Raw genomic sequence first — 243,626 nt, forward strand, 5'->3', positions numbered from 1 at the left:
AATATGTGTCGTGTAGTACTACATCTGTAATATATTATGCGACATGTGGTTACGGTCTGATATACGTAGGGCTCACAATAAGAGAATTAAGGATAAGGGCAAGAGAACATGTCCATGATATAGTGAAAGCTAAGGATGAGGAAGATTTAACTAAAGTAAAAACAATCCCAAAACATTTTAAAATCTTTCACAGATGTAATCCATAATCCTTCCGAGTTAGAGGGATTGATAGGATTCATTGTGGCATCAGAAAACTAAGTGGATTGTAGCCTTAGGGACTATGTTTCCCTCTGGTCTGAACGAGAAATCAAGTTTTCAACCGTTCCTATAGACATATAAAGATCTCTGTAGAAAAATTTGACCTCTTCAGGGAAGGTTTGTGTGTTGTAGGAGGAGACCTTAATATTAGCATAGACCCTACGCTAGACACAACGGGTACCCATCATTTATCCCATAAGAAATTGAAGGTTATAAGAGACGTGTTGTCCAGATTACAGTTGGTAGATGTGTGGAGGCTACTTCACCCGGACCAAAAGGAGTACACATGTTATTCAAACTCGCATCAAACATATAGCAGACTGGATTATATTTTGTATCACAAAATCACCTCTCACTAGTTAAGAAGGCCATGGTGGGAAATATTTTATTATCGGACCATGCCCCAATGATATGTAAGTTAGATAACCCAGGGATGTGTAAAGGCGACTGGAGGTGGTCCTTTAATCACACCGTGTTCGAGGACCCAAAATATTTTGAGCAAATTAAAAAGATGTTGGAAACATATTTTGACAGACATAAAAATGAAAAAATACCCCATACCTTGCTCTGGGAGGCGCACAAAACAGCGCTCAGAGGAGAGTTTATTTCAATAGGGGCGTATGTCAAGAAAAAGAAAACTAACTTGCTAAATAGTAAGATAAATATGATCTCAACCCTAGAGAAAGAACATAAAAAGAATAAGATGCAAGAAACACTCTCAAAATTAACAAATTTGAGGAATGAGGTTAAGAACATACTCAACGCAAAGTCTGTTAAACTGATGTTAGCAACTAAAGGAAGGTTTTATGCCCATGGAGACAGAGGGGGCAGACTCATGTCCCAATGGATAAAGAAACAGAAGGAAAGGACATACATAGGAGAGATTAAGACAGACAAAGGGGTTAAAACGCAAGATACTAAGAAAATAGCTGGAGCCTTCAGAACATTCTATGAAGGACTCTGTAACTTGTCAGACTCCCTAGTAGCACCAGATATAAGGGATATTGATAAATTCATGCAGCACTTAAACATCCCAACCCTGTCAAGAGAAGACCAGGACTTTTTCCAGGCACCTATAACGGAAGAGGAGCTCAGTAAAGTCCTTAGATCCATACCAGTAGGTAAAGCACCAGGCCCAGATGGGATCCCAATAATTTATTATAAAAAAATGCAAAACCTTCTCCTCCCACACTTCGCGTTGATGTGCAATAAATTGATGCAGGGCGAAACACTGCCTCGGCAGACGTTGGAAGCCCACATATCCGTAATACACAAAGAGGGTAAAGATCCCACTCTGTGTAGTAGCTACAGGCCCATTTCGTTACTCAACACGGACGTGAAGTGGTGGGCTAAAACAATAGCGGCCAGACTTAGAGAACTTCTCCCTAAGTTAGTTTCACCGGAGCAAGCAGGGTTTGTTAGGGTCATGAAAACACCTGTAGAGCAGTTAGCTTGATTGAATATGCAAAGCGCAATAAAATACCCTTAGTATTGATAGGAACTGACGCTGAAAAAGCGTTCGATAGGGTCAACTGGGCATATATGGGAAAAGTCCTTGAAGCCTATCACTTCCCAAAAAAGTTCATTCAAAGCATTTTCTCATTTTATACGGATCCCAGTGCTTCAGTCAGGGTTAATAGCACCCTATCGAAGGCCTTTAAGATCACGAACGGGACGCGACAAGGCTGCCCTTTGTCCCCTTACTTATTTATATTAGTATTGGAGACTCTACTAAGAAGTATTCAGTTTAAACAAGAAATAGAAGGTTTAAAGGTAGGAGAACACATTCACAAAACGGCTGCATTTGCAGATGACCTGCTGATTTTCACCACAAACCCAGAGACCTCTATACCAATTAAATATTTAGGCATGAAACTCCCAGTGAACCCAACCGATATTTTCAAACTTAATTACCAACCCCTTTTCGCCTCTATTGAAAAACAATTATCATCATTACAAATCCCCTTCCTATCGTGGTTTGGAAGGAAAAATTTGCTACAGACCTATATCCTCCCGAAAATTACCTACATGATACAGGTGGCCCCAATTAAACTCCCGAGAAGTTACCTCACTAAGACACAGAGATTGTTTACAAGATTTCTATGGGACAGGGGAAAACCACGTCTAAATTACAAAGTTCTTTCACAGAACAAATTGGATGGAGGGATTAACATGCCAAATGTACATAAATATTATACGGCAGTCCAGATTAACAGATGGGCCGAATTGCTCTCCCCTAACTGTAGAAATCTGTATTTAAATCTAGAAAGATCACAGCTCACGATTAATAACCAGTTACTTCTGTGGGGAATCATAAATGATAAAGCAAAAGAAGGAAGATAGGGTATATTGGTACAAGGCCTGATAGAAGAAGTGCAAAAGTTAAGAGAGACAACACTGGTAACTAGTTTCCCCTCTCCCCTAACCCCAGCTAGTCTAATCCCATACCTAACAGATAGTAGAAGGATCCCAGAAACATCATACTGGGGTAAACTCCAAGAGAGGTACCTAAGGGAATTGGTGCCACTAGAACGACCCACAACCGAAATCACAAAAATAGTTTGCGAAATATGTGGAACCCAAGATTTTCTGCAGCAACATACAGTTAAGCAGATAGTTACAGCTTTTAGGGAAGTTCATCAACCTTTCCAACCATTAACGTGATTGGAGGCTTATATAATAAGCGACATGCCTAGTAGAGGAAGAGTGGCGACAATATACAAATACATCCAAAGCACATTTAGGACAACAAAACCACACTTCCTAGTAAAATGGGAGAGAGAGTTAGGAGAAAATTTCACAGAGCGGGAATCTAAACAAATACTGAAGAACTCTATGGGTTTCTCCAGGTGCATAAGGATTCAAGAGAACTCCTATAAACTGCTCACTAGGTGGTATAAAACCCCACAATTTCTGAATATGGTTAATCAGGATAGTCCACCTGAATGTTGGAGATGTGGTAGGGAAGAGGGAACCTATTTGCACATTTGGTGGGAATGTCGCCTCATTAAACCCTACTGGGACAAAATACTAGAAGAAATAGAGGTGTGAGACACTGAAGGGGTTAACTGTGGATGGGCGGTATGTTTCCCCTAGGTTTTGCTATTATGCAAGGCCTTAGTGCTGAGGTTGGGTGTCCAGCACCTTGGACACAGGTGATGGGAGCAGCCCAATCAGTCTTTTTTTTAAACCGCTCAGCAGAGCTGGAAGTGTTGTCTCTCTCTGGAAGGAGGCTGGAGAGCACGCAGCCCTGACCTCTGTGCCTGGAGCAGCCAAGTGATTTTGTATAGTGGTGAGTTAGTGGACACCTGTATAGTTAGCACCCTGACGGGTAGGATTTTGTTTATTTAATGCCTGAATGTAAAGGCTGTTTTATTTTGCTGATACAATAAACGCAGGCGAGACCTGTTTTGGACTAAACCTTGGTGTCACTGTCTTGAACTGCATCACAGCACCCCGCTACCACGGTCTCTACTGGGCCAAATCTCCCACATATGGTGCTTCGGATTGCGGGCAGTTCAAAAGACACACACCTGAAAGGCTCGCTACATCCTGCAACATTGCATGGCCTGGGTGAAAGCAGCAGGCAAATTGCAGGATAAAGCCAAGATGGAGGACTTTATTAAAGCCATTCTCCAGCAGCAGGAGGAGAGGTCCCGCCAGCAGCAGAAGGAGTCCCAGGCTAATCGACAGCTGCAGCAAGCCATGCTCCAGCAGCAAGAGGAGAGGTCCCGCCAGCAGCAAGCCATGCTCCAGCAGCAGGAGGAGAGGTCCCGACAGCAGCAAGCCATGCTCCAGCAACAGCAGGCAGAGTCCCGAGCCATGCTACAGCAACAGCAGGAAGAGTCCCGAGCCATGTTCCAGCTGCAGGAGGAGAGGTCCCGCCAGCAGCAGGAAGAGTCCCGAGCCATGTTCCAGCTGATGATGGAAAAGTTTTCTGGCGTTATGGCAGCACCGCAAGCGACGACTACTGAGGGGTCCCATACTGGTTTGCAAGGGTACCCGGTTGTCCAGCATTCCGCACGGGCTGCAGTGCAGAAGGCCTTACAAAAGATGACGGCGACCGACGATGTGGAGGCGTATCTCACTGTGTTCAAGCGAGTAGCTGAGCGAGAGGAGTTACCAGCTGAGCAGTGGGCAGATGTCCAGGCGCCGTTCCTGACAGGCGAATCGCAGAAGGCCTACTACGACCTGAGTGAAACTGAGGCCCGTAAGTACCCCCAGTTAAAGGCGGAGATTCTGGCTCGTCTTGGGGTCACCATTCAAGTTCGTTCCAGCCGGGTCCACCAGTGGGCATACTCTGAAAAACTACCCCCGCGCTCCCAAATGCATGACCTGATCCATCTTGTCCAGAAGTGGCTACAACCAGAGGACTGCACCCCAGCACAGATGGTCGAGAGAGTGGTTCTTGACAAGTTCACCCGTTCTCTGCCCTCTCGGCTCCAGCGGTGGGTTGGACAGGCCGGTCCCACAAATGCTGAGGAACTTGTGTGCCTAGTAGAGAGGTATCGGGCTACAGAGGATCTTCTGCTTATCCCTCCCACACGAAGCAGTGCCAGTGACAAGGCCACTAAACCATCTGGTAAGACTGCTACTGCAGAAAAAGGGAAACAGGTCAGGTTGGGAGGGGGTTCATTGGGGGGCGTGGATACACAGAAACCCAGTGAGGCTCGTGACAGAGGTCATAGCCGTATCCAGTGCTGGCGATGCCATGAAATGGGCCATATTGCTGCCAACTGTCCCCTGTCAGTGGAGCCAATGGACTGCAACCAGACCCGGCGAATGTCCCTGTTTGCCCGGCCGGTTCTGGCTGCCGAGTCAGTCATGGATGCAGAACCCCAAGTGTGTATGGTAACAATCGGTGGTCACGCGGTGGAAGCCTTGCTAGACTCAGGGAGTCTGGTTACCCTGGTGCGGGGAACTTTGGTTGATCCTGGACTGTACAGTGGGCGTAAAGTGGGAGTGTTATGTATACATGGGGACACTCGCGAATATCCCACTGCTGTCATCAACCTACATACCCCTTGTGGTACTATTACCCATGAAGTGGGGGTGGTGGGGACCCTGTTTCATGAGGCTATTATCGGCAGAGACTTACCGGTGTTTTGGGACCTCTGGAGACGAAGACCCACCTCAGGTGCTGTTGCAGATAATAAACGACAGGTATGTCCGGCCTTGGCCCCTGAACCCTTTGAGGCCGATGTACCCACACCAGCAGTAGGGGTTACCCCATGTGATGAATTCTCTCCCCTAGAGGTCCTAGCTGGTGAGGTCGAGGGCCACGAGGAGGTGGCCGACATGCCGTACCTTGAGTTTTCCCGTGAGAATTTTGGGGCTGCACAGCTACAGGACCCTACCTTGTTTAAAGCACGGGAGAATGTTAAGGTGATAAATGGGGTACTCCAAATACCAGGGGCTGACAAAATATACCCCCGAATGGTGATTGTTGGGGAGCTGTTGTACAGGGTCGACCAGATACGGGGTGAGGAGGTTGAGCAACTTGTAGTACCCCAATCTCACCGTAGGCTGGTGCTAGAGTTGGCACACAAACATGTGCTGGGAGGGCACTTAGGTGCTGAGAAGACCCGGGAGAGGATCCTGCAGAGATTTTTCTGGCCCGGGGTGTGGGAGGAGGTAAACCGGTATTGTAGCTACTGCCCTGAGTGTCAACTTACTGCCCCGGTGTCCCACTTCAGGAGTCCTTTGGTCCCGCTACCAATCATAGAGGTGCCATTTGAACGGATTGCAATGGATCTGGTTGGCCCCATAGTCAAATCCTCAAGGGGGCACCAATACATCCTGGTTATCCTGGACTACGCTACGCGGTATCCCGAGGCGATTCCATTAAGGAACACCTCCTCCAAAAATATTGCTAGGGAGCTGTTCCAGGTATTCTCACGCACAGGCCTCCCCAAGGAAATCTTGACTGACCAGGGTACCCCATTCATGTCTAGGGTAATGAAGGAGATGTGTAAGTTACTGCAGGTTAAACAGCTCCGCACCTCTGTGTATCATCCTCAGACAGATGGCCTAGTCGAGAGGTTTAACAAGACCTTGAAGGGGATGCTTAAGAGGGTGGTCAGCAAGGATGGGAAGGACTGGGATTGTTTGTTGCCCTATTTGATGTTTGCCATACGTGAAGTTCCACAGTCCTCCACGGGTTTCTCACCCTTTGAGCTGTTATATGGCCGTTCCCCACGTGGGCTTTTGGATATAGCCAAGGAGACCTGGGAACAGGAGAGGACCCCCCACCGTAGTGTGATAGAACACGTCTCCCTTATGCAGGACCGCATAGAGGCGGTAATGCCCCTTGTAAAGGAGCACATGACAAGGGCACAAGAGGCCCAGTGTAGGGTCTACAATAGGTCAGCCAGACTCAGGACCTTTAACCCAGGCGACAGAGTGCTAGTTCTGGTGCCCACCGTTGAGAGCAAGTTCTTGGCAAAATGGCAAGGACCATATGAGGTCATGGAGAAAGTAGGTAAGGAGGTAACCTACAAGGTGTCTCAGCCGGGGAGGAGGAAACCCGAACAGATATACCACGTGAACCTCCTAAAGCCATGGAGGGAAAGAGAGTCCCTGATGGCCGTGGGAGTAGAAAAAGCGTCTGTCCCCAAGAAGGGGACACCGGAGGTAGGTGTACCCGATGCCAAGGTGCCTGAAGTACGGATCTCGGAGTCCCTCTCCAGGGCCCAGATTCAGGAAGCGAAGGAGTTTGTGCTCCGAAATGTGGATGTGTTCTCTAAGTTACCGGGACGTACTTCAGTCATCAAGCATGATATCATAACCGAACCCCACATCCGGGTACACCAAAAACCCTACCGGGTCCCTGAAGCGTGCCGGCTTGCCATATCCGAAGAAGTCAGGCAGATGTTAGACCTGGGGGTTATCGAGGAGTCTAAAAGTGACTGGTCGAGTCCTATTGTGTTGATTCCCAAACCTGATGGTTCCCTACGGTTCTGCAATGACTTTAGGAAGTTGAACGAGGTGTCCAAATTTGATTCTTATCCCATGCCCAGAGTTGACGAGTTGATAGAACGACTTGGACAGGCTAGATTCTTCTCCACCCTTGACCTGACGAAAGGGTATTGGCAGGTACCCCTTACTGACAGGGCCAAAGAGAAGACCGCTTTTGTTACTCCTGATGGGCTTTTTCAGTACGTGGTACTCCCTTTTGGGCTACATGGGGCTCCCGCCACATTCCAGAGGTTAATGGATCTCGTCCTAAAACCTCACCGGAGATATGCCTCGGCCTACCTGGATGACATCATAGTCTATAGTAACAATTGGGAGAGTCACCTGGCCAAGGTACAAGCAGTGATAGACTCCCTGAGGGCAGCAGGGCTGACAGCGAACCCCCAAAAATGTGCACTGGGTCTGGAAGAGGCCCGTTACCTGGGGTACCGTATTGGGCGAGGTGTCATCAAACCCCAAGTAAATAAAGTGGAGGCGATCCAGCAATGGCCACGACCTATGAGCAAGAAGCAAGTGAGGGCTTTCCTAGGCATAGTGGGCTATTATCGCCGATTTATCCCCGATTTTGCTACCATAGCGGCACCCCTGACTGACCTGACCAAGGGTATCAGGGCGGTGATGTTAAAGTGGAGTGAAGAGGCTGAGGGGGCGTTTCAGCGACTTAAGACGGTTTTGTGCGAGGGACCGGTACTGATCACCCCTAACTTCACCAAGACCTTTATTATGCAGACTGACGCTTCTGACGTGGGCTTAGGGGCTGTCCTGTCCCAAGTAGTGGAGGGTGAGGAACATCCCGTGACATTCCTGAGCCGCAAGCTCACACCTCCTGAGAGGAACTATAGCATAGTTGAGAGGGAGTGCTTGGCGATAAAATGGGCTCTGGAATCCCTGAGGTATTACTTGATAGGGCGACAGTTTACACTAGTGACCGATCACTCTCCCCTCACCTGGATGAGTCAGGCTAAAGAGAGGAACGCCAGGGTCACAAGGTGGTTCCTAATGTTGCAGAATTTCAAATTCACGGTAGAACATCGAGCAGGAAAGCTGCATGGGAATGCCGATGCCCTGTCTCGTACCCACTGTCTGATGGCCAAAAGTGTTCGCCCCCACAGGGTCAAACAGAGGGGGAGGGTATGTGAGACACTGAAGGGGTTAACTGTGGATGGGCGGTATGTTTCCCCTAGGTTTTGCTATTATGCAAGGCCTTAGTGCTGAGGTTGGGTGTCCAGCACCTTGGACACAGGTGATGGGAGCAGCCCAATCAGTCTTTTTTTTAAACCGCTCAGCAGAGCTGGAAGTGTTGTCTCTCTCTGGAAGGAGGCTGGAGAGCACACAGCCCTGACCTCTGTGCCTGGAGCAGCCAAGTGATTTTGTATAGTGGTGAGTTAGTGGACACCTGTATAGTTAGCACCCTGACGGGTAGGATTTTGTTTATTTAATGCCTGAATGTAAAGGCTGTTTTATTTTGCTGCTACAATAAACGCAGGCGAGACCTGTTTTGGACTAAACCTTGGTGTCACTGTCTTGAACTGCATCACAGCACCCCGCTACCACGGTCTCTACTGGGCCAAATCTCCCACAGAGGACATATGTAGCATTTGTATACCGAGAGATCCGAGCCTGATCCTTCTCTGGAGACCAACAGATCTTTAGTCCAACGAAACATGACCTGGCCACACAATTACTGATGGTAGCTAGACTATTGATACCCTCCTTCTGGAAGCAGAATAAAGCCCCCACATTAGAAATTTGGGCAAACAGAGTTGCAGAAATCTATAGATTTGAAGAACTGGTGGCGTGGGCGAATGGCACTAGGGAAAATTTTCTGAAGGTATGGGAAAAGTGGTTGGAATATATAGGAATGAGAGAGATAGCTTAATTAACCTACCGATTAGAGAAGAGGATAACTTAGAAAGCCAGAACCAAGGCGAAATTAATATCTGAGGTGAAGAAGAAGATGAAACTCGAATGAAACAATTGCCCCTATGCCCCCCCCCATGAACTACCCTCCCCCCACCACCACTATGCCCCGTATCTCTAAAATCTCCAGCTGTCTAGAAGTACTAGAAAATATCATAAGAGAAGTATATTTAGAAATGGACACAGTTAGAATAGTTTAACTGTTTTTATGGTTTTTCTTTTACAGTCTCATATTGCATTTTAAAATTTAAATATTGCTTCTATTGTAAAGTACACAAAGTATCAAAATAGACGTTGTAAGATTTAATGGAGGTAATAAATAAATAAATAAATATAGTTTAGATAATATCAGTCTTAGAAACCAGTTTTCAGGTACAGGGATGCCTAGGGCTGCGACCCAGAAGGCCTCAGGATGTACAAGATATGGATTTCTAAATGCTTACTGTATTCTAATGTATAACCTTATTTATTTGCAAATGTTCAAGACTGATAGTATAAGATTGCTTTATACACTAAAAATTTTTAATAAAGAAAGTTTTAAAACAAACAAAAACTTGTATTTCTCGTTCAGACCAGAGGGAAACACAGTCCCTAAGGCTACAATCCACTTAGTTTTCTGATGCCACAATGAATCCTATCAATCCCTCTAACTCGGAAGGATTATGGATTACATCTGTGAAAGATTTTAAAATGTTTTGGGATTGTTTTTACTTTAGTTAAATCTTCCTCATCCTTAGCTTTCACTATATCATGGACATGTTCTCTTGCCCTTATCCTTAATTCTCTTATCGTGAGCCCTACGTATATCAGACCGTAACCACATGTCGCATAATATATTACAGATGTAGTACTACACGACACATATTCCCAAATTCTGTATTCTTTTTTCCCTGTCTGCCAATTTAAACGTTGTTACCCTCTTTAATTGCTGCATGGTGCACAGTTGCCTTTCCTTTGGCCACTTGATCCAAAAATGTTCTTTTGTGGGGGTACATATTGGCTTCGTACCAACATATCCTCTAGGTTTCTACTCCTCCTAGACGTCATTAAGGGTCTATCCGAAATAGAGCCTGCCAAAGGGGGTTCAGTTTTTAAAATTCCCCAATGCTTAGACAAGTTGCTCCTTATCATACTCCTCGGTTTCAGATTTGGCCCTGTGATAGCCCATCATGATCTCTATGTGGCTATATCCCCTTTCAGCAAATCTCTTTCAGGTCATTTGCTCTAAAATTTTATTAAAGGAACAGATCCGTCTCATCCTCATTAACTGGCCAACTGGGATGGCCCTAATGGTCGATTGGGGGTGAGCCGAGGTGGCATGAGTTTACGGAGGTTGCCTTTCTGTACACATCTGTTTTTATCATACTCAGACTATCAATTAAAATCTGGGTATGCAAATGTGGTAAAGAGAACCATTATGCATCTATATGCAAATCAGCATTTACCAAGCCTACTCCAACTCCAGCAAAACAGGCTAATGTACAGGTATTACATAAGGCTGAAGAGGAAATCCCAACCAATGACTATGTCTTTATTACCTCTGCATCTAAACCACTACAGTCTCCAAATGTTATTTATAAGCACTGTTTTCAGTGCTGACATTACATTTGATGCTGGAGAATCTTTGAACATCACAGACAACAATACATATGAACAGATAAAACGATAGAAGATAAATCCAGTGCTCAAGACTGTTCACACAAAGATCTTCCCATGTGGATCTCAGATTCTGCTGTGCGAACATTTGATGTTGAAATTAGTTACAAAGACAAAATGCAGAAAACAAGCTTCTACATTTTACAAGGCTGTGGAGGTTATCTTCTTAGCTACCATGCAACTATGAACCTTGGTCTCATTCAGATCATTCACAAAATAACTGATTCAGCTGCTGGGAAATTGAAACAATTCTCTTCACTTTTTCAATTTTCAATTATAGTGATGACATACTGGTCATTGGCAAAACTCAGTCTGAACACAATCGTGCACTGCATGCTGTTTTTAGGGCTTATTAGCTCAGGGACTCACATTCAACAAAGAGAAATGTGAATTTTACAAAACCTCTCGAGTTTTATGGTCGTATTTTTTCTGCTGTGGGAATGCAGCCCGATCCTAAAAAGGTACAAACAAAAAAATTACCTCTGTTCCTGAGAATGTCAGTGAAGTTTGTTCCTTCCATGAGATGTCCAGCTACTGTGCTAGATACATTCAAAATTTCTCAACAATTAGAGCACCACTAAGAGAACTTCCAAAAGAAGGTTGTGAATTCAAGTGGTCTCCACAATGTCAAACCTCTTTTGATAGTATTAAAAATGAACTCAGTTCAACTATGGCAATGTGCTATTTTGATCCAGCTTTACGCATTGAACTAGTTGTGGATGCAAGTCCAGCGGGACTGGGAGCTATTGTAGTACAATACAAACCCAACAGTTCAGATCCAAATATCTTTTAATATGATCAGTTTGTTACAGCAACTGCAGTTGACAGGACCCTGTGTGCCTTGATACACATTTACTTGCCCGGTCCTTTGGAGTTCCCGAAAAAGTGCATTGTTCGACAATAGTTCACTGTGCCGCGATTCAATAAGATTGTGCACCCAATTTCCTGCATGTGTTGCTCCCCCGATCAGGTCCGCTGGAGTTCACCATCTTCCTCCCAGTGTACATAAGTGCATGTCTTGCGACACAATTTTAAAGTTTTAAAGGGAAATATGGTCACAGCTAATTGAGATGGACTTTCTATTACCCAGAATGCTTCACATTTCAAAGAGTTACCAGAAAATGATGCCTCTCATACCTACATAGATGTTACTGAGAGTGACAGTTCTCAACAAGACATAGCCAGTTCTTCAACAACCAAGACGTTATCCAGTGAGAGAAAGAAGAGCCCCATGGATACTTAGGAGGAGACATAGACACTGAGTTGAAAATGGAGGGAGAATGTATTTTAGAGACACTCCCTCTCTCCCTGCCCTACTCATCTCATCTGCTCGCAGTACTCATTCATGTGCTGCCTGGAGCCCTAACGTAATAACAAAATCTCAAGGCCTGGGATTTTCTGGCCGCATAAGCACCCCCATTGACGGCAATGGCAGCCCGGCGTCTGTGCCATGCCACACATGTGTGGCACCAATCCACGTCATACACGGGGGAAAATATAGAGCATGCTCTATCTTTCACAGTGTCTGCGGCCGTGCGCCACTTTTTTCTATGGAGGGGTCACCTCCTCCTCTCCAGCGCACAGCTGTATGTCAGCCCGGCTGCGGCCAGGTGGGCATACGGCTGTATGAATGTACCCTTACACTATTACCTCTACCTATACATCCTCAGCTTTCCCTACACTAGTATATAAAGAAACAATCCACCAGAAGCTGCAGCTCGTACACAGCCTCCCCTCCTCCATTCACCTCAAGTTTGCAGCAGGAAATGGCAGATGAGAGCGAAAGCAGTGATAATGTGCTCTGTGCCTCTCCATATATTCAATCTGTCCCATGTTCTGTGCTACAGTTTAGGATGCATAAATAGATAAAATAGGATAGATAGATAGATAGATAGATAGATAGATAGATAGATAGATAGATAGATAGATAGATAATAGATATATAGATGATAGATAGATAGATGATATATAGATATGAGATAGATAATAGATAGAAGATATATAGATATGAGATAAATAGATAGATAGACTAAATATATAGATAGAATAGAATAGGCAGATAGATAAATCGATAGATAGAATAGATGGATAGCATAAATAGAATAGAAATAGAATAGATACATAGAATAGGTACGTAAAAAAAAATATATCTAGATAGAATATATATATATGTATATATATATATATATATATATATATATATATATATATATATATAATAGATGGATAGCATGAATAGAAAAGATAGATAGATAGATACTGAAGGTGGGAAGATAGATATGTAGTATGATGGATGGATGAGAGGGATGGGACGTTTTGTTTTTACACTCTTCTCTAGTTGCAAAAGTTATAATACAGAAACTTAACTTGTCATTGAATAAAAAGGCAAAAATTATAGTGAACCCTAAATTTCTAATTCTAAACTTGACTACTGTAACCTTAAAATAAAAAAATCTATCAATTTGGAAATGTAGTAATAACCAGTGTGTCTTAGAAGGCGTGGCTTCTATGTGGCAGTCTGCACAGCCATGCTATGTGAAAGTGAAAGTGGGAATTCCTCAGCTCACGTAGTCAAGCTTAAAAAACTACTACAGACTCCATGGCTCGAAGGGCGGCAAAATGTGCCTTCTCTTCAGAAAGCCTTGCAGCAACTAGCAAAGAAAAACACATATGTGTAGATTTATAGTCCCTTGTAACTTGCTGAGCTCCACAAGCTACAAACCCAGCATGTTGCTTTGTCTGATGGCCAGGACCCTGGTCACAACAATCAGCACCCTGCCTCTGATGATTTTACTTGTCCTCAAGCTGCCCCTATCTGCTTATTGTAACCAAGGTAAGAGGTTCCGTTGACATTTGCAATATCATTTTAACAGCTATGTTAGTTTTATCCTGCATTCTGTATGGTAATGGTTGCTTGCATGTGTACTGCTCTGACTTTAGAATGACATCAATTTGCTGTAATGGGAATACCCCTTTAACTCCTCAAGGATGCAGCCATTTTACAGCTTAAGGCTCAGTCCCATTTTTTGGATTCTGACTTGCGTCGCTTTATATGGTTATAACTTTTGAACACTGTTACTTATCAAAGTGATTCTGAGATTGTTTTTTCCTCACATGTTGTACTTCATTTTAGTGCTAAATTTTGGCTGATGAGTTTTGCGTTTATTTACAAAAAAAAAGAAAAAATTATGAATTTTTTTACAAATTTGTCACTTTTTGAAATTCTAAATCATTGAATTTTCAGGCAGATAAATTTATTACCTAAATAAGTTGCTGAATAACATTTCCCATATGTCTACTTTACATTTTCATCATTATTGAAATGTCTGGATAATATATCCCCCCACCCCACATGTGGCCGTTACTTGTTTTATGGACACACAGCGAGGCGCAGAAGGGAAGGAGCGCCCTGCAGCTGCCAGGATTTTAGTTTTCTCATTGGCTCCTTTTGTAGGCTATAAAATTTTAGCTTTTTCGTTATTGGGGCCATGTGAGGGCATTTTTTTTCCGGGATGGGATGCTTTTTCCAGTGTTACCATTTTGGGGTTAGTATCCCCTATTGTTGTAAATTAATCAGGAGTAAAAAAGCATCAATTCTGTACAGGATTTTTTCCTTTTTTTTTTTGTTTTACCGTATAGCCTAATAATCATGTTATCTTTATTCTATGGTTCGATACGATTACGGGAATACCATACTTGAATATTTTTTATTATATTTTAACAACTTCATACTGGTTCAATAATTATTTACTTTTATTCTATAGGTTGTTACGGATGTGGTGATACTATATATGTGGGGCTTGTGTTATGATTTAGAATTTTTTGTACATTATATGTTTATGTGTTTTGGGGCTTATGGGCATTTTTATTAATTAATTTTTTATTTCATAACATTTTTTTATATATTTTTATTCCTTCCACCATGGGACATGAACAAGCATGGACATGACATGAAAAAGCTGTGTTTTTTCACCATTTTCACTGCATTTGGAATTTTTTTCCTGCTACCCAGTATACGGCATGGAATATTAAATACTGTCCCTATGAAGTGCAGTTTGTTACGCAAAAAATAAGCCATCACATCTCTTTATGTGGAAAAATAAAAAAGTTATAGATTTTTGAAGGTGGTGAGTGAAAAATGGAAGTGAAAAAACTAAAAAGGGCAAAATACTAAAGTCGTTAAAGGGTTAAGGGCTTTAGGACCAGGCCTGATTTTTTAAATTTGCCCTGTGACATTATAGGAGATTATAACTTTGTAATGCTTTAACATATCCAGGGTGTTTTCTCATCACACATTGTACTTCAAATTAATAGAAAAATGTGGATGATATCTTTGTGTTTAGTCATAAAAAAATGGAAATTTGGCAAAAATGTCTTTCAAATTATTCATTTTTATATGTTCAGTTCTACATGTTTTGCTTTTCAGGCAATAGTCATAGCACCCAAGTAACTTCATAAGTAAGATTTCCCAAATGTCTGCTTTATATTGGCGTGGGTTTTATGCATCCTCTCTTTTTTTTATAGTCAGCCCTCCTCCTCTCCATGGCGCCGGATGTATGTCCACCCAGCTACGGCCCGGCGGACATATGTTCGTGTAAATGCAGCCTTAGTCTGTGTGAGGTTAGTTTTCTTAACTGATGGCACACTAAACCGTTCATTGCAATAGACCATTGCGTATAAACAGGGTTTTTATGGATCCCTGTGGAGGCTGTAGAGAACTGTTTAAATACGGATGCCACACGGGTGTCAGCTGTGTACTATTTTTATTTGCGGTTCAGTTGCTAGGTAATTCCTTCTTATTTGACACCGCTAATGTACAGTGTCAAAGAGATACATACAGATAGACAAAACAAGTGAGCAAAATACGGCTAACAACAAAACAGGTATGTATATATGGGCACAAAAATGCTAGGTGGCGGATAATATATCGTAAAGAGTTTAACGGCCTCAGATTGGCTCACATTATACCTTCAACTGATATATGTTGTTTCTTACCTTACCAGCATACAATACCCGAGGATGATGTAGGGCTGGGTGGGAGCCTATCGTCATTACAGACAGGAAGGTGTGGGGTTCTAAACAGTCGGCTCTACTGAGGGTTGAAGGCACTCCTTCCCCCTCCCCCTTCAGGCTAACCAGACTTGGAGGCATCAGCTGTATGGGCTACTTCTGTGTTGGTATATATTCTCCCTCTGATGAGACCTCTGTCGAAACGCGTCAGGGAGGTGTGATACATGCTTGAGTACAAGGGACAGTTTTTGGGACTGCCCTTGTAAGGGCGGGAGTCATGGGGTAATAGGGTTAGACTGTTTAGAACCCCACACCTTCCTGTCTGTAATGACGATAGGCTCCCACCCAGCCCTACATCATCCTCGGGTATTGTATGCTGGTAAGGTAAGAAACAACATATATCAGTTGCCAACATCACTGCGTTCCTCATGGAATTCTGGTCTGTATTTGTGGAACCAGCCTGAGCATCTTCTGCTGAAACTGTCCTGAACAAGGGGACTTGTTTGTTGGTGACTATGCGGTTCAATTCCGCACTCTAGAATTGGCCTTGGTCACCACCTTTAAAGAAGGACTGGCTAGTCAAATCAAAGATGTCCTGTCTGCATGGGACCTGCTGTCTTCTCTGAGTGACCTAATCTCCTTGGCCACTTGGATTGACATCCAGTTCTCAAAACGTCTGGAGAAGCAACGTCTTTAACAAGCACAGATCAACACCCAACAATTGCCCCGCTTGGCTCCAGTCTCTCAAAGACCACCACAGCCGTCCTCCTTGTCTGTTGCAGAGGAGGCCATGCAGGTGAATAGAGCTCATCTGACATCCCAAGAACGCTTCAGACGACAACAGGAGAATCCGTGTCTTTACTGTGCCAGCCCAGAGCAGTGCCTCGGGACTTGTCCACTCCTTCCACAGCGTCCGGGAAACACACGCACCTAGGGTTTCTGGAGGAAGCGTCCCTAGGTGAGAGCAAAGCTTCTCCACATCTGAATATCCCTGTTCTACTCAGCTCTGGGACAGGGAGCAAGTTTCAAGCTTCTGCCTTCCTGGATTGCGGCTCTGCAGGAAACTTCGTGGATGCTGCCCTGGTCTCCCAGCATCATCTTCCTGTGATCTGTCTTCAGAAGCCTCTGATCTCATTTGTCAGTGGAAAAAAATTATGTGATCTGGTCCGGTCCTGCACCGAGCCTCTATGTCTGCAAGTTGGGGCATTGCACAAAGAGAGATTGTCGTTATATGTGCTACCCCGGTCTACATCTTCCATCTTCTGGGTCTTCTGTCGTTGCAGCACCATGCACCTGTGCTAAATAGGCAGACTGGGGAAGTTCTTTGTTGGGGACCAGAATTCCAGTCACGCTGTCTAGTGGCACTTTGTCCTGTGTTCACCATGTCTTCTCCGGTGTCCTCCAAGCCTCTGGAGTCTGGTGAGTCTCCTCGTTTCATATATGGACTCTGCCGATGTCTTCTCGGAGAAGCAAGCGGTGACTCTGCCGCCACTCCGTCCCTTAGACTGCCCTATAAACCTGTTGCCAGGTACATCTCATCCACTGGGTCGGATGTACCCACTTTCTGTGCCTGAGACTGCAACTAAGACAGCCTGTGTGAAGGAGAATCTACAGAAGGGGTTCATATGCAAGTCTAGAGATTCCCGGGCTACGCTAATTACTAACGGCGTTATCTTCTGGAAGGAGCTTGTCATCCGATCTGTATCTATACTGATCACAAAAATCTCCTGTATCTCCAGACCACCCAATTGACGACAGGCTCGTTGGTCCCTCTTCTTCTCTCACTTCAACTTCCAGATCCATTTCCGCCCAGCAGAGAAGAATGTCAAAGCTGATGCCCTCTCTCGTGCCCCTGATTTTATTGGGGGCAAACCAGCTCCTCGACAATTCCATCATCTGGGTGGTCACAGGCCGTTTCTCTAAAATGTCCCACTCTGTTCCTCTGCCTGGTCTGCTTTATGCTCCTCGTCTTGCCAGCTTGTTCTTTCTCCACATCTTCCGGCTTTATGGACTTCCTCAGCACATTGTCTCGGACCATGGAGCCCAATTTGTTTTCAGGTTCTGGCGTTCCTTGTGCAACCAACTTCAAGTAAATCTAGACCTCTAATCTGCCTATCATCTGCAGTCAAACAGGTAAGTGGAGAGAGTCAATCAGACTCTGGGCTGTTATCTATGGAATTTTGTTTCCGCTCGACAGGACAATTCTCCTATAATTCCCTGGACTCTGAATCTTTATTGTCTATGCATGATATCCACGCCCACTTCTTACTCTTTCCGTGCCTTCTGATGTTCCTGCCATGGAACACTTGATACAATACCTCAAGTCCATCTGGGAGCAAACTCGGCAGTCTCTATTTCGGACATCTGCCCGACATGGCTGTCCTTCAGATATGTCTGGCTGAAGATTCCCAGCTACAAACTTTCCTGGGTCCATTCGAGGTGCTTAAGCACATTAACCCCATGGCTTACAAGTCTCGCCTTCCTCCCACCATGCGCCTCCCAAACTCCTTCCACATCTCCCTTCTAAAGGCCTTTTATCCTGAATCGCTTCTTCGTCAAAACGCTCCTCCATCTCCTGAGGCTGATTCCACCGATGTCTGTGAAATAAAGGAGGTCAGGGACATGAAAACGGTGAGAGGGAGACATTTTTTTCTAATCGACTGATGAGGATTCAGGCCAGAGAAGAGAACTTGGGAGCCTGAAAACAACATTCTGAATCGTGGTGTTGTTCAAAGGTTCCTTCAGGCCAAGAAGAGGGGGGTACTGTCACAGGATGTGGGTCACAGGAGCACCAGTGGGCTCCCGTGTAGCGCAATCCAGGAGTCTTACCTCTCCATGCTCCAGCGGTGTCTCCTGTGCTCCAGCATGCACGCCCCTGCCTCCTAGGGCTCACATGTACCCACGATATTTAAAGGGCCAGCACACTACTAATTGGCGCTGACGGGCCACTGACCTGTGAGCCCTGCCACATCTTTGTGCTTCATAGCCTTGTTGTGCTATGTCTTCAACTCCGATCGGGTGCCACCTGTCTTGACTTTTTGCCTGACTCCGATTCTGTACCTCGCCTTGGCCACCACCTTTGGAGCGACCAGGTGGTATCTCTCCGCAGAAAGTCCAACCCGCTTTGCGGTGGGCTCTGGTGAATGCCAGGTGCCACTTAGAGTCCGCTCGCAGGTGTCAGCCCAGGCTCATTTGTATAATTTTAAAGCCTTTTTTTAAAAAAAAAAACAAAAACAAGGGCGTAAGAAGCTTAAGGAAAATCACATCCTGTCAGAGGGGGCACGCGCCAGTATGTCAGTGTGCTTGATTTACAATCCTTTATCCTGGTGGTAGATGTCCTAAAATATCATAACCACCAGAAAGAAGGCGATCCATAAAGTTTTCCGGGGTAACCAGGAAACAACCCATATCATGATCAATCATAACTAGAGATGAGCGAACATACTCGTCCGAGCTTGATGCTCGTTCGAGCATTAGCGTACTCGAAACTGCTCGTTGCTCGGACGAATACTTCGCCCGCTCGAGAAAATGGCATCTCCCGCCGTTTTGCTTTATGGCGGCCAGAAACAGAGCCAATCACAAGCCAGGAGACTCTGCACTCCACCCAGCATGACGTGGTACCCTTACACGTCGATAGCAGTGGTTGGCTGGCCAGATCAGGTGACCCTGGAATAGACTAGCCCCTGCCCGCGCTGCTCGGATCATTCTCTGTCTGGATGCCGCTAGGGAGAGAGCTGCTGCTGGTCAGGGAAAGCGTTAGGGTGTTCTATTAGAATAGTGTTAGGCAGGAGTGATTCTACAAGAACCCAACAGCCCTTCTTAGGGCTACAATAACGTTATACATTTTTTTTTTTATTAGCTTGTGGCTGGGCTTGCTGGCACTAGTAGTGCAGCTAGTACCATATTGTGAGGAATTTGCAGGGGGACCTGCTACCGTTGTGTTTAGCTCTTAGTGACACACATATCCACCTCAAACACCAAAGTGGGACAATTTATTAGGGGTTTGATTAGAATTAGGCAGAGTCTGCTGATTTTTTTTTTTTACCTTTATTTCATTTTATAGCTCAAACTCTTCTTGCAAAGCAGTGTGCTTTCAGTGTCGGCTACAAAATAGCCATAGGAGAACCCCAACGGCTTACTTAGACCTACAATAGCGTTATATTTTCCTTTTTTTGGTTTGCTTGTGGCTGGGCTTGCTGGCATTAGTAGTGCAGCTAGTACCATATTGTGAGGAATTTGCTGGGAGACCTGCGACCGTTGTGTTTAGCTCTTAGTGACACGCATATCCACCTCAAACACCGAAGTGGGACAATTCATTAGGGATTTGATTAGAATTAGGCAGAGTCTGCTGATTTTTTTTTTTTACCTTTATTTCATTTTATAGCTCAAACTCATCTTGCAAAGCACAAAATTCAGTTGTGTGCTGTCAGTGTAGGTTAGAAACTAGCCATAGCAATAGGATAGCATCGTTTTGGTTAAAAAAAAAAATAAAAATAAAAAAATAAATAAACACAAAAAAAAAAAATTAAAAGTTTACACTTTAATTTGGAAAATGTTTAACCCGAGGGCTAGGGGTAGAGGACGAGGGCGTGGACGTGGGCGTCCAACTACTGCAGGGGTCAGAGGCCGTGGTCCTGGGCGGGGTGAGACACCACCTGCTTATGAGGGAGCAGGGGAACGCCGCAGAGCTACACTCCCTAGGTTCATCATGTCTCAAGTTACTGGGACTCGTGGTAGAGCACTGTTGAGGCCAGAACAGTGCGAAGAGGTGATGTCGTGGATTGCGGACAATGCTTCTAGCCATTTGTCCACCAGTCAGTCTTCCACGCAGTCCACCCATGTCACCGAAATCAGCACTCCTCCGGCTCCTCCACCTCATCCTCCTTCCCCCCAGTCTGCCCCCTCCCAGAAAAATTTGGCATTTGAAGCGGCATACTCTGAGGAACTGTTTTCTGGACCCTTCCCACAGTCACAAACCACTTGTCCGGTTGCTGCTGAGCAATTTTCCGATGCCCAGGTTTTCCACCAGTCGCAGTCTGTGGGTGATGATGACATTATTGACGTAGTGGAAGAAGTGTGTAAAGAGGTGTCGGACGATGAGGAGACACGGTTGTCAGACAGTGGTGAAGTTGTTGTCAGGGCAGGAAGTCCGAGGGGGGAGCAGACTGAGGATGATGAGGTGACAGACCCAAGCTGGGTTGATAGGCCGGGTGAACCCAGTGCTTCTGAGACGGAGGTGAGTCCTATAGCAGAACAGGTTGGAAGAGGCAGTGGTGGGGCCAGACGGAGAGGCAGGGCCAGAGCTGGTGCATCAGCGCCAAATGTTGCCCGTAGTCAAGCTCCCGTGGCGAGGGCCTAGATTTTCAGAAGTCTGGAGGTTCTTTAAAGAAACACCGGATGACCGACGGACTGTGGTGTGCAACCTTTGCCAAACCAGGATCAGCAGGGGTTCCACCACTACTAGCTTAACTACCACCAGTATGCGCAGGCATATGAATCCTAAACACCCCACTCAATGGCACCAAGACCGTTCACCTCCGGCCGGGCACACCACTGCTCTTTCCCCTGTGTCATCTGCTAGTCAGCCCCCTGGCCAGGACCACGGCCCAAACACCTCCCGTGCGAAAACCCCATCTTCGCCTCCACGATCCTCCACAGCATCCACCAGCGTTCAGCTCTCCATACCCCAGACGCTGGAGCGCAAAAGGAAGTAAAGCGCAACCCACCCACACGCCCAAGCCCTCAACGTCCACATCTCCAAGTTGCTTAGCCTGGAGATGCTGCCCTATAGGCTGGTAGAGACCGAGGCCTTTCGAAACCTCATGGCGGCAGCCGCCCCTCGGTATTCGGTCCCCAGCAGGCTCTACTTTTCCCGATGTGCCGTCCCAGCCCTGCACAAGCACGTGTCAGAGAACATCATCCGTGCCCTGACCAACGCCGTTTCTGACAAGGTCCACCTGACCACGGACACGTGGACGAGTGCTGCCGGGCAGGGCCACTATATATCGCTGACGGCACATTGGGTTAACTTGGTGGAGGCTGGGACCGAGTCTGACCCTGGGGCTGCTCATATACTGCCAACGCCGAGGATTGCGGGGCCTACCTCGGTCCAGGTCTCAAAGGCTTACTATGCCTCCTCCTCCTCCCACCCCTCCTCCACCTCCTCCTCCTCCGAATTACCATCCGTGGGCATGGCGCCATCAGTCGGTAGCTCTAGGCACAGCAGCAGTGCCATTGCTAAGCGACAGCAGGCGGTGCTCAAACTGCTGAGCTATTACAGGGCATCACGGCGCAGACTGATCTGTGGCTGGCACCGCTGAACCTGAAGCCAGGCATGGTTGTGTGTGACAACAGCCGTAACCTGGTGGCGGCTCTGCAACTCGGCAGACTGACACATGTGCCATGCCTGGCCCATGTGTTAAATCTCATAGTTCAGCGTTTCCTCAAGACATACCCCAATCTGTCTGATTTGCTCACAAAGGTGCGCCGCATCTGTGCGCATTTCAGGAAGTCCAGCACAGATGCTGCCACTCTCAGGGCAGCGCAGCGCTGCCTCCAACTGCCCGCTCACCGACTGTTGTGCGACGTGCCCACGAGGTGGAATTCAACATTAACCATGTTATCCAGAGTTTACCAGCAGCGCAGAGCGATTGTAGACTGCCAGATGTCAACTTCCACCAGAACTGGTAGTCAGGTCAGTCAGCTTCCTCAAGTCTACAATGAGGAGTGGACGTGGATGTCTGATATCTGTCAGGTGCTGAGTAACTTTGAGGAGTCAACACAGATGGTCAGTGGCGATGCCGCCATCATCAGCCTCACCATCCCGCTGCTTGGCCTGTTGAAAAACTCTCTGGTCAGCATGAAGTCGGAAGCTTTGCGCTCGTCACAAGAGACGGGGGAAGAAGATTCCCTTGTTAATAGCCAAAGCACCCTTAGGTCTGTTTCTCAGCGCATATCAGAGGAGGTGGAGGAGGATGAGGAGGAAGAGGAGGAGAATGTTGGCGAGACAGAAGAGGGGACCATTGTTCAGTCCTTCACTGTTCAGCGTGTATGGGCAGAAGAAGAGGAGTTGGAGGAGGAGGAAATGGGCAGTCAGGCCAGTGAGGGGAGTGAATTCTTACGCGTTGGGACTCTGGCGCATATGGCAGATTTCATGCTAGGCTGCCTATCCCGTGACCCTCGCGTTCAAAGAATTTATTCCAGCACCGATTACTGGGTATTCACTCTCCTGGACCCACGGTACAAGCAAAATCTTTCCACTCTCATCCCTGGAGAGGAAAGGAGTGTGAGAATGCATGAATACCAGCAGGCCCTGGTGCACAAGCTGAAACAGTATTTCCCTTCTGACAGCGCTAGCGGCAGAGGGCGTACTTCTGCGAGACAAGTAGCGAGGGAGAGTAGGCGAGCAGGCAGCTTGTCCAGCACTGGCAGGGGTACGCTTTACAAGGCCTTTGCCAGTTTTATGTCACCCCAGCAAGACACTGTCACCTGTCCCCAGTCTCGGCAGAGTAGGGCTGATCTTTACAGAAAGATGGTGAGGGAGTACGTAGCTGACCATACCATCGTCCTAAATGATCACACAGCTCCCTACAACTACTGGGTTTCAAAGCTGGACATGTGGCACGAACTGGCGCTGTACGCCTTGGAGGTTCTTGCCTGCCCTGCCGCTAGCGTGTTGTCCGAGCGGGTTTTCAGTGCAGCTGGTGGCATCATCACCGATATGCGTACACGCCTGTCGACTGACAGGCTGACGCTTATCAAGATGAATAAAGCCTGGATTTCTCCGGATTTTCATTCTCCAACAGGTGAAAGAAGCTCAACCTGAATAATGTATGCACTCCTCCTCCTCATTGTCCTCCTTCTCCTCCTCTTTGTACACTAAAGCATAGGAAACTGGCTATTTTTTGCCAGGGCCAACTGGCTCTAGCTATAGTACTCTATGTATTTAATTTTTCTGGAGGGCCACCTACCCGGTCCCCTGTTTTAAGCAATTTTTGGGAGTGCCACATACAGGCACTAAATCTATTTAATTTTTCTGGAGGACCACCTACCTGCTCCTCTGGTTTGAAAACTTTTTTGGACTGCCACATACAGGCACTCAATTTATTTAATTTTTCTGGAGGACCACCTACCTGCTCCTCTGGTTTGAAAACTTTTTTGGACTGCCACATACAGGCACTATCCAAATTAAATTGTCTCCATAGCAGCCTCCACATGTCATCTTTTTAGCTGGCTCCACACGTTGTCTCCATTGCTACCTCCACACGTCATCGCCATAACTGCCTCCAAAAGTCGTCCATATAGCTGCCTCCATACATGGTCTCCTTATCAAACGAACTGTGTCAGGCAGAATTTTGGGTTGTTTTCATGGATTCCACATCAAACTTGTTAACTTTGTCGCCACCCTGCTGTGTAATCCACAAAATATACTGGCAAACTTTTATCATTTACCAATATTATTTCAGCGCTTCTTGCGCATCTGTTTACATTCCCCTCACCCGCCATATCCTAAACTTATAAGAACGCTACTACACTTGATCTTATACAAAAGGTTCTTAGAAGTGCTGTTTGGGGAGTAGCCTAGAGACAGGGGCTTGGATTGGCGAAAGCTCGCCTGGCTGCGGAGCGCCAGCTCCATCTCAAGATCCAACTAACATAGTTTTAACTGCAGCACCTTTAATCTACTACTAGTTCACTGCCTCCATACATCGTCCCCTTATCAAACGAGCTGTGTCGGGCAGAATTTTGGGTTGTTTTCATGGCTTCCACATCAAACTTGTTAACTTTGTCGCCACCCTGCTGTGTAATCCACAAAATATACTGGCAAACTTTTATCATTTACCAATATTATTTCAGCGCTTCTTGCGCATCTGTTTACATTCCCCTCACCCGCCATATCCTAAACTTATAAGAACGCTACTACACTTGATCTTATACAAAAGGTTCTTAGAAGTGCTGTTTGGGGAGTAGCCTAGAGACAGGGGCTTGGATTGGCGAAAGCTCGCCTGGCTGCGGAGCGCCAGCTCCATCTCAAGATCCAACTAACATAGTTTTAACTGCAGCACCTTTAATCTACTACTAGTTCACTGCCTCCATACATCGTCCCCCTTATCAAACGAGCTGTGTCAGGCAGAATTTTCAGGTGTTTCACCAGATACATAGTGGAACGCGGCCCATCTGTCGCCGCCATGCTGGAGACCTGAAGTTGCAATCATAGCAGCGCAATATGGATGCCCCATACTGTCGCTCTTAATCATGGAACCATTTCCGTAAAAACAATTAAAAATAGAACCACTATGCTATTCCATTATTCCTAGGTGAAATATTCAAACGACCCAGCCTGCTTTGAAAATTATAATTTTTTCAAAGTAAACGCTTCTGGCCCCCCAGGCCCATTTTGGGTGGGGAGGAGCCGAGAGACAGGGGCTTGGACAGGCGAAAGCTCGCCTGGCAGTGGACCGCCAGCTCCATCCCAAGATTAGGCAGCCTCAGAGGCATCCATGCATGCTGCCCCTGCTGTTTCCTGTCCATTTTGCCTCCACGATCCTCCACAGCGTCCACCAATGTCTCATTTCAACTCTCTATACCCCAGACGCTGGAGCACGAGAGGATATGCAGCACATCATCCCCTTATCAAACGAGCTGTGTCAGGCAGAATTTTCAGGTGTTTCACCAGATACATAGTGGAACTCGGCCCATCTATCGCCGCCATGCTGGAGACCTGAAGTTGCAATCATAGCAGCGCAATATGAATGCCCCATACTGTCGCTCTTAATCATGGAAGTCGTCTCCATGGCTGCCTCCACATGTCGTCCCCTTATCAAAAGAGCTGTGTCAGGCTCATTTTTCGGGTGTTTCACCAGATACGTTATGGAACTTGGTCACTATGTCGACACCATGCTGTGTTATCGACTAAATATACCGTCAACCTTTTGTTCACATAGGAAATCATTTCACCTCCTTTGGTGAAACCTGAGTCCATTTAGGGTATGTCGCCATGAGACTCTCTAGCCTGCCACTGCTGCCGCTGCCTCTGCATGCCGTCCCCTATAGTGTCAGGGTCAATTATTGGATGTTTTAGATGCTATCTAGCCTCATTCGGTCACTCTGTCATGGCCATGCTGTTGCCCATAATTTTGGCATAATGGTGCGATTCAGCAGCCTCAGAGGCATCCATGCATGCTGCCCCTGCTGTTTCCTGTCCATTTCCGTGGTGTTTCCATCCTTTTCTGAGGTGCCCAGGTGTTTGGCCAAGCTTCCCTGTGCAGAGCCTTGGTCCCCTTGAAAAATGCTCGAGTCTCCCATTGACTTCAATGGGGCTCGTTATTCGAGACGAGCACTCGAGCATCGGGAAAAGTTTGTCTCGAATAACGAGTACCCGAGCATTTTAGTGCTCGCTCATCTCTAATCATAACAATCCCTAATATAAACTAACATTTATTTGATATTTATACTGAATGGTAAACAGCAAAAAGAAAAACTCTGCTTTTCTCTTTTTTTTTAAACATAAATCAACAGAGCAGTGGTCCAAAGGTGCCCTGTAATGTTATGAGCTAACACAAGGCACTTGAGGAGACCTGCTCCCTTGATTGCTGTGGCTTCATTAGGTGAGATCTCCCCACTGATCACAGACTTATACCCTAGCCTGTAGGTAGAAAGTAAGTTTAATTTGTGGGACAACCCCTTTAAACCCCATGAGAGGCCAGACTTTAAATGTGAAAACTCCATTGATACTACACTTGTTAGGTAGCATTGAGTGTTTATCAAGTTTATATAGTAACTTAAAGGGATGGTATAGCAATAATCACAGAGGCAGATATGTTTTATTTAAAATGGTTGGCTTAAAGGGGTTTGCCCATGAAATAAAATAATCAAATTTTAATCCCCTAGTGATATTTACACAATAAAGATAATTTTTAATCCCTTACTTTAGAATTTTACTCAGTTTTATTGATGCTTTAGCTCCTATTACTCCCTAGGCTGGTCAGTGTAAAATTCCAGAGTGTGGGCGGGAACTTTCTAAGCAGACACTTCATGACTCCTCTACTGCTGTGAGTACAAGGTTTACATAAACTTTCATTTAGCTTCTGAATATTCACTAGTATCTGGCACATAGATATTCCTTATAGGATCTGAAGGCCCTTATAGGATCTGAAGGCCCACTATACCCACGCATATACAGAGAATAGACATATTTATATAGAGCTATAGATTTGTTATATTGAACAGTGTGCAAATTATATATACTTTTACTTTGTTCTCGTTTTTTCTCTTTGATATAACACAATGATTTATGTGTAAATATAAAACTTTAATAAAAAGAATTGAGATGAGATGATGAGATCCATGAGATGCATATAACATTCTCAGCTCTGCTACATCTCAGCTATATACACACACACATACTGACAGATCTTCCGTGCCTCCCTCATCCTCCCTCATCCTCCCCTGCATAAAGATCACAACTGTCTGTAGCTTGTAGCTTTAATCTCCTCACTGGAAGGAAGTCTCTGTGTGAGCTTATTGTTCAGAGAGCAGCTCAGTGCAGTGTCAGACAAAAGAACATTGGGCCTAATTTAATAAGGGTCGCGCTGCTGACTTTTGTCGGAGTTTGCACCTTTTTCGGGGATTGCACGGTTTGGACAAATATTTAACAGGTGTCTGCACTGGGATTGTGTCGCACGCAATCGGATTGTGGGCTGGCTATCCTGCGACAGAAATCGGGGGGGGGCGGGGGAGGCGTGCCGTCAGACGATCCAACTGAGTGCGGGATTTAACTTTCAAATTGTGTCGCAAGACAATACACTTACATGCACCAGGAAGAAGAAGCTGAACTCCGTCGAACCTGAGCGGGGAAGCTACACTTGCAGGATGTCGCAGCAGAGTGCATTATACACGGACAATGCACTTTCGGTGAACTACAGCAGACAGGTAAGTAAATGTGCCCCAATATGTCTTCCCGACCCTAAGGTCAGAAGATTAACAGTCGAAACCCAGGGCAACTGAAACTGTGTGTACCAGAGGTGATAGAGACAGTTTGGAATTATATCTGTGAAATGATGTATTTTTGTTAATAACTTTACATTTTTTAAAAATAATTTTGTTATCCTGAGCATATTTATGGATCTTGTCTTCGTGGGAATATCCCTTTAACCCCTTAATGCCGCAGCCCTTTTTCGTTTTTGCGTTTTCATTTTTCACTCCCCACCTTCAAAAATATATAACTTTTTTATTATTTCCATGTACAGAGCTGTGTGACGGCTTATTTTCTGCTCAAACAAATTACACTTCAAAATGGTGGTATTTAATATTCCATGCCGTGTACTGGGAAGCGGGATAAAAATCCAAATGCAGTGAAATTGGTAAAAAACGCATTTGTGCCGTATTCTTGTGGGCTTGGATTTTACCGATTTCACTGTGCACCCCAAATGACATGTCTACTTTATTCTTTGGGTCGGTACGATCACGGGGATACTAAATTTGTATAGGTTTTATAATGTTTTCATACATTTAAAAAAATTAAAACCTCCTGTACAAAAAATTTTTTTTGGATTTTGCCTTCTTCTGGCGCTAATAACTTTTTTATACTTTGGTGTACAGAGCTTTGGGATGTTTCGTTTTTTGCTGATTTTGATGACGTTTACAATGTTATCATTTTTAGGACTGGGCGATATTTTGATCACTTTTTATAGAATTTTAAATTTTTTTTTAAATGGCAAAAAAGTGCCTTTTTTTTTTAATTTGGTCGCGATTCTCCGTTATGGGGTTAAATGCAGTGAAAAAACATTACTATATTTTGATAGATCGGGCATTTTTGGACACAGCGATACCTAATGTGTTTTTGATTTGTACTGTTTATTTATATCTATATCAGTTCTAGGGAAAGGGGGGTGATTTGAGTTTTTAGGGTTATTTTATTATTTTTTAAAAAATGTTTTTTTAAGTTTTTACTATTTTTCATACTTCCTAGGGTACTTTAACCCTAGGTTGTCTGTACGATCCTATCATATACTGCCATACTACAGTATGGCAGTATATGTGGATTTTACTCCTCATTCATTACAATGTGCTGATAGCACATTGTAATGAATAGGTTAACCCGAAGTAGTGTCGGGTCTTCGGAAGACCTGAGGCTACCATGGCGACGGATCGCCACTCACCGATGACGTCACGGGGAGCGACAATCCTCGGAAAGATGGCCGCCGGCGATCAGCGGGAAAACACCCGCGATCGATGCTGGCACCAATCGTGGGTGTTACTGGTAAGACTTTGCTGCAATATGCAGCAAAGACTTACCAGCTATGGAGAGGGCTCAGCCTGTGAGCCCTCTCCATGCACCTGCACCCGGCATGTGACGTAATACTACGTCACATGTCGGTAAGGTGTTAAGGCATAACCAAACTTCCCACAAATTTTAATTGGAGAGTGATATTACAAATGCATGCCTGTATTGTTAGCTGGAGTGTGATTGGAGAGGTGCTACAACCTAACCAAGGGGAGTATAAAATCCTCTGCTGGGTGGAAGCACAGGGGTCAGAACAGAGAGTCAGACCGCATGTTCTGCCTCAGGGTTCAGTCACAGTGAAGAGAGAGACAGGGGGGCAGATTTATCAAGCTGTCTGAAAGTCAGAATATTTCTAGTTGCCCATGGCAACCAATCACAGCTCCCCTTTAAAATATTCATGAGCACTAGTAAAATGAAAGCTGAGCTGTGAGTGGTTGCCATGGGCAACTAGAAATATTCTGACTTTCAGACAGCTTGATAAATCTGCCCCAGTGTGTGCAGCACACCTTCAGTGCTGGCACAGAACCTGATCCCAGGAACTTGGAGTGAGTCAGGAGATTCTCGCCCAGAGCTGCAGCTTTTACAATTTGGACACAGCTCCACCTCAACTATCCCAGCCTGCATCTACTATCAGGCTGGTGCACCATTTCTGTGGACCACTCTCCATAACTACTTTAGTAATCCAAATTTGCTGTGTTATCGTTTGGCAGTTGCCTGCTGTCTGAAGTTCAATAAAGAACTGTAAGTTTATTTACACAACATTGCCCCCATCTGATCCTTGGATACTGCGGGCTCCCCAATATATTACCCAGGGACTCAAGGGTTGCCCCAGGGAGAAACCAGTACATTAGCCTCTCCCTCCTTATTTCTTGCACACACCACCTGCTGGAGACCTGCCAGGCTGTAGGACAGCCCTCCGGTCCCCATACCAAGCACTGTGACAACAGCGTGCCCTAGGCCACAATAGCCAAGCACTCCGGTATTCTGAGCCCCAGCTACAAGAAAAGGCTAGGGGTGTCAAACAATTTGTGCTAGTCTGGAGCGCAGCATATGGGCAAGGTACTCGTATACTCACCTTTCCTCACTCCCCTGTAGAAGCAGCAGTCTGGGGAGATTGATATTACCACAGAATTTATCTACAGAAAATTGTGTACTGTCTTTAAGAAACAATAAAGAAAAGGATATCATTCATTAATGTGACATTTTCACCAAGTGTGAGAATCTCAGCATATCCTTATGCAGATGCATCATCAGTGCTTGTTTTTTTTGGATTTCAAGTTTAATAACTTTTAATTTGCCAGGTTTGAGTCTGGGGTTGATCTCCAACTGATCAGGGCACCTCTGCTATGTACCACAGCAGCACCCCAAACTGCCAAGAAGGGAAGGACACAAAAAAGGTGCAGGGTGTGCTCCAAAAAAGGCATTCGAAAGGACACAATTTACCATTGTGAAGCATGCCCAGAAAAAGCAGGATTATGTATAAAGAGTACTTCCAAATTTATCACACATCCCTGGACCTTTAGATGTAGATTTTACCTTGATTTACTATGCACAGCTTATACATCATGCCGCCTGCTGTGTGCCCAGCCTGTAGATTATTGCCTCATATGGGGTATTGCCGTACCTGGGATAACACACATCATGATTTTTGGGGTGTTTGTCTCCCATGGAAGTAGCTGGGCACAATAAGACATAATGGATCTTATTTACTATGCACTATCCATTATGCAATTTATTGGGGTCCAGGGGTATAGTTAAAATGTTAACTATACCCCTGGATTAATTCATGGAGGGGTGTTGTTTCCAAAATAGGGTCAGTTCTTAGGGGTTTCTACTGTTATGGAAATATAAAGAAGACAAGTGGTTTCTACAAAAAAAAAATTATATGACCTTTTGTCTAAAAAGTAGAACATTTGAAACTTTGAAAATTGTATATGTTAAAGTGTTGAAAAGTTATTACCACAGGAAGAAACACTCGTCAATTTTTTAAAAAAAGGACTGAGCCTTAAAGTTCAAACAGGCTGCGTCCTGAAGGGGTTACAGTAAATTAAAAATAGTTAAGAGGTGGTATGTATTGAAAAATCACAGCTGAATAGGGACATGGTAATGTTAGTTTGGGTATGTTAGTTTAGCGCCATTAAACCTGGTGAGGGGTTCCCTTCTATTTGTGCCTCTTTTATTTTTTCAGATTTCTTTTTTTACTAAGGCTGATTAATGATTGATAAAGATATCTTATTCATTTATTTAGATAGTAAGAACAACGTCAGGTTAGGTAATAAAAAGTCTTTTACTACTTGTTTGTTATGCTATAAGTGAAAACATAGTCAATAATAAAAATATGATTATGATCTTTACGCTATTCATACATATATAGCCAACAGCTATTTCTTTGCATTCTTCCACACACATATCAAGAGGTTCTGGCAAAAGCTTCCCTCTCCTCATTTAGAGCACATGTTCATTCAGAAAAGCAGTGTGAGGAGGCCTCAAGTCATATTTGTATTAACTAGAGATGGGCAAATTTGTTGAAATTCGGTTCCACCCGATTCACCAAATTTTTAGAAAAAATTAGATTCGACCCGAATCAGGTATTTCCTGGCTGCAGAGAGCCTGTAGGGTGTTGTAGAACATTGTGCCATGTTTAAATATACATTGGGAGCGTGGTTTGGTCTTCAAACAATTCTGTTTTTAGTATGACACACACATGACAGCCGCGGCTCTTAGAATCGCTTCACTCTTCAATTCCATGGGCACTCACAGGGCCAAAGTCACCAAATAAGCAGCAGGAACACAGCCTGACAAGGTAACTTCTGTGCCAGCTGAAAAGTACTGAGCTGAACTGAGCTGAGGGCCAAGATCCCACTATAACATCAAAGAGGGCACTCTTTTTCAACTGACATCAGATGATTCCATAGATTACGACAGAACCTGTTCTGTTAAACGCGGATACATGTAGAAACCCCCCAAAAGAGTGGAGAGGGTGTCGGCAGTAATTTTGCATTGACGTCACTGATCATTTTGCCCTTCATTTCATCAGTCAGTGTCTGCTTTCAATTGGTCAGTAATCCATCAGTATTGCGAAAGCCAAAAACAAACAGGAGTTGATCCAGAACTGAGTAAATGGGATATTTGATGACGAGTAAATGGGATATTTGCATGTCCTCTGTGTTCTGTATCCACTGCTGCTTCTGGCTATCAATCATGAAGCTTTTCATTCCTTCTGACAGATGAAATGAAGGGGAAAACCAAACATAGTGGCAACGTCATAGAGTGGTGGAGGGGGAAAGCAGCAACAATCACAGAGTGTGGAGGTGGCAGCAACACAGTAAGCCACAGTGTGGCACAATGATAGAGCGTGGAGGTGGCAGCAGCAGCAGGAGGTCAGAGAGTGGCCCGATGACAAATTCTGGAGGTGGCAGCAACGTAGTAGGCCACAGTGTGGCACAATGATAGAGTGTGGAGGTGCCAGCAGCGCACAATGACAGAGTTTGAAACTTGAAATGAATTCGAAGCTTGACATTTTTAATTTAAATTTGAATTTGAAGATTAGAGACGCCACATGCATCATTCATTATAATTTCCCTGAAAATATTATGTCTTTGCCAAAAAAGATCTGAAATTTGGGGTATACAGCTCCCCCAAAATGGACACCCTGGACTTGGAGCAAGAATCACTCCAGCAACTATGTGGATTTTACACCAATTACTTGCTATTAACTTCAGCAACAAAAAGAGCTGCAATTTGGGGTATAGAGATCCCACAAAACGGACACCCTGTAATTGGAGCAAAAATCACTCCAGAAACTAAGTGGATTTTACACAGATTTCTTCCTATTCACTTCAGCAACAAAAAAACTGCAATTTGGGGTATACAGATCCCCCAAAATGGACATCCTGGGATTGGAGCAGAAATGACTACAGAAACTATGTGGATTTTACACAGATTTCTTCCTATTCACTTCAGCAACAAAAAAACTGCAATTTGGGGTATACAGATCCCCCAAAACGGACACCCTGGGATTGGAGCAGAAATCGCTACAGCACAGTACAGTTTGTGTGACATCACATAAGCCTGACGGTCGCTGATTGGCTTACAGGTCTGCACATGTCATTGAGGGTGTTCCTTTCTCCTTCCCAGAGTTCTCTGCCCCACGTAACACATTGTGCTCACGCCCATTAAGCTATAAAGGGTGGGGGGGGGGCTTCGTTTCCACGAATCACCGTATTAACCAAATGCTCATGCTTTGAATAGAAAGAGGAAAGGAAGACATCTTTTAAAATATGACTGCACTTTATGCTGTTCTCCTTTGCTGCCTTCTGTCGGGGAAGAGTTGGGAGGCATTCCTACACTGTAGACGCTAGTCCGCTGCCCCTGAAATCAGCCCGGTTACCTGAAACCAGCAGTGTGTATGACCAGATTTAGTATAAACTCTGTTGTGATGGGTGAAATATACTGCACTGTAGGTACTAGTCAAACCAGGGCTAATTTTTCTTGAAGTCCTATCTGAGCAGTGCATTAGCAAAATTTTTGGGATTGTTTTGATATCATATATACTTGTATGTCAGCCCTGTACTCTGAGCTACTTGCTGAGAGTTGTTTTTATACTTTACCAGGTGAAACTGCTGTACATTCAAGAGAACAAACTACTGCATTTTCCAAAGGTCATGCACTGCCATGATAGAATTTTAAGAAAATAGGGGTAAGTAGATTATCATACCTTTCACAAAATTTACTGAGTAATTATATATATATAAAAAAGTGGTATATACCAAAGGGATATAAGTAAATAGGATAGCCATACCCTACATATACACAAACTGTAAACTGCCATATGGCTAGTAAAAGTCCAAATTTATATTATCCTATCCCATTGTTATAAAAAATTTCACTAAAAATTAAATAAAAATACAAAAATAAAAAAACTTCATAATTCTGGATCAGTTGCCAAGACAACCTGGAGGCTTCACAAGACTTCAGGACCTGTCATTGCTGCAGATCTGTAACAGTGTGCCAGTGACACAATTTTACAGATATTTAGCAAATTCTCTATATTTTTGCAATACAGTAGTATTGCAGTATATGGCAGTAGCAAACAGACTCCTTTGGGTTAAAGTACCCAAATGAAAAATAGTAAAAACAATATCAAAAAGTTAAACGTGTTAGTTTCATTACCTTGCAAAAGTCCCGATCTATCAAAATCAAATATCCGACACTACACTCTTTCTCCATTTTGCAACACATACATTTCTTTATAAAAAGTAATCAGAAAGTCATACAGTCCCCAAATAGTAGCAATGAAAATGTTACACAGCTACACAGCTCTGTACACCAAAGTATGAAAACATTAGTAGCATCAGAAGGATGGAAAAAATATTTTTAACAGAAGATTTTCATTTGTTTAAAATGTATAAATTTAGTATCCCTGTGATAGTACTGACTCAAATTACAAAGGAGATGTCTCATTTGGAGTGCACAGTAAAAGCCTACAAGAAAATGGTACAAATGAATTTTTTTTGCCAATTTCACTGCATTTGGATTTTTTTCTGCTTCCAGTACATGCTATGGAATATTAAATACCATCACTATAAAGTGTAATTTGGTACACAGAAAACAAACCCTCACACAGCTCTAGACACAGAAAAAAGTTATAGATTTTTGAAGTCGGGGGGGGGGGGGTAAAAATGGGGTTTGATGCAATTTTGGAACTTTTTTTGAAAAAATCGAACTGGTAAATGGTTGTATGAATGTTAATTTACAAATATTATATATATGGGACATCTGATACCTCTTTAGACCATGGATGTTAAACAATTTGGCCGGTTGCCTTGTGTTATCTGGCCCATCTCTCTTTCCCTATGCTGTGCTCAAGACTAGCAAAGTACTTGGATACTCACCTTACCTTACCCCCCCATAGAAGTAGCAGTCTTCTCTTCTCCTGTGTACAATAGCTCTACATGCCGGCACACGTTACAGACAGGAATAAATAAGACTGCACACAGGAGTACAGAAGACTTCTTCTTTGAGGGAGTGAGGATAGGTGAGTAATTTGAGGGTACTTGAGCTTCAGTCAGTGGCACTGTGAGGGAACTCTACCTGGTGTGTGGGGCAGCCTTGCTGGTGTGGGGGCACTCTGGCTGGCATGCTGGCTCAGTGAGGGAATTATGGCTGGCCTGGCTAGTGTGGGGGCACTCTGGCTGACATGGGAGGCACTGTGAGGGCACTCTGGCGACACTCTGGCTGGTGTCGGGGTCTCTCTGGCAGGTGTGGGGGCACTCTGGCTTCCATGAATGCACTGTGGGGGAGCTTTGGCTGGCGTGGGAGGCACTTACTGTTTGCTACTGTGTGGGAACACTGTGACTATTGGCTACTGTGTGGAGACATGTTGAGTACCAGCTACTGTACATATTGACCATGCTGGTGTCTCTGATTATTTTTAACAAACATATTTTAGAAAACACAGTATTTCTGCCAACAGCAGAAAGGGTGAAACACCCTTTAATGTTTTGCTTACCACATGTGCAACCTGGATAGTGCAATTTGCAAATTACAGTATAATTTTACATAATTGATATATTAGATGTCAGCATAAATAACTCTTTAGAATCTGAATTTACATATGCCCTTCAAGTAAAAACATGAAATAAATAGGATGGGAATGAAAGAAAGCCAGATTTCCTCATATTGTGCCATAATGTAATATTTTATCATCATAGCTTCTATGTTAGTAAACTTTGAAGTTTATAGGGTTATAATCTTGGTTTCTTCTGGGATTTCTCCTTATAGTTTTGGTTTTCTTTCCACGGCATAGATTTTTACTATCTTATATTGGGGCACATTTACATACACGGGCACTGGAGTTCACTGCTTCGTGCGGCTATTGACTAATATCGCGAGCCTGAAATCATGAATGTGTCGCTTCCCCGCTCAGGTCTGACAGAGTTCACCATCTTTATGTGGTGCATTTTAAACAGAGGGCTTGCAACACAATTTAAACCCTTCCCGACATGTGACGTAATAGTACATCACATGTCGGGTCCCGGTACATGAAGAGGGCTCGCAGACACACCCGCGATCTGTGCGGGCGCCGCCATCTTTCTGAGGATCGTCGCTCCCCGTGAAGTCATCGGGGAGCGGCGATCCGTCGCCATGGTAGCTTCGGGTCACCTATCCGTCACCAAGCTACTTCGGGTTAACCCATCAGCACATTGTAATGTATGAGTAGTAAAATCCCCATATACTGCTATACTGTAGTATGGCAGTATATGATAGGATCGCACAGACACCCTAGGGTTAAAGTACCCTAGGGAGTCTGAAAAATAGCAAAAAAAAAATATATATAATAAAAAAACCTAAAAATTCAAATCACCCCCCCTTTCCCTAGAACTGATATAAATATAAATAAACAGTAAAAATCATAAACACATTAGGTATCACCGCGTCCGAAAATACCCGAACTATCAAAATATGATAACGTTTTTTCAATGCGTTTAACCCCGTAACGGAAAATCGTGCCCAAAGTGGAAAATGGCACTTTTTTGCCATTTAAAAATTTTTTTAAAATTCTATAAAAAGTGATCAAAAGGTCGTACAGTCCTAAAAATGATAACATTGTAAACATCACCAAAATCCGGAAAAAATCGGCGCCACCCACAGCTCCATACACCAAAGTATGAAAAAGTTATTAGTGCCAGAAAATGGCAAAATCCCCCAAAATCAGTCCGAATCAGTCGGGATAACTATTCTCAAGACAGAGCAGAAGATTGACACTGCACTCTATTTTTAGACTACACAACTCTACTACAAGTACACAACAGAACCGTTGATAAATGTAGTGCATGGCATTCATGATGTCAATGAGGGATAATTTCAAAGTCCTGTGGAAAATGAGCATCTTTAGAAGTGGGCAAACTGGCTTCAACAAATAGAGACCAAGGACACAAACAAGGTTTACCTGTACTTTATTGAAAATCCAAAACTAAAAATCAGCCTCACTTCAGCACAATAGAAAACAAAAGCTGCTCAGCCGAGCTCTAACTAAACAAAAGTCAACAACATTACACTAAAAAAGAAAGCTTACAGGAAAAGAAAGCAATGGCTACATCTGACAGTATTTGGGGGCCCAGGATACATATGCCTGCTCTTCCATCCCAGGTTCTTTTGAAGGCCTCACTCTTGGCTATATATAGATGTTCCTGTTATTTGTGTTTTTGCTGTGCACTATATTAGTTTACCCATTAATTGCATGTGTGCTACAATGCTGCTGTTCCCTGCTTGGGTGAAAACCCACAAACTGTGGTGGTACATGCGGACCTCGCCTACTAGTTAATTAATGCATGGACTAATTCCAGAACTGGGAGTGGGAGGGATTTCTGCATTCTTTTAAACTTTTTGATTGGAAATGAGGAAATAATATAGGCCGGTGTGCCTTATATATGAACTTATACAGAAATGTACTACAGACAAGATGTACTGTACATTTACCAGTGTTTAATAGCTCCATCCCCAGAAATTTCCTGCACATTCCCACACAGTATACAGGGTCCCTAGCTCCTGAAGTGCCCTGGCACCACAACTAACATTGTGCCCATCCTGCCCTCCCCTAGCAGGGAGAGACCGGAGCTGCCATAGTGCACGCTGAAGACAAGTTTCCCGGGAAGTGTAGCTGGCTTGAACTGTGCACAGGTCTGCCACCTGCTGGTCATTTTTAGCTACTGCATTTGATCCTGCGCCTTATACTCCAGTGCTCTTTATATATGAACCTAGATGTCTTAGCAGGCATTTATTATAGGTGCACCTTATAGTCCGGTGCGCCTTATAGGCCGAAAAATACGGTAATATTGCATACACTATAATGATTTTTGTTCACCATCATTATGTAGGTATTTGATTATGTGCAGTAAGATACATGTCACAGACTATATTATTTTTAACCCCTAGAGGCACCTAGACGTTATAGTACGTCCTGGTGAGAGCTTCATTAGCGCACCAGGACGCACTATAACGTCCTCTCTCCCGGGGCGCACTGTAGCTTTACACAGTGCCCGGGACCTGGGAGGTCAGCTGGGACGTATAGCTGACCTCCCAGGCTTGCCGACAATGGACCGTTCCTATTGGTCCATTGTCCCCGATCGCTGTGACAGCCGGTTCTATACAGAACCGGCTGTCACAGCATCGGAGCCGGCATCGGAGGTTCCCGGTCTCACTGTCTGTACAGACAGTGTCCGGGAACGGGGAGATCGGCTGTCACGGACAGCCTGCACTCCCCTGTCACCGGCAATGGACCGCTGCTGTGGGTCCACTGCCGACGATCGCTGTGACAGGCGGTTCTGCACAGAACCGCCTGTCACAGCAGTGTCACATGCAGATTGCCGGTGCCTAGGATCGCTGTCTGCATAGACAGCGACCGGGCACCGGAGATTCTTGACCCCAGACATGTGACCAGCGATGGACCAATAGATGTGGTCCATCGCTGGCTATCACTGTGATTGGTGGATCAGATCGAACCCACCAATCACAGTGAAGCAGGGTCACAGGCGGGCACAGTATCTGTGCTGACAGGCTCTGATCTCTCTGTTGGTTGAGAGAATTTGGAGAGATCAGAGCCTGTCAGTGAATCGTCTGCCCCCACACCGCCAAATCACCCCATAAACCCCTAATCGCCCTTCTTTGTGCCCCCAGCACCTGACCCCTTCACCTCCCATTCATAAGGGAGAGTTCTCTTCTTTTTTTTTTTTTTCAAAATCTAAAAAAAAGTTTTAGGTAGCTTAGGTGTTAGTGCGTCATCGTCAATTCGTCGCGTTAGTTACTTAGTGTCAGTGCGGCGTCAATTCGTCGCGTTAGTTACTTAGTGTCAGTGCGCCGTCAATTCGTCGCGTTAGTTACTTAGTGTCAGTGCGCCGTCAATTCGTCGCGTTAGTTACTTAGTGTCAGTGCGCTGTCAGTCCATCGCATTAGTTACTTAGTGTCAGTGCGCCGTCAATTCGTCGCATTAGTTACTTAGTGTCAGTGCGCCGTCAATTCGTCGCGTTAGTTACTTAGTGTTAGTGCGCCGTCAGTCCGTCGCATTAGTTACTTAGTGTCAGTGCGCCGTGAATTTGTCGCATTAGTTACTTAGTGTCAGTGTGCCGTGAATTCATCGCGTTAGTTACTTAGTGGCAGTGCGCCGTGAATTCGTCGCATTAGTTACTTAGTGTCAGTGCGCTGTCAGTCTGTCACATTAGTTACTTAGTGTCGCTTTAGGTAGATTATCTCTGTTACTGACAGTGGTAGTCATTGTCCGTTAGCTGTATTATTTGTTAGTTACCGTCAGTTTGTCAGTGGTTTAGTGGGTTAGTCAGTGTCTGTAAGTGTAAAAAAAACTAAAAAAAATTTTAAAAAAAGGTTGTTCGTTCATTAGTGTCAGTCACCGTCTGTCATTGTCATTTGTCATTCCGTCCCTGTCAGTCCATTAGTTAGTCAGCGTTAGTGTTAAAAAAAAAAAATAATAATAAAAAAATAATTGTTGTGTCGTGTTTCGTAGTTTATAAAATGGCAGTGAGGATGTACTCCGCTGAGGAAGCGTACGCCATGCTTGCCTCAGATACTGAAAGTGCCAGTGAGGGAGAACCTGAGTTTTTTAGTGATTCCTCCTCCAGCGATTCAGGAGAACCCCCTCGTAGTCGTAGGAGAGTTAGTGCTCAGGTTCTGCCTGAGGATTTAGATTGGGAACCCCTAACAGATTACACCCCCCAAATTCCGGCATTTACTGCAGTAGCAGGGATTAAGGTCCCTACTGAAGGGCTCTCTGCCCTGGGTTTTTTCAAATTAATTTTTACGGACAATTTGGTCCAATTAATGGTAGAACAAACCAATATATATGCTGAAGAATTTATACGGGCAAATCCATCTTCTTTTTATGCCAGGCCTTATAGGTGGCACCCTACAAACTGTGGGGAAATGTTAAAGTATTGGGGCCTTGTTTTAAATATGGGCCTTACAAAAAAGCCTAAAATAAGATCCTATTGGTCCACGGATGTTCTGTACTACTGCCCGCTGTACCACACAATAATGTCCAGGTCCCGATTCGAAGCTATACAAAAATTTCTTCATTTTGCGGATAATTCCTTATGCCTACCCCAGGATGACCCAAACTATGATCGACTTTTTAAAATACGCCCCGTTCTAACATTTTTACAAGAAAAATTTTCAGCTGTCTACACCCCTCAAAGGGAAATCTCAGTAGATGAGTCCCTAATGAGTTTCAAGGGGAGAGTTAAATTCCGACAGTATCTGCCTAATAAGCGAGCCAGATACGGAATAAAATTATATAAATTGTGTGAGGCAGACACAGGATACACATTTTCATTCCGTGTATATGAGGGCAAAGACAGGACAATACAGCCCCCAGAATGTCCACCACACATTGGCACAAATGGAAAAATTGTGTGGGACCTTATATTCCCACTACTTAATCAGGGGTACCACTTATATACCGACAATTGGTATTCAAGGGTTCCCCTGTTTAAATGCCTCATGGACAAAAGTACAATTGCCTGTGGGACAGTGCGAAAAAATCATAAACCCCTTCCCAAAACTTTTGTCAGTCAAACGCTGAGAGCTGGCGAAAGCAGAGCAGTGCAAAATGAGGGGGTGCTGTGCTTAAAATTTAAAGATAAAAAAGAGGTGATGATGCTGACAACAGTTCATGATGCCAGCTGTACCCCTGTCACCCTGCGTGGCACTACCACCACCATCCAGAAGCCTGTATGTATACAGGATTATAATAAATTTATGGGGGGGGTTGATTTAAATGACCAGATTTTGAAGCCCTACACAGCGACTAGAAGAAACCGAATCTGGTACAAAAAACTAGCAATCCACCTTGTACAGATGGCAATGTACAACTCCTTTGTCCTTTTCAGACAGGCCGGCCACCAGGGTAAATACTTAGAGTACCAGGAGAATATCATCAAATCACTCCTCCTGGGTGAAGGGGAAGGGGAAAGCTCTGCCTCATCTATAAATGTTCCCCGAATAGTACCAGGGCAACATTTTCCGTCTGTGGTGCCACCAACGGAGAAAAAGCAAAAACCCCAAAAAAGATGCCGTGTGTGCACAAAGAATGGTATCCGCAAGGATACCATATACCAATGTGACACATGTCCTTCCAAACCTGGGCTGTGTATGAAGGATTGCTTCCGAATCTACCACACAGCCCTGGAAGTGTAATTTGGAAAAATCCCATCAGTGCCATTCTGTTATTTGCCCATTTTTTTATTTTGCCCATTTTTTAATTTTTATAACAAATCTAAAAGCATCATTATACCCTTAGATGAATACCTAATGATGTTATCTGCACATTTATAGGCCTATGCCAGTGCTGCCTAAAAATTACAAATCCGATGCCACACATAAGATACAGCCTGATAAATGTTACAAAGTATTGTTTCATTTTTATGCGCAGGTCAGTGTCTGAAAAAGTGTCTTATGAATGTAACATTTGTGGAAAAATGAAAAGCTAAAATTTAACCTCAGCTTTTCACTAAATTCTACATAAGTGACCAAGATCAAATTTTATCACTTTCAAAAAGGGATCACATGTTGGGGGCTTTCACTGTACCTTTGGGTATGTGCAAAAATAACATGACTCCGAGATATTTCAGCCAAAACTAAACTTCAAAAATAGCATTCCCTCCATTCTGAACCTTGCTATTTCACTAAAAAAGCAATTTACAACCACATTTGGAGTATTGCCATACTCAGGAGAAATTGTGTGGCATAATTCAGGGTTCTTTTCTACTTTTAACTGCTTTTAAAAATGACATTTAGCTACTTCACCCCTTGTAAAAATGGAATTTCAGGAGCTAAAGTGACATTTGCTTGAACAAATTCTAATTCTTCATTTCCACAGTCATATGCTAATGAATACTGTAAAACTTGACCTGTAGAGTCAAACCATTAACCAAACGCTTTGATATATTCCTTGAGGGGTGTAGTTTCCAGAATGGGGTCACTTTTGGGGATTTATCACTGTTACAGTACTCCAGGAGCTATTCGAACAGGACATGGGGCATGAAAATGATTTCATCAAAATCTGCTCTCCAAAAGCCTTGTTCTCTTTCCAACTCCTGCCATATACCCCTACAGCTATTTACAACCACATATGGGGTATTGCCGTATTCAGAAGAAATTGTGTGACAAAATTTGGGGTGCTTTTCTACCTCAAACTGCTTTTAAAAATGACATTTTGGGGGATAAAATGAGATTTTCTTGAAAAAAATGTAAATTTTCATTTTCACAGTCTTATATTCATAAATACGGTGAAACGCCTGTAGGGTCAAACCTTCCACTTTACCACTTGATATATTCCTTGAGGGGTGTAGTTTCCAGAACGTGGTCACTTTTGGGGGTTTATCACTGTTACAGTACTCCAGGAGCTATTCAAACATGACATGGGGCATGAAAATGATTTCATCAAAATCTGCTCTCCAAAAGCCTTGTTCTCTTTCCAACTCCTGCCATATACCCCTACAGCTATTTACAACCACATATGGGGTATTGCCGTATTCAGAAGAAATTGTGTGACAAAATTTGGGGTGCTTTTCTACCTCAAACTGCTTTTAAAAATGACATTTTGGGGGATAAAATGAGATTTTCTTGAAAAAAATGTAAATTTTCATTTTCACAGTCTTATGTTCATAAATACGGTGAAACGCCTGTAGGGTCAAACCTTCCACTTTACCACTTGATATATTCCTTGAGGGGTGTAGTTTCCAGAACGGGGTCACTTTTGGGGATTTATCACTGTTACAGTACTCCAGGAGCTATTCAAACATGATATAGGGCATGAAAATTATTTCATCAAAATCTGTTCTCTAAAAGCCTTGTTCTCTTTCCAACTCCTGCCATATACCCCTACAGCAACTTACAACCACATATGGGGTATTGCCATATTCAGAAGAAATTGTGTGACAAAATTTGGGGTGCTTTTCTACCTCAAACTGCTTTTAAAAATGACATTTTGGGGGCTAAAATGAGATTTTCTTGAAAAAAATGTAAATTTTCATTTTCACAGTCTTATGTTCATAAATATGGTGAAACGCCTGTAGGGTCAAACCTTCCACTTTACCACTTGATATATTCCTTGAGGGGTGTAGTTTCCAGAATGGGGTCACTTTTGGGGGTTTATCACTGTTACAGTACTCCAGGAGCTATTCAAACATGATATAGGGCATGAAAATTATTTCATCAAAATCTGTTCTCTAAAAGCCTTGTTCTCTTTCCAACTTCTGCCATATACCCCTACAGCAACTTACAACCACATATGGGGTATTGCCATATTCAGAAGAAATTGTGTGACAAAATTTGGGGTGCTTTTCTACCTAAACTGCTTTTAAAAATGACATTTTGGGGGCTAAAATGAGATTTTCTTGAAAAAAATGTAAATTTTCATTTTCACAGTCTTATGTTCATAAATACCGTGAAACACCTGTAGGGTCAAACCTTCCACTTTACCCCTTGATATATTCCTTGAGGGGTGTAGTTTCCAAAATGGGGTCACTTTGGGGGTTTATCACTGTTACAGTACTCCAGGAGCTATTCAAACATGACATGGGGCATGAAAATAATTTCATCAAAATCTGCTCTCCAAAGGCCCTAAAGCCTTGTTCTCTTTCCAACTCCTGCCATATACCCCTACAGCAACTTACAACCACATATGGGGTATTGCCGTATTCAGAAGAAATTGTGTGACAAAATTTGGGGTGCTTTTCAACCTAAACTGCTTTTAAAAATGACATTTTGGGGGCTAAAATGAGATTTTCTTGAAAAAATTGTAAATTTTCATTTTCACAGTCCTATGTTAATAAATTCTGTGAAACGCCTGTAGGGTCAAGCCATTCACTTTACCCCTTGATATATTCCTTGAGGGGTGTAGTTTCCAAAATGGGGTCACTTTGGGGGGTTTATCACTGTTACAGTACTCCAGGAGCTATTCAAACATGACATGGGGCATGAAAATTATTTCATCAAAATTTGCTCTCCAAAGGCCCTAAAGCCTTGTTCTCTTTCCAACTCCTGCCATATACCCCTACAGCAACTTACAACCACATATGGGGTATTGCCGTATTCAGAAGAAATTTTGTGACAAAATTTGGGGTGCTTTTTAACCTAAACTGCTTTTAAAAATGACATTTTGGGGGCTAAAATGAGATTTTCTTGAAAAAATTGTAAATTTTCATTTTCACAGTCCTATGTTAATAAATTCTGTGAAACCCCTGTAGGGTCAAACCTTCCACTTTACCCCTTGATATATTCCTTGAGGGGTGTAGTTTCCAAAATGGGTCATTTTGTCAGGGGTTTCTACTGTTCTGACACCTCAGGGGATCTACAAAAGCAACATGACACGTGAATGCTTTTTCATAAAATGCTGCTCTTCAAAAGCCCAGTGGCCCTCCTTCTGCTTTGTGCCCTGGCATGTGCCCAAAAACCAGTTCACATCTACATGTGGGATATTTTCTTACTCAGGAGAAATCACATAACATAATTTAGGATGCATTTACTCTTTTACTCTTGTAAATTTAAATTTTTTTGAACTAATTAAACCTGTTATAGAAAAAATATTATAATTTTTTAACTTTACCTCTTTTTTATTTGAATTCCTGTGAGATGCTTAAAGGGTTAACAGACACCCTTATACCCGTTTTGAGTTGTTGAAGAGGTGCAGTTTATAAATGGGGTGAATTATAGGGGTTTCTAATGTATATGCCTTCAAAAAAACACTTTAGATATGTGCTGGTCCCAGAAAAACTTGGTTTTGGAAATTTTCTCTTATTTTGGAAAATTGCTGTTATATTTTTAAGCCTTCTCAAATCCTAAAAAAGTGAAAGAACTCTGTCAAAATGATGAAAACATAAATTAGAGATATGGTAAATGTTGGATATAAACTTTTTTGTGAAGTAAAATGATTTATCTGACAAGCCAAAAATTTCAAACTATGAAAATTGAAAATTTTTCTAATTTTTTGCCAAATTTTGGTTTTTTAAAAAAAAACTACAATACATATTGGCAGACAAACACCACTATCATGATGTACAATATGTCACAAAAAAACAATCTCAAAATCACATAGATAAGTTGAAGTGTTCCAATTTTATAACCATATAAACTGACACAGGGCATATTTGAAAAATGGGTCTGCGTCCTTAAGGCCAAAATAGGCTGTGTCCCCTAGGGGTTAATTGACTAGGATAGACAAGGCTTACTGTGGATAACATATTTCTCTTAACATTTTTTATTCATTTTAGTCCATATATATACTTATATTATGAATTGCTGTTTTCATTTTGTCATGCGTCGATTCTGGGCACTATTCCCAAATCTAAAAATGTAATTCTTATTTACTTTACATTCTTTATTTTGCCCTTGTGCAATATCTTGTTTTTCAATGTGACTTTTAGTGAGTATACTTTCTCATTTTAGAGCAGTTGGGCACCTTATATAATATACTAGAGTATAAGCCGACCCGAGTATAAGCTGAGGCCGCTAATTTTACCACAAAAAACTGGGAAAACCTATTGACTGGAGTATAAGCCGAGGGTGGGAAATGCATTGGTCACAGCCTCCCCAGTATATAGCCTGCCAGCCCCCTGGAGTATATAGCCAGCCCCCTGGAGTATATAGCCAGCCCCTTCCCCAGTGTATATAGCCAGCCCCCTGGAGTATATAGCCAGCCCCTTCCCCAGTGTATATAGCCTGCCAGCCCCTGCCCCAGTCTATATAACCTGCCAGCCCCTGCCCCAGTGTTTATAGCCTGCCAGCCCCTGCCCCAGTGTATATAGCCCGCCAGCCCCTGCCCCAGTGTATATAGCCTTTCAGCCCCTGTCCCAAAGTATATAGCCTGCCAGCCCCTGCCCCAGTGTATATAGCCCGCCAGCCCCTGTCCCAGTGTATATAGCCTCTCAGCCCCTGTCCCAAAGTATATAGCCTGCCAGCCCCTGCCTCAGTGTATACAGCCTGCCAGCCTCTGCCCCAGTGTATATAGCCGCCAGCCCCTGCACCAGTATGCAGCTGGCCTCCCCGCCAGTTGTTTAAAAAAAAAATCAAAACTCAAATTTCTGTCGGCCCCGTAGGTCTTCTGTGTGATCCGGCTGCAATGGTATTGTGTGTGTCGGCAGCCGGCACCACTCTGATGTCAGCTGTGGCGGCTGACGTCATAACTGTGCGCTGCACGGACCTGCAGCCACTGCCAGATTGCACAGAAGACCTACGGGGCCGCCAGAAAGGTGACTTTTGATTTATTAATTTTTTTACTCGAGTAAACACATTTACACATTTATACTCGAGTATATACGTTACTCGTTTGTTGAAATATTTGGCATCTCATATATTTTCTTGATGTATCCTGAATTTATTTTATCAGCAAATGTGATAATTGTAATATCCTTTGTGGTAAATTAATGTCTTTTGTATCTGGGTAGTAATCCCATTCGTATTCCTGTATTTTGAACATGTGCATTATTAAATCTCTATTAGGCGTAACGGTTACCATAAGGATATTTACGGGTTGTGATGTTGCAGTTTGCTTCAATACTTTAAGTTATGCGCATATTGTTTTGGAATATTTCTCTACCACACTTCACTGTGTCTTATTTTGAGCATGCTGGCAGAACAGGGAAACTTATTAGGAGTAACATAAATTAGGTCACACATCGTACTTTCATCACTTACCGCACAGGAATACGCTTAAGGTCTACCCTCTTCTCCTCGCCTCCATGCATTTGACTTAAACTGGACATATCACTCACTACAACTGTTTTTTTTAGAGAGGTTTTTTACTGCAGGTATTTTCAGGCTGGATTCAGCTCCATTTTGGAATTTCATAATTTTTTTATTGCAGCTGTTGACCACTGTGGGCACGAGTCCAATTTAATCCCAGCCTTAGTGTTTTCTGTATATATGTTGAATAAATATTGATATTTATGTGGTTCAAATTGTAATTGTAATTCCTAACTAAGAGATTGAGATTGCTGCTGACACTGATCCCCAAAGTTTCAAATAGAGGGGACAAGGAACAGCCCTGCCTCCTACCTCTATGTAACTCAAAAGGTCCTGTTAAAGAAACCTACCACTTAAAAGTGGATGGTTTTATACACATATACATGGCACCAGCTCAGGGTGAGCTGGTGCCAGAGCATATTTTTGTTAGGGGAACAAAGCCCCTATTGCAGATTTATAAGTTATATTACCATGTGTGCGCCGGATTCTAAAGTGCTCGAGAGCCGGTGACGTCACCGAACTCTCCGGCACACGTGCGCCTGCGCAACTTAGCATGGGGAAACAGGCTGTGCTAAGTTGCGCAGGCGCGCGTGTACCAGAGAGCTCGGTGACGTCACCGGCTCTCGAGCACTTTAGAATCCGGCGCACACATGGTGCGCCGTGCCCAAGTGCGGTGCACCGAGTTATAAGTTAATATAACTTATAAATCTGCGCTAGGGGCTTTGTTCCCCTAACAAAAATATGCTCTGGCATTAGCTCACCCTGAGCTGGTGCCATGTATATGTGTATAAAACCTACCACTTTAAAGTGGTAGGTTTCCTTTAACTCCTGTCCTGATTCTAGTACCCGGGTTAGAAATTAATAATTTAATCCACCACACAAGGTTCTTATCAAAAACAAAAAAGCTTCTAGAGGAAAATCCACTCCACGCTGTCAATTTTTCCCTATGGCCCAACCTAATCCCTGCAAATACCTTTTTTAAATTTTTTCATTATATGGCTCTCCAGAATGAATCGACTTTGGTCTACGTGAACAAGTTCAGCAGGGGCATAATGATCGCCTGGAGTACTACCGGGCCCCTAGAAGAGAAGGGCCCGAGCCATGCCTGTCACATCTGCTTAGCATGCAGCTGTATATCAACCTGTGACAGCCGAGACAGAGCAGGAAGTGATATACACTGACACTTCCTGCTCTGTCCCTCTTTACAGCAGAAGCACGTAGGACGGTGGGCACGTGACTCCCTGCACTGAAAACAGCAGCCAGCCCCAACAGAGCAGGTGAGTATATAAAAATATTTTTTTTCTGTCATGCTTCTGGTATATAGTAAGGCTGGGGGGAAGGGGAGAAATAATGGTTATTGAAATCTAATAAAGGCGATGGAGATGAAATAATGACTCCTGACATGTAATAAGGGGGGTATGAATAATGGATACTGGTATGTAATAAAGAGTTGAAGGGGAATAATGGCTGCTGGTGTGTAATTGAAGGGGGGATAATGGCAACAGGTGTGTAATAAAAGGGATGGGGGGAATAATGGCTGCTGGTATGTAATAAGGGGTGGGGGATAATGGCTGCTGGTATGTAATAAGGGGATGGGGGGAATAATGGCTGCTGGTATGTAATAAGGGGTAGGGGGGTAATGGCTAATGGTATGTAATAAGGGGATGGGGGAATAATGGCTACTGGTATGTAATATGGGGTGGGGAATAATGGCTGCTGGTATGTAATAAGGGGGGATAATGGCTACTGGTATGTAATAAGGGGGTTGGGGAATAATGTCTCCTGGACAGTATATTTTAAGAAGTGGGGGGCACATCTGGATGGCACATTAATAAGGGGCTCCTGGACTGTAAATTATAGGGAGTGGGGCTCCCAGACAGTTGATTATAAGGGGAGGGATATTATTAAAACTGGGGTGCTCCTGCAGAGTATGTTATATGGGAGTAGCGGGCTCATGGACCGTACATTATAGGGATTTGGGCCTCCTGGATGGTATACTAAAAGCGGGACTCCTAGACCTTATAATAATAGAAGACTGCTGGACAATAGGAGGCTGCTAGATGGAATATTTATAACTGGGTACTATTGGACAGCGTATTAATCAAATTAACTAGTTAGAGGACCTGCTATACATATTCATTACTGGGGTACTGCTGACTACTTATGGACTTGTGAGGGAGGCTGCTCTGCTACTTTAATTAATGGTGGGGTGCAGGGTTACATGTAAATTAATGGGGGTACTGCTTTGCTAAATATTAATGAATGGGAATAAACCTTAATTAATAAGAGGATGTTACTACTGTATAACAATTAGTGGGTGCTGTATATTAATTAGGAGATAACTTTATTCATGTGATGTTATACTGTAATTGACTGTGGTGTTTTTAGGTGCACAGTTACAATATGTGCTGCACGGAGCTGAAGACGTCATGTCTTGAATTTTGCAGCAATATGTCATGGCCAGAGAAGTCATCAAAGTTCTGTAACTGATGGAGAAGAATTGTACAGTAAGTGATGTCTATATCTCCCTTATGGCAAACCTGGTGTGCAGTAATGTTGGTGCTATATAGTTATGTTCAATATATTTCCAGCTGGTATATATTTATGTTTGTGGTATATTCATTACTGCAATATTATTAGTATTGTACAGGTATGTATTTCAATGTTTCTTATATAAGGTGTGTCAGTGGCGTAACTAGGAATGAGTGGGCCCCATAGCAAATTTTTGGCTGGGGCCCCCTCCAACCATAGGTCCTCAGTGTTACATGGGTTTCCACTATCTTTTTCTATAATGGAGGGTAATAACAGACACTGGCAGTAGATGAAGCTCTGCAGAAGGTTTCCTTATACCCCGTCTACTGTATTAATAGCTGTAATAATAATGCCGGTTGCTGCTCATGTTTTTCTGTTATAAGTAATGGTAACAGTTCTGGCGCTGGGAGAGGGGCTTCTATTTACTGCCGGTCTCTGTTATTCTACATAATGGAAGAAGATATTGGAACCCCTTGATAGTGGTGAGAACCATCAGTATGGCCGCTCCCACTCATTACCAGTGTATGGACCATGTGTCCTCATCACCGACTAGTCAGGAGGTTTAACCCTTACACTGCTTGTCTGAGTAGCCATTAGCTGCAAGAAAGTAGGGTAAGAATTAAATCTCTGGACTTCTTGCTTCATTTTACTAAAGTCACTAAGAAGCAGGAACAGGAGCAGCAGAACCTTCCAATACATGCGCTACCTGCTGCAGAACCTTCCAATACACGAGCCAACTGCCACTTGCGGAACATTATTATACACAACTCAGACAGAATAATGTCACCTAAAGGGGCTGTTACTGCTTAGTCTGAACGTGTGGCACATTTATTACTAACTGCGTCACATTTATTACTGACTGCTCCACATTTATCACTGACTGCACCACATTTATCACTGACTGCGTCACATTTATTACCGACTGCTCCACATTTATTACCGACTGCTCCACATTTATTACTGACTGCTCCACATTTATTACTGACTGCATCACATTTAATACTGACTGCATCACATTTATTACTGACTGCTCCACATTTATTACTGACTGCATCACATTTATTACTGACTGCTCCACATTTATTACTGACTGCTCCACATTTATTGCTGACTGCTCCACATTTATTACTGACTGCACCACATTTATTACTGACTGTATCACATTTATTACTGACTGTATCACATTTATTACTGACTGCTACACATTTATTACTGACTGCTCCACATTTATTACTGACTGCACCACATTTATTACTGTCCGCGTCACATTTATTACTGACCGCGTCACATTTATTACTGACTGCTCCACAACAGCTGCTGCAGAACATCATATTACTGTAGAATTTCAGTGGTGGGGGAAGATATGAGGGGATGATGCACATGGGGTCTGTAAGGGACATTTGGAGCTTCTTAGCTGCTCCTGCACACAGGACACTAAGGGGTTAAAACAGAGTGTGAGGAGACCCTGGGGGAAGGGAGGACTTATCTCTGGATGATTCCCGGCTGCTATGGAGGCGGCTGCTGTGGCTGCTGCTGCTTCTTCAGGAGCTGACATCTCTCAAGTTGAGTCTCCCGCGCTACTGACATGCAGAGCAGGGATTGGCTGCAGCCAGTCTCCTCCCTTCCCTCTCTCCCTCCTGATAGCAGGATCCTCCGTGCAGGCTACACGGAGCAGAAGGCTGGTGTCGGGCCCTAAATCTCAGTACCGGAGCGCTGCCCATTACAGGGGTGTAACTACAGCCAAGAGGAGCCCGGGACACACAGCCGAGTACGGGCCCATGACCCTGCCGGGCCCCATAGCAACGGCTATGTCGGCTACGGCTGTAGTTACGCCCCTGAGGTGTGTGTGTTTTTATGTGTAGTGTGTATATAGTGTTTGTACAGTATGCATAGTGCTGTGTTTTATGCATAAATAGTGTATGTGTGCATATTGCTGTGGAATGTATACATGATATATATGTATTTAGCTGTATGGGGGCCCCGATTCTAAGTTCATCATGGGAATCAGGAGGTGCAGGAGCTTGCATTATTAGCAGCCCGGAGCGCCGGACATCTTGTCCCCGCACTCCGGGCTGATAATTATAAGTTTCAGCTTAAAGAAGGACACCGCCAAGATAAACATCAAAAGGAATGGTTGTGAATATTTGTATGTTTTTTGTTTTTTGAAATGGTTGATTCTTTTAAGTCTCATTACCAATACCTTAGAAAGGATCTTAATATCAGTATTGAGGAACAAGATAGGTCTATACAAGTCTTCCTTGGATGATCATCTGATATTGGACCATCATTTTTAGTAAAAGACTGATATAAGCGTCAATCTGGGCCCTTCAAGCCCTTTAAAATACTCATCAATTTTCCATATACTTCAGAAAACGTCCTTTAAAACACTTTGTACATTTCACTTTTCTTATGTATATTATGCCCCTTCAGGTTTGCAATCACATTTATAATGAAGTCTTGATTTTTTTACTGTATTAGCAAGGAGTTTTCTAGACTTACCTCCTTCACAATAATTGTTCGGACCCGAGAAGAACAAACAGTGCTGTGCTTTTTCTAACAAAAACATCTTTATACTCTCTTTGTACCATTCTAAAATTATCATAATTTTCTTCCGAAGCGTCTATTCTTGTCTTAAAGTAGTTGAATTCTAGCCTTAAAGGGGTATTCCAGGAATCAGGTGATTCATATACAAATTGGTCCTTAAAATATAATCTAATATGTAATTAGTTGTTATTTAAAATGTATCTCCCCATAGCAGAAAAATGCAGTTGACATAGGCTGTAATGAAGAATTAAAATGTTACCAGCCCTTTAATCAGTCCGTAGATTTTCTCCACTCGGAGGAGACAAAGGAGGGAAGATGGCCACTTGTCACATGTCCACATCATGTAACCTGCCGGGGCAGATCATGTGATCACCACTATGTTTGGCTGTAGTCGGTTGGTTGCAGTCGATCCAGTATGGCCAGTGTTGTGGAGAGACCCATCTCACTGGGTTAATGTGCAGTTATACATCATTACTATGGTAACAGGACAGTCTATTACATCATCACTGGGAGCAGATAATGAGAGGTAGGAGGAGTTACTGAGAACTAAAGGATCAAGGTACTTATAATTTCCAGTGGCGGCCATCTTAGTGAAAACTCCACCTACTTTAGAGAGGCCATAACATTTTGTGAATCATAAAATGAACTAGCTCCATTTTGTGACTAATGACTTTGAGTTTTGTTGTATTCATTTATTTATACCATTATGGGTTTTTGAATCAGAAGTTCATTTTCCCGGAATATCCCTTTCTAAGCCAGCATATACTCAATAGAGTACATGCGCAAACAATTTGAATACATTCCTGACTGATATTCTTATTAGTACACCAGAACATCAAAATTTCTTGCATCATCTCCTCATCCCTATTCAAAATAGTCAGCCAATGTGCGTTTACCCTAAAGGGGACCATATCTCCCACCATAAACAATTGAGTACTCAAATCCACAATAACTTCGGAACGGTCCGAAGGGTATTAGCCTCTGGCTAGACATGGGGAGGAGGAGTGGCGGTGCAATATAAATCTCCCCCTGTGTCTCCAGGTAGGGAGACAATTGCCCACATGACTTTCCTAAGTACCATCCATCTGATCACTTATTTAATTAGGAAGCAGGTGAGGTTCTGGCCTGCTTCCTCACATATGAGAGGAACCTTGAAGAAATATGCAAAAAGAGACAATGGTCTAGCACTAGTATAGTATAAAAATGTATTGGAGCTTTATTTTATTCTGCGATAGGTACAAAAAGACAAAGAAACATAGAGCATGGGTGCTCAAACAGCAGCAAACCTTACACGTTTCGGACATTAAATATAACTCGCTCCTTAGTCATGGTCTACCTGCTACTGTTGTTGCAAACATTTAAAGAGCTAGTGTCATGTTGTCTGGGCGTGCACAGAGAGAATATGGTATATATCAATTATTGTATAATATATAGTATAATATATGAGATATGTTTGTTAATAGAAGTACATGGTATCGGATCTTTTGTTTAAGCCTTTTGGTGAGCGTGTGTCAAGTTTCAAGATCTAATATATCTCTCTGTTACGAAGTTTATGTGTTCTATATCCTCCTCTCTTGGGGCAGAAACCTTTTTGATCGCTGTGCAGATAGAATGAAACATATTATTCCAGTACAAAAACATACAAAACTGGGAAGAAACACAAGAATCATCAGTGGGGAGTCTATCAGCCAATTTAATAAGTCAAACGCAACTACTAGTACTCAGTAAAGGTCTGAATTATGTCCCAACAACAAGATTTAATTTTTATAATACACTTATGGATGTAAATAAAATTCATTAGAACTTTAACAGTGAAGAGACATTTTGCACCCGACATTATGCATCTTATGAAAATGAATACAGAATTTTTTTAAGAAAAATGCACAGTATTAAATCTACAACAGACAAAAAACCTGGAGTTCTATCCCATTTCCTCCAGGGCTGCAGAAATGGATGGTTTGTGGTATCTGATGAAAGGGACCTAAAAATATTACATGTCAAGAAAACACAGGGAAAGCACAATCTGATAGAAAACACATGAAAGCCCTTTTAGAAATACAGTCCAATACCAATATCACTATAAAAAATACAGACAAGTGCGGGGCCATTGTCATATGGGACAGTGGTTTATATGAGAGAAATAAATAAATAAGATGCTTGTAGATACTGCTGTATATAAAAAAAATCACTAGTAACCCATCAAAACACATTAAAAATACACTACAAAAACACATGGACTGGGGGTATCATAGGGTATCCTATCCAAAAAAGAAGCAGAATACATTGTACCTCAACATCCCAAAATACCAGTGTTCCATGCCAGACCAAAAATTTATTTCTCCTCCCATTACATTCCAATAATATACGGGATTGAAACAGACCTTGAAAGGTTGAGTACATGGTTAGATAGTCTGCTCCAACCCATCATACATAGAACCCAAGGTTTTCTCCAAGACTCTAAGTCAGTCTTGCGAATTTTGTCTTCTTTAGGTTGGTCAGACCAACAAACATGGCTAGCCTGTGACACAACAGCATTATATACATTGATACACCACCTTGCCTGGATCTATGAGTAAGTGCTCTTGGTTTATCATGCTTGATTTTGATGGTAGATAAAGTTTTTGTTACACATTGAAGTCCTATAAGGGGTCACATAGGATTGCAGGGGTCTGGTGTTAGTCTCTTTTAAGCGTATCCATATAAAAGGCCATAAACTCATGTGCAATATTGGGTCCCTGCATCAGTAACAGGAAAGTCATCATGAGCTTGAATTCCTAGAATTTCTTCACGCTACCATTCTTAAATGGATCTTTCAGTATCAGGACGTTTAAATCTTTTATATGGTGGCCTTGTACAGAGAAGTGTTTTCCAAAAGGGGTCTCCATCTCCATCTTGTCCATTTTTGATTTGCCTGTGTGAATGAGTTTTTGTTAAGTTGCCCTAATGTATTATTTTTGGAGAACCTTGAACACTTTATGATGTACAGGTGGTCCCCTACTTAAGAACACTCGACTTACATACGACCCATAGTTACAAACGGACCACTCGATATTGGTAATTTATTGTACTTTAGTCCTAGGCTACAATAATCAGCTGTAACAGTTATCAAAGGTGTCTGTATTGAGGCTTTAGTGTTAATATTGATTCTTATGACAACCAAACATTTTTAAAATCCAATTGTCACAGAGACCAAAAAAGTTCTGGCTGGGATTACAATGATAAAATATACAGTTCCGACTTACATACAAACTCAACTTAAGAACAAACCTACAGACCCTATCTTATATGTAACCCGGGGACTGCCTGTATACAACATTGGGAGATGTGCAGGAGAATGTGGCAGGGATTTTATAGCCCTATTGTGTGCTGGGTATGTGGACAGTACTTGATAAATTGGCCATTGTTATCGTAGATCGTAATGTTAGGAATTTTAGATGTCAGTTGTCCAATCTGTTCTTCCCAGCATAATGTGCTACAAAGTCATTCTATGTGAACAGTGTTCTGTACTGTATTGTTGTCTGTATATGCTTATATTATTTCTTTGTTCACTGTTTAGTCTGCAATGCACCAAAGAAAGTAAAGAACACAAAGATAAACCTGTTTCCTGGAAGCTTTGAGGTGAACAGCCACCTGCGGTATATATGTGAAGATGGCTTCAAGCGTCAAGCTGGCACATCAAATATTGCCATTTGCCAACTTAATGCTCAAACTAACAAAGTAGATTGGAAATATGGAAACATTTCTTGCATTCGTAAGTATTACCGTATTTTCCGGGCCATTAGGCGCACCGGAATATAAGGCGCATTAGTCCAATGCGCCTTATATATGTAATAATTCCATATATAAGGCGCATCGGACTATAAGGCGCAGGGTCGGGGGCGTGGCGGAGGTCCGGGGGCGGAGCGGAGACCCGACGGGACGAGACGCGACGCGACGCCGAGACGCGACGCGGAACGCGGGGAAGGTGAGCGGGGAAGGTGAGGGGGAGGTGGAGGAGGGCAGCGGACCATACTTACATAGGTCCCCGCTACCGGAGACAGCAGATCTCCAGCGGGAACTGCAGACCGACGCGGCAGAAGTTGTTCGTGCCGCGTGGTCTGCAGTTCCCGCTGGAGATCTGCTGTCTCCGGTAGCAGGGACCTATGTAAGTATGGTCCGCTGCCCTCATATAGGGCGCACCGGACCATAAGGCGCACTTTGGATTTCCAAGGAAATCCAAGGCTTTAATGTGCGCCTTGGATAGTCCGGAAAATACGGTATATGATAAAAAACAGGATCTTTACTGAAAAGTTTTGTCCTTGCATTGAACTGCCCCCCGGAGCCTCCTGATAAATCCGGGGGAAGGGGGGGTATTATATCATACACTGTTGCTCCGAGAGTTGGCATATGATAAATCTCCACCCCGTGTCTACGGCATTTTCTCCCACTGCAAAGAAACCCACCAAGTTAGCAATAGTGCCTTCAGTAATCATTGATTATTAAAACATCCCAGTGTTTATATAAAATTACCATATGCTTATTTACATGTACTCAAAGGGGAAGATTTATCGTAAGTCTCTTGAGCTCTGATTGGTTTCCATGGGCAACTAGAACAGTTTTACCTAAGAAACTTGATGACAAATCTCCCCCAAAATGTGAATGCAGACTATGAGCTTAAATATTGGTGATATTTAATGGTTGGGCTTGTTACAGATGTGTAAAACCCTACTGCATTTTTTTTTAATTTGTTTAATTGTATTTAATATAGGAGATCCATTAATATCTATTACCACTCCAAGAATTACAAAATCTCCATTCACTACTTCAGGTAAGGAAAAATATCGTAAATCGTAAAATATACGAGTATACAAAATTGATGGATCTCCAGGGTGGAAAAAATGTGTATCAATAGAAAAAAATTATGATTGGTTGGAATAAAAACAAACATTTTTTGGGCATGTTTAACCCCTTAAGGACGCAGCCATTTTGCAGGTTAAGGCTCAGCCCGATTTTTTGGATTCTGACCTGCGTCGCTTTATATGGTTATAACTTTTGAACACTGTTACTTATCAAAACGATTCTGAGATTGTTTTTTCCCCACATGTTGTACTTCATTTTAGTGGTAAATTTTGGCTGATAAGTTTTGCGTTTATTTACAAAAAAAAAGAAAATATGATAAATTTTTTGAAAAATTTGCCATTTTCGAAATTCAAAATCATTGCGTTTCCAGGCAGATAGATTTACCACCTAAATAAGTTGCTGAATAACATTTCCCATTTGTCTACTTTACATTTTCATCATTTCTGAAATGTCTGGATAATTTATTTTGATGTCACGCGGCTTACAAAAAGAATATCGCTTTTCCGGATTTTCAGAATTGACTATTTTGGGGATAAATACAGTTTTGAATGAAATTTTACATATTTAGCATCAAAACCCCCTATATAACCAACCCATTTTCAAATCTGCACCCCTCAAGCTATCAGAAACCGCTTTTACGAAGATTGTTAACCCCTTGAGATCTTCATAGTAATTGAATCAAAATGGAGGTGAAATTTAGAATGGTCAAATTGTTCCCTTATACGTTCATTTAGCACTAAAATTTACACATTTCCAAAATATAAAAAGAGAAAACTCACTATACAATTTGTTCTGCAATTTCTCCTGAGTACAAAGACCCCCCACATGTGGCCGTTACTTGTGTTATGGGCGCACAGCGAGACGCAGAAGGGAAGGAGCGCCCTGCAGCTGCCAGGATTTTAGTTTCCTCATTGGCCCCTTTTGAAGGCTATAAAATTTTCGCTTTTTCGTTATTGGGGCCATGTGATGCCATTTTTTTTGCGCGATGAGATGTTTTTCCATTGTTACCATTTTGGGGTTGGTATCACCTATTGTTGAAAATTTAGGAACTTTTTTTGAGGGCAGGAATAGAAAAGCATCAATTCTCTACTGGTTTTTTTACTCTTTTTTTTTTTGGTGTTCACCGTATAGACTAATAATCATGTTATCTTTATTCTATGGGTCAATACGATTACGGGGATACCAGACTTGAATATATTTTCTTACGTTTTACTAAATTTGTCAAACAAAACCCTAATGTGGGGAAAAATCTATCATTTATGTATTGCCGTCTTCCAAGTGGCATAACATTGTTACTTTTTTGGCTACGGAGCTGGCTGATGGCTTATTTTTTGCGGGACATGTTGTGCTTTGCACCAGTATCATGTCGGAGTACACATGGTTTTTTGATCGCATTTTATAGCATTTTTTGTGGGATTGAATAGCTAAAAATCATAATTTTTGGAAGGTTTATAGCAGTTTTTTTTACGGCGTTTATCGTGGGGGTTCAATAATGATTTACTTTTATTCTACGGGTTGTTACGGACGCGGTGATACTATATATGTGGGGGTTTTGTTATGATTTAGACTTTTTTTTTAGTTATATGTCTCTTTTTATGTTTTGGGGGTTTTGGGCATTTTTAGTGATTTATTACTTTATTTTTTTATTGAATAACATTTTTTTTTTTACTTTTTCACTTTTATACCATGGGACATGAACAAGAAATCCTATGATTGCTTGTTCATGATAATATTCTGCAATACTCATGTATCGCAGAGTATTATCAGTGTCAGCCTATACACTTGCATAGGCTGGCACTGTGCCAGTAAGATGACGTCACAGACGCCATCTTACTGGCAATTCTTGCAGGTAACTCTGGGGTCCAGATCGGACCCCAGAGTTGCTATAGCAACGATCGGCGACCCCCGAAAACGGTTCGGGGGGGGCGATCGTGGGGGAAAGACCCCCCAGAGGCATGTTAGATGCCGCGGTCGCGCTGACCGCGGCATTTAACGGGTTAAGCACCCGCGATCGGAGTCAACTCCGATCGCGGGTGTTACACTGGGGTGCCGGCTATCAGTCACAGCCGGCACCCCGTGTTTCCCGATGCCGGTTCGGCTCAGATCTTGAGCTGAACCGGCATCGGCTCAGCGTCCGATATATCGGACGCTGAGCGCTAAGTCATTGAGCTCAGCGTCCGATATATCGGACGCTGAGCGTTAACGGGTTAAAAAGCCATGTGTGCATGGTAAAAAAAAAAATTATGAGCCGGGGATGCGTTTCAGATTAAGTATTAATTCTAAGGCCTCTTTCACACTTGCATTGTTCACGAACGTGTTTTGCGCGTGCTTTTTACGTGCAGAACTTGCATTGCACTCTGACCCATTGTAATCAATGGGATTTTTTCAGACTTGCATTTTTTTTTAACGCACGTTTAAATCTCAGCATGCTCTACTTTTGCAAGTCACGCGTGTGAAAAATGCACCATACAAGTCTATGGAGAGGCATCAAAAACGCATTGCACTCTGAGACACTTGCAAGTCCAATGCAAGTGCAATACGTTTTTTACGCATCTATTGCCATAGAAAAGATAGAACCTCTGTCCTGAGTCCTTTTCACGCGCATTACCTGAATCAAATATGTCATACTTTGATGTGCGTCTATGGCTGTGTGAAAAAATCTGACAGCACTAAGACGCATTTTTCCTGTGCAACTTTCAAAAAAGAGAGCAGAGAGAATATGACACTGCTGAAAGATGATTTTAGCTTCATTGGCCACATTTATTAACTGGCCTGTGCCAGTTTTCTTACATAATTTGCACATAAATTCATGTTCAAACTGCTTTCAGTTTGCAGCTGTACTATGCACACAATACCCTGCACCTTCGCACTGTGCACCACATATATCGGCAAGTCCAATATAATTGTGGTACACGCCCGTTAAGTTGAGTGCACCAGAAAAAAAGTTTAAGCACTTTGGCCGTGTGCAGCATGCGCCACATTCATCAAGACCGTTGTCCGGTCTTAAATGTGGGTCAGTGTTGTATAGCATTCTAAACAAACACTGAACACAGTGGGGCAGATTTACTTACCCGGTCCATTCACGATCCAGCGGCGCATTCTCTGCGTTGGATTCGGGTCCGGCCGGGATTCACTAAGGCAGTTCCTCCGACGTCCACCAGGTGTCGCTGCTGCGCTGAAGAGCATCTGAACGCACTGGAGTTCGCTGAGCCATCCTGGATGAAGGTAAGCGCGTGTCGAGTGACACTTTTTTTTTTTTTAAATGCGGCAGTTTTTCCGAATCCGTCGGTTTTTTTCACGGCCACGCCCCCCGATTTCCGGTGCGTGCTTGCCGGCGCCGATGCGCCACAATCCAATCCCGTGCGCCGAAATCCTGGGGCAATTCAGCAAAAATCGGCGCAAAACGGAAAAATTCGATTAACCAGTCGCAAAAACGCGAATCGGGCCCTTAGTAAATGACCCCCAATGTGATCAAACTCACACTATTTTATGCAACTCTCCACCATACCAGTTGTACCATGTCCCCAGGTGAGAATAGCTGCCATACAGACATAGGCGTCTGCAGGATGCTAGAAGTATAGTACTCTCATATGCACAGAAGATAAAAAATAACAGTGGCATACACAAACAATTGGCACAGGCATCAGTAGGATCAGCATTAGAAGTTGTTGTAGTCAAGGTGACTGGGATGCCAGGTACCAGCATATAAAAGATAAAACACATGTATTTGTAAATGCAATGTTAATATCAATGAGGCAAATCTTGTCTTTTTTGCTGTTGTATTGGGTTTTAAAACACATGTGTTAACGCCACTTGTGAATGCACTCTCAAGGCGCGTTCACACGTTCCGCTAGCGGCGCGTTCATAACACGACGCTTATGCACAGGGGGCGGGGCTCGGGGCGATCGCATATGCGTATCCAGAGAAACGCATGTGATCGGTTATCAATCACATGAGTTTCCCGGGAAACGTATATGCGGTCGGCCCGAGTCCTGCCCCCTGTGCGCTAGCATCGTGTTATGAACGCGACGCTAGCAGAATGTGTGAACGCGCCCTCAGGCTAATTTGAGTATTTTGAAAACCTTTATTTTTTCTTATTGCGGCCACTCCTATATATACTAAAATCATATTACTGCAAAGGGACAGGACAGGGAGGTATTAATCATCTTAGTGAAGTAACTAGAAGCAGGGCCCAATAGCAGACTTTTAAATAAGGCACCCCTTTCCACTTAAAATTATACATGTTACACTTGTATATACACACATTTCTATACCTATATACATAAACATTCTTCACTCATAAACACACATTTATTTACTCTTACACACATACACACACATATAGAGCATATACATATCACATATACACACATACATTGCCATATATAGATTTACAGTATATATACATAGATACAGTATACATACACTGTCACGAACCCGACTCACCGGAGTTCACACACGGGGATACCTACTCTATGGAGTCCCAGAATTTAGCCCTTAAGCTCCGCCCACTTCCACAAAATGGCGTCCTTACGCTAAATTTACTCCACAGAATTTCCGCCCCAGCCACACTGCCACCACCCACGAGTTACTTGCTCAAAGAAGGCCGTAGGCACCTCAACCACACAGACAATGCACCCTGATGATAACTCAGCACATGCACTCACTACTTACACGATATTACAATTATAAATTCACACAGAACATGCAATCGCTTACTACATGGACTATGCTAATAATGACCTCTGGTAACGTGATTCCCTTTAGAGACTCAGATTCTTTAAGGCTACAAGCAGAGGCTTATTAAAAAGTTTTAATTTACATAAAAATGCAGTACACTCAAATAATTCAATTGTCAGATAAAATTAAAAAAAAAGGATTAAAACAATACACATACAATACTTACAAACAGTTATGGGAGAAGAGGAAACAAAAAATTCTTGCTAGTGAAATAGGAAGAAATTTTTTGGCCCGAGGACAGGGCATAAGCATCGATCCAGCCTTCTATTGTCATAGAGTCACCCAGACTGAACACTACTATGTGGCTGCTTCATTAATTTAAGCCCAGGTGATTTTTGACCCCCACCCCTGGCTGTGATGTCACTGTGAGGGGGATTTTTCTATCCCCCTCCCATCAGTGAGCTACTTTTTGGGTCTGGGTTTTTATCAGAATCCCATAACTTTTGATTGGGAGATGGCACAATTGTGCCATGGCTTCCAACCAAACGGGCATGTTATTCCCATTAACCCCATACCAAACTCGGGGTGTCTTAGCCTAATATCAGGGGTGTTCTGCTATTGGCTGCCTTCCATTGCAGCTAATGTTCTGATTTTCAGACCAGGAGTGTGTCTAGACCCCATAACTGTCCTGTGTAACTTGGGACCTATAATTATGAATTATGTCCCAGTTATGGGCAGCTATGATATTCCCCTTTGTCTGAATTTGGAGGGAAAAACATGCAGTCTGTGGCTTCTTTTCATCCCCCACTAACTAGACTACTCTGGCCGAGAGGTGTTAATTTTACCACTTAGGAAGACCATGCTTCTCTGATCAAGCATAGACTCCCTGGGGTTTTATAACCACCCTGCCAGGCTCACCTTCCTGGCTGGTCTTAAACAAATGGAGCCTAATGATTTATAACAGGCAGAATGAAACACAAAGAAAGAAAAAAATATATATATATAACAAACAAACTGTGGAGGAGTAATATTATTATCACACCTCCCTCCAGAGATATGGCATGGGATTTGGATATTCTAATCAATATCCCAAGCCATTGTCCGCCGGCTCTCCCTGCCGTGACAACCCGTCCGCATTCCCATGTTCACTGCCCTTCTTGTGTTGAATGGTAAAGTCATATTGCTGTAGGCCTAGACTCCATCTCAGCAGCTTTCCGTTATCCCCAGATACCCGGTGAAGCCAACTGAGAGGGTTGTGGTCCGTTACAACGGTGAACTTTCGGCCATATAAGTAGGGCTGTAGTTTCTGTAGGGCCCACACAATGGCAAGGCATTCTTTTTCTATGGTGGCATAGGCCACCTCCCTGGGTAAGAGTTTCCTGCTTAGGTATAGGATGGGGTGCTCATCTCCCTCTGGGTTGACCTGGCTGAGTACCGCACCCAAGCCATAGGCGCTGGCGTCAGTTTGGACTACGAACTTGCGGCTGAAATCTGGACTCTGTAATACTGGAGAGCTAGTCAGAGCCAATTTCAGAGCCGCCATGGACCGCTCACAATCGGCAGTCCAGCTGACTACCTGTGGTAGTTTCTTCTTTGTGAGGTCTGTGAGGGGCTTGGCCAGGGTACTGTAGTTAGGGACGAACTTACGGTAGTACCCAGCTGTTCCTAGAAATGACATCACCTGTTTCTTCGTTTTGGGGGTAGGCCAATTTGCAATGGCCTCTACTTTCCCTGGCTCGGGCTTAAGTGTACCCCCACCTACCAGGTGTCCTAGGTATTGCACCTCAGACATGCCTATCTGACACTTCCCAGGCTTGATGGTGAGACCGGCTTCCCGGAGGCGCTTGAGCACCTGTGACAGGTGTGTCAAGTGCTCCTCCCAAGTCTGGCTAAACACTGCAATATCATCCAGGTATGCCACAGCAAACCCTTCAGACTTACTTAGCAGTTTGTTCACCAAGCGCTGGAATGTGGCAGGGGCATTCTTCATGCCAAAGGGCATGACTTTAAACTCATATAGTCCAAAGGGGGTGATGAAGGCGGACTTTTCCTGCGCCTCCACTGTCATGGGAATCTGCCAATACCCCCTACTTAAATCCATGATGGTGATATACTGGGCGCTGGCGAGTTGATCCAAAAGCTCATCTATGCGGGGCATTGGGTAAGCGTCAAAAACCGTGATGCTGTTCAGCTTCCTGTAGTCCACACAGAAGCGTGTGGTCTTGTCCTTTTTGGGGACAAGCACCACAGGTGATGCCCACGCACTTTGAGACTCTTGGATCACCCCCAGTCCCAGCATTTCCTCCACCTCCCTCTTAATGTCAGCCCTTACTTCTGTAGAAACCCGATATGCACCCTGTCTGACTGGTGGGTGTCCCCCCGTGTCTACATGATGAGAGGCTAGTGGGGTTTTTCCTGGTTTACCGGTGAAAATGTCAAGGTATGGGTTGAGTGTCTCTCTCAGCTGGGATTTCTGAGATCCAGACAGCTGGGCGCTGACTATGGCATCCTCAATGGACCCTCCCTCCTGTGCGGATGCCACTAAGTCAGGCAAGGCCTCCCTTTCTCCCTCCTCTGGTATACTGCAAACTGGCAGGACGCACGTATCCCTATCATGATGAGCCTTGATCATGTTCACATGAAAAACCTTGCGCTTCTTGCGAACATGGTTGATCGTGACTACATAGTTCACGTCATTTAGGCGTTGATGAATGGGATACGGGCCTTCCCACGCAGCTTGGAGTTTGTTTTGGGTAGTGGGGATCAGGACCCACACCTTCTGGCCCACCTCATACACTCTCTCCCTGGCGTTCCTGTCATACCACCGTTTCTGGTCGGCCTGGGCTTGAGTCAGGTTCTCCTGCACCATCCCTGTCAATGCCTGCAGTCTGTCCCTGAACTTCAGAACATAGTCAACTACAGAGACCTCTGGTGACCCTAATTCTCCCTCCCATGACTCCTTCATGAGATCTAGTGGGCCACGTACCTTCCTGCCATAGAGAAGCTCAAAGGGAGAGAATCCAGTCGATGCCTGCGGTACCTCTCTGTAAGCGAATAGCAGGTGTGGTAGATAACGATCCCAGTCCTTCCCATGGGTATCCCCAAACGTCCGGAGCATCTGTTTGAGGGTCCCATTAAACCGCTCACAGAGTCCATTGGTCTGCGGGTGATAAGGACTGGCTACCAAGTGCTGCACCTGTATTTTCTTACAGAGGCACTGCATAAGGTGAGACATAAACTGGGTCCCCTGATCTGTGAGCATCTCTCTGGGGAACCCTACACGAGAGAATATAGTGAGGAGCGCATCTGCCACCTTGTCAGCCCGGATGGATGACAATGCCACGGCCTCTGGGTAACGTGTGGCATAATCCACAACCGTCAGGATGAAGCGTTTACCTGAGCTGCTGGTGACATTCACAGGGCCTACAATGTCAACAGCAATTCTCTGGAAAGGCTCCTCAATTATGGGTAAAGGGATGAGGGGTGATCGCTGTACCTGGCCGGCCTTCCCCACCCTTTGACATACTATACAGGAACGGCAATATTCCGCCACATCATTCCCCATATTGGGCCAAAAGAAATTCAGCTTCAGTCGACTTTTGGTTTTACTTATCCCCAGATGGCCTGCTAGTGGTATCTCGTGGGCAACTCTCAAAAGCTGCTCCCGGAAAGGGCGAGGTACCACCAGTTGCCTATCAAGGGATACATCCTGCTGGGGGTCAGTGTGAAGGCTCTGTCTATATAGCCTACCCTGGTCCCATGTAATACATTCCTTGTCCCCCTCCTCAGGGGTCTGACCAGCCCTCTCACGTAGCTTGTGTAGACTCTCATCTGAGTGCAGGGCGTCCAGAAACTGGCGACGCTCTGACTCTGAACTGGTTAATAGTTTAACCCCTTGACTGGTCTCAGCCACTGGTGACAGGCTGTCAGTCTGCTCCTGTTCCTCTGTAACCCGGACAGCAGGAGGTTCAGGACTCAGGCAACGGTGAGCTTCCTGAAGACTCCGACTGCGAGTTACAGCGGACACACCACACTCCAGCTTTTGGCGCAGAGCTATGGGTGTTAACATACTACCACTCTTAGCCACATTATTAACACAGTTAAACTCTACATCATTACTATGTTCACATTCATGGTCTATGGCATTAAAAGCTAGGTTAGAAACAGGTAAATGGTTACTACACATTTCAACAATATCACATGATGCATCATCGTCACAGTCTACAGTAGGCATAGTCCCAACAACATCAGATGTTAACTCACGTGGGGCACCAGGGATGCCTGTGTCCTCATCGGCATCCTGGATTACATATCTAGAGACCAGACGCCCCAGGTCGGTCCCCAGCAACACATTGGTGGGAATTTTATCTGTTACACCCACGTCTGTCATCCCTCTCCCCGCCCCCCAATCCAGGTACACCCGGGCCATGGGCAATGCAGGGGTGAGGCCTCCAACTCCAGCAACTGTAAGAGTCCGTCCTGGGATGAGATCCTCCGGCTTGACAAGTGAGGGGTGCACAAGGGTCATCTCTGCACCAGTGTCCCTCAACCCCATTGTGACATTGTCACCCACAGTAACCTCCTGTAGGTTGTCACCAACCCCCCGCTTACTCCCACCCACAAACAAAACAGATGGTGAAGACAATGTTGGTTTGGTCAAAGGGGTGGTCTTCCTCTTCTCAGGGCATGTAATGCTGATGTGCCCCGATCTGTTGCAAACAAAACACCTGCGTTGGTCTCCCGCTGGCTTAAATGATGAAGAAGGGGATGCCCCAGAAGCTTTGTGGGAAACTGTAGAAGAGTTAACAGGGGTCTTACCCCCCCTCCATCCTGCAGCTGCAGGTTTCCGTGCCTCGGGCACTCTGCTGGCAGCAAACACATCTGCCAGCTGGGCAGCCTTTTCCAACGATTTTGGCTCCCGTTCTTGTATGAACTGTCGCACCTCCGCTGTACAGGTGTGAATAAATTGGTCCATGGCGATCAGGACATCCATCTCCTCTAGAGTGGTCACACCCCATCCTCTGGACCATTGTTTCACCAGGTTTAGCAGTTTCCTGGCAAACTCGGCATAGCTATCCGTATCTGTCCGCCTGACAGTACGGAAACGCTCCCTGTATACCTCTGGAGTGAGGTTAAAACGCTGTATCAGAGCCCTTTTGATAGCCTCATAATCGTGCTCCACAGAGGCAGGTAAGGCTACAAACGCCTCCAGTGCTTTGCCTTTAAGTCCAGGGGTAAGGTATCGGGCCCATTCAGCAGGCGGCAGTTGAAATTGCCTGCAGACCTTCTCAAATCCTTGCAAAAAGACATCCAGGTCCCCATCATTCTCCAGGACAGGAAAACGATCCAGGCGGGGCCTAAAAGAAACACTGTCCATGGACGCACTCTGTGATGATGGTGAAGTTCTTTGCTGTTGTTGGAGCTGTATCTGGGCCATCTGCAGCTCATGCTCCCGCTCTGCTTGGCGTTCAGCAAACTCACGTCTACGTTCCTCAGCCGCCCTCTCTGCTCGGGCAGCTTCCAACGCTGTTTGGCGTTCAGCAAATTCACGCTCTGCTTGTCTTTCCCGTTCTTGCATCAACAGCTGTATCCTAAGGCTAGGATCACAGTCACCAATCTGCTGGAGAATTAGAGAAAAAGAAGTGTCCATACCGCTGGCGCCGCCATGCCCAGCCGGTTGCTGCAGGACATCTCCTATCGGTTCCTCTGAGACTGGAGGTCCCTGGTCCGGTTCCGCAGAAGGATGGGACTGCACATCAAACGCCACCAGCGTTTGAATTATCTCCGCCTTGTTCTGGCCCGTTGTTATTAGCCCTCTCTCCGCACAGAGAGTCAGCAGATCAGCCTTGGATCTGTTTCTGTATACCTCTGCCATCGTAGCAGTGGTCTCACTAAGCAAACAAAAGATAGAAAAGAAAAGAGGGGGAGGGGAACTGTTTTGTACGTATGTATATTGACTGACAAGTTTTGAGTGCACTGAGTCTCTTGCTTGTGGACTGTAGTATTAGGAATACTTTAGCCCTTAAGTGAAAGGGTTAATTGCTTAAACCAAACACTTAAAGCCTTAACAGTGTAATAAAAAATTATACACTATCCCACCGCTATGCCACCATACCTACTCTATGGAGTCCCAGAATTTAGCCCTTAAGCTCCGCCCACTTCCACAAAATGGCGTCCTTACGCTAAATTTACTCCACAGAATTTCCGCCCCAGCCACACTGCCACCACCCACGAGTTACTTGCTCAAAGAAGGCCGTAGGCACCTCAACCACACAGACAATGCACCCTGATGATAACTCAGCACATGCACTCACTACTTACACGATATTACAATTATAAATTCACACAGAACATGCAATCGCTTACTACATGGACTATGCTAATAATGACCTCTGGTAACGTGATTCCCTTTAGAGACTCAGATTCTTTAAGGCTACAAGCAGAGGCTTATTAAAAAGTTTTAATTTACATAAAAATGCAGTACACTCAAATAATTCAATTGTCAGATAAAATAAAAAAAAAAGGATTAAAACAATACACATACAATACTTACAAACAGTTATGGGAGAAGAGGAAACAAAAAATTCTTGCTAGTGAAATAGGAAGAAATTCTTTGGCCCGAGGACAGGGCATAAGCATCGATCCAGCCTTCTATTGTCATAGAGTCACCCAGACTGAACACTACTATGTGGCTGCTTCATTAATTTAAGCCCAGGTGATTTTTGACCCCCACCCCTGGCTGTGATGTCACTGTGAGGGGGATTTTTCTATCCCCCTCCCATCAGTGAGCTACTTTTTGGGTCTGGGTTTTTATCAGAATCCCATAACTTTTGATTGGGAGATGGCACAATTGTGCCATGGCTTCCAACCAAACGGGCATGTTATTCCCATTAACCCCATACCAAACTCCCCGGTGTCTTAGCCTAATATCAGGGGTGTTCTGCTATTGGCTGCCTTCCATTGCAGCTAATGTTCTGATTTTCAGACCAGGAGTGTGTCTAGACCCCATAACTGTCCTGTGTAACTTGGGACCTATAATTATGAATTATGTCCCAGTTATGGGCAGCTATGATATTCCCCTTTGTCTGAATTTGGAGGGAAAAACATGCAGTCTGTGGCTTCTTTTCATCCCCCACTAACTAGACTACTCTGGCCGAGAGGTGTTAATTTTACCACTTAGGAAGACCATGCTTCTCTGATCAAGCATAGACTCCCTGGGGTTTTATAACCACCCTGCCAGGCTCACCTTCCTGGCTGGTCTTAAACAAATGGAGCCTAATGATTTATAACAGGCAGAATGAAACACAAAGAAAGAAAAAAAAAAATATATATAACAAACAAACTGTGGAGGAGTAATATTATTATCACACACACCATATACACATAACAGATACAAATACATATACATCACATATATGTTATGTACATATTGGCCCACACTTATCAAAAATAGTGCAAACTATGTGCAGTTTGCCTGTAAAGGGTGCAGAGTGCGCCAGTTTCATGAAATGTGTTGCACGCTCTTCATGAATCAGGCACCCCCTGCACTGCTCCAACAGAGTACACCAACTATTTTGGTGCACCTTAAACGTAGGGTGTGCAACACAATTCTGTCACACTCTGCATGATAAATGTGCACAGGAACGCCCCTTTCAGTGCAGAATAGTGCTGCGGACACTTCTTAACTAGATGCCGGACAATTTCTAGACGTGCACTGGGAATGATTTCAAGCATACAAGCCCTACGGAATCAACCCTAAGTATGGCAAGCAGCCTCCATTTGGGAGTATATAAGATATGATGTCAAAGGCATCTAAACAGTAGACATTTCCATCTGTACAGTCAGTAAAGCAGACTTCAGTCTGTATAATCCATGTAAAAGTCACATTATACATATCCGACAATTATTATGCTTTTATACATTTACAAGCTAATTGTTTTATATTCATTTATAAATGTCTTTTTTGACAACTTTTTATTTGGTTTTCAAAAGAAAATATGCATATTTCTGTTATTCCTTGTCTTGTCATATCATGTGTGAAACAATAAATTGCTTCTATTTGCTAGAGAATCCCTTTGTTTGCTTTTCCTTGAGCCTTAGTGTTTCTAACCTGTCTAGTCTTAAAGGCAACAAAGTCATCAGGAGCCCTTTATCTGACTCACCCATGTCCTCATAGAGAATACTGCGCACATCACTAAAGAGTTTTTATAATAAAACTGGCTTTTTCCCTTAAAAAGAAAAGTTAGATGAAAGTGTATATTTCTCTCTGCAGAACTGTGTCCCATGGAGTGGCCAGTGAGGAGTGGTTTTCCCCCACCTTCGGGAAAGGGCTCCATTATGGACTTTTTTCCAATTTTTAAAAATGCCCATATCCAACATATTTGAAATAGACGGATGAGTGGTTTACTCATTAAAAAAGCCATTTTTATTATAAAAACACTTTGGCAATGTGCACACGATTCTCTATGGGGACATGGGGGAGCAAGAAAAAAAGGGCTCCTGATGACAGGTTCCCTTTAAGTAATACTTTCAAGTTGGGTTTCTCTTTTATCATCCATTACAGTAGAAATATTTACAATACTATCATCAACACCAGCGGTAACGATTCAAGAGACACCATATACTGAACAAGATTTTGTTACACAAACAACACAGACTCCTGGAAATACTCCTGTTTCCCCTGTGAATGATCACACTGCTCCAGAAGGAACACACTATCCAGGTCAGTGGAGGAAATTCTGGGAACATGGGTTTGGAAACATCTGGTGCTTGGAAATGCATTCATATTGTAGACAGTTTATGGAGCATTTCTGATGATTAAAGCTCCCCACTAAGAACATAAAACCTAACTAATCCTATGGAGATGTTTCCTATATTTATAGTAAGTTTCATTGTCTGTGCTCCAGATATTTATGGTTTTCAGCTTCTGCAGCAGTTTTCAGCATTCACTGGGAGAAATGTTTCTTTCAAACCCTCGGTTGCTGAAGATATTAGCCTGATACAATTTTAGTTGAAAAGTAATAAAAATTCTCAGTTCATTGATACAACTCTCTTTTGTAAAGTACTGTCCCCTAGTGTGATCGTCACGATCATCTAATGGAAGCAACAATAGCGCACAGAGATAGTGAAAAAAAAAACACATGTTGGGAAAACTTGGTGACACATGAAAATATATATTGTTAATGTTTTGCAGGAATACAGTTGTTAACACAAACTTTATTACCTAAAAATACAGTCAGGACAATGGCTGAACATACCACTGTTTTAACAAGAACAACAGAGACTGTTATGCAAGATACCAGTTATTCTGCAACAGGGGAACAAAGTACTGCCAACACGATTACAACTCCTGTGCAAACGGCAGACTCTCCAGGTCAGTTGGTAAAGTTTAGAGCCACAACTTTACAATATTGCTTGTAGTTTTATTTGCCCATCAAAAGTTACGAATTATTACTTATTCAGTATATTAATATCTTTATAGTTTACACATGTTTTTATAATATGATATCCCCTAGACAATTCTGTAACAGGGGCCTCAACAGGTATGTAATTCTATCAAGTAACAAGTAAAGTCACTTTCACAAGAGCATTGCAGAGTGTCGTTGCAGAGTTTGATCAGTGAAAAAATGTCCTGTTCTCCTGCCTGCCCCTCCCCTCTTTAATGTAATCTGAAGGAAAGAACTCACTAATTCAGCTCTCAGGTGGGAGCCGACTCCCATTGTTCACCGAAATGAGGCAGTTGTTTGCGCGAACAACCCATCACTAGTAACAACTTATGTACAGTGCACAGAGGGCTTCAAAAACATTCCCATACCCTCTCAGACACATTAGCATAATTTTTAAAGTTGATTCTAGAGAAGTTCACCACAGTCACAGACAAACTGATACTCTTACTACCTAAAAAAGTTACTAATTAAGATTTACAATATCTCGGCATTGTGTTGGCATCATTTTGTGTTCTTGAGTTTTATTACAATGCTAGAAAGATTAAAAATTGAACAACATATTTTTCAAGAAAATGTTATTTTAGGGACCATTTTATTTTTTTGAACTCATATAAATGCCTCCTGTGACATCATCACAAGCGCGTACTGCTGACCAATGATACCATAGCTTGTACATAGTAGACAAATCCAGACAGACAAGTGTGGAACTTGTAGCTAAGAGGATGATTAATATACATAAGTGAAAATGTGAAGGTTTATTCAATGATCAGAAAAGTTTCAGTATTATAACTTTTGCAACTATAAAAGAGTGAACACTGATACAAATATACAAGGGCATGGACACAATGTACCCCCTTGACAGTGCATCCTGTGCATGATCTGACTGTGCCCCTTTATGTACAGAAATTTGAGGTACGTCGGGCATAGTGTGACCGCTACACAAAACTGCCGTTGACACTTCATAAATAAATGTGCAAGCAGTTTATATGTTCGTTTCAGTTCAAAGTCAGACAGAAAACTGACTGATTGACTTTAATGAATGTGGGCCAATATTGTTATTTTTTAATTTGCAGATACACCAGCAAAGAATTGGGAGAAAAGTAAAACAATAGCCATAGGTAAGAGAAGCCGGTTTTTCTATATACTTCATTGTTTAGAGAATAGAAAGCGTGAAAGTCTTTAATATGTTTTTCTATTTGTTTAGGAGCAGGCACTGTAGTGGTCATAATATTCTTTTGTGGATTAGTCTTCCTTGTCATCTGTTACAGAAGAAGGTATGTGAATTTCATTGATTTCAATAAAGCAAGAGGCATTCCTTCTATGTCATACACCAGCTAACTGTATTCTGATTTTGACCTTTTTCCCCAACTTGTTATTACTAAGAGAATGTCTTGTGTCCAGTTTTGTAAACTATTCAAGTAAAACCAGAGAACATTACTAAAACAAACTTTGTATTAAAGCAAATAGCTAGCATCAACTTACCTTGTGTGTAGAAGCTGAAATTAATACAAATTATTTGGTTACTTTAAGTATTATATTATTGTCAAAGTGCACCAATATGGATTAGAAATTCTTAATTGTGAAAAAGCCCATAAGAGAATGCTGCTACTGTATTTTTTGTCAGTTGCACAGCATTCTTCCAGCTTCCCACACTTGTGTCAGGACTCTGGGTCAGTGAACCCCCTGGACCTCCACGGGAGATGGTACTAGCTGACACCTGGGACCGCAGTCTAAGTGGCATCTGGTCTTCACCAGAGCCCACCGCAAAGCTGGATGGACTTGCTGCAGCAGGGTGCCACCAGGTCGTTCCAGCGGTGGCAGCCAAGGTCGCGGTACAGAATCGTAGTCCAGGCTCGAGGTCAGGTACAGGCAGGTTGTCAGGGTACACAGAAATAAATAATAAAATATCCGGGAAAGATGGAAACTGTAACATACAAAATATGGAGGAGCCACTAATACGGCATACTCCCGTATACGCCACAAAGTCACAGAGTCAAAGATATAAAATTAGTGCTCTACTCCTTATACTGTTTGTCAAATGGTGAGAGGCTCTCGCCATTTGACAAACAGTACAAGGAGTAGAGCACTAAGGTTGTCAGGGTAGGTGGCAGAGATGCAGAGTCAGGATCAATCCGAGTTCGTAACGGGAGAGCAGAACAGGAACGCAGAAGGAAAGCTTTCTCAATGTCATGAAGCTCAAAGATCTGGCGGGGAGTGAAGGGAGCTGCCGGTCTTTATGGGAAACCCGGAGGTGGAAGCGCCAATCAGCGGTGCGCTGGCCCTTTAAATTCTTGAGTGTTGGCGCACGCACGCCCTAGGCAGCGTGAACGTGCGTGCCCTAGCCTGGATGGGAGCAGGAGCGTGGAGATATGAGTGCTGGCCGCGGGATGGAGCAGCACCACCATGGAGAGGAGCACGGGTGTGCCTGCGCCATGGATCGCAGGGACACCCATGATAATATCCCCCTTTCGGCCTCCCCCTCCGCCTGAAGAAATCTTTGGAGGGGACTTCTGGCCAGGATATTCTCCTCAGGCTCCCATGATCTCTCCTCGGGACCGAATCCCTTCCAGTCTACAAGGAAGAACCACTTACCCCTCACAGTCTTCATGTCATACTCTTTGACTTCATAGGCATCACAAGAGTCAGCCTCAGGAGCACTCGAAAATTTAAAGGAGAAGATTGCTGAGAGAAGCGGTTCAAGATGACAGGCTTCCGGAGGGAGACATGGAAGAAGTTAGGGATGCGCATAAATGGAGAAAGGCGGAGTTTGTAGGCCACTGGATTGATGCGCTGAATCACCTCAAATGGACCAAGGAAGCGGGGACCAAGCTTGTAGCTAGGTATCTTCAGCCGGATGTATCTGGAAGATAACCACACCTTGTCACCTGGAGAAAAGACAGGAGGAGTCCTACGCTTCTTATCAGCCTGGGTCTTGGTGCGATCAGTGGCTCAGAGAAGAGACTGGCGGGTTTGTTCCCAAATGGATTTGAGGTCCTGCACCAGGCCTTCTACAGCAGGGACATCAGGGGGAGTGGACAGTGGGCAAGGAGGGCAGGGAATTCATCCTTAGACAACAAAGAACGGAGCTCCCCCAGCAGAACCAGAGTCCAGAGAGTTCTAGGAAAACTCAGCCCATGGTAGCAGATTAGTCCAGTTATCCTGACGGTCTAAGTCGAAGTGACGATGGTAACAGCCCAAAGTCTGGTTCATCCTTTCTACTTGACCATTCACCTGAGGGTGGTAAGCAGAAGAAAAGTCCAGATTAACTTGCAGCTGGTTACACAGGTAACGCCAGAACTTGGACACAAACTGGACCCCTCGGTCAGACATGATATGCAGCGTAAGTCCATACAGCCGGAAGATATGTTTGAAGAACAAACTGGCAAGCCGTGGAGAAGACGGAAGACCTGGAAGGGGAACAAAATGGGACATCTTGGAAAACCAGTCCATCACCACCCAGATAACAGTATTACCAGAGGAGAAAGGCAGATCAGTGATAAAGTCCATTGCCGCGTGGGACCACGGGCGACTGGGTATCGGCAACGGAAGTAACAGTCCAGCCAGTTTGAGATGAGAGGCTTTGTTATGGGCACAAGAGGAACAGGATCCCACAAAAATCGCGGACATCTTTGACCAGATCTAGCCACCAGCATTAGCGGGAGATGAGGGCCACGGAACGTTGCACCCCTGGGTGCCCAGCCAAACGCGAAGAATGTCCCCAATACAGAATCCTCTTCCGGAGAGCAGGTCTGACATACGTCTTGCAGGGAGGTAGCTGCCAAAGATCCACTGGTGCTACAACCACAAATTGTTCAGGAGAGATGATATGCCAAGGGACTGGCTCTTCCACAACAACATCAGAAGCATGGGACAGAGCATCAGCCTTGATGCTCTGCAAGGAGCAAGGAGCCATCCTTCTTGTCCACGGGACAGAAGTGAATTAACAGGTTAAAGCGTGAGAAAAAAGACCAACGGGCTTGCCTGGGATTCAGGCGCTGGGCTGTCTGGAGGTACAAGAGGTTTTTGTGGTCTATGTATACACTCAGGATGGAGAGCTCCTTCTAGTAGATATCGCCATACCTCCAGAGCAAGTTTGATCGCTAACAGTTCTCTGTCACTATGGAGGGCACATCCACCTCAAGATGAAAGGGTTTTTCTGTGTCAGGCCTAGTGAGAACAGGAGCCGAGGCAAAAGCAGACTTCAACCTGGGAAACGCCTCAACCACAGGGGACCAGGCACGGGGATTGGCACCTTTCTTGGTAAGTGCCACGATGGGGGACACCCGAGGAATAAACTGCTGATAATATTTCGCGAAACCCAGGAACCTCTGTATGGCTCGTAGACCTTCTGGGTGTAGCCACTGCAGAACTGCGGACAGCTTATCCGGATCCATCTGGAGGCCTCTGTTGGAAATTATATAGCCGAGGAATGGGAGGCTGCGTTGGTGAAACTGACATTTCTCCAGCTTAGCCAAGAGACGGTTGTTCCAGAGGCAGCCAAGAACTTGGCGTACGTGAGACTGATGGGTCTCGAGGTCTGGAGCGAAGACCAAGATGTCATCGAGGTAAACACAGGAGTCCACCGGCTCCCTACTCTCCCTACCCTGTTATAAATTCCAGGTAATTATTGATTCTATTTGCCTGTATCCCCTGAACCTGTCAGCCTAGCTTTTGACCAATATACTATAACCTTTTAGGATTATGTTGTAATTGAAGTATCCTGCTCATAGGCTGAATATGTATTAGGTTCTTTGTATACAGAGGAATTGTACATATTATGTGCTTTCCACAAGGGAGACCGGTGGTTTTTCTGTATATGCACATGTGATGCATTTTTAAAAGTTTTTAATCCCTATTGAATTTAATAAAGTATTGATTCATTCTATATACATCCCGACTTGTTGTTTGGTTTGATTTATGTGTTACTGGGATGCTATTAACTTTTCTAGGTCATGTAGGACCCTGTTTCTTTGAATTAAGTTAGATATTCAAAGTGACCATCACGAGTGTTAAAAACCATCTTCCACTCATCGCCCTTGCAAATCCGGATTAGGTTATTAGCACCACAGAGGGCCAGCTTGGAGAACACCCTGGAACCGCACAGCCGTTCAAAGAGTTCTGTCATCAACAGCATTTTTTAACCGTGACCTTGTTCAACCCGCTATAGTCTATGCAGGGACGCAAGGAGCCATCCTTCTTGGTGACAAAGAAGAATCCTGCACCAGCTGGAGAGGAGGACTTGCATATGAAACCTCTTTGCAGGTTCTTTTTGATATACTCGGACATGGCAGCAGTCTCAGAAACAGAGAGAGGGTAGTCACGGCCTGTAGGGGGCGAGGTTCCAGGTCCACAGGGCAATCATAGTTTTTTGGAAAAAAATTGGCTAATTCCCAGTAGCATGCTGGCAGATCCTCCATAAACTTGGTAGACACAGAAGAGGTCAAGCCAGGTAGAGAAGACGCCATGCAGCGTGAGTGGCATTCTGATCCCCAATGCAGGACCTCCCCAGTCTCCCAGTTGAGGATCGGAGCGTGAAGTTGCAGCTATGGAAGACCAAGGAGAAGAGATGAGATGGAGTGTGGCAAAACATAGAAGAAGTGCAGTACTGAACCGGATCGGACAAGATTTGTCCATTGACTGAAGATATGGATAGGGGATTCTCGAGATGAACCACCGGAATGGGATGCCAGGAGACAAGAGTGGCATCTACAAAGTTCCCCACAGAACCAGAGTCCAAGAAGGCTGAGACTTGCACAGGAGTGAGGGAACCAACACCGAGGAGCACAGAAACTGTCAGGCGTGGAGAAACTGTATTCACTCCTAAGGATGTTTCTCCCATGAGCCCAAGGTGCTTGGGTCTCCTGGACGTGGGAGGACAGACAGGACAAGCCCCAATGAAGTGCTCAGGACTGGCACAGTACAAGCAGAGGTTCTCCTGACAACGTCTGGAATGTTCCTTGACGGTGAGTCGATCTCTGTCAACTTACATATGGCTCCACTTCTGACTGCGCGTCCGGAGGCTGGAGTGGCCTTTGGGAGACCGGAGCTGTGAAGGAAACCGCAACGTTCTGGACCCCTGAAGGGTATTCAAGGTCACTTTGTTATCCTTTTATAGACACTCGCAGAACGCACAGGTTCTGAGAGGTGCAGGAAGTGGTTTAAAATTGTCCACACAACTTCCGGATACGGCACAACAATAAATCACAGCCCTGAATGGCTATAAGATCCCTCTCACCAGCCTCAGTGAGACAGAATATTATTAGCCCTGATGAAGCTGCCACCAGTTCTCATTTAATATAAGCCCGGTCCATAACAGGATTATATAGGGTGAGGAACCAAACCAGTAGCATGTATATAAGCGAGACTTGGACGTGGGGATTCGCGGATCGAGATAAAAGAGCAACATAGGTTAAATTTTATATTTAATTGCATTAAGGGCACTCTAAACAAAACAATATATACAGTAGATATATATATATATAGTTACACAGAGTACAAACTACCAGGTATCACTATAAGTAACAGCAGTTCAGTAAGTTAGTTACCTTTGTGTGTGGTGGGCCTATTGGAACCCGATAGTCCACACCTTAAGATCCTTCTCTGCTCTCGAAGTTACAATGGTTCCCAGACAAAGAAAAGGCCCATTGAGAAATGCCTGATTATATCAGGTGGAGTAACACCTCTGCCCACCCAACAGGAGGGTTCATGGGTCCCTCCTACCTGGTATTACAACCAGAGCCCTGGAGAAGCCATAGCTTCTCAAAGGGGAGTCGTAGGGTCAAGGTTCTGCTATGATTGGATCCGGGTAAATTCCTGGATCGCATTTATACCAAATCTGACCCATTTGCTAATGTCCTATCCTGAGATATTGATAACTCTGGAACCAGGTATTCTAGAGTCCCGGAAGTTGGATTATTATGATCTCCTGAAAATGACTTCCAAAATTGTATTTGTTCTTCTGGTGAGATGGACCATAACTCCATAACTGTCCCTATTCAACTTAGTGGCTTAAGAGTTTTTATGACTCTATGTTTGAGACTTGGGGGGAGAGGTTCATGAGATGATCTGACTGCAGAGGTCTATTGAAGCATGGACACATGCTGTGCGATCGTAAACAACCTAGCTCAAGTAGGCCAATTAAGCTGAGGCTGGGGGAAGGTGGGGGACTTAGGGAGGGTCACATTTATCACAGAAGCCAAACAAGGTAGATGTGGAAGCCGGGCCTGTGGTTGCTTGTAATGCAATTCCTCAGCGCGCTCCATGAACCGCCCATCTTTCAGAGTTGCCAGGGCGATTAGACCACTCAAAGTAGCCGGCAGGTCACGAGCGGCCAATGCGTCCTTGACCTGAGAAGGCAGTTCTTTTTTTTAAAGTTGCTGACAAAGCAGCGTCGTTCCAGGAGAGCTTGGAAGCCAGGGGGCGGAACTTGACGGCATACTCACCAATAGACTGACGCAGGTTCAGCAGCGACGTTTCAGCTGAGGAGGCTCATGTGGGTTCCTCAAACACGGAGTGGAATTCAGCCAGAAAGGTAGTATGGGTAGCCATGACTGGATCGTTTCTGTCCCATAGAGGGGTAGCCCATGCCAGGGCTTTCCCGGACAGGAAGCTGAGGATGAATGCCACCTTGGAGCGTTCCATGACAAACTGAGATGGCATCAGTTCTATGTGCAGTGAACACTGTGTAGCAAAGCCCCTGCACAATTTGGGGTTGCCATCGTACTTGTCGAGCATTGAAAGTCTGAGCCTTGGTTCTGCCACCGGTAGACAAGCTGGAGTAATGGGAGAGGTCGCGGGAACTGCCGCAAGAGTAGTTGCTGGAGCCATATTCTGGTGCACAGAGGTAAACAGCTGTTGTAGTGCAGCGGTGACTTGACCAAGTAGTTCTCCATTTGAAGCCGACACCTCGGATCATAGTCTAAGTGGCACCTCGTCTTCACCAGAGCCCGGCCCAAAGCGGAATGGACTTGCTGCGACAGGGTGCCACCAGGTCATACCACAGGTGCGACTAGCCCACAGTGGCAGCCAAGGTCGTGGTACAGAATCGGATTCCAGGCTCGAGGTCAGGTACAGGCAGGTTGTCAGGGTAGGAGACAGAGATGCAGAGTCATGATCAAGTCCGAGGTCACAACGGGAGAGCAGAACAGGAACGCAGGAGGGAAGCTTTCTCAATAGCATGAAGTTCAAAGATCCGGCGGGGAGTGGAGGGAGCCGCCAGTCTTTATGGGAAACTTAATGGGATCTTAGTGACCAAGCTCATTTGCACCTTGATGACCAAGGCCTATTTTTGAAAACCAGCATGTGTCACTTTATCCGGTTATAACTTTAGAACGCTTTAACTTGTTTTCGAGTTTGTTTTTCCCTTACATTTTGTACTTCAAGTTAGTGGGTAATTTTGGCTGATATATTTAGCATTTTTTATGAAAAAAAGGTGAATTTAATAAACATTTTAAAAAAGTTAGCTTTTTTCAAACTTCAAAATGTTCTGTTTTTCAAACTGATAGTCTTACTTATGTTAGTTACTTAGTTAGTAACTAACATTTACCATATGTCAGCTTTGTGATGGCAACATTTTATAAGTGTCCTTTCGTTTTATTAAGACACTAGAAAGATCACAAGTCGAACAGCATTCTCTCAAATTTATAGGAAATTTTAGAATCAATTATGTTAGGGACCATTTAATTTTTGTAGGGGTTTTGGAAGTTCTGTAAATAGAAATGCCCCACATATCACCCCATTCTATTAACTTCACCCCTCAAACTATTGAAAACAGAAGGTAGGAAGCTTGTTAACCCTTTATGTATTTTACAAAACTTCAAACAAAATGAAGGTTTGATTTGGTATTTATTAATATTTATCATTAAAATGTTCATTTAGACCTAAAATTTACCCACATAAACTGAATAAAAGTTGGAAAAGCATCTATGAATATATGTGGATGTAACCCGCTGTCTGGGCACTTAGGAGTACAGAGTTGGCTAGGATGTCATTTTTTTCTGGGACGAGCTGACATTTTCACTACGGGGTTCACCGCTGGGAATAACCATTTTTATAGTTTGGGAATTTTGGGATGCGGTGATACTTAATGGGGCACATTTACTTACCCGGTCCATTTGCGTTCCAGCAGCGGCTTCTCGGACGAGCGTTCGGGTCTTCCAGCGATTTATGAAGGTCCTGCGCCCGATGTCCACCAGGTGTCGCTGCTGCGCCGAGGTCCGCCGAGTTGCGTCAGAGTTCACTGATCTCTTCCTGGTGCATGTGAGTATGGCCCGTGCGACCATTTTTTTGTTTTAAATGCGGTGGTTTTTCCGAATCCGTCAGGTTTTTGTTCGGCCACGCCCCCCGATTTCCGCCGCGTGCACGCCAGCGCCGTTGCGCCAAAATCCGATCGCCTGTGCCAAAAACCCAGGGCAATTCATGGAAAATCGGCGCAAATCGGAAATATTCGGGTAACACGTCGGGAAAACGCGAATCGGGCCCTTAGTAAATGACCCCCATAATTTTTACTTTTTTAATTATTGTTTCATATGTGTTAAGGGCTTTTTATTTATTTTTTGTGGTTTTTTTTAACTTTTTTATTTTTACAATACTAGCTTATGAACTAATGATCATATGATAACTAGTTCATAATAATGCACTGCAATAACCATGTATTGCAGTGCATTAAAAGGCTCAGCCTATGCACATCCGCCTAGGCAGCTATTCGGTTCAGCCCTGACTCATGCCGATGACAGACCAGGGGACCTTCATTAGGCAGTGAAGACGGCACACCACAAACGTAATGTGGGGTGCCTGGAGGAGAGGGAGCACCATCCCTCTGCAGGTACGTAGATCCCGCGGACAAAGCATTGACCTTGAGATCTATAAGGTTAAATATGTTAAGTATATGTCAACCCCATAGGTAAAGTGCCTTAAACTCTATCATTGCATTGCATTGGATCTTTACAACTGGTGGAGCTAGGGTAAAGAATATAGCAAGTTCAATATCTACCATTTGCATGTCCTGAAATGATGCTCACTATCATCAGGAATTGCTACATTGGTAGCAGAATATCCGTTCATTACTTTTTTTTAATGAAGGGAAGGAACAGAGGTTCAGTGAACTAAACCTTTCAATCATAAAAGTATAACATGATTTATCAATTCTTAAGTGCCAGCTTTCTGGTTTTAGAAAATTTTGCTATTTTTAGTCTACTGTGTGCACAAATTTTACTCCTTACTGCAGTTTTATAAACAGTGGTCATGCAAGTCTGAAATAGCGCTGTGGAACTAGATTAAAATAAGTATTCTATTAGGTTTATTGGTTAATTGTGGAAGCAGTATTTCAATTATTATTACTACAATATAACATTACTTTCTTTGTCTCCAGGTACAGCAGAGAAACATGTTCTAGATATAAGCAGAATGTCCCTATGGATGTACAAATCTGTAACCCTGAGAAAAATTCAGCTTCAGAACTATCCCATGAAGAAAGTGAGGAAGTTACATTTTTGTAACTAACTTGCCAGACAACCAGCAGATTTTAAAGAGGACTAGTGATTCCTGTTATCTGCCCCAAACATACTGTACTTGTTTATATTTGTGGTAAAATAAGGAACACTGAGTATACCTATCATGCATGGGGCAAAAACTCTGCAACTGGAAATTGCCAAATGGGACCTATCATGATGTGTGAACCAGTCACATATGCTAAACTACTAGATGTTGGTTTCATAAAGGAAATAATAGTCAACATTTTATCTTTTGTGACATTTTTAACTCTTCATTGAAAAGTATATGGGGAAAGTAGCCGATGTTAGTAGCCATGGCAGCTTATGCACACCAGATTTATGAAATACACAGGGCTGTAGAGTCAGAGTGATAGAAATGTGCCGTATGCTGGAACTGTGTCCAACCTGTGGGATCATGCCACCATACAGCATGTTTATACAAGCTGAACATGTTCATGTGTAAGAGCCCTTTAATGGACCATCTCTGACTCCAAAAGTATTTAAAGAGGACCTGTCACCTAAATTTTCGGCACTAGGAGCTGTCCAACAATTACATTGTACCACGCCGCAGTGTTTGATAGCATTACCGGAGGTTTCCGGTAACGCTATCACTCTAACACTGCAGCGTTTGATCAAGCACTAGGAGCTGCTTACTTTAGTATGCTCTTGCTGTACTTTTTCAAAAACATGGAATAAAGGACACTATTTTTTTGCACGATATCTTTGGAGTGCTGCCTACTTTCTCATCATATCTTGACAAAGGATCCGTGGCCCGATCCCAGTGTGCCTGCACCCACCACTACCTGCTTACTTTTTGGTGTGCTGTTTTCATTTTCTTGAAGTACAATTTATTAAAGTTATTTGCATTCTAAGGTTGTGTTCCGATGCATATGTTTATGTTCTACCTAAATAACTTGTATCATAATGGTGAAAAGTAGACGTATTACTTCAGTAAATTTATTATTTATACATGCTGTGTATATGGGAGGCAGAGTCAGAGTTAATTAATGAGTTGGATTCAGAACTGAAGGTTTGGCTTACTGACTCCCCAGCCCTCGAAATATGAATTTAAAGGGCATCTACCACCAGGATGAAGGACTGTATGCTAATGAGACTGAGGGGCTCCAAGCTCCAAAGTACAGTCTTTCATCCTGGTGGTAAATGTTCTTTAAGAAGTTTAAAACTGTTACAATGTCATTTGAGTTGGGTTAATGGCACAGTAAATGGCAAAACATCTCTGAAATGAAGATGCATATAATCATATAGGTAGACCTGTTATTCTGTCATTGTCTACTTTGGAATTGTCTGAGACCTTTTCTTCCCTAGTATTGGTATAAGGCAACTAACCTTACTTTCCAAACACTTCATATCTTGCTAACTACAGGAAACCAGATTTTTAATTGTCTGTAGAAGGGTTTCAGCCCTAAACCCCTGATGACGCCAGTCCAGGCGAAACATTAACTGCCTGTCTAGGGGGCCTGTACAGAGGTGTCAGCTTTGCATAAAAGGGGCTTATAAAGAGGGGAAGGCAGAATAGGGAGTGATGTATAGCGGGAGGCAGTAATAGGGGTTCTGTATATGGAGGGGGTAGGAGACATTGATGTATAGAAAATGGGCAGAAGGGGATGCTGTTTTTTAAGGGCAGCATAGTATAGCAGGAAAGGAGTTTGGTATAGCAGGGATCATCACATATAAAGTTATAGGCAATGTATATCAGAGTTTTTGACATCTGGAGGTGAAGTCAATAGTGAAAGGTCACAGTTGTAGGAGTCGTTATGAAGTTCTGGAGGTACCGTAAAGAGGTAAAATAACAGTAAAAAAAGAAAGAATATGTAACCTGTAATTCAATAATACTGAATTGGTCTTTGTTTATTTTATATTTTAATTTGGAAAAATTTAATTTTAATTAATTCTGTATTACCTTTGATCAGTATCTGTATGGTGATATAACTCAGTCACTATGTAAAGATAAAGATTATGGTTTGGCTGTATTATTCAGTCATTATGCAGTGGTGGTGGTCATGGTGTGGTGTTATTATCTGTTTCTTTTACAGCTCTATTATTATTCTTTGCATCTCTGTGTTTGTTCAGCAACTGTAGGGCAGTAACATTAATCCCTCTATGGCGTTAATATTTGGTACTGATTCACGGATATTATTGGTAATATGTTCTTTTTTTATATCGAAACATTTTTATTTGAAAACAGTATGTGGTAGATTTACATGATTTCTATGTACATTATTATTATTATGAAATGTAAAAATATATGCAAATTAACAGCTGCAGCATACAAGATATACCATTGCCATTATCTTGAATGTATGTAAAATAGATGTTATAAACATGGATCTCTCATACAACTTCATGGCAGAGTGAATGCAAGTGTGTATCAAAATCTTCTTCAATAACATGTCGCTCCTTATTGCATTCGTCACTCAATTAGTAAATGATTTTTATGAAGGACAATGCCCCCTGTCATACATCAAAACGGGCAAAGCAGTTTCTTGAAACAGAAAATATTGATACAATAAAATGGCCAGCCTAGAGTCCTGATCTGAACCCAAAATAAACCCCCAACTGTGGAAGATACTGGAAGAGTGAAGCAAAAATCACACCAGAGACTAGTGACAAGTCATTCAAAGCAAAGTCCTGTGCACCTCCTACTGATCGGTGACTGTTGTACATTCAGAAAATGTAATTACAATCTTGAAGTATAAATTAAAAAAATATAGTATTAAAGCCCCTGCTATGCCAAACACCACATTGTGTGCACATACCAAGGGTGGGGGGTGGTGAGTGACAAGTAATTAGGATGGACAGGACAGAGAACTTGGCTGAGGCTTGCCAGATGTTGGCTATATGATATTCACTTGATGATCACTGGTTGACCATGTGCTCTCCATGCCAATAACCAATGGGGTGGAGAATAAGGTTAACCCATCCAATTAGGATCAGGTATGCACGTGTATCCATTGATAATTCATGTATATAAGGTGTGTGGGGACCTTCCCCCTAGGAGCATTTTCTTCAAGGTGTTTTGAATGTGCAAATGCACTAGGTCGGCTGTGAATAAACCTTACTCTTACTAAAGACTCTGTTTCCCTGTCTCTGTGAGTGATATTCTACAATAATCTTTCTCTGTGCTACAGTCATTGCTGTACTCCAAGAATAATCATCATGTTTTTTCCAAATAAATGTTGATATACTTTGCTAATTTAGTAACACATGGTTCTAGTGACATAGTATACCCCTCAAAAAAAATCAATATTGATCAATGGTGATTATATTATTTCAGAAATATACATACTCACAAAACATAAATAATGTATAGAAATAAAATGCTCTTAATGCACACATTGACGAGGTCCATAAATGTACATTTTCCTAATATAGGATAGTAAGTAGGGGAGGGACACACAACATATATGTGGACCCCTACCAGGGGCGTACCTACCACCGTAGCAGGACGTTGTGTACTGCTGCGGAAGGGCTGTCGAAAATCTCCAATAATTAACTCCCGTCTGATTTGGAGGAGAGATTTGATCAGTGATACTACTTCCTGCTTGGACTAAAGAGTGATCTGCAACATCCCCACTGAAGCCTTACCTTTTTTGGGGCCTGGAGGCAGCACCTGGGGCCCAGAATACCGGAGTGGCTGGCGGTTACGGCCTAAGCACGCTGATGTCACGGTGCTTGGTATGGGGACCAGAGGGCTGAACTACAGCCTGGCAGGTCTCCAGCAGGTAGTGTGTGCAATAAATATGGAGAGAGAGGCTGATGTACTGGTTCTCCCTGAGGCAACCCCTGAGTGTCTGTAAGATAAGTCTCTGGGAAGGATGGGGAGCCCGTGGTGGTAACAGCCGTATCCAGTGATCAGACGGAGGCAACGTTGTACAAAATAATTAATGGTTCTTTATTGAACAACAGCAGTTTTGGATTACTGGAGTGCTCATGGAGAGGTGTCCTCAGGAATGACTCACCAGCCTGGTAGCAGATGTAGGCTGGGACGGAGCTGTGTGCAAATTGTGGAAGCTGCAGCTCTGAATTGGAGTCTGCTGACTCTGGTCCTGGGATTAGCTAAGTGTCAGTACTAATGGTGTACTGACATTGTCTCTCTCTTCACTCTCTCTGTAGGCTGAAATCAAACTGAGACCTCAAGCCCTCAGACTGGAACCCAAGCTTCTCCCTGCCCAGTGGTTTTAATCTCCTAGTCAGGTGGTGGCTACCTCTCCAATCACACTCCAGTGTACATTGTAGAAACACAATAGGTCAATAACTAATTTCCAATCTACAGAGGGCGCTGTTCGTAACTACTCCCTTGCCAATATGTTGGCAGGGGTGTTGCTGATCCGACAACATGGAGGAGGAGGGAAAAAGGACAGCAGCTGTAACATGGTTGCTTCATCACTGGAAGACTGCACTGCTCATAAAGTCATAAAGGGACAGCATACAATTGTAAAAGAGCATGGCAGCTCCCTGTGTCCTCCCATGCTTTGTCCTCCCAGTTCTCTACAGCTACATGTCTGTCCTTCTTACCCCCACCAAGGCTTTGCTGATGGGTGAATGTTTTAACCTGGCAAGCAAAAGAGTCTACCTGTTTAAAAGATAAGAAGGTTAGGTATGAGGTTTGTTTAAAGGGGTATTCTGGGAATATGAATGTCTGATACAAAAAACCATGGATTTAAGGACTCATTTGTATATGAATTATTCTGATTCCTGGAATAATCCCTTTAAGTTAGGGCTAAGTTTGCCTGAATATATGTGTATATATGTGATGCATACTTTCTGAATGGACCTACTCTTTAACCCCTTTGATGTTGTTTAATAGTTATAACCATCTTGAGTTGATGCCATATGTAATAATTAATATAACCAATATACTAATGTTGTAGGTACTGCCACTGTAGCCAAAAAGATTCTCATAGTTGCTGGGCTAAAATTAACTCCTTTATTGATAATGTTTACATCTACCATGGGTTCTAAGATGCTAGATATAGGTCAGCGGTGGCGAACCTATGGCACTGGTGCCAGAGGTGGCACTCAGAGCCCCTTCCTTGGGCACCCAGGCCTTCACCCCAACACAATGTTTGCCAGCTAGGACTAAAGGCTTTCTCCTGTGATCCAATACAGCCAGGACATGGCATGCTCAGTGCTATTTGGCTGTCAGGACTAAAGGAGGAGCAAGAAGGTGTGGATAGAGATGGATTGTTATTGGACCTCCTGCTCTGGGTCCCCTGATTCTTCCTCTTCAAGGGACCCAGGAGGGAAGCTGCAATCCAAATTTCTCCATCATCTTTCTATTGTATTGGTGAACTCAGGACGCCAATATGATTAAAACCTGTGATACAGCAGGGATCAATCAGTTACTGCTTAAATTGTCATGTTGGCACTTTACGACATATAAGTGGGTTTTGGTTGTAGCTTGGGCACTCTGTCTCCAAAAGGTTCGCCATCACTGATATAGGCCAAGGGTTTCCAATGTAATCCCAACTTGATTGTAGGGTGCCAGGTGATAGACTTCCAGCTGATATTACATTTGCATCTTTGAAAGCCTATTAAACCTAGAGGCACTTGGGGGCCCGTTCAAAAGTTTGCATTTCAGTGGAAGTACGAGGTGTTTTGCGTTACTTAAAAACACATACAATGCTCATTCTATTCTTTATGGAAGAATGGTATAATTTGTATCAGTTCTGTTCAATGCATACATGGGCAGAAAAAAGGAAACATGATATCTATTGTGTGTATTTCCAAGGTGAATTGTAATTTATTGTTGTCAGTCTTTAGATGAACATGCAATTGTAAAATTTTACAAGGCTATAATTCCCAGACCTGACACAACATGGTATGATTCTCATATGTTACACAGTCAAGGACAATGGCAAAATTGGTCATTTCTGCTTCCTCTGCAGTTGAGACAATCAGGGCCCAGGGCTAGGGATAGGCAGAGGAAGGTGATCACCTAGGGCACTACCTCTGCTGTGCATGTAGGGGGCACAATTAAAACTTCTATGGAAAAAAAAAATCACATACTTTCAGGGTTTCAGTTAAAACTGCATCACAATCAGCTTTGAGGTGGTTTTAGGTGCAGTTGTGTTAATTTAACAGGCGAAGGATATTTGTTGAAGAAACAGTGGAACAGTTTTTCTCTACAAAATCAAATTCATCCATTCAGTTCATTTCTTTCACCTGGTAAATTAACAAAACTGCACCTAAAACCACCTCAAAGCTGATTGCGATGCAGTTTTAACTGCAATGTGTGACCGCACCATCAGTGCAAACAGCGCACCTGATGCTATGTGGTGACCTCAGCAGATGCTTCTGCACTAGGCAGTCATTCTGAGAGCAGGGGTGGGTTTTTTGCTCTGAGTTGCAAATGTGACTAGCAGAAACAGGAAACCTATAGCTCCGCCAACCAGCCTGGCACCTGGAATTAACCTCTTCCTAGTTTCTGTCTAGTCGGGCCAGAGAAGAGGGGATGGGCTGCACTTGCAGAATGTAGCAGGAGAGAGCAAAGCAGCAGCTGCACTCTGTTCACCTCTCAAGCTTGTCCTCATGATGTTCATTATGATGCCCTGTCCTTCCACACGGTCTCAAGTGTCAGGTAAGTGCATGTGTGTTATTTTGTACATAACTTATATAAATATGTGTTTATCAAGTGTATTCATGTTTAACATGTATGTGTGCGTTTTCGTTACAATTACAAATTACAATTTCGTTTTCAATTACAAATAAATATGTATTTATTTGTAATTGATATGTAAAAGTAATTTATATGTAATTATAACACACATATAATGTCATATTTAGTGGCCATGGGCAGTGCATGCTGTGTGCGTGCACTTGTTTTTTCGGATTGCATCTAACGTTGAAACCGTTTTCACAGTATAGTGATGACAGGCAGTATAGACTGCAGGGATATTATATATATATATATATATATATATATATATTTGTGTGTGTACAATGTGTAGTGGCCGGAAGGAAATATAAATCTATCCATTTTTTTCACACATGAGGCTGAAAAACCAGGTGTGATACTAAACCTTCAATTGTTTTTGCGGACACGTAGCCAAAACTGATGCATCACGGAGACAAAACGGAAGAAAGACAGACACAAGAGAGACAAAAAGCAACGATGCACAACTGAAGCTGAACATCAACGCCAATGTGAAAGAGCCCCAAGACAGGTGAATTGTACTTTGCATCTCCCATTAGTTGGTATAGTTTAAATAATAATACATTTGTGATGCACAGGCTATTTCCAACAAGGTCACAATCCTTTTAAGGCAAGTGGGAAAGTGCCTAAAAATGATCTAAAATATGTGGCACACAGCATTTTATATGCAAATTACACCAGTATTCTGACGTAGGCAGAATGATACAATGGGGGAGATGTAATTGGTGGGGAATAAGGAACTAACACCAACTTGCAACCAATCAAGAACATCACAGCCATTAAAATACTATGAAAGAGTACAACGTGAAAGTCGTTCCTATACACAACAGGTGCTAAAAAAGATTTTATATGTGTATTCAGTACATAATTATGAGTGCAGCCATCTTCAGTGAGCTTCTGCCCTGCACTGTGAGCAAGAGTTCAGGAATCTATTTAACAGCAGCTATTTGGACATAAACCAAATGACTTACTGATTTCCTTGGAAAGGTTTTGTGTGTATGCTACGTGACCTGGACAAATGTCCAGCCTGTATGTGCCTAGGTCTCCTCATGCATTCCCCCTCCCTCTACTACCTTCTCAATGCACATGACAGGAAGTGTGGAGAGGGAGTTGGATAATTGTGGAGGAGGGGAGACTGACAAAGGCTTCTGCTGCCTCTCCGTCCAGGACCCACCACACACTGCTGCCAGGGAGCCAGGTAATGTAAAAATAACTATTATAAACTACTGAAATTATTCAGAATGCTGACATTCATTTCTAAAAGTAGCATAGGCTATTGGAAACTATCACCAGCTAAATATTACATTCCTGGTGACAGGTTCGCTTTAATATGTAATTGTAACCTTAATTTGCTGTCCTTAACAGTTTCTTATGTGGCTCAAATTTCCAAGAACACTTGTTATCTCCTCATTGCTGTGTGTAGTATCGTGTTAGCCTGGAAAAATCTGATGTAAATACTTTTGCATAAAAACTACAAAAGTGAAAAAAGGAATGATACCTTTATCGGTTAACCAGAAAAATTAAATTTGGTTCAAGCTTTCAGGGCACACAGGCCCCTTCATCAGGCATGGATACAAATGACGCACTAAGAGAAAAACACAACATTTTAGGAATCTTACAATAAGATAATTAGTAAATATGCTGGAGGTTATGCTACACAGGGAGAGGGGGGGGGGACTAGGATGGCAGGGGTCTGGAGTTAGTCTCTTGTGGGGATTGAAGCGAGTCCATGTAATGGGCCATAAACCCAGGTGCAATATTAACCCCTTAACGACTTGGCCTTTTTTAGTTTTTTCACTTCCATTTTTCACTCACCAACTTCAAAAATCTATAACTTTTTTATTTTTCCACATAAAGAGCTATGTTATGGCTTATTTTCTGCGTAACAAATTGCACTTCATAGTGACGGTATTTAATATTCCATGGCGTGTACTGGGAAGCGGGAAAAAAATTCCAAATGCAGTGAAAATGGTGAAAAACCACATTTGCAACGTTTTCTTGTGGGCTTGGATTTTACAGCTTTCACTCCCAAATGACATGTCTACTTTATACTTTGGGTTGGTACTATCACGTGGATACAAAATTTGTATAGGTTTTATGTTTTCATACATTTAAAAAAATTAAAACCTCCTGTACGGAGCTGTGGGTAGTGTCATTTTTTGCGAATTTTGATGGCGTTTTCATTGCTATAATTTTTGGGACTGTGCGACATTTTGATCACTTTTTATTAATTTTTAAATATTTTTCAAAATGGCAAAAAAAATGCCATTTTCGACTTTGGATGCTATTTTCCGTTACGGGGTTAAACGCAGTGAAAAAATGTTATTATATTTTGATAGATCAGGCATTTTGGGACGCGGCGATACCTAATGTGTTTATGATTTTAACTGTTTATTTATATTTATGTCAGTTCTAGGGAAAGGGGGGTGATTTGAATTTTTAGGCTTTTTTATTATAATTTTCTTTTTTTTAACTTTTTTTTTATTTTTACTTTTACTATTTTTCAGACTCCCTAGGGTACTCTAACCCTAGGTAGTCTGATTCATCCTATCATATACTGCCATACTACTGTATGGCAGTATATGTGGATTTTACTCCCCATACATTACAATGTGCAATTAGCACGCTGCAATGCATGGGTTAAAACGAAGTAGCCTCGGGTATTCGGAACACCCGAGGCTACCATGGCGACGGATCGCCGCTCCCCGTGACAAGATGGCGTCGCCCATCTCTTTGAAGCCGCGGGTGGTACCGGTAAGCCTCTGCTGCAATATGCAGCAAAGACTTACCGGCTATGGAGTGGGCTCGGCCTGCGAGCCCTCTCCATGCACCGGGACCCGGCGTGCGCCATACGGGAAGGAGTTAAGGCCCTGTGTCAGTGACTGGAAAGTCATCATCAGTTTGAACTCCCAGGTTTTCCTTTCTCTATTATCCTTAAAGTCTCCATTCAGTATTAGGACCTTCAAATCCTTCTCACTGTGGCCTGGACTAGAAAAGTGTTTTCCCACAGGTGTGTCCATCCCCTCACTTATGTTGTGTCTGTGAGAATTCATCCTGCTCTGAAGTTTTTGTTGAGTCTCCCCAATGTATATATTATGTTTGGGACACCTCATGCACAGTATCATGTACACAACATCGGCGGATCTACAGGAGAATGTGCCTGGGATTTTATACTCCTGTTGTGTGTTGGGGACGTGGACTGTGCTTGATGATAGAACATGAGCACAAGTCTTGCATCTTTTGTTGTGGCAGGGAAAAGTGCCCGTCTGTGTTGGTGGTGAGAGGGCACTTCTTACCAGGAGATTCCTCATGTTTGGTGGCTGTTTGTAGGCCAGGAGGGGAAGGTCCGGGAATGTGTCCTTTAGCCTGTTGTCCTTATGAAGAATGGCTTGGAGATTTGCTTCAATTTTCTTTAAAATCTTCATTTGGGGGTTGTACATGACTACCAGGGGTACTCTGCACTTGTCCTCTTTCTGTTGGTATTCCAGCAGGCTGCTCCTTGGGATCCTTGTAGCTCTGTGGATCTGTCTATCTATAACCAGGGGGTGATACCCCTGTTGTAAGAATGCTCTTAGTGATAGAAGGTGTTGTTCTCTATCCTCACACTCTGAGCAGATCCAGATGTATCTCAGAGCTTGGCTGTAGACAATAGAATTCTTGATATGTTTTGGATGAAAACTGTTCCACTTTAGGTACGCTGGACGACCTGTAGGTTTTTGATAAATTGTAGTTTGTATGCTGTTGTCATTAATGTATATGGTTGTGTCCAGGAAATGTACCTTAGATTTAGAGTAGCCCAGGGAGTTTTTTGGTAGGATGGAATTTGTTAAAACTTCTGTGGAAAGATAACAGTTCATCCTCAGATCCTGACCAGATAATAAACAGGTCATCAATATAGAGGAAGTATGAGGTTTAGTGGTGCAGGTTGTTAGAAACCCCATCTCTAGTTTGGCCATGAATAGGTTGGCATACTGTGGAGACTTTCTGCTTCCCATGGCACCTCCCATACACTGCAAGTAAATGTCCTCACCAAAGGAGAAAAAATTGTGATGCAGTACAAACCTGATAAGCTGTATGACATGAACTGGATAGAGGATAAACAAAAAAGTAAGTAGAAGAAAAAAAACATGATAAACAAAATAAGCAAGTATTAGAAAAAGGTAGGTTGTGAATTACACAACTGTTACATGTTTTAATAGTCATTATATATAAAAAAATATAGAATTTTAATGGCTATCCACATAATTTTTGCAAGTCTTCAGTTGCATTAAACATGATGACAGACATAAAAACATTTCTCATTAGATGTGAAGGTATATATTTGCTGGTAGAGATGATTCCTCTAGATATTTTGCACAAGCGCTGCATAGTGCCTGGGAAGAACGATGTTCTCAAGTTTAACATCCATGGTAGTCAAAACCTCACGAGAGATCATCAGTTGTGTTATGGGACCGACCCACTGCAGTGCACAAGCATGGCAGATGTATCCTCCTTTATCTTCACTTTTGTCACTCTGTACAGAAAAAAAATATAGATTTATACCCATTATTAAAAAAAACAAACCCAGCAATTGTAAATACTACCCTAACCTTTTATGCATCAGGACTGCATTAATATGTACTTTTAAATATACAGAAATAAGGCAGTAAGAGTCACTGCGGTAATAAACGGTTAACTTTCACCCAGGGTGTCTGCAATTGCTCCAGTTAATTATGCAAATATTAGACCTAAACACTAAATTGCAAGTTAATGTATTTAAAAAAAAATTCCTGCACACACTACACAAAAAAATTAGTGAATTTATCATCCCCATAACCCTCACACCCTTTTAATTTTCTCAGGTCACTTTATTGTAGCTTTAACACTACCAGAACACCTATAAATATGAGGAAACTAGTAGTAACTCAGTGGTCTGATATCTCGGACTGTTTTATCCATTACTGGCATAGATAACAAAGACTTGTCAAGAAAAAGCCAGAATTCTTATATAAATTTTATTGGAGCACTTATTAAAATTGTACACGAGAACAGACATCATACAGAAATACCAGCTTGTGCGGGAGGGATAACATAAACATATGGGGGACGTGGATATGGTCTAGTATATATACCAATAATTAGTAATTATTAACAGGCTGCAAGAAAACAAGATAAAAGCTTACAAATGTCATATACAGTAATACACAGGATGGAAGTTGTTTATGCCTTGACAAAGGCAGCGTGCCGAAACGCGCGTCGGGGTGCAGTCATCTGGGAGGACGTGTTAATTCTGATGCCAGGTAGTTACTGCTTCATACTGTTTATTTATATTGACAAATTGGTGATATATACAGGGTAGCTCCACTTAATATGCAGCCAGACATCGTATAGTCATAAACAACTTCCACCCTGTGTATTATATGATGTTTGTAAACTTTTATATTGTTTTCTGGCAGCCTGTTAATAATTACTAATTATTGGTGTATATACTAGACCATATCCATGTCCCCCAGATGATTGTTATCCCTCCAGCACAAGCTGGTATTTCTGTATAATGTCTGGTCCCGTGTACATTTTTAATGAATGTTCCATAAAATTTTTGTAAATTTAAACCGTAGAATTTTGGCTTTTTTCTTGATAGGTCTTTGTACTTTATTGTATCTGTAGCATTTGAGGACAATCCCTTGCAGGATTACCCCAGGTCAGCAGAAAGGCCATGACTGCTAGCACTTGAGGCCATATTATCATGTTTCAGAGACCCTACTTATTGGGGGAACAGAGAAACTGGGGGTCATTTACTAAGGGCCCGATTCGTGTTTTCCCGACGTGTTACCTGAATATTTCCGAGTTGCGCCGTTTTCCCCTGAATTGCCCCGGGATTTTGGCGCACGCGATCGGATTGTGGCGCATCGGTCCGGCATGCATGCGACGAAAATGGGGGGGGGGGGAGGCGTGGCCGAACGAAAACCCAACGGATTTGGAAAAACCGCCGCATTTAAAACAAAAAATGTGTGGCGGAGCTTGCAATTACCTTCACTCAGCCTGGCTCGGTGTATTCCAGTGCGTTCCGGGGAACTTCAGCGCAGCGCACCTGGTGGACGTCGAAGGAACTGCCTTAATAAATCCCGGCCGGACCCGTATCCAGCGCAGAGAACGCGCCGCTGGATCGTGAATGGACCGGGTAAGTAAATCTGCCCCATTATCACTGCTCTGAAACCATCTCATCTTGCCCTGTGACTGTAAACCACAGTTATATGAAGTTGCTGCCAATAATGACCATGTAAGGCACATCCACCATCAACAAAGACAAGGCAGGTCACATAATTTACCATAGAAAGCAAACCCTAACTAACGCAAGGTAACTGAGAACAGGAATAGAAAGAATTTTTAATCCTTCTACTCTGCAACCTGCCACCATCTTATCCATAGTTGAAGCCAGTTGTGGTGATATGGAAGCTTGTTTGAGCAATTTATGTGACATCACCAATAGTGACCTAGAGAAGTACATGTCCTAACATAACATGAATGCAGCAACTGCAAATAATTTAGATGATAAAAATCCTTACATAAGTGATTGGCAGCTTTCTCATAGTCAAGACTGACTGTTCTGGAATGGAATTCCTGCAATGTGGTAAAGCGCACAGTACTGGTCCATCTTTCAACATCTGACTTGTCAGCTCTGCTTGTAGAGAATACTCCTACAAAGAAGACATTAACGGGTTACCAAACTCTTAAAAACCAAACAATATACAGGCGGTCCCTGGGTGGTTCGGACGTCCGGCAGGTGACGTCACCAGTGATGGGGTAATATTGATTGTGGGGGCATGAATAAATTACAACTCTGTGGAGCCAATAGTCGCTCAGACTCATTAACATATTTTTATAAAGCGGATTTTGGAGTAATAGGGCAGTCCCTGAGATATTGAAAAACAGTGTCTTCCCCTGAACAAAGTAATGGGCAGTTAGGTGAGGACAGGATGTCCTTTAAGGCAAAGGAGGTATTGTTCTAGTAAAAGAAGCGGTCTTGAACATAATTTATTGACATTTTCTTGGAATCTAATGAGCTTTGTCAATGTAATGACCAGAGCATCAGTGATAACTTTTTAAGTGGTCAGCTAAAATGCCTGCTGCATATGAACATGCTTGGCCTGTGGACCCTTGTACAGTTCAGAGAAAAAAAATGATTCATGGAGCCACTTGCAGCCCGTTTATCAGCAGTGCTGGCATGTCATATTTCTCCTCCTTATAATGTGAACAATGAAGTGAATGGCTCCCAAAAGAACATGTTTTTAAGTTAAAGCCGTAATCCTAACATATCATGTGAATACAGATCTCACAATGGCTTTATTAGTGGACAGACAGCATAGGAAATCATGCAGAATTATCATTTTATTTTAAGATCTGAAAATAGGACACAGACTTTAATAAGATTTATATTAAAAAAAATGCACTTCTATATAATCAGAACGGGAACCTCTGTACCAAAGTTTACCCTTACACTAGTTTTTATTTCTATTCCGCACCTTTAGTTTGGACATGAATATTTTAGTGCTTTTTTTACCGTGCACAAATTACATTGTAGGAGTGTATTCAATAGTTTTATATATATTTTATATACACACACAGTCAATGAAAAGTACAGAAAACCAAGTACACTCCATGAATTAATAGTTTTATAAAACCATCTTGTAGCCATTGTTCTCTGTAGGAATCTTGATTCACAGTTCTTTACAAACTGTACTCCTTTATTCAAGGCATTTTATAGAAATCAAAACAAAGGGAAGGTTCGATGTAGAATTTTTTCAAATCTTGTCATTGTTCATTTAGCTATAATTTACACATTTGCCCACGATAAAAGGAGAGAATGCAGCCCATAAAAGGCACGATACATGCCCCAATATAGGTGTACTTCTTGTCCAGATCTTTCAGTAAATGGATATCCTTCAATAATTATACTTACTCCAGCTAAGGTCAAGATATTCTCTACCGACTTTGTCATGATGAGGTGTTTCTTGGCACGGGTTACTGCCACATACAGCAAATTCCATTCATCTGCTACTGAAGCTGTAGAAATTAGCATGGAAACGGAAAAACAAATTAAGAAATACCAGCGCGAGAAAAAGAATATATTTAACAATTAAAAAATGGTATGCTTGCCTGGCAACAAAGAGTAGAACACTGTCACTATAACTAACATGCAGATAGGCACCTAAATAGAAAAACACATGTATATACATCTAAGAGACAATTTCCAATATTCAGAAATAGAGCAGGGTGGGGTCTACATTCAGCAATTAATAACTGCCATAGAGAGGTTCAGCGGGGTAAAATAAACTAAGAACTCCTCTATCAACTACTTTCAGTACAAGTATCTCAACATAATCTATTGCAAGTTAAATATGTACCAGTAAATGTGCTCTACATACAGAAATCCGCAACATGCATGCACACGACCATTATTGTGGCTGTAATCTGGCTGCAACAGATTATGGTCACAATAGAGATCTATGGCACCTAGTCCCGATGCGAGCACCGTGACCTGCAGCCCTATCTTTTGGTGGATTGGAGCCATGGCCCCTATGTTTTCTATGGAGAGGGGAAGGGTGAGGAGCGCTCCCCCCTCCACTGTTTTACAACTGCCCGTGTGTTTGGTTGCAATCCGGCCCACGGTCGCGTGAATGTAGCCATTAGTCGTCTCACATAACAGCACAGTTTCTGTGCTCTTTAGCTTATGTAAAATCTAATAAAGCAGCAAAAAAAGAGTGCCATTCTAAAAGTTTTGCTGCGTAAATCCAAAAGCATTTTACACTCCCCTACGAACTATAAAAAGATAATCTAATTCTACGTTTAATTCCTATACAGGCGCTCCCCTACTTAAGGACACCCGACTTACAGATGACCCATAGTTAAAGACAGACCTCTCTGCCCACTGTGACCTCTGGTGAAGCTCTCTAGATGCTTTAGTATAGTCCCAGACTGCAATTATCAGCTGTAAGGTGTCTGTAATGAAGCTTTATTAATAATCCATGGTCCCATTACAGCAAAAAAATTGGAAACTCCAATTGTCACTGGGGCAAAAAAAAAACATTTTTGTCTGGATCTACCATTATAAAATATACAGTTTCGACTTCCATACAAATTCAACTTAAGAACAAACCTACGGACCCTATCTTGTATGTAACCCCGGGTTACATACAAGATAGGGTCTGTAGGTTTGTTCTTAAGTTGAATTTGTATGTAAGTCGGAACTGTATATTTTATCATTGTAATCCCATCCAGAACTTTTTAGGTCTCTGTGACAATTGGATTTTAAAAATTTTGGGTTGTCATAAGAATCAGGATTGACAATAAAGCTTCATTGTAGACACCTGTGATAACTGTTACAGCTGTTTATTATAGCCTAGGACTAAAGTACAGTAAATTACCAATATCCAGTTGTCCGTTTGTAACTAGGGGTCGTATGTAAGTCAAGTGTTTTTTTTTGTTTTGTTTTGTTTTTTAAAGTTTAAATAGTGTCTACCTGCTTGTAGTATTTTTTTTATCCTTTTTTTAAAATTTATTTTACTGAATGCTCGATTACATATATAACATACAAAAAGGAGCAACAAATATCCATAATATAATAATATCATATAAAAGCTCCATACAATTAAGAGCTTCTAAAACAATATCATAACATTATAGCATAACAAAACCATCTGCCCCCCCCTCCCTAAGTCGAGTGTTAAGTAGGGGACCGCCTGTACTTAATTTGTCTATATAGAGATGTTGGGTGCATCATCCTCACCTTTACTGGTGTAATTAGCTTCCTTTCGCCATTGTGCATATGTACAGTAGGTGGGGACTAGTCTGACAGGACAACCGACGTTGCTGACATGGTGCATTGTGCAATGCCCAAACCCTGTGACGTGTCCAGAAATTTGGTCATGTATCAATACCAATGCACACCTATGAGTAGAAGGTCTGGGTCCCAAATAGTGATGCAATAGTAATATATCCCTCTCTATCTATCCTTTCAACATCTCTGAATTCACTGTGGGCATGCAGTGATAGATACCCACTACAGAAGGGCATGATCCAGACGTGCTATACTGGTATCATCCATTTGTAACATGTCTTTTATTATGTGTTAATAAAGGTTTGCATCATAATAGATTAATGAGAACTTTGACTCTGAGGAATCATATTTTGCCAGTTCAAACCAAAAAATACCAAAGTAATGTGAAAATGAGCAGAGGAGGTTACTTTGTGTGAGATGGGTGAGAATTCACATAAAAGAAAATATTCTAGAAAAAGATATTCCATACCGTTCCTGAGGTTGTTATTTAATTGATCTCAGCATAGAGAAAAGTAAATAGCAGGTAGAAGATCTTAGCATTAAGTAGGATTCTTACTCACCCAATGAGATTTGAAGCCTTTCTAAGTTGTGTCTGGCAAAGGGAACTTTTATAAAGTCATCTGTAACTTCCACAGTATCAAACTCCATTCCTTTAGCTTTATGTACCGTTCCTAAAATGTAATCTGTAAGAGAATTTGAGTAGCGCCGTGTTAACACGAAACATAAAAAGGTTGTCATGCACAAGAAGAATATATCTTTTTGTATCTTTGTACTTTATAAAAACTGTTGCCTAACTCTGCACTAAGAAAAAAATAACTACCTGTAATATTCCAATTTACTCGATTTAGCTATCTGCACAGCTAGTAAGGTTTTACCTTCTTTCTCCTTCCATCTAGCTTCCTCTGCGCTCAAAAATAACACCTCTACTTCATTCTTTGGTTCGGTGCGATCACGGTGATACCAAATTTATATAGGTTTTATTACGTTTTAATACATTTTCAAAAATTAAACGAATGTGTTTGAAAAATAAAAAATAACTTTCATTGACCCGACGTTTTCATTGCTACCATTTTGAGGACTGTGCGACATGTTGTTCACTTTTTATTACATTTTTTATGTCATGTAAAAAGGTGTAAAAGTAGCGTTTCTGACATTTGGGCGCCATTTCCCGTATTGGACGTCACCGCCGGCAATAACCGTTTTTATATTTTGATAGATTGGGCATTTTGGGACGCGGTGATACCCATTATGTTTGTGATTTTTACGGTTTATTATGTTTTATATCAGTTCTAGGGAAAGGTGTTTTTTTTAAAAAAAATATTTTATTACTTTTTTACATTTTTTTTACTTTTTTTTTTCACTATTTCTTAGACTCTCTAGGGTACATTAACCCTAGATGGTCCGATCGTTCCTACCATATTCTACAATGCTACTGTATTGCACCTCACCCTCTTGGGCTGGCCTTTGCTTCGATTTCAACAAAGGCCAATGTTTTTCAGTTTTTTTCCCCTAGCAACTATAGAAGAGTATCCTATGCTTCTCTATGCAGGTGAATGAAATGATCTAGAGTAACTGAATATCCATCCTACTTCTGAAGGAGAAGGAGCCGAAGTGTGGTATCCTTGTGTGGAAATGTGCCCATGCGAATTCCAGGTATGAGACACAATATTCCTAGCTGGGATAAGGTCAATTAAATGCCGCGGCAACTAAGGAATTAATGCCCGTGAACGGTGCCAGCCCCAATCCCAGGTGTTGACTGCAGGGGGAAGTTGAGCCAAACCTGGGGACCTGAACTGGCAAAGTTTTGCACCAACCCTAACTTTGTGGTTCGGGTCCTCTTAACACTAGTTATGACCCTTCTTCTGAGTTTACATTTTTTTCTATTTTCTCTATAGCCCTAGTTGAACCAAAATATGACAAAACTAAAATGGGTGTCTCATATTTAAACCGTGCTAGAAACCCAGAGAGCGGAGACAAAGCCTGGAAGGAAAATATGGAACAAAACTTTTCAATAAAATCTTGACACTCAAAACTGAGCAATCTAAATATGCTAGGGTAAACCAAAGACTTTGAAATCCCCTTCAGTATTTAAAGGGGTATTCCCATGAAGACAAGTTTCTTATATGTAATCAGCACAAATTAACACACTCTAATTCACTGTTATTAACAAAAAATGCAGCATTTCACAGATATCAGTCCAACCGGTCTCTATCAGTCCTGCTGTACACAATTTTAGTTGCCCCTAGACACGACCCAGTAACTTTTGACTTTGGGTCGGCCGCCATCTTGGATGAGATTGTGCAGATGAGATTTGTCTGTTTATGCGGTGTGGCTGTAGCCACGCCCCCTGCACGGAGCTCAGAGACACTCACTGATCACATCTTGCCAGGAGAGTGCGAGGCTGCAAACTACAAGGAGACAAGTGATCCGGGGGAAGTAGGCACATATCTGTGAGATGTAGCAGAGCCCAGAGTGTAACAGTGTAATGGTCCATCAGCCTCTGTGTAATAGGCATCTCATATCTGTCTCATCTCTCTCTGTGTCAGTGTGTTAGTAGAATGTCAGAAGCCAGATGAAAGTGCATATACACCTTGTACCCTGATAATGTAACCACATTGTCACCCCACAGAACTAGATGGATAATACAGTAATGTGTACGCTTAGAGAGGCCCTACCCACACCCTGGGATTTTACACTGAGGAACCAGAAGAGTGATAGGAACCAAAGCAGCAATAACACTGAGAAACATTGTAAAGTAAAGGGTTAAAATGATATATGTTGTGTTAACATCACTAGGGGATGGAAATGTGAGAATTTTCGTTCATGGGAAAACCCCTTTATTGTTTGTTATGTTCTTCTGTAACAAAAGAGCATAACTGAAACCTCAGGGAGAGGCCTTTTTTGGACCCAACAAACTCTTATATGTTATTTTCTGCATGTCAAAGTCTAGCTCCAAGGCTCATACCTGCATTTGCTGTTTCAGCTGTATGACACATTTGTATTTTCTTCACTAGCTCTGGTATTCTGTGATTGTATTTTTCAACAACAGCTATTTTGGCTTCCAGCTCTCTGTCTTCAGCACTTACTGCATATGTTTTTAATGCTGAAAACCCTTTATTTTTCCATGTTGCTATAAATCGATCTTTAATATCTAATTTTCCTATTGGAAAGAGGAAAAAAATAACTGTAAAAACATAGAATAGACATTATAAGACATAAACTAGATACTGCATTAAAGGTCTTCACAAAAAATAAATGACCCCAATGATGACCACGTCATTTTGGTTTTTTGGGTTTGAATTTTTCTCCCCCAGTCTTTAAAAATCCAAAACATTTACATTTTTCCGTTTCAGAGCTGCACAAGGGCTTGTTTTCTTCCTAACAAATTGTGCTTCCTAGTGACAGCATTTCCTATTTCATTCCAACGATTCCTTGTGGACACAGTTTTTTGGGCCTTTATTGTACGCTCCAAATGAAGCCTCTACTTTATTGCTTGGGTCAGTATGTTTGAAGCAATACAAAATTTATATAGGTTATATTATGCTTTAATACATTTTTAAATTTTAAACCCTTTATTTTGCCCTATTCTGGCACCAATAACATTTCCATACTTGGATGTACAGACCTGTGTAAGGTACCACTTTTTACAGGACGTGATGATCGCTAACATTTTGGGGACTGAAGGACTGTTCGAACACTTTTTATAAAATTTATAAAGTTGTAAAATGTGGTGATTCTGATATGTGGACACTATTTTTTCAGGACTTTTGGGACATGGTAAAAACCTAGCATTTATAAAATGTTTGTTGATTTTTATATCAGATCTCGAGAAAGGGGGGCTGATTTGAACTACTTTTAAGAACTACCTTTTAAAACTACTTATCATTCCTACCATGTACTGCAATAATACAGTATTGCAGCATATGGAGAATTGGCTATGGATCTACCACAGTGTGCCAGAGTATACAGATCCTGACGAGTGACAGGTCCTGGGGTCTCGCACAGACTTCAGGCTGCCATGGGAATGGATTGTCGCTCTCCCATGACATCACAGGGTGGGACGTTCCCATCCTAGATGTGCCTCCAGCAGCAGGTAAATGGTTAACACTCACAATTGGTGCCAGCACCGATCGCAAGTGTAAGCGGTAGGTGTTTGCTGCATAGAGCAGCCAACAACCACCATGTATGAAGAGGTCCCAGTCTGTAGGCCATCTTCATACATCCTTAACCCCTTAGTGACGCGCCCTGAAAAGGGATCTAGTGACCAGGCATTTTTATCAAGTTTTCATAAACGACGGTTTATTGGCCATAACTTTTTTTGCATGCTACCTTAAAATTTTGTCAAATTTTTGTCTGTCTGCCCACACAGACAGAAACTGCAGATCGAACACCGTCCCCCCTCCCCCATCACTTCACACTCCTCAGCAGGAAATGGCAGGTGAGAGAGACTCTCCAAGTCTTCAAGCTGTCCCCTCATGTGCTGTGCTGAAGGGATAGACAGGTATGAGATATATATGGGATAGATAGATATGGTGTGATTGGTCAGCAGCACTTGCTTGTGATGAGGTCACAGGAGGCAAGTCCTGCGCCTCCATTTTGCTAATTGTAGTTTTTTTGAGAGCTGGAAACCATAGTTGCCATGGGCCACAAAAGGTACTAAATGAGGACAGGGAGGCAAAATACTTTGAGGAATGATTCCCAGGGACAAAACAACTTTTTCTTTTTCTTGCTCCTTCAATCTCCTGCAGTGAACATGCGTTTACATCGGCATTTACATTGTCTTTTGAAATGCAGAACAACAGCTGAGCAGAGGATATTTTCCCAATTATATTGCTGTTAACATTTACTTTTTGTAAACAAGTAGTGTTGCAAACAAATTTTTGTAACATTGTGCTTTGTAAACTCGAATGGTAAAACAAGGTAATTAGACAGATCTGCTCTCCTCATCTGTTTGGTTCCAAAAGCAATGTAAACACCAGGTGTGAACGCAGCCTCAAAGATGAAGTTATGTAGACAGCCGCATACCTGCCACTGCTACAATTTACTGTTATCGCCTGCACTATTCATTTATGCAATTTTGTGGAATGTTTAGTAACATTTTTAATCTTTTTATACTCAAGAAACCGAAACTCGGCAAACATGGAATCATTACAGAAAGTCATCAGTCATAACTACTAATGATCTATCCTCAACACTTACGTCTCAGTCTCTCAGATTCTGGTTGAAGTAATACCCAAATATCATGAATTTTGCTCAGTCCAAAGTTCTCTGGTCCCTGAAACAGAAATAAAAAGTAACATTATTTAATGATTTAAGGGGTGTCCTTAAACATGTATACATTAAAACATAACATATAACCTTCCAGCATAGTGATATAAGTGTTAGAATTAACCAAAAGAGGAGGCTGTCGTTCACACCTAGCGTTTGAATTACATTATGAAATGCAATTCAAATGCTGCAGAAAGGGGCTTTGCCTGAATGCAGATGCATTTCTACTAAAACATTTGCAATTGGCAACAAGCCAATATATCAATCTATCTATCACTGAAAACTGGAGTCATTTGCATCTGAAATGCTGTGTGCCACATTTACTGAAGGTTTTAGACCACTTTTAGCCTGGTGCCACACGTAACGCTTCCATACAAACGCCGATGCGATCGGGCTACGGCCCGCCCCGGTGGGTGCGGCTTTGTCTGCTTTTGCAAACCGCCGGTGTTTTGCGTTCATTTTATGCAAAACACTGGCGGCTCTTTCCCGATCGCAGGCGTTTCCATAGAAACTCCGATGTGATCGGGCTGCGGCCCACCCCGGTGGGTGCGGCTTTGTCTACGTTTGCGTTTTCAAACGCAGACAAAGCGGAACGTGTGACACCAGCCTTAGGGTGATGTCACACAGTGCATTCTTGGACTGTTTTTTAAATGGACCGAAAACATATTAGTTTTTAAATGTTTACCATGTGTTTGGCTGGTTTGAACCTATTTATCTTAATTTCTAGAAGTATAGGCCAGTGTTAAACGGATTAAAACCAGTCAAACACATGGTAAACATACACTCACCGGCCACTTTATTAGGTACACCATGCTAGTAACGGGTTGGACCCCCTTTTGCCTTCAGAACTGCCTCAATTCTTCGTGGCATAGATTCAACAAGGTGTCTGTAATGAAGCTTTATTGATAATCCTTGGTCCCATTACAGCAAAAAATGCTTAAACTCCAAATGTCACTGGTGCCAAATTTTTTATTTTTTTTTGTCTGGATCTACAATTATAAAATATACAGTTTTGACTTGCATACAAATTCAACTTAAGAACAAACCTCCGGACCCTATCTTGTACGTAACCCGGGGACTGCCTGTAGTGGCTGTGGTATCTAGTTGAAAGCGTTCATTCCTGTGTCCTGCTGGCTTTCAGTGGATGGAGATAGCTGCACAGTCAATACTCAGTGCGCGCCCCCTCTGTCGTAACCACTTCTACACTCACCGGCCACTTTATTAGGTACACCATGCTAGTAACGGGTTGGACCCCCTTTTGCCTTAACAACTACCTCAATTCTTCGTGGCATAGATTCAACAAGGTGCTGGAAGCATTCCTCAGAGATTTTGGTCCATATTGACATGATGGCATCACACAGTTGCCGCAGATTTGTCGGCTGCACATCCATGATGCGAATCTCCCGTTCCACCACATCCCAAAGATGCTCTATTGGATTGAGATCTGGTGACTGTGGAGGCCATTTGAGTACAGTGAATTCATTGTCATGTTCAAGAAACCAGTCTGAGATGATTCCAGCTTTATGACATGGCGCATTATCCTGCTGAAAGTAGCCATCAGATGTTGGGTACATTGTGGTCATAAAGGGATGGACATGGTCAGCAACAATACTCAGGTAGGCTGTGGCGTTGCAACGATGCTCAATTGGTACCAAGGGGCCCAAAGAGTGCCAAGAAAATATTCCCTACACCATGACACCACCACCACCAGCCTGAACCGTTGATACAAGGCAAGATGGATCCATGCTTTCATGTTGTTGACGCCAAATTCTGACCCTACCATCCGAATGTCGCAGCAGAAATCGAGACTCATCAGACCAGGCAACGTTTTTCCAATCTTCTACTGTCCAATTTTGATGAGCTTGTGCAAATTGTAGCCTCAGTTTCCTGTTCTTAGCTGAAAGGAGTGGCACCCGGTGTGGTCTTATGCTGCTGTAGACCATCTGCCTCAAAGTTCGACGTACTGTGCATTTAGAGATGCTCTTCTGCCTACCTTGGTTGTAACGGGTGGCGATTTGAGTCACTGTTGCCTTTCTATCAGCTCGAACAAGTCTGCCCATTCTCCTCTGACCTCTGGCATCAACAAGGCATTTCCGCCCACAGAACTGCCGCTCACTGGATGTTTTTTCTTTGTCGGACCATTCTCTGTAAACCCTAGAGATGGTTGTGCGTGAAAATCCCAGTAGATCAGCAGTTTCTGAAATACTCAGACCAGCCCTTCTGGCACCAACAACTATGCCACGTTCAAAGGCACTCAAATCACCTTTCTTCCCCATACTGGTTTGAACTGCAGGAGATTGTCTTGACCATGTCTACATGCCTAAATGCACTGAGTTGCCGCCATGTGATTGGCTGATTAGAAATTAAGTGTTAACGAGCAGTTGGACAGGTGTACCTAATAAAGTGGCCGGTGAGTGTACAAACATTTGAGTCCCAATAAAAATGGTCCAAAAACTGCCCAAGAACACAGTATCCTAACCCTTGGGCCGAAAAAGTTATTTTATGCACATTCGTTTAATTTTTTAAAATGTATTAAAACACAATAAAACTTGTATAAATTTGGTATCACCGCGATCGTACCGAACAAAAGAATAAAGTAGAGTTGTTATTTGGAGCGCCGAGTGAAAGTCGTAAAAACTGAGCCCACAAGAACGTGACACACACACACTTTTAAAAAAAATTTCAATTTTTTTCCTGCTTCCCAGTACACGGATTTGTTACGCACAAAATAAGCCCTCAAACAGCTCTGTACACAGAAAAATAGTTATGGATTTTTGAAGATGGAAAGCGAGAAATGAGCGAAAATACCCTGCATCCTTAAGGGGTTAAAAATGCCGTTTTTAAACGGACTAAAAACGCCACGTGTGGCATCACCCTTAGTCTCAGCATGGGTCTATGCGTAAGGGTAATGACACGCGTCCCGTTTTTTGCCCTTTTAACCCCTTCCCGACGCAGCCCTTTTTTGCTTTTGCGTTTTCATTTTTCCCTCCCCACATTCAAATATCTATAACTTTTTTACTTTTCCATGTACAAAGCGGTTGTGTTATTTTCTGCTTAACAAATGACACTTCAAAATGGTGGTATATAATATTCCATGCCGTGTACTGGGAAGTGGGAAAAAAATTCCAAATGCAGTGAAATTGGTAAAAAAAAAACCACATTTGTGCCGTATTCTTGTTGGCTTGGATTTTACTGTCGGTACGATTACAGGGATACCAAATTTGTGTAGGTTTTGTAATGTTTTCATAGATTTACAAAAATTAAAACCTCCGGAACAAAAAAATTTTGGAGGATTTTGCCATCTTCTGGCACTAATAACTTTTTTATACTTTGGTGTACAGAGCTTTGGGAGGTGTCGTTTTTGCGGCTTTTGATGACGTTTACAATGTTATCATTTTTAGGACTGTAAGACCTTTTGATCACTTTTTATAGAATCTTTAATTTTTTTTAAATGGCAAAAGAGTGGGCTCCATTTTCCGCTACGGGGTTAAACGCAGTGAAAAAACGTTATTATATTTTGATCGGGCATTTTCGGACGCGTGGATACCTAATGTGTTTATGATATTTACAGTTACTGTTATATTTATATCAGTTCTAGGGAAATGGGGGTGATTTGAGTTTTTAGGCTTTTTTTTTAACTTTTAAAAAAATCTTTTTTACTATTTTTCAGACTCCCTAGGGTACTTTAAACCCTCGGTTTTCTGTACGATCCTATAATATACTGCCATACTACTTCCTTTTGGGGGGGGGGGGTCTTTCCCCAATGACCGCCTCCCGCTCGCCGTCTTCAGGGGGCGCCAATTGTCTCTGATGCCATCTTTAAGGCACAGTGTCAGCCTATGCATGTGGTACATAGGGGCCGCTGCTGACATCAGAGTGCGGCGGCAAGGCCGTGCACACAGAACTGTCGTGGACCTGGCCCCGGCATGAAGAGAGAAGAGGCGCTACCCAGGGAGCAGTCGCGGACCTGCCATGAACATGATAATCGATGCCCGGGCCGATTGAATGGTGAGTACTGAGTTTATTTTTTTCATATACCCGAGTATAAGCTGAGTGGGGAATTTTCAGCACAAAAATTCTACTGAAAGACTCGGCTTATACTCAAGTATATACAGTATTTAATGCCACAAAAAATACAATAAAAAGTGATAAAAACCATATGTACTCCAGGATGATACTGTTGCAAAGTACAACAACGTCTTATTGCGCTATGGGGTTAAAAATGTCAATTTGGCATAAAAGAAGGATGTACCAAAAAAACAAAACACAAGAAGACCAGTAATTCACAGAAGTTGACAGTGTTAAAATTTATTTGGAATGAGATCTTACTGCTTACCCCTATTATGTGAATCACTGAGGGATTTTCTCTATCAGTGACGCTCACAGCCTGGTCAAAGACACATGCATTGGTTCTAGATAAGATGGCTACCTTCGTTTGGAAGTGCTGACGAACAGTCCCTGTAATACACAAACAATATAAAACCTGCAAAACAATTGATTAGTGACATGCTGGAGTCTTAACTGTGTAAAATAGTGGAGAAATAGTTAGAGGAATTGCCCACTTTCAGCAAATAATTTAGACGATTTGTGTAAGGAAGAGTTATACAATTTTTCAATGTACTTTCTGTATTAAATCTTGATGGTTTTCTGGAACTCTGCTTGTTGTCATTCTATAGGAAGTTCTTATGTTTACTTCCAGTGAATAGAGATCTGTCCATGGTCATGTGATGTCACACAGGTCTACAACTTGTAATATCACACAGCTCTAATTACTCTCTGTGATGCCAACAAGCCATACACCTGTGTGACATCACATGGCTATGTACAGATTTCTATCCAGCAGAAGTAAATATAGAAGCATACTATTGCAGGACAGGAAGCAGAAATCTAGAAAACTGTGAGAAATCGATACAGAAAGTATATTGGAAAATTGTATAACTATTCCTTACACAAACAATATCAATTATTTGTCGAAAGTGGACAACCCCTTTAAAGGACATCTACCATGAGTTTACTGTTGGTAGATGTGTCCTAATAAGAAGCTCGTTCCTCAGGACTTAAGGAGTTATAAAAGTTATGCTAATTACCATGGGGCATTCAGGCTACGAACGCCTCAGGGAGCCTTGTATGTTAACCCGTTACCGACATGTGACGTACTATTACATCATATGCCAACTGTGGGTGCATGGAGAGGGCTGGCTGAGCCCTCTTCATACAAGGTGGGCGTTTGCTGCATATTGCAATAAACACCCATCGGTAACACCAGTGGTCGTGCGTGTGTTAAAACATCTAAATGCCGCGGGAGGCATTTAAATCCTGGTGTGGCCTTGGCGCTGCCATCTTGGATTCCATTGCCGCCCCCTGTGAAGTGACTGGGGTGTGGTGATTGGTTGCCATGAAAGCCTCGGGTCTTACAGAAATCCGAGGTTGTCTTGTTTTTTTTTTCTATTGAGTCCAGGCAGAAAAACGGGTGACAAAGGTATCAGGCCCCATTGGCCACAAGGGCACATTTAGGGCTCTAAGAGGTAGAAGGGGAAAAGTTAAATCTACAGTTAACTAAGAATGAGGCAATAGCGAGAACGAGGGTAAGAGGAAAGCATGGGGGGGGGGGGTATAGTGTAGGAGGGATGTAGGGGGTGGGAAAACCAGGGGAGAAGGGGAGGCAGAGCACTGTCAAATGAGATGGAGAGTAACTCCAGAGTTAAAGCAGAGGCTGTCTTGTTTTAACCTATTCATTACAATGTGTGATTTGCACATTGTAATGAATGATGACGAAAATCCTCATATACTGCCATACAGTAGTATGGCAGTATATGGTAGGATCAGACAACCTAGGGTTAACGTACCCTAGGGCAGTGATGGCGAACCTTTTAGAGCCTGAGTGCCCAAATGTTAACCAAAAGCCACTTATTTATTGCAAAGTGCCAGCACAGAAACTTATTTCTCCTTGTTCTTTGACAACTTTCAATCGTTCAGCCTCCTAAAGACACCAACACAGTTGAAAGGAGGAGGGTAAATTCCCCTATCATTGTAGGAAGATTCTGTAGGAAGATTCTTTGAGTTCTGTCAGGTGAACTTCATGCTTGGGTGATAGCCTGGGTGCCCACAGAAAGGGCTCCGGGTGCCGCCTCTGGCACCTGTGCCATAGGTTCGCCACCACTGCCCTAGGGGGTCTGAAAATTAGTAAAATAAAAACCCCAAAAACTAAAAATTCAAATCACCACCCTTTCCCAAGAACTGATATAAACAAACAATAAAAATCAAACATGTTAGTTATCTCCGTGTCCCAAATTGTCCGATCTATTAAAATATAATAAGGGTTATTCACTGTGTTTAACACACTTAGCCCCGGCTCTTATATTTTATTCAGCAGTTAGAGAGCCAGCTAAACTGAATGATAGACCAATAAAAGAAAAGAAAGTGTGTGAGATACATATGTGAGTTTGGGCAGAGCAATACAATTGTGAATGGGCAAGAAATAAGTGCTGGAACATATCCCGCTGTGAATCTAATCTGTGATGTATACATGTGGAATGGTTACAGTGGTACAAGCATCTGATTAACACAACGAGTGAAGACAGTCACTTTGTATCAATTCTGACAATTGCGAGTAACCATTCACCAGTGACATCTAGAGCTTAAACCATGTATTGCTGCTCACCCTATCTATAGTGAAGGGATACATTGGATGATGCTAATTAAATACAGTGAAGGGATACATTGTATTAAATAATAATATCAGCACTCTATCAACTCCCGGAAATAAAATTACAATTGAACAATAAACTAGCATCTCACACAACACTTCATACACATTCAGATAACTTTAATAGAAAATCCTATACTTCTGGCTCTACTTACTGTAGATTTTAAATTTTTTGTGTGCAGTGGTATTTTCACAAACCGTTTTTAATACATAGAAATAAAGATATTTGATTTTGTTTCAACTTTTCTGACCAATGGTTCTTAGTAAGGACGCTTTTAGGCCTTTTTTTGTGATATTTAACACTGTAGCGCACAATTTCTAAAATACCACTTTTTTGCATTGTGAAGCACAGTGTAATCTACCACTGACATCCCCTTGTAACACCTGCGGTCGGAGTGAGCTCTGAAAACTCCTTTAAATGATGAGGCCGTTTGTTGCTATGGCAAACCTGGGGGTCTGACCCTAGGGCTGTTCATAGTAAATGCCTATAAGGTTCTGTCGCAGACAGGACCTTACAGCAGGGAGTCGGCCTATGCATCAGCATAGGCTGACAGTGCCAATACCATGCAAAAAATCAGGGTATTATAATGAATTGCTTGTTCATGTCCCATATTTATAATTCTCCTCTGTAGGGTTTCAATGACTTGCTCTGAAAAACCTTTTTTAGTCCATATTTACCTCTTAAGAGCCAAGCTGTCAGATGAAGCCTGCTGTTCGATGGATGAAAGGCTGGTCACTGTTAAAGGAGCTTCGGAATATTGGGAGGATCCAAGGGTCTTCTATTGATAGTTCTTTGAGGACTGAGAACCACGCCCTCCTCGGCCAGAATGGAGCTATTAAGATCTCACCTCATTTTCCTCAACACTCTGGGTAGCAGTATTAGTGGGGGAAAGACATGTCAGCTGAAAATTCCACCGAATTGAAAGTGCATTCAGAGCCCAAGGCCCATCTTGCTGATTTAGGGAGCAGAACCCTGACTTGAGTGTTGAGTCGGGAAGCAAACAAATCCACTTGTGGATTTCCCCATAGCCTTGTTATTTAAAAAAAAAAAAATCTCTGTTGAGGCACCATTCTCCCTGCTTCAGCTTGGTAAGACTTAGGAACAGTTTTACGGCCCTCTTATATGAACTGCTGATATGGAGTTCAGAAGTCTCTCTGCTAGGCAGAAGATGCTGAAAGTTAAAAACATCAATTCTGGACTTTTAGTACCTCCCTGATGAGTAAGGTATGCTACTGTAGTGGCATTATCCGAGATGATTTTTACATCTGTCGTAGATAGACCATGAAGGGCTGCCTTCGAAGGCTTCTTGCACTGCTGCTATCTCTATAAAGTTTGAGGATCTAATTGCCATGGAGTTAGGCCATGCCCCCAGAAACACCTGGTTATTGACGTGAGCGCCCCAACCCCTTGAGCTAGCATCAGTGGTAAGGAAAATAGGGTCCTCCCGCTTCGAGGCTAGACCCCTACATAGATTTTCACTTCAGGCAAAAAAATCTTTTACCTAGATTATCTTTATTACCATCCAGCATATTAAGCTGAAGCTGTCGCGAATGGAGTTGTACCCATGGTACTGCCGGGATAGCTGATACAAAGAGGCCCAGTACTGACATTACATTACATATAGAGGGAAGATCTTTATTTAGTAGATTAACCACCATCACCCTGAACCTTCTGTACTTTGCCCAGCAGAAATCCTTTCTTCCTCAGGAAAGAGTCCAAACCTAATGCCTAAAAATATTTTTGACTGGGAAGGCACAAGAGATGACTTTTTTTAAATTCACTAACCAGCCCAATTGATGTAGAATCTTCCGAACCCTCAGTAATTGGGATAACACTAATTCTTTAGAACCCCCTACCAACAAAAAATCATCTAGATAAACAAACAAACAAACCCTGTAACCGTATGAAAGATGCCATTTCAGCTATTAATTTTGTAAATACTCTTGGAGCGATTGCAAGTCCAAAAGGCATGGCTCTGAACTATGTGTGTTAAAGGGGTATTCCAGGAATCAGTATAATTCATATACAAATGGGCACTCAAAATATAAGCTAATGTGTAATTAGTTGTTATTTAAAATTTTGCTCCCCTTAGCAGAAAATGCTCATGACATAGACTGTAATGAAGAATTAAAATGCTACTGGCCCTTTAATCAGTCCATTAATTTTCTCCGCGCGGTCCGTTGCAGAGCATACACAGGACAGAAGATGGCCGCTGGTCACATGTCCACATCACATGTCCTGCACCTGCCTGGACAGGTCATGTGATCACCACTATGTTTGGCTGTAGTTGGTTGGTTTCAGTGCATCCAGTATGGCCAGTGTTGTGGTGATGGCAGTTACACATCATTACTATGGTAACAGAGCAAGAAAATCTTTAACATCATCACTGGGAGAAGAGCATAAGAGGGAGGAGGAGTTACTGAGAACTAAAGGATCTTGGGACTTTTAGTTTTCAGTGGCGGCCATCTTTGTGATAACTCCACCTACTTTAGAGAGGCAATACATTTTGTAAATCATAAAATCAAACTATTTAAGCTCAGTTTTGTGACTAATGACATTGATTATTGTTGTGCTCATTTATTTAAATCATCATGGGTTTTTGTGTCAGATGTTCATATTCCCGGAATACCCCTTTAATGTACCCTTTAAGAACACTGCCACTTCAGTATTTCTGAAAAGAAAAATGAATGGGAACATGTTAATACACGTCTGATAAATCTATAGACTCCATGTAGCAACCTGAAAAAAAAAGCTAATTTATTGTGGATTTTATAGTCTCCATCTTAGACTTTTCAACTACAAAGAAATTAATTTAAGGGTTTTAACCCCTTAATGACTTGGCCTTTTTTAGTTTTTTCACTTCCATTTTTCACTCACCAACTTCAAAAATCTATAACTTTTTTTATTTTTCCACATAAAGAGCTGTGTTATGGCTTATTCTCTGAGTAACAAATTGCACTTCATAGTGACGGTATTTAATATTCCATGGCGTGTACTGGGAAGCGGGAAAAAAATTCCAAATGCAGTGAAAATGGTGAAAAACCACACGGATAGTGTACGGATAGTGTCATTTTTTGCAAATTTTGATGGTGTTTTCATTGCTATAATTTTCGGGACTGTGCGACCTTTTGATCACTTTTTATTAATTTTTATAATTAACAGCTTGTTCAGAGAAGACAAGGTGAGCGATACCACCAGTCTTGTCTCATGCCAACTGTAAAGCATCCTGCAACCATTCATGTGTCGGGTTGCTTCTCAGCCAAGGGAATCTGCTCTCTCAGTCTTGCCTAAAAACACATCCATAAATAAATAATGGTACCAGAATGTCAGAATAGAGATTTTGGGTCAATGGCCTGGAAACTCCTCAGATCTTTATCCCATTGAGAACTTGTGGTCAATCATCAAGAGATGGGTAGACAAACAAAAATCAACAAATTGTGACAAAATGCAAGCACTGATTGTACAAGAATGGACTGCTATCAGTCAGGATTTGGTCCAGAAGTTGATTGAGAGCTGCCAGGGAGAATTGCAGAGGTCCTGAAGAAGAAGGGTCAACCAACACTGCAAATATTGACTTGCTGCATTAACTCATTCTAACTGTCAATAAAAGCTTTTGTTACTCATAACATAATTGCACTTGTATTTCTGTATGTGATAAAAACATCTGACAAACACACATAAAAAACCAGAGGGCAACAGATCATGTGAAAATATAATATTTGTGTAATTCTCAAGACTTTTGACCATTACTGCATGCAAAAGAACTGGGCAGTTTAAAAACATACATATAGTGACTGGAGAACCCATTAAAGCTATAAACTGGTAGCGTCTTTAAAGGAACCTGTCACCAGGGACCACATTTTCACTAAAGACAGGTTACAGAAGTCCATTACAGCTGCATTGCATTTCTGCTTTCTGTAAGCATTTGCATTACAATATAATTATGTGTTATCCTCTGTGTAGTCCAAGGGGTTGGGCTTTGGTTTGGATGCATTTCAAAAAACAACATATGACTTGTGGGTGCTGCAAACTGCTCAGCTCCTGGCCTTTGTGCTCCTGTATAGCTCCTCCCTCCTGAAACTATGTGTGTTTTTCTGTTTTTTTATAAGGTTTGAGAATCCCTTTAAGAAAAGCTATTTGCAGTTTGTAAAAATATTTGAATTCTCACCTTCTTGGTTTCCACCAACTAAAGCTTTGCGTCTGATCTTCTTACAAGCGTCAAGGATGGTTGCACCAATGTATGCTATTTCAGCTCCAAAACGGAAACTCTAAAACACAAATGGAAAAATAATTTTGATACTAAACGTTAATCTATCTTTAGCTAACCCTATAATGCTTTCTAAACTAAACTTTATCTAGCTGATATGTAAATTTTCGAGAGGGGCTACAGGGGCGTGGAGTAGCCTCTCCAGGCAGTGGGAACAGAGGCTATTCCACGCCCCAATAGCTGAGGGAACGAAACATAGACTGTGTGTGCCAAATGGTAAATTATGCGCATGCTGTAAAAAAAACATACCCAGGCGTGATGACATGAATACTCAGAATACTATAGAAGCGGCACCAAAAAAAAAAAACAAACAAAAAAAAAACCGTAGTAGATGTGCCTTATGCAGAATATGTATATAAGGCAGCCAAAGTATACACCAAGAACGATTAAAAAATAATAATAATGAATAAAAAAAACAATCATATGCAAAAAGTGAAAGGAAGATTTATTCAAGTGTACAAATTATGGCTGTACAGAACCAAAGTCAATGAAAATGCAATGACGTGGTGATTAGGTTTGCACCCATACCAGAAATTTCCTTTGAAACACATGTGATCGTTAACGGTCACAAGTGATTTGCCAAGAGAAGCTTTATTGTTTTATGAAAGAGTAGTATATGTGTTGTCCTGGTAATGTTAATATAAAATACTATAATAAATAGTATAATTTAGGGCTCACTTAGACAGGTGTTTTTGAAGTCTGTGTGCTATCCTTTTTTTTTGCTAATGGCAAACGGACCCATAGTTTCCTATGGGTCTGTTCACATGTCCATTTTTTTCACGGATGTACAGACAGGGAAAAAAAAATAAAAATTGCAGAATGTAGACCCCGTACATTCATAAAAGTCAATGGATCCGCAAAAAAAAAAAAAAAATGGACAGCACATGCATGATATCCGTATGCGGAGTGTTTTCTTCTTCAAATGTTGCTAGCCAACCAACTGGGCAGGGCAAGAAGTAGATTAGGAACCCATTGTTTTTTTTTGCGTATGTGAAAAAAAAAAAAAAAAAAAGGATGGCATACGAATGTGAAAAAAAACGCATGCAATATGGTCTGAACACAGAGATCATGTCCACATTTTTTGCAGATGAGTAGCAGACACGCCCATCTGAATGACCACTTATTTTTTGTCTTTTTCTCTTTTAATTTAACTGTATTATATGCTTAAAATATTATCAATAATAATCTCCCTCTCCAGATCCTCTACATATACCAATATATTCAGTATACTCTGTAACAGTGAAGCTCTTAGTTACATGAAATCCTCCCATAGACAAGCACTCAGCCCATAGTCTAATGCATAGAGGCTCTGTCCTGTAGCTCTATGGCAGGTGGAGTGTGGAGGTTGTGGGTTCAAATCCCCCTCTGGGCAAAAAATTATTTAATTGAATTCAATAGAGACTTTGTGTCTGGGGAACCCCTGGGAGATGTAGAGACCATATATGGACAAATTGTAATGTCTCCCTGATGACGTAGTCCCTGCTCTGCAGCTAACCCGACACATCCTGTTCTGCCTTTGAAAGTATCGCATAAGTAGCGAGAGTTTGGTGCATCATGCAACCATAGTGGTGATATGTTTCACGAAGAAAATTCAACCCAAGATACTTAAAGAATATCTACCATTTGATTTCATGCATTATAAACCAAACTGATGCAGAATCTTATCTTGTTTAATCCCCGAGTTGAATAGTAACCAATTAATTTAACAGTATTCATAATAAAAATAACAACTAAGAAACATGAAATAAAACAAAGTTCAGCCCAGATTATGTGATTTTGTGTACGCTTAATACATTTGCTTACATCTTACTTTTCTTGTAGTTTACATATTTGCTTTGATGCGCAGACATTTTCCATGTTGATAGTGCCTGTCTGTTCTGTGATAATGGGAGCATGATTATATGCTCTCATTATAGCTATAGATTATTATACATTATTAAAGATTATAGCTATACATATTAACTAGATTAAGTCCATCTTGGTTTAGAAAGCATTACAGGCAGTCCCCGGGTTACATACAAGATAGGGTCTGTAGGTTTGTTCTTAAGTTGAATTTGTATGCAAGTCGCAACTGTATATTTTATCATTGTAACCCCAGCCAAATTTTTTTTGGTCTCTGTGACAATTGGACTTTAAAAATGTTGGATTGTCATAAAATCCAGGATTAATAATAAAGCTTCATTACAGACACCTGTGATAACTGTTACATCTGATTATTGTAGCCTAGGACTAAAGCACAATAAATTACCAATATCCAGAGGTCCGTTTGTAACTAGGGGTCGTATGTAAGTCGAGTGTTCTTAAGTAGGGGACCGCTTGTATAGGATTAGCTAAAGATAGATTTCTGATGGTAGGTTTCCTTTAGGGGACACAATAAAGGAGAAGCATGGAGTACATATAGAACTTACCTGTGTAAGATAAAATATGTGAGTGTGGGGTACCTCACAAAGAGCATTTACAGCGCCACGGAAAGTGTAGATCTGCTGATGTGGATCTCCTACAAAGATTTTCCCACATTTCTGGGAGAGGACAACCTCCATTATAGCTACAAAAAAAAGCAATAACATTTTATAAATGTCACTTCAATTGAGCCATGGATTCATTTGTGGAAATCCTGTCCATAAAACAGGATTGCAATCTACTCACAAGGTGTACAGTCTTGCGCTTCGTCTACAAATATAGCATTATAAATGGAGAGATCTGGCCTACGGAGCTGCCACAACTTCAGATACCCTGTAGAAATATAAACAAATAAATGTAACAAAAATATATCTTCTAAGGCTCTATTCACACATGTTGGACATGAAACAAAATATGAAACCCTCACTAAAATCAATGTCTAATCCAATCATTCACGCCTATGATTGGGTTTTTGAAATCCCATTCACTGGCAACAAAAAATGATTGGCTATGTAAAAAAAAAAAATGCCATGAAACCCGGCCATCCACTGACACTGTGTAAACCTGTTTCTTTACCTTAGTAACATATAGTTAAGACTAGATTTGCTTCTCACCATCATGTGTCATTTTGTAAGCGTATTCACGAGTTTCTTCCAGACTTTGCATCTTTTTCCATATTTTGTCTGCTTCTCTGACAGCAAACTATAATGAAATGCAAACAAATTAGTGCACGGGTGTAGTTTCCTACACGGCAGAGGATCCAGAAAACTTTGACTTTAGCCGTAGGCTACAATAAACAGCTGTAACACTAATAAAAGGTGTTTGTAATTAAGCTTTATTGTTAATCATGGTTCTTATGACAACCCATCATTTTTAAAATCCAATTGTCACAGAGACCAATAACAGTTCCGACTTGCACACAAGCTCAACTTAAGAACAAAATCTACAGAACCTATCTTGTACCTAACCCGGGGACTGCCTATACAGAGGCTGTGGTTTATAGGAAAGATATTCAAGTTCTTTATCTAGCCATCCACCACTCTTTTTAAGCCAAAGGGTAGTAAATGGCTACTCTTAGTATTGATGAACTAACTGATCTATTCACCAGATGGATATGGATGTTGTGTTGGCCATCTGATGTGTTTGAACTTCCACCATCGGATGACGTGGACTCAAACATTGCTGAAGATTCTCTTGCAATGAAATAGTGTACAGATATCTCACATGTAGATTTTCATATGAGGGAGGTAAAGTAATCCTGTAAATTTTACAAGCTTTATTTTTAGTAGCTGTTTTTTAGCAGTAGCTTTCTCTCTCTGAAATTACAAAAACATAGAAGAAGCCTTATTAACAAAAAAACGCCCGTAACGTGATGTATTTTTCTTGGTAAAAAAAACCTGCAAAAATGTTTGCACAAAAATTTTTGACAATTATACGCCAAGAAGCTACATAGGACTAGTGATAAATCGCCCCCTATAAGTTTGTTCTTAAGTTGAATTTGTATGTAAGTCGGAACAGGTATATTTTATAATTGTAACGTAAGACTACATTTTTTTTTGTCCCTGTGACAATTAGATTTTCAAAACTTTAGGTTCGTATTGGAACAAGGATCAACAATAAAGCTTAACTACAGCCACCTTATAGCTGATCATTGCAGCCTGGGACTAAAGAATAGCATCCAAAAGTCACCTAATACCCTGCCCCCACACTTAAACATACACAAAAAAAAATTTTAAAAGTGCGCAAACCGGTTAATGACTTTTTCCTTGTTTTTTAGAGAAAGGAACAAAGGGAGTAGCACCAAGTTTAAACTTACTTTAGTCTGATTTATGAGGGGTCCAACAGTTTTTTAATTTTGCACAAGCATGTGCCCTGTTACTCCATTTATCAGAATACTGGATATTTCATGAGCAGTGCACGGCAGCCTCAGTATAAGAATGTACATGTTCGTGAAAGGGCCCATGTATGACCGCGCTGTTTGGGGGACTCCTTGCAACATTCACATGTTGTGCCTTATCCATTTGATCTATGCCACAATAAGGTCATATATATTAGAGTCCCAGGACAGACAAGGAGTCCCCCCTCTCCTTGCCCAAACTGGTCTCCTGCAACTTCATATAGAATGTCCCAGGATTACATACTTCAGCATACCTCACTACTGGCAGAGTTAGTAAATTTTGTCCCGGGTTTTTTGCCCTGGGGTATTTGAAACTGTTTGATGTAATAGGAGACCTTACATTTGACTATACGGTGTACTCTGCACGTATATGCTTATTAATCTGACCAATGTTGCTATATGTCCCAGGAAATCCTTTTAACAGAAAATATACCTGTATAACTAATATTGCACAAATTTTTGAATTACTTAATACAACAAAGATCTCTAAAAGATAAAACACAGGTACCTGTTTATCCTGTGATTTCACCATTTCATTTTCACCACGGTTATTCTTGCACCATATAGGAACATGTTCTCTATCAATTGTTTCGTCAGCAGAAGCAAAAAAATTCTCCAGAGTTTTAACTACAAGTTTTGCTTTGATGAAACCAGCTTCTCCTTCTGGAAGAACAAAGTTAACTGTATATGAAGTAAGCTTGGAGGGGTTCAGCTTCTTTCTTTGTTGATAACTAAAAAAAATAAAAAGGGTTTTCACATATTTAATAAATACCTATACAAAAATGAAAAGAAACTTAAACCCATAGTGACGCGGCCTGAAAAGGCTCTAATGACCATGGATTTTTTTAGCAAATTTTTGTACGTGGCGATTTAAGGGCCATAACTTCTTTTTTATGTGTACTACCTTAAAATGTGTTTTTTATTGCATTTTTAGTTTTATTTGGGATTAAACGTGGAAAAAAGGCTTACCGTAAATATTTTTTTTTTCAATTTCCAAATGAACCCAAAACGAACACTATTAATGAATTTCCTATTTTGTTTTGGTCATTTTGATAAATAATATGTATAGTCTAGTTTTTTGTAGTATAGTGGGGGGATTTTAAAAATCACGTTTGGAATTTTTTCCCCCTTTCCAGTACAGGCAGTCCCCGGGTTACGTACAAGATCGGTTCCATAGGTCTGTTCTTAAGTTGAATTTGTATTTAAGTCGAAACTGTATATTTTATAATTGTAGTTCCAGTCAAAATTTTGATAATTGGAGTTTCAAAATTTTTTGCTGTAATGGGGCCAAAGATGATCAATAAAGCTCCATTGCAGACACCTTACAGCTGATCATTGCAGCCTGGGACTATAGTAAAGCATTCAGAGACATTCACCAGTGTCGGGTGTCCAGAGTCGGGTGTCCTTAAGTAGGGGACCGCCTGTATATGGCATGGAATATTAAATACGGTCACAAGGAAGTACAATTTAATACATGCAGTACAAATGAACTTCTACAGCTCTGTACACACTAAAATAGTGGATTTTTAAAGGAGGGGAGCAAAAAAATGGAATAGATAAAATGAAAAAGGCATCAGTGGGAAGGGGATAAACCATATCTTTAGAATCACACTGCTGGGATCTACCCAGCAGCATTAAAGGTTAATCTACCACTAAACAAGTGGTACATTTATTCAATTTTTTTTTTGTTTTGTAGCATTAAATTTTACGGTTTCATTTAACATTTATTTAAAGCTCACATGAGGTCTAATCATTTGATTTTAGTTATGTATACTACAACATTTAGTGTAGTGTATCAAGCATGGGTGCCTGGCAGGGTAGAATAGAGCAGTGATTTTCAACCTGTGTGCCGTGGCACACTAGTGTGCCGCGACACATGGTCGGGTGTGCCGCGGGGAAATTTCCCCAAACTATGGTGCCCCCTGTGTTTTGTTTCCCGGCAATGCGCCGCGATGCGCAGTCACGGCTTCTTACAATGTAGGAGACGTGTACAATAACACATGCACAAGCTTTGAACCTCGTGCGACAAAATGATGTCACCAAGGCCGGCGCATCATCCTGAGAGCGGAGAGACTCCCGCAATTGCCCACCACCAAGGTAATGCCCACCAATAATGCTGACTATATGAGCTTTTGCCTGAGTATATGAACTGTTGGCAAAATACTCAGCATATGAGCTGGTACTTGTAGTACTCCAGCAGTATACTGCATATAACAATGAGAAATACTATAGTCATGAGGCTGGAGTACTACAAGTAGCAGCTCATATGCTGAGTATATGAGCTGGCACTTGTACTCTGGTCTCATGGCCATAGTACTTCTCATTGTACTCCTTTATTTTGCAGTATATGAGCCACATAATATTCAGCACCATATACTAAAAACAGGGAGAAACTGAGAACTGTTGAGGAAGAGCTTTGTGTGTGTCTTTCCACCATTCCTGCCAGGATATCCCTTTTGTGTTTATCGAAACAGGCCCAGGTTTCCCAATGAGTGAGTAAAATAAATTTAGAATCTATATTATTAACTATATGTATAATATGACTGTTTTAGTGCTATTTTGGTTGGTGGTGTGCCCCAGGATTTTCTAAGTATAAAAAGTGTGCCGCGGCTCAAAAAAGGTTGAAAATCACTGGAATAGAGTGTGTACTAGATAGAAAGTAGTTATTCCCACATTCCCAGATATTCGAGCACTGGTAAACTTACAGTTTTCCTGTCTGTTGATAGGCCAATGAGTGGAAAGTTTTGCATACAACATTCTTGGGAAAAAGCTGGTAAGCATGGTTCGCAATTGATTTGTTAAATGTTGCATACAAAAAGCGTAGGCGAGGTCTTCTCTCTGCATATTTAACCCCTTAACGCTGAAGCCACTTTTCACCTTCCTGACACGGACCATTTTTTAAAATCTGACATGTGTCTATTTAAGTGGTTATAACTTTGGAACGCTTTAACATATCCAGTTGATTTTGAGATTGTTTTTTCGTGACACATTGTACTTCATGCTGGTTGAGAAATTTAATAAATATATTTAGTATTTATTTATGAAATAAATGGAAATTTGGCAAAAATTTTGAAAAAAACAATGTTTCCAAATTCAAAATTTTCTACTTTTTGGAAAGTTGGTCATAGCACTAAAATAACTTGATAACTAACATTTTCCATATGTCTGCTTTAACTTGGCATCATTTTTCAAACATCTTTTCCTTTATTTTGGATGTTAGGAGGCTTATAACTTTAGGTGCAATTTTTCAGATTTTCACGAAAATCATCAAAACCTACTTTTGGAGGGTCAATTTAGTTAGAAGTGACTTTATAAGGCCCACATGACAGAAACCCCCCACAAATGACACCATTTTAGAAACTACACCCCTCAAAATATTCAAAACAACCTTTGGGAATTTTGTTAACCCTTTGAGCGTTTCATGAGCGTGAAAGATAAATGAAAGTGAAATTAGAGAAATGTAATTTTATCTTACTATAGATTCATTGAACACTAAAATTTGCACCTTCACAATGGGTTAAAAAGGAAAATGCATTTTACAATGTTGAGGGCAATTCCTCTTGAGTATGCCAATACCCATTTTGTCACTGTACCCTGCTGTACGGGCACAGGGGGGCACTAGGAATGGAAAGAGCGTTGTTTCGTTTTTGCAGGGCAAATATGGCTGAAAAAGTTTACATGTGTCAGGATGCATTTGGAGAGCCATAGTGGTACCAAAACAGAGGAAAGCCCCAACAAGAGACACCATTTTGGAAAGTACACCCCTTGGAGAGTTTAGCAACGTGTAATTTGTGTATTTTCCCCAACAGGTGTTTGATTCAATTAGGCCCCAAAAGGGAAAAAAGGTGAAAATTTTCTCAAAAAAGTCACTTTTACCCCAAATTTTTGTAAGCCACAAGGGATAAAAGATGAAACAACCCCATAAATGTGTAAAACTATTTCTCCTAAGCACAGAACTGCACCACTTTTGCATATAAAGTGTTGTATGGGTGCACAGTAGGGCTCAGAAGGGAAAGAGGGGCTTTGGCCTTTTAGAAGCCAGATTTGACAATCATCCTTTACATGTGTCAGGATGCATTTGGAGAGCCCTAGTGGTACCAAAACAGAGGGGAACCCCAACAAGTGTCACCATTTTGGAAAGTGCACCCTTTGGAGAATTCAGCAAGGTGTAATATGTGTATTTTCCCCTACAGGTGTTTGCTTCAATTAGGTCCCTAAAAGGAAAAAGGTGAACATTTTCCCAAAAAAGTCACTTTTACGGCTAATTTTTGTATCCCATAAGGCATTAAAGATGAAACAACCCCAAAAAATGTGTACTAGCATTTCTCCCGAGTATAAAATTGCCCCACACATGCAAATAAAATGTTGTATGGGTACGCAGTGAAGCTCAGAAGGGAAAGAGGGGCGTTGGCCTTTTAGAAGCCAAATTTGACAGACATCCTTTACATGTGTCAGGATGCATTTAGAGAGCCGTAGTGGTACCAAAACAGAGGGGAACCCCAACAAGTGTCACCATTTTGGAAAGCACACCCCTTAGAGAATTTAGCAAGGTGTAATATGTGTATTTGTCCGTAAAGGTTTTTGATTTAATTAGGACTTAAATAGATAAAAGGTGAACATTTTCTTATAAAGGTCATTTTACTCCTAATTTTATATAGCCACAAGGGATAAAAAAATGTAATTACCCCTCAAAATGTGTAAAGCTATTTCTCTCGAGTGTAGAAGTACCCCACATGTGTATATAAAATGTTGTATGGGCGCACAGTAAAAGGAAAGGGGAATGTTTGCCTTTTAGAAGCCAAATTTGACAGAAATGTTTGACATGCATTTGGAGAACCCTAGTGGTATAAAACAGAGAAGAATCCGAAAAGTGACCCTAATCTTTGAATGCACACCCCTTAGAGAATTTTGCAATGTGTAATATATGTATTTGCCCCTACAGGTGAATGATCCAATTAGGCCCGAATCATTAAAAAGGTGAAAATTTTCCTATAAATGTAACTTTACCCCTAATTTATGTAAGCCACAAGGGATAATATATTAAATAACCCCAAAAAAGGTGTAAAACTATTTCTCCCGAGTGTAGAAGTACCCCACATGTGCATATAAAATGCTTTATGGGCGCACAGTAGAGGAAAAGAGGGATGTTTGTCTTTTAGAGGCCAAATTTGTAAGAAATCCTTCACATGTGTCAGGATACATTTGGAGAGCCGTAGTGGTACCAAAACAGAGGAAAACCCGAAAAGTGACCCTAATTGTTGAATGTACACCCCCTGGGGAATATAGCAAGGTGTAATATGTGGTGTAGTGTAATACACGTGGTGAAATGAGCATTTTGAACATATAGGTGGTTTCCAAATATGATGTGCAATGGAGTCCAAGATGGAAATTGCAATTATTTCTGGAAAGTTCAGTGCCCGTTATGTGGCGCCCATTATGTGGCTCCCGTTATGTGGCGCCCCTTATGAAATAATGGAGGGGTATAGGGAGCAACGGGACATAACAGTTGTTATTATTCATTTTACCGAAATTAATTCACAATAGGTTGGGCGTGAATTGTGAATGTGTTGCGTATAAGGAGGTGGAATATACCAAGGGACCAACTAAACTTTTGTCACTCTGGAGGTGTCGCAGGTCTCTTAGTAGTATGTGGTGTCCATCCTAACTTCTCTTTTGGAACAGACTCTTTATTGAGTCCTACCATTAGAAGCAGCAGAATTCACCGGGAAAATGCTGTCCTGGCAAAACACAGGAACATCTAAACCAGAGGTACTGGGGCTCCGTCCTTCTTGTCCCAATATTAGTTTCCTAATATCTTCCTCTTGAAAACAGAGAAATGATACGGCAGGACGTGCACATTGGAACAGCTCGTAAGAGTTGTACACCATAATCTGTACGTTGTGCACGGCCAGCGCTTTTGTACCAAATCTTTGTTTTAGTAGGGAAATTATCGCCAAGTGTTGCTCTTATTCACCCTAGCGATGCCCATTGTGACGAATATTGCTGTTTTTGGCTGGACCAAATCGACCAGCAAATAGCGGCAAACATGGACAGAGGGGGGCAACAAAACCCCTCTGGACCGCAAGGCAAAATTGGTGGATGTCAGGAACAGCCGCCACCCTGCCCTGATCACTGTGTCTACAGACATGGTGATCGGTATTACTGACGTAATAAGTAAATTCGCTGCTATCGGCTCGTCTGAATTTATGAGCCAGTAGCAGCGATAATAAACTGGGGGTGTGTGGGGGGGACGTAACCCTTCTGGTCCATCGGGCAGGATGGATGGCTGTCAGGAACAGCCGCCGTCTTACCCCGATCAGTGAACAGCCGCCGTCTTACCCTGACCGGTGTTGGAAAGTCACTACCCGCCGCACCGTTCTATAACAACGCTCGTTGGGAATAGGCTATACAATCTTTATTTATTTTTTAAGCAATTTAGACAAATAAGGGCTTATTTTTTGCGAGACGAGATGCACTGTAAAAAAAAATTAATTTTAGTGGGTTTTTAGCTTATTGAAGAAATTTTATTAACTTTTTATGTGTGGAGGAAAATAAAATCATCAATTCTTGTTTTGGATTTTTAGCATTTTTTTGGGGGGTTGTTCACTGTAGCATAACAATAATATATTATCTTTATTCTACGGATCACTACGATTACGGTGATACCTCATTTATATAGTTTTATTTTTATTTGTCCAATTTTATTGAAGGAAAACTAGAATAGAAAAAATTGCATTTGTTTTAGTATTGCCATTTTTATAGTGGCATAATTATAGTATTTTTTGGTTTACGGAGCTGGTTGTAAGCTTATTTTTTGCGTGACAAGTTGCTCTTTTTATTGGTATCATTTTGGTGCTTGTAACTTTTTCGGATCACTTTTTAGAACATTTTTTGTAAAGCAATTTGATTAAAAGTTTAAATTTTTGGCAAGTTTTTGGGTTTTTTTTTTTACCACGTTCACCGAGCGGGTCCAATTATGATTAGGATTTATTGTACAGATTGTTACGGACGCGGCGATACCAAATAAGTGGGGTTTTTTCGTGATTTAGTGTTTTTTATACTTTATTACTTGTGTAAAGGGAAATGTGGTGTTTGGGGGGACTTTCACTTTCTTTTATTATTTATTTTTATTTAAAAAAAACTTTATTTATTTATTTTTCCTTTTTTTACAGGTAATGACATCTAAGCTTGAACAAGTGATCTTCTGATCACTTGTTCAAGCTTTTTTACAGGTTACACAGTGCAATACAGATGTATTGCACTGTGTAATGTAAGACACTGAGCATGCTGCGCATGCCCAGTGTCTTACAGCCGGGTCCTGCCAGAAGGCAGGGACCCGGCACCGAGAGGAGGATCGCGCAGCCCCGGGCACCGGCAGTCCCGGGGCTGCGATCGGAGGAGCGGACCCCCCCGGTAAGCGCCGCGGGGGGGTCCGATTCAAGTTTAAATAACTTTAAATGCCTCTAACACGCCGCGGTCAGCGCGACCGCGGCGTGTTAGGGGTTAACACCCGCGATCGGAGAAATCTCCGATCGCGGGTGTTAGAGGCGGGTGTCAGCTATAACATATAGCCGACACCCGCAGCTTCTGGCCCCGGCTCCGTTCAGGAGCCGGGGCCAGAAGCTTGACGTAATAGTACTGCATTTTGCGGGAACGCACCTCCCGCGATGCAGTACTATTACGTCAAATGTCGGGAAGGGGTTAATAAGAGTTGAGGTTTTCCCAGTACCTAAACAGAGCATAATAAATGACAAAAAATACAATGGAAACAGCAATAAAAATATTATAAATAAAAAAATAGAAATAACTGTACTGCCCTGTGAGAATTAACAGAAACTTAACTTCACCTTCTTTATTAAGAGCGGACCATTACTTTTTGTTTCATGGCTGAAAAACGCAGTAATATGTTTAAGGGTGCATTCACACATGGGGGACATTTACTATGGCGTTTCTGGCAGATTTATGGTGCTCTCACCGCATGTTCTGCTCTCCAACGTATTTATTAGATGGCGGTGCCAGAAAAATTGACCTTTTCCGCCTGCTCCGAAAAGGGTCGTGGCTTTGGTGGAATGGAAACCGCTTCCATTAACACGATGTTAATGCATGGTGCATGTTAACGGTTGTGTTTTGTAAATGAAAACGTTAATATCAATTTAATTAGGCAAATCTCTTTAGCAGTTTCAGTAAAAGCGCTAAAAGCCTTGTGTGAATGCACACTTATTATCTTTGTTGTGTGTTCCCTCCTACTACTAAAGGTGCGTTCACACGTTCAGTTTTTCAGATGCAGTTTTCAATGTCCAAACCAGGAGTGGAGTGAAAAGAGGGAAGGAGTAGCATCACTCAATGATATATTCTCACCTATTATGATCCTCACCTGCTTTTGGTTTTGAAAACTGCATCAGAAAAAGTGAAAGTTTGAACCCACCATTAGTAAGAAATGATGAGTAGTACGGTATACCTCGTTTGATTGCTCATGTGCTCCTGATTAATTTACCCTCAATCTTTTTCACCCATTTAACCGATTCACCACTGCCATACCACTATTAAATATCTTAATCGAACATGCCCTGTGCATTAATAGATGTTATGACGGTGGCCTATTTCTAATGGTTATATCTTCTGAACCGATAAAAAGAACTGGAGATATCCAGTTAAAAGGTAATATTAAAAAAATAAAAATAAAAAAATAAACTAGAGAACTTACACATAGTTGCAGGCACCATGATGTGGTCATCTTCTTATACTTGTTATTGTAATCTCCTTCCTTCTAAAAGCACTTTTTAAAATTATGCTAATGAGTCAGGAGAACTCTACCCTAGGTCCCCTGTGCTGTAGCTTCACAGGCTGTTACACTATCTCCGCTCCCCCTCTGCTTCCTCCCTCTTTCTGCTGTAATCTCAAAACAGCAGAGGATGAATGTACTTGTATTTTGTACTTGGTAACAGGTCCCTTTGCAAACTTGAATGTAGACCTGTAACCTTTTAGCCAAACTGGACACATTTATATCACTGGGGCTAGAGGTGGACTCTACATGTACAAAATCAAGCTTGATAAACCCAGGTCATAGATCCAGAGTGACTATGCTGTATTTTTTTACTCTGCACTATTTACTTTGCATTAGATTTTGACCAGCATGTTTGGATATAAAATGCTCACCACAACCCCAGATAAATTCTTTGAGGGGTCTAGTTTCCAAAATGGTGACATCTTTGGGGGGGGTTTCTATTGTAGGGTTACTTCAAGGGGCTCTTCAATTACAGTGTGGCACCACAAAACATTTGCAGCCAAATTGGCCTTCCAAAAACGCAATAGTACAAACTCTGTTTTGGACATCGCTGTTCGACAAAGCAGCAGTTGATATCCACATGTCTGGTATTGCCATACTCGGAAGAAGCAGGGTAAAAATTTTGGGATGTAGATTTATCTCAAATTCCTTCTGAATGTGTCCATTTTAGGGCGAATTGAGAAAAATCGTGCTCAAAATTTGAAATTTCAAATCCATTTCTTTTTGCTTCCGGAAAACTAATTAATTAGAGGGTTAATAGACTTCTTAGATGCCGATTTAAATAGGTTGAGATGTTAAGTTTGTAAAATGGTGTTACATGTGGGGGTATATAGTAGAAAATTTTCCAAATTTCAAGAAAATCTGAGAAGTTACTACTAAAACTTCAAACCTTCTCACATCCGTAAAAAATTGAAAACTTAAAACAAATAGTCTTACATTTGAAAATTGTAATTTTTCCCCCAAAATTTTTGAATTTTTACCCCCCCCCCCAAAAAGGAACGGATCACCAAAATGACACTTAACACAAACTACAATGTCTCACGAGAAAACAATCTCAAAATCACAGGGATATCTTAAAGTGTTGAAAAGTTATTACCACAGGAAGAGACACTGGTCAAATTTCTAAAAAAAAAGGACCGAGCCTTAACGTACAAACAGGCTGCGTCCTTCAGGAGTTAAAAATGCTTTCGCTTTCAGATCGTTTGAAAACAGTCCAAGAATGCACTACGTGGCAGCACGCTAAGGTGGATCTTTTTTCCAGTATTGTGCTCAATTTTTACTGATATACAGGCAGTCCCCGGGTTACATACAAGATAGGTTGCGTAGGTTTGTTCTTAAGTTAAATTTGTATGCAAGTCGAAACTGTATATTTTATAATTGTAGATCCAGACAAAAAAAATTTCTGCCACAGTGACAATTGGAGTTCAACAATTTTTGCTGTAATGGGACCAAGGATTATCAATAAAGCTTCATTACAGACACCTTACAGCTGATCATTGCAGCCTGGGACTAAAGTTATACCATCCAGAGACTTCACCAGAGGTCACAGTGGGCAGAGGGGTCTGTCTGTAACTAGGGGTCGTCTGTAAGTCGGGTGTCCTTAAGTAGAGGACCACCTGTATATATATTTTATAATATAATCTGATTACTGCATTTACTGACTGTACTAGTTTACACTTGCAAGGGCACCACAATTAATGCTGTATAGTCTGACACATTCTGTATAGTTCAATACTAGTCTTATGTTTTAGTAGGAGTTTTAAATAAATAGGTGGTGTGGCAATTCCATTTTGGGGCGTCTACCAAACTGGTCCTTAGTGACATATTTGAAGACAAAACATGGATGGGCTCTGGAAACACCCTGCATAACTCTTATGACTCATTAGCATAATTGATGATTTTAGAAGGAAGGAGGCCATGGATTATAAATATATGATTACCACAGCTGTGGATCTATGAGTAAGTGTTATACTTTATTTTGAAGGTAGACTTCCTTTAAACTCTAAAGTGATTCTTCCATTCAGTGCACCATTAAAGGTCTTCTAACTCTTGAGAACGGATGGCCTTTCCATAACATTTACTATTTTACATGGGTAAAATGCAATTTCTGGCATCTTACCAGCTATTTGACAAGGCACTCTTACAAATGTGGCGTCATCCTCAATGTTCAGATGGAATGGTGACACTGTCCCTATAACTACTAACTTTATGTAGCAAATGTTACTAATATAGTAATGCTCTGTCCAGGTGAGTGAAACCACATCAACACCCAAAGTTGCTGCAATGAGAAGCATGGCATCCCCAGCAGGGATAGCAATGGCACACCATGTTAATAATGAAGAGGTCATGTTGGAAGCTGTATGGAATTCACTGATCTACAATTCATGGCATATCAATTATTAAATACTTTTCCCTTACATTTACAACTTGCAAAGCATTCTAGTAGTAGCTGAAAAAAACAAAGACAACAGTGACCGTCACTGAAAAGAAAAGACAGAGATGCTGACATAAGTCTTATGCCAGATAAGTACGGTAGATCACTTTATATAAACAAAAGATTACTGTCATAATCTCACACTTTAAAATACTAGTGCAAACTGTAAATATAAATACTTTAAAGAAAATCTCCCATCAAAATCAAGCATTATAAACTCATAGATCCAGGCACAGTGACTGTGGTAATCTTATATTCATTATCCATGGCATTATTCCTTCAAAATGAACTTATACATACTGAGGGGCTCTGGAAGCACACCCCAGAGCTCTTCAAGCACATTAGCATAGTAGATTTTGATGGTATATTTTCTTAAAATTTTCTAAAGTTACTTTAAACCTGAACACTGGGCTATGATATACTTAATGATTGTATTTTCTTACCTGCAAAAGCCATGATTTTAACAACTTGCCCATCTTGAATATTGTGGTTTACAATCTGTTGCTGTTCATTTGTAAGACTGAAGGTTGGTTTATGTCTACATTTTAAAAACAAGCAAATCAGAATACAAAACAAAAGTTAATTTTTACTTTATTTTTAAATCAATTAAGAAGGGGTGGGAAATAAAATGTGGATGGTCTGGGTCCTCCAGAGAATATTTTTAATTCTTTCTGCTCTAGCTTATATATAAGGAAGCCAAATAGGGCATTTAACCCCTTTGAGACCAAAGGAAATGTGTGGGAATTCAACACCTGCTTCAATGGTCACTCTGGTCTGTTCAGATAGCTGAACTATATAGATACTGTGCATCCCATTGGTTATAAGCCAAGTTCACGCCTGCATCTGGGCTTTCTGTTACACTCGCCGTTCAAGGATAGTGTAAAGGAACTAAAAAGGGAAGGTTTTCCCGTTCATCTTAGACTTTAAAGAACCTTCTGTTATCTTCTGTCACACGTCCGTTACTAAAAAAAGACAAGGGTTCCTTTGCTTTTATATCCTGCTATTAATAACCAAATGGGTCTTGGAACCTGATGAACACAGATGTGACCGTAGCCTTATACTGAGGAAAAGTCCTTTAAAATACTTGTAAATTAGAACAATGGCACACCAAAATCGGCTTATTATTTACATCAATTTGGAACACTGCAGTACAGACCTTGTATTTTCATGGGATTGAATTTTCTGCTGTGAGCCGCTGTTCTCCAGAAGATATAGACTATAGAATATATTATAATGGATTCTGAGAAAGAAGGAAACAGTGCAAACGATCAACAAATGACATTGAGTAAAGTTTGTACAAAAGTAAATTATCCATTAAGGATTGTTGTAAGGGTATACATACTCATTTGCTTTACGTACACTATAATATAAAGTCTACGAATATAAAGAAAAACATGGCTTTGGCACACCCACTCAACCTCTGGACCCACTATTCAAGTGTTAGCGGGCCAGTGTCTACTTCAGTGTTTTCTTTTTTACTTTACTAGGGTGATCACTGCAGGTACCAACTCTAGCAAAACATTGACCTTAGCTGTGACCTTAAAACATTTGGATCATGACTGACCTCAGCCATGACTAGCCTTTTGTAAAGAGATGTCCACTGTTTGGGACAAGTTACTGCTGTAGCCAAACGCATCAATGCAACAGGAGTCAGCGCTAGAATGAAGGATGCAGATGTTTAAAAACTATATATATGATATACACAGTGATACATACCCACATAGTATGATAATGAACTTGCATAAATGTTTGTTAAAAGATATCGTAGCAATCTGGAAGGTTTGAAATACGAAGGATAATTATACCTATTGGAGATGAGAATCTTCTGCTCTCTCATTGCAAAGAGTAAGGTCGCCAAACAGTATAGTGCTTCCATGACTTCGGCAAGTCGTAGAGGCGATTGCAAATGTTGCAGGCATCTCATGAGCCTCTGGTTATCACCTAGGCTGGTTGATAAAAGAACGATAACTGCCAGCACTGCCCAAGGGTCGACATTCTGCTGTAATACACAAAAAAGAAGAAAAATTGTTGTCAACTAAAAAGTAGTGATCATGCGAGATACAATGCATACAAAAATTAGCAAAATGGCGATTTGGACATTTGGGCGCTATTTTCTGTTACAGGGTCAACACAGGGAAAAACAGTTTTTATATTTTGATAGATCGGGCCTTTTGGGATGCAGTGCTACCCAACAGGTTTATGATTTTTCTTTTTGAACTTTTAGATTTTCATATATTATATATTTTTTACTATTTACTATCTAATGCTACTTAAACCCTTTAGTGCCTGACCGATTCTGCCTTATACTGCAATTCTGCAGTACATGGCAGCTTTGCTAGTGATCTTTGTTTTGCTAGTGAAAGCTGGAGGCAGACGCTTGGAAATCAGGCTGAATGACAGGCCTGGGAGTCTAGTATAAAATATAGTAACCGATCGCGGCCTCCCAAATACCTCACAGGGGATGGGGTTCAAATCCAATATGGCGGCGCACAAGCTTTGTTAGACACATTTACATGAGCGCAATATGCAGCAAATACAGCCTGGTACAACCGCTCCCAAAGCATGCCATACTATGTTTCTAATTCCCAGCACAATCTCCCCAAATTTCATTTTATCCTCTTATTGGTGTGGTCACGTCTCAGGGACCGGGTGATATCATCTCCACAATTTACTCCTACTTGATATAAACTTAAGCCAATGGTGTAAATCTGCGAGCGATGGACTTTTGGTGTCTGTATTTATAGAAACATTTAGGCATGTGTAGGTGGTTAGAATGCGTTTTTCTTTTGTTTTCATTAAGGTTTTATTTGTAAAAGTCCTGGATTCGAGGGGTGCAAAATATCCAAGCTTTGCAACTTTGCAATGTCTTACTTTACGACTCTTTAATAAAAATATCTTCTCCAATGTGTATAATTACTTACCTCATTGCTACAAGACAGATCTGGAAGTCTCTTAACACAATTTTCTGAAATTTCATATAAATGATGATGCTTAAGACATCCCAAAATGGCTGACACGTCACCGACATGACCAGACGAAGCAAAGTACCTATACAGAAGTGTTCAGACATTGTTGGTCAGCAAATAATCATCATATTGTTATACTAGAATTATCAATATGATTGCCAATAACATGGAGTAGGGACTATTCATGCTCCAATATAAATCTTCAATGCCAATCCATGTCATACAAAATACTGTGGTTGTTTCTGCTAGATCTGCATGGCTTTTTGCAAGTGTCACTCAGAAATGTGCGTGTTTATTTGCACTTAAAATAGGCCAGTTTTAGCTGTGTACCCATCATCACATTTTTGTGTTATATATGTGACACCAACCTCCAAATCACATACTATTGTGTGGGCAACAATTCTTGCTTTCAACACATGGAAATATACATTGAGGTTTTGATTTAAATGAGGCAGTGGGTGGAAAAGTGCTCTGACCCTCTATTTATTGTCTGCGGGGAAAGAAAAAAAGTATTGTACTAGTCAGTCATGTACTGCACTCAGTAGCTTTCTTACTTTACTAGATTTAGAACACAGAGTGGGTTGTCTGCAGTCACTCCATTCTGTTTAAGAATAGCATCCACTTCCACTACAGCCTGCCCTTCATTGGCAAGATATCGATGGTACAATTTCTTCCATTTAATAAACTGAAAAACAAAACACAAGCACATAAAATATGTTACTATGTGAGAAAAAATAGATATGAAAGTCAAAATTCAAAATAAGTGCTCTACCAAAAACTGGTTTAAAAGGATTTGACAACATTTTAATATTACTCCCTGTTCTGTGAATAGTGGATTGGAAACTGATATGTTATAAACTTCTGGAACCCCAAATGTTGAAGAGTTGGTGGGGTTTCCATTCTCCTTCCTAAATGGAGCTCTATTTGGCGTCTTTAGACCCACCAGAGATAACAAAAAGTCTAGCGCTGTACTTTATCTCCATCTTCCATGTGACCAAACTATTTTACTGCCTTTACTCAATGTTATTACACAAGGTAGTTCATTATTACTAAAGACATGTACAAACCAGTGGGTCGTGGACCAGAGACTTCCATTTATGACAAACCAAGCTGATGTTCCGATAGAGGTCCACAATTGGGAGGAAACTGAATATCCATTGCAGCAGTTCATCTGGGAATTGGTTTATATGTCCACATGATGGATAGTTGTGATCAGTCACACCCAACAGTCCATAGCAAGACTCAGAAACGGAATCCAGCATGAGACCCATTTCATCATCATCGTCCTCCTCAAAGAAATTGCTGGAAGATGAAGGAACCTCCTCTTCTGGCCAATGTGCACCTGAACACTGGCTTTCAATGGAAGAAAAGTGTCTTTTCCTGCTGAACATGGGATCGGATGGAGATTCTTCATCCTCAATGACAAACTCTACAATGTCATCCTCAATAGGACTAGACACATCTTCTGCCATCTCATGTGTATGGCTGCTCCTAGAATACTGATCTGTGCTCATAGGATCATGTGAAGTACTGAAAGAAAATGTAGCTTTTCCTCTTTTACCTATGAAGTTAAGAAAACGGTCAGTAAACATATTTTGCAGATTTTCATAATGTTAACTGCAGACAAGATATGATGTGCAGAAATGATACACATGTTAAGTTTGCCACCACATATTTTACAACAAACCTACAGAACATACAGATTGAATTCATTTAAATAATCTAAAATCGTAAAGAATGCAACATAAAGGGTATTCGACAAATGTAAAAGTCATAAGAATGTTTTGAAATCTGTGTGGATTTTTCCACTAAATGTAGATAGGTGCTCATTTACTAGCACTATAGAGTATGTGATCTGCAGATCTGTAAGACTGAGGGTGAATGCACTCTCATTTCAGTGGCAGGGTCTCCACGACCTATACACCGTTCCTCTCCCAAATTTAATTCCGCACACTACAGAAAATTCAGGAGGAGAAAGTCTTGGTTAGTCCTAGTTTACCCGATTTGGCAGTCCAGACCTTGGCATCCAAACTATGCAAAATGCTCATACACAATAAAGTCCCACTTTCACAAGAAAGCAGACTGCATGAAGGCTTCATCGGATCTATTACAGTAACTTCTGCAATTAATGTGGATTGCGGCATTAATAGGCTATTTGGATACTCAGAACTAACAGAGCAAACAAATAAGTTACTAAATTGGTCTTTGAGACCAAAAACACGCTCCAGATACAAATCCATTATTTAGGAGTTTTACACATGGCTAACCTAAAAAGGTGTGCAAGGTTGGGCCAACATTTGGAACGCACTAGACTTCTTGGTGATTAAACATATCAGGTATCGCAACTAATACACGTAAAACCATATAGTAGGCTCTGTCCTTAACATTATAATCCCAACTACACATTGGGATTATGGGACATGGAGATCTTACTCAAATATTTAAGTACTTTAGACCCGGAAGGTCTTTCCATCAAGGAGGCAGGTATCAAATTGGCTTGTCTAATGGCGTTAGTTCCTTAGCTCTAGCTGCTAATGCGAACACGGATTCACATTGACAAACCATGGTTGACACAGACATCTAGCGGGTTTCATTTGATCCTCAAAAGAAGGACAAAAACTTCTCACACAGACCAGAGTCTGATAGAGATTGATTTATTGCAGGACAGAGTAGAACTAGAATTGTGCATGGTTATGGCAATGAGGAGATACCTAAAGCTAACACACCCCTTAAGAGGAGAGATTACAGAGCTGTTCATCATCTCGAAGGCTCCAATTAGGAGGGCATCTCCAAATACCATTAGAGGTTGGATCCTGGAAGCGATGTGCAGAGCGGGTATAGATACTACCATTTTTAGAGCACAGTCAGTTAGAGGAGCTGATGCCAGTAAGGCAATGGCAAAGAAATTACCTTTGGAAACAATACTAACAGCTAGATGGTAATTCAGACGCATTTTTGTTAAACATTACTGGAGACTTTCAGAGTGCCAAAGACTTGATTTTATGAGAGCCACTACAATGTGTGTGCTAATCTACCCATTAGCTGGTGCTGGGTGGCTGCCTCCAGTAGAACAAAGCTCAGTTTGCAGGAATCTGAGCTGCAAACTGCATTTGAGCTAGGGAAAAGGTCAGCCACCTCTTAGGGTGCAGCCACACGTTCAGTTTTTCAGATGCAGTATTTGAAGCCAAAAGCAGGTGTGGATCATAATGGGTGAGGAGTTATAATTAGAGGGGTTTTCCCACGAACAGAAGTTAGGCCCTATCCACGAGAACTCCCACAGATCGCGAAAACTGACCCAATCCCATGGACCCCTCGCGATCTGTGGGGTCTCATCACCGAGACCCCCACTGATCAGAAAGTTAGACCCATCCTGTGGATAGGGCCTAACTTCAGTTCGTGGGAAAACCCCTTTAAGAAGTGCTGCTCCTCATCTATTTTCACTCCACTCATGGTTTGGGCATCAAAAACTGCATCTGAAAAATTGAATGTGTGAACGCACTCTTGAAGTAATAAGAGGAGGGCAATTATGTCTTATTAGGATCATGATCTCATGAAATCGTCCACGGAACCGGATGAAATAGTCATGCAAGGGAGCTTTGAACAGAATAGCAGGCCTTCACATCACTCTGGACATTCAGTTTGATTGTTGTTTTCAAATGTTACTATTATTACTATGCAATAAAAACGTATTCACCGACAGATGAAAACCTTCAGGACAATGTGTATATAGTCCTGTTAGGTTTAGAAATAAAATATAAGTTCTAGGAACAAGGTGTAGCCATCAAGCCTTCTGGGGAAAAAATTCTGAGGTAAGACAGACAATGTGACAGTTGCGGGTACCGAGTGCCTTAGCGGTCACTTTGCAGTGTGCCGACGGAGTTACAGGGGACAGCCACTGGCACCCATTAGCTGTTGCTGGGTGGCTGACCTATTCCCTTGAACAAATGTAGATTGCAGCTAATAGATTCCTCCAAACTGAGCTTTCACCAGTGCATATTATTCAATGAATATCTACCACAATATTCCAAAGAGAAATCATAGTATTTATACATTCACCGGCCACTTTATTAGGTACACCTGTCCAACTGCTCGTTAACACTTAATTTCTAATCAGCCAATCACATGGCGGCAACTCAGTGCATTTAGGCATGTAGACATGGTCAAGACAATCTCCTGCAGTTCAAACCAAGCATCAGTATGGGGAAGAAAGGTGATTTGAGTGCCTTTGAACGTGGCATGGTTGTTGGTGCCAGAAGGGCTGGTCTGAGTATTTAAGAAACTGCTGATCTACTGGGATTTTCACGCACAACCATCTCTAGGGTTTACAGAGAATGGTCCGAAAAAGAAAAAACATCCAGTGAGCAGCAGTTCTGTGGGCGGAAATGCCTTGTTGATGCCAGAGGTCAGAGGAGAATGGGCAGACTGGTTCGAGCTGATAGAAAGGCAACAGTGACTCAAATCGCCACCCGTTACAACCAAGGTAGGCAGAAGAGCATCTCTGAACGCACAGTACGTCGAACTTTGAGGCAGATGGGCTACAGCAGCAGAAGACCACACCGGGTGCCACTCCTTTCAGCTAAGAACAAGAAACTGAACCTACAATTTGCACAAGCTCATCGAAATTGGACAGTAGAAGATTGGAAAAATGTTGCATGGTCTGATGAGTCTCGATTTCTGCTGCGACATTCGGATGGTAGGGTCAGAATTTGGCGTCAACAACATGAAAGCATGGATCCATCCTGCCTTGTATCAACGGTTCAGGCTGGTGATGGTGGTGTCATGGTGTGGGGAATATTTTCTTGGCACTCTTTGGGCCCCTTGGTACCAATTGAGCATCGTTGCAACGCCACAGCCTACCTGAGTATCGTTGCTGACCATGTCCATCCCTTTATGACCACAATGTACTCAACATCTGATGGCTACTTTCAGCAGGATAATGCGCCATGTCATAAAGCTGGAATCATCTCAGACTGGTTTCTTGAACATGACAATGAGTTCACTGTACTCAAATGGCCTCCACAGTCACCAGATCTCAATCCAATAGAGCATCTTTGGGATGTGGTGGAACAGGAGATTCGCATCATGGATGTGCAGCCGACAAATCTGCGGCAACTGTGTGATGCCATCATGTCAATATGGACCAAAATCTCTGAGGAATGCTTCCAGCACCTTATTGAATCTATGCCACGAAGAATTGAGGCAGTTCTGAAGGCAAAAGGGGGTCCAACACGTTACTAGCATGGCGTACCTAATAAAGTTACTAGCATGGCGTACCTAATAAAGTGGCCGTTGGGTGTATTAGTGCATACTAGTTGTACTTGTTCTTTTGGGTGTTCACCGATTACAAATGTACAAGCCATATTTGTCACCAGTGGCCACAGAAATTATTTTCTACAGAAAATGGGACTTGGGTTGGGTGTTCATTGCACACGTTGAGCTACAGCATCCCCTTCATAAGTTCTGGTCTTCTCCGGCCATAAAATGATTCTAGGTATGAAGTTCAGTTTTCTACGCTCATTGTTTCAGATCACTATTCCCAGCTCCCCCCTATTGGGTCTACTGGCATAAAAGAATATAAAGAGAAAATGACATTATCTACCTCGGAAGCATCTCCTGTGTCTGCTACGTGGATATAGACCTCTGTTTACATCTTGCTTGGGTTTCCATTGGCTGAAAGGCTGCGTGAGGGAGCATAAACTTTCTCTGCTTTGTGCCAGCGCCTGACAATCTCTTTCTGTAAGATGCTTCCGCCTTCTCACTACAGAAAAAGAGTTTTCAGATTACAGTACAACTCATTGCACTACTGGCTATAGTCAACAATAAGACTAGGGCCTATGGATTCCTGCACTCAGTGCATGAATGCAGTGTATTTTTAGCACAGACAATGATAATCACTGCAGAATGTTTCCATGTGGATTTTGGCTTTAAAAGGGAGTCTACACACAATGCTGAACAAGCAGAAATATAGACAGCGTTAAGTCTTGGACTGTGAAAAATGCATTTATAGTCCAGCATTGAAGCGTGCGTTGCCATGTTTGACCACCAAGATCAAAATCTGCATTAGAAATGTGGTTTTTTCCAATACGGTTTTAACTGCAGCAAACCACACAATCTGAATGCATCCCTAATTTGGGTTGAGTTCTTTAACCTTTTGGACATTGAAGATTTTAAAAAGATGTAATGTAAGAAATGTTGCCGCTATAAGGGCTTCACCAATATCAAATATGGAGAAAAGGTGGGTGCTAGATAAAACCCAGCATAAAAGTAAAAAATAATATCTGCAAAACCACCAATTCTAATGAATCATATCGAATATATTTAATAAAATCAGAAATAAAATCTAAAAACAACCCAAAAGCAAATGTAAAAATAGTGCGATACAGATATGCTTTTTGCATAGTAGAATGTGGGGCCCTCGCAAAGAATATATGTGTTTAATTTATAATATCATTGACATAATCCACAGTAGCAAAAGTACCATGTAGAATAAAACTATTCATCTTTCTGCATAATATAACTAAATGCTGGTACTTATTGTGCTCCGAATAAATTTATCCATTGGTCATACAAGTTCTATAGTGTTCAATTGATCACCAGTGTAGAATTAGTCTTATATAAATATACAGGACTAAAATAGATATAAAATTTCAGTACATTACGCTTCTGTTTGACCGCACACTACGAGGAGAATGTCGGACGCGTGTGTAGACAAATAGGAGCGTATTGTATTGAAATTTTAAGCGAGCTATTGAACACTATAAAACACGTATGACCAGGAGTCGCACTAACATTTTTCCAGAAGGGTAATAATAATCCTCTCACCAGTTTTGAATTGTGGAAGTGTAGGAAATTTTCATTAATACAAAATATACCTCTTAGGCGTTTATATAGTGTTAATAGACATCTATTAATACAAGAAAATAGTTACAGCCCCTGTTTTTTGTGCTTAAAAAGCCAGTTGAGACAATTATAGTAACATTTTAGAGTGTGTTCACACATGGCGTTTTAAAATGCATCACAAAAGCTGCGAAAATTAGATTTGCCCAATTACAAAACGTCAACATTGCGTTTACAAAACGCATGCGCTAACGCGTTTTGTAAATGAAATGAGGACAGCAATGTAATAAGGCAAATCTCCTCTTTTGAACATACCCTTATTATTGTGTCATCAGAAATGTAAACCTACAGAGCGGACTATGGCTGACGGTGGCCCCCAGACCAGCCTGGGGCTGATACTGCTGAATTTTTATTTAATTTATTTTTGGGGGTTTGGGAACATAGCTTTTTTTAAAAAAAGCTGTTTCCCTTTTTTATTTACAATTTTGTACATGGGCACACTAAGAAAGGAACGTATAATAGTTCTTTGCTTTTCTTATATATAGATCACAGATAACAGTGATCTAATGGCAACAACCCATTTGATTACTATTATCAGTGGTGTTCTTTATACAGAGACATGCATAGAGGATGCACATAGCATTTGTACAAGCAAGGGGAAAAAGCCCTGTAAAAATAAAGCCACATGAAACTTTTTTCTTCCCTCCATCAGTCCTGGCCGTAAGCTGCAGGCACTTGTACAAGCAATTGATAAAGCCCTGTACAGATAAATCCACATGAAACTTTTTTCTACCCTCCATCAGTCCTGGCCGTAAAGTGCCCCCCACTACATATTCATTCATTGCCACAACTCACAGCCCCATGGTCATGTGACTGGACATTGGTAATTCAGTATAGGTGGGTGAAGCTTCGGTCACATGGCCTCTAGTGATGCAGCTTGTACATTGAAGGATCTGTCTGTCCTCACGATGCTGCACACTCCTTCACAGTGATAGCAGCAGGACCGGGCCGTCACACTGGTATCCTGATCGTGTACTGTAATAGGGGGCCATTAAAATAATTCCCGTGTCAGTGCTGATCACAATCATCATGCAGGGAATCCAGTGATGAGGTTACCAACACGTGAAGCAGAGGAGGATAATAGGCATGTAGGGAAGAGGCCATCTGTATCCTCTCTTAAATAAAAAAAAAAGGTTAAAGCACATGCAGAAAGCTCCCTCTGGCCTGCAACCCTAGTTGTAGCCACTACCTTGTGCGGTCCATGTCAGCATGTATGTGCAGTGGGCAGCATTGCAGAAGATCTTCCTTCAAAATGCATCATGATAAACCAGGGATACTTCCACATAGATACATTATATAGTTATATTTGCTATTCATGGCCTCCTTCCCTGAAAAATCAACTTTTATGCCAATTAGCCCCTCAGTGCTGTAGCTGCATTGGTTGTTACAATGAGCACAGCAGGTCTCCCCTCCCCCTGCACTTACTGATTACACAGGGTAGGGGGCGCTCTGCTAAAAGCCCCAGACCCCTTCAGGCTCATTAGCAGAATTATAAACGTGAATATTAGGAGGGAGGTCATAGATAAGAACATAGAAGAAGATTACCCCAGTCACAGTGTCTGGATCTAGGAGTAGGTGTCCCTGGTTTATCCTGATGGATTTTTAACGAACAGACAGATCCTGCAGAGTAAGAAGTCGTCTATACCGATCGGGCCATCTTTACACCAGCCAATGACAGCTGTCGAGGGATGATTATAATTATTAACACTTACTGGTGGAAAGATAGGTATTTTCCGGGCGCTCCGTCGGTGGTCACAAGTTATGTATATATTAGTCTCCACCAAAGAGCGGCGCTACAACTGTGCAAACCGAAAGTACATGATCAGAGAACGGAAGCGGGAAGATACAAGAACACACGTTATTGGCTGATCATGGCCTCAGAGTCGCACTGATAGGACGATTATTATAACCACGCCTCCTTACAGTGCGCCATGGAGCCAAACATAACATAACCCAGGATATTGTATTAGATGTTGTCAGGGCAGGAGACAGCAGAGTACAGCTAACCTGCACTGTGGAAGTTATTGAGTCGGGGGACAACGATTGTCCTAACCAGGGCAGTTTTGTAATGTCCTGCAAAGGCCTGCTGAACACATGCCCAGGGAAGCGGAGCGCTGCCGCGTAACACATGACCGTACCCGGGGAGTGCTGAGCTGTGTGGGATAGTGCAGGCTCCGGCGCCTCTGTGTAACCTGTGCACTATGTCTCTGGAAGAGAAACCCCTTCTGAGAATCATACAGGAAGGGACGTTACATCTCCTCCAGAAGGAGCTGCAGAGTAACACCCGGCTACTGACTGATCTCCCCGGGAAACACTTTGGCCGGTCTGGGGACACAGTGTTGCACTATGCAGCTCGGCATGGACACCTACCTGTGATGTCCTACCTGGTGGAGACGGTGGGTATGGATGTAGAGGTTCACAATAATGACTACAAGAGGCCACTGCATGAGGCCGCATCCATGGGGCACACAGACTGCTTACTCTACCTACTCAATAAAGGAGCAAAGGTGGACTGTCTGAAGAAGGCTGACTGGTAAGGCTGGCCCACACATGTCTCTGCTGATGAGCACCATATGTAAGCGCCAATTGTGGGACATGAGTAGTGTTACTAGCAGATCTTTACTCCCAAATTCTATATACAGCATTCTATATCAATACACGTCTCATCAACCTGTGGGAGATATCTCACATACTGATGGGGTGACTTAGCGCTCAGCGTCCGATATATCGGACGCTGTGCTGATGCCCGTTCAGCTCAAGATCTGAGCCGAACCGGCATCAGAAAACATGGGGTGCCGGCTATAACTAATATCCGGCACCCCAGTCTAACACCCGCAATCGGAGTGGGCTCCGATCGCGGGTGCTTAACCAGTTAAATGCCACTGTCAGCATCTAATATGCCTCTGGGGGGGGGGGGGTCTTTCCCCCACAATCGGCCCCAACCGAACTGTTTTCAGGGGGCGCCGTTTGTTGCTGTGGCATCACTGGACCCCAAAGGTGCCTGCAGGCACTGCCAGTAAAATGGCGTCTATTATGTCATCTTACTGGCACAGTGCCAGCATATGCATAGGCTGACACTGCTTATACCCTGCAATATATGAGTATTGCAGAGTATTATCATGAACAAGCAATCAGATGAAGTAAGCAATCATTATTGAAGTAATTCAATAAAAAATAAAGTAATAAATTGATAAAAATGCCCAAAAGCCCCAGAACATATAGAGATATATAACGCAAAAAAAAGTCTAAATCATAACACAAACCCCACATATATAATATCACTGCATCCGTAACAACCCATAGAATAACAGTAAATAATTATTGAACCTGCACGATAAACGCCGTAAAAAAAAACTGTTATAAACCCTCCAAAAAGTATGATTTTTACCTATTCCATCCCACAAAAAATGCTATAAAAAGTGATCAAAAAAACATATGTACTCCAGAATGTTACTGGTGCAAAGTACAGCATGTCTCGCAAAAAACAAGCCATCAACCAGCTCTGTAGCCGAAAAAGAAACAAAGTTATGCCATTTGGAAGACGGCCTGGGGCGTAACTACAGTGGTAGCAGCCGCCATGGGGCCCACAGTGTCAGGGGGCCCTGGCATCTGACTGACACATTAAAGAATGGAGGATGTGCACCATTGTACAGCATATGTATCAGTGCATAAATGTGTGTAAGGCTATATTCACACGACCATGGACGGAAATGGGCGCACGGCGCCGTACGGGAGTGGTATATGTGTGGCACCGTACCGGCCATAGCCAAGTGTTTTCTCCGGAACACGGCGCCATGCGCCATATCTCGCTATGGAGATGGGCAGGGGTGAGCAGCGCTCACCCGCTCCTCTCCCCAGCGCAGATGTGTGCCTGCCTTCCTACGGCATGGCGGGCACACGTTGTGTGAATGTAGGCTAAGAGTGTAGAAATGTGTGAGTATACAAATATGTATATTTTCTGAGGGTATAGAGGGCCCCATTCAGATATCTGCTATGGGGCCCTGCCTCTCCAAGTTACGCCCCTGAAGACAGCCATGCAAAAATGATTGATTTTTCCCCACACTAGGGTTTTATTTGACAAATTTAATAAAACGTAAGAAAAAATATTTATGTATGGTATCCCCGTACTGACCAATAGAATAAAGATAACATGATTATTAGGCTAAACGGTGAACACGAAAAAAAATCCAGTACAGAATTGATGCTTTTCTACTCCTGCCCTCAAAATAAAATCCAAAATTTTCAACAATAGGGGATACCATTCCCAAAATGGTAACAATGGAAAAAGCATCTCATCCCGCAAATAAAATGCCGTCACATAGCCTCAACAACGCAAAAGCTAAAATTTTATAGCCTACAAAAGGGGCCAATGAGGAAAGTTGAATCCTGGCAGATGCAGGGCGCTCCTTCCATTCTGCACCTTGCTGTGCGCCCATAAAACAAGTAACGGCCACATGTGGGGGGGTCTCTGTACTCAGGAGAAATTATAGTACAAAATGAAAATGTAAAGTAGACATATGGAAAATGTTATTCAGCAATTTATTTAGGTGGTAAATCTATCTGCCTGAAAACGCAATGATTTCAAATTTCGAAAATGGCAAATTTTTTATTTTTTTAAAAAAAATAAACGCAAAACTTATCAGCCAAATTTACCACTAAAATGAAGTATAACATGTGGGGAAAAAACAATCTCAGAATCGTTTATATAAGTAACAGCGTTCAAAAGTTATAACCATATAAAGCAATGCATGTCAGAATCCAAACAATCGGGTTGAGCCTTAAGCTACAAAATGGCTGCGTCCTTAAGGGGTTAATATTCCATAACGTGCACTGGAAAGCTGGAAAAAAATCCAAATGTGGTGAAATTGGCAAAAAAAAAAAAACACATTTGCATAATTTTCTTGTGGGCTCTGTTTTTACAACTTTAACTGTGCGATCCAAATGACACCTCAAATTTATTTTTTGGTTCTGTACAATCACAGTAATACCAAATTTATATAGGTTTATTATGTTTTAATAGACTTTAACCCCTTAATCAAACCAAAAAGAGAAAGTATTGCTATTGACGCTACAGTCAGTTCAGATATCCAAAGCACGTGGACTGTGTTTAGAGCATTTAAACCAAGAAAAGTTGATTCCACACATAAACAATCATGTAAATAAAATATGAATATTTATTATAAATAATCATAAAATTACGATTTGCCTGGCACAATACGGTGTGGGCACAAATGTCATATAACAGAATTACGGAAAAGGGTACATGAAAAGTAATTTTGTTTGCAAAAAGTTTAATATTAATAAAATAACCAATGGGCATCAATAAGATACTAAGCATGCACAGGATGCAAGTTAGTTGTAATGAAAATATGTATTATACTAATTCATCCTGCAGGCAATGTAGCTAATATCAAATCACGGTGTTACTATCAGAATCAGTTAAAAACACATATGCCCTTACCCATGGATGTGAGCCACACACCGACCGTGATGTACGTTTCAGCTGTCAACCCTTCATCTGGAGGTAATGTAAGACTGACCCGTTTGCTGCACATATACACATTCTGCACCAATAATAAAATACCTGCCAGGTGGTTTTCATCATGCTCATAGTAAAAAACACAACTGATTTGTGGCGCATGCGGACCAGGACAAGATCCAGCTCTGAGAACTGGAAGTGACACACACGCCCCAGATTTCGCAAGCATGGAGCATCTCCATGGTAACAAGATGCCAGACAATTGGCGGGACCTCCGGTCTGTCGGCACCTCCGCCCACGAATGCGCACTCAGTGCACATAGCCTCTTATATAGAACACACTACAGCGGAGGTAATTTAAAACCAACAGAGACCCTGATAACACATAAGCCAAGGTAGCAATACAGGAGACAGTACAAACTCGGGGTGACAGCGGGAGAAAAGCACAGGAAGGAACACTGGGACTCACGTCAGGAACGGACTGGCACACAGAACAGGAACGCAGGAGCAGGATCATGGGAATACAGGAGGAGGAACTGGATTGCAGGATACACAGGAATGGAACACAGAAACACCGGAGACACGGGTACGCAGGAGGCACGGGTACACTAGAGGCACAGGAGGGATTTCTCTTCACAAGAATGGCTTGAAGATCCGGAGGGGAATGATGGGAGCCGCTGGATTAAATGCAGACCCGGAGCAGATCTCTGAACACCAGGGCCTAGTCCGGATGGGAGCAGGAGCGTGGAGAGGTAAGTCCAGGAGTGGGGCCAGCGCGAGGGGGACGGGTGCAACCGCAATCCGAGACATGGATCGCGGGGGTGCCCGTGACAGTACCTCCCCCCCTTTTTTTTGGTCCCAAGAAACCTCTGGAGGAGAGTCAGTTAAAAAATGTTCTCTTCGGGTCCCAGGATCTATCCTCAGGCCAAACCTCTTCTACAAGGAAGAACCACTTACCCCTCACGATCTTCATATCCAGAACCTCCTTAACTTCATAGACATCCAGGGAATCCGCTGCAGGAGGAGGAGATTGCTAGGAGAAGCGGTTCAAGACGACTGGCTTCAAGAGGGAGACATGGAAGGAGTTGGGGATGCGCATAGAAGGAGGAAGGCGGAGCTTGTAGGCCACTTGATTGATGTGCTTGATTACCTCAAAGGGACCAAGTTTGTAGCTGGGTATCTTAAAGGAAACCTACCATTTGATTTGATGCATTATGAACTAAACATACCTTGAGACTCCTGTAGCTACACTGATGCAGGATCATATCTTGGTTAATCCCTTTGCTGAGTGGTTTTGCTGAAAAAACTATTATACCATTCAGGACCTTAGCAAAGCTAGGAAAGACTGTGTTACACATTACACAGGAGATTGGAGCTAAAATGGCTGCTATGTAAAGCATGACTAATCAACCTGAGCTGGATGACTCATACACAGCAGCTTGGGGGATGGTGCAGCAATTGATTATTCTGCCTCCAGACGCAAGCCAGATGATGTCATTCTCTGCTGCAGTCACTGCTAGGATTAACCAAAATATGATCCTGCATCAGTGTAGCTACAGCATTCTCACGGTATATTTAGTTCATACTGCATCAAATCAAATGGTAGGTTTTCTTTAACCAGACGTATCTGGAGGACAACTACACCTTGTCACCAGGAGAGAAGACAGGAGGAGCTTGACGTTTCTTATCAGCCTGGGTTTTGGTGTGGTCTGTGGATCGTAGAAGGGACTGGCAGGTCTGGTCCCAAATAGATTTAAGGTCTTGCACAAGATCCTCTACCGCAGGGACATCAGAAGGAGTAGACAGCGGAAGAGGAGGGTGAGGAATACGTCTGTAGACCACAAGGAATTGTAGGAGAACTCAGCCCATGGTAGTAGATCAGCCCAGTTGTCTTGACGCGCTGAGATTAAGTGGTGGAGGTAACCAAACAGCCAAATTGTCTACTTGAGGATGGTAGGATGAAGGTTGACTTGCAGCTGGTTACACAAGGAACGCCAGAATTTGGACACAAACTGGACTCCTCGATCAGACACGATGTGTAGCGGAAGACCTTGTAGACGGAAGATATGTTCAAATATCAAACTGGCACGCCGTGATGAAGAAGGAAGACCTGGAAGGGGAACAAAATGGCAAGTTTTGGAAAACCGGTTCGTCACCAAGATGACAGTACTGCTCGAGGAGACGGGCAGATCGATGATAAAATCCATTGCCACGTGAAACCACTGGCACCTGGGTATTGGTTTGAGAGGAGAGGCTTTGTTGCGGGCACAGGTGCAGCAGGATCCCTCAAACTCCCGAACATCTTTCACCAGGCCACCATTTGTAGCGGGAGATGAGGGCCACGGAATATTGCACCACGTGAAGAATGTCCCAAGACAGAATCTTGTTCCGGAGAGCAGGTATAACATACGTCTTGCCTGGAGGTAGCTGCAGAAGATCCACCGGGGCTGAAACAACAAGCTGGTCAGGAGAAATTATGTGCCGAGGGGCTGGTATTCTCCAACAACATCCGAAGCACGGGATAGAGCATCAGCATTGACACTCTTGTCAGCCGGACGAAAATGAAGCGATTTGAAGAGAGAGAAAAACAATGACTTCCGGGCTTGCCTGGGATTCAGGCGCTGGGCTGTCTGGAGGTACAGTAAGTTCTTGTTGTCATTGTACACACTAACGGGATGGAGACACCTGGGTCCGGAGTCTAAGTGGCACCTGGTCTTCACCAGAGCCCGCCGCAAAGCAGGAAGAAACACTAGGAATCAGGTCAGGAACACAGAAACTGGCACACGGAACAGGACGGACTGGCACACAGGAACGCAGGAGCAGTATCACAGGATCACTGGACTACAGGATACACAGGAACAGAATATGGGAACACACTGGAGAGACAGGAGGGCTGTCTCTTCACAGGAATGGCTTGACGATTCGGCTGGGAATGATGGTAGCCGCCAGATTAAATGCAGATCCGTAAGTGGCCAGCACTAATCACCTGTGCGCTGGCCCTTTAAACCTCTGAGTACTGCCACACGCACCCTAGTCCAAACGGGAGCAGGAACGCGGAGAGGTAAGTCCAAGATCATCATATATAATGCTAAAATCTATGTAGTAGATATTGTACATATACTGCACTGGACATATAATATTACACAAGTTTGTGTCATATGTAAAAAAAAGTGCATATTTCACGTATATATACTCACGTATAAGTCGACCCGAGTATAAGCCGAGGCCCCTAATTTTACCAACAAAAACTGGGAAAAACTATTGACTCGAGGGTGGTAAATGCATTGGTCACAGCCCCCCGGCGTTAACCTTTCCTTTGCCGCCGGTAAAGTCGCCGGCGGCACTGAAAGCATGGGTGCCGCCATGTTACCTCCGAGTGCCGCTCCCCCGAGCGTCATCGGGGGGGGGGTGGCGATTGGTTGCCATGACAGTCTTCGTTTGAGCCGAGGCTGAATGGATTCTGCGTATTCATTACAATGAGCCAGTGGTTCATTGTAATGAATGACCTGCAACAACTCCATATACTGCAATACAGTTGTATTGAAGTATATGATGGGAACGATCTGACCATCTAGGGTTAATAACTGATATAAGATATAATAAACAGTAAAAATCACAAACACATTAGGTATCGCCGTGTCCCAAAATACCCAATCTATCAAAATATAAAAACGGCTATAACCGGTGGTGACCTCCGAGACGGGAAATGGCGCCCAAATAGCCGAAATGCGCCTTCTAACATGACCGTTTGATCTTTTTTTTTTATTATTCAAATTTTTATGGATGAAAAAATGGCAAAAAAGTGTCAATTCAGACATTTGGAATTTTGGGATGTGGCGATACCTAACATGTTTATGATTTTTGCTGTATATTTATATAACAATTTTAATAATTGAATTTTTTTTTTTACAGTTATTTCATACCTCCCAGGGTACTATAACCATGGAGGGTCTAACCACTCATACTATATACTGCAATATTTCTGTATTGCAGTAAATAGTAATTTTTAGTGGTAATCTATCTAGAGATCACCATCCATGGCAGGACAACGACTATCTATGACAATGTAGGCTGCCATGGCAGCCGATTGGTGTCCTCCGATGACATCCCAGGGAGTACCAATCCGCCATCCAAGATGGCAGTGCTGACTCGTAACTCTGTTGCTTCCATGGTCAGGTTCAACCGCGGCAGTTAGAGATGGGTGTCGGCTGTGTTCTAGTGCCAGTAATTGCAAATATTTCACACATCACGCCATCTCCATGCCAAGCAGCCAGCGACGTGGTGGGCAGGCATGGAAATGCCTGTGAACATTCAGGCCTGAAAGCCCATAGGCTATAGGCAATCCTATTCCCGGCAGGACATGAAGTAGAATATATACTTATACTAGCCCAGTCGCCTGGAGCCTCCTGAAACCTTTATTTCTTTATTGTCTTTATTATTTCAGGACTCCCCTTATGATGGCTTGCACCAGAAGAAAAATAGATGTTATCAGAGTTCTCATTGAACATAAAGCTGACCCCAAGCTGAAAAATAAGGATGGATGGAACAGTTTTCATATTGCTTGTAGAGAAGGGGATCCAGCTGTCATCACCTATCTGCTTGATAACTTCCCTGAGATTTGGAGGACTGAGAGCAAGATAAAGAGAACACCTCTGCACACAGCAGGTATCACCTCTCATATAAGTGTGTTACATTACATATACCATATATACTCGAGTATAAGCCGACCCGAGTATAAGCCGAGACCCATAATTTTACCACCAAAAACTGGGAAAGCCTATTGACTCGAGTATAAGCGAAGGGTACAGGTACAGTATACAGCCAGCCCCATGTGGTATACAGCCAGCCCCAAGGGGTATACAGCCAGCCAGCCCCCTTATGTATACAGCCAGCCTGTCCCCTTATGTATACAGCCAGCCTGCCCCCTGTATGTTAAGCATATTAAAAAAATAAACTTAATACTCACCTTCCGGCGATACTCACCCCCGATTCTCGGCGGCGACTCCCGATCTCCGGCAGCGTATCGCCGGAAGGTGAGTATTAAGTTTATTTTTTTAATGTGCCTCACGTCGGGTTTGCGATCGGGAGCCGCCGCCGGGGATCCGGGCTCCGGAGAGTGAGTATTACATTTTTTTTTTAAAATTGACTCATGTATAAGCCGAGGTCAGGTTTTTCAGCACATTTTTTGTGCTGAAAAACTCGGCTTATAAACGAGTATATACGGTAGTAAATAAATATTACAAAGAATAAGACCTCTAACTGTAAAGGCTCTCACACGTGGTTATATTATATCTCTGTACAATCATACAAGCAGCACTAGGCTTTAAAGGGTTTATCGGAGACCTAAAAAAACAAACGATGTGGCCAGAAAGGGACTGCTTAAAAAAAAATAAACATGTACTTACATCTGGTGTCCTGCATTGCAGTCTCTCCGGGCCTTGCCCTGTTTGTTTACAGGGGCACAGAAGCTGCACTCGGACCACCGCCTGACACATTGCTGGGACCCTATCCTTGGCCAGCCAGAAGCTGGTCTAAATGCAGCTCCTTTACCCCTGTAAACAAACAGTGGCACCCCTCGGAGAGACTGGGCTGCGGGACACCGGGAGGGACGGCAGTTGTAAGTACGCACATAACAGCCACATAGCTGGGTTTTTTTTGGTCCTGGAAAACTTACTGTAATAGTTTTAGCACAGCTGGAGAGAGCCTTTGATAACAATTCCAACAATACCTACCATATATACTTGGGTATAAGCCTAGTTTTTCAGCACAAAATTTATGCTCAAAAACCCTAACTCGGCTTATACACGAGTCAACTAAAAATAACGTCAAAACTCACCTTTCTGACGTCACCCGTAGGTCCTCTTCTGTCTCTGATGCTCGGTGCCACCTCACGGTCCTTCTCTACTACAGGGGCTGGGCAGGTTGTATACTACAGGGGCTGGGCAGGTTGTATACTACAGGGGCTGGGCAGGATATATGCTACAGGGGGCTGGCAGACTATATACTGGGAGGCTGTGACCAATGCATTTCCCATCCTCGGCTTATACTCGGGTTGGCTTATACTCATGGCCTGTGCTTAGCTCAGTCTCGTTTAAACTAACCCCTTCATAAGTGCCATACAGCTATATACTTCCTATTTGCTTATCGCCCTTGCAGAAAGGACATTTATAAATGTCATGACAGTGGTCAACTTTAAACGGCTATATCTTTTATCACCTAGAAACACAATTCTTGTGTCATATTAAAGAAGAGACTCTCATCTTTAATATGATATAGGGATTGTGTATGGATGCTTCAGAGCCAGAGATATCCACTCTTAACTCCATTAGGATACAGCCAGCTTGAATGTAAGGCTCAGCCCTTCTTTATTAAATCTGACCAGTGTCTCTTCCTGTGGTGCCAGTACAATAGAAACCACCGTGAAGTGGCCCCATTTTGGAAAGGGCACCCCTCAAAGAATTTATCTAGGGTTGCATGAGCATTTTAACTCGAATACAATACAAAGTGAATCGTGCAGAGTAAAAATTGCATTTTATTTCTCAAATACACCATTTTAGTGCCAAATGTTTTTATCCCAACTCATGCCATGGGGAAAAACACATCAAAAGTTATGCGGTTTATCCCGGGTATGGCAATACCCCATATGTGCCAATAATCAACATGGTTGGCAGGGGGCGGACTGGGAATTTAAAGTGGCCCTGGAAAAACCTGTAAAAGTGACCCCATTCTCGGGGCGGGGTAAAAACAAGTAGGCGTGACCATGTGATATGGATGGACTTACTAAATTTCACACAAACTGTTGATAGATGGTCTAAATCAACATGTACAGTGAGGAGAAAGAGACTGCCTGTACAGGAATAAAGCTACTTTTTTAATAGAACACAACTTGATACTGCCTATGTACAATAATATAATACTATAAAACTGCCCCCTATGTACAAGAATATAACTACTATAATACTGCCCCTATGTAGAAAGAATATAACTACTAAAATACTGCTTCTTTGTGCAAGAATATAACTACTATAATACTGCCCTTAAGTAAATATATTATGTTATGTACAATAATATAATACTATAATACTGTCCCTGTGTACAAGAATAGAACTACTATAATACTGCCCCCTATATACAAGAATATAGCTACTATAACACTGCTCCTATTTATAAGAATATAACTACTATAATATTGCCCCATGTGTACAATAGATTTACTATAATACTGCCCCCTATGTACAAGAATAGAACTATTATAATACTGTCCCCTATATACATGACTAAAACTACTATAATACTGCCCCCTGTGTACAAGAATAACAAAAATTTACTTGCAGTATATACTCGTGCTGAAAAACCCTAACTCGGCTTATACTTGAGTCTATTAAAAAAAAAAAAAGTGTACTCCCCTTCCAACGCCCCCTCCCGGGAGGTACTCTGCTGTCCATCGATGTTCCAGCTCCCTCACTCCGTAGGGTGCCATTTGTGTCACGATTACGCATACAAGTTGTTTGTGTTGCGTTTATGCTTATTTATTGTTTGTGTCGTGTTTGCACTTAAGTAGCGTTTGCGCTGTGCGAATCTGTGAATCTGTATAGCAGCCCCTACAAAATGGTATGCTAATCTCCTTATAAATGAGGCAGTGAAAGGTCCTCTTTAAGTTCCAAGATCTTGTTGTTCCTAAATGAGAGGCTGTAGAAAAAAGGAGCATACATTTTTTGAGTGATATTGATGAAATAATTTAAGGTGGAAAAACCTGGCATTGATCCCAATATGAGGAAAGTATGGATCTTCGATTAATAGATTCTGTAGTTCACTAACCTACCCGGCTGCGATGATGGCATTTGGAAAGAATGCCTTAAAACAGGGGTCAGGAACCTTTGTGGCTGAGATAGCCATGAACGCCACATATTTTGAAATGTTATTCCGTAAGAGCCGTACGATATGCACATGCCTCCCAGTAGATAGGTAGCCCCAGCACACACCTCCCAGTAGATAGATAGCCCCAGCACAAACCTCCCAGTAGATAGGTAGCCCCAGTACACGCCTCCCAGTAGATAGTTAGCCGAAGCACGCGCCTCCCAGTAGATAGCTAACCCCAGTGCACACCTCCCAGTAGTTAGGTAGCCACAGCTTACGCCTCCCAGTAAATAGGTATCCCCAGCTCATGCCTCCCAGTAGATAGGTAGCCACAGCACACGCCTCCCAGTAGATAGTTAGCCCAAGCACGCGCCTCCCAGTAGATAGCTATCCCAAGCACGCGCCTCCCGGTAGATAGCTAGCCCCAGCAAATGCTTCCAGTAGATAGGTAGCCCCAGCACACGCCCCCCAGTAGATAGGTAGCCCCAGCACATGCCTTCCAGTAGATAGGTAGCCCCAGCACATGCCTTCCAGTATATAGGTAGCCCCAGCACATGCCTTCCAGTATATAGGTAGCCCCAGCACATGCCTTCCAGTATATAGGTAGCCCCAGCACATGCCTTCCAGTATATAGGTAGCCCCAGTACATGCCTTCCAGTATATTGGTAGCCCCAGTACATGCCTTCCAGTAGATAGGTAGTCCCAGTACATGCCTTCCAGTAGATAGGTAGCCACAGCAGACGCCCCCAAGTAGATGGGAAACCCTCACATGCACCCCCAGTATAGAGGTAGCCACAGCACATTCTTCCCAGAAGATAGGTAGTCACAGCAAAAAAAAAAAAAAGAATATTTACCTACCTGCGCTCCCTGCAGCCAGCTCCTCATCAATCCCACGCTCTTCTTTTTGACCGAGGCTTAGACAATGGTGGCAATGGCGCCTGGGTTGGTCAAAAGACTTAGGCAACGGTAACATCGCTGCCTGTGTCCTGTGATCAGTCTAAGACACACAGCAGCCATCACTATATATTAAAGATCTGTCTGAGAGCCAGATGCAGCCAAGAGCCAGATCTGGCTCCCGAGCCATAGGTTCCCTACCCCTGACTTATAGTGACACATGTCAAATTTCTGAAAATATTTTAGCAAAATTAGATGCACTTAAAAAAAACCTTTATTTTAGTTGGTCTTTAGCTTATTGATGAGATTTTTATTAAGTTGTGTGTGGAGAAAACTGAAATCGTCAATTCTTTCCGATTTTTAGCATTTCTGGGGAGGCAGTACATTGTTGTATAAAAATAATGGGGGTCATTTACTAAGGGCCCGATTCGCGTTTTCCCGACGTGTTACCCGAATATTTCCGATTTGCGCCGATTGTACCTGAATTGCCCCGGGATTTTGGTGCACGCGATCGGATTGTGGCGCATGGGCGCCGGCATGCGCATGACGGAAATCGGGGGGTGTGGCCGAACGAAAACCTGACGTATACGGAAAAACCGCCGCATTTAAGAACAGAAAATGTGTCGCTCGGGCCGCGCTTACCTTCACTCAGCCCGAGCCGGTGAACTCCAGTGCGTTCAGATGCTTTTCAGCGCAGCAGCGCCACCTGGTGGACGGCGGAGGAACTACCTTATTAAATCCTGGTCGGACCCGAATCCAGTGCAGAGAACGCGCCGCTGGATCGCGAATGGACCGGGTAAGTAAATCTGCCCCAATATATTTTCACTATGATTATGGTGTAGTCTCATTCAAATAATTTTATTTACATTTGTCCAATTTTACAGAAGGTAAACCAGAATAGAAAACAGTTGCAATTGTTTTGGGATCGCCATATTTCAGGGCAAAACTTTAGTATGTTTTGGTTGACAGAGCTGCTTTTGGGTTTATTTTTTGCGTGACAAATTGTTCTTTTCAGTGGTACCATTATGATGTTTGTAACTTTTTTGGATCACTTTTTCAAACATTTTTTGTAAAGGGAATTGATAAAAAAGTTTTTTTGGTTTTTTTTAACAGCGTTCGCCAAGCGGGTCCAATTATGATCATTATTTATTGTACAGATTTTTACGGACACAACAATACCAAATATGATGGGGGGGGGTTGATTTAGTGGCTTTTTTTTCAAAATAGGGAATGGTGATGTATGGAGGATTTTCTCTTGTTGACCCCATTGGGGCAGATTTACTTACCTGGCCCATTCGCGATCCAGCGGCGCGTTCTCTGCGGTGGATTCGGGTCCGGCCGGGATTCATTAAGGTAGTTCCTCCGACGTCCACCAGGTGGCGCTGCTGCGCTGAAGAGCATCGGAACGCACTGGAGTACACCGAGCCGGGCTGAGTGAAGGTAAGCGCGTGCCGAGCAACAATTTTTTTTTTTTAAATGTAGCGTTCCGAGTCCGTCTGGGTTTTCGTTCGGCCACGACCCCCGATTTCCGTTGCGTGCATGCCAGCGCCGATGCGCCAAAATCCGATCGCGTGCGCCAAAATCCCAGGGCAATTCAGGGGAAATCGTCGCAAATCGGAAATATTCGGGTAACACGTCGGGAAACCGCGAATCGGGCCCTTAGTAAATGACCCCCATTGTGTCAGGACTGTGAAAGCACACATCAGCATAATAAATTTAATACACTTGTTTCCGTGGCCAAAGTGTGGAATTGACGGGCAGTTAAACTTTTATTTTTAAAAGGGTTCATAAAGACTTAAAGAATCACTAATCTCCTGTCACATCCATTCCAGTGGGCTCAGAACCGCAACAGCAAGTTTCTTGTTTCCGGTTCCTCTTGATGCACATTAAGTGGCCCCTCTCAAAATTAAATGGCATCACTGATGACCCACTTTAGCCAGTAATTAGCTAACAAGCTTTACCTGCCATTATCTGTTCTGTCAGGATATGATTGGGGGTAGAGCAATAGCACTGATGGCAATAGGACTGATTCAAGGGATTGGTGAATTGAGGATAAATTCTTATTATTGCAATCCCATTTGCAGCAACTGACCCCAATTTTTATATGGCTGGAAAACCTTTTAAAGGGGTTTGCCTATGAAAGAAAATTTTTAAATTTCAACCCCCTATTAATTTTAACACAACGATAATTTTATCCCCTAACTTTACTCTGATTTTTTACTATTTTAGCTCAGATCACTCTCTAGGGTGGCGAGTGTAAAATTCCAGTGTGTGGGCATGGACTCTAAGCAGACACAATGTGGGTCATTATTTACCCGGTCCTGTCGCGATCCAGCGGCACGTTCTCCGTTGAGAATTTGGGTCTTCCGACGACTCACTAAGGTCGTGCGCCAGATGTCCACCAGGTGTCGCTGCTGCGCCGAAGTCCGCCGAGGTTTGCTGGAGTTCACCAACCTATCCTGGGTGCATGTAAGCGCGTGTCAAGCACATTTTTAAAAAATACAGCAGTTTTTCCGAATCCGTCACACATCCAACCCCCCCCCCCCCCCCCGATTTCCGCTGCATGCATGCCGGCGCCGATGCGCCACAATCTGATAGCATGCGCCAAAATCCCGGGACAATTCGGCGCAAATCGGAAAAATTCGGGAAACCCGGCAGCAAAACCTGATTTGGACCCTTAGTAAATGTTCCCCATTATGATGCCTCTAGTTCTGTGAGATGCTGTTTGCTGACTATATGGTTAGATTATCAGGGTGCATAGTTTATCTACACTTTCATTTAGCTTCTGAACATTGTACTAGTATCTGACACCTAGAAAGAGAGATGGATGAGAGAGTCAGATCACAGATGAGAGATGAAGAGATACATGAGATATAATATCTGCAAAGAGTTTGTATGTTCTCTCCGTGTTTGTGTGGGTTTCCTCCCACACTCCAAAAACATACTGGTAGGTAGATTAAATTGTGAGCCCCATGTGGGCAGGGACCAATTTTTCAGGCTCTGTGCAGCGCTGCGTAATCTGTAGGCACTATATAAATAAAGAATTATTATTATTATTTTATAACACGCAATGACACTCTCAGCTCTACTATTACAGGCATAATGTTACAGGGGAACATTGTTCCTAACTGGACACTGACCGCAGTCACTGATGGAGTGGTGAGATGTCAATGTGTACTGTGGTCATTTGGTCATTATGATAGCAAAAGTAAGAAGCCACCATGAACCAGGTGTGAGATTCTCTATCTACACACACTGAGGTCTTTCCTGAGGGCTCTCATAGGGTGGAGTTATGGAGGGTGGGCAGGGGCTTGCCCAGAAGGGATATTTAGGTTGGTGAAACCAGAAATCTTGCTCTTTTTGTTTCCTGACCCTCCTGGACGACCAGCACTTAACATAAGAAATTGTGTACATCAGGAACGATAGAGACAGTCTGGAATTACCGTAAATACTCAAGTATAAGCCGGCCCAAGTATAAGCCGAGGCCCCTAATTTTACCACAAAAACCTGAGAAAACCTATTGACTCGAGTATAAACCGAGGGTGGGAAATGCATTGGTCACAGCCTCCCCATTATATAGCCTGCTGGACCCTGACCCATAGTATATAACCAGCACCTGCCCCCCAGTATATAGCCTGCCAGCCCATATCCCCCAGTACATAGCCAGCCCCCTCCCCCAGTATATAGCCAGCAGCGGGGGAAGCCAGAAAGGTGAGTTTTTTTTTTTTTTACTTGAGTATAAGCCGAGTTTGGGGTTTCAGCACATTTTTTGTGCTGAAAAACTAGGCTTATACTCGAGTATATATGGTAAATCTGTGACATGCTGTATTTTTGTTAATAGCTGAATTAGAGAATGTGTTATTTGTTTAATGTGTAATTGTGTAATGTGAATAAGAAACTTGTTTTTGTGGGAATACCCCTTTAAGTACCCTTTTTTATCTTAATAACCCGTCCAGCCCCATTTGAAATGGAAAACCTGTTTAATATTAGATCCATGAGACAGCTACTTTTATTTTTTTTAATACAATAAAATATATACATCGTAACTTTTGTTTTTGTATTTTTTCTATTAGCATTTCATGGGTGTTTTGATGTGGTACAGATTCTCCTAGAAAGGTAAAATTTCACTTTATATATTACAGATTATGTATTTTTTAATCATTGACCCCAATTTTACTTGTCTATTGTTATGACATGAAAGACAAAAAAAAATTATATTAGGATGTATTTAAAATAAATTGCTACACTGCCAACTCTATTTTGTTTTGCTTCTCACATTGGTATGTTATACACTGCATGTCAGGACATGCATACAAACCTTTATTATGTTTATAAATGCATATTGACATGGGATATTCTAATCAGCAGGACAGACCGTAATACAGAAATTTTGTTTGAGTGGACCCATGTGCAAAAAAAAGTGAATAGTAAACCAAGGTTAAAAAGCCTATAGGCAAGAAAAATTGGGAACTCCAGCAAAAAACTAACTTTTAATCAAACGATTAAAAAGCCATGTGCACATGGAGGCAGAGAAAGCCATGATGCGTTTCTCAAGTTAATCCTTAGTCATATTGGCGTGTGTATGTATAGCAACAGAGAGCATTTAAACTTGTAAGGGAACACCCACAGAGGAAGTGGTCAGGAAGTGAGTAACGTGGAGGATAGAAAACACGGAAAAGTTATGCAAAAACAAAAAAATGGATATAGATATTGATAACCAGGCGGATGTGTTGGTGTTATTTGGAGGATGTGTTGGTGTTATTTGTACTGGAGTACATATTAGGTGATACAATGTTGCCGATTGTAGTGGCTTGTTTTGAAACATATTGTACTCCATTTGATAATATTTGTTTCACAATTGGATCCTGGTATAATATTGGCAAATTTTTGACTGATGCTTATTACCATGGAAAAATCCTCACTGTATGTAGTGCTAAATACTATTTTTGTGTTGGCGGTGGACTGCGGTTTGGCAGCTACCATGTGTTTAGCTAGTTCTAAGGTATGTATGTTATAACCTCTGTTCTTAAAACGGTTGACCAATATTTTGGTTTATGTAATGTACTTGTCACGTGTGGAACAGGAGCGGCGTGCCCTGATATATTCGCCTACCGGTAAATTTCTGGTAATGTGTTTGGGATGGCAGGACTCTGCATGGAGGGTGGTGTTTCCTGAGGTAGACTTTCTAAAAAGACATGCAGACACCGAATGGGAAGAAATATGGCCAGTCAACGTTATGTCAAGAAAATAAATGGTTGTGATGTTGTATTGACGGGTAAAGTTAAGATTTAAGGTAAAAAAAAAATTTTGCATCATTGTCTCGTAGCGGCCCGACCTCTACACTCTGTGGGCGTGATCTTCAATCGACAGCCCAAAAGTCTGCTGAGCTGAAAAAGACTTTTTCTATTTGTTTTGTTGTTAAAAGTTAAAAGGCCACAGCAAAACTATGGTAGAGAAAAACTATTTGAGTAGGTGCCTAGCAGAGCATTCAACAACAGGTAATTGTTAGGAGGAACAATGTGATATCATATGACTTGTTCCCAGGTATTTGCAGCATTTTTAGCTTGTGTGCTAGTTCAGATTTTTAGATCCTGATTAAGAGCCACATGTAATGGTTTGAAACGTGTAGATCTGTCTGTCTTTTTGCATGTGGATGTACACTACATTTTTAACATGCTTCTTCTATGGAAGTGCTGGAGAACATGGCTTCTTTTTAGAGCTAAATTGGAATGGCCTTACCCAAGTGATGCATTCATTAGGATGTGTGAGTCCTATAGAATCAGCTGGTATCGCCGTAAGCCGAGGTGTTCCTAGTAGTCACTCGAAACTTGCCCTAATCTTCAGTATGAATTCCTGCCCTTAGAAAGGTAGTGCTCTGGCATTTGCTCTGATAGGCTTGCCCTTTTGCGTTTCATCCCGTAGAAGAAATCTGAGCACCAATATGCAAACAGAAAAATTTACAGTCGGTCTACCACCGAAACCTGTGATCATGGGTAGGGAGGCTGTAGTGCAAAACACAGGGTTCTTGGTATACTGGTGACTGCTATGCAGAGGCCAGAGTGCCAGCCTTCCTAAACTATCATATTCCACTGTATGTGGAGACTATGGAAATGACAGTGGAGTTTAGGCTGGCATCTGCACATTCAGGGGACCCCATCTGATTCTGCGGGACTACTGCATGATCCTAATGGATGCATTACTTAACCCTTTCACACTCTTAAATGTCCTTACATGTACAGCGCTTGGGTACGGACGCTGCATGAAGAGGGTTCACAGGATGAGCCCACTTCATACATAGCTGCATATTGCAGCAAACAACCACTGCTAATACGTGCAATCGGTGCTAGCACTGATCTCTGGTATTAACCCTTCCGATGGCGCTGGCAGCATTTAAAAGACAGCGGTGTGTTGGAGCCTTCATCTTTGTTCTGATCGTCGCTCCCCGGGACGTCATCAGGGAGGTCTAACCAATTGCCATTACAGTCTTGAGTCTTCGTCAGACTTGAGGCTGCATGGCATCTGTAGTTTCGTCACAGTGAGCCAGTGGCTTATTGTAACGAGTACTGTGTAAAAATGCCATATACTGCAATAAAGTGTGTTCTGCCTGACCCAAGACTTCTGCTATACTGTAGGGTCAGATCCCTGGGTAACCAAAATTGTGTACACCAGGACTGATCGAGACAAGTAGGAATTATATCTGTGAAATGCTGTATTTTTGTTAATAACAGTGAATTAGAGAATTTGTTATTTTTGTTATTCTTAGTATATTTAAGAATCATGTCTTTGTGAGAATACCAATTTAATTGTACCATGTTATTTCTGTGAAGATTGTGGTCTACAGCGAGTCCCATATGTATAGACATTTAACCTTGATTTGGTTTGGTAATTTTTGTTGGGGAAAAACTTTTTGTCTTTGTTTGTTTTAAACAATTGAAGTTAAAGTTATAGGGAACCTGTTACCAGGAGACCCAGTACATAAACTGTCAAAGAGTTTTTGTATTGGAAAAAAAAAAAAAAAGATTTTGCATAAAAAAGATGTATTTTAAAGTACTTTTCAATGCCATGTGAGCTATGTATGGTACACAAGTTTGCATAGCTCCCGGTGCCTCAGTGTCTAGCCCACAATTAGCAACTGTGCATGGCAGGTTGAGGCTATTATTCGAAGGCTGCCTATTACAGCGGGGGGCATGGGGCTGGCATAATACAGGGGGCATGTTGCTTGCATATTACAGGGGGCTAGTGGCTTCCATACTACAGGGGGCTAGTGGCTGGCATTTTACAGACAGCTACAGGTTGGAATTTTACAGGGGCCTAGTGGCTGGCATTATACAGGATAGATGTGGCTGGCATATTACAGAGGCTAGAGGCTTCCATATTACAGGGGTCTAGTGACTTACATTATACAGGCGGCTAGAGGCTGGCACTATACAGGGGGCTAGAGGCTGGCACTATACAGGGGGCTAGAGGCTGGCACTATACAGGGGGCTAGAGGCTGGCACTATACAGGGGGCTAGAAGCTGGCACTATACAGGGGGCTAGAGCCTGGTGTAGGAGAGAGAGTTATATTGGAATATTCTGATGGAATCCACATTACAGTCATTTGGGAGGAATCTTCCAGAGACTTCCATTGATATAATAATAGTAATGTAATAAGTGAAGCGGCCATAAACACAGCTTCAGACAATGGTCGGGGGATATGAACAGATGTTGTGGTGTGAAGATAAGACCATTGCGCAATACATGCGCTGCTGCTGGCGAGTCTTACAGGTCCCTGAGTGACAGGGCGTGGAGGGGGTGTGTCGGCCGCCCCCCCCCCCCATAAATACGGCCGACTGCTAGGGAACTTATACAACGATCCGACCTCTTATTTGATAAGAGGTCGGATTGTTTTAAACTAAATATAAATTACAAATCTAAATAAAAATTCAATAAATATAAAGGGGCTGGGGATAAGATGAGGGGGAACTCATTTGTTGGGGGTGTTTTCCCCGGGTGACAGGTCCTCTTTAAATGTCAAGGGAATTAGCTGGCAGGCGAGCAAACAAGTTACATAAAAATGAAGTTTGAATCATGACCTTAGCTGGACAGTGCTTGACCCCCGGCATGACCTCCTAATACTTAAAATGGACGCTTTTTGGTTCTGTTGCTCCAAGATGGCTGCTGTAGAGGAACAACGGACTGCTTAAAAAATATATTCTTCTCCAGTGTGATATACCTGTTAAATAGAGGTTTTAATGTGTGCTATCCAAAACAATGCAACAAGCTTAATAAACCATTAATTCACTAACCATGTCTATGGTTTTTGTGTCATACAGTCCTGTCCTAAATAGAGTCCGCCTATCAGACTGCTGTTTTTGGAACCCCAGGGATTTCATTCACAGCCATAACTATAAGAGAAACAGATTATACTATAATATTATATATTGTTTTTGTACACTTATTACTTTAAAATAATGTAGTTAAGTGGTTTACTTTAAGCATGAAAACTATTTTTTTCCAAGGTTTGACTATGAGGCAGACTGTAAGGACAGCTGTGCAGTAACTCCATTCATGGATGCAGTGCAGAATGGGCACCTACAAATTGCTGAACTACTGGTAGAAAAGAAGAAGGTATGTAGAATGGTTCACACAGATATAATAATGCTATCAGGATGGTTGTTTACAATCAGATCTTTCAGTTTATTAAAATGTTTTGCTAAATCAAGATAATCCACATAAATTAAAAGAGTATAATATATTTCACATTTTACAAGATTAGAGGGAGGACACTGCATGAGTGGTGTTTATTCACCATGGAAAGGTAAATGTTGAGTCTATTGAGTTTTTTTCACACTGATTGTGTAGGCAGTAAAGATGTGTGCCAATAGTGACACGTATCCCCTGTTCTTTGGATAGAGAATACAGGCAGTCCCCGGGTTACATACAAGATAGGGTCTGTAGGTTTGTTCTTAAGTTGAATTTGTATGTAAGTCGGAACTGTATATTTTATCATTGTAACCCCAGCCAGATCTTTTTCGATCTCTGTGACAATTGGATTTTAAAAATGTTGGGTTGTCATAAGAATCAAGATTAACAATAAAGCTTCATTACAGACACATTTGATAACTGTTACAGCTGATTATTGTAGCCTAGGACTAAAGTACAATAAATTACCAATATCCAGAGGTCCGTTTGTAACTAGGGGTCGTATGTAAGTCGAGTGTTCTTAAGTAGGGGACTGCCTGTACGTGTCATTAGAAGCAAAACCCTTTCTGAGGGCTTATGAGCTCCCCTACGTGCTCTATGCCCTTCTTGGAATTTTTGAGTCTGTGTTCTGGAGGTTGTAGCAGTTGAATTTGTCCTGATCACAAGGATGGTGAGTAGTGAGTAAGTTCCCTAAAGTGCCCAAACCGAATACACATGCCTGAAACCCTGGCACGATATGATAAACCAACCAGTGTTATATTCGTATGGGGCATTTTAGGGGACATGATGGGCCATGGTTCTTGTAATCACCTGAGGTCTAATACCTATAACTGAATGGAGAGCAGTTGAAAGCGCTTGTGCTTTTAGGGGATAAATGTCACTAGTGGTACACACACATAGGTCACTGAAGCTGTGCTAAAGAAAATATAAAAAGTGCCTATACAAGTTTTGTTTTTGTAATAAAATGATATCATATGAAAGTCTTCATAACCACCTTTTACTTCCTTATAAAAAGAGATATATGCAAACTACTGAATTTCCTTCCTCATACTAGGTGTGCTATACAGCTGTGGATAAAATGGGAGCACACGCATTGCATCGGGCAGCAGTTACAGGTCAGGACAAATCGCTTCAATATCTGGTGTCTTATCTTGGTGTGAACGTGAATGAAACAGCAACTTCTATGCACCTGAGCCCACTGCACTATGCTGCCAAGGTCAGTGTCTAAACAACATTGCTAGCATTTTGCAAACATTTAGGAGTAAAAGCTTTTGTTGGATAACACTTGACAATTATTGATGGCTACTATTTCTTACTTCTTGTGTTTTCTTAAATAGGAAGGGCACCTTGGTTCTCTGTCAATTCTGCTGTCCCTAGGTGCTGATCTAAACTGCCAAGATTCAAAAGGAAGATCAGGTAAAATGTGAATGACTACCTATTATCCAAATCTTGAATGTTAAGCAAAATTTACAGGGCATACTTGACTCTTCAATGTTCCAATATAAGCTAGCTGTATTGCCTCCCATTGCATTTGTTTCTAGTTTTATGTTAGGTGAATACAAGTCAAACCATGTGCAATTGGCTTGCACAAGACTTGTAAACCTTGTGCAATTGGGGGTGTGATGTTTATGATGAATAAAAAAATGTTTCTCACCTAGCAGAATATATCTGGGTTTAAATAACCAATTTTACCTTCTTGAGATGACTTGGGTAATCACAAAGGATTCTAATATGCCGGGAATGCCTCATGAACCAAAAACATTTTTGGGTAATGTTTTTGGTTTTTTGGATATTCAAATAAGTCTGCAAGAGCATTGAGGGCTGGCCCAAATCATGGCTCACCTCATTTTGCACTTCCAGACATTGTATTGGGATACTATTGCAAATTATAGGACTGTTGGCATTTTACATATTCCATTTTTTCACAGGGAAATGTACTGCCAAAAACCAAAAATAATGTTGTCCTGCTTAAAAAAATACTATGAGGCAGAAAACTGACGCTTTTTGTTAACTAGTGACTAGAGCCTTTTACCCAGGCCAATAAGCAAGCATTTTGTTGATTCTGTTTAAGCCAAATATAGGGTCATCAGTCTCTCAGTGTTTGCGTGGGTTTCCTCTGGGTACTCCGGTTTCCTCCCACACTCCAAAACATACTGTTAGGTTGTTTAGATTGTGAGCCCCATGGGGACAGGGACCAATTTGACAAGCTTTGTGCAGCGCTGCGTAATCTGTGTGAGCTATATAAAATAAATAATAATTATTACTATTATTATGAGGGACATTTATCTTTATTTTGAATTGTTTTTCTTTTTGGGTTATTTTGAAATTTTTGGGGACTTTTGAGTGCATTTTTAGGACTATGCAAGGGTCTGAAGAGATTCGCTGGTGGGTGTGTCTGTTGCCAGAGGTCACGCTAGCATTTTTCCAGATGGGTAAAATTACTCCTCTCACCATTTTTGAGTATTTTCAGCTGAAGAGGAGTGTGTGTAATTTTCAGTTATACAAATATATAACTCCTAGCTGTATATAGTGTTAATAGCCAGACCCAGTGTTAAAGCTCTTGTGACCACTGTACAAGCACTGCCACCTCCTGTGTCCTCCTCCTCATAGATTGTAACCTCCTGTGACCATTGTACAAGCACTGTCACCTCCTGTGTGTCCTCCTCATAGATTGTAAGCTCCTGTGACCATTGTACAAGCACTGTCATCTCCTGTGTGCCCTCCTCGTAGATTGTAAGATCTTGTGACCATTGTACGAGCACTGTCACCTCCTGTGTCGTCCTCCTCATAGATTGTAAGCTCCTGTGACCATTGTACAAGCACTGTCATCTCCTGTGTCCCCTCCTCGTAGATTGTAAGATCTTGTGACCATTGTACAAGCACTGTCACCTCCTGTATCCTCCTCATAGATTGTAAGCTCTTTTGACCATTGTACAAGCACTGTCACCTCCGGTGTCCTCCTCCTTATAGATTGTAAGCTCCTGTGACCATTGTATAAGCAGTGTCACCTCCTGTGTCATCGTCCTCATAGATTGTAAGCTCTTGTGACCATTGTACAAGCGGTGCCACCTCCTGTGTCCTCCTCCTGTGTCCTCCCCTCTTCATAGATTGTAAGCTCTTGTGACCATTCTACAAGCAGTCACTTTCCGTGTCCCATGCATGTGCAGGTGTGATCTCTTGTATCTATTAGAACTGGACGGCTCAGGAGAGGAGCAGAGAGCCATGTCCTGTCATCCTGGTTGTGCCTTCTTTAGTGTAATGTGATACCCCTGCTGCTCCCTATATGCAATATCACACCGGACACAGAGTAGCTGGGAGAAGACAGTGACAGCTCCGTGCTGAGGGGGCGTGGGCTAAGCTGCTCTTCTGCGGGGGAGGAGCAGATATGTCTCTGCAGTGTAGTGGGTCGGTTTGCGCGTGAGCTCACTGTGTGTCTGTGAGCTCCGATGTCCGCTCTGTCCCTTTCACACTAGCAGACGGCAGCTGCTGCTGAGAGCCAGACGGCGCTTAAGCAATTAAATCACCAAGTGTATTTATATGCTTGATGGTTTTTTGGAGAGTCCATCAGCCTCTGTATGCATCATAGACACTTGTAGAGGCGTTATCACGATCTCTGAGTGTTGCAGTCTTCCTAATATATCTTTGCAATTCCGATGTTTTCTTTGGCGACTTTATTAGTGCAAATTGATGCGGAATGGCCCATGACTACTTTCATACATGGGGAAAAAGGTAGAAAAGAAAACAGCGACGGTAGCGCTACCAAGCGCAAGGTTATGCTTTTTAGGAGATAGTTATTTAGGAAACATAGAGGTATCAGACTAACCTTTGGGAGTTGTGCTAATCATCAGGCACAACTCTGGTTTTCGTTTATAATAGGTGTTTTGCCGCACCCCCGTCCTACCCCTGAAGTGGTCTATGGCCCCTTGTGTATATTACACTGAACCAGATGTATAGTGGTGCCTCGTGTAGTGCACCGCTTTTGGGAAAAAATGGACGTATACGAATGGCACGTTCTTTTCGTTCAAAGTAGGATCCGTTTATTTCCAGAAGACAAGTAAAAACAAGACAACGCGTTTCGCACTTTCTTTAGGTGCTTCCCCAGATCTAAAAATAATAATAAAATAATAAAATATATGGGAAGATATCATGAAAACAAGGAGGTTCCCCGTGTTTGGGGGTAGTAGATAAGTTTGCCCATAGGCTATGGGGATAATCGTAGATTGTGGCTATTATAGTTAATCTATGAAGTTTTCCTGTTGCCATTATAAGAACAGTGACAGGTATATCCAACTACACTTTTTAGCACATAATTTACATTGATTATCTCAAAAAAGGACCATTATAATAAAAATACATTTACACATGATATGAATTTCATGAAAAGCTAGCATTATATATGCTTATATAAAATGTATATAGAGAAATGGTAAAAATATATACAGATATATATGCAGACATATGTTACATATGTGAGCATATACATAAGACCTTTTGTCCTAGGGTGTTCAGTAATGTAAAACTGATATATAGATAATGAATTTATATGGTAAAATTGATTGATGAATCAATAAAAAAATCCTTGGTTTAACAGTGATAAATAAGTAACAAGCAACAGGTACATATATAAATAATTAAAATGACATTGCTGTATTGGCTAGTGATTGAACAAAAGAGTCATTGGTCTTTACCTGTATCAGACGATGTGGGGTGGCTGGTATTGGGAGACCTGCTGTCAGTTTTTTATTTAAAGTTTTGGCACCTAAACAGCAGGAAGTGTTTTTTTTCTCTTTCTCTCTTTATTTGTCAGTGTATGATGGTTTCTGAGACTTCATTTAATCCATATGGTTTCAATGTATTTAATCTGAAAATCCAGTAGACCTCCCTCTTGCATAATGTTTCATATCTATTGTGTGTGTTCTCAGGGATATGGTCAATCTTGATGAGTTTTTCATTTTTTTCTGCTGTCTGATAAGGAAATGTTTTGATAGACCATGTGAGAGGTATCCGTTTTTTATATTGCGTCTGTGGCCGTTGGTGCGTCCAACATATTGTTGTCCACATGGGCACTCTAGAAGATATATTAAGTAGCTTGTTTGGAGTGGTGGATATTAAAAGTCTCTAGTGCAATGTGGGAGAAGGAATGGAGGCACTCACCAATCTTTAATAAAATCTTCTTACTTTTTATTCATCTCGGAAAAACAATTGCATACTCACAATGGTACGTGCAAGGGAGGAGGCGGTGAAGGCAGAATGCCTATGGTCGGCGGCGACGGCCATTTCGCGCAAGGCTGAGCTTCTTACGGCTTCCGATATCAGTGACTTAAAACATACAAGGGTATTTGTACACATTTGGACCCAAGGGACCCACCCACTATTATAAAACAGGCCCCATGATAGATGTTGAGGGTTGGCAATTGGCACCCCAGAAGTATTTACATACTAAATCACGCTCCTCACACCTGGGTAGCTAAACTCACCTGGTGCAGCGTCGCTCCACCCACCACACCATGGCCCACCATTCGGGAGGCCGTTTGCGGCTGCGCCACGCCGCTTGAATCTCAGGCGGCGCCGCCTACTCCGGCTTCTCCCACGTGGGGTGAGTCACTTGACCGGGCACTCCGCCTGCTCACTGCATCGTCATGTGACGTATTACCACAGTTACGCGGCTCGGCGTCCCCAGTGGTGGGGAGATGAAAGATCATACCACTATGATGATACGAAGCTACTGTCAGGAAATAAGAGGTGGAGGAGAAAAGAGAGGGGGGATTCGCCCGTGGGTCCCTTAAAAGCGGTATAAAGGTGCACATCCCTAATGTATGATATATTAAAACAAAAGGGTAAATAAATTACCTCATTAGTAAATTACATATGCACAATGCTTCTCTTAATATCATCGTACATTCAGACATCGCTCTTCTCTAATGTCAAGAACTAGAACTACCATCACTACTAGGAAGATTCCATTGTCTATTTTATCATTAAGACCTACTGGTCCCATCGCATTCGCTCGAAGGATCCACCTACTTTCCGCTTGCAGCAGCAAGCGTTGTCTGTCCCCTCCTTTCTTTGGGGGAGGGATTACCTCTATGCCCGCAAATATGATGGCCTCTACATTACCCCCATGGGCCTGTTTAACGTGTTTAATGAGTCAATGAAGTTCCTAATTGTCTTCCCGACATAGAACCTATTACAAGTGCAAATCAGGACATATACAACAAAGGTAGTCTTGAAGTTTCTCACTTCAATTTCCAGACCACCAAATTTGACCATACTCCCTCCTAAATTATGGGGGCAACATCTGCAGTTGCAGTTACTTAAAGTTACCTCATAGGGCAGTGGTGGCGAACCTATGGCACGGGTGCCAGAGGTGGCACTCAGAGCCCTTTTTGTGGGCACCCAGGCCATCACCAGAGAGGACTCAAGGTATCTTCCAGCATTCCCAGATACCCCATTCTTTCTGTTTATGGGACCCTGGAGCGAAGCTACAATGATCATCCAAATTTCTTCTATTTTCTACTTTATTGGTGTCCTCAGGGGGCTGAAAAGAATGTGAGCTGTGACAGAACAGGGAGTATGAATCACAAATTCAATTTCTGTGTTGGCACTTTCCAAAAAATAAGTGGGTCTTGGTTGTAGTTTGGGCACTCTGTCTCTAAAAGGTTCGCCATCACTGTCATAGGGGGTTACTTCCAAGCCAGTTCCTATTCTTGGTGGAGTTATAGGAGCTTCGTACTAACTCCGATCTCAATGTTCTACCCCTCCTAAAACTACCTTGGCTACTTTAGATAGATCTCTATCGCTCTCTATAATGTGCCAATTGTCTCTTATGGCTTTCTTCACCACATCTGCCATAGGGGAGAAATCAAAGGTGAATGAAAATCTTTCCTTCTTCCTACTCTTGTCTCTACCTCTCAGAAGATCTTCTTGACTTTTTGTCCCCCAAAGAAAGGAGGGGACAAACAATGATAAAATAGACAATGGAATCTTCCTGGTAGTGATGGTAGTTCTAGTTCTCGACATTAGAGAAGAGCGATGTCTGAATGTACGATGATGTTAAGAGAAGCATTGTGCATATGTGATAAACTAATGAGGTAATTTATTTACCCTTTTGTTTTAATGTATCATACATTAGGGATGTGCACCTTTATACCGCTTTTTAAGGGACCCAGGGGCGAATCCCCCCCCCTTCTCTTTTCTCCTCCACCTCTTATTTCCTGACAGTAGCTTTGTATCATCATAGTGGTGTGATCTGTCATCTCCCCACCACGGGGATATACGTACCGGCTCTCCGATGTCGACATTCTGTGACGCCGAGCCGCGTAACTGTGGTAACACGTCACATGACGATGCAGTGAGCCGGCGGAGTCCCCGGTCATGTGACTCACCCCACGTGGGAGAAGCCGGAGTAGGAGGCGGCACCGCCGCCTTAGATTCAAGCGGCGTGGCGCAGCCGCGGACGGCCTCCCGACTGGTGGGCCATGGCTTGGTGGGTGGAGCGACGCTGCACCAGGTGGTTCCCTTGGGTCCGAATGTATACAAACACCCTTGTATGTTGGATTTTTGGTTAAAGAGATGAATAAAAAGTAAGAAGATTTTATTGGTGAGTGCCGCCGATTCCTTCTCCCACATTGTACTATTGTTTAGCTTGTCCGCTTAGGACTAGAGCACCGCCTGATTAGATATTTGTGTCACTACAAGGAGGTCGTTGTATAGGACACTATATTTGAACGTATGTTCGCTGCAATTCTCCAGAGAAGACATTAGGTGGTGCCGATGTTCTTGTTGGACATTGGGGCAGATTTACTTACCCGGTCCATTCGCGATCCAGCGGCACGTTCTCTGCGGTGGATTCGGGTCCGGCCGGGATTCACTAAGGCAGTTCCTCCGACGTCCACCAGGTGGCACTGCTGCGCTGAAGTTCCCCGGAATGCACTGATCTTCACCAAGCCGGACCGAGTGAAGGTAAGCGCGAGTCCCGCGACACTTTTTTTTTTTTTTTTAAATGCGCCGGTTTTTCCGAATCTGTCGTGTTTTCATTCGGCCATGCCCCTCGATTTCCAGCGCGTGCATGCCAGCGCCGATGCGCCACAATCCGATCGCGTGCGCCAAAATCCCGGGGCAATTCAGGGAAAATCGTCGCAAATCGGAAATATTCGGGTAACACGTCGGGAAACGCGAATCGGGCCCTTAGTAAATGACCCCCATTATATTAAAAGTCTCTTTCCTACTTTGGATTTAAAAGATGTAGCCCTATGGTTGATATTATGACAGCATAGGCATAATCGCTGGCCCATTTTTTGATAATGGGCTTATTCTCAGTTTTGGTGTGTGTTTTTAGTTGGCTGATTCGGCTGGGGCCTAAGATGTTTTTCAGGGTGGCAGCTTTCCTAAACGTGACTTTTGGATTTCTCGGGATTATCTTTTGTAGGACCTTATCTCCTCTCAGTATGGGCCAATGTTTTCCTAATATATCTCATATTCTTTTAAGTTGCTCATTGTATTGTGTAATAAAATTTAATGGCATCGGTGATACCCCTTCAGATGCTCTCAGAGGTTTATCTTTGGGGATCAGACAGTCCTTTTGGGACATTGCTTTGCTCCTCTGGAATGCCCATTTTAAGATGTGGGAAGGGTAGCCCTTTTCTTTAAAACGTTTTTGTAGGATTCCTGCTTGGGCGGTAAATGTGGCATTGTTTGTACAGTTTTTGCGTACTGTCCTGTACTGACTGAAGGGAACATTATCTTTCCATTTCTGGAAGTGTGAGCTCTTATAACTATTTGTATCTACTTCTCTGAATTAACAATGGAAACACAGTGTCCCGGCACCATCCGGTCGTACACAGCCCTGTCTCCGGTGTACGCGGGTACAGGTCCTGGCAGGTGAGTGAAGTCTCGTGGCACAATTGTAGACGGTGGTGCTCAGCTGGAGCACTCAGACAGTGGAATGTAAAACATAGAGGAAGCGGCACTCACCGATCTTGTGCAATTCAGTCTTTATTGCGGTGTACACATAGGCAGTGCGGGGCCAGGCGACGGGCCGTTTCGCGCTAAGCTAGCGCATCATCAAGCCAAATGACCATTTGGTCATTTGGCTTGATGATGCGCTAGCTTAGCGCGAAACGGCCCGTCGCCTGGCCCCGCACTGCCTATGTGTACACCGCAATAAAGACTGAATTGCACAAGATCGGTGAGTGCCGCTTCCTCTATGTTTTACACTTCTCTGAATTAAGTTGATGTTATGACTAGTACATGTTATGATTTGTAATTTCAGGTCCAGGTATGTGATCTTGCTCTCGTCAGGGAGATGCCCCATACGTTACTGTTGATCAGATCCAAAAAGGCTGATGCAGCTTGGGCTGTGACCATCCAGATGTAGATGAGATCATCTATGTATGGTGATACGTGTGTATGAATTTTCTATATGGATGGCCAGATAGAATAAAATTGGATTCGAACACACCCATAAATAAATTGGCATATGAGGGTGCTATACGGGTCCCCAGTGCTGTACCAAGTTGTTGGATGTATAAGGAAGTGCTGTAAGAGAAGATATTATTTTCGAGTAATATTTTAAGTAGTGTAATGAACAGATTTTTGAATAGATGTGACAGGGACCGATCTTGGGATAGATGGTGTTGGATACAACTGATTCCCCTGCTGTGATCAATATTAGAGTAAAGCGTCCTCACGTCTATAGTTAGGAACGTAAAGTGTTCATGTAAGTTGATGGAGGAGGGGTCCCTAATTAGTTGGTCTGAGTCCTTCAGAAAACTTGGTAGCTTTGTTACATAGCTTTGTAGGTATAGGTCTATGAAGTGGGATATGTTGCTGGTTAGGGAGCCTATCCCTGATATGATAGGCCTCCCTGGGGGAGTTTTTTGGTTCTTGTGAATCTTGAGCAAGAAATAAAATTATGGAAGTGTGGGATAAGGAATAAATAGAAACTTCCTTTCTTCCTTGGAGATTGCTTTCTGTTTTACTGCTAGGTCTAGTAAAATCTTAATTCTCTTGATTTGGATCTTCTTGTATTAAATTGGATCTGAGAGGATATTTAGAGCCTCTTTGTCGTAATACTCGAAGGTTATGATGACTAAACCTCCTCTTTTATCTGCTGGTCTGAACATTTAGCTCTCAATTTTCCTTTAGAGATTTGAGCGCTCTATATTCCGCTGGTGTTATGTTCTTATTTTTTGACTGGATGCTTCTTCTTTTGGTCTTAGTATTTGTATTTGAAATTAGTTGTTTGAAGTTATTCATTACTGCATCATAGTATACTTTTATATGGTGTTACTGATCATGTAGGGCAGTGATGGCAAACCTTTTAGATCACGAGTGCCCAAACTTCAACCAAAAGCCACTTATTTATGGCAAAGTGCCAGCACAGTAATTCAGGCAGTAATTTATTGCTAAGGACACAAACGCAGTTGAAAGGAGGAGGGCAAATTTGGGCTATTGCAGCTTCTCTCCAGCGTCCCTGTGTACAGGAAGAATTGTTGGGCCAGCATTCTTTGAGCTCTGTCTGGTGAACTCTATTCTGGGGTGATGGCCTGGGTGCCCACAGAGAGGGCTCCCAGTGCCACCTATGGCACCCGTGCCATAGGTTCATCACCACTGATGTAGGGCATAAAACTGGGATATGTTTTTTTATTTTGTTTTCTCTAGTGTAAGGTTCTGTTAGTTCTGAAGGGCTTTCACTAATTGGGGTCTGGTATCTATTGTTTCTTGTTTCCTGTAGGGCAAAGTGATGGTTCAGTGTGAGTTTCCTTACAAATTGGTTCAGATCTAGGAATAAGTCAAATTCTTTCGGTGAACTGTTAGGACTGAACGATAGTCCCTTAGATAATAGGGAAATATCATATTTAGTCAACTCGTAGTTTGTGAGATTGAATATTTTTATCGTGCTATTTTTTGAGGGTGCTTCAATTTTGGGATGGCTCCTAGTCTGGTCTTTTCTCTTTCTTCCTCCTCTCTTTCCCCGCTTAGTTTTTTTCCTTTTCTTTTGGTTTAGAGGACAGAAAAAATCATCAATGCTTTTAGTTTTCATGGTTTGTGTGTGATCATTGTTTGTGGGGCCTAAACCCCCTTTATCGAGTGTATCCAGAGTTTTGTTTATCTCTGTGAGTGATGTCTGGGGATGTTGTGTCCCTGGGTTCGTGGTAAATTCTAATAGGCATGGGGAAAGGGGAATGTTCGCTCCAATTGAGCAGTCTGCTGTACTTTGCACTTCTCCCTGGTGCCTGGGGAATTTTCTGCCTACTAAAGAACCCAGGGTCTGAAATTGTAGTTTCATTTTGTTTGTCATATCTGCTGGGGAATTAAGATTAGATAAACTCCTAATATCTGTTCTAATTTGACTTAGGATGGCTGAAGAAAGAGCATCTCGTTTTTGTCTTTCTGTGATGAGTGGAGCTGGTAGGATGTTATTAGTGGAAGGGGGGACTCAATGGAATGAATGGATAGCCCGTGTGGTTTTGGGGACTCTTGCATGGATTGGTTGGTAAGGTTGAGACGGTGAGTGGGACAATGTACTGGTCGGATTCAGAGTGGGGGATTTTGTGATGCTTATTGGTCTCTACCTTTTTATGGTGCCAAGTCCTGTAGATTAGGTTTGATTTATCTGTTTGGAATTTGTTTACCTTCCTATAGATGGTGTCATTCTCTAATTTTTGTAATTTACTTCCTAGTTTGTTGTCACGTCTATTGTATTCCCTTTCGGACTGGTATCTGTTTAACAATGATAGAGTGGATTTGATTTTTTCTGTAGCTGTTTGGCACAATGACAATGCTATCCTTTTCTGTTTGATAAGGTGTATGATTTCTCTAGAACAGGAGTCTAAGATTCTATCCTTTTTTTCAGTGAAATCTTTGTCATCTGGACAGATCTAAAAGCATGACATCTATTGAGTCTTGTCTTTCAAGTCTGATTCTGTTGTGTTCTTCCTCGGTTAGGTCATCCTGTACGTAGCTGTGTTACTGGGGATGAGGCGGCTATATGTATTTGTGTTACTGGGGATGAGGCGGCTATATGTATTTGTGTTACTGGGGATGAGGCAGCTTTATGTGGCTGTGTTACTGGGGGGAGGCGGCTGTATGTAGCTGTGTTACTGGTGGGTGAGGCGGCTGTATGTAGCTGTGTTACTGGGGGCCAGACGGCTGTATTAGCTGTGTTACTGGGGCCGAGGAGGCTGTATGTAGCTGTGTTACAGGGGGCGAAGCGGCTGTATGTAGCTGTGTTACTGGTGGGTGAGGCGGCTCTATGTAGCTGTGTTACTGGGGGCCAGGCGGCTGTATTAGCTGTGTTACTGGGGCCAAGGAGACTGTATGTAGCTGTGTTACAGGGGGCAAAGCGGCTGTATGTAGCTGTGTTACTGGGGGCGGGGCGGCTGTATGTAGATGTATTACTGGGTAGTTGGCGGCTGTATGTAGATGTATTACTGGGGGGTTGGCGGCTGCATGTAGATGTATTACTCGGCTCATGGCGGCTGTATGTAGATGTATTACTGGGGGGGGTTGGCGGCTGTATGTGGATGTATTACTGGGGGGGTGGCGGCTGTATGTGGATGTATTAATGGGGGGTTGGCGGCTTTATGTGGATGTATTACTGGGGGGGTCGGCGGCTGTATGTGGATGTATTACTGGGGGGTCGGCGGCTGTATGTGGATGTATTACTGGGGGGTTGGCGGCTGTATGTGGATGTATTACTGGGGGGGTCGGCGGCTGTATGTGGATGTATTACTGGGGGGTCGGCGGCTGTATGTGGATGTATTACTGGCGGGTTGGCGGCTTTATGTAGCTGTGTTAGTGGGGGGTTAGCGGCTCTATGTAGATGTGTTACTGGGGATAAGGCGGCTGTATGTAGCTGTGTTACTGGGGATGAGGCAGCTGTATGTAGCTGTGTTACTGGGGAGCGAGGCAGCTGTATGTAGCTGTGTTACTGGGGTCGAGGCGGCTGTATGTAGTTGTGTTACTGGGGATAATGTGGCTGTATGTAGCTTTGTTACTGGGGATAAGGCGACTGTATGTAGCTGTGTTACTGGGGGGGTGAGGCGGCTGTATGTAGCTGTGTTACTGGGGGGTTAGCGGCTCTATGTAGATGTGTTACTGGGGATAAGGCGGCTGTATGTAGCTGTGTTACTGGGGATGAGGCAGCTGTATGTAGCTGTGTTACTGGGGAGCGAGGCAGCTGTATGTAGCTGTGTTACTGGGGTCGAGGCGGCTGTATGTAGTTGTGTTACTGGGGATAATGTGGCTGTATGTAGCTTTGTTACTGGGGATAAGGCGACTGTATGTAGCTGTGTTACTGTGGGGGTGAGGCCGCTGTATGTAGCTGTGTTACTGGGGGGCGATGCGGCTGTATGTAGCTTTGTTACTTGGGGAAAGGCGGCTGTATTAGCTGTGTTACTGGGGGCGAGGCGGCTGTGCCTAGCTGTGTTACTGGGGAGGAGGCGGCTGTATGTAGCTGTGTTACTGGGGGCGAGGCGTCTAAGATTTTATCCTTTTTTTCAGTGAAATCTTTGTCATCTGGACAGATCTAAAAGCATGACATCTATTGAGTCTTGTCTTTCAAGTCTGATTCTGTTGTGTTCTTCTTCGGTTAGGTCATCTTGTACGTAGCTGTGTTAGTGGGGATGAGGCGGCTATATGTATTTGTGTTACTGGGGATGAGGCGGCTATATGTATTTGTGTTACTGGGGATTAGGCGGCTTTATGTAGCTGTGTTACTGGGGGGAGGCGGCTGTATGTAGCTGTGTTATTGGTGGGTGAGGTGGCTGTATGTAGCTGTGTTACTGGGGGCCAGGCGGCTGTATTAGCTGTGTTACTGGGGCCAAGGAGACTGTATGTAGCTGTGTTACAGGGGGCAAAGCGGCTGTATGTAGCTGTGTTACTGGGGGCGAGGCGTCTGTATGTAGATGTATTACTGGGTAGTTGGCGGCTGTATGTAGATGTATTACTGGGGGGTTGGCGGCTGCATGTAGATGTATTACTCGGCTCATGGCGGCTGTATGTAGATGTATTACTGGGGGGGTTGGCGGCTGTATGTGGATGTATTACTGGGGGGTTGGCGGTTGTATGTGGATGTATTACTGGGGGGTCGGCGGCTGTATGTGGATGTATTACTGGGGGGTTGGCGGTTGTATGTGGATGTATTACTCGGCTCATGGCGGCTGTATGTAGATGTATTACTGGGGGGGTTGGCGGCTGTATGTGGATGTATTAAAGGGGGGTTGGTGGCTGTATGTGGATGTATTACTGGGGGGTCGGCGGCTGTATGTGGATGTATTACTGGGGGGTTGGCGGTTGTATGTGGATGTATTACTGGGGGGTCGGCGGCTGTATGTGGATGTATTACTGGGGGGTCGGCGGCTTTATGTAGCTGTGTTAGTGGGGGGTTAGTGGCTGTATGTAGATGTGTTACTGGGGATGAAGCGGCTGTATGTAGCTGTGTTACTGGGGATGAGGCAGCTGTATGTAGCTGTGTTACTGGCGAGCGAGGCAGCTGTATGTAGCTGTGTTACTGGGGTCGAGGCGGCTGTATGTAGCTGTCTTACTGGGGCGAGGCAGCTGTATGTAGCTGTGTTACTGGGGATAATGTGGCTGTATGTAGCTTTGTTACTGGGGATAAGGCAACTGTATGTAGCTGTGTTACTGGGGGGGGTGAGGCGGCTGTATGTAGCTGTGTTACTGGGGGGCGATGCGGCTGTGTTAGCTTTGTTACTGGGGGAGAGGCGGCTGTATTAGCTGTGTTACTGGGGGCAAGGCGGCTGTGTGTAGCTGTGTTACTGGGGAGAAGGCGGCTGTATGTAGCTGTGTTACTGGGGGCGAGGCGGTTGCATGTAGTTGTGTTACTGGGGGCAAGGTGGCTGTATGTAGCTGTGTTACTGGGGGCAAGGCGGCTGTATTAGCTGTGTTACTGGGGCCGAGGCGGCTGTATTAGCTGTGTTACTGGGGGCGAGGCGGCTGTGTGTAGCTTTGTTACTGGGGGCGAGGCAGTTGCATGTAGTTGTGTTACTGGGGGCAAGGTGGCTGTATGTAGCTGTGTTACTGGGGGCAAGGCGGCTGTATTAGCTGTGTTACTGGGGCCGAGGCGGCTGTATTAGCTGTGTTACTGGGGGCGAGGCGGCTGTGTGTAGCTGTGTTACTGGGGGCGAGGCGGCTGTATGTAGCTGTGTTACTGGGGGCTGTATGTAGCTGTGTTACTGGGGGCGAGGCGGCTGTATGTAGATGTATTACTTGGGGGATGGCGGCTGTATGTAGATGTATTACTGGGGGGTTGGCGGCTGTATGTGGATGCATTACTGGGGGGTTGGCAGCTGCATGTGGATGTATTACTGGGGGGTTGGCGGCTGCATGTGAATGTATTACTGGGGGGTTGGCAGCTGTATGTGGATGTATTACTGGGGGGTTGGCGGCTTTATGTAGATGTGTTACTAGGGATGAAGCTGCTTTACGTAGCTGTGTTACTGAGGATGAGGCAGCTGTATGTAGCTGTGTTACTGGGGGGGTGAGGCGGCTGCATTTAGCTGTGTTACTGGTGGATGAGGCGGCTGTATTATGGGGGGGGCGAGGTGGCTGTATGTAGTTGTGTTACTGGGGGGCAGGTGGCTGTATGTAGCTGTGTTACTGGGGCCGAGGTGGCTGTATGTAGCTGTGTTACAGGGGGCGAGGCGGCTGTATGTAGCTGTGTTACAGGGGGCGAGGCGGCTTTATGTAGCTGTGTTCCTGGGGATGTAGCGACTTTACGTAGCTGTGTGCATGGGGATGTATTACTGGGGGGTTGGCGGCTGCATGTGGATGTATTACTGGGGGGTTGGCGGCTACATGTGGATGTATTACTGGGGGGTTGGCGGCTGTATGTGGATGTATTACTGGGGGGGTGGTGGCTTTACGTAGCTGTGTTACTGAGGATGAGGCAGCTATATGTAGCTGTGTTACTGGGGGCTAGGCAGCTGTATGTAGCTGTGTTACTGGGGGCAAGTCGGCTGTATTAGCTGTGTTACCGGGGCGAGGCGGCTATATGTAGCTGTGTTACTGGGGGCGAGGCGGCTGTATGTAGCTGTGTTACTGGGGGCAAGGCGGCTGTGTGTAGCTGTGTTACTGGGGAGGAGAGAGTATTGCCGTTCTTGGAAGAAGCAAGCCAAAAATTTTGGGATGTATATTTACCTCACATTCCTTCTGAATGTGTACATTTTAGGGCTAAATAAGAATAATCTTATACAAAAATTTAAATTTCAAGATTTCCAATCCAAATGTTTTTAGCACTTTGCCTTGGCGATCTGCATGATACGTTTGCTTTTTTGTGTAGGATCTAAAGCTGACCTTGGTCAGAAGGGTGGATATGGGTCTACGGTGATGCTTTACATAGTGTCAGGATCTGAGGTAATGGATCCCCTGCACCACCGCGAGCGATGTTGTAAGCCGACACCTGGGAGTGGAGTCTAAGCGGCACCTGGGTTTCACCAGAGCCCGCCACAAAGTAGCATGGACTTGCTGGGGCAGGGTACCACCAGGTCACTCCACATGTGCGACTTTGCCCACAGTGGTGGGCAAGGCGTGGTACAAAGTCATCATGCAGAATCATGGTCAGGGACAGGCAAGAGGTCTAAACAGGCAGCACAGGATAAACGTCAGGAACAAAGCAGGAGGTCAAGGCAGGCAGCACAGAGTCACAGTCGGGAACGGAACCAGAGGCACAACAGACAGGCACAAGGCAACCAAACTAATTTTCTCTGAGGCATGAAGCACAAAGATCCAGCAGGGAGTGGCCGGCTGTTATAAAATTCCTGGAATTGGCCAGCACGGTGTGCTGGCCCTTAAAATTTTCGAGAGAGCACCATGCTGCCTGATCCGGAGCAGGGGCGTGGAGAGGTAAGGAAGTACGGGGGTGAGCTAGGGCCACAGAGGAGCCGGGGACCGGAGCAAGGCACGGATGTACTTGTGACCCCAGATGAGGGTCGCGGGGACACCCGTGACACATAGGAAGCAAAAAAGGAATGAAATAACATTGAGAAATCTTCCATTCTTGACCTAAAGTGGCTGGTGAGACAGTTCCTTGGAACAGTATTTAATTATATGATTATGTAGTAGAGCACTGACGTTCTGGATTTTTTGTGGACTTTTGGCTATTGGTTAGTGGCTCCTCCATTTAACCCCTACTTCCCAGGCATCTATTCTGTTGAAAATAACAAAATGTTCAGTTTCAGGACTTTGCAATGCTTTTTATATGCTTCTCAGTGAAGGAATAGATCTAGATCACGTTGATATTGGTGGATATTTGGATTAGTTACTTTTGCTTTTTTCCCTGCAGCTCTTCACATGGCATCTATTGGTCAGCATACAGCATGTGTTGAATTTCTCTTGAAATCTGGACTCAAAGACTCTGCAGATTACAGTGGGACGTTTGCTGAACAATTGGCGATTAAAAATGAAGTCAAGGAAGTTTTTGCACTTTTCCAAGAACAAGTTTGAAAGGAAACTAAATTTTTTTTTGTTTTACTAGAAAGTATTAAAATGCATCATCTTAAGAATGAATCTCTATAAAAAGATGTTTTATTCTTCAGACAGATTTGGCAGTTTGGGTGCAGATTTCAATAAAGTGAAGCTATCCCACTGTGATTTACGCTTGCAACGTAGTCAAAGTGGATGATATTTAGATAAATCTGCAGCAATTCTCATTTCCTGTTCATGCTACGGCAGCAAGTACATAAGGGTTAATGTCCGCCTTTTGTTGGATAGAAGAGATATGTTAATTAGCAGTGCTGAAGAACTTAAAGGGGTTATCCGGGTTTAAAAAATTTTTTATGGCCGTGCTGGGGAGGGATAGTTAAACATAATAAACATGGACTTACCTCCTCCGGCGCCGCCGATGTCCCGCGCCACGGTCACTTCGATCCGTGCCCCTGTGAACAAACAGGGGCACGGAAGCCGCGCACAGGGAGCTTCCGGTCCGCATTGTGGACGGCTCCTCCCATCCGTCCCTATCTCTCAGCGTTGTAAACGCTGGGAGATGGTGCGCATGGGAGCATCCGGCCGGCCGGAAGCTCCCTGTGCGCCCTTGTACTGAAACCGGCGCACGGAGAAGACGGGCTGCGGCGCGGGACATCGGCAGCACCGGAGGGGGTAAGTACATGTTTATTATGTTTAAATAGCCCTCCCCAGCCCGGCCATAAAAAAATTTTTAAACCCGGATAACCCCTTTAATTACACTAACGACATGGTACTAGTGTAGGAGAGAAAGGGAAGGTTAGGATGCAGTTTTTTTTTCTCTATAGGATAGAAGAAAATTCTTTACTAAAGGATGCAATGGATAAAAGAGCGGATTCCATTTTGAAGAAAACATGCTTTTTCTGCTACAGTGTGTAAAATAGCAACCTCAGCGGTTCAAGTAGCTCAAACAGGTCACTAAAACAGGCCCTTTAACCTGAGGGAGTAGATAAAGAACAGATTCAACAGGGGCTGCCTATGCTTAAGGCAGCATCTGAATATTTGTGTGATTTGGCTAATGATATTATCAAAGCTTCTTCCAGGGCTATGGTCCTTTCTAATGCAGCAACAAGACCACAGCATCTAAGTCTAATTTTTGCTCTCTTCCATTTCTGCCATCGTTATTGTTTGTACCTCACTTAGAGGAAATACTGAAGAATCTAAATGAAAGTAAAGGTATTTCCCTTCCAGGTTCCTCTATCTCTCTCCTCCCTCCCCTTCAAGTGCACCTTTCAAAGACATCCATTTAAGAAATCGCAGGATACAGTGGAACTTTCGGAAAATGGACAAGACGGTTCTCACACCGATGGTTAGCGCCCGTGCATTCTAGCCGACCAAATATTGATTTATCGGTTCTCAGGTCAGAAAGTCCAATGACGCCAGGAATTCCTCTGGGGTAGGAGGGAGACTCTTCACTGACTCCCAAACTTCCAAATACGCTTGAGTAACTTTTACCATTTCTCTAGGTTGTGCGCTACAATTTAAGGTGTTTCCAGAAGAAAAATACTTGGTAAACAAAAGAGTGGTATGCCATTTATTCTCAAAACATTGGTGAAAGTGCCAGTAACAGAAAAGTACAAGGGAGTCTACTCACATGTGTTTGCTGTTCCTAAAGAAGGAGGAGATTGGAGGCTGGTAATAGACCATGCTAACCTTTTTACCAAGAAAAAACTCTGAATGGAGTCCATACATGGAGACTCGGAAATAAATCTGGTACAGCTAAACAACTTCCTAGCCAAAATATTATACCTCACATAGCATATCTAAATGTGCCGATATTGACAAATCAGAAGTACCTTTGCATAGCATACATCGTTCACAACTAAACCAGACAGCTGCAGTTCACATAACAACCCTTTGGCATCACCTCAGCACCTCGGGTATTTACCAGAGTTATAGTGGTCCTGACAGCAGCACTGAGAGAGTCCCATGTGTTTGTAGTCCCTAATCTGGATGACTGGCTTATTCGGGCACGGTCCCAGGATGTTCTGAGAACTCATGTATCTGCTACTCTAAACATACTACCCCAGCATGGGTTTATTATGTACATGAACAAGTCCATCCTACTTCCCTCTGCCAAAATAAACTTCTTAGGATACAATGGAGCAGATTTATCAAGCTGTCTGAAAGTCAGAATATTTCTAGTTGCCCATGGCAACCAATCACAGCTCCCCTTTAAAATATTCATGAGCACTGGTAAAATGAAAGCTGAGCTGGGATTGGTTGCCATGGGCAACTAGAAATATTCTGACTTTCAGACAGCTTGATAAATCTGCCCCATTGTGTATACCATTCAAGTGAAGTTATTTCTCTATTCTCTTGAAATAGAGAATATCATTGAGGCCCTGACTCGGTTGAATACTAGTCAACAATGTGCAGTTATTTCAGCTATGAAAGGTCTGGGGCTTCTAACCTCTAAACCAAGGCTCAACACCTGGGACTCCATCAATTATGAATAACTGGATTCCTGTATCTTAGAGAGCGAAAGTAGAACGTCGATGGTGGCTGGTTCCCTATCGTTTTCAAGAAGGTCGTTCCTTCAGGACCACGGATGCCTCAAACCTTGGCTAGGGTGCTCACGAGAAAAGGCTCTCTTCAAATTTAAAAGAAGGCAGTAAGATTGGCTCTAAAACATTTCCAGTCAAATCTGAGGATCAAGGATGTTCAAATACACTCAGACAATCTTCCCACCTTGTTTTATCTGAACTGACAAGGCCTCACATGCGGAAAGAATGCAGCCGAATAATGTGTTGGGTGGAGAAGCATGTTTCCACACTGTCATTGTGGTGCATATCAAAGGAACTACTAAGCAAGAAGACGCTTCATCTGAATGGATGAAAAATGGCAGCAAAAATGCTAGAATCAGCCCTGGCTAGTGGTCATAAATGTCAGGATTTAGTGCAGGAACATGCTGAGATGCACAACATAATTAAGAGGAATAGACCACTTAATAATGTAGGTGCAACCTATGCCAGTGCAGCTAGTATACAACAGTTGTGACTTTTTATGACATTTTCAATGTACAGCCTTTTGATCGCTTTTTATTGTTTTTTTAAAAAATATTTTTCCAATTGACAAAAAAGTGTCATTTTGCGCTATTTTCAGTCACAGGGTTAAATGGTGGAGAAAAATTGTTCTGTTTTGATAGATCGGGCATTTCAGGATGCGTTGATACCTAACATATTTAAGATTTTTACTGTTTATTTATATTTATATCAGTTTTAGGGAAAGGGGGGGGGGGGTGATTTGAATTTTTTCAGCCCCTCCGGCGACTTTGCATTTACATGGTTAACACCCACGATCTGTGCAGCAGATAACATTTTTTTGGATAAATGAATGTGTTTTTCATAAAAGGTACACATTCTCAGTGGATAAAATCCCGAACCGCTCCACAAAGTTTGATACCCAATCACTCCCGCGTATACTAATACCCCATATGTGGTGGTAAAATGCTGTATGGGCACACGACAGGACATTGAAGGGAAGGCGCACCATTCAGAGCAGATTATGCATTGTCACTTTTTATTGGCTATACAATCTTAATTTTTTTGGCAATTTAGACATATAAGGGCTTTTTTTTGCGACTTTACAAATGCTTCATTTCAGTGGGTCTAGCTTATTGATGAGATTTTATTAACTCTTGAATATTAATACTATAATATCTTTATTCCATAGATCACTATGATTATGGTGATACCTCCTTTATATAGTTTTTAAGATATTTTTACTGCTCTGATCACTTGTTGAAGACGTCATTCATATAACAGTGCAATACAGATGTATACACTGTTATGTAACACACTGAGCAGGCTGCGCATGAGTGCGTACCCTCGGATCAATCAGATGGCAGTCTACACCCAAACTCTCTTTGCCTGTACCCCCACATTCTCTCTCACCTCACTCAGCCTGTACTCCCAACTCCTCCTACCTCAGCCTACACCCCTAACTCCCTTTGTCGGTACCCCCACATTTCCTTTTCTTTTCTTCTGTACCCCCACAGTTCCTATTCCTCACTCAGTTTGTACCCCCACATTCACTCTCACCTCACTCGGCATGTACCCCCATATTCTCTCCTCCTCTATCAGTCTACAGTATAACTGTATTGAAGCTCTTGTTAAAATAAAATTCTTACCTGCACCCCCACATTCTCTCCTCCTTTAGCCTGTACCTCGAACTTTTCTCAGCCTCAACTCCTTCACCTGTACCCCCACATTCCCTCCTCCTCACTCAGTGTGCACCCCAACATTCCCTCTTCCTCCCTTCACCTGTACCCCACATTCAATCCTCATTTGGCATGTACCCCCACATTCTGTCCTCCCTTAACCTGTACCCCCAACTCCCTTGGCCTGTACTTCTACTTTTCCTCTTCCTTCCTTCACCTGTACCCCCCACATTCCCTCTTCCCCGCTTCACCTGTACACCCACATTTTCTCTTCTTTCCTTCACCTGTACCCTCACATTCCCTCCTCCTCACTAAGCATGTCCCCCATATTCTCTCCTCCTTTAGCCTGTACCCCCAACTTTTCTCAGCCTAAACCCCCAAAACCCTTGACCTGTACCCCCACATTCCTCCTCGCTCAGCCTCTACTCCTATGTTCGCTCTTCCTTCCTGTACCTGCACATTCCCTTCTCCTCACTCAGCGTGTACACCCAAATTCTCTCGTCCCTTAGCCTGTACCCACAACTCTTCACTGCCCTCTGCCTACACCCCAAACTTCCCTGGCATGTACTACCACAGTTCCTACCCCACACTCAGCCTGTACCCCCATATTCTATCCTCCTCACTCAGCGTATTTCCCCACACTCTCTCCTCCTCCATTAGAAGACAACCCTCTATCCCTTAGCATGTCCTTCTACATTCACTTCCTCAGGCTACACCCCCAACTGCCTTAGTCTGTACCCCCAAATTCTCTCCTCCATCAGTCTACAGCCCGAATTCCCTTAGCCTGTACCCCTAAATTATCTAATCCCTTAGCCTGTACCCCCAACTCTTCTCTGCCCTTAGCCTTAATCCCCCAACTGCCTTAGCCTGTACCCCCAAATTCTCCTCCATCATCCAACATCCCCAACTCCCTTAGCATGTACCCCCACATTCCCTCCCTCAGCCTACCCCCCAAACTCCCATGGCATGTACCCCAACATTCCCTTTTCCAGCCTACACCCTAAAACTCCCTTGCTGTGTACCCCAACATTTATCTACTTCATTAGCCTGTACCCCCATATTCCTCCTCACTCAGCATGTAGCCCCACATTCTCTACTCCTCCTTAAGTCTACACCCCAACTCTTTTAGACTGAACCCCCAAATTCTCCACCATCAGCCAACAACCCCAAATTCCTTGGTGTGTACATTCTGTCCCTTAGCCTACACCGCCAACTCCCTTTGACTGTCCCCCTAAATTCTCTCCTCCTTCAGCCTACACCATCAACACCCTTAGCGTGTACCCCTAGATTCCCTCTGTGAGCCTTCACCCCAACTTTCTTAGACTGTACCCCCAAATTCTCTCCTCCTTCAGCCTACACACACAACTCCCTTCGCCTGTACAACCACATTCCCTCCTCCATCAGTCTACACCCCCAACTCTTTTAGCCTGTACCCCAAATTCTCTCCTCTTCCATCAGCCTACAACCCCAACTCCCTTGGCATGTACCCCAAATTATCTCCTCTTTCAGCCTACACCATTAACTCCCGTAGTGTGTACCCCTACATTCCCTCCTCACTCAGCCTGTACTCCAATGTTCCCTCTTCCTTCCTTCCTTCCTTCACCTGAACTCTCACATTCTCTCTTAGCATGTATCCTCACATTACCTTCTCCTTACTTAGCCTGTACCCCCAACTCTTTTCTGCTCTCGGCCTACACCACCAACTCCCTTGGCCTGTACCCCCACGTTCCCTCTTCCTCACTCAATGTGTACCCTCAACTCTTATCTGCCCTCAGCTTATACCCCCAAATCTTTTGGCCTGTATCTCCTCATTCCCTCCTCTTCACTCAGCTTGTGACCCCAATTCCTCTCCTGCCCCAACTCCCCCCTTCATTAGTCTACAGCGCCAACTCCCTTAGCCTGTTCAGCCAAATTCTCTAATCTCTTAGCCTGTACCCCCCAACTTTTCTCTGCCCTCAGCCTGCACCACCAACTCCCTTGGCCTGTTACCCCACATTCCCTCTTCTTCTCTTAGCCTGTACCCCCCCCCCAATTCCCTCTTCCTCCCTTCACCTGTACCCCCACATTCCATCCTCCTCACTCAGCATGTAACCTCACATTGCCTCTTCCTTCCTTCACCTTCCCAACTCATCTCTGCCCAACTCCCTTGGACTGTGCCCCCACATTCCCTCCTCACGCCTGTACACCTATTTTCCCTTTTCCTTCACCTGTACCTGCACATACCCTCCTCCTCACTCAGTGTTTACCCCCACATTCTCAACTCCCTTGGCCTGTACACCCACATTCCCTCTTTATCCCTTCGCTCTGTACCCCCACATTCCCTCCTCCTCACTCAGCCTGTACCCCCAATTCCTCTCCTACCTCAGCCTAACTCCATTCACTTGTACTCCCACAATCTCTACTCCTGACTCACCCCATTATTACCCACAACCCAACCCCCAATTGTTGCTAGTACTCCCCACTGCATATTAGGGCTTTTACTTTTCATTATTAAGTGAGCTTTATCATATTATATTTTATATATTATACCACCACATTCCATCCTTCTCACTCAGTGTGTACCCCCAAAATTCCCTCTTCCTCCCTTTCACCTTTTTCTCCACATTCCATCCTGCTCACTCAGCGTACACACCCTAACATTCCCTCTTCCTCCATTCACTTGTACCCTCTCATTCCATCCTCCTCACTCAGTGTGAACCCCCACATTCCCTATTCCTCCCGTCACCTGTACCTCCACTTTCCATCCTCCGCACTCAGCATGTACCCCCACATTGCCTCTTCCTCCCTTCACCTGTACCTCCACATTCCATCCTTCTCACTCAGAATGTACCCCCACATTGCCTCTTTCTCCCTTCACCTGTACCCCCACATTCCATCCTCCTCTCTCAATGTGCACCCCCACATTCCCTCTTCCTCCTTTCACCTACACCCCCACATTCTCTCCCACCCCAACTCTTCTCTGCCCTCAGCCTACACACCCAACACCCTTGGACTGTACCCCCACATTCCCTCCTCACTCAGCCTGTACTCCTATGTTCCCTTTTCCTTTCTTCTACCTGCACATTCCCTCCTCCTCACTCAGCGTGTACCCCCACATTGAAGAAATTAAAAACGCATATTAAAACTCATTTGAAGTGCTTGATCCTAATTTCACTATAGTTACTTGGGGTTGGATACCTGGATCACTAGCACCAACGCAACGAGGTGTGCAGACTGAATTTATTATCAATGGCACCCGAGTTTCATCAGAGCCTGCTGCAAAACGGGTTGGATTTGCGAGTTACAAAGACGTTGGCAGGAGGTCAGGACAGACAGCAGGGGATCAAAGTTAATAACGGCAACAGAGTCACAACAGCAAATCACAATAACAGCACAGGGTATAGAAACAAAGCTTTCTCTAGGCCACAAGGCACAAAGATCCAGCTGGGAACACAGAAAGGGACTGAGAATTTAACAGAACCAGCTGGTTTGAGGCAAGATGGCTTATTACAAGCACAAGAAGTGCAGGCTCCCACAAAATCCTGACCATATTTGACCAGATCAGGCCACCAATAGAAACGGGAAATGAGAGCTACAGAGCTTTGCACTCCAGGGTGCCCAGCCACACAAGAGCAATGTCCCCAAATCAATATTCTCTTTCAAAGTGCAGGTCGGACATAGGTCTTGCCAGTAGGAAGCTGCCGAAGATCCACTGGAGCAGCAACAACCAGCCGCTCGTGAGGAATAATATGCCGAGGAGCCAGTTCTTCCCCAATGGCATCAGAGGCAGGGTAGAGGGCATTTGCCTTGACATTCTTCTCAGCAGGATGGAAGTGAATCAAGAAGTTAAAACGTGAAAAGGAGAGCAACCAGCGGGCTTCCCGTGGGTTGAGGCATTTGCAACATCCCCCCACCGAAGCCTAGTCTTTTCTTCGGGCCTGGAGGCAGCCGGGGCCCAGAATACCGGAGTGGCTGGTGGTTGCGGCCTGAGCACGCTAGTGTCACGGTGCTTGGTATGGGGACCGGAGGGCTGTCCTACAGCCTGGCAGGTCTCCAGCAGGTGGTGTATGCAAGAAATGATATAGAGGGAGAGGCTGTGGTACTAGCTCTCCCTGGGGCAGCCTTTAAAGTCTGTAGTATGTGTCCCTTGTAGATGGATGGGGCGCCCTTGTTGTCACAGCCGAAGCAGGGACCAACGTCATGCAAAAATTACAGTTCTTTATTTGAACCAACAGCAACAGCAGGCAACGTGCCCAAGTGGTAGGATACTGGTAGTGCTCTTGGAGAGGGAACCACAGGAGTCTGTTCACCAGTCTGGATACAGGGGCAGGCTGGGATAGAGCTGTGTCCAAGGTAGGGAGCTTCAGCTTTTATCCTGGAATGGTTCAGTGTTAGCCCTGAAGGTGGACTGACACTCTATAGAGCTGCTGTGGCCTAGGAGGTCTGTGGTCAGAGCACAAGCTCTGAGGTGGTGCTTCTCAGTCGGAAGCTGGTTCTCAACACACTGACTCCTCCACTGACTAAGGGTTTAGTTAATGCCTGGTCAGGTGGTCTCCTCTTCCAATTACACTCCAGTTCACATTTAAGGGCATTGAGGCATATCATTGGATAACAACAACAAACGACATTTACCTTTACCTATCCAGGCAGAATCTACCGCTGCACAATGACCTAAGTATATATATGTATAGTGTCCTGCAGAGGAGCTAATTAGACTCTCTATTAGGGGAACACATATATTAGGGGTTTATTCTCAACAACTCCTCTGCCTTGCATTGGCAGGGATGTTGCACATTGAGCAGTCTGGGGATAAAGGAGATTCTTATGATCTGCAGACCGGATGGTGAACTCCCTCCAGAAGATAACGCCGTTTAATGACCAGTAGATCCCTGTCTCCTATGGAGTAATTTCTCTCACCAGCAGAGAAGGTCTTTGGGCCCTTTCTGGGTGAGCACACCTCCAGCACCCACTAGAGGCATCAACCTCCAGCTGCAATGGCTTTTCCGTATCGGGCCGTGTGCGAACAGGGGCAAAGGGGAAGGCGGATTTAAGCTGGGAGAACGCTTCTTCAGCCACCAGAGGCCAAAGTTTAGGATTTGCTTTCTTCTTTGTCAGCGCGACAATGGGAGACACAATAGAGGAGAAATGTGGAATAAGTTATAAGTTGCCAGTAATAATTGTCAAAGCCCAGAAATATATGTATGGCAAGTAGTCCCACTGGGCGAGGACACTGAAGTACGGGAGACAACTTGGCAAGATCCATCTGTAGTCTTTTCTCAGAAATAATGTATTTCAGGAATGTAAGACTACTCTGATGAAATTGGTATTTCTTGAGCTTGGCATATAAGCGATTGGCCCTTAGGCACCTGACAACTTGCCGGACGTGGACCTGATGAGACTTCAAGTATCATAGTATCATAGTTTATATGGTTGAAAAAAGACACTTGTCCATCAAGTTGAACCAAGGAAGGGAAGGGATTGCATGAGGAAGGGATTTAGGGGAAACAATTCTATATAACATAACCATCTCTGCCGTCCCTGCTGTGACCAGCGCCTGAGGCAGGCTATTCCACAGATTGACAGTTCTCATAGTAAAAAAGCCCTGTCGCCTGGTGATTAAACCTTTATTTCTCCAAACGGAGACAGTGCCCCCTCATCGTTTGATTTAATTTAATCTGAAACAATTTACCACCATATATTTTGTATGGACCATTCATATATTTATATAAATTAATCATGTCCCCTCGTAGTCGTCTCTTTTACAGACTAAATAAATCAAGTTGTTTTAATCTTTCCTTATAACTAAGACCCTCCCATACCCCTTATCATTTTGTAGCTCTATGTTGAACCCTCTACAGCTCCAGGGCATCCTTTTTATGGACCGGTGCCCAGAACTGGACAGCATATTCCAGGTGAGACCGAACCAATGCCTTGTACAGTGGTAATATCACATCCCTATCACAAGAGTCCATACCACTTTTGATACATGACAAGATCCTACTGGCTTTAAAGGCAGCTGATTGACATTGCATGCTGTTATTCAATTTATGATCTACTAGTACCCACAGGTCCTTCTTGATAAGGGACTCTCCCAGATCTATTTCCCCAAGGACATATTTTGCCTTTGGGTTATTAGCCCCCAGGTGCATAACCTTACATTTATCAACATTGAACCTCATTTGCCAAGAGCATGAACAAACATTCAGTTTGTCCAAGTCACCCTGCAGCCTATAAACATTCTCCATAGACTGTATTACACTACACAGCTCGGTGTCATCTGCAAAAATAGACACAGTGCTATTAATTCCTAACTCTAGATCATTAATAAATATATTAAATAGTAGTGGGCCAAGCACAGAACCCTGGGGTACACCAATCATAACTGGTGACCATTCCGAGTAAGAATCATTAACCACAACTCTCTGGATACGATCCTTCAGCCAGTTTGCAATCAAATTTCAAATGATTTCTGCCAAACCAATAGCCCTAATTTTACCCATCAGGCATCTATGAGGGACAGTGTCAAATGCCTTTGCAAAGTCCAAGAACACAATATCCACAGCTGCTCACCTGGCATCTGCTTACCTCTTCATAGAAGCAGATCAGGTTAGTTTGACAACTTCTATTCTTAGTAAACCCATGCTGGCTGTCACTTATTATACTATTTGATGTCACATACTCCAGTATACTAACCCTTCCAATATTTTACCCACAATGGAAGTTAATTGGCGAAGTTCTAGAGCCCTTTTTATATATTGGCACCACATTTGCCTTGCGCCAGTCACTTGTCACCACACCAGACATTACGGAATACCTGAAGATTTTAGACAGCGGTACAGCAATAAGAGAACTGAGTTCTTTAAGAACTCTGGGGTGTAACCCATCTGGTCCAGGAGCCCTGTACACATTGATTTTATTGAGCTTAGATTGGATCATGTCTACATTTAGCCAGTCTAGTATATTACAGGATGCATGACCCGCACTGGCACCAGCCACGTCAGAAGTTCTTTCTTCGTATCATTGGAGTTAAAAATCCTATTAAGTATCTCCGCCTTCTCCTGGTCTCCAGTCACCGATGCCCCATTTTCGGAATAAAGGGGTCCAACCTGTTCTGACTTAAAAAATTTCTTGGTATTTGTTTTGCTATCTTTAGACACCTGTCTTTCAATTTGTATTTTGTATTATTTGATTTCCTTTTTACAGATTTTAAGTTTTTTGTAAGTATTGAAAGCCTCAGGTGACCCGTCAGATTTATATTTTTGAATGCCCTCTTTTTCTCATTAATTGCCCTTTTAACTGTAGCTGTAAGCCACGCGGGGTGTAATCTAGCCCGTCTATACTTGTTACCTATTAGAATAAATTTAGAAGTATAATGACCCAGGATAGATTTGAATTTCTCCCATTTAACATTAGTATCATCATTTGGTCCCAGTCTATATCCTATAGTGCAGCCCTGTATTTCTGGAAATTAGCCCTCTTAAAATTCAAAGTTTTCGAAGTGTAGAGCAAGTCTCTGAAGATATCATTGAGAAATTCCTGGAACACTGCTGGAGCATTGCAGGGTCCAAAGGGCTTTACAAGGTACTCAAAATGTCTGTAAAGAGTATTGAGGGCTGGCATCAATTCATCGCCTTCATGGATGCGAATGAGATTATATTACCCCCGCATATCCAGCTTGGTGAAAGCCTTGGAACCCCGTAGGTGATCAAAAAGTTCAGTGATGAGAGGCAAAATGTAGCAGGTTATTTTTAATGTTACTTTATTGAGGCTGCTGTAATCGATGCAGGGACAAAGGGAACCACCCTTCTTGGGCACAAAGAAGAATCCAGCACTGGCAGCAGAAGACAAGTTGCAAATGAATCCCTTCTGGAAATTCTGCTTAATGTAGGCCAACATGGCCACAGTTTCTGAAACAGACAGGGGATACACACAACCCCGTGGAGGAGATGTGCCTGACATCAAGTCTATTGGACGGCCATGGGGTCGATGTGGCGGCAGAGTCTCTGCTTGCTTTTCTGAAACAACATCAGCAAAGTCTTTGTAAGAAGCTGGAAAACCCACCAGTGGCTTGGTGGACACCAAAGAGAACGTGATGGACACAGGATGAGGAACCACCATACAATAAGACTGGCACTCTGTTCCCGCAACATAGAATCTCACCCGTCTTCCAATTTAGCATGAGTGCATGGAGTTGCAACCATGGAAGACCCAACAGGATGGAACACATGGATAGGGGTAGCACATGATAAGACTGACTTGCAGGAACAGTGGCTCAGTGAAGTCCGGAACGGATCAGAGAGGATTTGGCCACTGACAGAGGAGGTGACCAGGGGCTTCTCATGACGGACCACAAGGAAATGATGCTGGGAGACCAGATCAGATTCAACTAAGTTTCCTGCAGAGCCGGCATCCAAGAAGGCAAAAATCTGTAACTGGCTACCTGTGCCAGATCTGAGCAGAACGGGAATATTCAGATGTGGAGAAGCTTTGCTCAGACCTAAGGATGCTTCTCCCAAGGACATGCGTTTCCCGGATGCTGAGGACGGACAAGACAAGTCTCAAGAAAATGATCAGGGCTGGCACAATAAAGACAGAGGTTCTCCTGTCTTCGTCTGGAACGCTCTTGGGGAGTCAGACGAGCTCTATCTACCTGCATCAGTTCCTCTGTAGCAGACACAGCGGGTGGCAGATACGGTCTTTGGAAGACAGCAGCCAGGCGGGGCATACGTTAGGTCCTGAATTGCAGTTGTTCCAGACATTGGCCAGAGAGAGGAGACCACTAAGAGTAGACAGCAGGTCACGTGTAGACAGTGCATCTTTAACTTGTCCCAAAAGCACCTTTTTAAAGGTTTCAATCAGGGCTGCTTCTTTCCAGGCTAGCTCAGAGGCTACAGTATGGAATCGAAATGCGTAATCACCAACAGAAGAGTCCCCTTGACACAGTTTCAGCAGTGTGCCCTCAGCAGAAGACCCCTGTGCAGTTTCCTGAAAGATGGACTGGACCTCAGTAAAAAAAAATGTAATAGTGGTACCCGTTTTTCACCACAGCCTGCCCCAAAGCAAGTTGGATTTGCTGCGGCGTGGTACCACCAGGTCGTTTCACAGGTGTGACTTTGTCTGCGATGGTGGCCAAGGCGAGGTGCAGAGAGGTCGAGCAGAATCGAGGTCGGGGACAGGCAGGAGGTCAGGACAGGAAGAACAGGATCGGAGGTGGGGACGTAGCTGAAAGTCAGGCAGATAGCATGGGATCAAAGTCAATAACGTAATCGGGGTCACAACAGAAAACCACAATAACAGCACAGAGCATAGGAACAAAGCTTTCTCTAAGTCAAAAGGCATGAAGATCCGGCAGGGAACACAGGGAAAGGCAGGGAATTTAACAGAATTGGCAGCCGGTCAGCGCTAATTATGGGCGCGCTGACCCTTTAAATCTCTGTAAGCCAGCCTGGGATCGATGAAAGGTGAGAGCAGTGGCGGGGTCCAGGCGCATGGATAGGAGCATGGGTTTGCCTGCGACCCGGGGCGTGGGTCGCAGCCACAACGGTGACATATATACCTTTCTTCAAGTAGATGTTATTAACAATATTTACCTGTGTGAAGATAATTTCTCATAAATGTTGTCATATGGTCCCTTAGACAAAAGACTGTGTCCTTGGATATGACCCCCTCTACTGGAGTGATTGCACAAAGAAACAAATTGCTTTTGTATATGAAATAGCCAGGATTTACTGCATATCCTACAGCCGTCTTGTGCTACTGAACGCTGAAGCCAGATGGTCATGCAGGGCTCAGTAGTGCATGTCTGGCCACCACTGCCAGAGTGCTGGGTGGTCGTATTCGAGGGAGCTATCTTGTTTCTAAAGGACAACATGGCTACATTGATGAAAAATTATCTTCACACAGGAAAATTTTTTGTATAACATCTAATTGAAGAAAGGTTTACATTTGGCATATGAATTAAATTAAATGTAAATGTCCAGATGGGAATACCCCTTTAAGACCTCAATATGTTCCAGGACAATCGAACAAGATTGCAGATGTCCAGACACAAAATGGGGCTCATTTACTAAGGGTCCGCGGAGCGCATTTTCGTTGGTTTTCCCGTCGATTTCCGTTTTGCGACGCTTTTAACAGGGGATTTTGGCGATGTGCGCCAAAATGGTACCACTGAAAAGGACAACTCAACATGAAATAAGCCCTCAACCAGCTCTGTCAACTAAAAAATATTAAAGTTATATCTCTGAAAAGATGACGATATGAAAACAAATGAGATTTTCTTTATATTAGTTTTTTTGTAAAAATATATAAAAAACAATACAAATGAGGTATCACCATAATCGTAGTGATCTATAGAATAAAGATAATATAGTATTTTTAGTGTACGGTGTACGACCCCCAAAAAATACAATACCAAAATTGATAATTTTCTTTTCTTCCATACATTCAAGAGTTAATAAAATCTCATCAAGAAGCTAATGACCCACTAAATGACTAATTTGTAAAGTGCATCTCATGTCACAAAAAATAAGCCCTTACATGTCCAAATTGACCAAAAAAGATAAAGATTGTAAAGCAATTAAAAAGTGACAATGCATAATCGGCTCTGAATGGCGCAGCTTCTATAATTATATTTGAAAACACTCTTTTTTTTGTCATTCTTGCTTTATTGAGAAAAGTGAGACAATTAACAGCTTTTGTTAACATAACATGTGGTAGATTTAACATGTAACATTGTCTTGTTAATTCAATCAACAGTATAGTAAATTTCAACACTTATCAAGTAGGAAGAAGCAGTTGGGTTAGAGTAGGGAGGATGTAAAGATTAAGGTAGAGGTATAGGGAGGGGGATGGTTGGTCTATACTGCTAAATCAACCTATTGTTTCATGCGAAGATTAGAGTTCTTTTTATAGATTTAATCTGTTGTGTTACGATATCTAGGAGATTCTTTAAATGAAATCCATGGGGACCAGATATTTGAGTACTTGTCTTGAGTTTTTTTTATTCTCTGTTGTGAGTTCTTCCATTTTTTGTAAGAACAAGATCTCTTTGAACCAGTCAGTAGTAGACGGGGCTCTGTTTGTTTTCCACAACCTGGGGATCAGCGTGAATGCCGCTGTCAGCAAGAAGTTTGCTAGGATATGTTTGTTGTCTTTTATTGATGTGTTGGATACAGAAAGTAATAATCTGGACGGGTCATTGGTGATGTTGTGGCCTGTCAGGTCTGAAGTTATTTTGCAAACATTTTTCCAGGATTATTGGGCATTCCCACAAAATGTGCTTCATTGTACCCGGTGCTCCTCTACATCTCCAGCATTCGTTTGAGCATGAAGGGTAAATTTTACATAGTTTTTTTGGGACGCAGTAGCAACTTTGTTAAGGAGATCGCACTGGTTTCGGACGTCCTCTTGAGTTAAGAAATCCCAGAATAAGGGACTTTCCGCCATCTTAGATACAGCGGACATGTTCGCTGACCAGTGTCAAGTTAATGTCATGATTCAAACTTCATTTTATGTAACCTGTTTGCTCGCCTGTCAGCTAATTCCCTTTGACATTTAATGAGAAGCCAGTCTGTCCTTGATGCTGCATCATATTATGATTTTGGTGCCAGTTTATCTCTTTCTTCTCAGGAAATTAGTATAAACAATACCGGTTTTCTGTGTACAAGGTTCCTGAGAACCAAGCACAATTAATTAACTTTTTGTAGAATGTATTAGAGGGCAGTTGTAGTACATTTAAACTAAGCCTATAGCATCCAAGTACCTTATCTCCTTGTCACCCCCACCAATGCAGATTTTTCTTTTTATACATGCAGCTGTGATTAAACAGGAGAAGATCTTTACAAGCACTAAGAGACTGAAGTGTCTTGGTTTTCTGTTCAAGTTCCTGGTACCAGGACAACCATGAAAGAGTTAATTTGAAGTCACTGTACAACATGAAATAAGGGCGGTTTGGCCTTAGAAAAAAATCTCTAATAATCTTGACATGATTTTATAATTTGTATCTTGGGATTTTACAGAGATGGATGTTTTGTGTATTTGAATAAATGCCTTGGCCCATTCTTCAGGTGTGAAATTTTGATTTAGTTCTTCTTCCCACGATTTTATAAATTTCAGCTGGAGTTCTGCCCATTTGTCGAGCATAAGATTGTAGATTTTAGAGATTGTGTGGGGGAGGGGAGAGGGAGCTAGGCACAATTCCTCGAACAGGGTTAGTTTTCTATGTAAGTTTAGTTTATTTTTGTGTTTGAGATAGAAGTTGGACAATTGTCTATAGTCCCAATGAGTCCTTTGGTTACTAGAGGTGTTTTTGCTTAGGTCTTCGTAGGGCCTAAGAAAAGTCGGGTCTAAGAAGGTTTTAAATCTCAGGGTTTATTGCGTTCTCTAAAAGGTTGGAGAAACTTCATGTTATTTCCTTGGGGGAAGTCTATATTATCTGATTTTGGTGTGAGAGGGCCATTATTTTCAAATGTTTTGATATGTCAGGAGGTTTGTTTAATGTTTTCAAAGTTTGGGCTGCTATGTATACCGAGGGTATTCAGTCGGTGTGGTAAAAATGTTGAATTGGGTGACCGAGGGAGGCTTGTTAAGGACCATGGGGAAAGTTGTTCTTCTAGTTGTATGCATGATTTCGAATTGTGATGAAACCAATCTATTACTCTGGCTAAGTTTGAGGCATAAAAGTAACCTTTAAAGTGCGGTAGACCAAGGCCTCCTTGTGTCTTTCTGCGTGTTAAAGTGTTTTTGGCTACTCTGGTTGTAGAAGGTGTCCAGATGAAGTGGTATAGAATTTTTTATGCAGTTGATTCTGCCTAACCATGAGAATTTTTTTTATCCCCATTTTGTAAGTTCCGCTTGGAGTGAATGAATGAGGTTTTTGTAGTTATGTTGAAATATTGTTTCAGTGTTTGCTGTGATTTGGATTCCTAGGTATGTAAATGCCTATAAAATGAAATTTGTTTTGAAGGGATTTGGATCACTTAATCCAATGCCTATTGCTGTGCATTTGGAAATATTGATTTTGTGGTTGCTATAGAAACCAAATGTTTGGAGTCTCTCCATTAGTTTTGGGAGATATTTATCTGGATTGGTTAAATATATCAGGACATCATCTGCAAAAGCTGAGCAGACGTATGATTTATCTCCAATTTTGATTCCTGATATTTCGGGGTAAGTTCTTATGGCAATTAACCCCTAGGCGCACCACGACGTTATACTACGTCCCCGGGGCTAGATGTTTAGCGCACCGGGACGTAGTATAACGTCCAGCTTCTGGGACTGGCTCACGAACGGAGCCGGTACCAGAAGCAGCGGCTGTCAGCTGTCTATCACAGCTGACACCGCGCTGTAACACCCGCGATCGGAGCCGACTCCGATCGCGGGTGTTAACCCCTTACACGCCGCGGTCATGCTTGTAAGGGTGTTCTTGCTGTGGATCGGATCCCCCGTGCCGCTTACCGGGGGATCCGATCCTCTTCCGGGCAGCACCGAGGACTGGCATGTGCCCCGGAGCTGCCCGGTCTCCATGGCAGCCAGACCCCTTCCGGGTCTGACTGCAAACTGTCTGAGCATGCGCAAGCTTGCTCAGACAGTTTACACTGCTCTACAATAAAATAGTATTGTAGAGCAGTGTATTGGACTTAAACCAGTGATCAGAGTATCACTGGTTTAAGTTCAAGTATGTATAAGTAAAAAAAATGCAAAAACAGTTAACACTACACATTATAATAAATAAAAAATAAATACATAAAATATAAACCCCTAAAATGTCACTTTCCCATAAAAAACTTAATAAAGTATAAAAAACATAAAAACACAAAAAAACCCTGCATATTTGGTATTGCCGCGTCCGTAACAATCTGCATAATAAAACAGAATTGTTACTGGACCCGCACGGTAAACGCCGGAGGAAAAAAACGCAAAAAACGTTCCGAAAAAAGATAATTTTTAATTAATACCCTATAAAAAATGCTCTAAAAAGTGATTTCAAAAATTTTATGCACTCTAAAATAAGCCCACTAAAAAGAACAACTGTTCTCGCAAAAAATAAGCCCCTAACAAGATTTGTCAGCCAAAAAATAAAAAAGTTATGCATATAAAAAGATGGTGATGCTAAAATGAATAAGATTTTCTCCTAATTAGTTTTTATTCAGTACAATTGAATAAAATACACAAAACCCCCACATATTTGGTATCCCTGCGTCCGTAACAATCTGTATAATAAAACAGAATTGTTATTAGATCCGCAAAGTGAACCCCGTAAAAAACAACCTAAAAAAACTCTCTATGAAAAAGATGTTTTTTTATTAATGCCCTTTAAAAATGCTCTAAAAAAGTGATTTTAAAAAGTTACGCAATCTAAAATAAGACCACTAAAAAGAGCTATCATTCTTGCAAAAAATAAGCCCTTAAACAGATTTGTGAGGTGAAAAATAAAAAAGTTATACATATGAAAGACGGTGATGCTAAAATTAACAACAATTTTGCCAAATTACTTTTTATTCAGTAAAAATGGAAAAAAATAAAAAATATATATAAATGAAGTATTTTCATAATCATGGCGACCCATAGAATAAAAATAATATACTATTTTTATGGTATGCTTAACGGCCAAAAAAAAAACACATAAAAATTTTCCTAAAAATTGATGATTTTCATTTCCTCCACCAACAAAGAGTTAATTAAATCTCACCAATTAGCTGTAGATGCCCCAAAATTACATACCAGAAAAGTGCATCTCATGTGGCAAAAGAAATAAGCCCCTATAGGTCCTCATTAAAAAAAAGAAAAAAATTATAGCCTGTACAATGTGACATAGCAAATCTGATTTGGATGGCGCCTCATTCCCTTCTATGCCCGGCCGTGCGCCCATACAGCAGGTTACCAGCACATATGGGGTATCGGTGTACTCGGGAGAAATTGGGTATCAAACTTTGTGGAGCCTTTTTTAATTTAATCCATTTTAAATGTTTAATTTTCCACCCAAAATGAGTGTATTGTGAAAAAATATTACAATTTGCAGACTGCACCTCCATTTTGTTTTAACCCCTATAAAACATGTAAAGGGTTAACAAACTTCTTAAAAGTAGTTTTTCATACGTTGAGGGGTGTAGTTTCCACAATGGGGTAATTTATGAGTCTCGCTATTATTTAGGCCTCTCAGTGTCAATTAGAAGTTGAGCAGGTCCATCTAAGTACGGGTTTTGGCGATTTTACAAAAAATGTGAAAAATGGCACCCAAATTCTGAGCCTCATAACATTCTAGTAAAATATGTGGAATCTTAAAAAACCATGCCAACATAAAGCAGACATTTGGGAAATGTAAGTTATGAATTTATTTGGGTGCTTTGACTATCTGCATCAAAAGTAGAGAATTTAGAACGTTGAAAATAAAGAATTTTTCAAAATTTTTGCCAAATTTTGTTTTTTTTCATAACTAAACGCAAAAGATTTCATCCAAATTTTTAAACTAATTTGAAGTACAATGTGTCACGAGAAAACAATCTCAAAATCCCCTGGATATCTCATAGCGTTCCCACGCTATAACCACTTATAGTGACACAGGCCAGATTTGAAAAATGGGGCCGCGTCCTTTAGGCCAAAAGATGCTGAGTCTCCTAGGGGTTAAGAGATGTTCAATGACCAATGCATAAATTATTGGAGATAGGGGACAGCCCTGTCTGGTGCCGTTGTTTATTGTGAATGGTTTTACCGTTTGGTAGGGATTTTATAACATGTTACCCTGCGGTAAAAGCAGGCCCGGCGCCAGCACCCGGCCAACCCGGGCAAGTGCCGGGGCCCCGGGGTACTGTACTCGGGCCCCCGGATCAATTGTACCAGTGTCGCTATAAGACACTGGTACAATTGATCACCATCCGGATCGATCACATTTCTGCCTCTATGCTGCGCTGGTCGGGAGCGCAGCATAGAGGCAGAATCTAAAACTCACCTGTCCCGGTTCCCACGATGCAGCGCTCCGCAGGGTATGGGGGTCAGTGTGTCCGCAGGGGGAGAGGGGGTTCAGCGTGTCCGCAGGGGGTTGAGGGGGTCAGTGTGTCCGCAGGTGGAAGGGGGGTAGTCAGTGTGTCCGTAGGGGAGGGGGGGGGCAGTGTGGCCACTAAGGCTCTGTCGCCCAAGGGCCCACTAAAACCTGGAGCCGGCCCTGGGTAAAAGGGGCTTCTAGTTGTTCCTACTCTATTTGGGATAAAGTAGGGAGTGACATTTCTTTTATGTATTGTGTTAGGGTTTTGGGTATTGATGGAGGTGTGAAGGTTGTGGAGGGTTTTGGTAAATTGTAGAGATTTGTATATTATTCAGCAAAGGAATTAGCAATCTCTTTTGTCTTGTGTACTATGTTTCCTACTTTTGTTTTTATAGAGGGAATATAGAAAGCAGCTTTTTTGTCTCGTAGGGCCCTAACTAAAAATTTCCCTGGTTTGTTGCTCCATTCATAGCTTGTTTTGGAGCATATCTGTTGTATTCTTTTTTGTTTGGCCTCAAGAATTGTGTTTATCTTGTGTCTAACTAATGTTAGTTCTCTTAATGTTGTTAATTGTAGAGACTGCAAGTGCCGGGGCCCCGGGGTACTGTACTCGGGCCCCCGGATCAATTGTACCAGTGTCGCTATAAGACACTGGTACAATTGATCACCATCCGGATCGATCACATTTCTGCCTCTATGCTGCGCTGGTCGGGAGCGCAGCATAGAGGCAGAATCTAAAACTCACCTGTCCCGGTTCCCACGATGCGGCGCTCCGCAGGGTATGCGACGGCTCTGAAGCCGGCGCACATGATGACGTCATCGGATCACGTGTGCCGGCTTCAGAGCCGGCGCGTACGGGAGGCCCAGGCCGAAGACAGCTGCAGGCGCTGCTCCGGGGGAACCAGGAAAGGTAAATCCTTTTTTTCTTTTTTCTTTCCCGGAGGGGGGGAGGGAGGGGGTCAGTGTGTCATCAGGGAGAGGGGGGAGGGAGGGGGTCAGTGTGTCATCAGAGAGAGGGGGGAGGGAGGGGTCATTGTGTCAGCAGGGGGGGTCATTGTGTCATCAGGGAGAGGGGGGGTCAGTGTGTCATCAGGAAGAGGGGGGAGGGAGGGGGTCAGTGTGTCATCAGGGAGAGGGGGGGTCAGTGTGTAATCAGGGAGAGGGGGGGGTCAGTGTGTCATCAGGGAGAGGGGGGGGTCAGTGTGTCATCAGGGAGAGGGGGGGGGTCAGTGTGTCATCAGAGAGAGGAGGGGGGGGGTCAGTGTGTCATCAGGGAGAGGGGGGAGGGAGGGGGTCAGTGTGTCATCAGAGAGAGGGGGGAGGGAGGGGGTCATTGTGTCAGCAGGGGGGGTCATTGTGTCAGCAGGGGGGGTTCAGTGTGTCCGGAGGTGGGGGTCAGTGTGTCCGCAGGGGGAGAGGGGGTTCAGCGTGTCCGCAGGGGGTTGAGGGGGTCAGTGTGTCCGCAGGTGGAAGGGGGGTAGTCAGTGTGTCCGTAGGGGAGGGGGGGGGCAGTGTGGCCACTAAGGCTCTGTCGCCCAAGGGCCCACTAAAACCTGGAGCCGGCCCTGGATAAAAGGGGCTTCTAGTTGTTCCTACTCTATTTGGGATAAAGTAGGGAGTGACATTTCTTTTATGTATTGTGTTAGGGTTTTGGGTATTGATGGAGGTGTGAAGGTTGTGGAGGGTTTTGGTAAATTGTAGAGATTTGTATATTATTCAGCAAAGGAATTAGCAATCTCTTTTGTCTTGTGTACTATGTTTCCTACTTTTGTTTTTATAGAGGGAATATAGAAAGCAGCTTTTTTGTCTAGTAGGGCCCTAACTAAAAAATTCCCTGGTTTGTTGCTCCATTCATAGCATGTTTTGGAGCATATCTGTTGTATTCTTTTTTGTTTGGCCTCAAGAATTGTGTTTATCTTGTGTCTAACTAATGTTAGTTCTCTTAATGTTGTTAATTGTAGAGACTGCAAGTGCCGGGGCCCCGGGGTACTGTACTCGGGCCCCCGGATCAATTGTACCAGTGTCGCTATAAGACACTGGTACAATTGATCACCATCCGGATCGATCACATTTCTGCCTCTATGCTGCGCTGGTCGGGAGCGCAGCATAGAGGCAGAATCTAAAACTCACCTGTCCCGGTTCCCACGATGCAGCGCTCCGCAGGGTATGCGACGGCTCTGAAGCCGGCGCACATGATGACGTCATCGGATCACGTGTGCCGGCTTCAGAGCCGGCGCGTACGGGAGGCCCAGGCCGAAGACAGCTGCAGGCGCTGCTCCGGGGGAACCAGGAAAGGTAAATCCTTTTTTTCTTTCCCGGAGGGGGGGAGGGAGGGGGTCAGTGTGTCATCAGGGAGAGGGGGGAGGGAGGGGGTCAGTTTGTCATCAGGGAGAGGGGGGAGGGAGGGGGTCAGTGTGTCATCAGAGAGAGGGGGGAGGGAGGGGTCATTGTGTCAGCAGGGGGGGTCATTGTGTCATCAGGGAGAGGGGGGGTCAGTGTGTCATCAGGGAGAGGGGGGAGGGAGGGGGTCAGTGTGTCATCAGGGAGAGGGGGGGTCAGTGTGTAATCAGGGAGAGGGGGGGGGTCAGTGTGTCATCAGGGAGAGGGGGGGGTCAGTGTGTCATCAGGGAGAGGGGGGGGTCAGTGTGTCATCAGAGAGAGGAGGGGGGTCAGTGTGTCATCACGGAGAGGGGGCAGGGAGGGGGTCAGTGTGTCATCAGAGAGAGGGGGGAAGGAGGGGGTCATTGTGTCAGCAGGGGGGGGTCATTGTGTCAGCAGGGGGGGGTTCAGTGTGTCCGGAGGTGGGGGTCAGTGTGTCCGCAGGGGGAGAGGGGGTTCAGCGTGTCCGCAGGGGGTTGAGGGGGTCAGTGTGTCCGCAGGTGGAAGGGGGGTAGTCAGTGTGTCCGCAGGGGAGGGGGGGGCAGTGTGGCCACTAAGGCTCTGTCGCCCAAGGGCCCACTAAAACCTGGAGCCGGCCCTGGGTAAAAGGGGCTTCTAGTTGTTCCTACTCTATTTGGGATAAAGTAGGGAGTGACATTTCTTTTATGTATTGTGTTAGGGTTTTGGGTATTGATGGAGGTGTGAAGGTTGTGGAGGGTTTTGGTAAATTGTAGAGATTTGTATATTATTCAGCAAGGGAATTAGCAATCTCTTTTGTCTTGTGTACTATGTTTCCTACTTTTGTTTTTATAGAGGGAATATAGAAAGCAGCTTTTTTGTCTCGTAGGGCCCTAACTAAAAATTTCCCTGGTTTGTTGCTCCATTCATAGCATGTTTTGGAGCATATCTGTTGTATTCTTTTTTGTTTGGCCTCAAGAATTGTGTTTATCTTGTGTCTAACTAATGTTAGTTCTCTTAATGTTGTTAATTGTAGAGACTGTTTGTGTTTGTTTTCTAGTGATTGAAGTTTAAGTAATAATGTATGTAGTTTAAATTTAGCCTTTCTTTTTAACCCCTTCCTGCCGCAGCCCTTTTTCGTTTTTGTGTTTTCATTTTTCACTCCCCACATTCAAAAATCTGTAACTTTTTTATTTTTCCATGTACAGAGCTGTGTGATGGCTTGTTTTCTGTGTATCAAATTACACTTCAAAATGGTGGTATTTAATATTACATGCCGTCTACTGGAAAGCAGGAAAAAAATTCCAAATGCAGTGAAATTGGTAAAAAACCGCATTTGTGCCGTATTCTTGTGGGCTTGGATTTTTTACGGATTTCACTGTGCTCCCCAAATGACATGTCTACATTATTCTTTTGGTCGGTACGATTACGGGGATACCAAATTTGTATAGGTTTTATAATGTTTTCATACATTTAAAAAAATTAAAACCTCCTGTACAAAAAATTTTGGGGGGATTTTGCCATCTTCTGGCACTAATAACTTTTTCATACTTTGGTGTATGGAGCTGTGGATGGTGCCGTTTTTTTGCGGATTTTGATGACGTTTACAATGTTATCATTTTTAGGACTGTACGACCTTTTGATCACTTTTTATAGAATTTAAAAAAATTTTTTTAACCCCTTCCCGACATTTGACGTACTATTACTGCATGGCAGGAGGTGCGTTCCCGCAAAATGCAGTAATAGTACGTCAAGCTTCTGGCGCCGGATCCTGGGTTAACGAACTTCATAAAAGTTGTTTTACATACATTGAGGGGTGTAGTTTCTATAATGGGGTAATTTATGGGGTTTTACTTTTATGTAGGCCTCTCAAAGTGACTTCAAACCTGAGCAGGTCCCTCAATAGCAGGATTTTCCTTTTTTTCTGAAAATGTGAAAAATTGCACCTAACGTTCAAAGCCCCATAACAGCTTATAAAAATGATAGTATGTATAAAAAACCACGGAGGTATAAAGTAGACATTTGGTGAATGTTAGTTATTATGTTTTCTGGTGTTATGACTATGTGTGGAAAAAGTAGAACATTTTGAATTTCGAAAATTGAGAATTTTTCCAAATTTTCACCAAATATCTGATTTTCTCATAAATAAATGCAAAACATACCACCAAAATTTTGTAACTAACATGAAGTACAATGTGTCACGAGAAAACAATTTCAAAATCACTTGGATATGTTAAAGCGTTTCGAAGTTATAACCACTTATAGTGACACAGGGCAGATTTGAAAAAATGGGCCGTGTCAGGAAGGTGAAAAGTGGCTTCAGCGTTAAGGGGTTGAATGGCAAAAAAGTGCCATTTTCGACTTAAGGCGCGATTTTCCGTTATGGGGTTAAACGCAGTGAAAAAACGTTATATTTTGATAGATCGGGCATTTTCAGACGCGGCGATACCTAATGTGTTAATGATTTTTACTGTTTATTTATATTTATATCAGTTCTAGGGAAAGGAGGGTGATTTGAATTTTTAGGTTTTTTTTATTATAATTTTTTTTTTTTAACTTTTTTTTTTATTTCTATTTTTACTATTTTCAGACTCCCTAGGGTACTTTAACCCTAGGGTGTCTGTACGATCCTATCATATACTGCCATACTACAGTATGGCAGTATATGTGTATTTTACTACTCATACATTACAATGTGCTATTAGCCTCACCCCCAGTAACACAGCTACATACAGCCGCCTCGCTCCCAGTAACACAGCTACAAACAACCGCCTCGTCACCAGTAACACAGCTACATACAGCCGCCTCACCCCCAGTAACACAGCTACATACAGCTGCCTCGCCCCCAGTAACACAGCTACACACAGCCACCTCGCCCCCAGTAACACAGCTACATACAGCCACCTCGCCCCCAGTAACACAGCTATATACAGCTACCTCGCCCCCAGTAACACAGCTGCATACAGCCGCCTCGCCCCCAGTAACACAGCTACATACAGCTACCTCGCCCCCAGTAACACAGCTACATACAGCTGGCTCATCCGCAGTAACACAGCTACATACTGTCGCCTCGCCCCCAGTAACACAGCTCCACACAGCCGCCTCACCCCCAGTAACACAGCTACATACAGCCGCCTCATCCCCAGTAACACAGCTACATACAGCCGCCTCGCCCCCAGTAACACAGCTACACTCAGCCACCTCGCCCCCAGGAACACAGCTACACTCAGCCACCTCGCCCCCAGTAACACAGCTACATACAGCCACCTCGCTCCCAGTAACACAGCTACATTCAACCGCCACACCCCCAGTAAGACAGCTACATACAGCCGCCTCGCCCCCAGTAACACAGCTACACACAGCCACCTTGCCCCCAGTAACACAGCTAAACACAGCCATCTCGCCCCCAGTAACACAGCTACATACAGCCACCTCACCCCCAGTAACACAGCTACATACAGTCGCCTCGCCCCCAGTAACACAGCTACACACAGCCACCTCGCCCCCAGTAACACAGCTACATACAGCCACCTCGCCCCCAGTAACACAGCTACACACAGCCACCTCGCCCCCAGTAACACAGCTACATACAGCCACCTCACCCCCAGTAACACAGCTACATACAGCTACCTCGCCCCCAGTAACACAGCTACATACAGCTGGCTTATCCACAGTAACACAGCTACATACAGCCGCCTCGCCCCCAGTAACACAGCTCCACACAGCTGCCTCACCCCCAGTAACACAGCTACATACAGCCACCTCATCCCCAGTAACACAGCTACATACAGCCGCCTTGCCCCCATTAACACAGCTACACACAGCCACCTCTCCCCCAGTAACACAGCTACATACAGCCACTTCGCCCCCAGTAACACAGCTACATACAGCCACCTCGCCCCCAGTAACACAGCTACATACAGCCACCTCGCCCCCAGTAACACAGCTACATACAACCGGCTCATCCCCAGTAACACAGCTACATACAGCCCCCTCGCCCCCAGTAACACAGCTCCACACATCCGCCTCACCCCCAGTAACACAGCTACATACAGCCGCCTCACCCCCAGTAACACAGCTACATACAGCCGCCTCGCCCCCAGTAACACAGCTACACACAGCCACCTCGCCCGCAGTAACACAGCTCCATACAGCCGCCTCATCCCCAGTAACACAGCTACATACAGCCGCCTCGCCCCCAGTAACACAGCTACACACAGCCACCTCGCCCCCATTAACACAGCTACATACAGCCGCCTCATCCCCAGTAACACAGCTACATACAGCCGCCTCACCCCCAGTAACACAGCTACATACAGCCACCTCGTCCCCAGTAACACAGCTACATACAGCCGGCTCGCCGCCAGTAACACAGCTCCACACAGCCGCCTCACCCCCAGTAACACAGCTACACACAGCCGCCTCACCCCCAGTAACACAGCTACATACAGCTGCCTCGCCCCCAGTAACACAGCTCCACACAGCTGCCTCATCCCCAGTAACACAGCTACATACAGCCGCCTCGCCCCCAGTAACACAGCTACACACACATTTATGTACCCATATACATTTATACACTGTAAGAAAGTGAGAGGTGTTGTGTGGGAAAACCGCTATCTGTCTTACAGGCAGATGAAATGCTGGTGGTAAAAGCCCTGGGTTTGTCTGCAGTAACCCAAGGGTTAATGCAGACATGATAAGCAGGAATAGTCTGTTTTGTCTGTGTTGGCCTAGCTAACACAGACACATTGGTAATGTCCGTACTGAGCTTGCTTATTATGCAGTAGGGGTAGGCTGGTAGTGGGACTCCTACTCCACCCGGGCTTCGGTCCTGGGCTTTTGTATAGCCCACAGGTGCAGGTCACAGGCCTCGTTAGGGCCTGATTTAGTCTGCAGGCCAGAAGCAGTAGGAGAGGCCCTACCTGGAGAGCTGAAAGCGAGATTGCATTCTCACAGCAAAGGTAACTGAGGGTCTCCTGTCTTGCTGCTGGCCAAGAGCGTGTGCCAGGCAGCCTGGTACCCGGATAGCTAGGGTCCCCCAAATGTATTAGACAGCGCCTAGCCGGGCAGGAATTACTTTTATAATGTTTTTGCATGTGCCTAAGCCAAGGCTGAATTTGTGTTCTGTTTTGCAAGTGTGAATAAACACTTAAGTTGGACTTTTAAACCTGCGTGTGTCACTGCTTCCTGCACTGCTACCAGTCAACTACCAGAGCAATTCCCCACATATGGTGGATTGGAGCGGGCAAAGTGCAGTGAAGTATACACTAGTGCATGTCCTGGAAGTTGACAGCACTGAAGCTGCAAGCCACAGCCATGGAGGAGTTAATCAAGCAGCTTGTCCAGTCCAACGTGCAGCAGCAAGAGACAAACAGATTGCTGCTCCAGCAGATAACAGCCCTGACCGCTGCTCAGCAAAGGACTGTCCCAGCAATGACGGTGAAGGACGCCAGGAAAGAGGTCCGCAAAGCTATGACCAAGATGACCGCCGAGGATGATGTGGAGGCCTATCTGGCAGGCTTTGAGAGGGTGGCCACCCGAGAGAGGTTGCCACAGCAACACTGGGCAGAGGTGTTGGCCCCCTTCCTCGGCGCTGATCCCCAGCAGGCATACTACGACCTGAGCGAGGAGGATGCCCGGGACTACTCCAAGGTAAAGGCAGAGATCTTGGCCCGACTAGGAGTGGATCAGCATCTACGCGCTCAAAGAGTGAATAGCTGGAGATACCAGGAGGCGCTACCACCGAGGGGGCAGATGCACCAACTTGTTCACTTGGTCCGCAAGTGGCTCCAGCCGGAGACATCCACCCCAGCCCAGATGGTCGAGAAGGTTGTTTTGGACCGTTTCATGAGGGCCTTGCCGGGTGAGATCCAACAATGGGTGGGACACGGGGACCCGTCTGATGCCGATGCGCTGGTGGGGTTGGTGGAGAGGTTTTGTGCCACTCAGGCCCTAACAAAGAAAGCCCCTTATACCAAGACAGGCCTTAAGGCACGGAAGGTCTTGTCACCCACAAATTCCCGGGGCAGGACAACGCCCAATGTCCGGGAAGTACCCCAGGGGAGGAGGAGGGGGGAGGCTCCCACCTGTTGGACCTGCCATGAGCCAGGTCATATTGCAGCCCATTGCCCCAATTCCTCAGAGCCCATGGACTGCAGTTCTGCCAGAAGGGTTTCTCTCTATGCTGCCCCTGTCTACACAGCTACTAGCCCCGACTCTGCTGATGAGCGCCACCTGTGCCGGGTGACTGTGGCAGGGCATCCAGCGTTGGCCCTGCTGGACTCAGGCAGTCGGGTGACCTTGATTAATGGGTCCCTCACAGACCCCAAGGCGGTCACAGGGCGCACAATTGGAGTCCTGTGCATCCATGGGGACGTAAAGGACTACCCCACCACAGTTATTAACTTCCAGACCTCTTGTGGAGAGACACTACATGAGGCAGCGGTTGTCAAGAACTTGCCCCATGACCTTATCTTGGGACGGGACTTCCCCATGTTCTGGACTCTATGGCGGGGAAACCAAGAGTTGGGGGGTTGTTCTCCTGTGTTGTCTGGTCAGATCTCTGAAGCCGAGCCTGATGACCCAGACTCTGGAGTTCCTGCCGTAGGGGTGACCGCCACAGAAGATGGAAGTGTAATGTTTCCCCTAGATGTTATGGCAGGCGAAACTGAGGAGGTAGTGACAGGACCGCAGTTGTCTGATTTGGAGGTATCCCGTGACAACTTTGGTACTGCCCAACTCCAGGACCCCACTCTGGTCCGCGCCAGAGAAAATGTGGTAGAAATTAATGGCGTACCTCAGCACCCAGGTGCGGATAAGTTGTTCCCTCGTGTGGTGGTAAATCAGGAGTTATTGTACCGCATTGATAAGGTCCACGGTGAAACCCGGGAGCAGTTAATGGTACCTCAGCCATATCGTCAGATGGTGTTAGACCTTGCACATAAGCATGTGATGGGAGGGCACCTAGGTACCACAAAAACTCTGGAACGCATCTTGCAGCGTTTTTACTGGCCAGGAGTATATGATAGGGTAAAAAAGTATTGTGAAACTTGCCCTGATTGTCAATTGCATGCTCCCATGGTACACTTTCGAAGTCCGTTGGTACCTCTGCCCATTATTGAGGTACCCTTTGAAAGGGTTGCCATTGATTTGGTCGGTCCTTTAGTTAAATCTGCTCGGGGGCATCAGCATATCCTGGTAGTCATGGACTATGCTACCCGATATCCTGAGGCCATCCCACTGCGGCACACCTCTGCGAAACTAATTGCTAAAGAGTTGTTTGCCATGTTCTGCCGGGTGGGACTTCCCAAGGAGATCCTCACAGATCAGGGGACTCCTTTTATGTCAAAAGTCACCAAGGAGCTATGTCGGCTCTTTAATATTAAACAGTTACGCACCTCTGTGTACCATCCTCAGACGGATGGATTGGTAGAACGGTTCAACAAAACTTTAAAGAGTATGCTAAAAAAGGTGGTAAACAAGGATGGGAAGGACTGGGATGTACTATTGCCATATTTAATGTTCGCCATCCGAGAAGTCCCACAAGCCTCTACTGGGTTCTCACCGTTTGAGTTAGTGTATGGCAGACATCCCAGGGGTCTCCTGGACATAGCCAAGGAGACATGGGAACAAGAGCCCACCCCCCACAAAAGTGTAATAGACCATATCGCAGATATGCAGGACAGGGTGGCAGCCGTCATGCCCATTGTCAAAGAGCATATGGAGGAGGCACAAAGAACTCAAAGCCGGGTTTATAACAGGTCAGCAAAAGTAAGGAGCTTTAGTCCCGGTGATCGTGTGTTGGTGCTAGTCCCCACTGTAGAAAGTAAGTTTCTCGCTAAATGGCAAGGACCGTATGAGGTTATAGAGAAAATAGGAGAGGTGAACTACAGGATACGTCAGCCCGGACGGAGAAAACCTGAGCAGACTTATCATGTAAATCTGTTGAAGGCCTGGAAAGACAGAGAGAGTCTGCATACAGAGATGGTTCTGGCTAGTCCACCTCCTGCGCTACCCTCACAGGCTGCAGATAAGCCTGTGCCGGAGGCAGAACTGCGAATAGCCGATACCCTTACCAAAGAGCAACAGCGAGAGGCTCGAGAGTTTGTAGCAAGAAATACAGATGTGTTCTCAGAGTTGCCAGGCTACACATCTGTAATTAAACATGATATTGTCACTGAGCCAGGGGTAAAGGTAAGATTAAGGCCGTACCGAGTCCCTGAAGCTCGTAGACAAGCCATATCAGAAGAAGTTCAGAAGATGCTGAAGCTAGGGGTTATTGAGGAGTCCAAAAGTGAGTGGGCCAGTCCAATTGTTCTAATTCCCAAACCGGATGGGACGTTGCGATTTTGCAACGATTTTAGAAAATTGAATGAGGTGTCTAAGTTTGATGCCTATCCCATGCCCCGGGTGGACGAGCTTATTGAGAGACTAGGGGGTGCTCGGTACTTCACCACCCTGGATCTAACTAAAGGCTATTGGCAGGTACCCCTGACAGATAGGGCTAAAGAAAAGACAGCCTTTATCACCCCTGAGGGCCTTTTTCGCTATGTTGTATTACCGTTTGGGCTTCATGGGGCCCCCGCTACCTTTCAACGGTTAATGGACATAGTGTTAAAGCCACATAGGAGATACGCCTCCGCCTATCTAGATGACATTATCATCTACAGCCAAGACTGGGCGAGTCACTTGGCCAAGGTACAGGCCGTAGTGAACTCTCTAAGGGCAGCGGGCCTGACTGCAAACCCCAAGAAGTGTGCGCTGGGAATGGAGGAGACACACTATTTGGGGTATGTGATCGGTCGAGGTATAATTAAACCTCAGATCAACAAGATTGACGCTATACAGGGTTGGCCTCAACCAGTGAGCACAAAGCAAGTCAGGGCATTCCTGGGCATTGTAGGGTACTACAGACGGTTTATACCAAACTTTGCCACCGTGTCCGCTCCCCTGACAGACCTGCTGAAGGGTAAAAGGCCTGTCATGGTGCGGTGGAATGAACAAGCAGAAGGTGCTTTTCAGGCATTGAAGTCTGCGTTGTGTGGATCTCCCATCCTCATTGCGCCAAACTTCAAGAAAGAGTTTATTGTGCAGACGGATGCGTCAGATGTAGGACTGGGAGCTGTCCTGTCTCAGGAGGTGAATGGCGAGGAACACCCCATTACTTACCTGAGCAGGAAGCTCACGCCAGCTGAAAAAAATTACAGTATCGTAGAGAAGGAATGTCTGGCGATAAAGTGGGCATTGGAGTCCCTACGGTACTACTTGCTGGGACGACAGTTCCGTCTCATAACTGACCACTCTCCTCTCACGTGGATGAGTAGAACTAAGGAGAAGAATGCCAGGGTCACTAGGTGGTTCTTGTCCCTCCAAAATTTCAGTTTCATGGTGGAGCACAGAGCCGGGAAACTACAGGGCAATGCGGATGCCTTGTCCCGAACGCATTGCTTAATGTCAGGAGTTCGCCCCGGTGGGTCTGAACTGAGGGGGAGGGTATGTAAGAAAGTGAGAGGTGTTGTGTGGGAAAACCGCTATCTGTCTTACAGGCAGATGAAATGCTGGTGGTAAAAGCCCTGGGTTTGTCTGCAGTAACCCAAGGGTTAATGCAGACATGATAAGCAGGAATAGTCTGTTTTGTCTGTGTTGGCCTAGCTAACACAGACACATTGGTAATGTCCGTACTGGGCCTGCTTATTATGGAGTAGGGGTAGGCTGGTAGTGGGACTCCTACTCCACCCGGGCTTCGGTCCTGGGCTTTTGTATAGCCCACAGGTGCAGGTCACAGGCCTCGTTAGGGCCTGATTTAGTCTGCAGGCCAGAAGCAGTAGGAGAGGCCCTACCTGGAGAGCTGAAAGCGAGATTGCATTCTCACAGCAAAGGTAACTGAGGGTCTCCTGTCTTGCTGCTGGCCAAGAGCGTGTGCCAGGCAGCCTGGTACCCGGATAGCTAGGGTCCCCCAAATGTATTAGACAGCGCCTAGCCGGGCAGGAATTACTTTTATAATGTTTTTGCATGTGCCTAAGCCAAGGCTGAATTTGTGTTCTGTTTTGCAAGTGTGAATAAACACTTAAGTTGGACTTTTAAACCTGCGTGTGTCACTGCTTCCTGCACTGCTACCAGTCAACTACCAGAGCAATTCCCCACAACACTAATACACAGAGTATACACAAACTCATAAAGTATATACACACATACAGTATATATACATCAGACATACGGCATACACATTATATATATATATATATATATATGCACACATACAGTATACACTGACCATATATACATATACATGCAGTATAAAAACACCATATACACACATGCTGCATATACATACAGAATATACACACATATAGCAAATACAGACACATTCAGTATATACAGCATTTTCACACACACACGGGAAATACACACACACATTCAGTATACAGAGCATATACATGACCCCTGAGGAAGCCACTGTGTGTGGCGATACGCGTGGGGCCTCTTCCAGCCCCCCTCCCTTCCTTTTCTCCTGCCAGCTCAGCGTTTATTGGTAATCATCATTTTATATCGCTTCACCTTTTGCTATACTGGTTTCCCTGCTTTTGTAGGGTAGTATATTCTATTGGTACTTCTGGTAATTTTTTTGGCTTGCCACTTGTTGTATTGTATTAGCTGGACAGGTTTAAAGGTTTGGGGGCTGTATAGGGAGGTTTGTCTTCATGGGTACTTATCATATACCCTACCCTCCCTTTGGTTATGTATAGAGGACTATGATCCTTTTTAAATGTTTTTATTTTCCTTTTTTTGGTGTGATTTTTCCATGTATTAATAAAGATTGTATTTTGGTATAGCACATGGTTCTTTTTGATTTATAGCATATACATACATACCATATACACAGCATATAAACATAAACATACATCATATATATATATATATATATATATATATATATATATATATATGTATATATATATTTTTTTTTAAATGTGCACATATATATGCTTATAGAAATATATGCGTGTATAAATACAGTATATTCATCTATACACAGTATTTACATATATACACAGTAGATGCATATATACACTAGCTGCTGATATACATAGCATATACACATATACACAGTATATGCATATATACACAATATATACATATATAGACTTTATATACACAGTAGATGCATATATACACAGTATATACATATATACACATATACACAGTATATACACAGTATATACATATTGTGAGACACTGAGGGGGTTAACTGTGGATGGGCGGTATGTTTCCCCTAGGTTTTCATACTATGCGAGGCCTGAGTGCTGAGGTTGTGTTGTCCAGCACCTTGGACACAGGTGATGGGAGCAGCCTAATCAGTCTGCATAAAGAGCTGAGCAGGGCTGAAAGTGTTGTCTCTCTGAAAGGAGGCTGGAGAGCACACAGCTCTGACCTCTGTGCCTGGAGCAGCGACTTATTTTATGTACTAGTGGTGAGTTAGAGAAACTCTGTTTAGTTAGCACCCTGACGGTTAGGATTTTGTTTGTTTAATGCCTGAATGTAAATGCTGTTTATTTTGCTGCTGCAATAAACGCAGGCGAGACCTGTTTTGGACTGTACCTTGGTGTCACTGTCTTGAACTGCATCACAGCACCCCGCTACCACGGTCTCTACTGGGCCAAATCTCCCACAATATATACACAGATACACAGTATATACATATATACACACAGATAAATAAATATGTAATGTATACTTACCCTTTTAGGGTGTTCGGCTGTCCCGTCAGGAGGGTGTTCAGGCGGGGGGGGGGGGGATTGTAACTGAGAACGGCTGCTTGTTCCAGCGGACGAGGGTAGGGCTGGCATCGGGGGCCTTGTAGAGGGTGACTTCTTGTTCTGGGGGTGGGGGGGTGGGGTGTGTGGAACGGAGGACGGCTTCTTGCTCCGGCGGCGGGATTGGTGGACGGAGTTCTACTGCATGTTCCACAGGGGGGTGGTATCGGCGGCGGGATGCGGAGGATGACTGCTTGGTCCGGGGGGGGGGGGGGGGGTTGGGAATGGGAGGTATTGAGTGGAGGATGGCTGAATGTTCCGGCAGGGAGCGGAGGACGGCTGAATGTTCCGGCGGAGGAGGGGGCGCGGAGGACGGCTGAATGTTCCAGCGGGGGGTTGGGGGAGCGGAGGACGGCTGAATGTTCCGGCGGGGGGGAAGGTGCGGGGAGCGGAGGACGCCAGAATGTTCCGGCGGGGAGGAGTGGGGGATGCGGAGGATGGCTGCCTGTTCGGGCAGTAGAAGGGGTGGCGGCGGGGGGATGCAGGGTAAGGCTGCTTGTTCCGGGGGGGAGCGCAAGCGGAATTCCGAGCGGGCGGGGATGCCTGGCAATGCAGCGGGATGGGCGGGCAGGGGGCGGCCGGCTTGGCCATGCAGCTGAAGGGCAGGGAGGCGGTAACTTGTGCCGGGGGGCGGACAGATGGGTGGGCAGGCCATGCAGGGGGATATGCATGGAGGTGGTGACCTGTGCCCAGGGCGCACGACTAAGGAGTCAGGGACCACGGGACGCGATCTGGTGGGGGCCCCGGGGATCGAGCCCCGGGAGCCCCGCCTATAATCCGGCCCTGCATATATAGTATTGATATAAGAAAAATTGGGTAACAAAGTTTGGTGTGCATGTTCTAATTAAACTTTTAGTGAGTTTGTAAACTCTAGGGGTAAATTAAAAGGTTGTTAAAAATATTGAAATGTCTAAATTTTATCACTATTGGGTTTTAACTTTTGTGAAATACTTAAAGGGTTAACAAACATTCTATTTTGTTTTTTTAATGGTTTAAGATGTGCAGTTTAGAAAAACAGCAGATTTTTTGGGAAATTTCTGAAATTTAGGCCTTACAAAGCACTTTCATAACTGCATTGGTCCCTATTAAAATGGCTTTTGAAATTTTATTAAACATGAGAAAAATTGCTGTTCAACTTACAACCTCATAGGATAAAAGCATAGTTGAAAAAGACAAGCCAACATAAGGCATACATATGATAAATGTTAGTAACTAAATTAGTTGGGGGGTATGAGCATTTGTGTGAAAAGCAAAAAATTTTCACATTTTGAAAATATATTTTTTTTCCAAATTTTCACCAAATTCACTCTCTTTTCATAAATAAGTAAAATGTAACACTCATATTTTTACCAACATTAAGTTAAATGTGTCATGATAAAACAATATCAAAATCACTTTGGTAAATTAAAGTGTTCCAAACTTATTATCATCTAAAGTGAGGCATGTCAGATTTGTACAATAGAGCCTGGTCATTAAGCTGAAAACAAGCGTCAGGGCATATTCACACGATGCGTTGCGTTTTTTGATGCGTTCTGGACGCATTCCAAAGGCTTCAGCCTTGATCACACGCTGAGGTTACAAGGCGTTTTAGCAAATGCAGTGGAAATGCAATGCAACCTTGGCATGTGATCAGCAACGCATCAAAAACCGTGAGGGCGCGTTCATACGTTCCGTTATCGTCGCGTTCATAACACGACGCTAGCGCACAGTGGGCGGGGCTCGGGCCGATCGCATATGCGTTTCCCGGGAAACACATATACGATCGCCCCAAACTCTGTCCCAAACTCTGTGCGCTAGCGTTGCGTTATGAACGCGGCGCTAGCGGAACGTGTGAAAGTGCCCTCAGTGATAAGGGGTTAAATCTCCACACGCCTATAAGGCGATCTTAATTGGCATCCTCTCCATAAGCAGAACACTTACTTAAATGCATGTGTGTGATATATATAATTTGGTGGGGGACTGTTTAAGCTTAATTCGGGACGCATTGTCTCTATTTTAATGATGTCAGGGGTGGGAGGGTTGTTTGAGAACCCTGGCGCTAGTACGTTCTGGGTGATGAGAGGACCGACCATAAACACAAATACATTTTGGTACAACAGTCCTGAAGCGTCTTCTTCTCCTACAGCCCCGCCCATATTCATCCGGAGCCCACTTTACTCATTGGTTGGAAGTGGTTTCCGGAAGTGACTGGTCTCTATGTGGAAGCTAGGGGTCCGCCCCTTGGACGCCTCTCTTTTATACTTTCTGATTGGCTAATTAGTGACTTTCGAGAATGCGTAGGGAGTGGTCGTCCGTGCGCGCACCCGCCTCTCCACTGCCTGCGCTTCCGTATCCGCCATAAGCGCAATCTGTGAGCGCGCTCTCACACTTTTCTTCTCTGACAGCCGCCCGAGTCACTCGAAACCGAGCACCATGAATGAGGAATACGACGTTATCGTGCTGGGGACCGGCCTGACGGTGAGGATGTGTCCTGAGAGAGGCTGCAGCGGGTCACACCCCAGCCTTGTGGCCTCTAGCTTCTTGGGGAGAGTTCCCTCATAAGGCCTGTAGAGCCCGGACACAAGCCGCTCATGTATCGCTAGCATAGCTGTAGGGTTGTAGCTGGCGGGGCAGGTCCTCTCCTCATTGTAGTATGCACTTCCTGCATGTCCCGGACTTGGCGTTTCCTCTTCTCCCGCCCGGTATCCCTTGTGCGTGGCCTGCACTGGCATGGGTAATACTGTCATGTACTAAGGGTAGAGCCGGTCACATGACCTGCCATTAATGTGAGACTTGGCTTCTTTTGGATTATTTCCCCCTGAGCTGTTCATGTAGATCACATCTAGATAGTTCATACATTCTACTTCATTAGGACCCTAGTTCTCTCCTCCCTGGCCGCCCGCCCTGCTGCTCCTTCAGTGGTGAGGCCATATAGATATTGATCATGTATACTTGCCTGCTGCAATGCCGCTTCTGATGTCATTGTCCCATTCAACCACCTTTCTTCTGTCTTAAAATATTTGCTGACTCCCATCGGAGTGCAGTTTAAGTATTGGTTTTTCTGTTTGACGTATTGGTTGTTGTATATGTGACAGTGGTGAAAATGTGTTATGTATCTTGGGGATTTCTTTGTCTGTTATGACATTTCAATAAAGAGTTTGGGAGGGAGCAGTGACAGGGGATCACGGTGGGGCGGGTGGAATGGCAGCCGTTTTGCGCTCATGACGCATCATCCGGTTTACTTGTGGGTAAAGCGCTGTCTTTGTAGGTAAAATGGTTGCTGACTCCCATTGGTGGCATGTCTGACATACAAACAGCACTCCAATCTTTCAGCATTTTAACAAAGTAAACTAGCGAAGGGGCATTTCGGTAGCGCTGAGACATTGATCACGGGTTTGTATAATAATTTTTATTAGCAGGGAGGACAGTTACTTTTAAGGGGTTGTCCGGTGATTCAAAAACATGAATTTCCTTCCTCAAACAGCGCCAGAGCTGACCATGAGGAGATGATTTGGGGAGAAAGCTGCTATTATTTTCAAACTTTGGACATCCCCTTTAAGGTGATATCTGGTGAGGTATAGTGCTTTATATCTATTACCCTGTTAGTGTCTTGTCCCAGGAAGTGCTTTATTTTTTTATGTGAAAAGTGTGACATTTTTGGCAATACGACAGGCATGTTAAATGGCTACTTAGATTTTACTCATGTGAGGAGCTACTTAAAATACACGTCTGCCCCATTATGTATAAAATAAGAAGTTTTAGAAATGGGCTAACTACTGGCGGGATGCATTATGCACAGGAAAAATCCTTTGTAAATCTGTAGTACTATCTGGCAGTTTCCCTTTCATTGTAGATGAGAAAATTTACTTGATAAATACTAGCCTAAAAATATAGTTACTCTTGCCCCCCCAAAATAGAACTGGTGCTTCAGTTCCTGAAACATGTACCGTATATACTCGAGTATAAGCCGAGGCCCCTAATTTTACCACAAAAAACTGGGAAAACCTATTGACTCGAGTATAAGCCGAGGGTGGGAAATGCATTGGTCACAGCCTCTCCAGTATGTAGCCTGCCTGCCCCTTCCCCTGTGTATATAGCCTGCCTGCCCCTGCCCCTGTGTATATAGCCTGCCTGCCCCTGTGTATATAGTCCCCCCCCCCCCCCCTTCCCCGTCGTGCAGCACAACAATACCGGATGGATCGCACAGAAGATCTACGGGTGACGCCAGAAAGGCGAGTTTTGATTTATTTATTTTTTTGACTCGAGTATAAGCAGAGTTTGGGTTTTTCAGCACATTTTTTTTGTGCTGAAAAACTAGGCTTATACTCGAGTATATAAGGTAAATGTATATTGATCGGATCCCACAGGACAGGAGTCGTTGCATCCAACATACATATGATGAAAGGATTTCCTGTCTGCTGGCCAAACTGCAATGCCAGGACTGTAATAGTGACGGTACTGCATTTTTGTCTGATGCAAGGACTCCCTGTGTGCAGTCTGTAGAATCCAACCAACCTGCGAGTCTGTTTCCACAGGCTGGACCTGTTTGTGTGCAGCTGTCCTTATACTGATGATCTATGTGCAGGACAACGCATAGTCCTCAGCAGCCAGCTTCTTTACTTCCAGTGGACAGAAATCTGACCATGGTCACACAGGTGCTCGGCTCGTTAGTATCACAGAGAGTGATCACCTGTGTGACCATAATTTTGAAAGCTTTTTTTCTTAAAATAAAGGCATTTGTAGCTAAAAGAGCAGATGCTTTCGGAGGCGGCGCACACCAGTATGTTGATGTGCTTGGTTTACAATCCTTGATCCTGGTGGTAGATGTCCTTTAAACATCATTAGCGCTGAATATTTAAATCAGTAAAAACCAAGCCTGTTTTTTATTTTCTACCCCACATCTTTTGGAATTTTTGGCATATATATAGCCTATGTTAGGTTTTTGTTTGTTTGGTTTTTTTTTCTGCTTATAGAAGGAAAACAACTGGCTCCCAGTAAAATGAAGTTGTGAATTCTTAGGTGTATTTTTCTCCATGTCAAAATCCCCTGTGTAAACACTCTAATAAAGTTACCCATTACTGGCTATTATTGAAAGTAAGACTTCCAATTCCTGCCGTTAATACCTTTTTTGATTATTTTGGTCAGTAGTTCCCTCTGTCAGATAAACCTCGTGTTGCAGTTTTTTTTTTTTTTTTTTTTTTTAATAGACCTCTTAATGATATCATGTCAGTGTCCTAATCCTATACAATAACTTCGTCCTCAATAAGCTAGTTTCCATCCATCTTATGGACAAATCCTGCACTTGGCACAACCATTAACTCCTTCACGCTCTGTGCCGTAAGTATACAGTGCAGAGGTGTGGAGCACTGTGTAAAAACGCCATATACTGCAAGACAGTAGTGTTGCAGTATATGGTAGGAATGATAGACATTCTAGAGTTAATGTACCCCAGAGGGTCTAAAAAATAGTAAATACAAAATATAAAAACGGTTATTCCTGGCAGTAAACCCCATAACCGATAATAGCACCCAAATGTCCAAAACGCCCATTTTACCTCCCATAAAAAATGTAATAAAAAGTGATCAAAATGGTAGAAATGAAAACGTCACCTCACACAGCTCCATACACCGTAACATGAAAGTCATCGTCAGAAAATGTCGAATTATTTTTTTTTTCCAGTACACATTTGTCTGTCATAAAAACTGAGCCCACAAGAAAGTGACGCAAATACGTTTTTGCTATTTTCATCACATTTGAAATTTTTTCCAGCTTCCCAATACACGGCATAGAATAATAAATAACGTCACTGATAAGTAAAATTTGTTATGCAGAAATAAGCCCTCACATAGCTCAGTACACGGGAAAAACGTTATGGCTTTTTGAAGGTGGGGAGCAAAAATTATGAAAAAGAACCTGCGTCCTTAAAGTAGATACTCCCGTCCTAGATTCCTGGTAGTTGCACCTTGCTTGACTTATCTTGGCCCGTGAACGCTATTGCTTTCTTGCAATACAGGCAGCTGTATACATACAAAAGCTGACGTATACAGTTTTCTCTCAGGCAGGCCAGTGGCTTAGTCATAATCACTGAGCTGGAGATTAAGAGGATCCCCATACCTGGCCACATCATAAGACCTTTGCACTATATCAGCAGCAATGTCCATAATTTTATACAGTTATCTTGAGAGCTATAACAACAATGAGTTGTGTCCTATTAGATGGAGGCCAGGAAACTGATCTGTGCATCTGACAACTTGCCATCTTCTTCTTTTTTAATCTTGTTATGAGGGGTTTTCATCTAGTGCTGACATTAACAAGTTTAATTAAGATGACCTGTTTAGTGGAACAAACAGGAAATTTTTTGTTCACTTGCAGAGTCAGGTTTTTTTTTTTTGTATCCTCTTTATGAGTGTATCGCGTATGTAAACTTGTTAATAAGCTCAGTACCCAAATCACCCCAGGGTATTTTAACACTAGGTTGTCTGATCCTACCATATACTGCCATACTACAGGATATGGGGATTTTCCTCCTCATTCATTACAATGTGCAAATCACACATTGTAATGAATGGGTTAAAACGAGACAGCCTTGGGACTTCGGAATGATGTCACGGGGAGTGACGATCCTCACCAAGATGGTGGCGTCCATCTTTTTAAAGCTGCTGCCAGCTTTGCTAGCACCAATCGCGGTTATTACCGGTAAGTGTTTGAAGCGAAGACTTACCAGCTATGGAAAGGGCTCAGCGCTCTATATACCAGTGCATTGAGCTTGTGTCACAGTGTAACTCCATGGAAGCTCTACTGAGATAAAAACATCCCAGTGACCACCAGTAAGCCCATGGTCCAGTGGATGGAGGCTCTGTCTTATATCTCTGACATATTTAGTGTGGAGGTTATGTGTTCAATCCCCTTCTGGGCAATAAAATATTTAAATATGAAATTTAGAGATCTTGTATTGAAGGAAGCCCTAGGAGATGTACAATATATAGGTGCGTGGGTGCTGCCATCTTGGTGAAGATCGTCACTCCACATGACGTCATCGGGGGGTGCAGATGCGTTGCCATGACAGCCTCGGGTTTTCTGAAGACTTGCGATTTGCATATTGTAATGAAAGAGGATTAAAATCACCATATACTGCCATAATGTAGTATGGCAGTATATGGTAGGATCAATCAGACAACCTAGGGTTACAGTACCCTAGGGGGTCTGAAAAATAGTAAAATCAAAAAAGTTAAGAAAAAAGATTATATTAAACCTAAAAATTTCCCTAGAACTGATATAAATAAACAGTAAAAATTAAACACATAAGGTATCGCTGCATCCAAAAATGCCTGATCTATCAAAATATAATAGCGGTTTTTCACGGCGGTTTTTCCGGAAAATGGCACCCAAGTTAAAGAAGGCACTTTTTTGCCATTTTGAAAAATAAATTCAATAAAACGTGATCAAAAGCTCGTACACTTAAATTTTGTACAGGAGCTTTTAATTCTTGTAAATGTATGAAAAAATTATAAGCCTACACAAATTGGGTATCCCCATGACTGTACCGACCCAACAAATAAAGTAGATGTGTCTTTTGGGGCCCACAGTAAAATCTAACCCCATAAGAAAACGGCGCAAATGAATTTTTCCACCAATGTCACTACTTTTGGATTTTTTTCACGCCTGAAGGGCCTCGGCGGGAAGGGGTTAATATCATGCTATCCCCAGTTTGATAAATTCCTATTTATATTCATATGTTCACATTTCTTTACTTTTTCTGCAAATGACATGTTCTTTTTATGTTGTAGGAATGCATCTTGTCAGGAATTATGTCAGTAAATGGAAAGAAGGTGTTGCACATGGATCGCAACTGTTACTACGGAGGAGAGAGTGCTTCCATTACTCCCATGGAAGATGTAAGAATTAATGTCTATTGCTTAAAATACTTGACAATCTTCACATTTCTGTGTATATATCAAAATTCTCCAATATTCTTCCTGTATTTGCAGTAATGTTGGTGTATAATACACTGGAAAGAATATATTTTCACTAAGAAATTTGTTTCCATTTAGCTGTACAAGAGGTTTAATATCCCTGGTAGCCCCCCAGAGTCCATGGGACGTGGACGTGACTGGAATGTGGATCTAGTACCCAAATTTCTCATGGCTAATGGTAAGATACATGTGTTTAGGGGTTACATCAGATGTGTAATGGAAATTGTTTAACGGCAGAATAAGAAAGCAAATGAGCCATAAAACGAGTGTTGTACAATGTGCAGATGCATTTCTTATTATGATATTGCTGTGTTTGCAGGCCAGTTGGTTAAAATGTTGCTTTATACTGAAGTCACCCGTTATCTGGACTTCAAAGTAGTAGAAGGAAGTTTTGTCTATAAAGGAGGTAAAATCTACAAGGTTCCCTCTACAGAAACAGAAGCTCTTGCATCCAGTAAGTAACTCGACCACCTCCCCAACAACAAAATAATTTAACAAACCTTTAGTTGTCTTTACAATAAATCAATGGGAAGTTGAATTAAGGCTTATGTGTGGATTGTCCTTCATTTGGGCTGCATTCACATGAACATAATTTCTCCTGTATTTCTGTGTTCCGTATAACACTGTATCTGTACTGTACTGACAAATGATGACTATTGGCTGGCTGACAGAATTTACCTCCCACTGGTTCTGATTTCCCTGGATACTGCATATATATAGGGCAGCATACGGTGCACATCCGTATGCAACCCGTATTTTACAAGTTCCCATAGATTTTTATTAGGCGTGCATAAGAAAATAGGAAATGCTCTATATTTTTTTTCTAAAACTGTATGATTCACAAAACAGGAATTAAAATGCATTGGGCTGTTTCTACACGTATATACAGCTGTTTTCATGAGACATTTACACAAACATATGCTCTCCCGGCCGTAGCTGGGCTGGAGAGCAGCGCTCACCACTCTCCTATCCATAGGAAAGAGTGTCACATGAGGAAAGATGGAGCATGCTCTATCTCTTCCCCGTGTATGGTGGTGTGGCATTATACCGCCACTTGGTTGTCTATGGGGACACAAATTTGTGGCCAAATATGTCCTTATGACAGTCGTGTCAATGGGTCTTAATCTGGTAAGTTGGCTTTTATTTTGCCCCAAGTTACCAAATAGGCATCAAAAGAATCAATACATTTAATATAACAGTTGTTGCATACCAGGAATATGTATTTTGTGTGGTTACTCATGTACAGATTGACTATACCCAAGCAGTTTGCTGTACTAGCACTGGTCTATGAAATCTGCATCATATTTTAGCAGAGCAGCAACGAGCCATAAGGACACCTCATAAGTGAAAGCCCTTGGGGAAGTCCAATCAACTGACAGGGTAAATTACAATCTTGTAAATAATAACCATGTCGTCCCCCAACCCATTACATCATTTTATATGAGAGGCAAGAACATTACCAGTGAGCGCAAGACTAACTGCTTTTTATGGGAGATTTAGCCATATTATACATACCTGGCTACAGTTTGCACTCTCTGTCATAACCACTTCCATAACTGCATGCTGCTCCAGACACTGATATGGGAGGGGTTATGATGGGGGGGCGTGCATACAGTAATTCGTCTTTATTTCCCGGAAGTCCAGAGTATAAAATGAGTGACCCAATCAGATGCCATCAGTGTTAGTGGGGGAATGTACAACTGAAATCAATGAACTTGAGTATGTAACTTCTGTCCTTTCAGTGGATTGCTTACAATTTTATACTCGGGATTCTTCTATCTATGCCTAATGAATGGCATGAGCCTTTTACCACCTTTGATTGACCTATACAGCAAAGTTTCCTCTTTGAAGATGATTCTATTATTATTGACTCATTCTGATAATGACTTTTTCACTTAAGGTTTGATGGGTATGTTTGAAAAGCGGCGGTTTAAGAAGTTTCTAAACTTTGTTGCAAACTTTAATGAAAATGATCCAAAGACACTGGAAGGGGTTGACCCCAAGAAGACAACTATGCTAGAAGTGTACAAGAAATTCGATTTGGGACAGGATGTTGTGGATTTCACGGGACATGCTCTGGCTTTGTACAGGACTGACGAGTGAGTGTGAAATTCCTCCGAGGGGGCTCTTGTGAGGAGCAGCATATCTTTATTCCTTGTCTTCTACTGCAGTGGTCCAAGGATCATCTGCACGCAAAAGTGCATCCCCCCCCCCCCCCTTTTTAGAAAAAATAGTCTCTACTTGCCTCCAGCACTTCTCCTCTTCCCTGGTTTGCAATATCATAGTGAGTATAGATGGGCAGAGCATATAGACATGTCTCTGCCAGGAACCAGGGAGACAAAAACCTGGACCATGGGGAAGTGGAGCGTGGAGAGAAGTACACTCGAATACCAGGCACCTGATCTCTCAATACATTTGTCGTGTGTATAGTACTGTAGCTGAGCTTTTTACACCTCATTGGAGCTGAATAGCAAAGCCCACAGGTGTGCAGTTTCCAAAAGAGGCCACATATTTGCTTTGGTTTAACGATCAGTAACTTTATCATCAGAAATTACTCGCATGATGCTGCTTTTTGGAGAAGGGACTCTGCATCATGATCCATGCGAATGTAAAAAGTGTACTGCAGTTGGTTTGTGATACGGGACACAATTCACACTCTAAGGCTGTTTATTTAATCTTATGTTATTGTGAGCTAAAAAAAACCTGGTGATGAATCTTCCTCTCTACTTATGAAGTAAATGGAAAATGATAAAAATTCAGCATTTTTCCAATACTAAACATTTTTTATAGACGCCTAGTAGTGATACATAGACATTACCATAATCTCACTGCTCAGACAGCATAAAAAGTTTGTGAAGGTGATTTGAACAATGTTTATTATAGGGTTCATTATTACCTCTCCAGTAAGAACGGTTGCTAAAATACCAGAAACTGTAGTCTTTTTTGCATAAGTTTTATCTTGATTTTTTTTTTTTTTTACACCATCAGGTATCTACAACAGCCATGTCTTGAAACTGTAAACCGGATTAAGCTGTATAGTGAATCTTTAGCACGTTATGGTAAAAGCCCTTACCTTTATCCACTCTATGGCCTTGGTGAATTGCCACAGGGATTTGCAAGGTAAGGCACCTTAATATTAGGGTTTTTTTTTTCTGTAATGGTGTTCAAGAATATTGGATGGAACTTTTTTTTTTTTCCCCCCTTTCAAACCCTTTTACTGCCAGACGTTTATGGAAATTTTGTTGAGTTAACCTGAGAAATTTTTACAGTTTTGACGAGTCCAAATAAAACGGAAATTACAGCATGAAGAATTATACTAAACCCTAACAAACTATATATTTTCCGAAACAAGACACTTTGCAAATTAGACCTGTGCACCTTCATGAAACTTTTATATAAAATGCATAAATATTGACTTCGGCAAAAAAAATGTGCCCCAAACAGAAATATTTGGCTTCACATCCCCTAAATGTACTAGGTGAACATGTATAGAATTCAGATATCTCCTAGTAATATGTTCCTCATAATATCAAAATGGGGGGGGGGGAACAAATCTGGTTTTCAGCTAGAAATTTTTTAAAAACTTGCAAAACAGAGCAATAAAAGGCACCCCTTCAAAAAAAGCTTAACCCCTTAATAACTGCCCTATCGGCTTTTTACAGCAGTCATTAAGGGTACTTCTTCTGACGCGACACCTTTCTATGGCGGCGCGTCAGAAGATGATTTCAGAACTCCAGGTCTCGCTGGTGCCGGTGTCGAATATGTTAAAGCGTTCCAAAGTTCTAAACAATTATCGTGATACATGTCAGATTCGAAAAATCGAGTCTGGTCATTTGTGCTGAAAACTAGTGTCGGTGATAAGGGGTTAAGGCAGATAACCAGGCAATTGCAATTTTTTTGATTAACAGTTGACAGCCCGTACCACCATTATGCAACTTTGACAAACACATTAAAAAGAAAATGCAACGATAACATATATTTTTACATAAAACTCACATCAAAGTGGAGGTTTATGCACAAAAAGTTGAGAAGATTTGTATATACCACAATACACAACATCAACAGAAAAATTAAATTAAACACCTAAAAGTTAAAATCCTCTCCCGATTTCCAGGACCTGTCATGTAATATTAAATACCGTCACTATGAATTGCAATTTGTTACAACAAGCCCAGCTCTTTACATGGAAACATTTTTAAAAAGTTATAGATTTTTGAAGGTGGGGAGTGAAAATGCAAAAAATGAAGAGGCCTGGTCGTTGAGGGCTAACGCCGCCAATGCCTCTACAACCCCCATGCCACCTAGACTGTGGCTGACAAAAATGAAGGTCACTTTTTGGGTTTTATAACACTGGGGTCCTCCAAATAAATGTAAAGTATTTTCTGTCAACTTCCTTTTTTCCCTCTACTGTGCGCCCATTCAACATTTTATATGTGGGGTACTTCTACACTCGAGAAACAGTTTGACACATTTTCGGGTTTTTTTTTTCATCTCTTACCCCTTGTGGCTTAAAAAAAATTTGGGGTAAAAGTAACCTTCATGGGAAAATGTTCACCCTTTTCCTTTTTAGGGCTGATTGTATCATACACCTGTAGGGGCAAAATTTATAAGCCTCCTAACATCCTAAAAAAAAAGGAAAGGATGCTTGAACAATGATGCCACGTTAAAGCCTACATATGGAAAATGTTACTTATCAAGTTATTTTGGTGACTTGGCTCAATTTAAAAAAAAATAAAACTAAATTGAACTTTTTTCCAAATTTTTGCCATATTGTTTTTTTTTGTTTTGTTTGTTTTTTTCTATAAATACTAAACATATTGCTTAAATTTCTCAACCAACATGAAGTACAATCTCAATCGCTTGGATATGCTAAACCAAAGTTATGACCACTTACAGTGTGATATGTCATACTTCAATAAAAGGGCTGTGTCAGGAAGGTGCAAAATAGCCAAGTCGTTAAGCGGTTAGAGAGACTGGTGCGATTGATTGATTTACATGCGCCCAAATTTAAATAGAAAATTTTAAACTGAGCTTCGCACAGATATATTATTGAGCTCTGTGTTAAACAACCGTAACAAAAATAAAAACTATATATCCATAAACCAATCTATTAATGTGTCTTTGACTAGGCACAGCTTAGTGTAATACAGGCGGTCCCCTACTTAAGGACACCCGACTTACAGACAACCCATAATTACAGACAGACCCCTCTGACCTCTGGTGAAGCTCTCTGGATGGTATACTATAGTCCTAGATTGCAATAATCAGCTGTAAGGTGTCTGTAATGAAGCTTTATTGATAATCCTTGGTCCCATTACAGCAAAAAATGTTTAAACTCCAAATGTCACTGGTGCCAAATTTTTTTTTTTTTTTAAAGTTTTGTCTGAATCTACAATTATAAAATATACAGTTTCGACTTGCATACAAATTCAACTTAAGAACAAGCCTCCGGACCCTATCTTGTACGTAACCCGGGGACTGCCTGGCTGTGGTATCTAGTTTAAAGCGTTCATTCCTGTGTCCTGTGCTTGCTTTCAGTGGATGGAGATAGCTGCACAGTCAATACTCAGTGCGCGCCCCCTCTGTCGTAACCACTTCTACACTCACCGGCCACTTTATTAGGTACACCATGCTAGTAACGGGTTGGACCCCCTTTTGCCTTCAGAACTGCCTCAATTCTTCGTGGCATAGATTCAACAAGGTGCTGGAAGTATTCCTCAGAGATTTTGGTCCATATTGACATGATGGCATCACACAGTTGCCGCAGATTTGTCGGCTGCACATCCATGATGCGAATCTCCCGTTCCACCACATCCCAAAGATGCTCTATTGGATTGAGATCTGGTGACTGGACTCAAATGGCCTCCACAGTGAACTTATTGTCATGTTCAAGAAACCAGTCTGAGATGATTCCAGCTTTGACATGGCGCATTATCCTGCTGAAAGTAGCCATCAGATGTTGGGTACATTGTGCTCATAAAGGAATGGACATGGTCAGCAACAATACTCAGGTAGGCTGTGGCGTTGCAACGATGCTCAATTGGTACCAAGGGGCCCAAAGAGTGCCAAGAAAATATTCCCCACACCATGACACCACCACCACCAGCCTGAACAGTTGATACAAGGCAGGATGACTCATCAGACCAGGCAACGTTTTTCCAATCTTCTACTGTCCAAATTCGATGAACTTGTGCAAATTGTAGCCTCAGTTTCCTGTTCTTAGCTGAAAGGAGTGGCACCCGGTGTGGTCTTCTGCTGCTGTAGCCCATCTGCCTCAAAGTTCGACGTACTGTGCATTCAGAGATGCTCTTCTGCCTACCTTGGTTGTAACGGATGGCGATTTGAGTCACTGTTGCCTTTCTATCAGCTCGAACCAGTCTGCCCATTCTCCTCTGACCTCTGGCATCAACAAGGCATTTCCGCCCACAGAACTGCCGCTCACTGGATGTTTTTCTTTTTCGGACCATTCTCTGTAAACCCTGGAGATGGTTGTGCGTGAAAATCCCAGTAGATCAGCAGTTTCTGAAATACTCAGACCAGCCCTTCTGGCACCAACAACCATGCCACGTTCAAAGGCACTCAAATCACCTTTCTTCCCCATACTGATGCTCGGTTTGAACTGCAGGAGATTGTGTAGACCTGGGGGCCGCTGGAGGTAGATTCTGGGTAAGGCTGGGCCGCATCAAGTTTTCCACACAAAATGCTCTTACAAAATATCATTATTCAGATTCAAATGTCATGGCGTCTCCCAGCGCAAGGAAAGCCCTGAGCGGGGAGACGTGTTTTCTCTATGAACGCGTCCTGTGCACCGAGGGGTCCCAAGCTCCTACCGCACTGAGCCCAGTCAGGGACACTCCATCCCTCCCCGTGTCCCTCCCATCGAAGAAGATGAAGTCGCCGCTTTGACCTGCACCAAGTGCGTTCAGAGCGGCGACTTCATCATCTTCAAGTACCGGAGGGAAGCGGATTAACCGGTTACGGGCCCTTTCCTGCTTTTTCATGTCCATTTTTCACTCCCCACCTTCAAAAATCTATAACTTTTTTATTTTTACACGTAAAGAGCTGTGTGATGGCTTGTTTTCTGCGTAACAAATTGCACTTCATAGTGATGGTATTAAATATTACATGCCATGTACTCGGAAGCGGGAAAAAAATTCCAAATGCAATGAAAATGCATTTGCGCCATTTTCTTGTGGGCTTGGATATTCACTGAGCGCCCCAAATGACATGTCTACTTTATTCTTTGGGTCGATACGATTAAGGGGATACCAAATTTGTATAGGTTTTATAATGTTTTCATACATTTACAAAAATTAAAACCTCCTGTACAATTATTTTTTTTGATTTTGCCAACTTCTGGCGCTAATAACTTTTTTATACTATGGTGTACGGAGCTGTGGATGGTGTCATTTTTTGCGAAATTTGATAATATGTTCAATGATATCATTTTTAGGACTGTTCTACCTTTTGATCACTTTTTATAGATTTTTTTATATTTTTCAAAATGGCAAAAAAGTGCCATTTTCGACTTTGGGCGCTATTTTCCGTAACGGAGTTAAACGCATTGTAAAAAACGTTATCATATTTTGATAGATCGGGCATTTTCGGACGGGTCGATACCTGATGTGTTTATGATTTTTACTGTTTATTTATATTTATGTCAGTTCTAGGGAAAGGGGGGGTGATTTGAAATTTAATGTTTTTTTATTAGAATTTTTTTTTTTTACACTTTTTTTTTTATTTATACTATTTTTCAGACTCCCTAGGGTACTTTAACCCTAGGTTGTCTGATCGATCCTATCATATACTGCCATACTACAGTATGGCAGTATATGGGGATTTTCCTCCTCATTCATTACAATGTGCTAAAACGAAATGGCCCTCGGGGGAGCGGCGATCCCAGGTAAGATGGCGGCGCCCATGTGCCGCTAACTTTTTGAGGCTGCCGGCAGCTTTGCCTGCAGCCATCGCTGTGAAAGCACCCGCGATCGGTGCTAGCACCGATCGCGGGTGTTACCGGTAAGCCTTTGCTGCAATATGCAGCAAAGACTTACCGGCTATGGAGAGGGCTCAGCCTGTGAGCCCTCTCCATGCAGCGCGACCCGACCGCCACCGTGAATACACGGCGGGCGGTGCTTTTCCAGGTGGGGGCCGCAAAATATTGTCCCGCGGGCCGCGAGTTTGAGACCCCTGGTGTAGACCATGTCTACATGCCTAAATGCACTGAGTTGCCGCCATGTGATTGGCTAATTAGAAATTAAGTGTTAACGAGCAATTGGACAGGTGTACTTAATAAAGTGGCCGGTGAGTGTATGTCAGTGGTTGGAAGGGTGTGTGGATGCTGCTTCCAGTGAAAAGATTTCAGTCTAATACAAGTAAACATTCGAGCGTTCTATGCAATGACAGCAAGTGGAGATCTATAAAACTGAGGTATTCATACAGAATGTGTTTGGAAAATTGAAATGATTAGTAACACAAAAAACTTGTTAAAATGGGAAGACTCCTTTTTAAGACTCAAAATTTGCTGATGTGTCAGATCATAGAAGTGAAGAGGGAGCAGTTTGAATTGTAACTGGACCTTTCAACAAAGATCTCTACTTGCTTTCAGTGAATTAAAACACCCAGTCTGATTATCTAATGTAGTCTAATGACTGTTTTGAATACTTTTCTGTATCAAGATAATAGGAGGAATTTTTCCATTTGCTGTTTGCAAAAATAAAAGGCAAGGTTTACCCTAGAATGGCAGAACTTCATTCTTCAATGATTGCGTTTTAAAAATATTAGTATCCATTCTTTTCTTTTACATAAAATATGATGTCTTGCATTATGTGGTATTCACAGTAAAATTTACCAGAAATGTTATTGTTTCTACTCTTATTTTCTACAACAGATTAAGTGCCATTTATGGAGGAACTTATATGTTAAATAAGCAAATAGAGGAGTTGGTGATTGAAAATGGAAAAATTGTTGGTGTCAAATCTGAAGGAGAAGTAAGCACAATATTTAACAATAAAAAGTAATGTACTGTTAACAGCTTAAAAAATGCAATTCAATTAAGTAGGAGATTTAGGTGAGGATACCTTGTGATATTTAACTGAAAAAGAGGTTTCTAAAAATTACCATTTCTGTTGTAAGGACCTAAATAAAATCTACCATCAGAATCCATCATGATAAACCAGATAGATCTAGGCATCGTGACACTGGTAATTTTGTTTGTTCACCGTGGCCGCCTTCCTTCCAAAATCAACTTAAGTTTTGCTAATAAGCCTTAAGGACTCTGGTGGGTGTTTCCAGAGCCCCTCAGTGATGTAATTTCACTGGTTGTTACAATGAGCAAAACAGGTCTTCCCTGAAATACTGCTACTAGATTACACAAGCAGGAGGGGGGGGATATGTCCTACTCATCTGCTAGAGCCCCTCAGGCTCATTAGCTTAATAGTTGATTTCAGAAGGATGGAGGCCATGGTTAACAAATATGAGGATTACCACAGTCATGGTGCCTGGATCTGCTTGACCTTAATGGTGAATTTCCTGTAAGTTTTTCTTGACTGTTTGCTTTTGTAACGCTGACAGGATGGAAGGGAATTTACGACTCACAATCTCTAGAACCTATAGCCATGATGATAACTTGTTCAAGAAAATATAATCTTTCAGATCAGGATTGTGTTTTTTTTGAAGTGTAGATACAGTCACTCAGAAATTCCTCTTTAATGAGAATACTGCTCTGGCCACAAACAGCCGTGGACCTCTTATGGCAACGGAGCGCTTATTAGCTCTGTTCAACTTCTTGTCTTGTGGGCTACAAGGGCATGCGAGAAAGTTGGCTGTGCAGGACTTTAGAGCCAGTATCCATTTCCCACCCAAGGGAGAAAACGTAGAGAACCATGCTATACAGAGGTATGCCTCCTACAAACGGTATGCAGTTACAGATTTGCACACGGTTTAAATTTTTAGCTTGCTGCCTCTAAATGGAAGATCTACCCAAGGTGCGAAATTATTAAAAGCTCCAATCTTAATACCCCACCCCCCACCCCACCACCACCTCCTGCCACACCAGATGTTAGATACTAAGAGGCTCCATGATAAATGCCCACTAAGGTATGTTTCCTAGTGACACAAACTATTTTTAATGGGTTACCCGGAAGATGTTTAGTAGAACGTGCTGTTCTTGAACTTTCCTCTTTTGCTCATATTTATGCAGGCTTAATGCTGCTTTACCTAGATGCTTTGTAAATAATAGTTTGATAGTTGATATTGTTGGAAAAAGATGCAGATCTATGAAGTCCAACCTGTAACATAGTGTTCCTTTTTATAGATTGCCCGATGCAAGCAACTGATCTGTGACCCCAGTTATGCTCCAGACAGTGTTACTAAAGTGGGGCAGGTTATTCGTGTAATTTGTATCCTGAGTCACCCTATAAAAAACACAAATGATGCCAATTCCTGTCAAATTATCATTCCTCAGAATCAAGTCAACAGGAAATCTGGTAAGATTGGAATTATTCTGGTAATTATCAGTCTTGGTAGATTATTTATTTTTTGCAACTTGTTGCTATAGTTTTACATTTTGATATCTTTGTTTTTCTCTTTCCTTTAGATATCTATGTGTGTATGATTTCATCTGCACACAACGTGGCTGCACAAGGAAAATACATTGCGATAGTCAGCACTACTGTAGAAACGAATGATCCTGAGGGGGAAATAAGACCTGCTCTTGATCTCCTGGAGCCCATCGAGCAGAAGTAAATATTAGCTGTTAAAGCACTTTGTTCTGCCTATTCACATCCTTATTAGCTGGTCCCAAACCTCTAAGGATGCCAAGGCAATAACGCCACCTCTGAGGTCATTACCAATGTCTTTAATCTTTGGCAATGTGAGCACATTCTCCTGAACATCAAAGTGTATCTGACTAGCAGTACCTATAACCTATTGTGTCCCCATGGAATACATGAGGACAAAGCCAAAAATGAAAAGACTATAGAAGTGTCAACAAGTAATAACAAATTGTATTCTTCATAAAATCCAAGAACATTTAAAAATATATGCAGCTAGAAGTGATGGTACACAGAAAAACAGAGGCACACCGCTCAAACACTTAGACCTGACTAGTAAAGTTAATAATAGGGGTGTTACCAAAGTAGAAAGTAATGCCTATAGTAGATTAGATATGATACACATCCCAAGAATATAGATCTGTTGTTCTTCCCCATGTGGTAGATGGTTGTGGTTCTTTTTTTTTTTTTTTTTTTTTTTTTGCTTTGTCCTCGGGTATTCCATGGGGACACAATAGGTTACATGTATTAGCATTCAAAGCCATAATAACGGGTGTTCTACATAGGAGGGTATTAGGAGATATTCATGGTTAATAAAGAATTACATGGTCCCTCCATGTCTTTAGTTCTCTAGCAGTACCTGTTGCTTACAATCTCATTACCAATCTAGAGGTTGACCTAATTTTTCAGACTACATATTGCATCTGGCTTTGGACCACAGGAAATAATGTGACCTTTTTCCTACTGTGCAAAGCTTGGGTGCATCCTAGTCACACTAATAAATATCAGCACTTGTATCCTGTATTAATACTTGTTGCTTTTCTTCTCCATTTAGGTTTGTTAGTGTTTGTGATATGTATGCTCCAAGTGATTTGGGAACAGACAGTCAGGTAAGTCTTGAGTATCCAGAATGCAAGAATGAATAGACAATAGTATAGCCACAAATGATCTGCTGAAATAAATGTATATTCAGAATCTATATAATTCCAGTTATTGATTATAATTGCATGCAGTAGTAATCATAGGATACACTAATCATTTGACGCTAGCTGACTACTACTCATGCACATATGAACAATACATACACAATACTTGTCTAATGGACACCACTCCTTTTAAATGGTATGGGGTTGCAGCAGCATTGATTTGTTATGGACATTTCTCTCTACAGATCTTTATTTCTCGTACATATGATGCAACAACCCACTTTGAAACTACATGCAATGACATAAAGGACATCTACAAGAGAATGACCGGATCAGAATTTGATTTTGAAGAGATGAAGCGCAAGAAGGAAGACATCTTTGGGGACAACCAGTAAAGACCCGTGCCACATCTGTGAGAATCCTGAATCTACTACAAAAAAAATTGAAATTAGGAACACTGTATGAAACTCAATATTGCAAGGCCTGCTTTTTGTAAAAAACAAACTCAAGAATATTGCACTGGTAACTGCTTAGGAGGCTGCTACTCCAGAATCCAAATCTTTTCTGCCATTTGTAGCTTATGGGAAGGAACTGGCTGTTGGAATAAATTCATGACCTCAGTTCTATCATTTTATCTTTATTTTAATTGAGATTCTGCTCTGGTATAATGAAGTTTTTTTTTCTTTTATATATACATCAGGCTTAAATAAAATGTGTAACCGCTCAGTTTAATCTGATTTTCTGTAAGAAGCTTGTAAGTATTTTGAGCAGCTGCTCAGTTCCTGCTCTCCATTGCTGTATTAGATGTTAGGGTGATTCTGCAGCATGGAGGTTCCCGGTGTGTTATTCTTGCAGTTTTAAACCCTTTAACACCAGCTCTGAAAAGTTTGGCTGTTGACATCTGTTTTACCCAAACTACCAAACCATGTCAATAGTATTGTGCAGGCAGCACTTGCATCGATTTTTCTCATGTGGTGAAACAGAAAAGCAGTATTGATTTGACGAAGTCCTATTCTCAAAAATTGATTTAATGTAGGGATTTAATGCCTCTACTGCAAAGTAAAGCCAAATTGTGGAAACATGTATGGTGTGTTTTTTGCCGTTCTGTAACTTGATGAGTTCTCAAAAGGCGCCACATGCTGAAGGGTCAAAAGGGCAGGTCTCCATTCATATTAATGTAATGTGATGCGCAGTATTCTCTATAATGTTACATTACACTTTGGACATGTAAAATGACTTTCACTCAGTCATAAAAGAGAACCCGTCATGCAAAATAACCCCCCTAATCTAAATATATTTTCATAAACTGCCATTAGAGAGCATTGCCTCCATCCCTTCATTGTTGCTCTATATGCCTGTAAACTTAAGCAATGAGGTCCTAAAGCTGTATGCAAATGACCAGTGAAATGTCCAATGAGTCATTAACATATTCAAGCTGTCCGGCTTATTCATGAGTGGGAGGCACAGCCACTCCCCCAGTGCATGACTGACAGCCTGTGTAATGATGTGAGGCTGTATAATGATGTGCTTCCTGGTGCTGGCGCCCCCTGCAGCCTGTGTGTGTATAGAAGAGATACAACGGCTCCAGGCAGCCATGTTATAGCAGAACACGTCAGGTACTTGTGTAGCTGTCTGTGCCTCTCACATGTGTATTAGGAGGATGCAGATACAGCACAAACACTAGCAATGCTTTACTATACATTACAGACTTGGGGAGGGGGAACAGGGGCGACATCACTGCCCCTGACCATGTGACTAGCCTCATTTACATAATATATAGATTTTATGATTAATGTATGAAATGACTAGATAAAGGCTGTGATGGAATCCTTGTAAACTGCTCCAACAGGTAGTAGTGACACAGACCTGATGACAGGTGTCCTTTAAACTTGGCAACACAAACCTCTCTAAATTGTGTAGTGATCTACAAGCTGTAGAAGTGGTGTGCTTAATTGTGAGTATTTACAAGTGTAATGAGCGCAACAGGAAACGCATATTTGGCCATTTTAAAAGTAGAAAGACTTGGTCTCTTCAAAATAATTATTCTTACACAAACTAGTTCATAGGAGATGGGGGGGGGGGGGGTATAGCTACAGTCAATTGCTGTTTGATGTGTGAGCAGAAGGGAATGACTCTAGTGTCTCTGCCCTTACCTGCAGAGAAGTGTGCCCCTCATCAATGTATTATATATTTATGTGGATGCTTTGTATCTGTGAAGTCATTCTTCACCCCTTTTTTTCTTTTCATAACCGAACTTGGCTTATAAAAGCGCTAAATTTATTCTTTCCTGCCATCAGGAGCCCTTGTCCTGGCACCCCCATAGAAAATAATGTGCACGTTGCCAAAGAGTTTTTATAGTAAAACTATTTTTTTTTTTTTTCCGAAAAAGAGTTGGATCAAAGTTTACCTTTCTGTGTGCAGAATGGTGTCCCTAGTCCCTAGTCCCATGGGAGTGGAAAGGGTGTGGGGTAACTTCTCTGTCCTGCATTGATTGGCGTCCATTAAGTGCTGCCATCAAACACGATGGGGGCAATTGGATCAAAAATGTCACTTAGTCGGCTCCCCATGTGATGTCATTGGAGGGTGCACGCTGGTTGAAGTCACAGGGAGTGACCATCCAAGCCAATATGGTGGCCCCCCATGCGTTCGGGCTGTCCCTGCAATTGGTGCCAGCACAACACCCTGCTTGTATGGAGAGGGCTCAGCCTATAAGCCCTCTCCATACTCTCTCAATGGCCTAGTGACTTAGTGAATGGCCTAGTCATGAATGGGTTAAAGGAAATCTAAAATAAGAATCAAACCTCAGAAAGCAGGGGGAAGGGTAAGACGATGTAAGTCTATAAAGCAAGAATGTAAAGGAGATGGGGTAGTTTAAAAAAAAAAAAAAAAAAAAAAACCTTAAAATGGAAGGAGGCCATGGATAACACATATGATTACCACAGTCATGGTGCCTGGAATTATGAGTAAGTGTCCTAGGTTTTTTATCATGCTTGATTTTGATGGCCTCAAACAATTTAAGGGCTGCAGAGAGCAGCTTGGCCTGATCGCAGTTTATAAACCTTGCTGCTCTTTTATGTGTAAGAAGGGACGCCAAACATCAGATATATGATGTAAGGAGTCCGGCATTTAGTCTGTAAAATCTGGCCAGTTTTAAACCTAACTCTTCAAAACCACTGTGCCAAAGATGGTTAAATCAAGATTTCTATCGTTTGTTGCACTCTAGCTTAACTAGGGCTAATGTGTATCTGTAATTGTTTTAAGAAAAAAAATCTATCTCATTCATTTATTTGAGGGTATGGGCTTTTGCCATAAATGTATACATTTTACAATATGATTTGGTTAGGCTTTACTTCAACAGACAATTATGACAAATCTACTGACTAAAGGGACAGTTCTTATATTTAAAAAAAAAAAAAAAAAAACCTAGGTGCCGATTTTTGAATCATACCTCATATTGGTGTAGTCTTGATGCTCTAGCTGATTTCCTCTACCATGTATAGTTGCCCCAAGGCCTCATTTAGACAGCCGGTATGGGGGCCGTGATCTGGTTGCATGTTTTTCAACCAGATCATGGCCCCCTTTAACCTCTATGGCTCCCGTTCGGTTGAGCACATAGGCTGCACGTCTGTCTATGGAGGGGGTGAATAGCGTGTGAGTGCATGGCCTTGTAGATGAGTTCTTAGAGGGTTGTCTTCTGCACCAGCATCTGTGTCCTTGATTCTGGATGATAAATATGGCATAGGTTGAGTCTACATTGCACCATTATCTGGTGTAGGTTATGCCAGTGAAGCGTGGTAACATGTTGGTGCATATGCATAATTTTTGGTGCATTGACATTTCCTGGGAATTGATGCCATGTCCTTTTACAAGACCATGCCCCAGTTCCAGGGTCTTGGCTGCAGTCATTCACCAGGAACCCCTACACATTAGGTAAGGGAACACTAAGGCTTCTAATGCAGGGAACAGTGCTGTGTGCTCATCCCCAATGGAGCAGTGTATTTATTGTAGCGCTCGCTCTGTTTAGGACATCAGCTAGATTTTGACACTTAAATATTTCCTGGTAAGATATAAAAGTCCAGCACACAAAAATTTATTATAGATGCCTTGTTCATGCTAAAACAATTTTGTTTTTGATGCCTGCTTCTTCTTTGAGTTCCAAGGGAGAGCAATGGGTGCGGTCTGTGGGTAAACTTTTGCTAATTTGTTTGTTGGGTGGTAGAAGGAAGAGTATATAGTGATGAGCCACAGGGACTACACACCATATTACCACACCAAATTAAACAGCATTGATCAGACTAGTAACTTAACTTATAGTAGAACATTGATTCCTTTTCTGGATGTTGAAGTGAGATTCAGACTGATGTTTACAAAGATACAAGTGATAGTCTCCGACATGAAGATAGTGCACACTTACAATCCACCTTAAATGCTATACCAAAAAGGGGAAGATTTAAGGGATATAGCATTAAAAGAAGGCTTGCACCATCAAATTAAAAAAGCCTATAATGCCACACTCTGAATAAATCATCATTGCACTGAAAAAAAAAAAAACACGCCCTAATAGGATTTATCCTGGCTGTACATGATAGATGGACAAAGATGAACCAGTTAATCAAGAGTCACTGGCAATTTCTGCTACTGGATCCAGACCTGGGAAAGTCCTGAGTAATAATGTCTCAAGTGGACACAGGAAGGGATACCAAAACAACGTATAAAATTGTGCTTCCGTATATGTGGTAGAATGATTAGTCAATGCATATACACAAGATAGCCTCATAACCTCCTTATTCATTGATTCATACGCAAAAAAGGATTCAGCACACATTTCTTATTCACATTTACTTGAAATCCTTCATCCATTATAAACCACAAAATAATACAAAAGTCTTCCCTTGGTCATCTGGCTCTACTACTGTAACAACAGCAAATGCAGCTACCTAGGAATTTTCCTTTTCCAACTCTTTTCCCCCAGACACCGTTATGATAAAGAATCTTAGAGAAAGGGCAAGTATGATATCTACAAAAAAAAACCAGACCGCATACAGATATCAAAAACACCAACTTGTATGAGCCCTAAATATGGCACAGGGCATGTAAGACTTTGGTGCAAATTGAATCCAGTAAGAAAGGATGTAACCCAGAGGCAGATTTACATTGCTATACAACTTTGCAGCAAAAATATACATATAAAATTCACGCTGAAGTTTCCTTCACTGAAGATAAGGCACAAGTTAACCCCTTATCACCGACACTAGTTTTCAGCTTAATGACCAAACTCGATTTTTCAAATCTGCTCTGTGTCACGATAATTGGTTATAACTTCGGATTAGGTTTTCTCGTGACACATTGTACTTCATGTTAGTTGTAAAATTTAAGTGATTAGTTTTGCTTTCGGTTTGAAAAAAAAAAGGGAAAATGAAGAATTTTTACAAACTTGACAAATTTTCAAAGTTTGAAAGTAAAACTACCCAAAAAGCTTGATAATTAACATTTACGGAATGTCTGCTTTATGTTGAGATTACATTTTATGCATCCTGTCATTTTTCTTGGAAAAAAAATTCATTTAGGCCAAAACTGACAGTTTCATAATAAATCAAATGATGAAACGCACTGCAATGTTTGATGCCCAATTTCTCCTGAGTTTACTGATACTCCATATGTGGTGGTAACCTGCTGTATGGGCGCACGACCGGGCATAGAATGGAAGCAATGAAATCATTGTCACATTGTACAAGCTATAAATTGAAATTTTTTTGGTAATGCGAACATATGAGGCTTATTATTTGCGGGATGAGATACAATGTATAGATAGTTAATAAAATCTCATGAATAAGCTTCAGACTCCCAAAATTAATTATTTCAAGGGGAGAAACAAAATCATCAATTTTTATTTTGGATTTTTAAGTCTTCATTTTCCCCCACTCACCATAACGCAAAAATAATATTTCATCTTTATTCTCTGGTTCACTACGATTGCGGTGATACCTCATTTATATAGTTTTTCTGATCTTTGCTCAATTTTACTGAGCAAAACCAATATTGGAGGAAATCACATTTTTGTTTACTATCAACAACTTTTCAGGACCATAACTTCTGTATATTTCTGTTGTCAGATCTGGTTTTTGCGAAAAGAGCTGTTCTTTTAAGTCGTATCACATTAGGGAACATAACTTTTTTTGATCATTTTTTAGCGGGAAGTTTTTCTTTATTTGCATTTTATGTGTAACTGGGGAGATTATGGGACTTTTATTTCATTTAATTATTATTCTAAAATGACAAATCTTTTGCTTTTTACTTTTTTACATTTTCCACCTTTTAGCTTGAACCAGCGTTCATTGCTGGTTCAAGCCTTTACATCAAGCCAGTTACATACAGCCGGGTCCTGCCAGGAGGCGGAACAAGGCGGGGAGAGAGGCTGGCAGCCTCGGGGCACTCGCCGGACCCTGGGGCTGCGGCAGGAGGGATCAGTTACCCCGGTAAGCACACCAGGGAGGGAGGGGGTCCAATCCACGGTGGGGAAACTTACACGCAGAGGTCATGCTTGAGTTTTTCCCATCGCGGGTGTTAGTGCCGGGTCTGGGCTGTGATATCACAGCCCGACACCGGCACCAGACTGATCCAATGTCCCTAAATCTTCTACTGACGCGCCGCCGTAGAAAGGCGTCGCGTCAGAAGAAGTACCCTTAATGACCGCTGTTAAAAACCGATAGGGCGATCATTAAGGGGTTAAACACCGACTATTTTACAAAGTACCAGAGTAAATTTGTTGTGCTCTCAAAATAACTCAACGCACAGCCGGTAATGTCTGTGGAAACAAGCGCAAGTACATCCCTAAGACTGCATTAACACTAAGCGCCTTGAAATCCATCTAGAGGGCTTCTGGGGGCAGCCTGGCCCAATCGCAGATGCGCTTCAACTAGTGGTGGAACTGGGAGAGACATCAATATCAGAGGGGTCATGGTCACACTAGAAAATTCAATATTGTGGTCAGGGCCAATTCAAGCATATTTGCTGCCTGAGGCGAATATTAAAATGCTGTCCAACCCCCCCCCCCCCCCCCCCGCTCCCTGTTAAGTAAATCCTTAAACTTTAACAATTAACAACCCTACAGACAGCTCCCTGACACTGTGTGACTGACTACAGGTTCTGAGAGGCATTAGTGGCATCTAGTACCTTATAGATGACAATTTCTTCCATCAGTAGGACTTTATTCCGGGTTCTCCAATCCATGACGTATCACAGCTGAATTCACGTCCGGATATCTTCAGCTCCGTGCAGCATCTCCACCCGATGTCCCAAAAAATACCACAGTCACTTACAGTATAAAGTCTCCTGGATAACAACACTGTGCTCCTAAATAATATATACCCCTCACAACACAACTGACCGCACTCTCCCCACATATAACACATCCCTTCATTATATATATATATTAGCCTACTGGAATTATAGCATGCTAAGCACCAATCAATATACAACACCCCCAATTTATTAATACAGACCCCCCCAACATTTGGTTTACATGATGCAAAGTAATCTGTATCCTATAATAAATATATAGCACCCCCTAATGAATATATTTATAATAAATTTATTTTTATATATCCCTGCTCTCATATATTTAAAGGCCTCGTTATTCACCACCCAATTAAATTATATACAGCTCCCATATACAGATCCCCTACAGCTTAAATAAAATCTTGCCCCGCATATACAGTCCCCTCCCAGCTTAGTAATATACTGTATCCCATATACATCCCCCCAGCTTAGTGATATAGTGATATATAATATATAGCATCCCCCCCCAGTATAAAATAATTATGGCCCCATATAATATATATAGCATCCCCCCAGTATAAAATAATTATAGCCCCAAATCCCCAAAGAAAATATACAGAACCCCCCCTAGTATAAAATAATTATGGCCCCAAATAATATATATAGCACCCCCCCCCCTATTATAAAATAATTATGGCCCCAAACAATATATATAGCATCCCCCCCCCTGGGTATAAAATAATTATGGCCCCAAATAATATATATAGCACCCCCCCTAGTATAAAATAATTATGGCCCCATATGATATCTATAGCGTCCCCCCCCCCCAGTATTAAACGTTTTCTAGCCCCATATAGTACCCCCCCTCCCAGTATAACATGAAACCTCCCCACATTTAATTAAAGTACATGAAAAATAATAAAATCATACTCACCTGCAGGCAGCCGCTCCCTCGGCGCGCGGCTCCTGTCTTCACGCGGCTCTCCTGTGAGCCGCGGCTCCGCGCAGTGACACAGGCGCGTGACGTCATGACGCCTGTGTCACTGCTTAGAACGGAGCGACGCAGCTGCCGGAAAGGCGCTGCGTCGCTCCGCATATAAATCGCGCCTGTGTCTTAAAGAGACAGGCGCGATTTATTTAGCAAATTTCGCCGCTCTTTACAGGGACCTGCATTCTGCCGCCTGAGGCAAGATTTTCATCTCGCCTCATGCCAGATGCGGCCCTGATTGTGGTGCAACAATGTAGATCAACTAAAAGGAGGCGCAAAATATAACTCGCCAGTCTTGTACTGCATCTATCAGACAAAGATTAATCTGGTGCAGCAGAGAACAGTCTAGTTCTACTCTGTACTGGTCTCAGGGTGCAGTTATTTTGAAATGTAAACTGAAACAGCGATAGTTCTGATCGTATTGCATTTCTCTGAAATGCAGGCATTCAGTAACAAGCAGAACATGATTTGCATTGTTTACATGGTTCTTAGATACTGATCGCCTGGGTTCAGATCAGCACGCCAGATGAGATCAGCACAAGCCCCTCCTGATTTCAGTTGCATTGCAAGAAGAACGTGTGACCACACCTTACAGAGGTCGGGAAGTAAGAGTTCTCTTAGGGAGACTGCCAATTAAGGCCACCATGTTGGCGAATGGAGTCTTATAGCCATGGATGCTCCACTAGTGGGATTCTGGAAAATATGCAAAGTTTTCCAGGATGGGATAAGGAAAACCATGCCTCTTTTAGCTGCCTTGTAAAGCATGCACTACAAGAGGTGGCCATCAAGCATGGCCTCTTGTAGAGAAGGTGCCATAGGGTGGATAAGTGCCTATTTCTTCTGTGTGCCGGCTAGGCAGTTTATTCGTGTAGGAGGCATACAACATGATGGCCACCGACACAAAGTCAGCTAGAGGGGATGATGACCTCTCCTCTTCCTCCAGTGACCCGAGAAGGTGCGGGAGAATTGCCTGGGATTTCTGCAGGAAAACTGCCTAGGACTTCTAGGGAAGTGTCTGGGGCTTATACCCCTCAGGTACCAGACTTTTTGGGCCATCCTGGAATTAAATTTGACATGACAGGGCTCAGAGCTGTGGACTTAAAGTATTTTTTTGATGAGGAGCTATTGAATTTAATTGTAGTCCAGACAAATCTCTATGCAGCACCGCATATTACCCAAAACCGCACTTCATTTTATGCATAACCCCACATGTGGACCCTTGTCACTGCAGCAGAGATGGAGAAGTATTGGGGCATAATACTTAAAGGGCACCTACCACCACGAATCTACTATAAAGGTAGATCGGGTGGTAGGTGGATGTATGGGACGTGAGGATAGCCCTTTTTAGAGCTAATCCTCACGTCCCCGCTAGCCTAGCATAAACTTATTGCCCTAATATGTTAATTTAATTAAGCGGCTACCGGGGCGTGGAGTAGCCGGACACGAGGCTACACGGCGCGGCTACTCCACGCCCCAGTAGCTGCTTTCCCCCCCCGCCTACCCTGTGATCTTCCTAGGCCGCGCAGCTCCTGGCAGCTGCGC

The 243,626-nt window shown here is 42.9% G+C and overlaps 4 protein-coding genes and 1 long non-coding RNA gene across 13 annotated transcripts; 4 read left to right on the forward strand and 1 right to left on the reverse strand.

Moving 5' to 3' along the window:
* The first annotated feature begins 13,371 nt into the window (after positions 1-13,371).
* Positions 13,372-84,540, forward strand: IL15RA (interleukin 15 receptor subunit alpha). The gene is made up of 8 exons (XM_072147439.1): positions 13,372-13,642; positions 55,491-55,685; positions 56,682-56,741; positions 70,017-70,175; positions 70,647-70,826; positions 71,973-72,017; positions 72,104-72,173; positions 81,269-84,540. Exons 1-8 carry the CDS (start codon positions 13,480-13,482, stop codon positions 81,393-81,395), a joined length of 999 nt encoding a protein of 332 aa, XP_072003540.1. The 5' UTR covers positions 13,372-13,479; the 3' UTR covers positions 81,396-84,540.
* A 3,154-nt stretch (positions 84,541-87,694) lies between these two features.
* Positions 87,695-180,073, forward strand: ANKRD16 (ankyrin repeat domain 16). 2 transcript variants are annotated; one of them, XM_072147453.1, is made up of 8 exons: positions 87,695-87,990; positions 88,459-88,576; positions 149,426-149,646; positions 157,806-157,848; positions 162,234-162,342; positions 163,472-163,633; positions 163,755-163,833; positions 179,723-180,073. In XM_072147453.1, the coding sequence occupies exons 1-8, from the start codon at positions 87,942-87,944 to the stop codon at positions 179,881-179,883; spliced, it is 942 nt and encodes a 313-aa protein (XP_072003554.1). In that variant the 5' UTR covers positions 87,695-87,941; the 3' UTR covers positions 179,884-180,073. The 2 variants fall into 2 exon arrangements, with proteins under 2 accessions (XP_072003554.1, XP_072003553.1); XM_072147452.1 differs by lacking the exons at positions 87,695-87,990; positions 88,459-88,576 and adding an exon at positions 141,405-142,036.
* Positions 89,106-113,418, forward strand: LOC140127129 (uncharacterized). The gene is made up of 3 exons (XR_011854959.1): positions 89,106-89,263; positions 99,432-99,535; positions 113,020-113,418. It is a non-coding gene; the product is annotated as an uncharacterized lncRNA (long non-coding RNA).
* On the reverse strand, positions 92,222-141,358 carry FBH1 (F-box DNA helicase 1). 8 transcript variants are annotated; one of them, XM_072147446.1, is made up of 22 exons: positions 141,216-141,353; positions 138,206-138,364; positions 133,674-134,167; positions 133,161-133,291; positions 132,562-132,688; positions 131,446-131,639; positions 130,797-130,880; positions 130,084-130,178; positions 126,123-126,150; positions 121,127-121,267; positions 118,930-119,152; positions 117,139-117,226; positions 116,771-116,857; positions 116,533-116,669; positions 114,026-114,125; positions 107,487-107,608; positions 103,082-103,157; positions 100,848-101,042; positions 98,443-98,565; positions 96,000-96,108; positions 94,611-94,743; positions 92,222-92,578 (listed from the first exon to the last, which is right to left on the reverse strand). In XM_072147446.1, coding segments are annotated over exons 1-22 (3,018 nt in total). In that variant the 5' UTR covers positions 141,217-141,353; the 3' UTR covers positions 92,222-92,407. The 8 variants fall into 8 exon arrangements, with proteins under 8 accessions (XP_072003547.1, XP_072003552.1, XP_072003545.1 ...); XM_072147451.1 differs by lacking the exon at positions 141,216-141,353 and adding an exon at positions 140,693-140,798 and having other exon boundaries at positions 94,611-94,742; positions 96,005-96,108; positions 131,446-131,636; XM_072147444.1 differs by lacking the exon at positions 141,216-141,353 and adding an exon at positions 140,693-140,798 and having other exon boundaries at positions 131,446-131,636.
* A 36,370-nt stretch (positions 180,074-216,443) lies between the features above and the next one.
* On the forward strand, positions 216,444-234,899 carry GDI2 (GDP dissociation inhibitor 2). The gene is made up of 11 exons (XM_072147454.1): positions 216,444-216,625; positions 221,935-222,042; positions 222,199-222,298; positions 222,440-222,574; positions 224,021-224,219; positions 225,109-225,240; positions 231,011-231,110; positions 232,436-232,607; positions 232,718-232,862; positions 233,728-233,782; positions 234,064-234,899. Exons 1-11 carry the CDS (start codon positions 216,581-216,583, stop codon positions 234,211-234,213), a joined length of 1,341 nt encoding a protein of 446 aa, XP_072003555.1. The 5' UTR covers positions 216,444-216,580; the 3' UTR covers positions 234,214-234,899.
* Positions 234,900-243,626: the final 8,727 nt, after the last annotated feature.

This window comes from Engystomops pustulosus, chromosome 4, assembly GCF_040894005.1.
Source record: "Engystomops pustulosus chromosome 4, aEngPut4.maternal, whole genome shotgun sequence".
NCBI classification, from domain to species: Eukaryota; Metazoa; Chordata; class Amphibia; order Anura; family Leptodactylidae; genus Engystomops; species Engystomops pustulosus.

What these genes read in the sequence shown, in the direction of transcription:
- GDI2 (XM_072147454.1), top strand. Translation starts at nt 216,581, where the DNA reads ATGAATGAGGAATACGACGTTATCGTGCTGGGGACCGGCCTGACG. An exon ending in CCATTACTCCCATGGAAGAT is followed by an intron (nt 222,043 to 222,198) that starts GTAAGAATTAAT and finishes GTTTCCATTTAG; the next exon opens with CTGTACAAGAGGTTTAATAT. An exon ending in CAAATTTCTCATGGCTAATG is followed by an intron (nt 222,299 to 222,439) that starts GTAAGATACATG and finishes CTGTGTTTGCAG; the next exon opens with GCCAGTTGGTTAAAATGTTG.
- IL15RA (XM_072147439.1), top strand. Translation starts at nt 13,480, where the DNA reads ATGTGTAGATTTATAGTCCCTTGTAACTTGCTGAGCTCCACAAGCTAC. An exon ending in GCAAACGGCAGACTCTCCAG is followed by an intron (nt 70,827 to 71,972) that starts GTCAGTTGGTAA and finishes TTTAATTTGCAG; the next exon opens with ATACACCAGCAAAGAATTGG. An exon ending in AAGTAAAACAATAGCCATAG is followed by an intron (nt 72,018 to 72,103) that starts GTAAGAGAAGCC and finishes CTATTTGTTTAG; the next exon opens with GAGCAGGCACTGTAGTGGTC.
- FBH1 (XM_072147443.1), bottom strand. Translation starts at nt 140,714, where the DNA reads ATGCTGACATGGACCGCACAAG. An exon ending in CAATCCCATGAAAATACAAG is followed by an intron (nt 130,179 to 130,796) that starts GTCTGTACTGCA and finishes TTTAAAATGTAG; the next exon opens with ACATAAACCAACCTTCAGTC. An exon ending in GAAAGCTGCCAATCACTTAT is followed by an intron (nt 92,579 to 94,610) that starts GTAAGGATTTTT and finishes TTTTCTGTACAG; the next exon opens with AGTGACAAAAGTGAAGATAA.
- ANKRD16 (XM_072147452.1), top strand. Translation starts at nt 141,705, where the DNA reads ATGTCTCTGGAAGAGAAACCCCTTCTGAGAATCATACAGGAAGGGACG. An exon ending in GTACAGATTCTCCTAGAAAG is followed by an intron (nt 157,849 to 162,233) that starts GTAAAATTTCAC and finishes TTTTTTTCCAAG; the next exon opens with GTTTGACTATGAGGCAGACT. An exon ending in CACTGCACTATGCTGCCAAG is followed by an intron (nt 163,634 to 163,754) that starts GTCAGTGTCTAA and finishes TTTCTTAAATAG; the next exon opens with GAAGGGCACCTTGGTTCTCT.